The sequence below is a fragment of the Heliconius melpomene genome, chromosome 1, assembly GCF_056956725.1.
Source record: "Heliconius melpomene rosina isolate 202511_hmr_F chromosome 1, ASM5695672v1, whole genome shotgun sequence".
Taxonomy (NCBI): domain Eukaryota; kingdom Metazoa; phylum Arthropoda; class Insecta; order Lepidoptera; family Nymphalidae; genus Heliconius; species Heliconius melpomene.
In genome coordinates this window covers 1568157-1773334 of record NC_140389.1, presented here as the reverse complement: position 1 = coordinate 1773334, position 205178 = coordinate 1568157, and the positions used below count along the sequence as shown (strand labels likewise).

The following is a 205178-nucleotide window of genomic DNA, read 5'->3' as shown; positions in this document are numbered from 1 at the left end:
AGTTTATTTGAATAAAGAATATTTTGAATTTGAATTTGAGTACACAGAAATAACTACAAAATGTCCTCTTAGAAGGGCGTTAATGTGTAAATTAGGTACAAAATAATAAATCAAATTTCTTCAGATTCAAGTACAAAACCATTATCTAATAGCTATTCCTAAGACAAAAATATGTTACACTCCATTTTGTTCATAAATAATTTAATGTAATATTTATTTTATATTTATATTACACGACTATTAATTTCAATTTCTGCTAAAAGTTCAAATTAATTTGTAAATAATAATTTAGAAGTTTTAAAAAAATATATCAAACATTATTTTTTTACAATAGAAGTTAAATAAAAATTCTGTACCAACAATATGGAGTATAAGCACCTAATCTTACAATATACATATAATAAAATAATATATAACAAAATAAAGAAAAATCCTGGCAAGATCATTTAAAAAATATTCTAGTAGGCGTGTCTTCATTGGGAAATTCAATGAAAGGGTGCGTTTGCTTGTGTTTCAACATGGCGTCCTCATTTTTAAACTTATCGCCGCAAACGTCACAAATAGATCCAATCTCATCAGTCGACGATGAACTTTGCTTCCTTTTTTTCTCTTTCTCATCGCTTTTCCTATTTTTCTTTGATGTTGATTGTTCTTCAACTAATGGCTTCCCCGTTAGTAAGAATTCCTTCATGTTTGAATGTTTAACTGACGTTTTGTGTTGTTTTAGTCTGTTTTCAGAACTACACTGATATTCACATATAAAACAAACGTATTTCATGTCTCCAGTGTGTAATTCGGCATGAACTTTCCGTTTCTCAGGAGTTGCGAATCGAAAATCGCAGAATTTGCAAGGATACTTTCTGTCCATTGAATGTAAACGCATATGAGAAGTTAAAGCGTTTTCATCTTTACATATTTTCCTACATTCCACGCACATAACACCTTGTTCTTCTAATTCAGTTTCTTCTACAATATCAGTGTTATGGTGAATTCTTTTATGAGATGTCAGTCCTTTCTGACTGACAAACACTCGTCTACAGTCAGTACATTGAAACTGTTCTTTTGCCTTTAAATCCGGACTGTGGAACTCCACTTGGTGTTTCGCAAATTTATCAGCTTCATTAAACTGTAAATGACATTCCTCGCATTTCCAAGCTTGAACCAACTTAGAAAACGCTTCGAGAACATCCAAAACAGATTGTCCTTCTACTTCAGGATGGTACATCTTTGTATGATTCCCGAAATCTATGATCTTTACAAATTTTCCATTGCAATGTGGACAAATATAAGGAGCTTTATGGTCGTCCATGACATGCGATTTCAGTTCGGACAATTCGGACAAGCTTTTGCAACACATAAAACATTTTAACTCCTGCTTTCCTTTAACGACCTCTGATATAACTTTATACTCCATTAGCTGAACTTTTTGGTGAATTTGTAAATGCTTGAACAACTCCTTACGAGTACCATAATCAGTTGGACAAAACTTGCAAGGAAACCGTTTTCTGTGAAGTCTTTTTCTATGTAAAGCTAACTCTTGCTTGTCTTTGAATTGCTTCGTACAAGAAATGCAAGAAAAGCAAGAATCGTCTTTATATTCGTCGTGTGACCTCAGACAGCTCACCATTCTTATTTTCCGTTTGTAAACCTCTCCGCAAGTGCACTCGTAGCCTTCTTTCTTCACTTCTTCCTTCACCCGCGTCCTATTTTCTAATCTTTCGAGTCGTGAATTAGTTTTCACTATATTATCACTATCTTTTTCAACATCTTCATCGACATCTTTGCATATTTTTTTCTTCATATTCGCCATTCTCGTCTTCAAACCCTTAATCAAACCCATCGCCCGATTTTCTATAGAAACGTGAACTCTCATATGTGCTTTTAAATAGCTGGATTTTTTAAAAGATTTTTCACATTTATGGCAATTGTATCTTTTGTCAGAACAATGATCTGCTTTTAGTAGACCATAGGCTTCTTGTTCTAAAGATAAAACATTTCCTGTTATAGAATTTAATTGGAAAGAATCATCATAATCCACAGTAGGTTCATATTCCGAACTAAAAGTTGGTAAAATTTCCTCAGGGTTTCCCATTTTGTCTAAATTACTTATTCCGGCCATTGGGTGAATTTCCATGACTAATGTTTTGGTAGTTTGTGATTGTACTAAGCCATCTTGCGGGTTAGTTATTGTGGATGTGGTGTTGATAACTTTATTTGATATCAAATGTGTTTCTGTTACTGTTATATCCATTTCTTCTTTGATTATTTTGTCTATGTCTTCTTTAGACTGTTCCTGTAAGTAGAGGTGCAACAATTAATTTTCTTAGTATTTTTTTGCTTCACGCTGTATCCCGCGTGCAGCCGAGTAGACTGAGGAAACAAAGTGTTAAGACTCTTTGTTACTTTCTGCCGGCAGGTTGTGGGTTCCATTCCTACTGAAGGAAATAAAATATTTAATATTTTCATTTTCTCGCTCTCGTAATGAGAATGAAATGTCTTAACAATAGGTTCCCTCTGTCTGCCTGCAGTCATAGAATCGGCGAAGTTAAGGTCTATGACCAAATTCTTTTAATAAAGTTTATCAATATTTCTATAAAGGGGTTGTAGATTTGATTCCCACTTGAGGAATGAGATATTTAGTATTTTCATGTCCTCTTATAACCAGTCGCGACGTTGAGAATCGCCGCTCAAAACATAATGAGCATTCAAACCCCGAAAATTCGGCAGACAGTGGTTACAGTGTCAGGCTAAAAAGAACATATTTTTTTTTTTAAGTATCATAAAATTGGGGAAAATATTTTAAAGGCATTTTCTGTATCAGTATTTATTTTTATGTTATTAAATGAATAAGTGAATTTGGACAGATAATAAAAAACCAAGTTGATATGTGTAGAACAAGGTATGAAGGTGAAAAAATAAATTACATTTGAGTTCAAAGTTAAAGGCTTGCTTTAATAATTTCAAGTATTTACGAGTACATTAAATCTATCTTTATTCTTTATAACTGGTCTTACAAGATTAAAATCTTAAAAAGTATTTCTAAGATTTTTAAAATATTATTCCAAAAAAATATTTTAGAAAACATATAAATCCAAATCATCATGCAATTTCTTTAAAAACAAATGTATTTTCAAGAATATTATTAAAATAAGTTGAAATAAAAATTGCATAGTGTAGCAAAGCTATTATACTATAGAACAAATAGGTTATGCAGTTATTATGCTACTGGGTAAAGTTTCTAGACATATGCGAACCACATTTTATAAGACAGCCCTTTCATTTATGTCTGTTTACTCAGACATGTTAAATATAATAATTAAATGCACTTACGTTTTTCATTTTATGAACTCACTTGTACATACACATATTTACTAACATTTTGTTCAGCTATTTTGAGACAAGACATTTTTTTCAATTTACAGTAGCATATTATGAGGATGTTTTGGCAAAGCAGCATTGCATCACACTCTAAGCAACAAATTGGGGAAATGATTATTTAGATTATTTTAACTTCCTTGCTCTGATAATAAGACAAAGGATGGCATAAATAAATTGAATGATGTGTGGGGAACTTAGTGTCCTAATACTAGGTTCTATATGCAGGATACAGTGCAAAGCAAACAAAATTACTCACTTCAAACATTTCATTTTTAACATCAATTTCTTCTTGTAAGCATGCTTCTACATTATTCAAAGCTGAAGCCTCCTCGCTGTCCATGCTTCCATCATCAATACTTGGATACTCATATGGTGTTTCCATTTTAATATCATTTTCTATATGTGTACCACCATTGTCTGTTCCTATATAATTTATCTTATCATCCTCACAGCTTGGTGTCACAAATTCATGTTTTACTTCCACTTGAATATTTTCAAATGGATTATCATCACTAATATCTTCTTTTTCAGGCTTTATATCTAATATTAACTCATTAGTTTCCTCTTCTTTGATTTGTATATTGTCGTTTAATCTTATTGTTTGATTTATAGAGTACTCAGTAGTGTGAGACATCTTGATAGATTTATGTAAAAATATTATCAATTATTGAATTATCATATAATCTGCTGCTATATATTAGTCTGTAAAAATATAACATATAGTGGTATATTAATATTAATAGTATATCTCTATTGAGAATAATAAACACTTCATAATTTTTATTTATTTCATTGGATTATTTTATTTTGATTGATTTCTCGAAATATGGCGTTTCGAAAACTTATTTTATTTTACTCTCTTAATGTAATTGACAATCAAATCTGCTACATACCTTTTGTAATAATAAATGTCACTTGATTCTTTCCTTCATAATCAATGTTCAGTAATAACCAATCCATTTAAATAAAGGATAGACAATAAAAAATACTTATTGTTACAGGCCTCGAGGTTAATTATTGCTTATGCACCAAATTATTTTTGTAGCTTTAGTTACTAGGGTAAATCATTATGCTAATAAGTATTGTACACTTTCATCAATATGTATATATTCCAACTGGAATTATTAATTTTCGACTTTCATAAACACAATAAAAATAAATACAGTAGAAACGTAAACATTTATTCACAAAGTTATGTTATTTTTGACGGCTACTTTTTAATTTAATTTACATTTTTTAAATTACTTTATCACAGGTAACATATTACTGAGCCTATTATTTCATGCAACCTACTATAAAGCTATGTTTACATGGTGTAGGAACAATTGAAAACTTTATCTTTATTAAATATATATCTATATTTGTTCAGTTTTATCGTTATTATTTCCGAATAAAATGATAACATTTTGAGTAATATTCATACCAGTCTATTTGTTAATATTATTAAGTTATGAAGTTAGTACTTAGCAAAATAATTATAAAGAATATATTTTTAATTTTTCTTATCACACTTATATTTCACGATACTTTTTTACATAATATAATATATGTGATTACATGATTAATAATAAATGTATTTCGCCTACGTTATTTTACTTTCATATTAAAGCCAAGTGACAAGCCAAAACTAATCAAACATGGCGTTCAGTTCTTGAATGAATCTCAAAGTTTGGGACCACATCGAAGAACGCATCGGTAATTTATTTTATACACTTCAGTTGACAATTTTTTAAATTTGACTTGTTCAAAAAACTATTTCTCAGCCTCGGGAAAATTATATTAAAAAATCAATAATGATTTCATTATTTACGTGTAAATTAATTTACAGGACATCAAATAAAAAATGGCAAAATCTATCAATTTACAAAATCTCGTAAATCACGTAGCAAACGGGACATTTGAACAAAATGTTTGTCGGATATGTCTTATGCCGCTACAGGATCTTTATGAAGATATATTTACTGCGGTTTGTAAGGAAACTAACCAATACTGTGTAGCAGATGTGCTGAAACAGCTGTGTAATATTCAGGTTCGGGAGCTTTATGAAAAATTAAAAACTGGATGATTTTTTATAAAGTTTTTAATAATTCTAATTACTTACACCAGGTTTTATATTTATTTTACAGATTTGTGAAACTGATAATTATAGAGTATGCTCCAAATGCTTTATATTCGCATCAGAAGCTTACAAGTTTTACCTTTTAGCAGTAAGAAGTGAAGACATTCTAAATCATTGTATAGATGGACTGCAAAATCAAATCAGTTTCTTACATTTACCACAAAATTTTACGCCTACAGAATCTTTATGTATAACTTTACCTTCTTTGGAACTAGTTAGCACCTGTGATTTCGATATTAGTAAATTTCCATTTCAAAGTATTACTGCAAGTGACAATAGTGCATTTATTGAAGTGCCTAAAGTAAAAAATGAAAAAGAAAAGAATAATTCAGATGAAAATTTAGTTATTATAATGGATGAGAATGGGGAGCCTACAATTTTTAGACCAGAGCAAGATGGCTCTCTAACACCTTTAAATAATGACCAAAATTTAAATTTACTGAAAGAAATTCCTAATTTTAATGAAAATAAGGTAAAAAGAAAGAGAAAAAGAAATCCTATGGAATATAAAATGTGTAGTCGGTGTCCAATTAAATATAGATTTGTTAGAAAATTAAAGGGACATATGAAAGAAGAACATGGTGTTGACTTGTTTGTTTGTAAGGTTTGTATATTTGTATATAGAGAGATATTTTAAGGAACTATTAAAGTATGATACCTATACCAGTCAGTATATTGACAGTCACTTTGTATAAACTGATCTACTCAAAATATGCTTGTACGTCACTATAATGTAAATTAACTATTAGTAAATTGTGTTGCTCTCCATCTGGGCCCGGAATTCATATGCCTTGGAGCCCTCAATCAATTTTGTCTTTCTAAGTCTGCTAAAACATTTATGATATTATAGCAAAATTTATAAAAGAAATCTTTACATAAATTGTAGCCTTTGTGTTATTGTTGTGAAATTTCTTATAAATGTATTCAGTAGTTTTTGAGGGAAACTGAAAGAAATATACTTGTATCTTTACAAACTTTCACATTTATAATATTACTAGACATAGAGTAGGCAGAGGGAAACTAGTGTTAAGGCAGTCCATCCCCCAATTTCCACCGAATGTTGAAGCGTGTAAGTATGCTCCTCACCCACACCTTCAACGCCTTCGCAGCATACTTCTGTATCCCGACGATCCAATTACTGTCGCAAACACGCAATATATAGGCAGGATACACTACTCTGTCTCACGACACACTCTGCCGACGCGGAGCGGCGCGGTGAGGCCACTCGAATCTCACGGCACGTCTGCGCCTCAGCGCGACGGGGCCCAGTGGTCGAAATCCCTCCTGATTGGCGCGTTGTATCAGGGCATTCCCCGGCGATCGCTAACCCTTTACGAGCTTCCAAAAAATGTGACAGTGAAGTGGATTATGGTAGATAATTATTTTATTAAAATTCTTGCAGGTCTGCCAAGCATTAATAGAAGATGAACAAGACTTCAACAATCATTTACAAACACACTCGGGCATCCACACATGTTCAATATGCAATGCTGTATTTAAAAAACGTGAAAATATAATAGCTCATTTAAAATGGCATGAACATATGAAAGAAACTAATAAAATAGAAAATGCACATGTATGTGAAATATGCGGTTTGATATTTCAAAATGGTGTACATTTAAAGGAACATTACGAGAAAAGACATGTTAATAAGTATACTTGTTTCTATTGTGGTAAAATGTATAAAGGGGAAATAAGTTTTGAGATTCATATAAAGAAACATGAAATGAATAAGGAAATTGAGTGAGTAGTAATTATTTTTAATTAAATGGATATTTTTTAATTTTTTTATAGTTCAATTATTACAAACTATATTGATTAGTCTAGTTTTATTATAGAAGTAACATTTATATTAAATTTTTTAGTTTTATTTTTGGCACGATATTTACATTAAATATGTAATTATTATCTGTTTTCTGATTTATAGAAAAAAAATAGAGAAACCAAAGCAAGACAACAAGAAAAAGCGAAAATACACTTGTTCTACTTGCAAGAACGACTTTGTGGACGAGAGAGCTTTACTGTGGCATGAACGATTACACAAAAATGAAAGGCCCTATGTTTGTGATGTAAGTATTTTATAATTTTTTATAAGGAAATGACTAGTGATGTCAGGAAAATTTAACTTTCCTAATTGCATTTCATATAATCATTTTGATTTTATTATTATATTTGAGATTTCTAGCATTTGTAGTTTCTGAGATTTCGTGATGAGTGAGTCACCTTTCGATTTTATATATATAGATTTATATAATTATCCTGTTCCCAAATTATGCTTTACGTAACAACTGCTCTGAAGCGGATTTGATGATATTATTTTAGTTTATTTTCTCGCAGGATAAACAATGTGTTAAAATTCAGAAAGTCCAACTTAAGGGCGGCCTCGGCTCGTCCACCGTACTGTTCTTGTAGTAAATCTCGCTTCTTTTCGTTTTTACCATTTTATGCCAGCTAAGTTTTACATTCTAAACGCATAACTAAATAGATTAGATGTAATATTTCAGGTTTGTGGCCGCGGCTTCGTATCCCTGAACCGTCGCAACCAACACGCGTTATGTTCCCACACCGCGCCCGCGCGGCGCTGCCCGCTGTGCCCCGCACTCTTCCATCTGAGGTCTATGGTCAATACGCATATACGGAAGGTAGCTATTAAGGTTCTTTTAAATTGTTGGCAAAATTAGCATTTTCTCGAGATATAAATTTGCGTCCTATTTATTTGGCCAGATTCGAAAATAAAAAATATTCACGCTGTATTCCGCACGCAGCAGGGTAGGCAGAGGGAACTTACTTTAAGACATTCCGTTCCCCACTTTCTGCCGAATTCTAGAAGCATTGAGTGTTGAGTGGCAGAACTTAACGCCGCGCTTTGCCTCTACACTAGAGCAAAGAAAAAAAATATGGATTTAAATATAATAATTATAATGTCACTGTACTTGGTTTTATTATTATTATTACCATAACGCTTTTATCATTATTCTTTGTATATCAAGGTCCATCTTAAAGCCCACAAACGCAGAAACCGCACGAGCAAACACCAGAATGTGTTTTGGAAGACTGAAACAGTTCCCATACAGGAGCTGAGCGTGTCCATACAAAATGAACTCTTAGAAATGCAAGCCATGCAGAAGGAAACTATAGATACACCAAAATGGGTAAAAATGACAAAATGCATTGTTTTTTTATTGTTATTATTTAATTTCACGCTATATGCCGCACATAGCAGGGTACGCAGAGTTGCCCACTTTTCGGCGAAATCTCGAGGCTACGCGTGTTGAGTGGCGAAAATCAACGCCGCGCTTTCCCTGGTTACTAGAACGAGATGAAAATATTCAATATTTCATTCCTCCAAAAGGGAAACCCACCCTCGCGTTTACAGCCGCACGCTTGTGTACCTGCACGACGACGGCCTATGTAAGATAAGAAAAAAATGTATCATTTCAATTTAGTTTCAAGGCTATATTCTGTATAGCAGGATAGATAGAGATTTCTCTAAAGTGAAAATCGTACCCGTAACCATTGCATTACAGACAGATGCTATCCTATTGCATCATGACATGTTTTCATTAATTTGATGTTTCTTTAAGTTTTTTCTGTTGAATGTGACTCAAACCGATCATATGATTAAATTAAGAGATAACTATGATCTCTATATATCTCTAGAATATTATTTAAAAAAAAAATTTCAAAGATCATTATCATATATTTCGACCCAAGGGAATGCTTTTTGTTCTTAACACTCATTTTTTATTTTCTTTACAGTGACAGAAGATGACGAACAAGTTTATCATTCATGTGATAAAAGTAGCTACAAATTGTGCCTAGTTTATAAATAAAATGATATAATTAAGGAATTGAATTGTATATTTGAATTGACATACATCTGCATTCATGAGAATTAAGTCATATTGTCATAAAATTTACTGCAATATTTGATATTTAAAAATTTAGCATTTATTTTATGATATATGATATGATATTCAAATGATTAAACAACTATAATGTTGAAATTAATATAAGTGAATTAGCAAATCACATTTTGTATTTTATATCATAAATATTTTTATTTATATAAGGTTATTTCAATTAAAACAACAATGCCTTTTTGTATATATTTATTTATTTATTTGAATTTTTTCCAATATATTTTCTTCAAATATAGTTATAATGAATTGGCTATCGATATATACAACTTAAAAATACCGAGAAGGTCCTTAACAAGAACTACATTTGAGTCTTATTTACTAGGTGGAATTATTTGTTTGCTAATATTAGTTCTAACACTAATGTGTAACGTGATTTCTTTAAAACATTTGATTATACTCAAAAATTTTATAAAAAATATAATGTTGGTGACAGTTTTATAACATATCCAAAGATAGTTAACATAAAATGTAATTGTTTTGCAATATATTGTAAAAAAACAATGATACTAATAACTTACTCTGTATTTAACAATCCCTTATTTTAAAATACATTTTTTTATAAGAAATGCACTTAGTAATGGCACTTGACAGTATAAAGAATAATCATAAGTGATAATTAAAAAGAAATCACGGTACATTATAATATATAGATTTATTCTCAATATCCCATAAACAAATTGTTCTACAATAGAAGTTACAAGATTTTCTTTGTATGCTTGCATCATTCTTCTACAAAATGAAAACAAAATCAAATTATACTAGAAAAAAAAAATATTCTACTGAATTTTTGCAATTATTAATGTCAAATTATCTTCTCGTTTTGTGACGAAAACCATGTAAATTGTAAATAGCAAAAATATATACTTTGTATAGTAGTAAATCACCATTTCTTCCATAGACAACACAAATAATAAACAATTAATATATTTGTTATTTATCATATTTTTAAAATCTCCTTTATAAATCACCATGTTTGATATTAAAATATCTAAAAAAGTTTCAAAGGACAAGTTATAATTGTTATTCTTATCAGTAACAAAATGATCAATTAAATACACTTGATATGTCACATATTTACAAAAACTACGGAACTTTTGAATATGTCACTTTGTGAAAATAATATAATATTAAAAAGTAACAAATAGAAATTTAATAATAATTTGTCAATATCTGATATAACTTCTAAATCATAAGTCAAATTTTATTAATATTTTTCTTTGTATTTGTTTTATTTTCTTGAAATTACATATTTTTATACATTACACTCCACAGTGCATTATCTCATATAGAACTTATAATATGTCAATTGACTCTTCACCACCGATATATAATATAGAACCTAATACATATTTATGTAATAATGATTAATCCCTGTACTTTCAATAAGAAGAGTGATGCAAACAGAATACTTAAAATTATTAATTAAGGAATAATGTGAATAAACCAACAAATTATAGAAGTAGAAGAAAATTTTATTTATCGATAAATAACAGTTTAGTTAAATGTAAGAAGGGGAGGGGTTATAATAAAATATAAAACACAAATGTTTACTGAATTATAATCAATTATATAATTCACACATACTTTCTTCCACTTTGTACTGCTGAGGTGTTTGCCAGAATACTATTCATTTCTTGTTGGTATCATTTATAATAATATGAAAAGACGACATATTGTTATAGCTAGAAAACAATTCATATAAACTATTTTTGGCTATCAAAGTACTAAGTTTAAATAGTTTCCTCACAAACACCTTTATAAAGTCCTATCTATTGTTTCAAACCTGTCTGCCAATCATTGCAACCCGCAATGAAAATGCAAATGTAGTGGACCTTCACAAGTCAATTATCAAAAAAATTAAACCTAATCTTTTTTTTTTTTTCATTTTCTCATTAAATGTTTATATTTATAAAAAAAACGTTTCTGAACCGTGCATTTTACGAATAAATAGATTCGAATATTCATTCAAAAAATGTGATTAACACTCAATTCACACAGTATTATAAACATCCATTTTAATTAATAATCCCATACTCTTTTTGCAACTGTGTTGTACTGTGAACTGAGCTTAATACACAATTAATTCAATAAAATCGATAATAGTTACCTTACTTACCGACAAATCCCGCATCCCGATAGCGCGTCACTGTCACATCACTATCATCTTAGCACTAAACAGTATATTGTTTATGCATTATCCATATAAATTCTAACACTGAATGTATAATTATTATTTGAATTAATAATCTGTAAAGAAACATTGCATCTCTACAAGATATATTTTCAAAATAATCAGTAGGCAATATGTTGGATTGATTAAACATCAATAACCTCACCAAATGTGTTTCACAAATTTGAATTTGATACAAAAGGTCCCACAATCTGTGTATCACTGAAACTTGCTTTAGACAATTTAAAGTGCTGCACTTTATCACTATATTTTTGTTTCTTCCACACTGTATTTTTCATGTATCAGAGTAAGCAGAGAAAATCTAGTGTTATAAAACGGTACCCTCACAATTTTCAAGACATTATAAGCAAGTGGCGGAACTTAACGGCGCCCATTGTCTTCTTACCTAAGCAAGGAAACGAAAACAATTTCAGTAGGTAGGGAACCCACAACCGTCGCGTCTACAGTCCGACCTTTCCCACTGAACCACGATAAAACACTATTAAATCATTATCTTTATCACTATCACTGAGTGTTTAAGCGCGTTTCACTTTATATTTGGTGTGATTAGTTCCATATATGAAACGTTGACGCCACTCCTCGTACTGCTACGTACAGATTATACTGTTTGACGTGGATGGCTCTGTGGGTTGGTTAAGTGGCTTTTCATTTGGCTTATTTTCGGATGGGTGTGCTTGGATTCCATTGTGTAAGTTAACTTCATACATGTTGGATGAGTTTGAGTCTTCATTGTAAGATAGTATGCTGACTTCATCAGTCTGTGGAATTGGAAATATTAAGTTATTATATTGCCTCTTATATCAATTGGTTCATATAAACGATTTTTTTTATAAATTCATAGATTATATATCTATTCCCGATTTTTTAAATTCCGTTGTAGATTATTCAATATTGCATTTTGATTTTATTTCCTATTGTTAGGTGTATAATAGAGTTTTTTTATTGAAATACTCACACTGCTCTCGGATAATCGTTTAGTTTTCTTAACCGCGGCGTTGCCATGTTGATTGTTGTGCGCGTGTGCGTGCGCATCGTGCTTCCTCTTAGTGCCGGACGCAGTACGTTCACGTTTTAGTAGCAACGGAGATAGATACTGGTGGAGCTGCTTGCGACGGACATGGCGGGCCTGCGGTAGATATAATAATTTATTATGTAATTAATACATATTTATTTTATCTAACACGGTTGCACCATGCACAGGCCAATTTTCGAGACATTGTGTTTGGTTGAGGAGTACAACGGCGCGCTTTATCTTGTTTGTAAGAAAGAAGTGAAATTAATTGTCCAAAGTAGGAAACGAATCCACAATAGTCGTGTATATAGTCAGACAAATTGTTTTAATTGTGCAGAAGTTGATTGAATTCATAGTACATAATGAAAAATTTATATTAATATTTTAACATTTTGTAGTATTAAATTAAGAAACATATTTAAAACCACATAAAGATCTCAAAGTTGACCTTGCAATATTGCTATTTAATAAATATTATTTTCTCTTGGCAAATTTTGATACAAATGTATAGTTTTATTGGTGACAAGTGCTAAGATGGTAAACAAGGTAAGCGGGTTCGAGTCCCGTATAAATATTTATATTAGTTTTGAATAGCTGTAATATTGTGTTTTTGGCAAATCAATTCTTGACGAATAAATGCATTAAAAATATGTATTTTCAACATTAAATAACATTAATCAATATATATAGCACTAATCAACATCTCTTAGTATCATTCAACAGTACCTCAATAGTCATTCCCTCTCTCAACATATTCGTATTTTCAGCTTGATAATGAACGGCATCCGTGAACGATGATATATCGTATGTAAGATCCACATTAACATTGGTTTTATCAAATACGAGGCCAATAAACCACATTGAGCATACATTTGCTTTTACTTCATCCTGGAAATATAACAAAAGTAATAAAATATTATAATGAACAATATAAGAAGCCAAGAAGAGAAATTATTAGATTTATTAACATATAATTTCAGCTTTAATTCGGCATATTTCCTTATTAATTTCAAAATGTATAATGGTAATATTTAAAATAAAACACAATTAAAATTCAAAATAATAAATAATCGAGTAATACTCTATTTAGTAATAAAAATACATACATTTTCAGGAGCACCTTCAGGAGGCACTGGTGTTCCTATAAAAATAAAAAAATATCATATTATAAACAATATTTAATAAAATCAGAGACATTTAATATTTATATTCCAATTATATTAAGGAAAGAAAAATATTTTATTTAAAATATATTAAACACAGTTTAATTAACAGGTACAATTAATACAAAAGGGTTTAATTTTCAAAACAAACAAATTTCGATTTGATTCGAAAAACTACGAAAAAGTCTTCAAAAAATTAAATAAAAAAAGGCCATTGTATCGTACAATACTTACCTGGCGGTAAAGCAAGTGGCTGCCCCTTGTTTGCGTTCAACGGCACCGAGTTGTAACATTCTGGGTTCACATGTGCTATTGTTATGTGCTGATTTCTTTCTAGTGTGGCTGTAATATGGATAAAATATTAATCAAAATCTGGTAACAAGACAAAGCACGATTCTCTATAAAATAGCTCAATCATAATATTTCCTCACTAATAAGATGTCGTATTTTGCTTTCGACGAGGCCACACCACTGCAACTGATCCTGATCACTCGCGGAAGACGCCATCAACATTATAAAGTGTTTGTAGCGGGAAAAAAAATTCGGTGCTTCGAAGAGACGCTCCCAGCCGCATTTGCCTAGCATTATTTCATCTGTTATTGCTAAACCTGTTAAAATTGTTAACTATATTAATATTGTAAGAAAAATGTTAAATAGTATTTGATCATTGTTAACTTGTTAAGAATAGCAAAAATGTACAGACGGCCTCTATGACCGTCGTGGCGCAGTGATACAGGCATGTGGTTGTAATTGTGGTTGTACCAAAAACAAAGCGCTGCGTTGAGTTGAACAATGTCTCGTAAATTCGACGTAAAGCAGATAATGGTGTTTTAACACAAGCTTCGATAAATGTAAAAGTATCTGGGCTTTTCTCATTAGTATCTTCATATGATGCATGTTTAATGTATAAAATATAGTATGTTTACAAGTTTAAATAAGCTATAAAGAGTAAAACAGCACTAACCAAGTCTAAACTCCTCCATAATAACAGTTCTTGTTGAGGCCGATACATTAAATGTTGAATTCTGTTGGGGATACGCTGGAGTTATAATTGGCATTAGATGGTATCTATCGGACACGTTTACCTGTAAAGTTTTGAAATGATTAGTATTTACTGTCAATAAGTTAATTATGTGGTAAATTATTATCAGTGAGAAGTTAATTACCCCGAGTGGCGGTCGAATCTACGACCATCGCGGTAACTATCAGATGCTGTTGCTACTTCCGCATAATACATACAATATAGATTATATTTAAATTATTTCCATTTGCCCTGTCTAAGTTAAAGCGGTTAGCACGGCGTTGAGTTCCGCCATTTGAAAGACGTCCCAAATTCAAATGAAATGTAGAGAACAGAGTCTCTCAGAAATTGTGTGCTAGAAATACTCAGTTTGATCACAAACCCTGACGGAATAGAACTGGTAAAATAAAGCGACAGGCTCTAACTTGACAAAACTCCTAAATTTGGGCAAAAAATGAAGTGTCTTCACATATTTTATGAAATACTTACCCTCGGATCCCAAACTGGAAAACCCAAATTGACTGAATCAGGTTGTTTCAACAGTACCGGCTGTGGCCACTTCCACTGACTGAACACCAGAAAGAACTTGTGGACTAATGTAGCGGGGGATGCGTTGGGATACAACTGACATGTGCGAGCCACTAGCATCGCCCAGGATACCCCTCCCAGGTACCCGAGGGTATTGGAGTATATACCGTGACCTGAAAATGTTTAGGAGAAGATAAGAGAATGTAATCCTTATTATTTTGTATTACACAGAATTCCACAAATCTTCGATTTAAACCTGCCAGTGTAAACCTGCTAAATCAGATTTTCTGTCGTTATGTACTTGTACATTTTTATATAATCGCGAAAGAAAGAAAAATATATATAAAATCGACCTTTATTTTTTTAAGAACCTTCTTTTGAGATACGACAAAAATCGCTTTCCGGCGTTGATATGTATTCATATCGACTACATTTTTTATAAAAAATTTAGTCCCTCCTGATAATTTGCGTAATAGGCTGTTAGCAGGTTTACACTTTATGCCGACGACATAGGAAACTAATTTAAGCTGCGATATGTGTCCATAGTGTATTGATTTTAAGATATTGGGGACACTAACAGCATTTTGTATAAACGGGCAAATGAAAATATTTTATTCCCTCGAGAGGGAATCGAATCAACCACCGTGACGTTTACAATCAAACACGGACCGTGTTGTACTGCACTGTCATATAACAGTTTTAATATTGTTATCAAAAACAGTTTTAATATTGTTATCAAAAATAAATATTTTTTATCAAAAAAATTGCCGCATATTTCAAAGCATTTTCTTTTATTAATAAATTCATTTAAGACAAAACAAATTTGATATTAAGAAAAACATTGCATTTAAAAATTTCTATAATGTGGTATACCAATAAGATAAAGTTGAATTGAACGCGCAAATGTCAGGAATTACTGGTTCAATATTTTTTTAATTCTTTCTGTGTTAAACAGTTCATTTACTGACACAATTAGTAGTTATTTAAGTTTATTGGTTATTTCCAATTAGTAGTTCTAGTTAGTTCTGTTTGATCATCTCGGCGAAGATGCAGGTGTCACATAAACTGGATTCGGGAAACTATGAAAATCGCGTATTTCCATTAATTTCTTTTAAATACGAAAGGCAGCAGTATTTCGTGATTTTCGATTTTTCCAAAAGCATCTTGATAAAATTGTGTCAATACAAAATATAAAAAAAAACTTACGTTTCGCCCACAATTTGATAGCTCTCAAAGTCAATCTGAAGTTATTTATGTTGGGTACTAAGCGCAATATCTCATCTGTCACTCGGCAACCATTGACCGAGCGTACACACTTCTGGTCTAAGTTCTTGAGAAGCATATCATCACGGAGGTCGAAGGAGTCTAAAATATAGGGACATTATAATTATTTAAAATAGAATATTTATAAACTTATTATAAAAAACCAATATCATTCAGGGGGTCATGGCTTTGGGTCTGCTGTCGAGACTTAATGCCGCTCTTTCCCGCTCTATCTTATGACAGAAAGGAATTAAGAACAATTTAGTTTCACAAGTGTATAAATAAATATAGTGAGACTTGCCATAGTTATAATCTATATAGAAAGGGAGTGTAGGATGCAATATTTTTTTTTAAATTATGAATACAAAAAAACTTTAAATTAATGAAATAAATGTAACGCACAATGCCATATGTTTGACAATATACACTTTTGTCCAAAGTGCAAGTGCAGTACACATTGCTATGGCAACACGTTTTTTATGCGTTAATTCGTTTCTTAAGTAATAATTAATCTATAAAACTTTATTACTATTATAAACAAATAAAATACCTGGTATTTCCTTAAGAGCCAATCTGGCAAACAACAAATCAATTTCAATACCATCGAAGTTCATTTTAATGACTGGAACGAAAGCATCTTCGACCGCTCTTAGATCTTTTACCTGGAAAACATTATTAATAATATATTTTAGAATAGAATAGAATAGAAAAAACTTTATTGCACACAAAAATACATATAAAAGAGAAAGAAACAATATATTTTTATAAAATGTATGCAAAGGCGGCCTTATTGCTTCAAGCAATCTCTTCCAGGCAACCCTTGTAAAATAAAGGACTAAAAATAAAGAAGTGGGAATAACGTTATAGTGCACAATTAGATTAAATAAAATACAGTAATAAAATAATAATGAATATACACACATACATATATATATATATATATATATATATATATATATATATATATATATATATATATTTACATAATAATAATATAATATCTATTAATATAATCCTATAAATATAATACATAATATAAATATATATATATACATAAACGACTAAAGATAAACTACAGTTATATTTGGAAAAGATAGTCTTTTAAACGATTTTTAAAAATATTAAGTGATTTAGAATGACGTATTTCGGAAGGAAGTTCATTCCAGAGGATAGCAGATTTTACAGTGAAGGAATTGGAATAGAATTATATAGGTACGACAAGTTGGAAATTTAAGAAGATTATCGCTCCTGGACCTAAGTTCAGGGCGTAGGCTAGAATCGGAGTCACGGAAACAGAAACGATCTTTTAAATAAGCAGGATAGAGAGGATTATAAAGGATTGAATAGAGGAGAGTAAGCATCCGGAAGTTACGGCGATGTCTGATAGGAAGCCATCCAAGCTGACGACGATGATCTGAGACATGATCAAATTTACGAAGACCATAGACAAATCGAATACATAAGTTTTGTAACCGCTCTAGTTTGTTTAATTGTTCCTCAGATAAGTCTGGGTAACATGAGTCAGCATAATCTAAAATCGGTAGCAGTAGTGAGTGAGCTAGAGTAGTTTTGAAGCTAGAGTAGTTTTGAAGTTTGATATTTTAGTTATTATATAAAAAAATAATTAATAATTACATTACTTAAGCATTATTATAGTACGGTCGATGAATCGTGACGGCCCTGAAGTTAGGTCTAAACGGTTTCGCAATTTTTCCTAGTTCATATTATTTTTTTCCTAGTGAACAATGAGCCAAAGTTATGAAAACCTTACTTAAGGGCCACAACTAATCGATCGTATTGTAATAAACTAATATCAATATTAAACAAAAATGCTAAACTAATACAAAAACATTTTAAAGGAAAAATCCTAAATTATTTAGAAACTACCTGTGGCTGTGTCTTCAATAATTCATAGAAAGATTGAAAATAATCCGATCTGTTGATATGCCTTGGTGCTACACAGAGGGCGTCTATATCGGCCCCGCGATGATGTACCTGAGAGAAATCATTCAAATGAATATTTATAAAAGATAAATATTTAATCTTTAAAGGATTAATATTGAGCCATTTCCTATTAACTGTGAGGTGGTGTTTACCACACCACCGACAGATGCACAGATAAGAATTGCAAATATGAACTATGAAAAAAAAAAAAGATTTGTGCGTCATCTTCTACATTTCTTAGTTTTTTGTCCTAGAAGTAGCGTTATTATAAAACAGTTAAAAAAATATTGAAATTACACTAATCACTAAAAGAAAATTAATCAATCAATGTAAAAAAAGGCACATACCCCCAATCTGTAAGACCCGAACGTATAAATATTCCCGCCTACAGTATCGGCTACGCTTGGTGGCATATTTTTCCTTAGCGATTCATCCCTTATCCACTGTCTTACAAGACGATGTAATGAACCCAGTATTTCCATACGATGATGCATTTCTGCTTCAGATTCAAATACACCATAGGGCACAAGAGATTCTTTTAGTTCGCTCGTCTTTTCAATGTCAATTGGTTTTGGGCCTGAAAGAGACCAAATAATAAAATTTTATAAGTAGCCATATGTAAAAACAATTGTTCTTAATCACTGCAGAGCGTCATTTTTATACGTATTAATTTGCAATTAATACTTAACAATCGTTTGGTTATTTTAATATATTAAAAACGACAAAAGGATTAGGAACCACTGATCTAAAGTTACTATGGTTAAGTTATAGCGGCGCAGTTGACAAATGCCTGAAAACGTGAGTATTTTGCAACATAATTAGTAAAATTTACTTTAGCTCCTTTATACCTACCACACAAAGTGTGAGCGTTGTTCTTGAAAATAATTTTTTATCTAGAATAGCATGGACAGATATTACGAAATTTTATTCGTAACATTTATAATACTTGCAAGGAAAAAGATGTCTAAAGCTTATTTATACTTTGGATTTGTAAATAAATACGTATTTGTCTAAATTTTCGAACAAAAAATTGCGAAATATTTATCGTGTACATATAATAGTATAAGAAATTTATCCATTTACAGCAAGTGGTGACTAATCTTAGGACCTATGGACGCTAGTTGCCCGCCCTAGATGCAATCAGCCCCAATGACTTATTATATGATTAGCTGACGAGCATCATTTGATCGTTTTAAAATTATCAACTGGTTACTATCCTATGTTTATATGACATATATAAATTTGAATGTATTTTCAATGTATTTTCACATTTAGATTGACAAGTATATGAAAGGAAAGTGTTGTGGGATCATTCAATTGCTTCGAGTGGATCTTGAAGTAACTACTATCAGCAGTCAGACTTTGTTATTATCAGTATGTATATCCTTTAGTCTTGAAGTAAGGCATTCAGTCTTACGAGAAAAGCCAAATTCTTAGCTAGACGGTGTCTTTTATACAAAACCAATATTTCTGTATGTCAAATATTCACATTTAAAATAAATAATTATTGTAATAATTAAATTTAGGCATTTCTATCCAGTCTCAGTCACTTGGGTACTTTAAATCATTTTTCTATACATGTAAATTAAAACCAAACTAGTTAACGTGATCTGATGCAACTAGTGAGACACGTGGCACATTCAAAGCTAAATTATTATAAAGGAAACAACAGTTGTTTTTATAAATAAACAAAAGGAAAATGAATAACAGGCAATTATTTTTGTAATAGGAAAACAATAATATATAAATCATAAAAAAATGTTTTGTAATTATTGTTAGTAGTATTTAGATGAAGGAGGATTATAATTTTAAGTTGTGCTACTTAAATATACTATCTAACCTAATATTTTCAACATTGAAAAATTGAGTTCTGCCACTTGAAATGCAATGCCTCAAGAATTTAAGAAGAAGGAAAGTGGGGAAAAGTATCAATGATGACGAAGTGTCTTAACGCTAGGTTGCCATTTCCGTTCTACCTCCCTACTATATGAGGAATACAGCGTGAAACTACAAAAATAATTTACCATATCAAAATTTTGTATTTAAACAAAAATTATAAGAGCCTTATAAGGTAATTTGACAATTTAGCAACTAAATATATATCTAGCTTAATAGCTTAGAATGCTTCGAATTCTGCTGCATTAACTTTACAGATTTTAATAAGGTAAAAACGAGGTTCCTTAAGTAAATATTTTATCACACTCAAGGCTAGAAGCAAGTAGTAGTAGTAGTATTAGCAACCCTGACCTTGTCCTTTACAAAGTTTATAAATTACTTTATTTTAATAGATATATGTTTAAAGAAGTAAAACATAAACCTTGATTTTATCTCTATTAGTGCAAATTTATCTTAACCTTGCAAAATTTATCTAGAAGGGGATAAATCTAAGTAACAAACAAGAATTACAATTGTTTAAAACTAATTTATATTGCCTTGTCTAGAGATACTCTACTCTGTATTTATAAAACTACTAGATATTTGATAAATACAAAATATAAAATTATTTTCATTTTTTTGATTTATTGAATGATAATTGCATTGATTTGATGGCAAAACGTTACCATAGTTCCACTTTTGGCTGTATACAATGCAGTGTTGATGCCAATGCTGTTATATGGCAGCGAAACATGGGTATTACAAAAGAATGAAATAAAGATGAATTCCGTGGCGCTATGATCTCTTTGTAGCGGAGCTAAAGAGTTTACCAAATCCATAATGTAGAGATGCACAGAAAGGCAGGTAATGGTGAGGATGTCAGTGGGAATTAAGAACATGCTCAGGTGTGAATGAATGAGTGATGAAAGAAGGGCAAATAGATTTATGAAGGAAAATGTGTGGTAAGAGAGGTAGGGGGAGACCCCATTGGGATTTTGAAAGCACAGGTTTAAAGATACTGGAGGAAGATCACATATAAACATGTAGACAATTTTTTTATGTTTATCTGAAAAAAAAAGTTTAACCAAGGACCCATATTGTCCAATAAATCTAATTAATCTACACTAATGTTAACCTATACTCTACTAATACAAACTTTAACATTAATATATCCTGTCCTTAAAAAATATAGTTTTTGTCATATCAACAATATACATACCTGCCATAGAAATAGCAGACGTCATTCCTAATGTCTTTAAGTTCTGCTGATTTTGGTGTTCATTGCCTTTTGAGGCATTCTGCGCCAGGTTTGTATGGGAATATTGAGATGCCGGCCACATGTTGCTTATTTATATCTTACTTATTAATAAAATGGTGGGTAATTAAACATTAATCCTAATATAATGGCTAAACAACTACTTCTACTGTAATCTGAAAAAGGAATGAGAGTTTTTAATTATAAGTAAGTTTTTTATATTACTGTTTGAACTAAACTGTTGTGATTGACTAAATAATTAATAACTTGTATATAAAGCATGATTCAGTCATTACTATGAGTTGTTATATTTCACTAATTATGTAATGCTTCACTAATTACATAATTATTGTTTTTTATAATTACAAAAAATATATATTAATTAGTAATGAGTGTCATTAAATTATTTTTAAGTATCTTAGTTGAATAGTCCTGATGAATTTACAAAATTTTTCAAAAATAAAAAATATATATATTTTTTATTTAAAAAAAAATTGTATTACTACAAATAAATTATGTATATTAACATAATCTATAAAGTATTATATAGTTTAAAACTTAAAGTATTCTTTATTAAATTTAATAAAATGAACTGTTATGGTGCAATGAGACAGTCCCTGAGTATAAATGTGATAAATTGTAAATCCAATCTCTATTTGGTGGTCTTATATTCAATTTCATTTTATTTCTCTGCTTTGGTAGATACTAGCATGGCATAAAGTTGTGCCACTTACAAGACAATGTTTATATAAATTGGGCACAAACTGGAAAATGAAGTACCTTGAAGAAGTACTAGGTTTTTTCTGCCTACTTTTACTATGTGCATAAAAGTTCATATCTTCTAATTAAGATACATTTTTTAAATGATATAAAATAAGTTTATGAGGCAAAGCTGGCATTGAGTTCCACTACTCTACTATGTGTGGAGTGGTGGAACTCCCCCTTCAGAATTCAGTGGAAAATAGGGAACAGAAGTATCTTAACACTAGGTTGATAAGTTCCCTCTGCCTATCTTACTATGTGTAAGATAAAGCGTCATACTGATTCAATGAGTAATTCATGTTCAATATCACATAAAAACATTATGTAGCATATTATTATCCCCAATTTTTGGGACACACAGAATCATATTTCTTGTAACAGGGAATCTGCTGCTTACAAAGTATTTATTTACTACTACTTTATAATTTTAAGCATATTGGTATAATATATTTAAATATATTTGACCTTCTTAAGTATGGCCTTTACAAATATTTCATGGTTATTTCATATTCTTGCTTTTTGAGTGCCTATGTAATTTATTAAATAGACCTGTTCTAATATTTTTAATTACAAGAAATGCCATATCTTGAAGTAACTATCATGGTGTTATTAGTAAAAAATATATATATACTATAACATTGATTGATTATATTAATGATGTATCACTAACTATTATATAATTATTTAATGAATATATAATAATATTTAATAAGTCAGCATATGAAAAACAATCTATTTGTAGTACAGAATTTGAAAGTTCATTCACCTTATTTAAATATCTATCGTAAAATCGTTGTTTACATACATATTACTAAACAAAACAAAAAGAGGGAAAATATGCCAATATCATACTTTAAGAAAAAAACATCAGAACTACCAGAAATATATCGTGGCACTACGTAGCCTAAAGACCTTTTATTGTTCTTTAACTGTACTGTAGCGCTAAGGTCACCAAACATGCGCTTTCATTCTGTCTCAAAGAAATCAACATGTTATTTTAAAGTGCACTGAATTACATTATACATTTTGTGCCGTCTGTTTTATATTTTGATAAATAACACGATTTCGTATTAGGGTGAAAAAAGCTCACGTTGTGGTGAACAAAGTTATTACGTTACCGATGGATTTGTGTGTATTTACGTATAAATAATATTGACACTCACCAACTACTTTAATTATATATGAAACTATGTAAAACTCGACACTGATAACTAACCAAACTCATTATCATAAAAAGAAACAAACATTAATTTCTAAACAAGCGCCCAACAGTCGCCAACAACAAGGTAGCCATTTTTATTAAATGGCGTTTTGGAATATTGCCACATGAAAAATATTTTCTTACTTATAAATGATTATCTATAATTTGAAAATATCCCAAATAAACATTTTATATAAAACAATATTTAACTTATTCTAAATTATGATAAAAAATAATTCGACATTTTTTTGCGCGTTTATAAATAATTTTCAAATGAATGGATGAAGCATATTTAAAAGAAAAAAAACAACTATCAATCAATTTACATAATTTGAACAAAGCTCGTTTTATGTGAATGGCTATATATCATCTTTTATATAACAATCTTGAATATTGTCTCTCAAAATGCTTATAGAATTATATGTACATAATTTTCAATTAAATTACTTTTGTGTAAAACTATTCAATCCAGTATAATATTTATATAACACGTACAAACAAAACGTTGTAGGTGCGTTCAATTTAACAGGCTCTCGTTAGTTTTGCGCATGCTTCATTGGCAGGTTTGGTATGACGTATCCCGACGTATTTTATAATTCAGTTGAAGTCGTTCACATACGGCTATCTCAGTCCCCGCGGTTACAAAAGAATGAGATAAATAGAGTGCCGGTTGATGTTTTCGTGTCAGCCTTGTGCCCATTTACGAGGAGTAGGTAAAATCCGCCATCTTGAGACTGAATTCAAGAATATACGGACTTTTATCGGAGTTAAGTGAATATCTTTAGTAAATTTATTATTAAATACACGATTCTTTCATCATTATACGCTTTGGTAAAGTTTATATGGGCGGTTCGCGTTATAGAAATCGATTGATACGTCATTGTATACCCGAAACTCTGAATTCTTTCGTAGTGTTTATGTGACAGGAGAAGATACTGAGCTTTCTAATAGTTTTTTGCGTGTCTATTTCCGTTTTCCATCTCGACGATCGTTAGCATATACGTGAAAGTGAAATAGGTATTTGTAATATCGATTGTGTGGTAAATTTGATATTTGGACGATCAAAAATGCGGCTAGCTGGGCGTAGCAGTGTAGGTTCCGAGTGATCCAGCGCTGGGCCAGTCGGACAGGGGCTCGGAGGATGCGAGCGGCGCGGGCCGTGTATCGAGGTGTATCGTAAACTGTTGGGAAGATGTCGACTACTATGCGGCCAACGCTCCAGACGGTGCCGGAGGCTCTGCCGGCGGACCACGTGACGACGGCGCCGGCCCCGGCCACCACCGCCGCGGCGCCGTCGCAGCCGAGGCATCCGCGCCCTATGTTCAAGGTATGTGCCATAAGCTATTACTTATGGGGATTCCTCAGTTATCACTAAAAGCCTGGTTATTTCTTATACAAATTATTTATTAAATTTTAAAGGTATTTCATAAAACTAATAAGCATTGAGAGCTTATTCTTGTATATCAATTATATGAATAGGCAACATTACTTTCTTAAATACTAATAAAAAATACACAATCATACAGTACAGTACATAAAAACATTTAAAAATATAAACATTACAAATTCTAATTAGCTAATTATTATATAATTAGTTGATATACTCACATTTTTTATAATCATCTCATAATTAATAATGAATATTGACAAAAAAACAATTTTGCTTATTGTCTAATATATTATAATATTAGCCTTTAAATTGAAAAATAATATTTATTATTTAATTGCTAAAAGAAAGTGCTGTCAGTGTCTCAAAACTATTATCCACTTGAAACTACGATAAGGCTTATGAAATATAGAAATTATTTGGCAAATTATAGTTATTTTACACTATTTTTAATATAACTATATTTATAAACCCTTAATAGGGTGCAGTTCCTATTTACCAACCAACTTGAAGATGGTAATACAAAACTACATTAAAAAATTAAAATTAACTACACTTAACTCTATTACTTCCATAAAATAAAATTTAATAGTATTATCAACTTTCTTTTGATTTAGTTTATTTATTGACAAATCTGTGGTTTTAAATAATAAACAAACAAATTGATAATATAAAAAAATCAAACAAGTTATTAAGATGAAAGAAGCCTATAGAAACATTTCATCAGTTCAGTGGTCTGACCATAATGAGGGTGTAGGGAAAACATTTATAAATATAGTGTAGTAATCTATATTACAAATGCTATTTTTAAATGATCAAACATATTATGCTTTTTATTTAAATTATAAATAAAATCCTTATAAGATTTTTTTTTTTATAATATAAAATCAAAGTTATCATTGTATAATACAAATTAATGATTTTTTTTAAAGACAATTGAAGTTTATTTCTAAAGTAGGTAATATGGCACACTTGCATTTCATTAACAGACATGTAGCAATATGTTTTTTTTTAATGTTACTAAATCTTAAATTGTTACTTAAATTTATATTATAATTAGTTATAAATTATATGTAATATTAGATCATTTGCAGATTACAAATTTTTAAGTAGAATTTTGTTTATATACATTACTAGCGGAAAGAACTTAGTGTTAAGACACTCCTTGCTCTTCTTTACACCATATGTTTTGTGTCATAGGAATGTAACTCAATACTAATTTTCTTTGTCACTGCAAGGAATTGAAAATAATTCATTTTCCTGGGTGGTTCTGAACCCACAACCATTGCCTTCTAAAAAAATAACTACCATGCAATTTATTAGTATCTACAATAATTCTACCTACTTGGAAAATATATTTTTTATGATCATACATTTGGCAACACAAATAAGTGGGTGTAAGCTTTGTCTAACTTTATTGAATGCAATGTGACTCACATCATTCTGTGTATGATTAAAATTTATTGGCCGTTATCAATTGCATGAAGAAAAGTAATAAAAAGTTTTATTATGTATCATAATGTATTATAATAGATGAAGCTGTTGTGCTGCAGTGGCATTATATCTGGCCTGAAATGTGACAATTATGGGATTACATTTTTCCCTCAGGTAACAAAATAAAATAACCCATTTTATGAAAATTTTACAATAAATGGGGAATGGAGTGTCTTAACCCTCTGACTACCATGCTGTGTGCGGATATGGTGCTGTTTTTTTTAACTAGTTTTAAAATATCTGTCTTACATATGTTACTCTTTCAAATAAGAAATTAAATAATGCCAAAGCTAAATCATTACTTAATTTACATAATTAATTATCTGTAATGTATTCTGTCTAGTTTACCATAAAATATTAATTGGAAATGAGTCATCTTATGTTTTATATTACTTCTTTAACATTTGTTATAATATGTGGTTATTTTTATAAGTAAATAATTGATTGAATACACTTATACATAGCAGTCATCATTTTAACACTGTGGGCCAGTATCTGACTGTAAAAACGAATATTGTGGGTTTGATTTCCACTTGTGGGAATAAATAAAATTTCAATTTAATTTTCCCCATTCTGGTGATGAAGTTGGTGTTAATTTCCATTGCTCAAAACCAAAAAATGGCTTGAGTCCAGAATGCTGCATACTCTGCTATTTGTAGGAAACAGTGTGAAGCTGAAAAAACTTTAATTTTGCATGTATATTAAATTATTTATTAATCATTTCTATAGTAAATTTTAACTGTCATATTTAATATAGTATTCTTTCCATGTAACCAGGCTCTTAGGTTATCTGAGGAATCAATTTTATATGCTTTGTAAATGCTTTAAGCTAATGTGTCAAATGTATTTTTGTCCTGCTGATCAGATTTTTTATGTTCAAAAGTCTTTATTGTGATGTCTATGAAAATGTGTTTTTTTTAAATTTATTATTTATTTATTTAATACTCTATTACACCAACATGATTTATATTTCATAAATTAATGTATTGTATTTGTTTATATGTTCATTTAACGATTCAAAAGTGCTTATAATAAGTTTATTTGAATAAAGAATATTAAAAAAATATATATATTGAAAAAGAGTGTATAAGTAGTGAAAAGGTAATGTATATCAAACAAACCTTACCATATATAAATATCAGCAGCCCTAAGGATATTGGTTGGTGTACAAATGATTTGAATGTTCTTATAATAAACTAGTAAATAAAAAATATATTTTATGTAATTAATATAATTTACTACAGGGCTACTTATTGTATCTAGTGCTCCGTAAGAAGTGCCTATTTTTAAAAAATTATATCCCATATTAAATTGACCTATTTACCTATTTATTATCTGTCTATAATTATGTTATATCTGTTTACATGATCTGGCATCATGCGTTAAAGTACATTATATACTTTTTAACCAGATGAACGATATTCTATCAATTTTTTAACACTTGTTTACATTTTTTACTCTATATTTATTGTGCATTATCATATAGTTATATTTCATTATTGTACATTATCTAGTGAAATATATAGTGATTTTTACGTATTTATTAATATTATATGTGGCTAATGTAATTGGTAATCGAAATGTGTTAAAAGTAATATTTTGTGACGATATACGATTCATTTATCATATAATAGACGAAATTATAATCGAACTTTTGTAATACCTCTTAAAATATCTGAGTGGATCTTCACACAGATATTTCGGGAAAGAAACATAATAATAATATTTCTTTTTACTAAAAGTAATATAAATAATAATTAAAATATTTAATTGTGCGGCTAAATAGATGATAACTCACTAATTCAACATTACGATTTCTAAAAAAGAAAAGTTACGAATAAGTATTGAGAAAAAAAAGTTTCTTATTACCATCTCATTATAACTTTAGCATAATAAGTAGACGCTTTTTCTTAGTGTTTCAGTAAGAATTCTTTTATATAAATGACCGAAACGTGATAAACGGTAAGAATTAAGCGTAGTTTAATTTTTTGGTGGCTTCAAATGGAAATAAATGGTCGCCTCTTAATTTGTTAGCATAAAAACGAACGTTTTTTTAACTCGCATTTCGTTATCGCTAACGAGTGTTCATTATTGAATTTCATAGTAGTATTATTTTCATACATTCCACAAAAGTGTGAAAGTATAGTGTGTTTTCGGATGATTTGACGATTACGTATATTATGCTTAAAAGAAGCAGCTTTACGCTTTTTCACGCATAACAAGCAGGGTGTAGACGGGAACCTATTCCTACGATACTCCCTTTCCCATTTTCATAAATTTTTAAACAAGAGACAGAAAGATCGCGCGTGGAGTACCGAAACTACACCGCTTGTTTGTCCAATAGAGTGAGGAAATGTAAAAAATTGAAATAAATTCCCACGAGTGGGGATCGAACCCGCAATCATTTCGTTAACTGTCAAACCCTGTCGTATATTTTTGCTTTTAAAAAGTAATATTATACTATGTATAAATATTAAAAATGGTTTAGGATCATTATTTTTGCATAAATTTAAATGCATTCACCTCTTGCATTCACCTCTTACCGTAACGAATGATCAGCCAACATAAGGATTGTTGAAACGATGGCGAGATTGTGGCTACCGAAGATTTTTAATAAAATGTCTCAGAATTGCTTCCGTCGTTCACTTTTATATATACATTATATATTATTAGATTTTATTTTATATTAAAAAAAATACTTCTAAGTATGGAAATATGTGCGAATAATATTTAACGTTTAACGTCAATGCCCTTCCAAATATGGTGAGATTCACAGTTACATCATGGTACTCGTTTACAATTCTCGAGAAATATATTTGGTTAGTTGTTGCCAATTTTTATTTTCATTTTCATTGAAATGCTTTAAAATATTGAGAATATCAGAGATCGGACAGATATTGAAACGTTATGGAAACTGCATGTTTGAAATTTGTAAGTAACTTTCGTAGTTTTTCAGTTATTAAGTCTGCATGCCATTCGCTATGTTGCTCAAAACATGTAATAAAATAGATCACGGTATCTTTAATTTTATTAAAGTTATTCCACACTTAAAAAGGAAAAATATTTTATATTAAATTAAAAAAAAATAAACTAATTAGGTATAAATCCTGCTACATTCATGTTTTATACGTTTTTTTTAAAGTATGCATACTAATATGTTATCATCATCTCTTTAATAACTTTGCTATAGATAGAAAGGCAACCAACAAATTTTACGAATATTTTTAAAATATAACCTTTGGACTATAGTCTGATATAAATTGACATACGAAACAGTGAAAATAACGTTAAATCAATGAACATATATTTTGACCCTTGTAAATATGAACGATCACTAAATCTTATAATTGAATTTAAATAGACTACAGGTTCATTCTATGTTAGCGCATTTGTGTTTCCGAAGTAAATGAAACCTTATAGGGCAGTTCTATTAATTCACTAGTACTTAAAAATAACTTAAAATTATTGAAATTCAATAATATTTATATGTCGTTTTGATTTTGACGAAAATTTAGTTTTCCTTGTGTATCTGTTGGCGTTTGTATTGATATATTATTTTATTAGTGTTGGTTTATTTACTTTAATATTGACGTAATTCAATTTCGAACATAATATGATAGTTGTATTTGTGAGAGTTGATGATTCATCTTAAGTGAACTCTTTTCTCAACCAGCTCTTCGTAAGTTTTTATAAAAAAAAGAAAAGCACTATAATTAATGTCACAGTGGTGGTCCTTTGTAGGTAATTCATATTTCCAATGCTCGGTGACCTTAACATGGTGTATTTATATGTTAATATAGATTGAAAATGTTTCAGCATTCGTGTGAACATTTATTCCGCGAAAGCTTGAATAAAACATATAAAAATCTTGTAAATATGTTTTAAGAATAACATTGGGAATCAAAATGTCTTTCCACGTTATATTAAAACAAAATAAATAATAAAAAAACACACCGTTTAAAGATTTTTAATATTTATAATTGAGTCTGCTTCCTTTGCCATTTGCAGTGTCTGCGGCCGGATATTAAAGAATATAGATTAGATCTCTTTGAAATCTTGCTTTTTGTATTTATTGTGTATACTTATAAAATTGTATGTAGTAGGTACTATACACTTAGCAGATTGTTTTTTTATCTATAAAATATTATTGGGGAATTCCCTGAAGTATGGATATTCCACTGATTTTCTTTTCGATTTTTTTTAATACAAACAATGTATTTTAAATAATACATATTTGGTGATAAATATTTTCTTAAAAAGAAGTCTTATATCTCGCCTTTTATATTGTTATATTTTTTTTATATTAAATTTAATAATTTATAGCAATTGCGCTTTTTTCATCCTCATTTCAGTCTACCGAAAGAGTATTGAAATTGCCTTCACATGTGAAATAATGAAAGAAAAAATTCTATAGCCCCTATACGACAGTTTGATTGATCGGCTCAGTTACTGAAATAATTACATAACCAAATACACACACGAAATTGTTAGCTTATTATTATAAAACATTATTTACTGCAATTCAAATAGTATTTTAGTTTTCTCTAATTTATACTTTTATTTACCTTAGAAAAGTATATTTTTTTTTATTTATTATGTCGTATTTAACGAATTAATTTCGTGGAGGAATCTGAGGAACGGAAATTTCGTAATGGGAACGGAGTTGCCTTAATACTAGATTACGAGATTCCCTCTGTCTACCCTGCTATGTGCATGTTACAGAAAAAAAAAATTTAAACGGAAAGTTAAATATTTTACATGTGAAAAACTACATTTTCTAAACGAATTCCTAAAAAAAAAAAAAATTAATTAACATATATTAGTGATTTATGTATAATACCTACCAGTATTAGATACAGTGGTAACCCATAATCGAACATATAGATTATAGGTGCGTGTAAGTACCACATAGTACACATAGTGAGGTGGCCATGTATGGTGTAGAGAGTTGACGGGCCTCCTTACTAGTTTGTAAATGGACGTTTCACAGTAAAAATGTACAACACTTTCTAAATAACGATTTATGATTGTTTTATAATATTATTTTTATTGATAGAATATGTAGCAGGCCTACATAGTTTCGAGGATATGAAAACATAATAGGGGATATAAGGTCATGTCAGAGATTATTTTTATATTGAATTATTTAAACTATATTATATAATTTTAAACTTACAAACCAGTCTAAAATGGTCCCACTGTTTTATGTATTAGACGGAACATAAGAACAAACTAACAAAAAAAATCATAGCCCGTCAATTCAACATGAGTGACACACATAGTTAGCGAAACACAGACTAATGGTAACTTATAAATATACATTAACCAACTTGACAATGACAAATAATTCACGCTTCGTGTTTTCACTTTGCGAAAATTGTTTAATTATAATGAGGTGAGGCACTCAAGACTCCTCTCATTTGTGCTTGAAGGGTTCTCAACCGATCTGTGGCTAAATAAGACGAAGTGCCCGTAGAGAGCCAAGTTAAGTGTTCAATTAATATCTTGGATCAGAATGATATTGGTGTCATCGTCGGGACACCTGCGCCTAAACTGTTTCCGAGGTCCGCACAATCGATCATTGTTTATTGCTTTGTAATTGTGAGGCGGACGGAGATTAATTATTATGATGTGTATTTGAAGTTTGTTATGGTTATGACAGTTGTGAAGAGCGTGGAATGGCATATATAGAAATTTGTGCCAGCATTTATTAGTTTATTGAAGGTTTTCTTTAATTTTCTCGCCTAGAGTAGTGAAAATATATGCTGCACTTTATGTTTCCAGAGATTAATTTCATTCATTCTTTTCTTCGAGTGAGAATCAAACCCTCAACCATTGCATTTACAGTAACATACTGTTCCAATGCGCCACGTCGGCTCCTTAAAAACAGCACAAACATAGATGGTATCATTTTAAATATTTGGTATATTTGGAATATGGGCTCGTTAACTTATATTTTTAGGATATATTAAAATGTCAACGATACTAAAGCTTTCCCTTAAAGCTATGAAACCCGCCGTAGCAAGAGCCTGGAGACTCTTAATAAAATTATGCAAATTGAAACGTATTAGGCAGAGACGACGTTCCCTTACTTAAAAATAAACAAAGCTTTATTTTTTGTAAATGATTTATTCAGATTAGGAAAGTTTTGAATTGATTTACGAATAATATAAGTTTTAACTATATTACATGGTTATAATGGCAAATAAATGTACAAAATATGTAAAATATTATAAGTTTTTAGTGATGTAGGTATTTCTTTTTAGTTGCACTAGTTCTAATAGCACAGTTTCAATAATTTGTAGTTGAATCTGAAAATCTAAACTGGATATAGTAATTTGGTATAAGAGTAGTCAGTCCCGTTACCGCGCAGCAGTTGTCGACCCAATTGTAGTGTAATGCGACGCAGCACACGCATTATTAAAGCGTAACGGGTGGTGCGTAGTGCGCACCCAACATACACGGAATACCGCTAACTCCTTCCACACCCGATTGCTTGTCAAGGTTACCCTTGAGGTATGGCGGGAATGAGATTCACTTAGTAAAATTATTTATAATAAACTACTCTTAGTAATTATTGTTATATATTTTGTTAATTGTAGTAGTAGACATTATTAATTGTTTATATTTATGCAATACAAATAACTAGTCGTTGCCCGCAATTTTGTTGGCATGAACTTGAAGACGTAAATTGAGAAATCCAGATTTTCCCTTGTCCGTAGGAATTTCGAATAGTAGTTCCCCCTACACTCGCTAAGTCGAGTTTCCTCATTGTGTTTTCAGTCAGTGTCAGTCACTAAGTAAAACGTACAATAATATTAATTTATTTGTGTAGCCTCATCAATTAATTTAGCATAAACATCAAACGGTGAAGCAGCGTGGTAATAAAGTTGTCGATATACTCGTATAGTTAATTTGGCTCAAGTCAGTGTTTTGTTTCTAAATATAAAAAGAAAGTGAAAACGAGATGCCGCACGGAACCATTATTAAATCGTCGAGAGATGTTCCTGTAGTTGTAATGCGATTTTGCTAATTTCCTTTGGGATTGTAGCAATATGGCACTACTGAAGTTATGTTGAGTCCGTCGTGGCGCAGTGGCACATCGTGACTGTAAACGCGATGGTTGTGAGTTGGATTTCCACTCGGGGGAATTAAATATTTAATATTTTTGCGGCGTCTTCGTTTTGAAAATTGAGCGAAAAGTGGAAAAGGGAGTGTCTTAACAGTACCTTCTGCCTACCCTGGTTACAATATCTTCATAAACATACCAAATATAATATTAGAGCTATTGTTTGATCGCAATCGTTTCATCGTCGTTTTGTTGCGCTGCGGTCTGCCAGAAAACGTATTATATGCGTTTAGTGTTACTCGAGTGCTTTCAAACCGTAAATTGAAAGTGTAGCTTCATTTATATTTAAAGTTGTCAGTCAGTAAAGTAAATATTTCTATAAGCGACTAATGCACTCAACTCGAGATCGATGGACATCAAACCGTAATGTACCTACCGTTTCTGGAAACTAAGAAAGAAATTTTGGAAATTCTAATAGTTCGTTGAGTTTTGTCACTCAACACGCAATGTCTTGAATACGTACAGATAAGCGCAGAACGGAATGACTTGACACTAGGTTCTCTTTGTCTACTTTAGGGTGTGGGAGTGAAGCGAGGTGGAGCAAAGTATGAAACAAAAAAAAAACAAATTAATTAGTTATTTCCATAAAATCCCATCATTTATCCGCGCCATCCCGTTACGTAAAATATTATAAAATGGTTAAAAACATGTCGTTCCCAGTGGCCTCGCAGCTATCGCATTCCGTAATTAATTTTCACAGCGCGCCCGTAACGCTGTAGGTACCGACGCCGGGTGATGTAACTTATTAATTAACAAAACGATCTCGATACTAATTTATATGTCATGTATGATATACACATATTATGTTGAAACACGCGTTAGCCGAATTCTGAAATAGAATTTAATTATGTGGATTATACACTGAAAATGGTTATGTTGAAATATCAACGTATCGTTTATAACGTTGCAAGAATTACACGGCGTACAACGCTGCTTTTTGACATTAGGGAGAGTAGGAGTGAGTAATACGGCAACCAGCTGGCTGGCTTACGGCAATAGAAAAATTCTTGAAATTCCTACGGGAACAGGCGATTTTAAAGTTCACCTAAACGAAGCTGTAAGCAGTTACTAATATATTTTAAAGTTAAAAAATTAAGCAATCTTACAAGTAGGTTTTGTTCTATCGTCCAAAATGTAAATAGATTAATACTGAAAACGAACTCGATTTACTGGCAAAAGCAATGTACGCACGCGTGCATGGTTGACTGCGGCGTTAAGTTGCGCCACTTTTGAGCTGTCTTCTAAACTCTGAGTTTCCTCTGCCTGAATACCTTGGCATATGAGGGATACAATGTAAAGCTGCAAATAATAAAATAATTTTGAAATATAATTATATTTATATACACAAGCACGTGTTGCAATATGTAGAACAGCTGACACGAACACCAATTTTAGGTAATCAAAAGTTATATTTGCATTTCAACTATGTAATAAGAGAACACGAGAGTAGAAACCGCACGGGTATGAAAGCAGGTTGTTAATTATTTTCAGTAAACTTAATATATTAGAGTACTTTCAGGAGATTCCAAACCACATTATATTAATATGATTTCTATTTATTATATATGTACTAAGGATTTTTGTTCCAAAATTTTATTTATTTAGCATAGACACGTAATGTCTCAGATTTAAGCAGTGAGTGAGAACAGAGCGTCTTGATACTAGAGTCTCTGCGAGATGAGGCGTAAAGCAAATAATAATAAAATCATTGTGTATTGTATTATTTAATTATTTTATGGATATTCCTACGTACATATATGCATTTCGTTATATATTCGGTTAACGTAGCAGATAAGCCTGTTATTTTATTGTTTCATACTGTACATTTAAACTGGAGATTAGCTAATTTTGCATAACTTTTTATTATAGTGCTAATAAAGAGAACATTTCATTTCATAACTCGGTTCTAAGTTTATGTAACGACTGTGAGACAATTCTTAGCGCAAAAGTAAACAAAAAATTGTGCACTTTGTCTTTTCTACTCATTTACGTTTATTGGTTCTAAACTTTAAATAGTTAGTTAGTTATATAAAACGGTTAAAACTTAACTTGATATATTTTAACTTTATAAAGATTGCTTATTATATTATAGTTTTAATATCATCCACTAATCAAAACAGTCATCGAGGAAGATCGAATTTTTGTTTAGACTCGCAGCATTATATTTGTGCTTAAAGGATAGAGTGACTCTTCATCATTGAAGTTGTCTTAAATTTTATCTAGACTCCAACTTACAACACCCAATACAAAAATAATAAGTATTAAATCCAAATTTTTAAATGATTTTCGTTTTACTTTTAAGACGAAGTGCGCAGCGTTGAGTTCTGCGTTTAGCGTTATGTTCTTATTTTACACAGTTCGTCGTAGTCGTCTTGAGCTAAAACCGGAATGTAGAGAACGGAGTATCGTAACAATACGATCTATCTTATATGGGACAGATGAATAATAATAATTTTAAATAAAACAAAACGAATCCATCGTTGCCCAACGCCACGATTACCTCGATTGTAGTTTTCAGCACAAGACAGATTATATTTGCGTAAGCGCTATTATTGCCGTACGCGTAAGTCGTGTGTAGTCGGGTTTATGCAACGCTGCACTTTGCGGTCACATCGACTTTGTTGTTGTGATTGTTGGGTGTTGTGTATTCATTTTTTTTTTTGAGTTAAATTAAATACTCGAGAATTCGACAAAGATCTAACCCTTTATTTAGCTTCTGAAAGTCAGTCTTATAGTTGACAATAATTATGGCCATTTGTTCCATATCAACAAAGGGATTTAATCAAGTAACATATGTACATTTACAACTATATAGGAGCGCTCATTATATACATCCACGCCCATTTTATATATGACTAAAATAAGCATTGCGTAACATAATCAATTTATGCCGTCATGGAATAGTTAGAAATTATATTACTGATAGGTGTGTGTTCGACATACACTCCGGAGTTTCCGTTAAAAAATAGAGAATACATAGTCTTAACACTAAGTTATATCTATATGCGTGAAAATAAATCACGAGTAATATCGACTACTGTAATACCTCTATTCAATCGTGGTGGCGGTTCTGGGAATATGATAAAGCGCGGAGTTGAGTTTCGTCACTAAACGCACGTTGTCTCGAAAATTGTGTGGTGTGTGGGGACCGCACCGTCTTAACTTTAAGTTTTTTCTATTTGCCTACCCTGCCATATATAGTGAAAAAGGGCCGTCTAGTCAGAATTGTATTAAAAACAAATCATTCAGATTCTGGCGCTGTTAAACGAGAAGAGTCTCGTGAAACTGTATGTTACACCCACAATTGTATGACGAGGGCGTGAACTTGACCGTGTGACTCATGGCTTTATGTTGACGCTATACACAGATCTCTTTAAGATTTACCATGGCCGGCTATTCTATTAGACGTTGTGGTTTTGATATCGTTGAACGAAATTGTTTGCAAATATAACATGTTTTATTTTGAATGCTTATTATTAATATTATTTTAATGCATAATATACGTATTATTTATAATACTGTTGTACATGTAAATGAGTAATACAACAAAAGAACAATCTCCTCCGTGTGTTCTTTATTGAACGTGATATTGCCGGAGTGATATGTGCTCAACTGGTACTCTCGAAACGCGGTAATCAAGAAAACTGAATATTTTTTGGATTAGTATCGTTTCAATACAGATGTATAGAATATATGTCATATTTTTAATCTAAATACCACCCAATTATTCATATAAGTATATTGTAAAGAAAAGCGAAATAGGCTTAATAGAAAATTGGATGAAAAGTAATCCTGCTGGTATTTTTCATATTTAGCATTCGACTGACCCGAATAGAAAATTTGGAATGATAAAGGCTTTATTGGGAAAAATATATAATGACGATAACTCAATAGCCTTCCAAATATGCGCCGACAGATTGACATGTAGTCTAGACATTTTAGATAAAGCAGAGAATGTAGTGATATATGAAAACGATTTACATCGAAGAGACATATAGAAATAATTATTGTGTACACAAAAAATGTAGGTACCATTATAAAACTTGAATTTTTAAAAAAGTAACATTACAACAGACGAAGTCAAATTTTAATTTTGTTCATAAATTTAAAATAACTAATTTGTAAACAAGAATAAATGAAGAGGAAAGCATTTAAATAAATTTGAATTGTGTATTAAGTTAATATTTTCCCGCGACCCGTTTTATATAGGAAGTAAGGTATTTTTAACATCACCCTATATCCCATACATAGCAGGGATTCCGTTCGCATTAAGACCGAAAGGACGGAACGTAAGTACGTTCTCCACTTTCCGCTCATTTTTTCTGGTTTAGTGGCGGAACTCAACGTATTTTTAAAAATGTACAAGTCCGTGAATACATACGTTTAGATATTCTGTTATTAAACTACTTTTTCATAATAACTTGAAATACTTTTACTATCACTAAATCATTTCATGTTAGTGGAAGTAAAGTAGTTTTATAACGAGCAGTGTAAACTTGATCACAACTTTCTTGTACGGGTCAAAGTGCAATTTCTCCAGGAAAGTGTTGTCATTAGGCAAGTGAAGTGTAACCAAAGTGGTTTCACTGTCATTTGTAATTTTCCTTTCATTTGTTTGTTTACGGTTGTTTATGAACAGAAAAAAAAATGTAAATGTATTGTTTTATTTTTGATCTTTATTGCTTTTATTTTAGTATAGATTTATAAAGCCATGAAATATCTCAAGTAATTGTAGATAATGCCATAGTTGTTAATTATGCAAAAGAATTGCTGTCGTCAATTTTTAAAATGTTAATTGAATTAACTCTGTTTAAAATTTAAAATTTTCGTATTTTAAAACATTTACACTAAGAATATATGTTTTAAATTACATTCACAGAAAATATAGTTAATGTTGGGAGGTTTCGGAAAGCTTTTAGTTCATAGTATTTGGAACTTTTTCATGTGCACAGATTTCAAGTTGCAAAGTAGGTCAGGTCTCCGAACTCCCGTATCGATCTCTTTATAAGTTTTGATAAAGAACTATTTTTGTTTGACGATATAGAAAACAACTCAATTTGGACAGCATCGATTAGGGAAAGCGTTATCATAGTGTTATCAGATAGCTTTGTCAGTGGATAATGTGTTTTTGTGGCATTTTGCTAAAGATTTTTAGGGTTGCTTAATATAGCAGAATGGAATTCTATAGGACAGCGTGACGAATTTTACTGACGACATTTTTTTTTTTTTTTGTAAATATTGTAACATATCAACGCCACTCAACACTCAATGCCTCCAGAATTCGGCGGAAAGTGAGTAGAGATGTGTCATAACACTAGGCTCCCTTTGCCCAACCTTCTACATGCGGGATTCAGCGCGAAACTAAAAAAAATATTCCAAATCAACTCAACCACTCGTTATCGGTGTCAAAATTTTAAAGTCACCAAGAAAGAGTATATTTTACATAATTTCAGTATACAGTATCCCCTCCAACTCTGCGGCGAAACAGTTTTAACACATGGCAACCTGCCAACTCGTATGCATCTATAGTGAACGAACCAATGTCATCGGTCTTCCGGTGTTATAAATATGCATGTGTGCTTCGTACGGGCTTATGTGTCATTGTGTAGACGAAAAGCTGAAAATGTGATGACGTTGACTGCATTATGTATTTGGGTAGCTTTAACCCTGGGGCTGTCGTGGGGCACTTGTGGTGTGCTATATCTTTGGGTGTTAGCTGTGACGATGATATGATTGAGGTTATTATTGAATAGTTATGTTGTAGAGGTTGTCGTGGTGTAGAGGCACGGTGTAATGATAGCGCGACGGTTGTAGGTTCGATTCCCGCTGGGTAGATGACTTATTGTAATTTTCAGGCTTTGGTGTTATAATAACGTTTCAATTATCACTTTTCAATAAACACTAATGAAAATATGTAGAGTTTGAAAAAATGGACAAATGTACATCAGCGTGCCATTTATGTGTGTAGTGTGGTAAAGGATTCAATTCCTCCATCGGAAAGTCAATTTTTTCTCGATGTTGTTAAGTAAAATGTGGATTAAGCGTAAAAAAATAGCCTTCAATATATGGCCTTTCATTTACCTATAAAGTAATGGGAATTTAATTATTTTATATGAAGATTTTTTGTACAACTCGCTCGCTACATGTCTCACAATTTCCATATTAAAAGTTCCCAATAATTTTATCATCATAGAGATGATAATTTTTTAGGGTTCCTACCTATATAAAATCCTATCATAAAATCAATCAAATCCGTGGAACAACGTGGACACAGGCTAACGAGCTAGTTATCGATAAGAGCCACCGTTGGCACGGACATCGGACAATGCGGTTAGTCACCTCCACCACGTACGAGCGGCTTCCGCGCTTGCGTCACCGCACCGGCGCCCGCGCACCGTTTGATAGGAATGCGCTTTTGTCCTTTACTAATGTCTAATGTCTATCATAAGGGAGGATGTGAGAGATGTCTTTTTTGTTTATTCGTAAATTTTGTATTTCACTTTCCGATTTTTGAGAGTTTTAGAGATTCTTGATGCTATGATACGAAACTCAACGCCGCGCTTTATCTAACGGCTACCAGAATTTCTTAACTTTAAACTTTTCCTTCATTTTGTATCGAATCTACAATCTTCGTGTCGACGTCAAAGTCAATCAGACTTTCCTCAACACCATTACGATTTACGATGGCGTCAAATAGTCGTTGTTCTAATGTTACACCTGTAGATAAAATTGTAAGTAGAAACGATGATATGCTAATTGAGTTTCTAATTACAGGTTTGACAGATTTAAAAAGTATTTACATCCTGTTTGTTTGCGAAATTTTGATTTAATTACTACTACTAAAAATTACTAGGTAAATATACGGTAATTTGAATTAAAACTATATCTATATAATGACGATAAGATGATCGATACACTCGTAGGTAAAAGGTAAAACCGTTTATTCTACAGTGCTGAATATAGTGCCAAGGAACTCTACTTTCCCCCCGAATTCGAGATATTGCTTGTTGAGTGATGAAGATCACGTGGGGATCGTCACGACAGTTTTTAACAATATTATGGAAGCCAATACATGTAACGTTACGTTTACATTATATCGAAGATGTTATTTTTAGACACTCGTTTCGATTTAAGATGTTTCGATGCGTGTACGCATATTCTAATGACCGCTATAACGCAGAATATTACGTAACTGCATCAGTGATTTAATAATTTACATTTTGCATACGATTTTATTTAACTTTCATTAATAATTAATATTATTATATTTATGTAAAATAGGCTGCTAGTGTTGTACTAGTGTAGTGTGTTTGGCAGAATATGTATTGTTTGTCATTATACGTTATAGTTGCGGCGTTAGGTTCCGCCACACCATACACTGATCATCTGTCTAAAATATATCAAGGCTATTTTAGTCCGTCTGTAAGTTTAATGAAAACCAAATGCATTATATATTCTGAATAAAATAATATATGTTTCGAATTTAGATACCTAAATTGTCAATCTTTGAATACGCTGTCTTGGTACATTTATCTAATACTGTTTTATTATCTTTAACTGTTAGATATAGTACACAATTTCCAATATTCGAAATACTAAAAAAAAGGTGAATGATCGTTTCATTCATGACGTTATAGGGTGTCGGCTGTCGTGTGCCGTAATAGCAGTGTCTTATCGTCGTATGCGATCGCGCGCGCATGTTTTGCATTGAACTGTGAAATTGGATATAGTAACGTGTCTGTATTGTCTCTGTGGACGCGGCGAGAATTTTACTTTAGCCTGTTTTGCGTGTTATCTGTGCCGATAGGGCATAATAAAATTTAAGAAAGTCTTTAGATCTGATTCACCACCATTAAGGCCGGCAACGCACCAGAAGCTCGTCTGGTGTTACAAGGGGTCTCGTGGTGACGTGACTCGTATGCTTATTTGCCTTGTCTTTTTCGATGAAAAAAAAATTGTGGATTAGGGACAGTGTTTACGTTTCGATCACTATAGAGACCATTATATGTTGGATGTGAGAAACCGACACCAGAATTATTCCAAGATCGGCGAATAATTAGACATGGTTGACATGGCACCTACGGGAATCGATAACTAGAGGTTCTCACGAGTGACAACTATAGTAGCAAGATGTTGTTCTAGTCTTCTTGTATCGGAAATTCAATAAAAGCTTAATAAAATGTTAGTCGTATCAACGTAATATTATGTTATTCTCGTATCGCCGATGTTCGATATGGGTACAGGTCGACGTTTCAATAAAAAGGCAACATCTTTAGATATCCTACCCTTTATATAATAAATTTTATATAATATGGGACTTCGTTTCTCCCCTGTGTATTATGAAGTGAAAATATATTATCAATAAAAAAAATACTGCCTACTTTACTTTGCTGTCTTTATATGAGTTAAGCTATTTAACTAAATAACTGATGTTTTCTTTGGTTGTTGATCTTTTATGTGAATGTTTATTTTGCAATATTACATTGACTATACGACATACGTCCATAGACACTCGATTATTATCGGATCTACCTTATAGTTAATGGATAAGGATTTGATTTTTTTATTATAATGTGCATAAATAAAATATTGATTTTCTTTTTAATGAATGAAAAATATTTTTTAAATTATGAATAATTTATGAAAAATCTTATTTGCGTTTTAAATTTAAGTGTAAGTAAATAATAGTATACGTATTTACCAGTTACAGCCCAAAAAGGCTTTTATTGGTAAAGCCAAAGTTAACAAGTACGGCGTTAAAGCGAAATATAGCATAATAAGAATACTGGGCGTCCTTTTTGATCTGACTTGACCTACATTTAAATGTTTGCGCCTATAATGTTAATTTATGCAACTACTATGTTGATAGTGTAAACATTCATTAAGATCTTTATATATGAAACTAACTTTTGTCCGTAGAATTGCCGCTGTAGTTAAATATACTGACTATATTTATACATCTATTTTATTATATTAATTCTTCATTGTAAAATTAATGTATATGAATTTAAAAATCTTTAAATAATTAGAGAAAAAATATTTATTAGAATTCTAAAAAAATTAAAAATATTTATTTTAAAAAAGTTTTCGTATTGAATATTTTAAATAAATATAAAGTGATAAAGTGGATCAATGTATGCGCGTGTATATTCAACAGTTAAACGATCGTGCTACAGCACCGCCCGCTGCGGGGGAACGCGTAAATGCTTAATGCTGCGGAGTTTCCTAGGAACACCGCTACTGAATAATAGATGGCGCCACTCGTCACGTCGACCACCACTTATTGATTCACCTTTATCTAACGCTAAAACATAATATTGATTGTTCAGTGATACCGAATGTTTGCCGTTTGCTTTACTATCTACAGTTGACACAGCGATGTTTGAAAATGTAATGTAATGTTAGGACTTTGTATTGTTTTTTATTATCTGTTTTGTTTTTCTTTCTTTTAAGTGTTGAAGGAAAATGTACAAGGAAATTGCCTTTGTATTTTATTTTTTATAGATTTGTTAATTTCTATTATTTATCAACATTTAGAATTGTTTAATTATTTAAATTTTGGTGATCCAAAATCGCCGCTGCCGTTTATAATGTCATTGTAACAAAACATATGTAACACATTTTTTAAACTGGATATGTGTTGAATTTTTCAGTATGTATAATATGTTTTTGTTACTTTGATAAAAAAAACGTGAAATATTTTTGTAAACCTATTCTGCAACGCAACGCAACAAAACTCTAAGTGAAGGAATTAGGAATTGAATTATTTATTACTACATTCTCTCTGACTATCTACCACATAAATGTACGAAAGATAAAAAAAAAACAAATAGGGCGACCGTAGCATAGTGGAATAAAATCTGACGGAAAACACCATAACTGTGGGTTCGATCGCTATTCTAATGATTGATTGCAACACATGCAGTACAAAACGCGGTTTTTGAGTACCGTGACTTACATGGAGTGCCCAAAACTCAGACGGAAAGTAGAGAACTGAGTATCTTAACACTGAATTGCCTATCCTGCTATGGGAGATAACACGTGAAGCTGCAAAGTACACGAGCTAAATGTAATTCACGCCTATCGTCGATCGTGATTGTGTTTATTATATTCAAACTAGTTAACTTACAAGTTGCCAGTGCATATAATCCCATACAACATTTACGAATCACCTGCGTCAATTACGGAACGCAACTGTCAGCGGCGGCCATCTTGTCCCGCCAATTGAATGATTGCGCGGGAGTAGCGATCGTGTCAAGGTGACACATCAACACTGCTGGGCCTCTTATTGTTTTGTTTAGCTGTCAATATTTATATAATAAAAATAAGTGTTATCTATATTCTACTAATTGTATCTAGATTATTTTAATTATGTTTTAATAATATAGGATAAAGAGATTGTTTGGTTGAACGCGCTAATCACAGGAATTATTGGCATCATTGCAAACCATTTTTGTTTTGAATATACATGTACGGAATAGGGCTATATTATCAAATAGATATATCGTTCCGATGTAACTTAGTTTTTTATATTCATTATACCACGTGCACGAAACCGCGTTCAAATGCTAGTTTTTTATATAATTATCCTTATTTGATTTGGATTTTAACATCTCTAGCAAAAGATTAAGTTGTTAGAGCTAGCTTTGCCTTTGATTGACATAACGTATGTGAAACCCAATTAAGTAACGAGGTGTATGTCTTATATTATATGTACGTGCGCCGTCGTTGCGCAACTGGGACGAGGTTTAAATGTCACTGGGAGCAATGTTTATATTTAAAATCGAAATGTAACTTCCAATGTCTTCTTGGTTCATAAAATACTGTGATTTCTTCTAATCAACGACAGCACACGAGACACGGGGAAAATTAAAGAATATAACAATAAACGTATCCTTTAAAGCTACAGATATAGATGTTTTTAGCGTCACTCTCTATCCCGCATATAGCATCGTAAGCACATACAACCTCATCAAAACACTCCGTTCTCCACCAATCTAATATTTATACTTATAGAACTATAAAAAAGCTTGTCTGTTGATACTTACCCAAATAAAATCGCTTGTATAATAGGCACATGCTAAAAAAAGGTTTACAATCGATGCTAGCCAGAGTTCAACGGCCTCATGTTTTAATTGAATGAGACGGGAGTGTATGGATTAGTTTCCTACTCGTTATTGGACTTCCAACTTTTCATCTGAAAGCGCTTCTGATGAATAATGAATTTTGTGATTGTCTGTCGTACTTGAATTTTTACATTTATGTTTATATTTATTGGTAATAAACACTAAGTGGGACATGCGTTGGTCTTTGGTTTGATTATGTTTAATATTAGGATGGGGAGAAGTTAAACGACTCGTATCTCGATACGCACTGAGTTATTAACCGCCTCTCGGCATAACCTGCGGAGTGAGCGCAGTCATTATTTAGTTATTAATATATCGTGCGTTGTTGAGTTACGCCACTTAACACACAGCGTCTCGGATTCGGGTGAATTCACCCGAAGTCAAAAAATATTTTGTTGGATTTATTCCTACGGAACGAAGTCTTTAATAATAAATTCTCTCTAAACATCTGCCTATATGCTCAAAAATAATCGGCAAATAAAAATGATAAAACATAGGTTAATTGCGATGTGAATATATCTCTTACTACGCTACTTAGTACGCTACGATTTTAGTAAAGTATTATAACGTAATTTTTACGTTACATTTGGACAAATTGTGGAAATATTGATGGTTCAAGCAATTTTACTTTAAATTCACGTTGAAAAATTTTATATTGTCGAATTTTCAAAATATCCTTGATATTCAAAGGATGATATATGTAAGACTGCTTTATATTCATAGCTATGTGCATTTTGTTGAATAAATGTTTATTGATATATTTTATGCATTTTCTGTATGCATTGAGACTTGATTGTGAGTTTAAATTCGTCATAATGTTTGCATTTGTCATATATGTATTTACAAAACACATTATATATTACGTACTACTACCAGTTAGCATTCATCTGCATCACCATTTCACATTTTGTTACACCCACTGCTGGACGTAGGCCAGTTACCATTACTAATGTGGATAAAGCGATATGACGGTTCAGTGGATTCTCTCTGCTTACTTATAATAAATTAATATACCTAATATAAAATAAATAAATATATCTATTTTTTTTTATTTATGCTGAATTTCTCACATAGCAGAGAAGACAGAGGAAATCTACTTTTGCCTCGTTACCAGAGTTAGGATTAAACGTTTCATTTCTTTCATTTTGAGAATTGGACCCACAACCTATCGCGTTTACAGTCACACAGTCGTGACTCTGCGCCGCCACTGGCCTCTCTTAATAATCATACCTAATATTCATTTTGCATATATATTGCACTCAATATCCATTTAAAAAATATGTAAAATTAATGATATCTTTAAATATCTTCAATTCCTATGCACACACATGAACCCAGACAGCAGTCGTTCATGTTAATTTATGAATTTAGCTCATCCACTCGTATTACGTAATTTGCAATTATTGGGATTGCTTAGTCAACCATTATGACAGATGCTGCGTAGATAGTGTGAGCGCTCGACAATTTGAACCCCTCCATCTATTCCTGGAATGTATTCCTGCCTCGACCTTGACACGACACGCGATAAAATATAACGGTTAATTGATACAGCCGTTGCATTGAATGTGGACGACCAGATAATATGTAATAAATGAGACGGAAGGTGAAGGATATTCTTCTTCTTCTTCTTAAAGTGCCTCTCCAACTAGTGAAGGTTGGCAGTCAACTTCGGATACTTAGTCCTGTCCCTAGCTAAATGAATCAAATCTACGGAGTTTTTAATTCCAGCCCATTCCTTGATATTCTTTAGCCATGACTTTCTTCTACCGCCGGTTTTCCTTAGGAAGGATATAGGTGGAGTCTTTATTGTGATGATTTGATATTGATAAGAGCGCGTCATTGAAATTTGTTTGTTTCTATATTTAGTGATAGTGCTGTCAATAGTTAACCTAAAAATATATAAAAGAAAACATTATCATTATCTTAAAGTTTCATACACTAACGCCGTAAAGTAAGTATGAATATAACTAACCGAGTGGGATACCTAATGATATCGTATCTTTTATCAAGATACCAAAATATAAGTACATATATGTATGTAAGCAATGGTGGACTCGTATTTGTCGTTCAGATAAACGTATTTACTCTCTGATGCTTGGAAATTTCCCCGCTATACATCTGTGAGTAAAATTTGTGTCTAATTAGACCCGATGTTTGGGTAAGAACGAATTGCAAAATTACAATTATTTTGACTAATTTCTGTTTATTTCATAAAAGTATTATATTGTTACGTACAATAAATATATTTAAATGAAATTAATTTACCAAGACATTTCTCTGTAAAAGAAATGTATAATATAATATATGTATATGACTTTGCTATCCAGTCAAAGCATGTCATCTTAAATTTAAGCTACACAAAGGACCCGAGATATATTACGAATTAAAAATCTATCCACTATCGTCTCCGAAATTTTAAAGAGAATTCATCTTAAAACGTTATCCAGTCTTATCACGTCTAGCACTTGTTCAGACGCGGTCGTTTGTTTGCCAGACAAATTCATATCAGAACTGTCTTGTGGTACGAATTTTAATAAATACTTAAAACTTGTACGAATTTTAGTCTATGCTATAAAGTTTGGTTTTGTAATAAAATTTTGTGTTTGTCTAACGTTTAAATTATTGTTTTTGTCGTATAATATTTGGTTGTATACGCCTTTGTTTGTTATAATGTCTGTTAACTATTATTTATTTTAGTCTCTGTAGTGTTATTGTCACACTCAATTTTATATAATTATTAAGACCTGTAGACGCGACGCGACGCGGTTGTGGGTTAGATTCCCACTTAGGGTGATGAATTATTAATTATTTCTTCGCTCTGGCGGCCTACCCTGCTATGTAAAGATTTATTTTTTTCTTATGTTTTTTTCATTTATATAATATAGAAATATTATCACTTCATGTTCGTTTATAAGCAAGATTGTCAAGGCCAAACGCCGGACAGCCCCAATTATTCACTAGATCGCATCTCGTCGATTGAGGATGTATGGACGCTATTCTTGAACGCCTCTGATATCGAGATAGATAACGTATTTATGCTACATTCAATATCTATATGACTTGTAAATTGTAAATGCCATTATGGCGAATTAAATAAAGTAAAACAAATAATATATGGACCGTTTATTTTGAAAGTGGTGTAAGTCCATTTTTGAGAAAAATGAGCTATCACGTAATTCATGCTTAATTTAATGTCATTTTTTTATATATAACTAGTCCGTGTTTAATTTGTCAAAAAAAACCCGTGTTTTGAACAACTTAAAATCGGTCGGTAAATGAAATTGCATAATCATCGACATACTAACCTTTAATTTTCTCGAAACAAAAGAAAATGGACTTACACCACTCTCAAAATAAACGGTCCATATATGTATTAAATTTGTCTATTTATTTAAAATGTAACATGTTTGTATTTCAAATAAAATACCAGATACATAAATAGTAGTGTGAAAGGGGATTGCAATTATGTATGCACTGAATTGTGGTCAGTGGGCAGCTTGTATATTTGCTCCCCTAGGTAGTTGCGGGGGCGTTGCACGTGGAGAGAGCAGCTTCAAATATCATTGAAGGGTTGATTGTAAGGTACATTATGTATAGATGTCACAGTATGGACTTACAGAAAGTATGCTTGTAATCGTACTTTTTATACTGTGTAAGAGACAAGGGAACAGAGTTACGGTTCACGTATATTTTTTTAGCTTATTTTATATAATTGATGCTCCTAATCTAAGTCTAATAATAAACACCACAAATTTATATTCAGTATGGTACTAACAAGTTTTAAGTGGATGATTATAGCGTTTAGTGAAATATTTTAGCTATAATTATAATTAAAGAACCGTTTAAAATATTAATATTGTACTGAAATAAAATTAAAGTGTTCCTATATATTAAATAGATAATTCCAAAAAATTTTAGATTAGTTTGGAAAGTTATTATTTTATTATGTGATTAGTTTTTTTTTAATTAATAAAAAGTCCGAAATAATGTATCCTGGTTTAAATGTATAATCGTATTAAATTTAATAAAAGTAATATAAAATACTTTGCCTCATACTAAATATACCTTTATTTAAATCACGAATAACCATTTCATACATCTGGTGGTTTATGATATATATACAATATACATACCTGTTCGCTTTAATTAAACTTCAACGGATTCTTTGTGTTGGGATCTTGGAATTAAGACAAAAGGTAATTTCGTAATTATGACAGACTTTCACAAGAATTTATAACTTTGAGAAGCTCTGAATGTGTCAACTACATTATTCCTCGGTTCTTTTGTGCGATAACCAAAAGAATTATTTTATTACTTAGGTTATTAGGTTTCGGGAAGGTTCTATATTTATTGCACCCCTACGTAGCGAACCTGGAGTACCTAGGGCTAAGACCCCCCGTTCCCGTAATGACACATTCGTTCCCCACTATCCGCCGAATCCTGAAAGCATTGCGTTTTGAGTAGCGGAACCTAACGCCATATATTACCTCGTTACTAGAGTGAGGAAATAAAAATATTAAATCTTTTATTTCCTCGAGTGAGAATCGACCACACAACTGCGTCGCAGTTACAGTCATACCCTTCTGCCCCAGCCATTTTAAATTTCTATAAATTTAATTAAAATTATACGCTTATGTTTTTTTACCTTTACACACAAACCTAAAGACACTTTAATTTTCGGCTTTATCCTTTTTTAGAGGCACTTGCCTAGGCCGGGGAAATTAAATATAGATAGATAGGTATACATCCGGGAAATGCTCAATAGTGCTATAGGATTTATTGACTGCACCACTCGTGGGGCAAGTCCATAGCCTACAGTGAATGGTCATAATAAAAAAAAAACATGGGTATCCCACCAATCGTAACGGGCGTCGGGCCGAACTATTGGCGAGGGTTCGCTAATTGAAAGTTTGATTCACGCCGCGAGCGATCGTCTGCATCCTTTGTGCTGTTTCGATTAACGTTTGAATGTAATTTTGTTATAGTAGGTACACCGTTACGTTAGTCTATATTGGTTATTTTATGTTGGAATGTCGGTTATTTGGTTATGCTAATATGGAATTTATTATTATATTTATTTATATATATAATAATAGAGAGATAATATTTGACATTATAAGCGAAATGTATAGTCGCGCAATCGATCATCCGCTTAGTTTCGCCACTAGACGAAAGTGGAGAATAGAGTGTCGTGACATTAAATTTTCTCTGTTAGCTGTTTGTTACGATTTAGATTGATTGACATAGTAAAATGTTATTGGTTTAGTTCAAATAGCATTAAAGAAATAGTGAGGTAAGCAATAAAATTATATAAAAGAGATATTGTAAATTGATTGTAATATTTTCCTACGAGTATATTTTATACGTTTATGTTACGCAGACGTAATAAATTGGTATAATTTGTTTTTATTAAAATTGTATAATACTTGAAATATTCTGTATGAAATGCCTGTAATTTTCAATAATTAACACTAAATATCATTGAATTAATATTAATAGGTACACCTGTAACTACTTTTATATGGCTTATGCTAGTAACTAATTTCGTATCGGTTCCATATACCAATTTAGGTTAATCACAGTTTAGGTAATGGGTAGAACCATTTAGGCTTTCTAATACAGACGTATTTTTTGTACAAATGTACTTCCTTTTGTACATATATTATTGTTATTTAAGAAGTGTAAACCTATATAAAGGACACATATTTCTTTTAATAGATGGGAACTATGCATTATTTATAATTTAATATTTGAATTTTCAGTAAAATCTACCTATTTGTCAAAATAAATACTTATATTACTAATTAGTATTATATACTGATACATAGGTATATTACGTATTAACTAAATCTATTACTGAACAATGGTCGTTCATTATAATCAAAACTTTGAAGGTGCTTATTGAGGTATGAGAGATTCGGGTTGTGTGAGAATGTAGGGATTAATCGACACTACAATTAATATTAGATCATACTTACATTATATTATGTTATACATTGAATATTACATTATAATTATGTATTTTAAATTGTGACTTTAATACTATGTATATTGTATTAAATAATACTGACAACTTAACTATCAGTAGATCACCTTTTCTTTAAAATTTTTAAATATATTATAAAACATTTCTTCTCACCGGAAGTAAGGTGTCAAACTGTTTAATATTCAAGGGATAAAATGACTTTGCAACAAACCGCGTAAAGCAATCTCTATGGTAATGTATAATATATCATTCATTCGCCCTTCCGTGGAAATTGCCTTCATTGTTTAATATCCACTCCATTCGAAATAGTTGAAACGAAAATAGCCCGCGCCGATGTCAATTAAAATTGCAACTGGTTTATTGTCATTGCTTTACTGGGGATTTGTCTGGGTCTGTTTGTCTGTGTAGAACGGGTTTTAGTCACATTTATTTTATTTTAAATAATGAAACATTATTAACAAATTAATCCAAGGGGATTGAATTCAAGTCACACCGTCTTACTGGGGAATGAAATATTTTCATTTACTCACTCTAAGTAACAAGACTGCGGCGTTAAGTTTCACTACTGAACACACTATGTCAGAGGGGACATTTTTCGTGAATTAGGCATAATATGGATAACGGAGTGCCTTAATTCTAGGTTCCCTCTGCCTACTGTGTTATGTGTATTTTGGTTAAGTATTACTTTAATAAATTTGTAGAGAAAAGCGATTGGTGTTAGCCTATTTTAGTTGGTTACTATTAATAAGCGGCTTAAATATGCATATAATATTTTACATACTTATATATATAAAGGATAAAAAACGTTAAAAGCTATTGGCTTTTCGAACTATTTCAAAGACTAATATTTTAAAAAGTTCAATGAATATAATATAACCACTTTACCTCAACCTATACCAACTACGAAAAGGCATTTATTACAAAGCAATTGAAACGCCAACGCCAGCAAGAAAAATTTTCAATTGTACTGCAGGATAATGCATGGTCCTACTGCGGAGTGAGTCCGCTAACATTATTTATGAGAGTTTTTCCACTTTTTTATCCTTTTGCCCGTAGACGGAAAAAGAGAAGTTGGTACGGTGCTGTTTATTGCTCAAAGGAATGTTTTGTACCTTTTTTCAATGGTCTTCACACTGGCAATGGATTTGGTAATTCTGCATAATGAGGCTATGATTATTAACTTCTTGTTAAGTTTCTTTTTTTTAAGTGGTCGGTACTTATTAGTTGTTGCAATTTAGTTCATTTGTATGTTTCACTTGCATTGAGAAGATTTTCCCACGATTTGTCGTTTATGTTGGTTGTAAACTAAGGAAACAATATAATAGCAGTAATAATTCTATGACCATCATGAAGTCATCACAAAATAATACTGAGTAGAATAGTAGGATCTATATTACTTAAAAGGGAATTATCGTTTTCCGCATGTAGTTATATAATGCACTCGTTGTATACTAATTTATTAACTATGTACATAGAGATGCAAGATGGATGCAGGTGCACCAATTACCCAAGTCATTGCATTCCATCGCATTCACAGGTACGTTTGGAGTTGAGAAACACGTTTATATGTACTTTATACGTGGTAAAAAATGATGGTGTGACGACACTAAAGTCACTGTGTATCATTAGTAAATTATATCATTTAATGATTTGGTGTAATTGATATTTGTAATGATTCTGGGATCAATTTCTATTCTATTTAATAATTTTATTAAAAATAAATACTACTTAAGTTTTCTAAATGTGGTTTCCGATCAGGAAATGATAAACAATAATTATTTGTCATTAATTTTTGTTGTTAAAAAGACGTGAAAATTCCTTTAAAGAATAAACGTCAATGTAATCTATTAATACATTGAAAAACCGGATTCTACTTAGTATATTGTACGTATAAATTTAGTTCCCACAAAGTGAACTACACACGGCGAACATCCGAACGAAATCTAAAGATTTAATCTCGCGTTTGTTTACATTGCATTCGCTGGTTTGTTTGGTATCTATTAGTTTACGTGGAATCTACTCTGATTAGCTACCTGGCTTATTTTTGAAAGGGGCGAGGATGTTTTAAATAGAATGCAGCTTCGGTCTTTTTAACCTTTCAGTTTAGGCAGAGGAGATTGAGTGCTAAAAAACTCCTTTCCTTACTTTCCGCTTAATTTTGAGATATTGCGTGATGAGTGGCGGAACTCAATGCACCGCTTTGTCTACCAAAGAATATTCAATACGTATAATATACATTCATAATCGAATAAGACTTGTATCACATAATTATTAGTACAGGTCGTAACTGTAATTCGGCTAAACGCTATTAACATTAAACCAATTAACTAGGTACTTTGCGAATTGCAAATCCAATCACAGTAAGAAATTTCGGCAATTCCAACCACGCGTAAAGGAATCAAAACATTGTTGGGCGTGGCATTCAGAATTCGGTGCGAGTGCCGACCGCGCGCCGCGCCGCCAGTACGCGAACGAGGCTTGGGTGTGATGCACGCGTCCCGTATAAACACAACAACACGTGCTTCATAGTGATAATAGTGTTGTGCTCTCTGACAGTCTTGTTAAAGATTGGACTCGAGGGTTTTGGGGCTACTTGTCGGCTTTACGAATTGTTATCAGTGCTCAAGTGGTTGGTATGGCATTGTTTTGTTTTTACGTAGTGGGACTGGTTTGTTTGCAGATAAAAAATATGTGAACAAGTATAATATTATAGTTTAAATATTAAAGAATAGGCTTTAGTTCAAATTACTCCATTCACAAATCAGATATTTATAAGTTTTTTGGTTTGCGTGGGAATCTGCTATAATGAAATCATTGGCAAATAATTCATTTAATTTAATGATTATGAACATGGATAACATTTTGCGTATGGATATTTTGTGATGATTACGATGGCAGAAAGAAAGTGGTTGTAAAAACCGACGGTTGCTATCACTCTTGGTTTTGTATATTATATAAACAAACTGTTAATTTCTATGTCATACAAAATCTTAGCTATTTATAGATTATGAAAGAAAAATTAATAGGTCATATGTAAATTTTCAATTTCATAACTTTGTATTAAAAAAGTTTCAACTCGCTGCTCTGTCAAGTTAGTTATTACATCGCTGTATTTCATTTATAAGCTACAATAATTTATGTTGAATACTTTGAAAGTAAAAAGCTGAATGAAAATAAAGTTGAGAATACGATTTCCTGCAGTGCTTACTTATTTCTTTATATGAAGTCCACAAAGATTATATTTCTTGAAACACGGATGCCAGTCGTGAGATATTGTAAAAGATTTATTATTTATAGTTAGTATTTATATTTTAATCTTGTAAAACAATATGAATGACAATATAAAGTTAGTCCTAACTAAGAAATTTATCATCGTTCCCATCTGTTTAAAAGACAAAGCTTACTTTTATTATAATTATCAATCTATAGAAAATAAATTATATATCAGATCAAAACAACGAACAAAATTCTCATGTTGTTTACTCGATTAAAGTATACGATTGCTTAATTTATTGTGGTCCCGACATTTTCTTATCACTTATTTAATCTGCGTATCAACTGCTCATATTTTAAACGACCTTTTTTTTAGAAAATGAATTATTCTTTAACATAAACTAAAGGTTTATCCAGATTAATAGCTATGATGAAGAGGCCGTCTGGCTCAGATTAAGGTTTGATAGTAAACTCGGAGGTCGTCGATTCGATTTCGAATCGATGGAATGAATTTCGACTACAATGCATGAATGAAGCGTCAACAAAAATAATAACCTTTATCCGAGAGCTACAATCACAATATTTAGGTGCAACGAAAATAGTTCTGTCGCATTTTTATTGTTTCTAAAAGTTAAAATATTTTTTGCTTTCTCCTTTATTTTGGGTCTGCAACTTACCAAACACCTTTTCAATTGCGTAACTATGTAATAAATATACATATACCTACCTAATATAATCATTTAAAAATAAGTTGGATATTATGGTTTAGCATGTTAAAATGTTTTGATTGATTAAAATTAATATGAACTCTAAGCCAATCATAAACGTTATGGAAGTGATCACCTGTATTATTTTTTCATATTTGGTTGGCAAAAGACTCCTAGTGTTAAGACACTCCGTTCCCCAATTAAGCTCAATTTTCCATATATGACAATGTTGATGTGAAGTGGCGGATTTTAACGTCACATTTTGTTATTATAGCGAGTTTAGAATGATTACTTGTAAATACAAGAATATTATTTACAATTACAATTTATATTATATGGCCATATTTTTTCCTCCAAAGTTAATTAAAACGTGTTACTTGATGTTAATAATTGAAAATTTGCTATTTGTTCACTTCAAACAAATCTAATATAACACTCGCTACATACTATATTATCAGAAGTATAAAATTTATTCTAATAATATAAATCAATTAATTTATTTATTAGCAGTAATTAAATAAGGTTTCTTTGAAATGACTATTGAAAATTTCGATTTAATTATATATTTGTTTTTATGTAATAAACTCTTTCTTCTTTTTCCTCTCTATTTGTGAGTTAAGATTAAAGACGTATAGGTATGTGTAAGTTTATGTCAATATGGATTTGGCTCCATATTTTTTATGATGAAAATGTCGCATTTCTTGAAATCTGCTTTATTAAAAAGTGTATACTGTGTAATGACCTAGAATATAAAAATGTGATTTGGGTCAAGGCTTAGGCTTTTGAAAGTTGAGATCTTAGCATTTTCCTAGTGGCTAGAAAAAAATGAGCTTTTGTGGTCACGAAAATAACCCTTCACAGTGATACATGGAAAACGTTTTAAAAGTAGATATGTCGTGTTCATGCATTGATTGCATTATAAATGAAGTAGAAACGAATGCGACCAATAGGGTTTAAAAACAGCATTTTAAACCCTACTGCTCACATTCGTTTACCAGCAAGTTTTCTTTAGGTTAGAATTTCCCTTTTTCGTAACATTTATCCAATTGAATTGATTTTGGTCAAAGGGTCGACGTAAAAATATTATTTATCGAAAAGGGAGAAACTTCAATTTTTATTCTAACATTAAGTTTAGTTCAGTAGAGTACTTTTCTTGCGTAAATAGGATGAGCCTGATTGGATATGACCGTTGGGTGTTCGAACCTATGGAAAATCCACTGACAGACAAGACTCCAAAATGCCCAAAAAGTTTAGTTATAAGGATGCAATCCGAAGCATAATGTTTCATTGCCTTATGATAATAAAAATGTAAAATAGTACCAATATATTTTTTTCAATCTATATCACTTTTTAATCAAGGCAATAGATGCGGTTGCGTCTACCACAAAATTATACTTAACAGTTTTCTAGTTGTTTTTTTATATAACCTTATTTTATAGGTACTCGTTTTTTTTAATAATGTTGTTTTTAATAGTGTTAATGTATTTGCACATTAACACTACTAGGGCTTAATCTGTTTTACCACTTTTATTTAGCACATATTTATATTTAGTAAGGCTATTCGGTTAGTGAATATAATGGATTTATGAAGAAAATTAACTCCCTGGTACAATTTATTTATATAATATTTAGATGAGACCAACGAGTAGCGTATAGTTATAGATAATTGAAACAATATCGTCTTGTGCAGTCAACCTACGTAGACCATCATAAATATATCGAGTATGGTGCGACGCCTTAAGCGGATGATCGGCATTGGACCTTATTATACATTCTATACGACAAGCGATAAGCACATCAAACGCCTTATTGAATACCAAAACTTTACCACGTAGGCTTTGATGTATCAAAAAGCGCCTTTAAAAATAAAATTGGCAAAGAAAAATAATAAAATACTTTAAAGACAGTAAAGTCGTAAAATTGAACAAGTTTAGAAATAAATGACGTTTTATGAGTAAAAAGGAACCACAGGCGTACACCATTTGAAGCGCCCCAGAATATTCTCCAGGGCAAGTATACAAGAGATGTTCCAGATAGGGAGATTGCTCGGGGCAAGTGATATTTTGTAAGATATGAAATATGTGCCAATTACAAGAACAGCTCGTCTTGTATGAGAAATAGGTTAGTAGCAACCGTTAAGAGTTAATGGTTAAATGAATAAATAATTAACTTACTTTTGTATACTCAATTCAATATGGTGGTTGTGATACTTTTATTGTTTAGGAAAGTGATGTTCATTTAAAAAATCAAAAATAAAACCTAATTAAATACTTTATATTTGGAACAATTTTGAGAGATTTTAGAATATGTAAAAGTGCCATTTGATGCACTTGAATTCTTGCCTGCGCTAAAGATGGTGAACGCTTGTGTAATTAGTATGCCCAATTGACAGTATTAGGTTGTACTGCCTAAATTTTTCATACACAACTTGGATGTTTTTAACATAGTACCTGTATACATATGTATTAAATTAAATATTCAATGTAATATTGTGTGCACTTGACCGACTTAAGTAATCACACAATCAGCATATACATTAATATAGGAAAATTATAATTATTTATACATTCTCAAGGCTGTGCCTCAGGTACTAGCTAGGTACTAGCGTCTTGGATGTAAACACGTATAAGATTACAAATTTATCTCATCTCAATTGAGATTCAAGTGACACTCGAGGTGTGTATTGCGTATTATTTTTGTATGTATGCATGTGATTGTGGGACGTAATTAGTGACGATATTGTCATTTTATCGTAGCAAGAAGTGCTGATCACGTAGCATTAAATTAAGTCGTGAATCTGTAAAAACAAAATAAATTAACTTTTTTAGCTTCGCGCTACCGCGTATAGCAGGTAGGCAGAGGGAACCCAATATTTATGTACTTTGTTCCACGGTGTAGTGTTGCTGCATCACAACAGCCTACGAAACTGATTGATACGACTAAAAATGTGATGGTATTCCTGTTTAATATTAAAAAAAGGTGTTTATTGAATCGATGGCTGTGGCATTTAATCGTTATCAAAGAAATATAAGTTACTTACTATATTCCAGAAGGTATGGAATAAAATGCCAAACTAATCCTTACACACTTCAAAATGACACTCTTTGTAATAATAATTTCAAACTTCAACATTTATCACTCAGTGAATGTCTCTATAGCTGAATGACTGGTTTTCTTTAACACAATTCCGAGTTTCTTGAAATTATACCGTTTTTAAACGATGATGCATGAACTTCTTTAAATTGAGATAAAAATTGTACACAGACTAAAGTAACGTAAAATGAAATAAAGAGATAAGTAATATATAACTCACATTGAATCAAAATAAGCAATGCATTGCTCGCTTTATTTTAGCTGTTTGTGAAATTGGGGAACATTTCATAGCGCACGTCCACTTATTACTCTAATTGACATCTCGAGTATTTAATTCAGCATGTGTCCGATATATCTCGGCTGGCAGATTGGATAGATTATTAACTGGCTTATAATGTATGTTAATAAATGTGACACTGTCGAGGACGTTTCTGTTTATCTAGGGCTTGTTTTTTTTAAAAATTTTATATTTTTGATTATATTTTTAACCGTATAGATACATCATGTTTATATTTAGCTAGAATCTATATATTATATCAAACTCTGTAGTTACTGTGTGCCGCAGCGTGAACCCTGAAAGATGGCACGTTGGTTCCTTGGAGAGTGTAGGGCACTGTCCTTACACTCTGGCTACTTAAACTTTGTTTAATATATCTATTTTTTTTACAAGTTTTGGATTTTACCAAATTCTGTTGAGTTGTAACAATCGCATATAAATTAGGGTGCCCCGCTTAATTTTTATCCAATATTTAATTTAAACAGAATTTCGTAAAGTTTATAATTTTAAGTGTGTTCTATAGTGTTATCAAATAATGTGTATCTTTTCAATATGAAGATAAGATTACATGTGAAATATTGACCTTTGCTTACTCTGTAAACCTGTCAAATCTGTCATGAACTGTAAGCCAAGTAAGTTACAATTCATACTTTGTATCAATTATAACGTATATATAATTATATATGAAATGTTTGAATAATAAATAAAGTCATATCAGTAAAGACATCTATGGTAATATTATAAAACTGAAGAGTTTGTTTTGGTTGAACGGGCTAATCCCAGAAACTACTGGTTCCAATTGATAAAGTATTTTATTGTTGTATAGCCTATTTATCGAGGAAAGCTATAGACTATGGTCACATCACATCATCGTTACACTTAGAAAGTGTCATATGCCATACATAACTATAGCTCTTGCTTATTTCCATTTGGCCACGTGGGCAAAGTTGTAAGTTGAGTAAAAATAAACATCCAACGTTAAATACTTCTGTGGAGAGTGGAGAATACCGGATATACAGACGGAAGTAGATTGTATTGTCGTTAACATAAATTAACGGCTACTATGGCAGCAAATATTTTGAAAACTTTGACTGTTACCTGTCATCGTCATGGGCCAACTAATTAATTATTCCCAATTTTGTAGGTACCCGCTGAGTTACATCTTCTATTTATTTTCGGTAAATGTGTATTTTTCTTAGCCACAAGATGAAGGTCGAATTTATTTACGAAAAATTACACATCGCCTAATAATTTGTATTAACAAATTTTCTAGATCCAAGTACGATAATTACATGCTTGTCTCGTTTTCTATTCAAAGATGTTCTTTTAAACATGAAAGGTATCTAAAGTTCAATATTCGTTTTCTATTTACAAAGGAGACATGACATTTATGAAATATATTTTCTTGTATTGGTGTTTTTATTTAATCTTGTTAACATTTTTTTTCATCGGCTACTTTTTTTTCTACTACTTTTGTGTATATCTGGATAACCAAGGAAATTAAACGACATCAGGACATTTTAATAAACTATATATGCATTCCAAATAAAATATTTAATAGTAACGTTTTTCAAAATATACTTAAACCAAAAACTATCGCATATATTTCATTATATTAAGGTGTCATTATTGTAATTACATATCAATCAAGGTATTTGAATGTTTTACTTATAAGTTATATAACAAGACAAAGCTCAGCATGCTGTACGCTCGAACTGAGGCGCAAAGACTGCTATGCGTGTCTGGAGTGTCATGACACTAGGTTCTCTGCCTATCCTGCTATAAACTTAACGTACGAACCTGAAAAAAAAGTTATACCATACTCTAATGTACTTAGTCAAATCGTACACAATTCATGATTTAGTGTGGGCCGTGTGAATCAGACGTGCGTCATAATAAGTCGGTGACAGTGTTCAATTAGTGTCGTTTAGTGCGGTATAACTTGTCACTTTCGGCTTTACTACTTACTGTGCGTTTTATATTTATATAGTGTGTAGTTTTTTTTAGTTAATGGATTGTAAATAGTGTTGTTTTGATTTGTGAATCTTTGGTTTTAATTTATTATCTGTCATATATCTTTGTTCATCAACTTAGACACATTTAATTTCTAATGAGTGAATTCAATGTCACTCATTATGAATATGCGGGCAAGAGAAGGTATTATTTCAATTGTCTATTAATAGGTAGCTATTAATAATTATTACTAATGTTAGTAGTAGTAAAGTAATATCAATATGTTAGCCTACATCATTTAAAACGCCTTAAAACATCGTATCTTTCTTACTATACTTTATACGAGATTAAGCATTTTTCCATACATTTTATTTTTTATTATAAACGTATATTTCTCCTTTGATGCCTGCACACATCGTTAGATAAAAGGACACTTGCCACGTAGTCGACATCGGTAAATGGCACAACAATGGACTGTGGAGTAGAAAATACTCGTGTTGATACAGACTTTACGGCGTACGTTAACTGAGAGCGTATTTACATTCTCATACAGAGTTTCATACTGCATATTGAAAAACTAGAGATATTCTATATTGGATTTTTGTAACGTTGAAGCGGAAAAAATGTGAACATTTTTTATTAAAAATGTCTGTAGGATTTTTTTTTCTCTGCTTTGTTGTATTTAAAATGGTCTTATATTACAATTTTTTTATCTTTCTATATAGTGTGTATATCCTTTCATAAATCCGTTTATGCTATTATTTATCGTCCGTTGAACTCGTCTTTATACAATTGAGCACAATCGTCTCCGATAAGTCGTTTTTATTTGCTTTCTTAGAACATTATCTAATAGAACACACGCGATGGCGATCAATGTGTCTATCAAAGTCTATTTATAGTTTAACTATTAATCAAGATAGTTTTCTAAAATACGCACGTAAAAGTTTTTAATAATGAATAAAGATACGCAGTATTTAATAATATCATTAATCTAACATGTTAACGATATCATATTCATATCATTAACATGTTAGATTAACGAGTGCCAGCACTTAGCTCCGATTTTTTTTCTAACGAGGCGAAAAAAAATAAAATGACAAGTATAAATACGGATTTGAACTTCACAATAGTTGTTACTTTCAAGCTACTCCAAAATAATCCATTTCACATGAATCATTTTTTTTATGTCGGTAATAACGTTATATTATTATTGGTAAAGATGAGTAACATTCAGCATTAGTGCTGCTCGTAAATATCTCAATTTGTTTTTGTTCAAACACACGTTCAAACAAACATACTTCACGTTCGTATACAAAATATTTGCTAATGTTTAAAATATACTGGGAAATTGTGCTTATTATGAAACTTATCGGATTTCTTTATAGAGATTTGTAAATTTCGATGAATATGCTATTATTATACTGATATATGCTACATATAAATTGTAATTAGCTACACGATAGCGACTTCGCCAGCTTAAAGTTATTGTTATATTATAGTCAAATTTTACAAAATATTTACATGAATTGTTGCTATTCTATGTGTATTGTGTCGTGTGTCTGAAGAATAGGCAATATAACCCATTCAGTAGTATTTTCGTGAAAGTGGAAAAAGCATCATCCATTTTCACAAAATAAGTACATTTATAAATGTATACTAATAGAATATCAAGTTTGTGTTTTATCTCAATGCCCTTAAATAGTTGCTTAATAAAATAATTTAAGGCAAATAAATGAAGGTGTCGCAAGGTTGCATTTTAACGTTGAATAGCGATGGTAATCTTTTGTGTAAAATATCCTGCTTTCCGTCAGTCTCGGCGTAAAGTCTTGGAAAAGACGATGAGTTTCCCCGCCCTCGGGCTACCGGGTTACGACAAACGCCATGAATGGACTGAAGTGAAGTATACTGCAGTTTTAAACTATTGTAGGATTCTGAGCTGTAATTTAGATGGAAGTGTGTTTTTGGTGAAGTTTTTGTTTTCGCTCTGTTCTTGCTTCCTTTAAAGCAGAGAGATTGCTCAAATATATTTTAGATATAAATGTTATAAGCAACTTAAATGTCTGATTTAAATTTAATGTTTTTCAACTTTTGCGCTTCTTCAGTAAGGCGAAAATAGGGAATAAAGTGTTATGATATTATTTTATCCAATTTACTTGTATGAGTCAATAAATGCCGCCTGTGGCTATAATTAGATCGGAAAAACAAAACATTTTATGAATATAAATATTTTATGGAGTGTTATATTTATTGGGGTTCGCGATTTTTATTGATGGTAATTGTAAATGGTCGTTATTAGAAGTTATTGAAAATTATATGTAATTTAGATAAAATGAAGCCTTATTTAAAGGTAATTTGGAATTAGAATGTTTTGGGTTTTCATGATTGAAAATTTAAACGTTATAACTCAATATTTGTGAATAGTATTTGTCGAATGTGGAGTATCAAGTTATATAAATGTATAGAATTGTTCTTGTTATTTAGAAACTTATGAATCTATTTATAATACTAAATCAGTGATAAAAATATATAACGTCACACATATTAATATCTTTGCGAGTGCGATTCCACAAGGTCGAAATATTTGTGGAAACCAGTTTTTATCCTTGTGATGTTTTTTTCTTACCCATACACACGGTTCAGTAATAATCCTGACCACGTATTTACTCAAGGTGATTTTTTTAAAGTTATTTATACCAGTTTTTTTTATTTAATACCATTTGGACTATATATGAATGGACGTTTTTACTTAACTCGTTATTGCAGCAGCCTTGCCAACTTGCTCCACATCCGATTTTTTATATACTCTATAAGGTCTTATTTAAGTTATACACAACTTTTGATAAATTTAAGTGTTATTCAATTTATTTTAAATGTTTGTATACAATAAATAATTTCAAGCAATGATTGCGTGCCGTTTGTAACATTTGTAAGGTTTGCCGAAGACCTTGCGTCATTCGGAATAGTAATTGTCGTGTTCGTTGGGTTTTCGATTCTCTATAATTTGATTAGTAATAGGCTTTACATAACTGTTTATTGTATAATATTTTTCGTGGATATTGATTTTTTTTTAACTTAAAACGTTCTTTACTTTTATTTTGTCTTTTTATCGAATGCTAAGACCAAAACACGAAACGTTGCAATTTTTTTATAATAAAGTCTTAAATTTTCCTAGTAGCTTAAACAAATACAATTTAGTCATTAAATGCCCCGAATGTTGATTATATATATAACTAGCGGCCCGCTCGCGGTTTCACCCGCGTAAACTATGTTATTATTAATTTCTGTCTCCATGACTACGTCCTAGTGACGTCTATGCAAAATTTGAGACTCCTAGCATTTGTAGTAACGAAGTTTCATACAAACTTTCGACCCCAAAAACAACCCCTTACAAATCGAATATTGCAAATTCCCGTCTTAGCGAGCACCTACGTCCTATAAGTAACTCCTATGCAAAATTTGAGATTCCTAGCACGTGTAGTTTCTGAGATTTCGTGATGAGTGAGTGACCTTTCGATTTTATATATATAGATATATTTCTAAAATAAAGTCACCTCTCCTTAGAAACAGTTTACCCACAGCCATCGCCTACAATATGTTAAATACGGCAATTAATTAAAAGCCTTTGCAAGTCACATTGCCTGCTCAAAGTGAACGTTTCTATTTTACAAATTAATTCTAAACAATAAATAACTTAATACTCAACGCGTCGTTCTGAAATTCCATTGTTTCTCATACTAATGGCAAAATGGTACCGCAATGTGCTGTGTCAGATTGTCAACCTGTCCACGTTGGAAACGAGGGTGTGAATATGCTCTTATGTTAGCTATTTTTGGTTGGCTAATTATCCTTTTATATCTATTAAATATTCTTTAGTGCTTGTTTTTGGAAATATATTTCTATATGAGTACGTACGTACTTGGTAAAGAGTTTAACAGATAGGTTTATGGGTATTTTTTGGTACTGAAAGAATTATTTAATTCTTAATTTAATTTTTATTATATTCTGTAATATTGAAATTAATATATTATTTTCTGTTAAGCCTTTAAAACATTTTTACAAAATTATTGTACCAAGTCCCAACGCTAAGACAGATTTATTATATTTTCACATTAATTCCCGCCCCAGTTAATATTTTTTGGAGGAATATTTTGACGTGTGATTTTTGACATCTAACATGATTTTGTTATGAGAAAATATAAAATTTTCCATTATATCCCGTTAGAAAATTATATCTGCAAATACTCCATAGAAACGTAAGATTGATGAATTAAAAATTAAGGCCGAAACTCGTTAAAAGAGTAAATACAAACGTGAAAAGCAAAGTCGTTATTATAGAACTAAGGGCGTCAGATTTTCTTTGCATCTCTCTTCTTGCCTTTCGTAATCCTAATTGGACGTAACGCAATCAGCTGAGAAATGTTTTAAATATTCAGAGCTAGTCAGTCGGCTTCAAATTAAAAGGGCGTTACTCTACAAAACTCATTCCCCTGTAATTACTGTGTAACGCTTCTAAATACTAAAGGGTTTTACTATGGATACTGTATAGATATACTCGTAGACAGTAATTATTCTATATAATGTTAGTGAATTGACGTCTTTTCTGATTTGCTTTGCTAGATATTTTTGATTTATTTTATGTTTTGTGAAATATTTATTTAAATTTATATTTATATTATATTTTCATTTCTTCGCTCTGGTGTAGAGGCAAAGGGCGGCGTTGAGTTCTGCCACTCAACACGCAATGCCTTCAGAACTTGGTTGAAAGTGGAGAACGGAATGGTTTCACATTGGGTTCCCTCTCCCTACCCTGCTGTGTGCGGGGATAGAGCGTAAAGCTGATTTATTTTTAATTTTTAGTAGCTGTTAAATACATTATTTGTTGAACCTTCGCTTAGCGAACATTAATACTATACGAAACTGAAAAAAAATATTTACGTACGCATGTAATGTTTTAAACAAAGTCTTTTTCTTTTTTTCCGTTGACCATAATACAAAGCTACCCTAGTCAAGTAAGATGACTTTAGAGAAAAAAAATGTAACATCACAACGTTCAACGCTATTTCACGTGCAATTTAATACGCGTTTGTGATTTTTGTAGAGCCTTTGTCGTGGCTTTTCTCTAGATAAAATATGTTAGGCTTTTACAAAACCCACATTGTTTTAAAATGTAAAGTTACATTTTCATTCTTTTATTTAAAGTTTTTTATTTTTAGAATTATATAGTAAACTGTGGTATTAAAGAATTACTCATCAAACGTAGCACAATGTCAAATGATGATTGAGGTTTTCCTAGTAGTAGGTACGTAATTTGAAAATAATACCTCTCTTGAATTGATTATATATGACGATGGTCGAAAAAAAGAAAATAGAAGAAATATTTACAACATAAAATTATAATTTAATGGTACACATTCACCATACGGAAGTTACTCCTTATTTAAAAATGTTAAATAATTAATAGTATTTATATAGCTAAATTATTCTATTTGTTATAAAACAATTGAGGAGACCAGTAAGTAGTTTAAGATATTAACTCATGCGTAACAGATGTCGAATTCTGAATTAAGCTTCCGTATAAAATGAACAAAGTTTTTGTTAATGGCAAGAGGAGATTAAATTACGACATCCATCTCTAACGTTTCCGACTATTTTGAAAAATGATTGGGTGCCAGTTTCCACGCGCGAGACAAAACGCGGCGTTGAGTTACACCATTCAAAGGAAAGCGGGGAACGGAGTATTTTGACACAAAGTGTTTTCTATCTGCCCTGCTATTTGTAGGATGAAACGTTAAATTGAAAAATAAAAGTTTACTTTATTTTAATACATTTAATTAAAACTGAATGTTTATGGATATAAATTGTACCACTCCTCATTATTTTATTATTTTACTAGCGGACGCGCGCAGCTTCGCTTGCTTATTTAGGAGTGAATTCTAATAAACCATGAAACGTGTGTTCAATGATATATTTTTAAGAGTCTAAATTTCAAATTTTATAAAAATCGGTGGCGATTTAATGATTTTTCCATATAAACTTTCAACCCCTTATTTGCATCCTTAGGGGGTGAATTCTAGAAAACATGAAACATATGTGCAATTAAATATTTTTAAGAGTCTAAATTTCAAATTTTATAAAAATCGATGGCGATTTAAAGATTTTTCCATACAAACTTTCAACCCCTTGTTTGCACTCTTAAGGAGAGAATTCTAGAAAACGATGAAACACGTGTTCAATTAAATACTTTTAAAAATCTAAATTCCAAATTTTATAAAAATCGGTGCCGATTTAAAAAATTTTCCATACAAATTTTCAACACCTATTTCACCCCTTTACGGTTAAAATTTTTCAAAATCCCTTCTTAGTGGATGTCCAGATTACGAAAGTAAACATCTGTCCAAATTTCACGTTTCTACCATTAGCGGTTACGGCTGTGCGTGCGTCTTACCTCAGTCAGTGAGGACAAGTCCTTTTATATATATATATATATAGAAGAAGATAAACCATTGATAAGAGTACCTTTTATAATTATAGCTAAGAATTTTTTGAAGTATAAATTCCTTTTAGTGCTACCTTTTTATTCCACTTTTCACAATTAATACATTTTACTTAGTATGATGATACTTCTATACCATAAAAGCCTTTCCATTAAGCGACCTTCAAACGTCACTATATAGTATTGTTTAACGACGACGTCTGTTTATGATATCTCAGTAACAACTCAAGTGGACTGGAAATATCGATAAGTTACCAATGAATACGTTGTTTTCAGTTTTCATGTGACTAAGGCCTTATACATTGATCAGAATTGTTTTGAAAGTGTGTTTTAACTTTTACATTTAACTTTTTAGTATGAAATTGTATAATATTTATTTTATTTATATTTATTTTATTTATATTTATGTATAATACTATTTTGATACTATTTATTTTACATATTTAAATGATTAGTCTTACTACGTACAACACAAAATGTTACCCGATTAAAGGTGTAGGTTCATGTTTCAAGATGAAGAAAACAATTTTTTCAGATATTTGTGACACAAATAGGAGATAAAAAATAATTTGCCACAGTTTTTTACCTTTCCAAATGTTCGTTCCGATGTGAATATTACCGCCCTTAGCTTTTATGAAATATAGCCGACGTCTTAACGCAATTTTTGGAGGCCTCTGATATTTACATCTACATTTTGAGATTAAATTTCTTCATCATAAACTTGAGGATTTTTCCCTCGGAAAATGTTTTTGTCGCTGAGCCTTCGGGATTTTCAACATAATTGATATTGCTATCTTTGTTTTGGGAACAAGGGCCTGTAATTAACGTGTGAAACAATTTAATCTATTTTATATAATTTTGTATGTAATCTGATTGGAGAGTTATTAGAAAAGTTATGAGAAAAGGACTTTTAGTAACATTTTTCATAGTTAAAAAAAGTGAAAATAAGTTTTAAAAAGCTCGATAATAGCTCTCTCCATTATTTTGTAAAATAACATTAAAGAAAAATGCAGACGTTAAAGTGAGGTGGCTCCTAATAACCTTTTGATACTAATCGTGTTTTCCATGGAAAAGCAGCTTCATAAATCTTCCTGTACCCCCAATTATTTACCTCAAGGAACAACGCTTATAAGGTGGCATTCTTTTACATATTGGTATTATATATAAATTTAAAATATATATATCCAAAATATATTGATTTCATATGGTTGATAAAATAATTTCAATAATCATAAATATCATTTTTTAACTTAAAATTTAATATTATAACCAATATTTTTTTTCAGCAATTTGTAAATAACGTACATTTTGTTACGTCTAGGAATTTATGAGTTTTAACAATTCAAAAGTTATTACTATTTACAAAGCTATATTTTAAGACAGAATGTAATAATATTTCCCCTCGACCGTAAACCTCCAGCAAATCGTACCTCCAAGACTTTATTTACAGCTACCGCTCTAAATGTTAGATGTGGATACCTCACTACACCTGCTAGGTTATGCTTTATGTTTGAACGGTATGATATAACATCTAATATTAAAACATTATTAAAATATATATTTTCATTACTAGGTATATCTTCTTTTGTAGATAAAAACACAATTTATTGTTCTAGTAGACACTAGATACTCTATTCTATTTTGGCTTCGATATTACGTAAAATTCTGTAATGGGAAAAATATGACATATTATACAATATATGACTAATATAAGATAATTCGTAATCTTAAGGAAACATTAACGAAATTCCGATTCTTTTATCAAAACAACGTTGCTAGGTATAGATCTAGAGAAGGTCGGCAAAGAAAGGTTCGGTGCCGTTGACGCAAATTGAATTCGTGTTTACGTGATCCCTCAACTGCTTCAGTGGTTAGAGTTTCCCCGATAAGATCGATACCAAAGTTTGATTAGAATTAGAAAATGGAAGTTTTCGCATTTATGAAGCTTAAAATATACAGATGTAGTATAGTAATATAGTCTTGGCTATGTATTCGACAATAATGATGAAATTTAATATAATTATTTTTTAAAATTAAGAAGTACTGTTATTAAATATAGTAAAGTGAAATGTAGGAAATGAAATATTATGCGACTTAAATTTTTACGCGACTGTCCTTTGCAAGATATAATTTTTGAGCATTAACGTAATGTTTTAATGCACATGCTACGTAATAATAATGGCATGAATTTTGTTTCATGAAATTATATTGTCAGGCGCTTTAAAAGTTACGCGAAAAAAGGATAAAACTATTTTAATAAAAGTGCTTTGGTCAAAATGGCGGAAATTGGGTCATGCCCGGATTTATCCGTATAGACGCTGAGCCGACAAAATCTGTAAAGTTTTTTGTTGAGTTACTATATGTACAAACGTATATAATAGCACAAATATATATTGTAATTTGTTAAAACCTTTAAAAAAGTTTCAAATATCATTTAAGTTTCAGACCATAGGAACGTACATATAAATTATATGTGGCTTCGTTCACCTGTATAAGTATTCATTTTGCTTTTACTATAGTCTTATGCGATTTCATGACACTATAAAATAGTTTACACTTCAATGCTTAATAAAGATATAATGAAGATTGTACCTATTCTCTCGGGAGCACGTGACGCGGACCGGACGCATAAATTCAAATTTAGCAACAACACCAACACATCCGCTCCATGGTCCCCCACGGACTATTTTCACATAATAATTGCCAAAATTGCTCTTAACCGAAACAGCGGCTTGGCCAATGATATTTGGAAAGACTCCCAGAAGTCACCGTGGAAATATGAAAATACGAGGCGAGCCCGTTTTGTTACTGTTTATAAGAATATGGAAAGACGTATAGAAAATGTAATTTTCTTGGTGTGACTTATTTATTCGTATATGACATTTTATTGGTATTATTTAATGTAATTGGGTAATGTAAATACCTTTAATTTATTAAGACGATAGAATCATATTATAATTCGGCTAATTAAACAGGAACCCGATAACATAATAAGATTTGATAGGAGTATTTCAATAGAAAATTATTTTTTGTAGTTAGTTCTACTCACCTGTCTATATATAAAATATCGTCCCGTCAGACTATTTATACCGACACAATAGTAACCAAATGACAATGGCCCGCTCGTTCCCTGTCCTATATTCTTGTACACGACTTGTGTATCTTGTCGATTACACATTAACTTTGCAAAAGGAAAACTATCGAAGTTATATAATAAGAGCTTTTTACTGTTTGTGACCAAATTTTACTTGTACCTGTCTTTAGTTTTAGTTTTTTTTCTACCTTTTTTGTGAATTACAAAGTAATCATTTAGAAGTTACTCATAACTTCTAAGTGAATTTGTTATACAAAACTTGAGCGTATGTGACATGATAAATGTATAGGACAAATTTTATTTAATGCAACGAACTTAAAAATGTTTGCGTCTAAATTGGGTAAATCCTTTTTAGGTAATTGTATTCGTTCAGTAACAATTTTTTATTAAAATTTCTAGACGAACTCTTAGGGTATTCACAATTTTACGAAAATCACATCTTGTTAGTTGAAGTGCAACTTCGACTTTTTCTCTACATTTTTAGACTCATTTAAAATGATATAAGCACTAAAACGACAACTGTTTGTGTAGTACCCAATCACCGTCAAAGCGCGTCCTTAGCACGAATAACTGGAATACTAGAATATCGATTCTCAAAGGATGTTGTGTAACTCGCTATGTCTAACAATGAGGCCCTTGAGATTTATTCCGACTTAACCGATGTATTTAGTTTGGAATATCGATTTTGCTTACATTTTTTTACTTGTGGAGTTTTGAATAATTTAATTTAAGCTTTTAATATTTTTGTAGAAAATATTTATTATATTGAATATATTTCCTTTCGAAATATTTAAACGATTCGATGATGTACTTTTACCAATTAATTACATTGTTATATAATTAATTAAATTACATTGTTTATTTTTTTTAAATATTAATTATTGAGTAATTTATTAAATTTAAATATTTTTTATGAAAATATTTTAATTATGTGTGTTTTAATTATGCTGTAGGTATACTGTATTATCATAAATAAGCGAATGTTTTACATTGTAAATCACGATAGCGTCCCAGACACGCTCAACTTGTGGACATAATTTTATGCAATAATCCCTCATATGATTGTTGTTACGTCATGGCTTATTTAGCATTGTCATTGGTCTTGGATAAGATGAATGGGATTTTTTGGGATGGATAATTCTGTATTGTAATGTTAGTTTAAATTTTTTTATATAATTATATTAAAATTAACCACAGTTAATCTCAAATCTTGGAATATATATTTTTAATTAATGATGAAAGGGATTTCCCTGGTGCTTACTTTAACTTTTTACCCTTATTTTTGTATTTAAAAATAAAAAAAAACACTGACAAAAACTATTAATTCAAACTGCAATATGAACCAGATGGAGAAAAAAAAAGAATGTCAATACCAATTGTAATTGGAAATCTTATCGAATCAATCTTTAGTACCAGGTACCAAAGAACCGTACTTACCCAAGGTTTAGCGGAAAGACTTAAATCGACCGTAAATACCAAAAAAAAAGTTTTAAATAATGTATTTTAAATGACGACGCGACCGTGGAGCAATTGGTACGTGTCTGATTGTGAGCGGCTGCGGTAGTTGGTTTACATCGCGTTTACTTATAATATTTCTATTTCCTCTGTTGAATTTGACGAACTGCGGTGTTAAGTTATGCTGTCTAACGTAGAATACTACTATATATGTAGGAGATGCGTAATGTAAGAAAATTCAGCCTTGTCTCTTGACCGCGGTAGTATAATAAGTAGTCTTTATAATGTTTTGGTACCTTTATTCAGAACACACTAAATTTGTTACACTTATAGATTTTAACTCCTAATTTGGACTTTACACACGAGTGAAGCGACACACTTGAATAAACATATAATCGTATTTCATAATAAAATAATTAAGTACATACCTTATATTATATTCTACATTAGCGACCCGTTCGCGGCTTCGCCTGCTTGAAGTACATAATTATTAATTTATTAATTTGCAATCCTTCTCAATAATACCATTTTAAAAATAATATCGGTACTTATATTGAAAAGTGAATGTTCAGCCAATTCATTTTAATTGTGACTGAATTATTTATAACAGTTCTGTCGAATAACAAGAATTTATAAACCGATTAAAATAAAATAAACACTATGTCATGGGAAGCCTAAAATACAATGGTGAAAATTGCAATTACATCGATTAAGCCATTTCTCAGAATAGCTCAGACAAACAGACAATATTTTTAAAAATCACTTTTTCTATTGCGTTATTAAATGACATCAATAACATTTTTTGTTCATATCCTTCATATAGACACCGATCCGTTATAATTATATTTTAAGTATAGACGTATAAGTCGTATTACAAGATGTTTTTATGTGTCTCATAGCCGTCGTCAATATATCACGGAGCAACTACTTACCGCAAGAGTGATTGCGAGAAACAAACGCCGGGCTCGGTATTAATGTGTTTTGTTTAACATGTAGCAGTTGTGCGGTTTTGCTTTTAAACGATGTAGTAAAACTACTATGAACGTATGTACAAGTAGATACGTATATAATATATATGATGGAGCTTATGTTTGTTTATCTTGTTTAGTTTTAAAACAGGTTTTTTTTATGTTAGGTTATGTATGTAGTAAATGATAAATGATGAATAATTTATACACTAAATAATATCTTATATTACCACTTATATTTACTGGTAAAGCAAAACCTAATTGTATAAGTAGTGAAGTTGTATAATTACATCAATAAGAAATTACCTACTCTAAAATGTGCGTAGAAGTATCTCTAAACTCTGATAAACGAATTGTGCAATAATTTCCATTTTGTTTGTAATAAAACGTTTGTTTTTGGCTAAAATGTAACATTACACGTTACACGTTAACAGCATACAACTTTTCTTAAGATAATAATAGTAAGTAATTATATATCTCATCTATTCTTTTAGGAAAATATTTATTTTCAAAATGAAGTCTTCACTAGAAATATAAGATTTAGTACATGTACGTGGTGACTTACGTAGTGAACGTACTCGTAAAGGCAATGAATTTACAACGTCGCTGTTATAGTCATCGGAAAACCATTCCGAAGCTACATTTTACCTTTTAATCTTGTTTTTGGGATTTATTTTGTGTCGCTACATTATTGTCTCGCTGCTCGCTACGTGCCAACTTTACCTTAAGTGTACTAATTTATCTTATACCCATTAATTCTTTTAATTGTCCCTTAGATAAATACCATCCGGTGGATTTTGATTACCTTACTAATTTATATCTTTGTAGTAAATGTTTTATGTAAAATATTTTTGTAACGATTTTTTCATAACATTTAACATAATGCTTTTTCTGAATCTAACGAGATATCATTATATAATAATAGCATTTCTGTATGTAACAATATTTTCACTAAGACTCTCAGTCTTACTAATGAGTCTAGTCGAGCTATCTTCCTGTGCGTCTTTTCCAGATGCTCTTTAGAATTTGCTTCGCCCACAATTTAAGTCTCAGCATAATTAGATTAGCCCAACTAGCTACGAGATATGATAATGAAATATGGTAATTGCTTTAGAACGAGCGTATTATCTGCACATTCTTTCGAATTACTACAACGGAACTCTGACATTATGATAAACGATACGTTTTGTACTGTATTTACTACTTGGTGTATGTAATAAAGCCTTTATAATTTATAGTTTTACTTTTACTATATATTTGGAAACTGTCTTGGCCCAAAAAAATATAATTAATAAGTACATAAACACGCCTTCTTATAATATTTTCTTAGTTTCACGCTATGTGTCCCCCATATAGCAGGGTAGGCCGTAACCTGAGAACCTGGAGACACTGCACGTTGAGTGGCGGAACTCAATGCAGCTGTTTTGACTCGTTATCAAAGCGAGAAAATGAAAATATTAAATATTACATTCCCCTGAGTTAGAATCGAACCTAGAACATGTCGCGTTTACAATTTTAAACATTTTATGTTCCTTAAATCTTATCAACTTTACGACTTACTATAAATTATATCCTATAAGTATATTGTCTCACTGCACTCGTAGTAGCGCACGATACTGCGATGCTTATACAATAATTCGATGAATCCCTCCGACGCCCATACCTTTGTACGGCCGGCACACTTGTGAAACAGAGCGTGAACAGAATCGAACCGCACGTCCGATTACGATGTCGCAGTCCTCTTCGAAACTACGAGTAGTTGTGCGTTGCTTTGGTATTGCTAAATGTCAATACCTTAATGATACATTATACGAGATGTCGATGCTGTCGTGGTTTGGTTAAGGAGTGCCTGATTGAATTCTATAGTTGTGGGTTCAAATGCTTGACAAACTAGTCTTTTTACGATTTCAATTTGCCTTATAAATTGAGTTAAATAAAAGAAATGTAACTTAAAGATAAGTAGGTAGTATTTATATTGCTTACTGAAATTAATCTTGTATGTCGATAATAACAAGCGTAATGTACGGTACACTTTCATATCTTTTTCTCATATGAAAGTATTGATTTAATACGAAAACCATTATAACTCTTTCATCCCCTTTACAAATCCAAACGTGACTATAAAAAGAAAAAAGAATCCCCTTTTTCTTGCAATTTTCAAGCTCCGCTAACAACCTCATTCAATTTGTACCTTTATAAGTGGTGTTAAAGAGAGGAGAATTCTAGTGCCTCTGTATATTGTCTAAAGAAATGCATCTAAATTCCAGAAATTATATGAGTAACTTTATTTTAATTCATGTTTATTAAATTGTAAACGTTGTTTGTTATATTAGGTAAATTATTTAATAGAATAATTATCATAAACTCTCTGCCTACTCTATAGTATGCGTTATACGTCAAGATATTTTTGTCTCTTCAGCTTTATGCTGTATCCCACGTATACTATATTATAGCAGGGTAAGCAGAGGGAATCAAGTGTTGGGACACGCTGTTCTCTATTTTCCGCCGATTTTTTGAGGCAGTGCGTGTCGAGTGGGAATCGAACCCGACGACGGCCTCAAGGTTAATAATTTAAAATGAAAATGATTGAAATATTTCACGTATAGATTATACGAAGCGCCAACTAAGTTCCTGCTGAAACTATCTCGTATATATCAGCCAGCTTGAAGGGTTTAGCCGCTTAGTTACCGACTTAAGAGATAGCAGTTTCCGTTTCAAGACAGCGGATATTTGGCAGACTTCCTGAGATTCCCAAATAATCTTCAAAATTGTCTGTACTCTGTCTGGCGGCTTTTTCTTTTTATGAAATTACATTAAAATATTCTAGTTGATGATATTAGTTTTCTTTTTTATTGTTTTTTTTTAAATATACCAAATAATTATTTAAAAAATATTCATAAAATGTTGAAATTGCCCTGTTAAAGTTAGTAATGACTTAATGTAGCTGTAATAAAATATTCAACTTCATGTTTTAAGCTTTACAGTGCACGGATTTTACGTTTTTTTAAATGATCATATTAAGTACAGATTTTTTAGTCATTTCTTATTGTTGTAATTATATAATTATAGTTAGAATGATTTTTTTAGATAAATGGATACTCTTTTCATTTACTACGGCTATTACGAACATCATCCTATTGTAAACGCTACGGTTGTAGACTCGATCCCACTAGTGCATCACGCATTATCTTTCAAAATTAGCCGGAAACTAGGATACGGAGTGTTTTAAACTTCTAATATTGGTCCCCTGATTTTATATTTAAAGTGTCATTAATGTATTAAGATTTTACTTTTAATAAAATGGTTATTGACCAAAAATTATATAATAAAACAAACAACAATAAATGTTTATGTTTACTTGCTATTTCTAAATGCAATACAAAGATTTCAAATACATATAACATTACATGAATATATAAAACTTGCGTGTTATTTTTAGTAATAGAAGCTTAATAAAATGATATGAATGAATACGTTATGATGTTATTCTTAATTTACTTTAAGGCCCTTTTGGCCTCGAGCCAACCTATTTATCATTGCTTTGGGCATCTGAAAGTTGTAATTTTTTTTTACGTAATTGGACGTTATTATACGTTTTGAAATAGCAAACTGTTATAATGTATGGATCGCAGATTAGATTTCTATTTGTGTGAAAAAAATTAACAAATATTAAATAATTGATTAAAAGGTAATTTTGTTGCATTTACATGAGTATAGAGTCAGCAGAAACATAGTGTAAACAAAAATATCGTATGTCCATGTCCCAACTAAATAGTTCGAATATTGTTTTAATACAATGCTTAATATAATATTTCCTTATTTTTTAAATTTGCCACTCGCTGGCATCCTTCATTATAATATATTATGACAATTATATAAATGCTAACGTATTAATGTAATTTTAAAAATGTAAACAATTTTGTACCTGTGACCTTAAAAATATCATTGTCAGTGTGGGAAACCGGTTGTCTTTTTTATTTATAGCACATTATTGCTAAATTATAATAGTGTTGTGTTCTACACCGGTGAATTAAACGAAAAAACACGGTAGCTTTTTAGTATATATAGTCCCTCATCGCTGTAATGCTGGCTTCTGATATAACTGAAAGTGAAATATGTATATTTGACTTATATGTACAACTCATATAAGTGTTTTGGAAATTCTATAAAAATCAGTCGTCATTGTAATATTTGAACACGTAAATATGTTTTAAATTACAAGTAACCGGAAGTATAAGGACTGGCCTAGTCTAAGTCCCGATAAATTTGTATTTCTATTATCTTGGCCTATTGCCAGAATCCTTATATATTTCTCTCTAGTGCCATTAGACTGTTGCCACAGGCGTACCATATGCAAACTTTATGTAATGCACAAGCAAATTCTTTAGAAATGACTGTTCGTTAATTCATTTGGATAAAAATATTATATTATTTAATTTAATATCGTTAACTTATAAATATATAATAGGAGTCCAGAATGTCTCGTTGTTGCGACGATGTAGTATTCTGTTCAGTCGATAACCTGAAATTAAAATGTTAAGTTCTCAAGCGTATCGAAACCATTAAATTATAATCAGAGACAATTTATAATGTGAATAAACGTTTTTCATTGAGTGGTTTCTAAGATGCACGGTAGGCAGCTGTTGTTTCTTACTTATTATATGCAAGAACGTATCTTATCTCAGTTTCCATCCACCTAGATATTTTAAAGAATTTTAATAGTGTAGTCTAGCTAGTCCAATGAAATCTGGCGACACGTATCGCCAACAGGTGTGTGACAACATTATTTGATATCATTTATATCATCCATAATGACATGCCCAAACGAGTTTTGTTACTGCTATCGAGATTCAACAAGTATTACACTAGTTTTTAGAGCTAGTTCAAATATAATATAATAAAATAAACTGTTTACGTAGTTATTACAAATGACAGACTGAAAACGTAAAAGGAACTAAATGTTTACCTTTACCCACACTATATTCTGTACTATTCATTGCTTACACAAAGCTACAGAGTGGCAGCGGTCGCAGACGAAAACAAACATTTTCCCCCTATATCATTAGCCGAGGCTCATCTTTACAAATAGCACCCGTTACCTGCAGCCGCGTGCCTGATCATTATTTCAACGTCTCTACTTATTTCCATTCTCGTGGTTTTGCGCTATTTTCATTTTCAACCCTTTTGTTCTCTTTTAATTTCACTTTCGCCAAGGTCTTTTCGTCGTGCCGATGTAAAAGTCCTATATATTTCTGTATTTTATTCGTTAAATCTAGTTTTTTACGTTCATGAAACTTAATCAAATTAATTGTTTAAAGATACTTATCCAATCAAAGATGGTTTTGCCGATGAATGTATGTTTGAAAACTTTGTACTAGTTAAGTCAGAAGTTTGCGGATTCGGCCCTTCCCACTGTTTGTTTTAAGGACAAACATTTGTTCACCGGCTGAGTAGTTTAAAACCCTTTCATTATATTATGTAGCTGTTAAATAGGTTAACTAATATGTTGACTCTTGGACTCATTTATGTAATGAAATATATAAATTATTGCTTTCTAATAGTATTAAAGTAACTTTAATAGTTCTTTTTAAAATAAATACTATCTTGTCATCTTTACTTATCTCTTTTATGTTCATAAGTATACAGTATGTACGATTCTAGCTAACTATATATTCTAGCTAACTATCTACGCTGCAGCTCGTATTTTTGCCAAAGAAAAAAATTATCGTTTTGTTTGGTCGCGTAACGGCAATATATTTTTACGAAAATCGATTTCAAGTGACAAATTATTAGTGAAATCTAAGGACCACTTAGTTACTTTAGCATAAAGACTGTTTCAAGTATTGCTTCTTGATTGTAAAAAAAAGATGAGTTATCACTTTAATATATTTTATCAAAACGTTAGAGGTATGAGAACAAAAACAAATGAAATATATCTTTCTGTCCTTAATTCAAATTACGATATAATAATTTTTACAGAAACCTGGCTTAATTGTGGTGTACTGAATAATGAGTTAATAGATGATAGATACTATGTGTTTCGTAGGGACCGTGAATCTGGTCAATCTTGTAAATTGGATGGAGGAGGAGTTTTAATAGCAGTGTTAAAAAAGTTTAAATGTTATAGGGTCAGCTCGTGGGAAACCAACTGTGAAGATATCTGGGTCAATATAATTTTAAATTCAAAATCTATTTATATATGTGCTGTATATATTCCCTCTCCACTCAATATTTCCACTCTTGAACAATTTACACAGAATGTTGAACAAATAATAGTTAACGAACAATCACATACTGTTGTTGTTGGCGATTTTAATATCTCGTCATTGAAATGGAGTTCTGCTGATCACACTTGTATATTAACTCCAAGCAATAGCAGTAAGGCAGTATCCATCATCAGTGATTTCATGGCATTAACAAATCTATTTCAATTTAATTGCGTCAGTAATGCATATGGTAAAACATTAGATCTTGTGTTTGGTACAATCAATAATATAAAGGTAAAGAAAAGTAATTTCTCTGTATGCTCTGTGGATAATTTTCATCCGCCTTTAGATATCAACCTTAGAACAGACTACGATGATTCATTATTAGCTACAAATACTATAATAAAGCACGATTTTAGAAATGCGGACTATGGACAAATAAACAAATTTCTTCTAGATATAGATTGGGAATCTTTATTTAGTAAATGTGACAATGTTAATGAAATGACTGATATCTTTTACATACAAATACGAAAAATTATAGATAAATGCATTAAGAAAAAAGTAGTTAAGCAAAATTCACCTTATCCAGCATGGTACTCAAAAAAATTAAAAAGACGGCTTGCGGAGAAAAATAAATATAGGATACAGTTTAAAAAATACGGTAATCCGTTGGACGAAATTGAATTCAAAATATTGAGAGAGAGGTGTGAAATTCTTATAAACTTAGAATATAAAAATTACATTACTAACGTTGAAAATAATATTAAAATTAATCCAAAATTCTTCTACTCTTATATTAAGATGAAGCGATCTAACAAATGCAACTTCCCTGCTTTGATGACTTTGAACGGCGTTTCGTCAACCAATGGATCTGATATTTGCAATCAATTTGCAACGCACTTCTCAAGTGTGTATACTTCACAAAATTTAACAACACTTCATCCATATAAAGCTACATTGTTAAATTGCACTTCAGAGTTGTCAAAAATAAACATCCAAGAGAAGGATATTGTCGATAAATTAAAATGTATTGATACAAATAAAGGCGCCGGACCGGACAATATTCCTCCCTTTTTTGTTAAACAGTGTGCTGTCCATCTAGCTAAGCCTCTATTCTTATTATTTAATAAATCTTTATGTGTAGGTGAATTCCCGTGTTCATGGAAAGTTGCAAAAGTTGTCCCCGTCTTTAAGGCCGGTGATAGAAAAGATATTTCAAATTATAGACCAATTTCCATATTGTCAGTTTTTTCTAAAATATTCGAGTCATTAATTTGTCCAGTGCTCACGTGGCACATGAAATCAGCAATTATAGAAAATCAACATGGTTTTATCACAAAACGATCCACTCTGTCGAACTTGGCAATAGTTGTTGATGATTTAGCTATGGCGTTGGATAATTCTGAACAGGTAGATTGCGTTTATACAGACTTCGCCAAAGCATTCGACGTCGTCGATCATAGTATTTTATTAAATAAACTTAGTGTGTATGGTATCAATGGCAATCTAATTAAATGGCTTAAGTCTTACTTGTTGAATCGTAAAATGAATGTAGTCTTAGGGGGATATCTGTCGCAAACGTTTATTGCGACCTCTGGTGTCCCTCAAGGTTCCATTCTTGGCCCCACATTGTTTGGGTTTTTTATAAACGATATACACGACTGTTTTAGGCATAGTAGATTTCAATTATATGCTGACGATCTTAAAATATACAGCAAAATTAATAACATAGCCGACTCGATTAAGTTACAACAAGACTTGGATAGACTTTCATTGTGGTGTGATAATAATAACTTAAAAATGAATCATCTCAAATGTTACATTTTAACATTTAGCCGTAAAGTTAAAAATATTAACTTTAACTATTTTATAAATGGAAATATGTTAGGAAGAGTCAACCAAATTCGCGATCTCGGGATCATATTAGACAATAAGTTAAGTTTTATTCCACACTTAGACGACATAATAAAAAAGGCACTAAAACTGCTAGGTTTCATTTTGCGAGCCTCAAAAGAATTTAAAAGATCTAGTACCAAAATAACATTATTTAACTCTATAATACGTAGTAAGCTGGAATATTGTTCTATTGCATGGAATCCTCATTACAAGTCACATGAAAACAGATTAGAAAGAGTACAGAAGAGATTTTTACGTCAATTGGCTTACAAAGATAACTTGCTGAAACAAACTAAAAGCTATTCCGATCACTTAAGATTTTATAATGCCCTTTCTTTATCTAATCGTAGAGATTTACTTGATCTTTGCTTCTTACATAAGATTATAAATGGGGGTATAGATAGTCCAAATTTGTTACACAGAATAGGTTTAGCAGTACCAAGGCACAATTCTAGAAGCCACAATAAAAATAAGCACACTTTTAAAGTGCGTTTCTGTAGGAGTAACATAGGCAAAGCAGCTCCATTAAATAGAAGTCTAATATTATATAACAGCATATTCAAAAAAGCAGGTTTAGATATATTTAAACAATCTATATCATCTTTCAAACTGCAAACAAAAAAAAATATGTTTTCTCTTAAAAAATAATTATCGATTAACTTGAAATTATTAGTTATGTTTTTTAATAGGTAAAATCATTGTAAAATTTTTGTGTTCTGTTTCTTTTATAGTACTTATAAGTTTTTTATTTTTATTATACTTTATATAAATTATTATTTTATATATATATATATATATATATATATATATATATATATATGATGTGTAAGTAATGTTAGTGTAGAATGATTTGTATTGTGTTTGTTTTCTGTTTTTTCTTTTTTATTTCATGCATGTCAAGTTAGCCTGTAAGTGGGGTATACAATTAATGTCGTACTCGCGTAAGATTGTTTTTGTTTTTAGTATTTGAATTATTATTGTATACAACGTTGGCTTCCTATTAAATAAAATAAAAAAAAAAAATAAAAAAATAAAAATAAAATGATTTCACCTCCAAACCTCACAGTGCTCGGTCTCGACTACCACTGGTGGAAAAGGATACTTCGATAATCCCTGTGTATTGTGCCTAACCGGCTATATCCTCGGTACAATGTAAAGTTAAAGTGAAGAGATTTTGTGATAATTAGGTCACTTAGGTCTTTTTAAGTGTGCAATATATTGTATGGAGATAGATCTTAGGTGTTCGCACTTGCCTCGTTGAGTAATTGCTACTGGGAACGAATTAGTACTAGCTGATTAAACTTTTACCCTTACTTCAACATAATGCTTCAAGCTTTAGAGCGTAGCGTTTTTATGTTTTACTTAAAGAGATGTGATAGATTTTATTTTATCTCATGTTATAGTTTATTTTGTTTAAAATTATTCTTATATTATTATAGAAGGTATGTACTGTTACTTAGATGTAAAATTTAGTTATTGAAAATAAAAGGTTTAAAAAAACACGAACTTTTGTACTTGATGTGTTTACTTTCGATCTTAAATAGTACATTATATTTCAAAATATACCTATGTATATATGTACCTACAGGACGAATCACAAAGTTGATACAAGATATATCGCACACAAAAGCGTATTCACTGCGGTCGGTGGGAATGACAAGGGTCTTATAATAGGCTGTCGAATATCTACGGATGTTTTGCAGGAAGCGTCCCCGACAGCATAAAATGAAAGAACGTTTCAACTAACGCGATGATATAAGTACGTATGTGTCACTTCAATACGAAAGTAAATAAAATTTTATAGTATTTTTCATGTTTTAATACTGTTTTTAAAGACAGAATTTGTAAAAGTGGTTCTTAAAATCATTCGCAGTTCCTTTAATATTAGGCGTCTCTATAAAGTTTGCCAGATTAAATATTTTTTAAAGGCAGGAAAATTTTAATCATCTAAGTATCCATTAGTGATTAGACATTTTAACTACGTTTCTAGGAAATTATTAGACGGTTTTGCAAAAAGGATTTCCCAAGTTACGTAATAATAAACACTTTGTACGTAATTAAGTATAGGTTATTATGATACAATACGGAGTTGTCCGTATATATTATGTAAAGGGATATTTTTAACCTTCTCTCGGTTGTATTTCTTTCTAACTCAATATGATTTCATTCATATAAACAAAGTTATAACTTAGTTCTTGCAAAGTCAAATCAATTTTTGTTACCAAAATAATATTAAATTTTGTTTTTATAAGAAATCAACTAACAAATTGTACTATTCGATTATTTTCGAGTTCTAAACTTCCTGATTGTTCGTTCAGGAAGCGTTTTACCGTCTGAAGTAATACAACACACACCGAATATATAGTGAAATCTATTATATTAATTTATACGTGAAGTAAAAACTTTGTACCCCTTGTACGAAAATGTTGCGAACAGTATGAAATTTGGCACAACTATAGTTTATCTAAAAGAATAAAAGCAGAATGGTAATATTTTTTAATAATAATGCATAAGAAATATATTAGATTAATAAAATAAATATGAGACACACTACCCTAATATGTTTGGCTATATATACGCCTTTGTGTAAAGTTACTATGGCAACGCGTTATCTGATCATCAATTTGTTCTATAGTTTCAATAAATAGACTGAAATGAGATTAGGTGGATTTGTTTACAAATATTCCGTAAGAGATGAATGATCTATTGGCTTCGGGTGAACGAAAGTGAGCTTTGTTTTGTTTAGTTCATTCATACTATAGATTTACTATTTACGAATGTTCTTTGAAGATGTGTACATTTTTATTTGTATGTTTTATTATTTCTTTAATAATATGATGTGTTTTATTGAGTAATCTTTTAACAAGATTTTGAAATAAAATAGTAAAATACTGAAAACTTTTAGAAGCTATAGAAGAAAGACATTTTTAAGATTTTATAAAGCTGATTTCTAAAATTGATTGCCATTTTACTTGAATAACCTTTAAAAGTAAATCTTGGCGTGTTTCTCCTTTACGCTAAGTATTTATAATTACATATGTATATTTTTATTATGAAATCCATTCTCCTTCGAATATTATTAAATCGTATCTTATATTTTTTTATTCGTATACTAAAAAAAACGTAACTGACAACGACGTCTTACGATTAATTCGCATGATTTGTTTTACATTCGTGAAGTAGCCGGGTGAGATTTCGGTTGCCCGATGAGTTATGGACCGTAATGTAATTAATGTTGGCCGTCACTCTATAAGTTAAAAATGTTACACTCGAGTGCGAGTGCGATTACATTTAATTTATGTTTTAAATGTGCAATGCGTTAAACAAGTGTTTTTGTGTAATATCATTGTGGAGTAAGGTTAAATATATTTTTTATTAATACGAAATGTGTTTTTATAGACATGGTTTTATTTCTATTTATTTCGTGTTTTTTTCTTAAGATGTATATAGAAGAAATACAGAGAGATAGAATAAATCTAGTAAGTTAAGAGTAAGGCCTGTGACTTGTAGCGAGCTATATTCGTTACATGATATTACGTTTTGAATAGTGGACTTAGAAAAGAACTATAAATAACATTATAAATAGAAACTAAATAAAAATAAATAAATGACTTTTGAACTATTGCGTAAAGTGAAACTTGAGCGTGTCCGTAGCTCAGGTACTGGACACCGGGGCAAAAGAAATTTAAATTTTGTGAATACAATCATTTACATAACATCAGCGAAGTGTCGGTGTATTCATTCATTAATCATTCCCTTCGGCGTGTCTATAATGAAATAATTCAATACAACTAGGCCGTGACTTCTGAGAACAAATGGCCGCGCGCCTTTGTCGTACGCATAGAGAATATGTAGACGCAACGTCTAGTCATTAGAGGCTAATCTATTAGTTTTTATATGTATTTGTTATTATTTAAATAGGGCATCGTGATGCAGCCCCGCTGTTGAGAATAATTATATTCATTTTCTCACTGTGGTAGATAAGGCGCAACGTTGAGTTCCGCTACTCAAAATGCAATGTCTCGCAAAATGGGGAAAGGAGTATCTTAACTCTCTGCCTACCTTATATGCTTGAAAAAATGCTAAACTATTTTAGCATTTACTCTAAGATTTTAATCATTACAACAACCTTACCGAGAAAAAGTTAGATAAATTTTTTTATAGATTATACGTATTAAGTAAACGTACATCAGTATGATATATTATTTTACTTTATTAATAAAAATATATATATTATAGTTATAATAGTGCGTAAAATAGCGAATGATTGTCATTGGCGTGTCATCAAGTCGGTGCGCGTGCGCTTTCACTAAATTTCTCCAAATACTAAGTGGGCAAATGTACAGAGAGTATGATTCATTCGATGCTATTTGGAACAATTGATTAGTTAATGAGAGTAGTTGTCTATTGTTTAGTTTTGTTTGTCTTGGGCTTATATTTTTATCGTTTATTTAGTAAATATTTAGTCCTTTAATGTGTAAATTAATTAATTAAAAAAATAATTTTGAAATTTGCCCTGGCTGGAAATGAATTTATAAATTAGTAATCAAATTCTATAGATCATCCCTCTAGAAAACCAGATTGCGGAATTAATAAAGAATATTATTACAAGTCAAATATTTATATCTAATCAAAATCAAAAGCAAGTAATTACAATTATGTAATCACTCCATGACTTATTCGAATCGCTTGTTGGGTCTTATTGTTTCGCAGAAAAGTAGTTTTACGGGTCCGGAGTAAATTATATTTGTACTAAATGTACTTTAGTGTTGTAATCATGTTACGACTTGTTTGAGTCTTATTGAAAATATACTTAGTGCTTATACCAAGAGAGAAAATCGATATTTTATGTATATACTAGCTATCGTAGACAATAAGACAGTGTTACGAGTTTATAAGTAGAATTACGTCATCATCATCAAAATCATTTATGAAGTCATTTATTAGTTATTAAAATACTAAATAGAAATGTCATCTTGACAAAATAAATTTCTAGGTAAGGTGAAACACGGAATTCACTTAAAATTCCTTTGTACGAAACACAATACAGCGGTTTGGCCCTCGCATTGTCTTCAAGTTTAGGGCGAATATTAAATGTTTTTGCGACACTTCCTGGCGTGGTTTACTCCTTTTAGAACCTCTCGCATATTGTATGAATGTAGGTATAAAAACATTACAAAGTATCATTGAAACGATTACGATGGTACCTACTCTATGAGATGATCATTATGTATTAATCAAGCACCGTCTGGAACTATTGTCGATCTTTATTAGGAACGGTAATACCACTTGTGCTAATATAACCAAAATTATTCTCAACGAGCCCGCTAAGCTTTAAGTGATTAATTCGTCGTCGTGGACGTCATCTCGTAACCTTGTTGTTTACAATTACATCAATTGGCGTGACTTCACTCAAACATTGACCTTTAGTGCAGTACAAATATGTATCTCTCTTATCATTCGAGTATCATTGGGCGATCACTAACTCCGGCGAGGACCCACTCTCGGTCTCAGTACGACGCCGACACCCGCACGCGTAGGACGCGACCGCGTAGGTCCTCCACTCGGTTGCAATTACTGCTTTAAATAAATATCTCAATTTGTGAATGGAGCGACTGTCGTTGAGTTACATGAACTCACTTTGTTTATTCCTTATACTGTAAACAGTGTGGTGTTTTGTAGTTTTCCTTAACCGGTCCCACTCACGTACGATCGTACACAAATGTAAGCATCGACTATTTGAAAAACCAAGTGTTTGGAATATGCGGAAAGTGTAAAGTGACAGGATTGCAGTGTTACTCGGAATTAAAACTCAAATGGCCGCATAATTCCGGTGTTCATTGATATTTTCGTGGTACCGACGACGGTACACAGCGAGAGGATTCGGAATGTACGAGGTGTCGTGCGTGGCTGGCAACAAAGTCGATGCTGCTTACGCAGTCAAGAGCTTGTCCAACGTAATACCACCAGGGATGGGTCACGCGGTGTCCGTGCAGCGCCACCACGCGCACTCTCAATCTTACAAGCACAAGCCCGAACCGCCGCCGGTCAGCAAGCCCGATGCTCTGAAATCTCACGTGATGAGACTCTTGAAACGATCCAAGAGTCACACACCAGCGACGAGAGCGGCGGAGAGCCAAGGCGATCCTCGAGGATTCGACAGACGAACGGTCTTCTCTAAGCCCGTCGCGGATGAACAGAGGCGGCGGAGGAACTCAGCTGAACGACGTCGTAGCACCGACAAGCGGGTTATGGTGACCATAGTCGACGGCCTGCCAGTGGTCGTAACTGGGCAGAGTCAAGTACCGCCGCCGCCGCAGCATCCGCCCCCGGTCACCCATCACCGACACTCCCACAGAGATAAGGTAAGATTGAGAACTAAGGAAATGCAAGTTTTAAAATATATTACTTTAGTTTTTATGAAAATTTATATAACTTGGACGAAAATTTAACCCGAACAATTTATTTAATCTCTTATTACGTCGTGTTAAGCTAATTAGGTCGAGAGAGGTTTTCGAAACGAAAATTACATTGTGAAGTAATTTTTAATCGACGATTGAAAATGAAAATACTTTGTAGCGTTCATTTGTTTTTATACAATATTTAATGCTAACACAGCGAGACGTGTTTGTACTGACTTTAATTTGTTCTCCGTCACTGATAGTGATAATTTCTTTATCAATAGATAAAACTAGAACTAATGAAACAAAGATTGCTCTAAATATAGTTAATTATACATTTCGTGTTGAATTTACATAAAATACACATTGTTATCGCAGTCGCATCAACGACCAATATTGTCTTACGATAGTATTATGTCATTTTAACGTGATTGTGTTTTTTAAGACATATCGTTATATGATGGTCGTCAGAAATTAATATTTGATACGTATAGCGCCTAGTGGTTTTGTAATTACGGAAAATGTTATAAACGGCGGAAGAAACAATTTATTATTATTAGTATTATTTTGATGATTGTCAAGTTGAAAATTAATTTAGAATTTTTATTACTTGCCAATATTGCATTAGTGTAGGTTCAAATGGAGTCTATACTTGTGTTAAAAATACTTATGTTATACCTACTTAAGAAAAATAATATAACAGTAGCGAAAGATAGAGGCAAGTCTTACTGACCATAAGGACAAAGAGATTAATTTTTTCTTAATAATTTTCAAAGAATTAGCTAAAATCAATTGATATTAAAAGAATTTCCTTTGCAACCGACAAAAGCTATTTGAAAAAGATAAAGTAATTAGTACTTTGTTTAAAAGATAGTTATTTCTATTCAAATGAGTATAGCTCATCGCGTGACGAATGCGTGCGTCACTCAGAATAATCTTAATTGACTTCACCTTTACTTATAGTGACAAGGAGCAGGGGATAATGGAATTATACTATATGTATGTATTATACCAGTTATTAGATGGCATGCCGGATATGAAAGTTTAAACAACTTTTTAAAAAGAATTATTTTTATTTTGTTATTCTCATGCAACTAACATGAACGGAAGTTGATAAAGCGAACTAATGTCATATATTTGCCTGTATCAGATATATTTCGTGTCGAGGGGAGGTATTCATTCATATCGTCTGTCGTGATTTGTTCGGTTGCACCAAAAATATTTTAAAATTAAACCCATAACAATCGTATCTCGAGTCGAACATTGCTATTTGCTATAATTATATGATTTTTAACTGCTAGCTGCATTGCTAGTCAATTGCGAAATTCCACGAGTAAAATTCAAATGGAACCTTTTATGCAAAGTTGACTGCACAATTTTCATACAAACAAGCTTCGATAGTACCGAAGATGAAGAGATAGCTCTCTCCTACGCTAGGGTCGTTAACCTACATCCGAAATATCTATCTTGGGGATTTTTCGTCCCGCATTGTATTGGCGCGTGCATGCTGAATGCATTATGAAACTCGGTTAGTGTAAAAGTGATAGTGTGACTAATGGAGCGATTATATGTAGGGTTGGTGACTCTGGTTTGTTTGTATTTTATTTATATTATAGTTTGTTCAATATTTTTTTATATATTTCGTTTATTTGTTTGAGTATTAGTATTATATTTTTTAGTAATAATTATTATAGGTTTCTGTCATTAGAAAATATATAAATAGTTAAGAAACTATGTTAATTATTTGAAAGTCCATATAAGGATTCAGGTCTTAGGTATATTTTAAATATTTGATAAAAAAAAATTAACGTATGGTGTTAACATTAAACTTTTTTAAATGAAGTTATCGTTTGTGTATACAATTACTGTGAAAACCCTAGTGTTGGCACCAATTTATGACTGCAGAATATCGAGGAAGCGCAGTTAGTCCGCAATCAAATCAATTTCAAGTCGAAGTGGAAAATAAATTCGAAACATTTTAATAACCTCGACTATGTACATACATAATACATACATACATATACTCTGTACGGGAAACGAAAACTATTGCCCCTCATCTAATGCACCTGCAATTATGTTATTATTAAGATATTATTAAATTATATAGGTAGTACTTGTATATAAAAATTGCTTTAAAATTAGTTATCGTATATCGATCTTTTATGTATTTACACTTCGTTAATTTTTACATGATAACTATATAGAGAGATAATTGCGGATATAAGTATAATAACTAACACGAATCGTAATTGTGTGGACAATAAATAGTATTTCTTTTCTTGTTTCTTTTAAAATTTCGAAATGCTGTCTTTTTCTCTTCAAAGAATCTACTTGACAATTTTCGTTCTTCGCCTCGTAGTTTCAGTTGTGTGTTGTCTGTCAGTCACTCAGTAACGGAAGAGATTTATATTTATTATGTACATGTTTCCGCTACCGTGTTTAAAATAGGTGCACATTAAAGAACTGAATAAACATCACTACAACCATTCTCATACGGTACTTGACTGAAACTGGTAAGGACTTGTTGAGGAAAACATTGCATTATTTATTTTATTTTGTGTTAAATTTTCTCTGTAATACGTTTCAATTAAACAAACATGTAGATATTTAATCTAAGACCAGTTTTGTTTGTTTTGTACCCATGGTTTTCGATAAGCTCCTAAAAGGTTAAAATGGGAATAGTTTTGAAGTAACCCGTTTAACTTAGCTACCAATTTGGAGATTTCACTTAAGTTTAATACAAACTATTCATTAGGATGGCCGGCTACTTAATAATCTTTGTAAGCTTAGAAATTGTAGATATAGCTGTTACGAGAAAATTCACACTTTCGAGACTTTTTTCTGTTTTTGTTCTACTTTGTCTTATATACTTTACCTCCTAGTATATGGGGATGTTATCAAAAAATATTGTACGAAACGTACTTATGGTAAAATATTTTTTTTTATTATACGATAAAATACAGGAAATATACTGTACATCAATGAAAAAATTTAAATTTTCGTTAGTAAAGTTTGTTTGTTCCGTTCGACATAATCAAATTTTTAGGCAACTCGACAGTGATATACTTACATAACCTATGATAAAGCTTCGGAATACGGAAATTAGCTCTAAATTGGAAAGCGCAACACAAGCGCCCCAGTTTTCATTTCAAATGACGTAAAACCCAATAAGTGCAAAGAAAATTGGGTATTTAACATGAATTTATTATTATATTTTGTTAATAACACTATGTAGAAGAAATAACTGTATATTCTTGTAGGTAAAGACATTATTTCAGATAGCATTGAAAAAAGAAAGTTTTTGTGAATGTTTTCAAAATTTATATTTTCCTTACTTCCACACTTTATCGAACAGTGTCCCACTGCCGTGCCACGATGACCTCTTACATATCAATTTCATATGGAAAATGGAGAATAATCATTATCTAAATATTTTATATAGTCATAATTTAAAATATTGCAACGTAAAAAATATCTGTAAAATGATACAGACGATTGATTAAGACAAAAGGTATATGGTAACAGGAGATAACACTGAATCAGCTCTCCGAGAATAGTGATTGCAGCAAGCTACCTACCACCTTGTATTATACGCTTCGTTTCCTGGAAAAATGTCAATGCCGCACTTGATTTGAACAGTCACTGTGGCTAAATGCAATTTGTATGGCGTCTGTATAAATGTTTTGTGATTGTTGTTACAGTTTAAAATACACGATTGATGTGTTTCTTTATTTATATATTATACATGTTAGACAAACGGCGGTGTTGTGTTCCGCCACGTAACATGCTCGGGAATGTCTGAACGGAGTGATACTTGGTTCCATTTGTTTACGCTGCCTAATCGAAATGATGTTACTGAAATTGATCTAAGTAACAAATGATTATTTATTTGCTTTAAAATTACAACGAATGTAAAAATAACTACGTATTGAAAGGAACGTGTATAAGATAGTGTTATTGTTAAAGAAAAACAATTACCTTAAATTGAATTACAATTACTGTTTTTTGTGATTCAACGATCATTAAAATATCTTTATTACACATTTTATGTGTGTATTGAACTTGAAACACACGCAATTATATTATATATAACACTTATATTAGATGTATGTATTATTACTTATACATAATAATCTATATAAATCCGTATTTCCATTTGATATAAATATATCCGTTTAAAACTCAAACGTAAAATCAGCATATATTTGTTATTCAAAAGGCGTTGCACACAGGAAGCGATCCCTGAAAGAGTGCATGCACCTTCGCTTCGCCATTGCGTATACAGCAGTTCCACTCGGTGGAAAAATAAACAATGAAATGTTCGTTTAAACTTTGTAGACTAATTTTTTAAATTGGCTGAGCTGTTGGCCCAAGTGATTAGCGGTTTTTGTGGTTCAGGTTGAGGTCGTATAATCGATATTTCATATTAAAATTATTATTTGTAAGCGATATTAAAAATGTCTGAAATAATTATACGTTTCTATCATATTATAGCCTAAGTTGTTGTTATTATTGTTTAAATAATAGTTGCTGCTATGCAAATTTTAAAGAAAATTCTCTTTGAATAATGAAAAGCGAAGCTGCTCTTCAAAATGGGTGGCTTTAACACTCTTTCTTACATGATCATACTAAAATCTCTAGAATAATTTTACTATTCACACATTGCAATTCTATTTTACTATTCTAAAATTAGGTAGTAATGTAGATACTAAAGTTTTATGATAGCAACGAAATATCTCGTTCGCTGCTCCGAGGCGCTGCTATGCAAATTGCATTTCTGCATTGTATTCGATTTATTCAGTATGAAAAATGGAAAATGCTCCCCTCTCGTTATTACTGCGAGCTTTCTCACTGTAAACTTGAAATTGTTTATGTAATATGTAGATATCTATTTAATATAGGAAAAATATATTTAATTATTTAATCATTAACTTTATTTTACTTATGAATTAATGAATTCTACAATTTAATGACATTAAAGCATATTATGTACATTAGTGGAGTTTGTAAGAAGAACTAAATAAATGGTACATAAACTGAATTAACACAAATATTTTGATAGCCGTATAATAAATAGGTAAGCGCACGTGCGTTGATATTTTTAAACCGCCTCTCCTCCTGGACCAATGCAGACGGATTTAGGATTTGTTGGGACGTATAATTGTATATAAATCAGTCTTTTCAGTTATTTTAGCTTTAATATTTTGTTGTTGATATTAATATTTTTTTGTTATTTTAGGTTAATTTTGTTGTTATATTTTTTATGATATATTTATATTACCACAGTTTGCGGCATTTACTGTGAAACCTTTAAAACGGTATTTATTGTCTATAAAAGTAAATAGGCATAGCAATCGGAATTGGATAAATACAAAATGCAAGTTAAAAAATATATATATTTTCAAATACAATTGCGTAATAAGGTCTAAGTAGTGCAAAAATAACTGTCAAAATATAGTTTATGCTGCTCTTTGGACTGTTTGGGTGTGATTTTTGTTGAATAAAATATATGTAACGTGTGTTTATTTAAAAATAATTACAATAACAATAAAAATAATAGCGTCTTCATAAGCTTCTTAAAAAAAGCTCACTTATCTTGTTTGTGGCAATGATTTTCCTCAAGACAATCATTAAAGTCATTATTTCAGCATTCAGACTTAATATTACTGAGAATAACATACAAATATCATAAAACCTTAAAAAACACAAGTTATTTATAATAGAATCGAATCTATTTACATAATTATAATGTTGACTTGATACAACCTTATCTAAGCCACACCGCCTGTTGTCAGTGTGATAACTGAGTGAACTTGAAATTTAGCTGTCATACGTACAAAGGCGTATATGACTTATATGATTAGTTCACGTGTTCCTTCTCAAACAAGCATTGTTTATTTAGTATATTATAAAATACATTTATTAGATGTTTTGATGCAACAATGTCGTATTTGCACTTTTTTAAACATTAAATGTGCAATATATGCAAGAAGACTATTTACATACTTACATTGCGTCTCATGCTATTTATCAAAAATGTAAATATGTAGGTACAAGATATTGTTATTACATAGCGCCGTGGTTAAACAACAAAACAGAACTAAATATAGTTGTACAGATCTGTTCAAAGATTTTGTATGAAATGGGCAGCCACACTAGCTTAAAATATTATTAATTATTTATGTAATATAAATATTTTGTATACTATAAACTTGTATGACTAGAACGCATGGAGGGAAAGTTCGTAATAAAACTAGTATTAAATGTAAATAGCTGTCAATTGCGTCCGCTGAGTCAATTTACCGCAAACGAGTTTTTATTTTGCTCAAAACACAATAGATTTAGAAAGTCGTGGCCAATTTTAAAATAAACTGAGTACTTTTTTGTGTTGTTACTTTGATTGTTGGATTTGGATTATATAGAATATTTTTTTGAAAAGTCTCTTTTTGTTGCTTATTTAGAAAAAACATTATAATTATATATAAACAGACAAGATCTTGTCAAATGAAAAAAAAGTTATTACATTTAACTATATTAATTATGTTTCTGAACTAAAATAATTATTTTAGCTAAAGGTTTCACGTACAGGTCTGTAATTTGTAAGTTTGATAAACGTTAGATAACTTGACCGTTGAAAATAGTAACATGGAATAATCAATGTACCTACCTGTTATAAAAGTTAGCTTGTTCTAATGTTAATAAAATTCAATTAAATATAATTCGTTTGTTCATTCGTAGAATTTATTTTTATTTAATGATTGCTGACTTTCTATTAAAATCTGTTCTACGACTGTGTTCAGTACATTTGAAATTATTACACATTCGAGATGATGGACAAATATGACATATTGTTATTATGTTATATTGTTGTCCGGCTTAGAAATTAATAATATAATAACAAGGTGCTCGCTAAGACGGGAATTTGCAATATTCGACTCCTAAGGGGTTTTTTTTAGGGTTGAAAGTTTGTATGAAACTTCGTTACTACAAATGCTAGGAGTCTCAAATCTTGCATGGACGTCACTTATAGGACGTAGGTAGGTACTTATGGAGACAGAAATTGATAATAATGTAGTTCACGCGGACGGGCCGCTAGTAAAATATAAAATGATATATTCAATTATATTTTTATATTATATTAACTAGTGTACAGTGTACGCAATCATTGAATTAAGGTACCTAAATAAATTTCCGAACTAAAATCTTTTTTTTGTAACATTAAATGTTAAGTGTGTTATTCCATGCGATCGTGTTGCTGCTATATAGATATTATTATAAATATTATTTCCATTTATATGCTTTACCGGTTTATAAGTGCATACACAATTACATAAAATATGATGAACACTTCTCATTTGCATGGTAATGTGAATTATCCGACTGAGACTTGTCAGCTCGCGCCATCTAGTGGCGAGTAGATGACTCAAGATGCGGCTCACAGGCTATCATACTGTTGGACTTTGTCTCAAATATTAACTTATTTGTTTATATCACTATATTTAATCACTATATTTAATTGGTGTTTTTTCGAAATATATATACTTTAAATATTTAATATTTTTTATATTTCATCCATTGTGTGCTAGATGGCGCTAGTGGTTTCGTAAATTAGTTTATACTCATAAAGACACCAAATTATCAATTAAAATATAGAAGCAATCAATTGTGTTAATATATTACACTTAATACTTTACTTGAAACAATATTAATAATACATAAAATATCAAATAATTTTTATGTACTTTCCACACACACTTTCTCTTAAGGAAGTTGAACGTATACGATACCTATAGATAAATAATAAACATGCTATCGCAGTGTGTGTGTGTGTGTGGTGTTACACAGATACGTTACAATGGCTACAAGGGTTCATATATCGAGAAATTCAATATTTTCCCTATACAAAAAGTAATATTGCTATTTGGTAGGTACCTTTCAAGTATTATCCATCGAGAGATCTTACAAGAAACGCACTCGCTGTATATAACATATTTCGTAAGAACACAATGTATCATAAATCACTACGTCCACAGCCATTGACCCCCGCGGGCATGTCGCATAAGGAAGCGGGAACTAGATTTACAAGTACCACACTGGCCCAAAGTTGACCACTCGCAAAAAATCTTCGCCGTGTAATGCAATGATGATTGAGCAAAATGTGACCTAGTTTCTACTTTCAAGGTATTTGAACCTATTTAAAATGTTAAGAATTATATGCCTTTTTGTTTTATTTTTTTTGGGTTGCAGAATTTTTTAAGGGGGAAAACAGATAACCTTGTTCATAAATTTTGTAATTAAAAAACGTCCAACAAGGCTTAGAATAATTCCAATTTCGATTTAATTAGTTGTCTCATGTATATATATGCATATTATAAATAACGTTTTTGTTTTATTTTTGTTATTTAGAACATATTTACTAAAAATCAATACCTTAACGCAATTAACTTTTTACTCGGAGCTTCAAAGTAGTTTGCCTTTGTGTTGACGCTACGGCCGACCCGCTCGTTCTTAGTTCCCCAGGAACGCCGATGATCGCTAATTATGCATGCATCTAGGTCACTGATCACTTAATGGCCATTTCCATTGTCAGTTTTAGTTCTTATATATAGTAACGTGTATAACGTTTATTTAAAGTATAATGGACGAAAATGCCACGTGGACGAATGGACGAATTGCCTTACGTTTTCGAAACATTGTGTGTGAGGTGGCGTAGCTTAACGCCATGCTCACTGCTACCAAAACGGGAAAATCAAAATAATACATTTCTTCGACTGGGATTCAAACCCACAACCATTACATGTAATCATACGCTGGTCTACTGCAGTGGCCTCCATGTAGTGTTTTATTGTAAATGAATTCAATTAATTGATTTAACATTAATATATGGCGCAGTTAGGATGCGATTCATGAACAGTGTTTTCGTGACATATTAATTTGTAGTAAATAATTATATAAATTTGAAGTAAATAGTACAAGTAATATGGTTGATAGATTAAATGAAAATTATTCACGAGTTTCTTTAAGTTGCCTGTAAAACGTCTGAAATAATGGTGAAATTGCATGACATTAGGCGTGACACGTGTAACTCCAAATATTATATGTTTTGTATTTTTTTAACACGTAGCAGGGCAGGCAGAGGGTATCTGGGATCTTAGCCGCGCCGCTGAATCATGGAGACATTGCGTATTGCGTGGAACTCAACGCCGCACTTAACTTCGTTACCAGAGGCATGAAATGAAAATATTTAATTTCCTCGAGTGGGAATCGACCCCATAGATAGCTTGTGCGCTTGTGGCCCTGCGTCACGACTGGCCTCAATGACGTATTGTAGGTATACACTTAGGCATATTTTACTAATGTCTGTAATAAAAGTCAAAGATAGTATTTAAGGTACTCTCAAGTAGCTGTAAACATGCAATTAGCGTCACTTGTGTAATATTACAAATTATACATTGTCTTGTGTTACCTAATGTTAAGAGTTAGCGCGTTAGTTAATATTTTTGGACTTAATTAGTTAAACAGAAGACTTTAAGAGTGTTATTTTATGAATTTTAATTCACATATGTAACAGTACGCTGTCCACGCATAGTGGATTAGTGTCATTTACAGCACGTGTTGGTTGTGGGTTCGAATTCGCGGCATTCTTTGAGTGGTTGAATCAGCTACTCAAAATGCAATCTTTGTTACATTATTTGTTGGGTGGTAGAATATTGTACTTAGTCTTATCAGACAGACGACACGATAAATAAAATATTTTATTTATAAATAGACTTTCAAGTAGAAATAGAACAAATAATTCAACATTACAACGACCTCAATTTGAGTATAAATATGAAAATAATAATTTAAGAGTCCTAATAACCATTATCATAATATATGTTAACATAAATGTTCAACTACACTTTGAAGATATTTAATAGCTACAGGGCATTACTTATCGTAATTCATAAGTAAGTAAGTTAGGTGCAGTAATAACGCCTCCGCCTTTAGATGCATAGTAAATTTGTTTAGCAATCTCCTTCAAAGGTCAAAGAGATACTCGTACGTGGTTTAATTGCGTTCAGATTATATTTTCTTTTAAATTTGTATGTGTTAATGTAAAGAAAAATCAGCTTCACGCTGTATTCTGCACACAGCACGGCAGGCAGAGGGAACCTAGTGTTAAGACACTCCGTTTGCCATTTTCCGCCGATTTCAGGAAACATTGCGTGTTGAGTGGCGGAACTCAACGACTCTTTGCTTTGACGACATAGAGAAGAAATGAAAAAATAAAGTTAATAAATATTTCATTTCCTCGAGTGGGGATCGAACCCACAACCAGTTGCGTTTATTGTCACACTTTATGTCCCTGCGACAAGACTGGCCTGGATATGTTAAAGTTAGTTTATTTTAAGAAATATCAAAAAAATATCAGTTTGTTACAAAAAAGAATTATTAGTATGTACCTATTTGCAATATTAACACTTTTGCAGCTTAAATAGAAGCGTAATAGGCTGCGCCGGCGCAATTTGCAGTGAGTCATTCGAGTGTATTTCCATTGTCGCGAGGCTGCAGTCTCTATTTGCCGTTTTCGTTCTATTTACTCTTACTAAGAAATTTTAAAATTATTATTCCATATTTTTTATTGCTACTCTTTAATGAACGCTTTATAGAAGGTTTTTGTGCGCGTGTTTCATGTAATTAATTGTTTATTATCAGTAAAATATATCATTAATGGATTTATAATTATGTGTATATAACTTACATTTATTTTATTGTTTCTTTTTCCTTAATACATCTTGCACATTCCAAGGTAGTTGGATTTTTTGTGATACATATGTTATGAAAAATAACGTGAAGGCGTCATGACGCTGGGGCACAAGGGTGTGACGGTAGCGCGGCGGCTGTGGGTTCGATGATGATTATCATTTATTAACACACAAAATAAAAGTTTTCGCCAGACACATATGAACTCACAACTATTGTAATCATTTCCAGCATTTACTTCTATCATTCACGCGTAAATTCACGTAAAATACCTTCATAATAGTTGAGCATATTCTGTTTAACTCCCTGCAATCCTAAACCTGTGCGCATTCCGTTCCCATCCCCCTAAAACAAACCTATTCACTGGCCATTGTTGACTGCAGTTTACCTCCACAGCCAATATAACTTTTACTCCCATACAAATAGAATGGACTACTGAAATTAACTCGAAACAAAAAGTTATAGTTCTTATGTCGATAGTAATAAGCGTGAGGTATTTCATATTACTATATGCTCTCTATATGCATGTTTCTGGCTTTGTGGTCTGAACGGATCTGCATTGTATGAGATTTCTCATGGTATGGTAAAGTTGACCTGCGTAAGAAAATGGTAATTTTAACTTGTGTTAATTTAAGTTCTGTGGCTATATGGGAAAATTGCTTTATGATAGAGTTTTTAAAAATGCTTTTTTCTATTGTTATGCGCATCTCTCGTATTAGGGAAGAGGCAAAAATAACATCAACTGAAGGCATTTCTTTTTTTACTTTCTTTTACTACCTTATACTTTTGTATAAACAAACATGTGTCTATAGACTCTAGTAGGTTTAGTGTATGTAGGCTTAAAATATTTGGAGCAAATTCGTCAATACTTTGTATTTTCACGCAGCTGTAACCATATTGCCCCTTATGGTTAAATGAACAGGTGCGTTCAAAGCACCTGACGCTGTTCAATGCAAATAGCGTCAATATTGGTTGTTTTAAAGCTATTATTATTATTAATATTTTATTACTACATATCATTTAATTTTGGATTATGGCTTATTATACACATTGAGGTTTCTGTTATCAAATTATCGATTAGATAGCCTTGCTCCCGTTAATTTTGTATGATCTATTTAGGTATTCATTTCTATAGCAAAAGTTATAATATATAAAACGTTTAAATGTGTCGTTAAACGTGCCGGTTTTTAATGCGACAAAATAAAAAGTTTTAACAATGGCTTACATTGTCAAATAGATTTTTTAGCTTATCTCTACGTCACGTGAACACTTTTCTTTCTCCTTCCCCTCGAAGGCTGATAATCAGGTGTGAGAGGCGGCGCGGGCGCAGCGGGCCTTAGTTCGTACTCGGCCGCGCTACGGAGCGCACGTACCGCTCCTCCCAATTGTAAAACATCAAAAGTAATCTCAAGTGCTGTGATACACTAATTAAGTGCTCGTGGATGGATGAGTGCTCTGTGCTAAAAGTTCGCGGTCACTACGAGAAATTTAACGTTTTTCACGACGCGCCGGTCCCGTTGCGTCGCGCTTCGGCGGTTCACTTAATAACTTGGATCTACAGTGACTGTGTAATAGTGGTTTTGCTAAGATTTAATACCGTGGAAAGGTCACTTACCTTGCTCGGTTGGTTATTGAAGGACTTTTTTAGCATTTGCTCCTATTGTTGAAATTATATTTCTCTCCGTAGGATTTGTAGAGAAAGGCTTGAAATATGCTGGGAAAGTTTGGTCCTTTTTATCTGTATCGATAGCAACATGGATTGATTTAGGTTTGACGAATACTGATTCATTTTGAAGTATGTCGTTGATATTTTCTTAGAATATGTATATATTTGTCCGCAGTTCATTTGATCAAGAAACAGGTTTTTGCAATGTATATTCATAGACAGACATTGACTGAGTTTGTACACTTGTTTTCCTTTAGTGTCGTTATTATGAATGGCGTATCGTTACATTCGATAATGTCCGTTACTGGTTTTCTCGAGCCGCACTTACAATTAGCGTTTAAATAACATTAAGTTGGCATTAATGTGTATACATGTACCGTTTTAATGTCAGGTTAACGCTAATTGATAACTCTAAATGCTGTTCTTGGTTACATTCTGTTTGATACAACTTAAATTTTCAAGCATTAAAGGGATTGGTGAATGAAAGTGCAACAAAGATATGAAGATACTTAGTAGAGCAAGCTATCGATGACTCATTGTCGATCCTCTCGATGTAATAAATAAGTTTTTCTATATGAATTTTACGCTCGAGAAATTATAATTTGTATCGCAGTGGAGGTTTTGTTTCGGCCAAGTGAAACGGTGGCAATTGGACCTTGATATCCGGCGTTGCAACAACGAACACAATACTTATTTCACTGTTCTGTCGACTGCCTGTTTTAAATCTGAAAGGAAATATTTTGTAATACCACCATATTGTTTTATTGTTGTTTAAGTATAAGTATTGAGTACGCGCTTGACTCGTGTTTTTTTTAAATGAAATTATAAGGTTTTATATTATTACGGTTAGAGTACGACATGGTATCATTATTTTTTGTATTAACGCACCGTATCTCGTACATCGAAAGGCTAAATGAAACGTTCACGGGTATAATCTATAATATCTTTCAATGTTTTGAGAGTTTTTTAGATCTGCTTCATCATTTTCCTCATTTTCCTATAGGTTTATATTATATTTATCATAAATTATGATTTTCCTACAAGAAATTCATAACGCTACCTTAAAGAGTATCAAAACCACAGTGGATTGTCACGACGTCGCTGATACTGACCCACTTGTACCTGTTCTAGGTTAAACTCGCCTCACGAGAAAAGTGAGCAATAATAAAAGTAATTTGTGTCTACTGGAAATTGATACTGTCCGCTTTTTATAGAATACCTATTTGGTTACTGGAGCTTTAAGATCTTGCTTGCCTTAACGTTTCTTATACGAAATATTTCAATTATTGTTTATTATAATCTTCTATCTTTTTATGACCCGACCCGAGGATGGTGGGTTCGATCTCTATTTCTGGAAGTAGAGTATTTTCATTATCCTAGTTTTTGGTAAGTCAAAACACGCGGCGTTGAGTTACACCACTCAACAGTTACTGCCTTGTTGCTGTTATACCAGATAAAGTATAAGACTTTAATATTATAGATCTTTATGATCTCTATATAATCTGGGTGTGTTTTTTTCTTGAGAATTTATGATCTTTAACATAGCGATGAGAAGTCAAACAGTCGCTTTCGGATTTGTTATATTAGTGTGAATTAGTGTCGCTAGCTGGGTCATTAGTGAAGAAAAACGTATTAGAAAGCCGTAGAAGCTCGATGATAAACTAATATTGTAAACTAATGTATTATGTTGTTTGTCATAATAAAGTTTAAATTTTAATTTAAAAAATAGCTATCTTCAAATCAAATTAGTAGTATATTATCAAAATTATACATGCATATATTACTTTGTATATAGTTAAGTAATTGCAAAAAAACGATTCACATGAAAAAAAATATCCATTGGCCTATTTACCGAACAAAATCCAATATTATCACTCTCTTCAAACAATATTTAGTGTACTCTATTACAAAGTGTTAAGGTATGTAATGTTGTTATTCAAGTATACATAATTCGCTGAAAGTATCCACTTGTCGCCTTATCGCGTCGTTAAGAAGTTATCAGTCTTTGGCGTGATAAGTTGTGATAGATAGTGATAACGGTCCGCTCGTAGGTGATGTCACCTGTGCGCTTAAATAAATTTTGCTGTGAAAATAATTTCTTTTTAACGTTTTATTTTTTGGTAGATAGGTAGGTATGTTCAGTATTAAGACCAGTTTTTGGCTAGCTAGTTGCTTCACGGTTTTTCCCGTACAGCAGTGTAGTAAAGCAAATCTAGTGTTAAAACACTCCAGTTCCTCACTTTCCATATTTATTTTAAGAAATTACTTTTTAAGTTTAGGAACTCTACGCCGCTCTCCGCCTATCAGATCAAATAATTTAAATATTATAATCAGTCCCTCCATTGTGAATCTAACCCACATCTATCGCGTTTACAACCAGACTATCCGACTGCACCATCACTGTCTCAGTTTTAAATAAATAACTTTGTCTAAATGTAACAAATCGTGTTGTCGTTAAGATTTTTGCACATATAAAATGTAACATTTCCTCTCGTCGTAATGACGGCAGGCCATTGCCCCGACCACTCCCAAAAGACCCAATAAAGTAGACTACAAAATCAAAAGCTAAAATTAGACAGGAAAGTTATATCAAGAACTTGTAACGCAACTTAGTTTTTAAAAGTCTCGGAGGCTGATGTGTATCTGAGATGATATCTGGAGCGTTAAGTTTTTTATTATAATTTTTGAGATGAGATTGTTGTTTGAAATACGTTTTTAGTTTTATGATTTTGTGGAACTACATTTTAATTTGGTATTTTTTGTGGTAATTTGCATAGAATTTTTTTGGCATATTTTTATAGACTATGTTTTGCTTCATATTCAATTTGTTTGCCATAACGTGATTGAAACTGCGTATATTTAAATTATATTATATGTTTAAATTATTCTACTTATAACGACGTCGTCTTAAGCAACATTGTTTCAACTTAAAACTATTATATAAAATTAGAAAATTAATCTATATTTAAACTCAACTCTACAAAGCAAGGGTGGAGAGCGGTCAAGTGTCAGATAAGTAGTCATCAGCTGGCAGTAGGCAGGCCGGCCTCGATAGCGGATCTCTGTTGACCTTAGCATAGATTACTTGGTCCGATTTGACGTGGTGGGACTGACGTTTGATGTTTATTATGAGTAAGAGCCATTATGGTTCTTAATAGTTTCGCTATTACGTTGCATTCTGTTCTAAAATCATAAGTTTTATTATGTTAGATAGAAATATGTTGGTATTATATTTCAGTAATGAAAGTTAGTTGTCCAAGGATATTGTTAGAAGATAAAACGTTAAATAGAATAATATAGTACTGAACGTAGTAAACAATATAATATAAATAATATTTGTAGATATATGTAAAGTAAGTATTGTTTTAATTACGTGTATCACGAAATATTTCAACCTTGGCCCGAGACGAGATATACGGCCGTGTTTGAATTACCTTATAAAGTCATAAATCCCGGCAGCGTTTTTGTTTACATACAAAAAGTATGTGAGCTACGTTCGCGTTACTGGCGAAGTATTGACGTTGTTTCTATTTCCCACACTGTGGTTTGTTTGCTTATTGAAATAATAAATGATGGCGCTACGAAAATCTACTTGCTAGCCGGTTTTTTGTGTTGTTTATGTATTTTTTTGAGTAGATATTTTCGAGTAGATTTTAGCTCGTATTGGTTTTGGATTTGGTATGTTAGTTTTAATACCTGATTTGAAGGTACGAATTCCTCCCGCGATCTACATTTCTAGTTCCACATTTCGTCGGCCACTGTGCCACGACTATCTCTCATGACCTATTTAACTAAAATGATATGTATAATTTCACAATACACTAGGTACAAATAATAGTATATTATGCACATATGTTGTTCTGTTAACCAAATTAAATGCATAATAATGTATGTTTATACGTTCGCTGTAACGAGATTCGTACACAATGAGTGTGCGTCACAATCGCGAGACCGTTTATATCTACAAGTGAACTTTTTGCTTCTAATTTAGGCATGCCTTTTATGAAATATTTAATGATGATGTTGAATTTGTTCCCTCAGTCTACCTTACTATATGCATCGTGAAGATAGAAAAACAAAACTATATCAGAGCCATCTGAAATTACCTCGAAATATTTTTTATTTGTTGTGTGACTTCATTCTGTCTGTAATAATAACTGACAATAGGGTTGCGTCACGTCACTGTACGATTGTAGTTGTGTATCTACTTGTAAACGTTCGCAATTACATTCGTATATAATCGTTGTAAGCCATCGTCGTTATACATAATGTTAATACGTTATCAAGACTAGGATTTTGTCTTGAAAGTTTCCTTTTTGTGTTGTATCTTATGAAATTTTGTAATATTTTTAAGTCTTATTGAGTTTTTCAAAATTTGTTTTTTTACTTCACGCTGTATCTCACACATACCAGGGAACCTGGGATTCATTCCTCATTAGGACATTTCCGTGTTTCGTTTGCGTGTTGATTGACAGTACTCAACGCCGCGCTTTAAGAAAAAAATTAATAATATAACTGATTACGTACAAGTTCTTCATGAAAAGGGAGTGATTTAAGATAACTTTCTACTTTAATACAACTTTAGTAACTGATTCAAGGTTTATCTATAATAAGATTACCAAATATAAGTTTTTGGTAAAAATAATAAACACCCACGCATTTAATTATATCGCTATCTGTCAAATTTATCAGATAGAGGCTAAATGTGTGCGCCGAAAACTTATTATATTTCAGTTGAGTATGTCGATTTCATTTCAGGGAATCGACCTTTATTTGTTCTTACGTGGCTTGCCTCAATAAACTACGTTTCTATTATTATACATAAGTAGTGATTTTCTTTTAAAATAATTGTATTGGTGACCTCTATATAAAGTTTCCTAAATTGGTTGTGTATTGGTAAAAAATAAATGTTTGTACAAATGACAGTTTTTAGTCGAGATATTAATCTCTTATTCGATATATTTTATACGTATACGTTTCATTCTGCCCTTATGTGTCGACTCTAGATTCGAATCGACGACCCATTTATTTATATGATATCAATAATTCATCAAAATAATGAGTCATGAGCAGGTGACGGTTAAATACGAAAACGAGTTTTTAAAGTAGGTAGATACTTACATGTGAGATGGAGTATAATTTTATTTAAAAACTTGTAAACTTATTCTCCACGCGTGCTTATTTTACTTGTACTGACCGCTCGATTTGTAGGTAAATAGGTGCCTCTTGTAATGTATTTACGTTTGGCATTTGTATTATGAGTGTATTTAGTTTGTTTTGTTTAAGAAATATGAAGAGCTGTTCGTGTTACGTAATAGTGTATTAACATATTTTTTGTCTATTATAAACAGTAGGCATAGCTTTATTAAAGTGTAGAGTGTGTATATATTAAAAAGTGGAGTATCAAACACTTCGTTCTCTTTTGATTATTATTTTTTGATATATATAGTGAAGTTTCTCGAACTCCCTATACATTAGTTTTTCAGACACGGATTTATAAACCACTCGTTACTCTGAGATCGATCTCAGAGTTGAGAGCGTTTTATAAATGCTGCCTTAGTTACTGTTTGATAAATCATTCCGTTACTATTTAATACAACTCTATAATTGATAAATTTAATAATTAATATTATAGATAAATATCTTCTTATCATGTAGATAACTTGGCTTGTTATTATCACAAAATGTAAAGTAGGTATAGATATAATTTATAGATCACTAATATTTAATTAATTTATATTTGAATGTCGCCAAATGGAAGCTTACGTCACGGCTATAAAAAAATGAGCGATGAAATTTTCGAGATATTGGGTGCTGAGTGGCGGAACTCAACGCCGCGACTTGTCTACTAGAGCGGGGAAATGAAAAAAGAAACACTCATTCCCGAATGTCACTGTTGCTCCACTGTTATATTGCAGCAAAGGGAATGAGAAACTTGCAACAGTGTCTATACAATCACACGAACGGATATTAATCTCAATAATGAATCAAACATTTAAATGACTTTCACTTATAAATAGGAAACTGACGCTTCGAAAGTTTTATGCAATTGGATCCGGTCATCGAACAGTGCTCAGGTTGTTTACCTCATACTCGTCAATTAATAAAATAGCTAGGTAAGGTCTCTTTTATGAGAAGCAATGCTAATGCTCTAATATAATTGTTAAGTTCTTGTGTTTACTATGTAGGTGCATAGTGTTACTGAAATTTTGAAGGCAAAATAAAACTTGTTAGAAGCAGCGTATGTGTATTTCAGATTTTGCCTATGACTACTCTATGAAATCTACTTACTACTAATACTCCATAATAAGTAATTCACAAAATAAAATCTTTAAACCATGGATTTTCATGCGGTTTTCACTAAATAATAAATAATTCTAGCAAAATTCAAAGTTATCATCTAAAGTATCGAAGATTTGTAATGTGATGTCATATAAAAGAACAAATTGTAGCGCTTTAACCACAGTGACTAGTCATAATCGCCTTCTCTAAGCGAGCAAAGCATTGAGGCGATCACTAGCTGGACCTACCTATAATATGTAAGAGTCTATATATAATAAATACAATAATAAAGATGATACTTCCACGTGACGCACGCGTGTTAAGCAACGAACATTCCTTTATATTGTATTTCAACCACGCTATGTAATTGTATTCCTTCTGTTTGTATATTTCTCTTTGGTATTTTCTACTTAACCATATTGAAAATAATAAAAAATATAGATAGATAGAATACACACAAAGAAATCATAATTTTTTTAAACCTTTCTATATAATTAACATTTAGAATGTTAAAGTGTCGGGAAAATGTTTAATATTGAATAGGTATCTCTACCCACTCACCCTTACTTTTCATTTACTAACAATCTCCAGAGATGTTAATAATCTCGCATTTTCCAATGTAACTGACACTTGCTTTCATTTATACATTAAAAGCTTAAATAATTTAAGTCTCTTAAATAACACTTTTACAATGAAAATTTCAACTTTGACGTGACAAAGGTGAATGTTTCTAAATGTATACTTAAATTTATTTATGTAGCTCAGATCCAAGTAGGGAATTTAATTATAACTTTGTTACGATTACTTGTATTGAAAATATTTTAATATATTAAGTTTATACTAAGAAGGCGTTGACAGGTTGAGGTTATGTAAAAGTTTCCAAATATAGATAACAAGTCTAGGTGAGTTTGATGAGAAAAAGAAATGTCTTATCATTACTGACGCGTGCTTCGCAACTTTTCTTTAAAATTTCTCTTATCTTTTTGCTACTTATTTAACTTACCAGGCACAATTATTTCTAGATAGATAATTTCTAAAAGAGAAGAATATTGATGGTACTATATTAATACTATTATAGTATGTTATAGTTGTACTATTTAACCGTTAACTAAAGTACACAACTTAAGTTAAGCTTATAATATGTATTTGTATCAGCTGTCATTCCATCCTAATACAGTTGGTTAGAGCTTATAGGGATCAGTGCCATCTGATCTTTTAAGCTGTTTATTAGAGCTGTGACCTAGCTCTAGGTTCAGGTTAGTTTGTTGGATTACCATCCATGCTTAGATCAACGAGGCTAATCGGGTAACTTGCCAAAGCACATCCATCTTACAATGAACGCGTTGAGTTTAATTTAATTAACCCTACGTATTACAACTGTATTTTAATGGTTTCACTTTTTATAGTAGGCAGAGGGAACTTAGTGCTAAGATACTCCGTCGAGTGGCGGAACTCATCGCCGCACTTTGTCTTGTTGCGTCAGCCATTATATGGAAACAAGATTTATACTTCCAAGTGGGAATTGGACCCACGACCGTCCCGTTTTATGTTACACGCTGTGCACTGCACCACGACGACCTCTGAATAGAATAAACAAATTTCACTTTTATTTTCGTTTATTCGATTGAATTTCAATATCCACTGAATATGTATAACGTATGTGACTAATTTAAATCGGCTCACTAATATATGTATCGCTTATCTCCATTCGAGGTACGCACGATTGCGTTTTCAATACCCTAGGCTTAACAATAATATATTAAAGTCTCATTTTATCAAATGGGTCAATACTGTACACACGCCGAGGTTAAATTGTTTCGACTATCGATTTTTATTTATAATTTTAATAATTACTAACTTTTAATAATTATAATAACTTTTTTCGTTGTTTGTTTTTACTGAATTAATCATTCGATAAGATACTTTTTTTATAATCTCTCTGCGTTTTTGCAAAATACAGGAAGTCTTATATTATTTTTATATTAAGATACGACAACACACTTGTTACAACAAGACAAGAAATAATAATTCATAGTGTCCATCATCAATTTTTTATATTAATGCATATAACTCCAGATTTAATACTATGATGGTAGTTCCACAGAAATAAAACGTAAGTAGGCATTAAACTACCATCGCGCCAAATGACATAGTAACAAAAGCTATAAAAGTAGGCTTCGTTTAAAGTTTCATTTGTACGGCGGGTACCCACTGTGGGCGTAATCGCTTTATGAGAGATCTAAATTGTCTCAAGATTTTGCTCTGTAATCAAACTGAGGAAGACCTTGGACGTTAGAAAAAATGCTATGTCTATATAATGAGCGGGCTATTTGAGTAATGATTTTTTTAATTTAAATAAGTCAATTTGTTTTTTTTTTTAATTTCGCTTATATTTTAAGTAGTTGTTGTATGGAAATACTCAACTATTTTAGTTATAAGCTCCTTCTATAAAATTTTAATTGCTGACGGATGCCATTAGTTAACTATGCCGAATAAAATATTGAAAAAAATATCTTTAACAAAAACTAAACATTTATTTTATTAATTATATTCATTTCATTTAAAATTTAAACTAAACATTTTTTTTACTACTTTGTCTAATAAATAGAGTAAGTCTAAAACTTAACTGTCAGTACTTTCTCCATTCTCCAATTCGATAGAGACGTCCCGTATTAAATATTAGAACTAAAAACTTATTATACTTAGGTTACATTTTCATCTTTCTGTTTTTGTAATGTAATGAAATAGGTGTACTATTAAAGTTTTGCTTCAAAGTTAATTAATTTTGAGGATACAAAATCGGTAAAAAATATATATAGTGCTTTGTGCTTTTGATAGTGATTTTTCCTTTTACATCCAAAAAACAATAGTGTCAATTTTCACGCTCCTGAATTCTAGTTTCAATAACGACAAATTGATCGTAAAACGAAATTCGAGCTCTACAAAATTGGGAACATCAATCTGCCACGAGAGTGTACCGTTACCCGTCTACCGTTACCGCTGCTGGCCCACACAGCGATTGTGCTGGAAATTAGTTTGGTACTTAATGCCGATGTGAAAGTTATTATTATACTTATATCTTAATCCGCGTCTAAGAGTTTAATATGAGATGTGGTTTGTAGATATGGTAGAGATAATAGGTGCGGTATTTGTTAATGTTAAAATTTTAGGGTTTTATAGTGTTTTTATTATTTTTTTATGTTTTCCAAGTGAATATGTAGTTCTACAGCGTGTTTTTGATTCGGAGAGCAGGAAGCATATCTCTATGATAGTGAATAAATTCATATTATAATTAGTATCGTAATAAGTTAAAATAACCATTTAATAGCTGTCGTCGATAAGAAACGACAACTAACTAACCAGATATACTCAGTTTGATTCAGAGTGTGAAAAGCTAAACTGTACGGTCTGGTGGTGTTCACGTGCGTTTTTCCACGTGGATGAACATTGACGTTTGTACACCTATGTACAGTGTACACACGGAGGCGGCGTCGGCTACTCAGCACAACCGGTTGTGCTCGCCTGCGATACTTTTATAGCGTTTTGGCCATTTTTAGTTTTTACCCTTTTAAGCTCCTTGTAAATGTATAATGTGTATTTATTCTCTTTGAATTTGCAAAATAAAATGTGTTTTTTTTCTTTTCTACTTTGACGAGTGCTTTAACTATTGTAGGTTGATATTTACAGCGGCAAACGAATTGTTTTATGTTGTTTTATATGTATTGAAAAATGATATAGGTGTATCATATTGATATTTTGTGTAACATTTCGAATGTAAATTCGGTGGCGGGGCTCAACACCGCGCTTTGTCGCGACACCGGAGCGAAATATAAATTTAAATAAATATTTCCTTGTGGGCGAATCGAACTCACAGTCAGCATCACTTGTGCCATGCGCCGATATTGTATTTTCTTTTTAAGTTATTTAATTTAATATAACAATGCAGTTTCCATGCACATGTCTCCACGTGACTGTCATGTCGGTGCATATTGACAAGGTAATACCAGTTGCTTGTTATAGCTTTTTAGCGACCGGTTGCTTACGCTTTCTATTTTCAACCTTCCCGTAACTAGATATGACGCCTTGTCACACCATATTTTTTCTATCTTTTAAAGAATAATAATGGAAAACCTTGTGTCTCAGTGGTAAAAGATACTGAATTATTTGCGTTAAATTATGCTCTATTTGCTTAATTGTTAGATACATGTTCTTTTTCAAGTTAAATCTTTTTAGATACCGAATTTTAATAATACGTAGTACGTAATCTTAAAATTTATTTATCTAATAAAAACAAAAGGGTAAAGAAAAATTCTTTTGATATTAAATATTATAGTTAGTGGCCTTTCCAATGTCAAAGTTAAAATTAAGTTGTTTTAGACAGGCTTTAATTGAGTTGCAATTTGTCAAAGTTACGAACTAACTTTGGAACCATTTAACGGATGGAGTTACGCGATTAATTAAGAAACTAGTTAAAACCATCTTAATCGTTATATTTATATATTATATTTGTAGAGGCCGTCGTAGCGCAGTACAGCTTTGGAGTTGAACTCCAACACGTATAAATTATTATCTATATTGCAATTATGTTCATATATAATCATCATTTCTACAAGTTCTCTCGACAAATTCAATTGGGTGGAAAATACGGAACAAAATGTCCAATAGGTTCCCTTTATCCCTGGTAAATGCGAAAACTAGCGTGAATCTGATAAAAATATTTATATTATACCTATATCATTATATCGCATTTTGTTAGAAATTCCAAATTTCAATAATTTTTATTATATGTATAATAATGAAAATTAATTCAATATTATTTTCTAATAAAACTTATATTATTACTTACATTTAAAATTTACAAAAAATACATAGCATATATACATGATATTAATCTCACTTACGTGTCCTCGTATGAATGTTTTATCATACATAAATCGCTTCACCCGCCTCATATGGACATGTGAAATCTGTAGCAATTATGACTTATACAAGGTTCTAAGAAGTTAGTGTAAACACATTGAAATTGCTTTGGTTTTATAGATTTTATATGGCTCAATCACGCTCGCTCAACTCGTAAAGCATCTAACATTTCACTTAAGAATCTTTGTTTTATATCATCTTTTGTAGAGAAACGTTTAAGTGACTTTCAATTTTATAGTTCTCTATGTATTCTAGAAGTAAAAAATTAATATGTACCTTCTTGATAAAATGCAGCTTTATGCTTGTTTACATTTTTAACAGTAGAGTAGGCGGAGAGTTTTCGTTCCCCACTTTCTTTGTAAATTTGAGACATTTATATTATTGATTTAATTAAAACTGTAGTAAATGAACTTTGAATATAAGAAATATTAATTTTTATTTACATATACCTAATATTCCAATTATAAGGATGAATTTGACTTATATTCAACCGTCGTTCTCTCGTTATCCCATACAAGGTATATTGAGGAAGCAATTTGTCTAAATAGCGTGCACTTTAAAATGGACCGCAAAAGATTTATGTATGTCATTACACACAAATTAATATGCCCCTTTATTTGGTTCGATCGTCGTTATAATTTATAGAATATCGTGTTTCAAAAGACCGTGAACAGAATGTATGGGTAGAGGTACACTTGTTCCCATTACACCTACGTTTCGTACTATGTGTTGAATGGTGATGATTGAAAATATGATTCTTTACGTGATTTATATTTGGATAAATTTAGATAAGACGGATAAATAAAAGTTTTTGTTGCAAAACACAAGTTATATTACATAATGCACATAACAAATATAATACATAAAACTGGCCTTATCACTGTGATCAAAGTGATCTCGTCCAGACAGTCAAATTGTAAGGTTAATTTCAGTATAAAATGTAATTTTATAGTAGCTTTATCTATAAATTTATACTGTTTTAGTATTTTACAAAAATAACTGTAGCATTGGTGTAAACGGCGTCATTCCGCTCGCTTCACAGAGAAGGTAAAAAAACAACACCAGCGTTAAATGTGCAAGTGATTAAAAAAGTAGAATAAGATGCAATCTTGGAAATGAGCGGAAATTATCGTAATGGCTCAACTGAACGGTTTGTTTCTCTATTGTTAAAAACGATCTATTGTCTCGAATCGTACACGCGGCGAGGCAGGTTAGCTAATGTATTCGATATATACTTTGAAACATATATACTGAAATATTATATTCTTTTCACATATCGTTGTATTAAAGTTTTTCTAGTGAAAAACTTGCCTTTTCTGCAGTTGTTTGCCCAAAGAGAATTCAGCTCTACATTTTTTATAAGGGGATAGAAAAAAATATTTTAAATATAATAAATTCCGAAGTGAATTTCCAATGAAAACCAACTAAGATATATTTAACGACAACACATTTAAGTGGGTACTTTATATTGTAAATTAATGTATAAAGTAAATTGATGTTTTTAGTTGTTGATTTCATTTGAATTATAAATGATTTAGTAGTAGGTATATATGTATAAGTGTATGTGAGTATTCATTTATGTGTAAGCTATTAAAAATATATTACGTACGCAGATAGCGTTATTAACATAAATAAGTAATCTGCTCGCTATTGACGTAGCATTCGCACTTCAACTAGAACTGTTTGACTTACATCGACTAAATGATATATCGCTTCAGTGAATTTATATCTACATACCTATATGATTTTACTGTTACAGTTGGAACCGTGAATAGTAATATATTTTTTTTATTTTTTATACCAGTTCCAGTAACATTAGTAAAAAGGATTTTATAGAAGATTACCTTGTAAATTACTTAGTCTAAGCGATTACTCCTGCTGCTCCTGAGTATTTCTGCTTTAATTTATTTTCTCTTTGTCTTTGTTTGTTACATTAATTCCTACAATAGTATTAGGACGTATGTTATGTAATGTTAATATAAGTAAAATTATTAAATATTAAAGATTTTTCTCTATATTTATTGCCCAATAAGAAACTCTACACTTTTTATAACCAGAAAAAGGAAATAATTATATTTATATCCACGACAATTTCATTTAGTGGTCTTTTTAATCAAGTTAAATTTAACCTATCCAAACTGTAATTATATTGTACCATAGGTCATTGACAGTTAATTACGCGTACCTTTTAATTAGTAAGACCTATTTTAGTTCGTCTTAGTCACGTTCATTGTGCAGTTCACAGCGGAGTCTCTCAAAAACAATGTCGTAAACTTTCTCCGGCAGTAGGCGGCCGTTGCATCATAATAGCCGGTTCTATTCAATTTCTTTACTGTTTTACTTTTTTTTTCTTGTTTTCTCTTTTAGTTTTTATTACAATTGTGATATTATAAAACAGCATTATTTATTCAATTTCCTCTGTATGCAGAGAATTCTAAATTTTCATCTAACAACGTAAATGCTCGACTTGAACTAGGTCTTATTTCAGTCACGTATTATATATATTCTCAACTTTTCTTCCCGGCGCAAAGGGGAGAAAAATGCAAAATCATCTGCAAAATCTCTTTGTAGCTCGCACTAGTACGTGCGTGAAAGTCTTGTACGGCTTCAGTTACTTGGATCATAATAACCACTGCTAGTGTAGAAATAATTTTTCGATGTGATCGAAATGGAATTATTATATTAAGTAAAAATCTCAAAAGATTATATTATTTAGTATGAAAAAGTAAATTTAATACGTCATATCTATTTAAGATGGTTTCTGAATTTCTTTTTTTCATATCCATTAATCGACGTTACGGAGTAGGTACAGCTCTTAGATATATTTCTTTCCTACATTAAGGTCTATTATAGAGTAATAAAAAATGTTCAGTATAGTATAGCGGTACATTTCCCGTGGAAGTGCGTACCAGCCGGGTGACAGGGCAACAATGGGATACAATAGCACTGAGCCCCGAGAGCGCTAAGTGGTGATTTGTCATGTTTGAGCAAGCGTGATGTGAAGACAAAACGTCTGATGATCGCACATCCAAGTACCGTTGAGACGCCATTTCTTTGTATGAAATGAGATCATTTTAGATGTGGGAACATTCAAATTTAATGGTATTCTAATTGTTAATTAATGTTTTCTTCTTCTGCGTTTGATTGAGGAAATTAATTTGTGATTCTGTTCCATTTGAGTAATGCTCACTGGTGAAAGTGACGGCTTAATGTAATTGTAAATACACATATACATGATGGTCCTTCACTGAAGAGCGATCTTATCGTAGTTTTCAAGATCTTCAAGTTGTCGTGTTTTTAAAGTTTCTCGAATTTTTGGCGTATGAGAGAATTAGATTGGGTAAAGACAGTGATACGTCAGTCTTTTTTGCTCATTTTAGATATAAAATATTTAACAACGGGGAACAGAACTGGGAATCTGAAATAAATTATATTCATACAAAATAATCAGTTCCTCGAAATAGACGGTAAAAAACTTCCAAATTATCCAACTGTCAGTGAGGTCAGACGCATTAACATCGTTAACAATGTGAACTAAATACGCATAATGATCGCCTAATTGCTACAGATGAAATTTCATGTCACATTCGAATTATAACGATCGTTGCTTTTGGGACGTGTGTCAAATGTAAAATTGTAAAGGCGAGTATTTGTATAAAAACTGGTTTTGATAGTTTTATGGATAATGTTATGTGTATTTCTTTGGAATTTTGTAAAAACTTTTATTTTTTTAATATGAAATTATAGTATTTAATAATTTAGTAACGTGATAGATTGATAGATTTTATTATATTTGTCTAACAATTCAATTGGAAGTGTTTGATTTACTCGTGGTTCTTTTGTAGAACATATTGCTATACTAGTTGAAACTTGAGGTCTAAAAAACAAATAAAAAGTAATTTTGATGCACAAAATCTATTCAACGTTAAAGTACCCACGTAAGATAATTAAATCCGCTTGTAAAGTAAATAGAAATACTGTGAGGACAAACCGCAGTTTTATCTAATCTGAGCGTCATGTATCAGTCGCGAGGCCTTCGCTACGTGTGAGAGAGACGGAACACTCGTTTAGAGCGAGATAGCAGTGTACTCGGTTCGATGCTCGTGAGTCATGCGCCGGCGCACAGCCTTTTTGTTTCTAGTGTCTAGTGTGAGAGTCGGTTTACTTTGTCAAGTTAGGTAGAAATCTAGCAATGTTAGACTATTTATTAATAAAATATATAAAAAAACATGTTTTTCAATTTAAAATAATTACATAATTAATTTTAAAATATATTTTTTAATTATTTTTGACTAAATACTTAATTGAAGATGAAGCGCCAGTCGGTATCTCAAGCTCTACCTAGAGTGTGACTAAAGCAAAGACCATAGGGAAGGAACGCTCAAAATTCCTATTGCCAGCTGTGTAAATGTATTTAAAAATGAACACTTCATAACACGTACTAAATGCGTTAATAAAGGGAAACTTATAAATTCATAAGAATTAGAATTCATTTAAATTTCTATTTTATAACAAAAAATAAGTATTCATGAGTCATGTTTTACTGGTCATGTCCTTTTTTTTAGTGGTCGACGCTCCTCGATAATTCATCTGCAAATTATATTACAGCATAGATAAATGGTATTATTAGCACTAAACCGTTGAATGTTCAGATATGAGATATTATAATATGAGTGTACCCGTGTACCGGCCGCTTGTGAACTTGCCGGGTGACTCACGAGATTCACTTTGATGTTTTTTTAATACTGTGGTTAAATGTCATTGGGCTGATTTTGTTTTGTGGAGATGTAGATTAATTCAAAGTATTTTTTTTATATATTATCTTATTTTGATAATATAATTAAAAGTTATCGTTGCGATTCATCAATATTGAAGTTAATTTCTAAAATTAGAAAACCTGTGACTTCTTATTTCTGACATATTATAAAATGTCGTGTAGGAAGCTTAATTTTAGAAAGATTTTAAAATATCACTATAAAGTTGTCACCGGATTGTAATTTATATCTATTTACGACGTCCGTGAAATGAAAACGGAAATGAGAAATCGCCTATTGCGGATTCCTTTTAAAGATTTAATACCATCTCGTTTATCACGTTAACTCAATAATGACGGCAACCCGAGACAACCTGCCGGAGTTTTTATTTCATAAAAAGTTTAAGAACAAAACAGGTTCCTGCCGTTTGCCGTCTGCAAAAAATGAGCAGCGTTTCACAAAATGGCTGTTTCGAGTGTAGGTACCTTTGAGAGTTGCTAATTTGCGTGGGACGGAATTACATGGTTTACCTCGTCGTTAAGTAGATCAGGTATTATCCTACACAAGGGTGTATCATAGATTTTGGTTAGATTTATGTTCATTTAGTTTAAAGATTTTGTATAATTTTATTCTGTATTCAGTATTAGTTATTGACATAACAGTCTTAGATTATTCACGTTGTCTACGGTATTTGGTCGATAGCATGGAATATATTCATAGAAATAACTAGCAGAATAAAAATAAATTTTTATGTTAATACTCAAGTTCAACATTAAAGAAATTTGCGACAGCTGTGTGCGAATACAGCAGAAAATGTACGTACGCTAGTCGTTGTATAGAGGTCGCTGTGACCGCAAACGTCTCATGTTGCTCTGGCCAAAGAGGTTTGAATTACCAGTAGTTCAGAATATATGAGACGGTCTCCAGGGCTTCCAAGTTATACATTAAGTTTATACTTTGCAGTAGCTAATGATAATTATATCAGGCAAAAATATATAACTTCGAATATTATTATTATTATTTAAGAAATATATACGAACTTATATTGGTTACCAATTATTTTTATTAATGTCCAACCTAGAGTAGCCTCAAATTCTTAAAGGTTAACACCGTGACCTTTCCAAAAGAAAGATTAATATTAACCCAACGATTTCCGTAAACGAAAGTCACGCGAACTCAATTAAATGAGTCCAATATTAGAACTGAGGCCATCGTTTTAGTATTTATAAATTTTATTGATTACTTATAAGATAAGGTGTATTTTGAAATAATTATTGATTTTAAATGAAATAACATGTAACTTGTACATATCTATCTCTCTCCTAACACAAAATGCTAAATAACTATTTGACGATAAAATGTTTAACTATATACGTACCACCTATAATATTTTTTATATTGATGATTTAATAATTGATTTTATTTCAAGTTTCTTAAGGCATAAAATATTAGCTATTTTGTTTACATTTTTTATAAGCTATACTTTGACAGCCCTGAACTGAGTCGATACTATTATTTCTAATTCATTCACTCGTGAGCCTCTATTTCGGGACGTCTAAATATACTTTTGCTAAATGCGCACGATTTACCGAATTAACGTATTTTGATTGTTGAATAATCTTCTTGGGCACTGAAACAATTAAACAAAATAAACGAATTCTATTTATATTGATGCCACCGTTAGCGTGGAGTTGTTGATATAACTATACATATATAAGTAAATCATCCTAGCTCTTATATCAATATGCTGGTTGTGTACAATATAATGTCCATAAAAAACAAATAGCTCGTTTCAAATATAATTATGATATGATATCTCCCGTTCCACTTTTTAAAACTTTTACTTCATAATTTAAATGTCGTGGTTTTATCTCGATTCGCTGAACTTTTAATTATAAAGAGTTCTCTTTATTTATTTTGTCAACTTGGTTGACTAATTACCTCTTATCATTTGAGTTGATGTCGAAGTTGGCTACACCGGGAGAAAGTCGTTATGATGCGATTAAACGTTGTTTGGAAATAAATCTTGAGAATTAAATAAACAATACGGTCATCGACGTGTTTTTAAAGATTATACTCTATTCGTTATATTGTTAAATATCTTGTGATTTTAGTATTTTTTATAATAAAATGAACGTTTATATTCTATAGGATAGATTATGATTTGATTCTATAAGATAGAATATACTTATTGATTCTATCGACCTCGATACCATCAGCACAGCATATGGTCTCGTGAATGATGTTTCATAATTGACCTCCAAACAATGTTAACATGTCGTTCATTTTAGTTAGATAATAATGTGTGATAAATGTGTGATAAAACTGTTACTACATATATAAATCTGGTAAATATTACATAACTTTACAACCAGCGGTGATAACGCGGTGTTATTTTTATTCTACCTCTGGAAAAGTCAAGTGTGTTGTCATTACGTGTCGCTTTTTGTATGTTTGTTTGTACAAGTGTGTCGGTCTGTGTATCTTTTCCAGGTGTCTGGGCGGCTTTGTGTGCAGCTATTACATATTGGGGTGAACGGTGAACGGTGTTGGTTATTGCCCTCACTAAAAGTTTTGTTTGTCTCTTTACAGATACTCGGCTGCTGAGTCTTCGATCGAATTTACCACGGAATCGATTCGAATTTACGTTAATAATTTATCACTTTTGGTTGACGTCAGTCGTCGTTTATCGATAGTAATTATAGGTTTAGGTATTGCGTTTAGGTGAAGGGAATCCGTAGTCTTCTTTATAAATATGGCAAGTTCACATCAAATTCAAAGCAGGATGATTATTATTTTATGATGTTGAGTCTTTTTCTTGTACATAGAAATTAACTGCGTCTGAGTTAAGTAATTTGAATTTGGATTTGGAGTTATGCTTTCTTTTCTGATTTAATAAAAATATACGTTCTTTGAGATAATTCCACAATTTCTTCCGATTGCCTTATTCGCATTCGAATTTTGTATCAATAGAAGATTTCTCTGTAGACGAACAGACAATATAGTGTTTATATTGAAAATCAGAATGTTCTACGAATAATCCTTGCATTGTATTCATGAAGCTACAAGTAAAGTAATACGTTCTTATCTCTCACGATTTGTTCCGGCAGACGAATCTAATCGGTTATATATTTGTCACGGTAAAATCGAGACTTCTTTTTGTTTCCTTTTTTTAATATTATGTTTCTTTGAGTCTTACATAGTCTTTAAATGACGCTATATTTAATGACTATTGTCGTTTTTTTGTAAGTATGAGTTAGTTTTTGCTCTACTCATTCGTTCTGAGTACTGAAATGCTAATGAATTATTTTTGGATTTATCATTGACGTCAATATCTTGCTAGGTTTAGTGACCGATCCATGTTTTATATCCACCTATTATCGATATCAATAATGTACACTTGTCATAATTATTCAAAATATTTTTTGGGTAAATTAAAAAAAAATCTAAATATCGATCGCATTGCAGTCACTCATTAGTTATTTCTATTCCAGATTTATATCGAAACGATGAATTGTTAGATAAGTATAGTGAATAGTGTTATCGTGCGTGATAAGCCTGACAAATAAAGCGAATGGGCTGTTTGAACATTTATAAAGTGATTACATTTTTTTGAAATATAATGGTTATAATCTAAAATGGAAAGAAAATTAACTCGTGAGGATTTTATGCGGAAGAGTTTCCGAGCGCCAAGGGTGTCGCCTGCTCCTGAGTCACCTACTGCTGTCAACGGCGCACCACCACCCTCGCCGGTGTCCCTAGCCATGCTAGAGAGAACTACCCAACGCACTGAATATGAACTTACGGCTGCTGGTATAGCTCCGAAACGCTTAGAGCTCAATAGAGCTCATCCTATTCATCTCAAATCTTTCCCAGCCACTGAGCCTCCAGACGATAACGGACCGATGCCACCGTCAGACGATGTCTTACGTAAACTGGAACGACAAATCGGTGAAATGGAACGTGGCCTCGAAAGAGCGCAGAATGGAACTGTACCAGTAGACGAGCGAGTGAGATACGCCGAGCATGAAAATCTGCTACGTACAGGTGTGTCTTCGGTCGGCGGAGGGGGGTACTTGCCGGCCGACTCTGACACGGAACACGACGTCGTGCCCTTCAATAGAAATGAAAGTACAAGGAGCAGTACCGGAGCGGCGGCGCCCAGCGCCCGGCCCGCCACTCGCCTCTCTCGGACGAACTCCGATACGCAACAACACAGTGTGGCAGCCACGGCTCGCTTGATGAGAAAGTTGGCCGACGGTGGCACTAAAGATGAGAAAACTAAAGTTATTTCTAGAAAAGCTATTCAAGCGAGAATGGAGAGAGTGAAGAACTCCGTGGTCGGTACCAAACACGAGCACAGGGTCTTAGCCGAGCACAGAGCTGAACCTGTGTCCCCCAAGAGTCCTACGTCCCCCGTCTCGCCGCGCTCTTCTGTACAGGTAAAATTTATAGTGAACGTCTTGTGAATGTCTTCTGTTATTAAATAATATATGTTTCTACGAATTTAACAGTTACGTTACGTTATCATTGATAAAATCAGATATAGGCAAAATATATATTTAGAAATGGTATGAAAAATTTAACGTAGGATTTAAACTCGCACCTCTTGGAAACTGTCCAAGCGCTTTGACCAATAAGCTATACGTTTTCAACACGTTACAACTATTTCATTTATTTTGTTATTCGTTCATTCATATGAAAATATTATATCGTTTCTAAAATTTTTCATATAAAAACTTTGATTATAAAAAGTTTATGGATGTTACGATGTTGCAAATATGCGGACTATTAAAGCTCGCGTTTGACACGTCAACTCGAAAACATTTTACAATCCTCTTCCCACACAAATATCAGACACGTGCTTAGCAATGTAATAACAAGCACTCATTAGGAGTTAAGGTGTTAAGAAAAAACTGTATCCGTGTCTGTCTTGATTTACCACTTTACATATTAATTATGTCATAATGTTTTGATTTTTTTAAGTTAATTGTTCGACATTCATTAATGTAATAAATTTCTGTAGCTAGTAATAGTGTACCTTGCTAGCAAAACTTGAATTGTAATTATATAAAAATATTTTTTTATTACAATTTGTATAATTTACATTTATTTTTTATTACAATTGTTGCAATTTGTATGTCAAATCCAGTCGTTACAAAATGCCTCTTATCGCCAGAACTTTCAGACCTTTTATCGAACTTTTGCTTCTTTTGTCTACAAAATGTGAAAAAAAAAGAAGAATTATAACAAAACCAAACGATTGAAATTTTGCCCATCCAGGGGAATGGATTATATAATATTTGTATTTTTTCGCTTTGAAAACGAGTCAAAGCGCGGCGTGTTTTGACACTCAATACCTTCTGCGGAAAGTGGGGAACAGAGTGTCTTTACACTAGATTCGAAAAGAAAGAGTTAGCATAGTAAAGTTACGAAAATTAAATATTATTTTTAAATAATAGTTTTATATTGTAAGTGTACGCAAGATATAATAATTATTCCACTTAAGTGGGAGCGTTTGATCTACAGCCACCATTGCGTCATCACTTAGTTTTTGTGTCACCAATTAAAAACTTATTCTGATACAATCCATTTAAAACTTTAACCTTTTTCGAATTGAGTTCAATTTATTACTTACTTTGTTAGACTCGCATTCTCGTTCATTCATCTATAAACGAACCGAAAAATAGTTTTTTTATTGGTAAGAAATTAATTATGTGTGAATTCATTATGTTCTTAGGGTTGTCATTCTCTCGTAATGGTATTGAAATAGCGAATAGTCATAGATTATATATGAATTTAGGGCATTGCCTTATATTACCTACTTTTATTTATTTAAGTAAATTTATGTTATTATATATTTATAAGAATTGTGTCAGATAATAGACTTATTATTATTTTTTAAATATACATCATATCTATATGTGAGTTTGACCCTAATATGGGGATTGAACCTGCAATCTCTACCTGGAGGTAGCTGTACTTACATAAATTTCAACCTCATTTACAAATATGTTTTAATAGTTGACAACCATAGTACATGATCTATAACATGATTTTCAACGGTGATTATAATAAACTATTTCCACAATGATATACCTATAAAAAGCATATACATGTATATTATGTATATTAGGTACGACTCCCAATTACACTTTATTCTTTAATTATATTACTAAATGATTTTACGTTACTTAGATTTAATATTTGTGTATACCTAAGTCCTTTTAATTAGAGAAGATAGTGTTTTTGTGTTTTTTAGACAGAAATTTTAAATATAATTTGCTTATGATATGTTTTCTGTTCACAGGTAAGCTTCGGTTGAAACGATGATTAAAGTGAAAAGTAATATGTCAAGGTAAGTAATAGGATAAGATGCTGAATTGAATGGCTTATCACTTTTATTGTTTTGTTTTCTTACCATTTATGTGGAATATGTTTCTTAATACATTATTTTTTCTAATACAGGATATGTTAGTATATTATTTTGTCTTTATTTTACTTTGTAGAGGACTATAGCAATTTTAGAAAGCCTTTTTGTACTGCATAAAATTTATATATTTCCAAAAGATATTCGCGAAATTTGCGCCATATTATATGATGACAAAGGAAATATTTGAAGCGCGGACGTAATCGAGCAAAAACGCGTTAGGTAAGCCTTTATATTATAATAAAAGCGATTAGAGCGAATATACTTCGACCTTGTGGGGAGAAATTTAAAGGATCTTGTTAATAATAAAAAAAAAGTCATTTTAAATAATTAGGAGATTTTGATTGATTTATAAATTTAGATCGCCTCTCGAGAGATCTTCTCCTTTACTACAAGTGTATTTGCTACATTTATATATTTTTCCCCATATACAATAACTTTGTGTTTTATTTTTATAAGTAACAGAACTACAAATAGTCCGTATCAGTGTTTATTTCAGTTCGGCCTTCGCTCATCCGTCGCAGCGAGGTGTATTGTTGACTCTACATGTTTGGTTACTCGTGTTCGAGTTTGTTTTCATTCAAAATTGCATTAGCCTTGTTTACTTTAAGTATTATCTGTTATTTTTGTATAGAAATAGGTTTTGATATATGTACATATATTGTAGTTGAGGCATTTGATTGTTTAGTTGTGTTTAATAAATTTCCTCGTTCTGATTGTAAGACAAAGCGCAGCGTTGAGTTCCGCCACTCCAATCGACATGCAAGTATGGAACGGATGTTTGTTAATGGGGATGGAGTGCACCCACTTCGGGTGTGAATTATTGTCATTTTTTGCTCGAAGCGAAGCGTGGAGCTATGCGGCTTAATACGCCTAACCTCAAATTCGGGTGAAAAGCGAAGAAATTATTTAATTTCATAGTGCAATAATATAATTGAGTAATTCTAAGACTCTTAGTTACGCTATTATAGGTGCATATCGGATCGCACCAACGTAAAGAAGCCCTTTGAGAAACCCCTCAGTATTGCGAATATATTATTATACACAGATGTTTATGCTAATGTACACCTTACCACGTTTAGTGTAAACCTACAATTGCTTGCTGAGTTTTGTTTAACGTTAACAGATTCTTGGTGTTGGCATCACAGCCTTAGATAAACACTTAATATTGTTCTTACGCTTCATATATGTCGTCCATCGCCATAGTCATACATGTATTATGTAAATGTTGAAGCTATCTGGGTGCAGTGATATAGCGGTTTATTGTCAACGTGATGGGTGTGAGGTTCGATCCTCAATCAGGGGATATAATCATGTTCATTTCCCCGCTTTGGTGATAGGAAAGTGCGGCGTTGACTTTCGCCAATCAACATGTAATGGATCGATTTGGTTGGTAATTGAAGAACAAAATCTCTTGGCTCTAATTTACCCTCTAGATGCCGTGGTAAACAGTAAAAAGAAAATAACTGAAAATATTTTCGTTTTTACAGTTCATCTACAAGGTCTTCTTTTAAATTTATGAAAGTATTACCTAAGGTACCACAGCGTAGTTCAAAAATATTTACCATGAATGGCATTATTAAAATAAAATTCAAATAGTTGAGTACGATTTTTGAAAATGAATAAAATAACAGGAAATCTAAACACAATATTTAATAAAGATGGTTTAAAAAGTTAATTTAAAAATACTTACGCATTTCAATACAATCCATTGGTCTATAGCATCTAGGTGTTTCATTAATCTGAGAGCTTTTCGTATTTAGGTTAGTGGTGTTTGTTACTTAAGCTCGGTGACAGTTTGCTTGAATTTGTTAGCGAATGTTTGACTAGAGTGCGCTAGTGCTTTGCCGTGTTGCGGCGTCCTTAGGCGGAGGCGGTGACTTTACACTTTATTTTAACTTTTGTAAATTCATATTTAGAATTAATTATAGTTATTTTTATCGTATTTTAAGGGCCGTTTTTTCTTTGCTTAAACAAATAGACTCAGAATATTACCGTCAAATTGTTACATTAATAAATATCAAGCAATGAACAAGATACAGTACCAATATTTCAAGTTTAACATTTTGGAATTTATCTCCTATGCTTTGTGAATTTCAATTTCAAAGGTTGTTCGTTTCGCCTACATCGCCTACAGGCTACTAATAATTTAGTCTACGTAGGCTTCCACTTATTTGATTGATTAAAACTAGATTTCCTTCTCACCGTCTGTCATTATTTAATAATTATTAATAAACCAATCTTTAAGTGATATATTCTCCACTTTCAATATCGTTTATGAAAAATTTTAGAATAATATACAAAGCTTTCGCAAGTTTAGCAAAGATTTTTGTGGGAATCGAACCGACAACCGGCCACGTTTACAGTTACACCCTTGTTCCAAGCAAAGTTGCATAATATTATTGAGATGTAAAATTTGATGGCTTGGTGCAGCGTATTTCAATATGCACTTTAACTTTTTCTGTTTCGAGAGAAATGTGGAATTTGTTAAAGACATACATAAATTACATTACATTTAATAGACCTCACCGATTTCAATCCATTCAAAATCATACAAGAGCTTGGACATTTTCATCACTGGCGAATAATAACCATGAGGAGCCCTTCAAACAGTATTATTTTAATAATAACTCTCAAAACCATTGTAAATGCCAAATAAAAGAAACTAAAAAGGAAACCAGCGTGCCGTGTGACGCAACCTAGGTGGGGTAAACGCATCGGCGTCCCAATGCACTTTATACTTAACAACATGACATTCTCACTCGAAATTGAACCTACTGCCTTTGAATTACATTTAATATTCGTTTTCAAAATAAAAACAGTTGAGACGTTCCATTTTATAAATGAAAAAAAAAATGGGGCGCCTGTTACACCCCGCGAAAGCCGCAGTCTTAATTCGGATACTGTCGCGGACGGACGTCCGTCAGAATATGTAGTTGTCGTTAATTGTTATTGTTTTTGAATAGACTTGTTTTAATTGTTTTTGTTTTTTTGTGAGTTAAGTGTAGTGATGGCCAGGAAAAGGGTAAGGGGTTCGCGCTAGGGTGCTAGTGACTAAATGTGACTAGTTGTAGTATTGTTGGTTTTTATTTTTTAGTTGTTATATTTTTTACTATTTTGTTTTCCATTCAATTCAAGTATTATTATAATAAAACGTATATACGTTCCATAATATTAAATTGCACCGAGAAAAGTTGAGAGCTTCGAGCTTTTTATACAACGGCTTAATAGGCTTTTATGTATGCGGAGTGGTTTTGTGTAATACGTTAGCTAAGGAATTTAAGTTTTTAATATTTAAGTCTATATATGAATGTTTGTTGATTCTATTTGAATTATGCAGACGAGTTACACACATTACTTATTATATAAAAGTTATAATTGTGTTCTATAGGGACTGTATATATATTTTTTGTTTTTAAGAAAGCAATAGTAAAGGTTGTATACATATATTTTTTTAAAAAATTGTATAGTAGGTATGTTATTCATTCAAAAGGATAGGCGCATATAGATTTTTTTAATGAAGGTCGTCGTTCTCGCTTGTCTGTATAGGGGTGACGTTTTAATTATTACCTGTGACATTACGCTTACCTCACTTTTTATACGCTGTTAGTAAACTATACCTTCAAAATATGACCCCTGTAGGAGAAGTAATAGTAATTAGGAATTAAATGACAAAGCACGTTTGATATAATCTTACTAATATTACGTGAGAATTTATGTGAATGGAAGAATGCTTGATCTACTTTCTTGCAAGAATTACTGAACAAATTTAGATGAAACCTTACAGTAATATAGCTCATACATCAGCATAACACATAGGCTACAATTTATGTAAACATTTTGTTTAACTTCGTTATAATATAACAATAATTTTAAGAGGGTGAAGCTGTTGGTGGGTCGCTAGTATTTCTTAATAATTCATTGCAGTCACGCTCTATAACTAGTTTTTTAGCATAATAGGTAAAGCCATATTGTATTTGTCGTGTGAGTACTTTCTTCTCCTTTCCGTAGATTAACATATAGTTTGAATGACGATTGAAGAAAATTATCACACTTTCACTACCAGACTAGATACAAAAATGATATTTTTGGTAGTTGTAGTTCTTATTCTCGATCATGAGTTCTTTTTCAATAATATCGCAATAATATCGCAAAACAATATTACATTTTCCACAAAAAATCGGTCTATCTGTTCATTCATCATGTATTTTGACAGCTACATCAGTTGCTATTGGTAGTGTAAAACAAATCGATCAACTGCAACACGTTCCGTTATTACGCTAGACTCCCATTTTGTTATTCTAAACTACTTTGCTTATAATTTATAGATATAGAAATATAACATTTATAGCATCACTCAATGTTTATAGTGATAAAGCACTATAGTCTTTAATTCATATTGACACTGGCTATACCATTCCGGTAAATATATTTCCCTTTATATTAATAAAATGTACCCAAAATTTGCCTAATCAGGCTGAAAGAGGATAACGCAGTTTTTGTTTTTTTTTTTTATTTGTTCCTAAAACCCTAACCATAAAAATAGGTTTTTTTACTATTTTTAGAAATTTACTATTTTTATCCATACTAAATATTCTCAAAGCGAAATGTCAGTTTATTTTATTTCCATTGATCTGAAAGGATACGCAAGTCAATCTCAATGGTCTTAACGATTTATCTCCAATTTATTTTGAACGAATCTTTTCTTTATTCTTTTTCTCTCGAAACGTTTTTATTGTTATTATATTGTTACGATTAACGTAGCGATTATTTTCGTTCCTCATTTGGTTGGTTTCGTTAATATGCCTTGTGTTATAAAGCAATCATCTTGAAATTATTATATTTCTTATTGGTCTTCTATGGTCGTTAATGGATATGCTTTTTGTATATGCTTCTTAATAATTTAAAAATACATTATTAATTACTTAATTTTATTTATTGTTTTCTCTATTGGATTAGGATATTTGGTTGGGGAGTAGTTGTTGTTAACCGTATAACATTCAGCGTTTTAGAATTCTCTACATGGATCATAGAAGGGCAACTTCTTACACGCACGTACATACAACCCAAAATAATAAAACAAGAAAAAATAGGTAGAAAAATATATATATTCTATCAAATACCAAAGACAGCCATAATAAAATATTTACACACACCCCGATAGCTGACGGGCGGTGGCGATCGATACTGGAGCACACTGCTACTTGCTGGTGCACTATACGCGGATACTCCGTAGGAACTAAAGTAATAGTACAGAGCTTTGCAAAATTGCAAGACTTTCTGAAACTCTTCAATAAATTGAAATGAAATGAAATGAAAGTTTATTGCCAAAAATGTATGAATACAGTCACCAGATACAATAAATCAATCCTATTTATTACAGCATTCAATTAAATAATTTCACTCTGGTTTTATGAACTCTGGTACCCATTGTAAGATTTAACTTGTGTTATGGGTACCAGTGCTCTTACAAATTTTTAAACGATCTAGGAATCGGTAGATCAATCAAACATCTTGTGTCTGGTTGGTTAATTATTATATACAGAGTCTCTGTATTACTTGCTTGTTTGGTAAAATTGAAAATATTGTTTTGACCTTGGATATTTGTTGCTTATGAAATATGATGTATGTATATTTTTATTATCCTTTCTTATCTCAATTTCGAAATTGTATTAAACAAAATTAGAATTATTTCTTTCGTGTAATATGACTTATTTTACCAAGTAAAACTCATATTTTGCAATCTGATTAGATAGATATAGGCTAGTTCTCATGGTCATGTAGAATCTAATGTTTTACATTGGCAATTTTTTTCCTTATGTCAAGTAACTCCGTTCTAAACTTTCTGCCACAGTTTGAGATATTGTATGTTGAGTGGCAAAATTAAACGTCACATATTGTTGAACCAAAGCGGGTAAATTAAAATAATTCATTCCCCTATGTGAGGCTGGAACCCGCAACCATTGCGATTGGAGTCAGAAGCCTTTCCTACTGTACCTTACTACGGATGCGAGAATAGAAAAAATATGATGAAGGTAATATGTAATCAGCGTTGGCTATTTGTTCATAAAATACAACAATGTCACAGATACGGGCGGTCGCGTGCGCCATTATTTTAATTAAGAGTAAACCCCACCACGTCCTTAGAGGAAATTAATAGAACAATTAATTTGATCATTCTCTGAAAGGATATAAGTAATTGTATATTAATATGCAGCCTAGGTCACCTATACTGCAATTATAACTGCGTCTCTTAAGCTTTTAAATATTAGATTTTATAACGTTTCCTGAATGATTGTCATCTCTAGAGATAGGAGTAGGTATCTCACTCTGTTCATTCGATGTCCTGATTTTTGTTTTAGATACTCCATATTAGTAGTAGAAATACATTTTTCAATTATTTTTATTTAATATAAAAATAGATTTTTGTTAAATAATATTTTGATTATTGTTTTCTTTTTTAATTATTTGTTTATTATTATTATTATTTTGTTTATGTTTGGATTAATTATTTATTTACGTTTAATTTAGAGGGTTTAGTAGACTTTTATGTGAAATTATATAGCTTCATTAAAATAGACTCGGTAGTATGTGTGAATCTTGTGACATAACAGTGTTGCGTGATGAATATTTAATATTGGATTTTGAAGAACATATACTATAGAAAATGGGTGTCAAAGGAAGATTCTTGGTAAATAAATTAAAATATTCTTATTCTTTTTTTAAAGATACTACTTATTTATTAGTCGTAATATATTTACAATAATGTGTACAATATTTTTCGTTTCTATATTTGTATAATAAATATAGTTTGGAAGGAAGACATATTTTTATACTATTAATTTTTAGCTATCTTTTTTATATGTATACAAAAGACAAGGTTTAATTAAAATTTCTTCATGATAAAGAATTTTTTGATTAACTTTTAATTAATTCTATACAAAAATGCTTATTTTTGGTTGAAAAAATAAATTATAACTTTACGTGCCTTTCAGTTTGTATATAAAATGTTTTATGTTAAAATACAGCTTTAAACCTCTGCTTGACTTGGCATTAGTCACATATTTCATGGTTGTTTCGTAATATTACACGTGTATACCGGTAATTCGACAACACAACAAATAAGTTGTAAGTTATATTATTACTTTAACGCCAAGTTCTGAATATGTCTCACATATTAAAGGTATTCTTGCAAAATTCTATAGTTAATTATATCTTATCTTACTAGCTTAGGCACGTTCAGATAATTAAATTTTTAGTTTCTAAAGTCATCGTGTTTTATTACTGATTATAATATGAAAAAACCTATGTAAATATTTTTTGGATAACCATCTCGAATCTAAATAAAGATGTGAACATTGACATATTTGCTCGTTATTTCCGTCACGTTTTGCACGTGGGCATGTACCCAGTACAATATACTGTTACTTTAAATCTGAAGCATTTATATTGAATGGCGCTTAACGACTTGATTTTGCATATAAATCTGGATTTACGTTTTGTACTGCGTATGTGCTATATTTATTTTGTAAGCGTATTTTCATTTTGTTATGTAAGACTAGTAAGTGCTAGGGAATAATTGAATTGTGATAAAAATATTGCCTTTTTGTTATTTTTGTTGAATTTCACATACTAAAACTATTACTAATATAACACTGCGTATACTTTTTTAATCACGTATTTTCCCGCACATAGCAGTGTAGGCAAAGACAACCCTGTCAGTGTCAAGACGTTCCGGCTCTCGCTTTCCGCCAAATATTACATGTAATTGTATACAATTATTTAAACATTCTTAAAGAGATATTATTTTATAAGTTATTACTTTAAATGTACCTTTACAGTAGAGTTAACACGGTGCCCTCGCCTTGAAATCTTACATCATTCCGTCGGATGAAAGGCAGTAATAATCGTGTTAAACACTAATAACAGTGCAAAAAGGAAAATGGATTTACCTTATACATTCCGAGACCAGTTTTTTCCCGGTATTAACTGGTTAGCTTAGAATTTTCTCTGAGAAAAGTTGAATTATTTTTTTTTTTTAACGAGAAAGTGAAGCATTTGTTTTATGAGTTTAATTTTTAGCTTCATGCTGTATCCTGCTTTTGCTTACGTCGATATAAAATGTTTTTATGAATAATTTGTACAATAATTCGATTTTTTTGGAATACTTTTCAATAAGATCAGTAATTGTAAGACGATAGAGCTTTCTCTAACATATGTAGATACCTTGAAGATAGAAAATTAGAAGGATGAACGTTTTAACGCACCCTAATAACTAACGTACAAGGATTTTGTAAGCATTATTTGTGTGAAAGTGTAATTTATGAAGCTCGCCTACAGTTATTGCTTTAGTAGGTACATATTATATGTAGGTACTACTATAATATGTTTGTAATAAGTATAAATGTATGTAACACATAGTATATCCATCCATCCATCAGCCTTTCAACGTCCACTGCTGGACATAGGCCTCCCCTAATTCTCGCTACTCCGTCCGGTCCTGCGCCCTTTGAATCCAGCTGACTCCCGCTGTCTTTTTAAGGTCGTCCTTTTGCCGAGACGGGGTCGCCATTCGAGGACCATAGTATATACTGATGATGAATACAGTTTAAAATAATGCTTACTTAGTATAAATGTACGGCAACAGAGATATCAATAAAGTATTGTCCTAACTTTACAGCAATAAAATATTTTATATGAACTTAAACAATATTTTTTAATTTCGGTTTGTATATTGAGTTACAACATACCTGCAAATATAAAAATATACGCTATAAGATCACAATTGATCAATATTGCCATCCCCTGTTTTAAATAAAAGGTTTCGAGTTTCGACACGTTATCAAAACCTTTTTGCTCCTGAGACACCCGAAAACCGTTTGTTTGATCGATCGTATAAATCTGAATTGTCGTAACAAGTGTTCTGTAAATCTTCTCAGCTGAAGGTATTTGTATTCTCTCTTTGGTATCTATTTGGATTTATTGTTATATTTTTGTTATTTATTCAGTAGCTAGGTATTATCTATATATATAAAAGGACTTGTCCTCACTGACTGAGGTAAGACGCACGCACAGCCGTAACCGCTGTGCGTAGAAACGTGAAATTTAGACAGATGTTTACTTTCGTAATCTGGACATCCACTAAGAAGGGATTTTGAAAAATTTTAACCCTAAAGGGGTGAAATAGGGGTTCAAAGTTTGTATGGAAAAAAATTTAAATCGGCACCGATTTTTATAAAATTTGAAATTTAGATTTTTAAAAGTATTTAATTGAACACGTGTTTCATTGTTTTCTAGAATTCTCTCCCTAAGGGTGTAAATAAAGGGTTGAAAGTTTGTATGGAAAAATCTTTAAAACGCCACCGATTATTATAAAATTTGAAATGTAGACTCTTAAAAATATTTAGTTGAACATATGTTTCATGGTTTTCTAGAATTCACCCCCTAGGGGTGCAAATAAGGGGTTCAAAGTTTGTATGGAAAAATCTTTAAAACGCCACCGATTATTATAAAATTTGAAATGTAGACTCTTAAAAATATTTAATTGAACATTTGTTTCATGGTTTTCTAGAATTCACCCCCTAAGAGTGCAAATAAGGGGTTCAAAGTTTGTATGGAAAAATCTTTAAATCGCCACCGATTATTATAAAATTTGAAATGTAGACTCTTAAAAATATTTAATTGAACATGTGTTTCATGGTTTTCTAGAATTCACCCCCTAAGGGTGCAAATAAGGGGTTCAAAGTTTGTATGGAAAAATCTTTAAATCGCCACCGATTATTATAAAATTTGAAATGTAGACTCTTAAAAATATTTAATTGAACATGTGTTTCATGGTTTTCTAGAATTCATCCCCTAAGAGTGCAAATAAGGGGTTCAAAGTTTGTATGGAAAAATCTTTAAAACGCCACCGATTATTATAAAATTTGAAATGTAAACTCTTAAAAACATTTAATTGAACATATGTTTCGTGGTTTATTAGAATTCACCCCTAAATACGTAAGCGAAGCTGCGCGCGTCCGCTAGTATGATATAAACAACGCATATTTAGTGCAATATTTTTTTACGCCTTTCTAAATTCAAATTGATATGTTTTTTTAGCTTCACTCTGTGTCCCACAAATTGCAAGGTAGGCAGAGGACTAAGTGAGGCGTGGCTAGTGTTAAAAAACTAAGTTCCCATTCAGACACTACGTAACATATTTAACATTAATAACTTCTTGTTCTCGACTGTAAATTGTTTACCCTAGTTGTTCCCAAAGGACTACTTGAATGGTCCTACTTAGTTTTATACTGTCAGTAACTCGCAGCAAATTTTACCTGTTTTAAACAAAATTTTACTAGGTCACTCATGGCAGTATTTTCGCATGCTGTACATATCATTTAATACTGTAATATACCTCTATGTACTTTGAAGTTTAAATAGATTGCTTTATTTTTTAGTAATTACGTTTTTGTATGCATTTGTTCTCCGGCCATTGCAAATTAGGCAGAGGGAACCTGGAAACCTAAGTTAGTGTTAACACACTCCCTGCCTGTTAAGACAATTCGTAAGGCATTACTTGTTGAGTGGCAGAACTTAGTGCCGCGCTTTGCCTTATTAGGTACCCAGAGTGAATGTTTTATCCCTCCGAGTAGGAGTTGAACCCACAACTGTCGCGTTAACAGTCGCTTTTGCCTCTGTGCCACTAGATCGATTCGTCAAAGTCAATTAAAAGTGGAATCCTCTGTAATACCATGCGGTATTTAAAAAAAATATCAACAAAGGTTCTTATCATTTAATATCAGTGTAATATTTCTTACACACAAAAACTTATTAATACAAGTAACATTCAGATTTACGACTTAATATCCCCAAAGGGAACGTGTTGCATCTAATGAGGTTTCGCCAAGAAAACGTACCCGAGGGTGAACAACCGGCATATTAGACGATTATTCAAGGTAAGTCTGACCCGGGACGATATCGCTGACCTCATTTGCCAGGTTACCCAACTCTTCAAAGGTTCTGATATTTTTTTGTATTTGCTTGTATTAAGTAAGTAGGTACAGTACGTTTAAATAATTAATTAGCTGTGAAGAGGAATGTGTGATATTGAAAAATTTACATTTTCCTTAGGTTTCTCAGCAGTTTTGGTAGATAGGTCCTTTTTTTAGTTTTAAATTGTTATTATTATGTCTATAGTTTGATTGTAGTATTATTTAGCAGAGTTCCAATACTGTAGTGCTTTTATTTATTATCTAATACAAAATTTAACAAAATAAAAGCACACTTTCTTTGATTTGTTTATACAAAAATACCTTTCGCGTACATTTTGTATACTCACAACTATGTAGAAAATTTCAACGTTAAACTCATCGCGTTTCATAACATTCCTACAGCATACAAAGCAATGCTTTTGTACCAAATGCAGTTTAAATTGTTATACAAAACCTATTTTGCAGCCACATTTTGAGATGGTTGGTGCTTTTTGCAGCTTAAAATATAATTTTGTTAAAATGCATATTTTTTGTAAATGTTTTACATTACACATCATTAAAAAAAATATGGCGTCTCATATTATAATAGATAGATTCTTGTGCAATTACAAAAAAGGTATGAAAAGAAGAAATGAGTGACTTACAGAGTGACCACCTTGTTCTGACCGGATATATGTATATGATTTTTTACATAAATATACTTGTGGTTGATTTTATAGGTACATATTTTTTAAAAATCAATTTACCACATATTAATTACTAGAAACTACATCATATTACGTCTATGCTAGTATTAAAGAGACACTAAATTGAAAATGGGAATGAGACAATATTTATGATAAAATTTATTTCTACACATCGCTGACAATGAATAAAATCATTAAACTAAATATGCTCTCATTTCACTCCCTTTATCGTACTGTATTTGAGCGCAAATAGGTCGATAGCCCCGGACTGGAAAGCGGTAACGTTAAGTGCTCCCAACTTTTTATTAAATTCTGACTTTACTATATAAAATTGTATCGGATAATTTTACTTTGTAAATTTTTAAGAATATTATATACTAAGACATCTTTTGAATTTTTTTCTTCCGCTAAAGAAATTTAACCTATTTTGATAGAAAAAACTTCATATGAATTGCTTGATTTTTTAATTAATTATAATATGTACACACATACATGTACATAAACAGACACCTGTTCTGTTCTTTGTGTATGTTTGAAACTCAACTTTTGTGTGGAAGCTGGCTTTAATCACTTTTAACTGCTTTATGACAGTATTAAAATTTTTAAATTGATATTCTTTATACCGATTCCTTTCTTTATTTGTCAGTCCAATTAACAATCTTAATAATATGAAATCGAATTCCACGAGGCGAAAGTTAATCATTCAGAACAAATTCTCATAAGTCAATAAAAATCGACAATAAATGAGATTCGTACATACGTTATCAAAGGTTTTTTTGCGAATCGTGACAAACTAACGTACGTGGTCATGCAACATTTTTTTTATTGCAAGTATAAAGCTCGTTAATATACAAAGCTTCATGTGAATTCATTTCCGCGCCTCTCTTTAGCCTTCGGTGGACGGAAGCAGGTCACCACTGTGGTTCGGGGCCGCGCTTATCTTGGAGTTTTATAATTTTTTTAATTGATATATCTTTAGTTTCTTTAGTAGGTCGTTCTCGTGTTTAGAAAAATTGCTTCTTAACATTGGTCTTGCTTTCCTTTACCAAGAAAGCCGATATGGAGATCGAACTCACAACTATAGCAATTTTATGATTTGCAATAAATCATAAAATTGAAATTTAGGCATTTTTAAAAAAAATACGTAGTAATTTGTATATTGTACTCGTATACGTATGTCTATTACATGGTCGTAACGATTTTTCTACAAAGAGCTTTCAGCTTTTAAATCATCGCTTTTACACGTAACAACATTATTTTACGGCTCTTTGAAACTGGCTGCGCCTTTCATAGTAGGAACTGACGTCAAAAATCTGCCACAACAGCTTATTTTTTTAGTAAAACCGTCATCTGATGAAAGTAAATGTTATATTTTGATTAAGTTAATATTTAAAATTGACACTTCTGATTTTATATTATATTATATTAATAAAATTATCATATTTAAAGTAATTGTTAAAAAACATAATGTGTAAATTTTTAATATTAATATATATTTATTACATATGATTATGATACTTGATAAGTGGATTATCCAAACAAAAAGATTTTTATAATTCGAATCGGTAATACAGCAAGAGTAGGTACTTGCTAATCTCGACCATTACTTAAACTATACAGTCTTATAATATTAGTATACATTTTATATATAAACCCAAGAAAATCTAGATTATAAATACTAGTAATAAATATTTCACATGCAACCCTTGCAAAGTGCGAACTGCCCTACATAACAACACTGCGACCGTAGAGCACTGCGCACTTCCGGCGCACGTCTTTCCGGTGTCTGCGTCCGGGATGCCTCTACGAGAGCTACGTATAGTATATGTATTTATATGTGGATATGAGTTTGTGACTTCAAAAAGAAGGAGGTTATCAATTCGACTGCATTTTTTAAAATATTTTTATTATTTTAGAACTTTATTAATATAGACAGGAAATCCACAAAATTTGAAAAGGCTGCAAGTCTTGGAATTGGATAAAGCTCCAAACTTATATCAAAGCTTTGCAAAACTTGTTTGTTTTTAAGTTTGCTTAAAAGTTACTATTATACTTTGTCTTAATACTTCCTCTCATATATGAAGTACAAAGAAAGTTTAAACGTTGCACTGCTTTAGTGAATACACTGATATATATATAAAATATACATTAGTTATACTCAAGTTATTTTCTTGTTTAATTTATGATATATATAATATATATTATAAATTAAACAAGAAAATAACTAATGACGTTGAGTATAACTAATGTATATTTTCATTTCCTCGCTCTGGTGTCGAGGCAAAGCACGGCGTTGATCTCCGCCACTTAACACGCAATGCCCCCAGAATTCGACCAAAAGTGGGGAACGCAGTGTATGCTATGTGCGAGATACAAAGTGAAGTTGATTTATTTTAAGTCATACTTTTTGTGTTTGAATTAGAAAACACGATTGGCTATGTAAGTTTTTTGCAAGAATGGAGAGTAAAAAACACAATTTTTGCTTATAAGTTAACTAGAAGCGTATTATTAATAAATATATTTTTTCTATTACAGGTAAGCCGTGAGCCGAAGATTGCGCATTTGATTAGTACCTTTAAACGTGAATATTATAAGGTAAATTATTGTATAAGATTTTTGAGTATGTCTCCCTGTAATAAAGGCTGCTAGAGTAAGTACGCTAGGACACTAATGCCACTTGGTTATATTGTAAATGTAATAAAGAGTGAGAGGTGTCTGAAATTAATCATTTATTTTAAAGTTTCAGTCCAAGATTTTGTAATACTCTGTGAGACCATAATTAGTTTTAGTTTATTTATTCTGCATTTAAACTGAAAATGTTTAATTTTAAATAGTCCATCGGTTTTCACGTATTTTGTTTAAAAGTTCAGTTTTTCGGCCTTAAATTTTGAACATGAGACCTAATTAAACACGTGAATTTAACGAATAAAATATAGCTTACCTTTTTCAATCTCCTATTATTATATTATCCGTTGGCCGTTTTTCACGCCCTGCCTGCTGAGCATTTCGAGCTTCAGTGCCTTGCTTATTATAGACTGGACCTCACCTTGTCAGTACTGCATCGGGCCCCGATACTGATACATTAATTGTGTTGAAATATTTGAATAAATATCATTTTATTACATTTATTAATAGTATTGTTTAGTGTTATTGTGTCATAAATAGTGAAGATCTTCGTGATCTTGTGTTTCTTAAATTTCATCTCAAAGTGATCGCGTCAGTGGTATTACACGGTGATGTGTGTTTAGTTGCGTACATGAATCTTGGAAATCTATTCTTGGAAGTTTAATTTGTATTATATGGTACTGTTTGTTAAATAATATAGGGCGTCATCAAAACATAGATAGAAGTAGTTGAATAATCTGAAATGTTGACAACACAAGTATCGAATCTTTTAGTTGTTCTAGCAGTTTCATAATAGTATCTAATTACAGGCAAAATACTTTTGTAATGTTATTCGAAATATTATTTTTTTCAATATAATATAATATAACTTGACCCTTAGTATTTTGTATACAATAATCAGCGGAGTTATAATAGTAAAAAAGTTATATTAGGGTTGGCATAAGAAAATTAGTAAAGACATTCCGTTCCTCATTTCCGCCCAATCTTCGATACATTACATACGTATTGTATCGTGGAACTCAACGCCGCGCTTTCTCAATCAGACCGGGGAATTGAAACTAACACAACCATCGTGCTTACAGCAGTAACCGCTGAGCTGCTGCGGCACGACAGCAATTATCATTATCATTATTTATTCAATAACTTTTATATATTTATATGAATCGTTATAACGACCGTAGCCGACACAAACTTTGATTATTTTATAAAGTACAAGGGCAAATTATTGTATTAAATATTTGTTTCGTGGGCTAGCTTTGACGTCACTTACCTATTGATTTCGGTTCTGCCAGTCCACCTATATATGAATTATTTAGCGTCGAATGGGCGATATCAATCATGTCGTTAGCCGACACGCCGGTTGAGTACCTACGTTGTTACTATTGAATGATCGTAGCTTAGGCTAATAATAAATGAGGCTAGCATAGATTTATATATTATTTCCTAATAAATTTTTGATTTCATATGATTATTTAACTATTAATAATTTTATGTTGTATAAACTGGGGGTTATCACTGGTTGTGGGTTCAATATCTAACCAGATACCCCCCCACTCCGGGAAATGAGTTATTTTCATTTCCTCGCCTCGGCTAGACATAGCACTGCGTCGAGTAAGTGCCAGTCAAAGTCACAATCAAAAGTCTTACTTTTGTAAGCCTATCAACCAATGGGGATTAATAATTTAATCAAAAATACATTACGTATTCTGTGGTTGGCTTGGCCCTATGAATTATACTAAATATAGAAAAGTTATATTTTAAAAGTACCTGGTGAATACATAATTAACTAGTCCCATACACCTGCTTCTAAAGAAATAAGTCGCAAAATTGTTTCTAGTACCGCTCGTAAAGAAAAGTGAGACTTAAATGTACTATAAAAATGAATTACGAAGCTCTCAGCGATATTTTTCGTTTAAAATCTAACCGCTCTCTCTCTCTCGAAATTCGCTCCAATAATTCCTAACGGAGCGCGCTGTTTCCAACGTGTAGCCTGTGTACCAATTTGATATAAAGTTGTCATAACTTTAAATTTAAAGCTACGAACGGACGTAATGTTCATTATGTTTATTTTATATTTAATTATTTTTATTTTGGAATGTATTATGATTATGTATTTGTTTTGTTTTATAATAATGAATTAAATCTCTATTTATTTATTAAGAATAAGTTTAGTTTAAAAATATTCAGCTTTGGCTGTCGTGGCCGCAGCAGGACAGCGTCTGAGTGCTAAGGCGTAGGTTGTGGGTTCGAAACCTAGTTGTGGACCACAAGACAAAACGCGGCCTTGAGTTCTGCACTCAAACACGCAATGCCACGTTTGAATGCCACGATGGATTGTCTTGAAATTATTGGTTCCGTCTGTCTAACCAAAAATCATAGTCATTTATTTAAATTTATAATATTGTTTTGTAAAACAAACATATAAACATTTATGGTCAGTTTTTTTTGTTTACGCAAATACAGAAAGTACCCGTAAATACGTTGCTATATTAAAAATATCTGTGAAACATAAAATAAAAATTAATCGTAATTCTATAGGGAAGATCATATCGTTATTCAAGTAAGCAAAAAAGGAGGAAAATCAATCTTAACTAGAGAGAGCCCTTTTTCCTTATTTATTGTAATATATCATTGAGCTGAAATAAACACATAAATGAACTTATCTTATGATAGATCTAAGAATTATAACTTAATATTACTTTTGTATTTTTGATATTAAAATATGTAGGTGTAATGTTTCGAAAGTTGGGCGGAATTTTGGAACGGAGTGACATTGACAGTGATGCAGGACATAGCGTGACGTTAAAAAAAACTAATCAATAAAAAAATGTCATGTGGTGGTCATGGTCATCTTCATGTGTGTAGTTATGTACGTCATACATACATGCATATTATATGAGACAAGACAAGAGAACAAAGACTGTACAATAGCACTTGTTTTATCAAACGCCTCAATAAGCTTTTATCTGTCAATGTCGATGACACTTTTAAAAATACTGTAGCTTATAGAATTTTCTAACTTTTATAGTGTTTATTTCGACTAATTCATTTTAGTTTTATTTAGGTACACCGCCTTTTTTATTTAAAAATAATATGATATTTGTAGTTGGAGCTAAGTTTTTGATTCTATTTTATTTAGAATGTGATGTTGGACGGATTGTAGACTTAAATGCCGTAAAATGTATATTTATAAATAAATGGATTAATATGTATTATTATATAATACATTTTATATTATAGGTATTAATGTAAGAGTCCAACCGACCAACCAATATGAAACTTGTATGTATTATTATACTTATAAACGATAGCATATATTAAGGCAATTTGTAACTGCTTCTGGGATTATGACATGTGCTTTTGATCCGACTTATGATGTGAATGTGATAATTTGGATTTTTGTACGCTGAGTCACGACGCGAACGGATTAAATGATTTAAGGATGTTAGGGACAGCTGTACTTATCCGGCACCGGTGTTGTCAAAATATGTTTCTCTTAACAGTTAGAAATATTTTTTTCTGAATTTATATAATCAATCTTTGCGTCTAATGTAATGATGTTTGTGAAAATATAAGTAAAAATTCAGTAGTAGGGTGAGGGGACGTGACAGTTTCCATAATTTCCACGTGTGGGCACTACATAGTCTGCGCCGTAATACTTTCGTTCCATTTATCTATATAAAAATAAAAGGATAGGAAAGTCGATTGTGTACATGAAAGATATAAAAAAAAAAAAAATTAGGTCGATTAATATATATTTTATAGAAGCTAAAAAAACCACTCAGCAGAATTCTTGTATTTAAATAAAACAATTCAAAATGTATATTATACTAGATCACACAGACACCACACAACCGAAACACGTCATTTAAACAACAGAATGCGGGATACGTGTCACTTGTGACGACAGCCCGTCGTACCTTGGGCACTTTTAGTTCGTACCAAGACAAAGTTTAGTTTTCATCTCGGCGGCGACAGACGGCGAGTCGGGAGAGAGTGCTTCTTAAACTAAAATTTACCCTACACTTTGGTAACAATGTGATTGTTGACATATTTGGACCAAGTTTCTTGCTAATTTTATACATATCTGGGTGGGTGATTTTTTTATGTTTATATTTGTTGTAAACGCATGTATTTTTTTGAAAAATGCAGTAAAAATCTAAATAAAATTCTGGATTTTAAATTCACTATTGGCACCATCCAGATATTCCAAATATCTTTAGTCCAATTACAAATTTTTAACTTCTCGCTGTATCCCTCACATAACAGGATAGGCAGAGGGAACCTGGGTAACTGGGAACCTAGTGTTAAGACATTCCCATTAAGATACTTCCGGCAGAAAGCTTTGCCTTGTTACAAGATCGAGAAAACGTAAATATAACAGAAACAAGTGACATGTTAAAACAAATGCAAATTAAGCGGAATCTAATTGTTTTGGTCATTTCGCCAACAACGCGAGCGGACGTGTGTGATGTGCGACACTTACACGACGTGACCCACATTAAAATAATCAATATGCCTTTTAATATAAGTACCTACCCGACTGCGGCGAAGCCCAAAAGAAGGGTTATGTTTTTTGTGTATATGTATGTATGTATGTATGTATGTATGTATGTATGTACGTCCGTTGCTTTGTTTCATTGCAACTGTTAAACTAGTGAATCGATTTTGAAAAATGATACGTTGTTTGATTGATCTCTATGAGGATGTGCCTGCTTCTTCGCCCCTATTTTTAGTTGGAAATAATTTAGAATTTCATTTGATACGTTCTAAGTGCTCAAGGTATCTACAATGAGTTCATCGAAACGATTAATGTGACAGATATAGCCTTTCTATCTCATATGTCTAAGAAAATATAACACAAATGGACAATTTAAACAAAGTAAAAATGAAATTTATTTAGAAATATTCTAATATAATAATAATAATAATCTATGCTAATATAATAAAACTAAAGAGTTTGTTTGATAGAAACTGCTAATCTAAAAAACTACCATTTTGAATTAAAAAAATATTTTGGTGTTAAATAGACCACTTACAAAGGAAGATATAGAAGGTGTAATTACATCACGTCATTCGTTTTCGCGTAGCCCACTGTATCTGCTGTCAGAGTTACCTTCCACACTTACAATATAATACAAAATTCCTAGTTATTTCCATTTGACAACGCGGGCGAAGCCGCGGGCAAAAGGTAGTAAGCAATAAAAATATAGACTAGTAACACCACGTTATACCATGGCAATATTATTTCATATAACACGAGTTTTTACGGCGGCATTTATATTCAATCAACTCGCATATTACGCTATTTCCACGTGCCATTCGTTACCGACCTTTATATTGGTAATCGTGCTATATTCAAAATCGATTTCGATATACGTTTTATTGATTTTAAAACTATAGTTTAGTTTTGTTTGAAATTTATGTTGTGAACTAGATTTTCGGTCGCGGCTTTGTCTGCGTGGTTTCCACATTTCCATTAGATTTACGGTAAAAAAGTAACCTTCAGTAATAAACACTTTATTTTGTTATTGAGAGTATCCGAGTAAGTATGTTTCTTCCTTTTAAAAGTACGAAATTCAATACATTCCTCTACCTCCTATTTTACTCTCTTAGCGGTGGATTTTCCAGATTTCCTTACTTTGTGTTCATTTACAGTATATAAACGAGGTATCTGCAAAATTGAAGGTGTTACGTTAGGTGGTTTGGTCAGTCCTTTCTACTTGTATATAATTTTTTATATATATCCGTATTTAATGTTTTTTAGGTTTTTTTCTAATATGAGTCAGTTAACATTACTTATTAGAATATCTTCAATAGATATCGAGAATATAATACGTTAACGGTTGTAAGGGGAAAAAATTCGTCCTATTTTGGACGAAAAAAATGTTGTGTCACTATTTTCAATCAAAATCAATACAATCACGGTAAAAGCGATCCATTAGAACTTAGAATCCAGTGCAGTTTTCTTATTCTTATTTTTCTATACTCTTCGCTATACTTGCGTATTGAATGGATGCCCTCTTTTGTCTTACCAAGGCGGAGAAATAATAATATTTCATTTCTCGGAATTTAGATAGAATCATCGAACCCACACCAATTGCCTTTACACTCCAAAGCTATTCCGCGTTTAATTTTTAAAATATTATTTTTTTCTGTAGGCCTAGATGCACTATTCTACTCACTTTTGTTTTTGTACATTTAAACATAATAGTTTTAAAACGTACGTACGTTACGACATTTTTACGTAATAAACATTTAAACAGCTTATTTATTGCGTTAGGGCTGCAGGTTAGAGATCACGGTTCGTACTGATATTACATGTGGGAATGAGCGCTTACGACTCTACTTAAGTCATTTATAGTTAGATCTTTCTAAAGAGTCGTCATGTACATATTACCTATAATTCAAATATACATATAGTTTATGTTATTTCACTTATATCTATAATTCGTAGCGTTTGCGCTTTTTTTTTAGTTCAAAAGGTCATAGGTGACCACGGTTTGTGGTCGCAGATGACATCGGATTTTTAATGTATTTTCCTATATAAAAATATATGCGCTTTTACATTAGAGACTTATTGTAGTTTCATTTATAAGATTTTTTATATATTTTAAATAAACAGTATGTGAATCTGTTTTAATATGAAGTTCCTAAGTGGAGTATATAGTACGAATAAACGATATATTCGAGTTTTTTTAGGTTGCGCATGCTGTTTGTTGTAACTGTCAAAGTAAAAGACTCTATATTTTCCTATTGCCTATATATTGTAACAGTAAAACAAAAGAACAATAAGGCCAATTGCAGTATAACATTACGATGTTATATTTTTCTTATAGATAACCTCGTTTGTATATCACGTCACGTACTTCTCAAATAGGTATTGTCTTGTGGTACTTTTATACAAAGAAACATTTATTCGCGTAGGTTTTATATTTATATTTGACGTGGTGCAGGAGCACAAGCCTGCGATTGTATGAACGAGTTTGTGGGATCCATTCCCACTCGAGGAAATGAATTGCTTAATATTTTACATTCCTCACTCCAGTAACGAGGCAAAAGCGCGGCGTTGAGTTTTGTCCAGAAATCCGTGGAAAGTGGGGGGCGGAAATGTCTCGATGGTTCCCTCTGCCTACACAACCTGCTTCATTTGCGGGATACAGAGTGAAGCTATAAAAATGTCCTTTCCTTCAGTTAAAGTTCTAAAATAATATGTTAATTAAACATTACGTAAATTACGACTTTTAAAAGAATAGCTCCGGTTTGTTATTGTTTCTTATCAATAGCCTCGATTATAGCAAATATTAGTATCGTCGACATTATTTATTATTAGTGCGCTCTGCTATTTGACTGATTTAAAACGTGTTAAAGTTTATCACGTATCTCCACATACTGACGTTTGCTGATGTCTGGTTATAACAATTATTCTGTAGTATATATTTGCATAGAAAAATGTGTCTTTAAAGTGCTAACTGTTTATGAAAATAAGTTTTTTATGAGAAAATTGTGAAAGGATTTTGTGAATTATTAAACAGAAAGGCAATACGTTGAAGCGTTCCAAACTTTTAAATTAAAAATCTCGATTTTTTTCGATCACACTTTACATAACTCGAGTTAAGCGAAGTAAGTTTTGTAATTTGTATTGGATTTTTCCTAAATAATACTGTGAAGTGAATTTTAACCGAATTCCAAGAAGGAGGTTCTATATTTGATAAAAGTATACATTTTAAAACAAACAATTTTAATTAAAAACTATTAAACTATAAGACTAGCTTATACAGCTAGTCGTTGTTACCGAGTGCAATTTAAAACAATCAAAATAAATCCCCAAACGATGCGTCACCGTGTACTGCCACTGCTGGCGCCCGTGTTCCTATCGAAACTGTGGAGGAGACGGCGGACGAAAGCCATCGAGAGGTTGCATGGGGTAGGTTTTAGATATGTTGCTTTTTATTGTTATTTGAGTTAAATAAATGATAAGTGAATGAAAAATTAAATTTTAGAGTTGTTTGGTTCAGTTTTTTAAAAATATAGGAAAGTCAATTTATTGTTTCCTCTGTATAAAGACATTCTGATATATTAGAGTCTTCCGGTCTCATAATATAATTAAAGTATAAGTTTAGTGCTAATATGTAGATTTTATTTGATATTTAAAAATTTTTAGTGTTAAAGAATTTAGTGTTAAAGATTATAATATAGTTAAGTATTAAATAGAATCTCGTTTAAATAACTTATTTTTATGAGAGTCATTGAGTCCGATTGGTGATGATTCAAAATTTAGCTAAAAAATATCATATCATATTTTTTTTAGCATGAGGTCAATTTAAAGTTATCAAAAACTAATTGCTAAAGTGGATATTACGAACTTAGCAAATATACAATCGATTTGTAGAAAAATATATTTATATTGTAAATTTTACAGGAAAATGCTTGTTTATATTGCTAATATATCATTGATAACATCTGTTGTGCTTTTGGTCATCGTATGATTCATAGAAACGCGAGTGTAGATTCAAAGAGATTTGTCATTTAAAATTGTTCTTTTTGAATTTATTTATTTTTATTTAATAGATTACATTGAAAAACTTTTAGCAGTCTATTGTTTGACAGATTACTTTGAGTAATTTGTTTGTGCCATAGGAAAAGAAAATACATCATATTACATCAACTGAAGGCAGATTTATAGTTGTGATATATCGAATGAGGAAACTTTACAAATAGTATCTACATATTTGTGTCAATATTGTTCTTTATCCCAGAAAATTCTAAAGGGCGATCTCGATTCTCGTTGTTTATAACTCACAGTGATAAGGTTCGATGAACTTTTATTATCATAAAAATAAAAATTTGTATTTATACTATTAAACAATATAAAGTTTTTTCATGTAACATACATTTACACACACTCAAATACATTTTGTGTATATTAATTTAGTGTCTCGAGAGACCTTACTCATTAAAATCTTAGGATCTGTAGTAGCATCAACAATAAATTCAGCATAGTAAAACGTTATTTTATTCAAAATTTAGTTAAGAAATATAACAATTTTTTAGATTGTATTTATATTGTAGAGACTAACTTTATACGGACCTGTTTTTACCATAAAAAAATGGAGGTATATGATGCTATTAGTGTAGATTGTAGAGCTTCGTTATAGTTCGTCTACCTCTGTTTTGCTATCTCCACTGTTTTTTACTTTAAGTGTCCTTTCATCCAAGGCTTAAACTTTATGATAAAATTGTAATATACATTTAATTTTTAAGCTTACAATATTGGTGCATTACTCGGAAAAGCGAGTCTACTTAAAAAAGTAATGGACGTTTACAGTATTTTGTGTAGCTACAAAAATTTTTTTTGTTTTTTTGACTATTTTGACTTTCATATTTGTATTAATTTAATTAAGAATTTGTAAAATTTAAGTTATTTCATTATTCTCGCTCTATTTTAATGGCAAATTTTATGTTAAACTTTGTTATATTAAAACAGTAAAATGCGTAATTAAGTTGTTAAAAGTCACTGTCACATAATTAAGCGTTATACCTACTTTTAAACAGTATATTTTTAATATAATATGTATTTCTTTCTTGCCTTTAGTTCTTAAGTCGCTCAATATCCATGTACATATATATTTATGTATGTTAATGTAATAATTCCAGAGCGCGTCGGAGACGTCAGCGGGCGCCGGCGGAGGCTCGTCCGGTGGCAGCGCGAGGGTCTCCTCGCGGTCCAGGGCATCTGAGGAGCCGCATATCGGTTAGTTATTTGGTTATTTTGTATATAAATATTGATTTTAAAAATATCTTTTTAAAATTTTAATTTTATTAAAGTGGTACACTTAAACGTTAATTAGGAAATAATGGAAGACTTAGGTTATGTAATTTAGAGCATATTTTTATTTAACAGATGTTTGCCTTTGCTAATTAAATGAAATTTAACCTTTTTCAAGTTTAAATTGCGGCTAATTACATTTTAGAAAATTTTGAATGATTAAAACTGAAGATTGTGTAAATTAGGAATAGCAGAGAGAAAGGGGAATTATTAAAATTTAAAAAGAGATTAGCGAAATATGAACAAATAATTAGTTTAATTATTTGTTCATATTTCGCTAATTTCTTTTAATTTATATTAAATTAAAATTTAATGTAAAATTTATGTATTACCATTCCATTGAACACAGGAAAGTACAAATTGTTAAAGACAATCGGCAAAGGCAACTTCGCCAAAGTGAAGCTAGCGAAGCATGTGCCCACCGGCAAGGAGGTCGCTATCAAGATCATTGATAAGACCCAACTCAACCCCGGCTCGTTGCAGAAACTGTTCAGAGAGGTAACGTTTATTGGTGTTTTTTAATATGTACTTATTTTAAATTATTTTTTAAAATGAATATTAAATTAAAGTTTGTCAATGGTTTATTTTTGGTAATCTTTTATTCTGGGTTCTGAGTATTATTTAAAATGAGGCAATCGTGGCACCAGCGCCTGACAAAAGCGTGACGATTGTAGGTTCGATTGCCACCTGGGAATATGATTAGGTATATTAAACGATAGAAATATCTTAACACTAGATATTTCGACATTTGAGCGAAGTGTCTTAGCAATAGATAAAAGCTAGTCTCTGTTACACTCTGAATACACTACAGCAATCAATAAGGATGTACATTGTACGTGTGTAGGTATCTTACCACTGCAAAATTGGGATAAAATTGTTGCCTTCATTTTTTAAACAAATTTTACTTACCATTTCTATTACAGGTACGGATAATGAAAATGCTCGACCACCCCAACATCGTGAAATTATTCCAAGTGATCGAAACCGAGAAGACGTTATACCTCGTAATGGAATACGCGTCCGGTGGAGAAGTGAGTGCATTTTATTTTATTTGTAGTTTATTTACGTACCTAACTGTGGTGGGTTTTAAATTATTTTGACGATTTTAAAATGTATACTTTAAGTTAAAATGTTTTGTCAATTATCATTTTAATGAGGGTAGAAGGGGTAAACATAAAAATTATATTATTTAAAATACACTTTCGATTGTTGCTTATTTTTAAATTTTCTTTGCTAAAACTAAAATTGCTCTTAGTATTTTTTTATGATTTTATTTACTTCTATCCTCTAATTCAGTCTATAGAAATAAAAAACTAGTTCAAACTATTCCTGATTGTGTTACACTCAGACGGAAAGTTAATGGAAGTTCCATTAAGTTTTGCCTCTTAATGTATTCTGTAGGGGATTCGAACTTGACAACTTTTGTAGAGAGTGCCACTTTGTACATACTAATGTTATTTATTTCAAGTTCTTAGATCAATGCTAAGGACACCTAATTTTGGTTCTATATTGTGGTTTGTGATCTAGAAATTGAGTATGAATATGTGTATCAATATTTCATTAATATATTGTATGCTCATATAAAATACAAGTACATACATACATATATTACTTTTTAGTTATTTTACATTTTCTGTTTGCATTAGGCAACAAGGATTGTGTGTTAAATTCCGAAATTTTCAAATTTACCTTAATTTAACGCCTGTATTTTAGTAAAAAGCTGATATAAAATATTATTTATATTTTTAACTTATGGGACAAAGTCCAGCACTCAACATTCGGAAATTGGGAGGTACGTGAAGAATAGAGTATTAGGAATCTCTTCGTACACGTATATGCGGGATACAGCGTGAAAGTATATATTAATTTCTATGTATATCTTTCCAGGTATTCGACTATCTAGTGCTTCACGGTCGTATGAAGGAGAAGGAGGCGAGAGCGAAGTTCCGCCAAATAGTATCCGCCGTGCAATATTGTCATCAAAAACGAATTATTCACAGGGATTTGAAGGTACATATGTATATTATTTATATATATTTATAATTATTTTTTTATAATTTTTTCCATCAATTTCTACTGTTAATACTAATCTAAGGGATTTACGTATCATTTCATGTCGTATTTATTTGTCATTTCTGTTATACTTTTATACGCCCTATATAAACTTATAATATTTCTTTATAAGAGATCCGAATCAACAGCCATCGCGTATAATATTACATGTTTCTATTTTTACATAATAGATAGTTTAAATATTTATCAATATAATTTAAAAAAATAGAGCAATATCTATAGCTTCTTACATTCTCTAATATGCATAATATATTATAATAATTTCAGGCTGAAAATCTCCTTCTCGACGGTGAAATGAATATAAAAATAGCGGATTTTGGTTTCTCAAATGAATTCACTCCGGGAGCTAAATTGGACACTTTCTGTGGTTCCCCGCCCTACGCCGCACCCGAGTTGTTTCAAGGTAACATTAAGCATGACAGTAATTGTAGGTTCGATGAATATATTTTAATACTAAAATGGAGTTTTTCCAAAAGAATAAAATGTGTTTTATGACAGTTTGACTTATTTCAACAGCAATCCCTGTGCATCTGTAAAATTTTCTATATATTTTTTTTTATTACTGCTATTATAAAATGAAGATAATACGACCAATTTTAATAAAATATAAGTTATATCTTTTTACCTACAGCAACGAACATTATATTAGTATTAATTTTTATAACTTATAACTATTTTTATTTATTAGGTAAAAAATATGACGGTCCCGAAGTGGACGTGTGGTCGCTGGGCGTGATCCTGTACACGCTGGTGTCGGGTTCATTACCCTTTGATGGGTCGACGTTGAGGGAACTGCGTGAGAGAGTGTTGCGTGGAAAGTACAGGTAAAGTATTGTGTTATTAAGTTATATGTCACCAAATTAAAAATAACTGCGCGGTTTGTAGCGAAACTCATCATCGCCCTTTGTCTTATTATAAAGCGAAGATGTGCATGTAAAAAATGTATTACGTAAGGATCGACTCTACGACCGTCACGTGTACAGTCAGACGTCGCCCCACGTGTCAAGGTTTCCCTTGATAATGAGGAGATTTTAATAGTTTAATAGTAATGTAATTTTGATGCGTAAGTATGTAAAAAAATTAAGATTGTCTTAAATATTATACAGTCAAATTTACCTACTATTTACCATCGTCATTTGTTTTCGTCGTCGTCGATGTCGGCATCTCTTGCATAGTTCATGCAGATAGAGTTACCTATATAATTCAAGCTATCAATATAATTTCTTTCTTTCTTTTCATTTCAGAATACCATTCTACATGTCAACTGACTGTGAGAACCTCCTAAAGAAGTTCCTTGTCCTGAACCCAGCTAAACGGGCCTCCCTCGAGAGCATAATGCGGGACAAATGGATGAACACTGGCTACGAGGAAGACGAATTGAGACCCTATGTGGAGCCCCAGCAGGATTTCAAGGATCATAAGCGGATAGGTGAGTTGGATTTTGATGAATATAATACGATTTTGGTGGAGTTTTCACAGATATGGTAGTAAATTGAGAGGTTTTTGGACTATGTAGACTCAAAAGTGTAATGCAGACGAGGACGATGAGCTGAGACCCTACATGAAGCCGAAGTAGGATTTTAAATTTAAAGATCATAGGTGGTGCTCTTTTTAGTGCATTTTAGTCGAGGTTTAGGGCGGATTTTTAAAAAAGGAAAATGAATTAGGGAGTCTTTGTTATAGTGTAGGGAATTATATAACACTATATTGACTTTAACTTCCTATAGATACTCATATTTGAAAGTTAAATATTTTGTAATAATTACAAATAATAGACGAAATGGTAAAACAATCTAATCTGTTGCTTTAGCTTATTATTTTACACAAATATTTGTTAATAACACTTAAAGAAATTTGAAATGTATTATTCATTAAGTTTTGTGAAGTATTTCTTAATATTTTATAGAAGTAGAAGAGAAATATTAGTATCTCAGTTTTTACTTTGTTATTTCATATTATATAGGAAATGCGGGTTATTTATTATATTTTGGACTGGTCATTAGATAAATATAACTTAACTATAACTTTTATTAAAGGCACACATAAACACATATGCTTGACAGGTCATTTAGTTAGAAATATGAAATAAACTTTACACAAGTCACATGCAAAGCTTTTGAAATATTATTAAAAATATAGTTATGAAGCTTAATATACACGCTTATACTAATATTTTATACTGAGCGATTTGAAATCAATCTATATAAATATCAATCATCCAGCAAAATTGTAATATTGCACAAACATTTTACTAACAAACATTCTAAATTATTCTAAAATTAAATTTTATGTACTATTTGAGTGTGAATTGTTATCGGTTTGATTTACTGTAATTGTCTTAAATCATCAATACAGAGACTACAACAAAATTTTAAATATATAAAAATGTACATACAAATATAAATTAATTACACATATATATATGTACAATTATATATGACTGGTTTTGTAATATAAGTGTTGCTCCAGTCTGTTTACACTAAATTGACGGAGAAATAGACCACAGTGTTCTCCTTGTCTATGTTCTAAATCACATCACACATCACAATCTTAACTGATTTCATAATGAGGCAATTCCATAGCGATTACCACTCATTATATACAAACATATATTGTTATATATGTTGTAAGTAAATATATGCATATATTTAACGTTCAAAATTTCCACGTTTCATGCGCTCCGCTACGCTCCACAGCGCAAGTTGGTACGTGACCGTTACGCGGTACTAATGTTATTTCAGTATATGTGTATTGTTTTTATATATCAGTTGCTTTTTTACATGTCTTTCGATGGAAGAAAATATGAAGAGTATTTTAAAAAAAAACTAATTAGATTTTTATTGTCATAATGGTGTCTTTTCTATTATTTAGTATTAATTGATAGTTGTTAATATTTATAATATCATACAAAAACATCTAAAGACATATAAAAGGGGCAGATAATAGTTTATTTTTATTTCAATTACGCTTTTGTATGCATGCCTTGTAAAAGTCATTTATTTTAATAGTAAGTATTTTATTTTATTTATAATCAAATTATTTTATTAGGTAAAGATTACTGAATATTGCTGACCTTTTTTCAAAAATTACCAGTATTAAGTATGTCTTATATTGTGCATGATTTATTTGTTATGTATGTTATTATTATTTTTATGTTATACTTTTCTCGAAAAGTATAACATAAAAATAATAATAAAACATACGCTAATAATAAAACGTAGCTGAACGTACTTCAGCTTAATTATATTGAGGAATAGAGTGTCTTAACACTAGGTTCCTTCTGCCTATCCTATATACCGCTATATGCGGGATACGGCGTGAAGCTGTTTTTAAACATCATTTAAAGAGAAAACTACAGAGTGATCTTAAATATGTTTTTTCAACTATTGTATTTTTTCTGACAAGATTTAAAATGGACAAATGTTTATTTTTAAAAAATATAATATAACATTTAATATAATGAAGTTTGAATTTTAATTTAATTTTATATGTATTGGAATGAAATGGAATTGTAATTAGTATAATATTTTTTTTTGTTGTTATATTCCACATTATTGTTGTTAAAATATAGTTTATTTATGATTTCGTTCTATATTGCGTCGATGTTTTTCTTTCAATTAGATTAAAATAATTGTTATTTGTATGTTTAGAGTAGACCAGTAATAATTTTAAGGAAATGCATCCCTTTAAACATTTAAATGTCCTGCTTAACATTTGTAAAGGATTTAAAAAATATATCTATTCCAAAAATATTAATGCTTAAACACAATTACTATAAAAATAATGATTAAAGCCAAGAAACTTGATAATTGTAGAAACTCTAATACAAATAAATTGACATATATATCATGAAAAATTTTCATATTCTGTTAAAATCCCTAAAAATTTATTAAAATCTAGCCATTATTTAATGTTTTAATAACATTTCAGAGGCGCTAGTGTGCCTGGGTTACAATCGACAAGAGATCGAATATTCTCTCGCCGAGGCGAAATACGACGATGTTTTCGCTACGTATTTGCTACTTGGCAGGAAAAGTACGGATGTGAGTTGGTTTTTTATTATATTTTTATGAATAATACAATGAATTTAATATAGTGCCTGACTGTGATTGCGAGGTTTTAAATTTTAATATTTAATTCTCATTTAAAGATAGATTTTTTTATTTGTTGTAAGATAAAACACTAATTTCCACAAGTTAATTTCTGGTTTAATTGGGATCTTTCTACGTACCCTACTGAAAGAGAAATCGAAAACATAAAAAAGATACAATGTCGGTCGCGACGAGTCGTGGCATCCAAGAACCTCGGCCTACCTTGCTCGTGCGGAATACAGCGTGAAGGTGTAGTAGTAAAATATAAGTAAGGGTAATGTAACGTTTACAGCCGGAGTCAGACGGCAGTCGGTCAGGATCGTCGCTCTCTCTACGGAACGCGGCCGCGCCCGGACAGGGGCAGGCGCCGCAGGCCGCCAACTCGCACGCCGGTGAGACACATACACACACATGCATAACAAATTATACATATATTTTACATATATTATAGACCACACACACATATGTCATTAGCATTGTATATGTAAATTGAATTGCAACACATACGTCATAATATGCTTAAATTTGGATAATTTATAGTTGTTGTCAGAAATATATGATACCTTTGTTTCATTAATTAAAATATATATATTTAAATTTGATTGCTTTAAATAATGAATGAGGTAATACTGACAACGCAAAAATAATTATGATAACACTGAATCAATGTACATATACAATGCTTAATTAATTATGAAAAAATAATTGAAATTGAAATATAAAATATATTCAATTTATTTACAAAATTTATGATTGGGGGCTATTTACTCAGAGCTGTGTAAAGTAGGCGTAGGAAAGTAATTTATAAACACATATTAATGCTTCAAAGTATTTAATAGAGAATAAATTAAGTATTATTATTCATATTTTAAGAAATCGAAAAGAATTTAAAATTTTAAATAATATAATAGCATTATGAGTATAAAATTATTAAGAACATTTTAGATATTATTTATAATATTAAAATTAATATAACATTAACATTATTTTACAATTTAAGTTGATTTATAGAAGGGTAATTATGGTCACAACGCCAGATATCTAAGTAATTTTAATTTTCTAAAAATATTTTTTCTCTATTGAATGCATGTAAAAACTCATAAAATAAAGTGCTTAGGGTATACTTTAATGAGACAACTTGGGCGAGCTTTACAGCTTATCTAACAGGATACACAATATCATATAAATCTGAATAGTAAGCTACTTTATATTATATCATTTGAGGTCCATTTGTTATAATACTGTGACTTGGAATTAAAAGGAATTACAAATAAAATAATAATTAACTGGTTTTAATTTAAAACTTCACGGAAACTTAATTAATCTGATATTGAACAAAATTATTCAAAATTGGAAATTTGTAGGGTAACATGGGATTTCAACTACAAATCAAAGTTACCCTCATTAAATACAAATAAATAAGTTCCATTTCAATGTTAGTCAAAATTATATAATTCCTTTATTTCCAAGCCGTAGTGACTGTTGCTTTTTTATTTATATTGTATATTTGTGTGCTTAACGTGTCGTACACCCAACGCAATTGTACCCCGTCGTAATATCTTCCTTTGGTTTTGTTAGTGCGTCTCTAAGTGTGTCCGTTCATTGATGTTTCTTTTACTATTAGAACTTTCTTATGAACATGTCGTGGTATTACTTTTAAGTATTTTTTTTGAACATGAAACGTCTTTCGGCATGCCTTACTAAGTGTGGTAGTAGTTACGTACGAACAAAGTAAGTAAACGGAGTATAGTGGTGCCGGGTGTACGTCGGGGCGGTGAATTAGCGAGCCTATTATAGTCCTCTATTAAGCGATTGATATTGACGTGCTGATATTTGACATTAAAAATTTAAATTTAACGTTGTAATTATATATTATAAACTTAACATATATTTCTTATTGTATTCTCTATTAGTCTTTTCACGTATAATTAAATCTGAGAATATTTTGTATAATAAATAAATAATATAATATATATAAATAATAAATTCATGTATAAATTTCCCAATGAACAGTTAAGTTATTATAAATAAATGAGTCACGTCTGTATCAATCGCTTGCAACCGCGTTCAATGGTGTCCAATGGCGTGGCAGGCGGGTGCGCGTCGCCCTCGCACCGCGGCGTGCAGCGCAGCATCTCGGCGAGCGCGCGCCCCGCTGCCTCGCGCCGCGCCTCCTCTGGCGCGGAGGTGCTGCGCGCGCAAGGTAACGTACCGTGCAGGGGTACACGTGGAACTTGAGGGGGTAATGTGGGAAATCCACATATTACGTCATACGAAATTCCTATTTTTTTATTTTTGGTGTTCGAAATGGTACGTTTTAAGACCCCTTTCCCCACCCTTTTTATTTTATAATTTGTTTACCTTCCTTCTCCCATAACGTGTGACGTAATTTATGGATGACACCTAATAGGGATAATATGATGTAAGATTTGTAGCTTAATGTAAATAAAGATTTTATGTCTAAACTGAGCTCATAATTTAAATATAGCTGAATATTGTACATAAACATTTTCTGGAATTTTTCTAAGAGTTCTAAACAATTAAGTTATGCGTTTTATCGATAACGAGTCACAATATTAATCTCACAAAATAATTATATTAGTATGAGTAATACAACTTTGTACATGTATCATTCAGGGGTATTTACTACTAAAATTGTAATATCTGTAGATAAAAAAAAATATATTATATGCTAGATGTGGCTCAGTAAGTATATTAAACCTAATTGGTTAGATCACTTGGCTTAATTCTAAAGGCATATATGTTATAATCCTGCGACGTTTACTATTTTATAAGAATTTAAGTATTTTTTATGTAAACATGCATGCCTTAGTTTTTGTTTGTGGTAAATTTTTCATTTTGGCTAGTTGTAGTTTTAGTAAAGGATAGTTTAGTTGATTAAAAAGTAAAATTTATTAAGTTAATTGAATAAACACGATAATGTAGTCAGGGAATAACAGGATGGGTAAGGTTAAATGTGAAATGGGTGTTGAGAAAAAGTTGTTTAAGTATTATTGTAGGTTGTGAATATATTTATTTTAGATTTTGATTTGTTAAGTGTAGTTAGGAATTTTATGGTAAAGTATTAATTAATGAAAGTTAGTTGAAAATCATAAGAGATAAAGTAATACCCCTTAAAATTTCAAATTATGAAATATAATCGATGTAGTCTGATGAAATATAGCGCAACTTGCTAGCTTATACTTGATGAAACAAGAGTAATAGATGATAGACATACTGTTTCTTATTCAGGAAAACGCTGTTCCAGCAAAATTGATGCGCAAACTCAATCTAGGCTTTAGCCTTGCATGTTCGTAAGCTTAGTTTAATTGTTCGTTGTACTATAGTACGGTTATACAAATTGCATGTCACACCTATCATTTATATTGGCACCAAAATATTTTTAAATTTATTCATTAATGATAAAATAGGAATTGGAAAACATCGCGAAATATATATATTGCTATTTGTTATCATATTTTTGTGCGCTTTTATTAACTTCTGTTTTAATATGTAATGCATGAATGCTAATAAATATATAAATATATATTATAAAATTCGAAAATTTCTCGATTTATGCATAGTTTAAATAAAACGTTATTTTCTAAGTTTAGTTAGAAGTCTCTCTCTTGGAAGCTGTCTTTACAACTCTTCTCAACTTTTTTTGGATTTATTTATTGTACTCTTAATATTTTAAAATTTTAATATCTGCCACTCTCTAGTCAATTCTTTTCTTCATATATAATTGTATTTAAAATAGAGAATAGCATGAAAATACGACCTTCCTTTCCTACCAAATAAGTCTTCTAGTTATTGGCATGAGAAAACCTCTACGTATTCATAAATTCCCCTAAAGTAAAACGAATGGACCGAATATGATTGACTTCTGATAGGAAGTGTTGCGTTTTGGGAAATCATCTTCATTGACAGTTTGATCATTATAGGTACATATAGATTTTAGGAAATAATAATAGTATTTTTTTCCTGATAATTGGTTATTTTTTTTGATAATGTGAGAATGTAAGATAGGTAGATGAATAGAAACATATAGCGTTAACATTTAGTTTTTTTTTTCAAATCATTAGAACAGTGAAAGCTTATATTATGTTACTTTAAATATAAGACTGGCCAAAAAGTAACAATATATGGGAAATACATAGTATTATGAAAGGAGCTTTTTAAGGATTTGCCACATATTAATGCTTTTCACTCTGCATTCATATACATATTGAAGCTTTACTTAGCGCGATATATATTGAGTTTGCTTACTTTAAAAAATAATTTGATTTTATTGATAAAGTGGCTCTCGCTTGTAGACATATAAAAAATAGATTATTATAATTATCCCTATTGTTGTTGAATGTTAAATATTATTTACATACAATTTGAGGTAAGCAAACTCCAAATGAAGAATGACATGTAAAATATGGTGCTTTTAACATTCACAAATTAATTAATTATTTTTGTTTTCTTTTTTTCGCCCTAGAACAGGGATAATGTGTGTGTTTTGGCATTACAGTGGGCACGACTACTAGCACCGCTAACAATACCACATCAACTGCCACCACCACCACGTCCAATTTTAAAAGACAGGTTAGTCACTAATAAATATTGTTTGTATCAAAATTTCAAACATTAGAAATCCATGTTAAAACTCGAGTGTATTTTGCTATTTTAATGTTTTCATTAAAAATTGCTTTCAGAATACAATCGACTCGGCTTCCATTAAGGAGAATACGGCACGGATCGCTCAGATGCAGGTAATTGCAAAGTGTAACATTTTTTGGCTTAAATATTTAAATAAAAGTAAGTAAGGGTACCGATGACAGTTTTTTTTGTTATCTAATAGAGTTATTTCTAAATTTGATATTAGACTATCTTAGCACTAATACAATGACTACTTTTTCCATTTCATAGCATCTGACTGTAAACACGTTAGTTATGTGTTCTCTTCCCACTCTACAAAATTAATTATTTTCATTTCTTCGCTTTGGTAACTAGACAGAGCGCAGTGATTAATTTGTTCACAGGTGCTTATTTCGCTAATCTGCATAGCGGCATATAGCGTTAAGCTTAAAAAAAACAGCTAAACTGAATATGTGAAATAGGTTCAAAACACAACACGGCCAACGAGCGCCCAACCAAAGCTGGAGCCGCGGTCGCGCACGCTGACGGGCGGCGCGCGGCGCGCAGACTCTCATCAGGGCACGCACCAGAACTCCCACCAGACGCAGGCCGCGCCTAAGATGTCGCCGCCGCATGATAATGCCAGGTTAGTTTCATAAAATGTATGTAACAATTATTATTATAAAAAAAGCCATTTCTTTAATTAGTATCAGAAAATTTTAAGCTTTTGTTTTTACGTGCAATGAGGAAAAAAGAAAACAATTATTAAAAAAATGATAATTTTTTTTTTATATATAATTTATTGGATAGGGTACACAAGGTGATATATACTTGATGATTACAGAACTGTTAATTTGTTTATTGGAATATGACTACGGCGGTATTTTCAAATATCGCCGTTGTAACAAAGTATGTCAAAGAAATATTTTATGGAGCGTTAATTTAAAAAATACTTCCATACTGTGGTTAGTCTGTGAATTTTAATTTTCAAATTCTTAACTGAAGTTATTTTTGGGATTACTTAGAAAATACTTTTTTACTAATAAGAACTGATATTGTTGAATGAAGTAATATTGCTTTACTAACCATTGAATAGAATATTTAATTCTTTTTAATAAATACGGGGGTAATAACAAAATATTGCTTTAAATATTGCATTAAAAGTTGACATTTACAAGTTTTGACATTAAAATAAAATAAAATATATATTTGAAATATAGTGAATATCGTATAAAATTAAGCTTAAGTTGTGGCTTAGCAATTTATTATTATTTTTTAAATTTATTTAAATATCATGTATAATGTGTGTATATTTCTATGTATGTATGGTGCATTTTTATTTATTTTAATATAATTATTATATAATTAACAAAAAAAACAAAGTTATGTAATTAACTTGACCCCTCACTAAAAACGCATGTACATTTCACACAAACCGGGGTATACAGTACGCAAAGTGGTCAAGAGTCGAAGGGCGCGAGCGCGGGTGCGGGCACGGGTAACGGGAGCACCGCGGTCGCGAAGACGCACGTGAAGAGCGCGTCCATATCGTCCGCGAGCGGAGCCCCGCCGATGGGGGCGGAGCCCCATAACGCGTCCGCCAGGGACCTCGCACAACCGAGGCCAAGGTTTGACGCTTAGAGCTTGTGCGTTGTATCAATCGGACTTTATGGATGGATGAGAATGGATTTTTTTTTTGCAACTTTTCTTGTTAATTTTTAAAAAGTTTTGGTTTTATATTTGAATTTGTCGATAATTTTTGAAATTTTGTTTCTGTAAAAATTTCCATCCATTTTTTAGAGGCAGCTGGCAAAATAACAAATCAGTTTTAAGCTTCACAATTGAATTAGATTTGATTTTAGTTTTGCAGCTCATACACAGCTTTATTATATCATAGAATGTTGGCGACATATGAGTTTTCTTTTACTATGTGGTCTATTCTATAACAACGCGTCGGCCAGGGACCTCGCACAACTGAGGCCAAGATTTGAGGCTTTGAGCTTGCGCGTTATATCATTCGGACATTATGGATGAGTGTTTTTTATTTTAGTTATTAAAGACTTTAAAATTGTTATCCCTGTTTTTGAGGCAGCAAGCAATAACAGCTTAATAATATAACAATCACGTTCAGATTTGATTTCGATTTGCAGCACATATTACACAGCTTTATTATATAAAATTTAGGCGATATAACTTATTTTCTGTTATATTATATATTTTATAGCAATTTTTCTTTCTCGCCTTTTTGTTGCACTGGTAACAATCTTGTGTAAATATTATTTTTTAATAGAAACACTATAACTTATAAGTTTTAAGATTAGTTTATATGTATATTAATTAATACTATGTAGTATTTATTATCTTTAGATGTAAATGTAGATAAAATATAGCAGCCATTTTTGTTATTTTATTGTATAAAATCTTGTATTCTTTGTAAATTTATTTTAAACTACTTTTAAAATAAAATAAGGAACGCTTTAGCACGTGAAATTAGAATGCATGATTGATATTGTGTGAATAGTGAGTTTATAACGAGAAATTTTATATTGGCTTAACTTTTTATTACTTAAAGAGTTCCAAAATTTATTTATTTTTAAAATTAATGAATCTATGAAATGTACCAAATATAAGATCTGTTAACTCACTCATCTGGTAAACGCTTTTTTGAGTTAATTATTCTTTATGTAATTTTTTCTTTCCGACATTATAAAAATGAGTGTCATTTATATTATTTCTACCAAATAATGTATATTTTTTAATACACACAGTATTAAAAATAAACGTTAATTTATTTTGAAAATATGAAATTTAATTATATCTTATTTGTTTAATTGTCTTATACATTAAAATAAACATAATTTATTCTGATTCTGACATTGCCTTTCTCTTTAAAATATGATAAATCATAGATATATCTGTAATATAATATTGAATGAAACGTTTAAGAACGATAAGTAGATCCGCATTTTTTTGAAAACGTACAAAAGTTTGAACGTAACAAGACTCGTACTTGCTTCTTTTGGAAACCGTCAAATATTGAACAAATATTCAGCATTTTTTTAATTTATTTATGTACTACACTAGACAAATACAGAAAACATGTAATAACAAAATGTGTACAACAAATAATTTATCTCCAAGAGAGATTTTTACCAAAAATCTCTACAATGTAGGAGATGTTAACAGAAACGATTAGGCTACTGTATTCAACTATTATATATTTAGACGTTTTTTAAAAATAGTTTTCTATTCACACATTAAAAATATAGTTTATTTGGTTATGCTTAGCCTAAACTCGACGCTGTCGTCGGTGGGTGGCGCGGCTGGTGCGGCGGGCGCGGCGCGGCGCGACTTTCCCGCCAACCCGACGTCGTTCCCTAGAAACGTCCCGTCGAGGTCTACTTTCCATTCGGGTTAGTGTTTATTGTTTATTTCCATTTCAGAACAGTTCGATTCCCAATCGGGGGAATGAATTGTTTTCCCTCTGGTAATAAAACTGAGTCTTAGATTAGGCCATCGCAATATCTTTTTGAAAATTAGGCAGTATATGATTCTTGTTTTTTTTTTTGTATATTTTACTGAAATATAAATGTTTTTTTATTTGATATTATTTAGCAGGACATACCTGTCTTATTGCCACTAAACACGCAATGCCTCAGAATTTCGTCCGAAAGTGGAAAACGGAAGTGTCTTAATGGGAAATGTATACAGTGTTAAGCTAAAAAATCTAAATAAACATATATCCATAGGTCAAACCCGGTCCCGTGGCGGGAGCGCGGGAGGCGCGTACGGGGACAGCGGCTCCCCTCACCAGCCCAGGACTTCGTTCTTCTCTAAATTGTCATCGAGATTCTCCAAGCGGTAAGTTTTATATATATACGCACACAGACATACATACTCATGGAATCAGGAGTTTTTTGGTTAATACTTTAATTTTCTAGATTTTTTTATAAAAGTACATTTAAATGTTGACGATTTTTTGACATTACACTATCATCACAAACAAACCTACATACAATACGGTCGACAAGTCGTGTCCTGAATTTAGGTGCGCTGACTTATGCGTATAGTACACGCGGAAGAAAAATAATCATATCGCGGCGGACTTGTCGGTCGTACTGTCGTACTGTACTCGTGAATTGAACTATTATTTGATTAAAAGTCATTAAGTTGAGTCGTGGCGCAGGGGCAAAAGCATATTACTGTACACACGACAGGTTGTGGGTTCGATTCCCACTCGAGGAAATGAAATATTTTCTGCCACTCAATACGCAACGCCTCCATAATTCGGCGAAAAGTGGGGAGTGGAGTGGTCTTAACGCTAGGCTCAATCTGCCTGTACTGCTACATGCGGGATACAGTTATAATATTCAAAGTTCTATATTTTATTTCCATTAAATTATTTGAGATTTAAGTTTTATTTTAATAACTTCAAGTTGATTTTGTTTATTTTTTATGTTAGTTCAAAATGGAAACATATTGTTTTACATTACACTATCAGCACTGTGACACTTAAACACTTTTTTAAACCCGTGAGCGGTTAAGGATTATTAATAAAATAATAATTCTATATTATTTTAAGCATGTTATTTTGTAACTAAATGTTTTTTTATGTTTATTTATAATCCTTAGCTGCTAACGAATGTGTTTAACATTACTAACACAATCAGAAAATTATTTCGATATAGTGAATATTAAAAAGTTAGTTATACTAATTGAGTAATGTTATATTAATTTAGTTAATTTAAAGACAGGTAACGCACCTGTAGTTCCTCTGGTGTTGCACGGGGTCGTGTGCGGCGGTGATCACTTACCATCAAGTGATCCGTACGCTCGTTTGCCTTATCTTTTTCCATAAAAAAAATAAAAAAATCTTAATATTCATTATATTGTATTATTAAAGAAAAGTATCTAAACAAAAACGTATACACAAGTTTTAAATAACACTACTATTTAACATCATAGTATTAAGATATCTCTTCAAACTTCACTGTGTTTTGTGTCGTCATTTTTTTTTTTTTGTTAAACTGCCCAATTCGCTAGACGCTTATAAGCTATATTCATTTTGGATCCATTATAAGAAAACTTTTGTGTTACCATTTCAATAAAAAAATATCTATAGTTTAAAAATTCAATATTATTCTTTTTTATGAGATTTTGAGATGTAATTTTTTAATGTTTTTAAAGCAAATGGTAATGCGAAGTAAAGTATCATATTATTAAAAAAGTCATCGCATTGTTCATTCCGCCCCCACGCATCAATGTTAGCCGCACGCTTCAATAGCACCTTTGTGTCTCATTTCCACTTGAATTTCCCATGTTTTTTTTTAATAAATAAACCTAGACATAGATTTTTTGACTCTAGATATCTAAAATGGCGCCAATGCGGCCATAATTTCTTATCGATAGTTTGTTTTTATTAAATAAAAGAAAGGGTTGTGGAAAAGACTCGTTAATAAAATCACACAGATAAATAATAATTCTTTTTAATTTTTTTTTTATTGAAACTTAAATGAACAGTGTTTGAAATCAATTTCCTTCGTAATGCTCGATTTTTTTTGTACTTATTTTTTCGTTTCATAATAAAAGCCCCAAGCCAGGCCTGTTCGGGATATTTGATTGTTGTATATCTAATTATTGTATTATAATGTTTCCATTAATACGTAACACACTGTCTGTCAATCTGTCACTTAATTTTTTTTATTAACCATTACGTTGTGTCGCTCTGTGGATTCATTAAGATTTTGTGTGGTTTTTTATTTTGTATATTATATATAATATTTTTGTTTATCATTTGACATTTTTGTTTATTTGATGTTCAAATTGCCTCCCTCTAAAGATTCCGAGCTCCGATGATTATATATTTTTGGTTATTTTTTGATTAATTTTTTTGTTCTCGCGTCAACACAGGGGATGCACGATGCTAAAAACTCCCTATCTCCCTTACATATATATATTATATTATTTAGAGCAAACGCACATGAAGATATGTTATACTAAATTGTACTATTGCGCGTTACCATCTTGTTCATTGCCTTAATTTATAACCGAATGTAGAAAGTCCAAAGCATGATGTACTCCCCTTATCTTGTATGACATTAATTTAGTTTTTTTTTATTTTTTTTTTAACTTGGCTACTAAAGTGTGAGCTGATATAGCCTTGCCACCATGCTTTGTATGTTGTCTTAGAGCTTTGGCATCACTACACCGATAGTGATATGATGAAGATGTTTTAGTGTAAGTATAGATAGATGGCACGTGTCGACCTGAGAGGTGTACGGATTGTTTTTTTTATTTTATTTTACAAACTTAACAACTTCGTGCATCCCCACGTGTTTTTTTAAAAAGTCTTATTTTTTTTGCTAACCGTACGCTTCTACTAACGAGTCGACGGTCGCGAGTTTTACAGCTTCTTTAGTCTATCCACAACCCTTTAACGTTTTAATCGCAACGTGACGGCGTTTTTTTATATATTTTTTATTTATTCTTTATTAATACGGAGGGAGCGTATAGTATTGTGCATCTGTGTTTCGCGAGAATTTGTTTTTTTCGAGGGTTGTCAGTATTCGTCATGGCAACTCTAAATAAGTGAAAGCATTTGTTTTATTTAAAGTTTATTTAAAAAAAAGTGAGCCGGATATAGAAGAGGGGGGTGATTCGGCTTCCGTTTGGTCGTTTCGCTCACCCGTTCCGTTCTACGCAGGTTGAATCAGAACCCGTGAGGCTTCTGCTGACGTCCGTCAAACGAAGAAGATTTTTTTATATATATAATATAAAAATAATTATTTAAGATAATTAACTTTATTATATGAAGAATATGTGGAAAATTGTTATGCTATTTATGAGTTTTGTATTGAGTTGTAAGATCTTTTTTTACTCAGCGCATATTGTAAGTGTCATCGCAGGACCAGTGTTTCTTTCATTGATTGTTTTTTATTTCAAATATTTTTTTTCGGCTGTCTTGGAAAATATGTTATGGCCAAAATTATTATTTACCTAAAAATATATAATTAAAGATAAGATTTTGATAAAAAAGAAAACAATTTTTGGTAAACTTTAGACTTTTTGGAATATTATTACATGTTTTTATTTTTGTTCAAAAACTATGCAGTGGATATGCGCTGAGTAAAAAAGTAGAATATTTTTCTGGTGAGAATTAAACGCATAGACATATTTTTTTTATTTCACTAATTTAATAATGTTTTGTTATTTTTACATCTCATTCGAGTTTGATTTACATGGTATTAATAATTTTATATCGCGACGACATTTCTGGCTGCATTTTATATTATTAATATAGAAATTTGTTTTTCCCTTTTTAAATATTTAATAATATTCATAAGATTACTAAATTAAATATAATTTTATTAAATCAATTAATTACTCAAGTCCGAGGCCAGTCGTGGCGCATGGGATGATTCCCTTCCCCTCCTCGAGGAAATGAAATATTTAATATTTTAATTTCTTCGCTCTGGTGTCGTAGCAAAGCGCGGCGTTGAGTTCAACCACTCAACACGTAATGTCTCCAGAATTCGGTGGAAAGTAGGAAACGGGGTGTCTAAATACTAGACTTCCTCTGCCAACATGTGAGGTCGTGAAGTTGAAAAAAAAACAATGTATTACAAATTATCTTTATTATTTCATCGTATATTACTAGTTATACATATTAATGATATAAAATGTAGTAGAAACCTAGTCCCGTCGCGCGTCGCATTTCATTATAGTTAAGTGATTTGAGTTATCTCATTAAGCGAACTTTGTACATTCCAGGGATTTGTTAGAACCGTATTTCTTATTGACTATTGTAATTTCTAATACGTTAAATAAAAAAAATACTTTTTGTGGAAATAAAATATTAATAAATATCTTATTAACGTCTTAGAAAATGCAGTTTAAAAAGAAAACTTAAATAGCACAAATTGTGATTGTCTTTTTTTATGTCAAACATAGTTTTCGTTTATAATATTTTGGACTCCTATGTTAGATGAACGTAATATGACATACATCTACAATTGTAGTATATCTGGTTTCATAGGTATTTCACTGTTATTGAGCCGCTTTCAAAAATAAATAATATATAAATAGATATATTTTTCAAATTTTATAATGACTAATCTATAGATGACCATATAAAAAAATCTATTTTGTACATACAATGGCTCCCAAATGTTTTTTTATATTATACGAGTATAACAAGTAAATTAATAAGTAAATCGTGAGTGAGTTAAATAAAATACATATTATAATTGTTAGTACATAATTGTGGCCCATCCCTAACGTTGGTACAAATACTCAATAGTAAATAATTACCATGATTCTACGTTAGGTCGAGACGAGACGCATATTTTTGTCATAAATAATAAAAAAAAAAACTTTTCTAAACATAGTAAATCCTATTTTTTTATAAATGTCTACATATGTTATTTTTTTCGAATCAGAGACAAAAAATATTTTTATTTATAATTTTAATTTTTTTTTCTACATCGATTCTAAATCGACATTATAGACATTATAATTTATTTTCAACTTGATATCTCACTTATAACGAGAAAAAAAAATGCAAAAGCTATATTATGACAGAATGTCCGTTTTAGTATGTAAGTAGATAGATTTTTTTTTATAGAACCGAATTTTACATTTTTTTTACAGATTTTTGATTTAATATCATGTATAATATATGTATAATTATAAATCGTTGTAACATTTCATACTTTCTTACTAAATATTAATAGACAATGTCTATCTGTACATACAGTGCGTGTGGTGTATGCAAGTATATTACTTTGATTTTTATTCATTAATCGTATAATAAATATTGTATCTGTTTTATATATTATATTAGTTTGTATATTATGTGTTTGTCTTTTTTATTTTGTTTTTCAATTTTATAATATAAGCAGTATTTTTATAGCCGTCACTCACAAGATGAATTTTTATCACCAGTATTCATTTATTTTTTTAAAACTAAATTGTTAGGTGCTTTTTTTGTATTTTTTTAAATCAACGAGTGTCCTTTTGGCGTTATTGGTGTGGCTTATATTAGATAGTCAAATTTATAGCAAAATTTTTAACGGTTTTGTCTAAATCTCAGAAAAAAGAACACGAACAGTAATATACAGTGATTTTTCACTAGATGCCACCTGCCTTTCTTTCTATGTAATAAAAAATGTGTAACTGAAGTAAATGAAGTTGCTTAAATCTTATGACTTTTCAAAAAGAAAAGTGTATCTAATATTATCGATTATAATATCATCTCTCGGTGACATTGTATAATAAAATGTTATCATGCGTTATAAATTTTTTGTTTGCTTTTTTATTTCTTTAATATCCTAATAGCTAATGCTATATAGGAAAGTTGCAATACATTCTACTTCTAACATAGAGTTTAAGTTAATGATTTATTTTTTTTTGTTTCTCGTAATGTAATGTAGCTTTGTGATAAAAGCTTCTTTAATATTTTTTTGTTCAAATAGCCTTTTTGACATTTTATAATATATTCAATTATATTATATTAGATATCTATAAATCAGTTGACATTATATTGTGTATTGAAATTTGCTCGCAATTGTAGACAGATTAAAAAAATATAGATTTTTGGTTTTATTTTTTTTAATTATGTAAAAAAAAATCAGAATAATTTCTAATCTGCCTCCATTTCAATTATTACTTAGCATTATTATTGTAGTTTGAGTGAAATTGAATGCGTGTTTATTGAAATGTAATATAATTATGAATGGATAGTTATGTATGTTTTACGCTTATCCTAATAATCAGGTTTTCAATATATATGTCTTTTATTTTATTATACCTAACTCCTTCTTTTCCTTCGTGTAATTTTTATCTGTTATCGCCATGTCACGTTGCGATAATAAAAAAAAAATAGATTCGTAAAGAATTTAAGTATCGACAAGAGAAAGAAATATGTTTTTTTTTATATAAAAGAAACCAATACGACTTTGAATGTCGCCATTTCTACAGAATAATCTTTTCTATAGTATACTTAGACAAGTTTTTTTTCAGTTCATTATTAGACAATTTATTTTTAGTTCTAATAGCTATTAAATATATTTATATATAATTTATTTTTATTATAAATTGACATGGTAAGTGTTTTTAGACTATCAGTGTTGGGCGAGTCGGCCGGACGGCAGAAACCGCGCATTTTTTCCTCTCTGGATATACAGCGGAGGTACGCGCGTTGTATGACAATGACAGTTTCTCATTTATTTTTTAAATTTCCGACACGATCTGGCGAGTTTGTGGTCGCTGACACGTTATGTCAACATAGATTTAAAAAAAAATCGTACTTCATTTTAAAGTATTTTTTTTTTGTAATATTTAAATGTTTTGTAGGTTTTTTAATTATATAGTTTTTTTTAAATAAGCGATTATGTTTAATTTTTCTGCATTTCTATGATATAAAAGTCGTCGTTTGTTTTTTTATAAAATAAGGAGAACAGAGGGATGTCAGAAATAGATTAAATAAATGAATTTAAATTACATGTGTCGTTCAAACCACAAATGAGCCACGTGACGTGTTCGTTCGAGTTACCGAGTTAAATTTTGTGTGTTGTCAAATTTAACATGTAATCCAACCAATTCAGTCAAATTTAATATCATCACAACTTGTATAAATATTTATAAATAATTCTTAATAAATCTTACTTAATTTGAATTAACTTATTTTATATATTTTCTTATATCTTATCGATAGTTTAAAATATACATGCAAATATACACCGTTGTAAATAAATATATATTTATTTTTTATTTCATTACTTTTATTATCATTAAAATTATTTATTATTGAATAAATGAATCGTAGGAACTTTTCAAATATACATCTTAAATATATATAATATAATCTCCTTTTTTTTCTTTTTCTTGATTTTGAATAGGCTGGATTACAGTAGTAAATAACAAAATTTAACCATTTTGATATTTTCGAGTGTTTTTTACTTTTAATTATAAAAAACTAATTAACATGTATGACTAATCCTATTGAATTGTTAAATTCATTTTATTATTGTATAGGTATCGTTTTGAAATGTATTTCATGAAGTTTGAAATTTTTGAAATCTTGTATTATTTATTTGCATGCAATAGAGTAAAAATTACGTTTGATTTGTTTTTGTTTTCTTAAATTTTGTTTGCCTGATATACACATAGGTTGAATGATATATAGTTTTTAAATAGGACAGTTATATTAATATTGCATACAGGTTATCAAGTATTGGTGAAACATAGTTTAGTATTTATTTTTCTTAAGTTGGTACTTAAATTACGTAACTGGTAAATTTCTATAAAATGTGTAGGTTGGTATTGACCCAAGCATGTCAGGTAAGTTAAGGATGTCCGGCAGATGTGGCGCCTTGCTTTATTATATGTGCTTTTGTCTTGTTATTTCTATATAAAACTTTGCACTCTTTTTATTTATCCATGTTATATCTATACCAAGCTGGAGACAATCTATATTTTTTATATTTTATTCATTTCTTAAACTTATCAGTGGGCATTTATATGGCAGTATATATGATATTGAATACAGGTTATAAATTCGGCTTGATATATATATAATTTAGTGCATCGCGTCCCGCCCTAGTGTTTAGTGTTAGTTTATGTTTTTCTGTTTTTAGGCCTATCGACGGTTCCACACCGAAGCATGCGGTAGGCGCTAGTCCGCAAGCCCTGCTTGGGTAATTATCCATTGGTTCATTTTATTTTCAATAATTTTCGAAATTTGCTTTGTTGTATTAGTCAAATTTTTTCATGTTTTTCAAAGTTTCAAAGTTTTTCATTTTATCAGCTATATTAAAAATTACACAAAAATAATGTTTTTTATCAAAAATTTAATGTGTTTTCTTTATTTTACTTAAGAATGTTAGCAGTAGTTGTCTCTTTTGTCTTAGACTTAGATTACCATACTTCGTGCCAAACATAATCATTTTGCAATAACAATATTAACCTGCTTGCATCTACACTTCATGATGAAGAAACTCCGCCTCAACTAATATTATCTAAAATGCTTTGAACCTAGCAAAATTTTACATCTATTTTATTTAACTTCTTCTTTTAATTTTTAATATATCAAAATCTTTCTTTATTTTTATTATAGACAAAAACTGCCTAATGTAAAAATTTATAATTATTGTAATTAGTAGGTTTTTAGGTTTAAAATGATGATCAAGAATATAGTAGAAAAAATTAAAGCGAAATAATAGTTTAAAAAATAAATACTATAATAATAATATAACATGGCATCTTTATTAAATAATCCATGTCCTCTCCACATATGTAGACAGGGGACCGAGGAACAAGTGAAGCCGCGCGTACTAAGATTCACGTGGAGTATGAAAACAACTTCTTCAAGAGATCCCAATGAAATAATGGCTGAAATACGCAAGGTACAAATTAAAACGATGCATATAGCTAAATAAACAGAGGGAACCTAGTGTTAAGACAATTTGTTCCAATTTTTGAGACAAGCTTTTATTTAACCCACTTGACGTGGGTATCAAATAAAACAAAATATACTATAAAAAACTACAAAACTTGGTTTTAAAAAAAGTTTAATTTTAATTAAAAATTATTTAATTTAATATCTTATCGAATTGTGAATCCGCTAAGTAAGATTTTTAAAATTAAATATGTTATTGAAATAGGTTACCTCTATTAAATTTCGTTCAATTTGATCGGACGCTTCCAATATTTTCTTTATCAACACCACTATGTTAGTATAATAAAAATAATAATCAACCTGAAGTTTTAATAAAAAAAGTCAATAGGAGGAATAAAAAAAAGTCATAAAAAGAAATTATAATATCTTTGGACCACATTTTCGCTGCTGCGGATCACTCTGATGGTCCACGGACCACTGGTTGGGCTGGGTCATCGAGTTGGATATATTTCCACCCCAAGGCAGCTTCCGGCCTTCAGAGCCCACCAGGCTCCTTCATTCCTACGCCCATGCTTATCAGATCATTATGCTTACTCCACAAATCGTAATATTTATCATATATTGTAATTCCAGGTGCTAGACGCGAACAACTGTGATTACGAGCAGCGTGAGAGGTTCCTCCTGCTCTGCGTTCACGGGGACCCCAACGCGGACTCCCTCGTGCAGTGGGAGATCGAAGTGTGCAAGTTGCCGCGACTGTCGCTCAACGGTGTTAGATTCAAGCGGATATCTGGTGAGTTTTACGAATTAATATGATTAGTACTTTATTTTCAAAAGGTTCAGCACTGTTGACGATTCGTGACCGCCTTGAAGTAGTATTTTCTGAATTTGTCCCCAACGCGGACACCCTATGCAGTAGGAGATTAAAGATTGCGAGCAGCCGCGACAGTCGCTCAATGGAGTTAGGTTCAAGTGGATATCTGATGAGTTGTACGAATTATTATTTTCTATCCTTCATTTCTAGAATATTCTTCGGAAGTGGCACTAGTAGAGTAATTTCAAATTTGGTTAGATAGAGAGTAGCGACGAAGTCGTTTCTTCTCTAGCATCCTCTTGTGGCAAAAGAGCGAGAATTAAAAATATTATGATAGAAATGTGTAAGTTCCTTAAATCAGATCTGCGCAGCCATCTACAGCTCACTTCAGGGCGGCCACGACTCGTAGATCGTCTTGTACTTTGTATAAGACGATCGTACGACGATGTCACGACTTAAACGCCAGTAGTAGAATAATTAAGAATTTGGTATCGGTAATCCTGACGTGATGTCATATAACTGTATATATCTAAATTATATATATATTTATATTTCCAGGCACAAGCATCGGCTTCAAGAACATTGCGTCGAAGATCGCGAACGAACTCAAACTGTGACTGCCCGGGAGCGTGCCACGGAGGCGCCGTCGACGTAGGCCTTCGCCCCCCTCCCGCACCCCATCGCCACCCTCGCCCCCCTCGCCCTCCGCCCCACCACCGCCCCCCAGGACTGACAGCCTGAAGCTTTCAACAGAGGATATGGTACTAGTGGCCAACGCCGGCCTCCGGACTCCATCAGGTACGCTAGCGCACTACCTGACGCCCTACACGCCGGAAATATTCACACGCAGCGATTATTTACGACCACAACTGAGCACGTACAGACCACAATCGTTCACCAAAAGCGATTATCTCCGGCCGCCATCTTCTCCTGTCCAACCGCGGTCGTCGCTTTCCCTTAGGACGGATAGTGTGGAGGTACACGGTATTATACACACGTCGAGCGTTCATCTGATAAGGCAGGCGCGCGTGCGCTCGCCGCCGTCGCTCGAGTGCGACTGTCTGCCCGTCGACCCGATACCGCCTCCGGAACTGTTTGATTTTTGAAGTTCGTTCAAATTTTAATTTTGTCTTTTACGATTGCGATTGATTGATCTTTTATTATAATTCAACCATCAACCCAACGCCACCTTTGGAGCTGTTCGATTTTTTAATCTTATATTTTTTATTTTTTTTTTTTATTTTGAACTTATGGTTTTTTTAGTTTTTTTGTCTACGTTTAAGATTGATCGGTCGTTTTTGACATCAAAATTTTATTGGAATTTTAATTTTATGTCTTACGATTGCGATTGATCAGTCTTTTATTATAATTCTCATACTTAATACCGCAGGTTTAACGCAATTTTTATTTTGTTCTTCTTTTGGATAGTGAGTTACTTACAATTGCCATTCGGTCTTTTACAGGCCCGTAAAATATATATATTTTATAACTTTTTCTAAATTATTAATGTATGTATTTTTTACTTGTTACTATATATATATATATATATATATATATATATATATATATATATATATATATATATATGATTATCTCTACTTATGTAGTTCCTAAAATAGTCCATATTTGGATTGCCTTTTACTACATAACAAACTTAATATTATTTAATAACTGTTACAATTATTATAATATTTATAAATAGAGCGTATCTAGAGATACGCTGTATTTATAAAATATAGTATAGTTATTAATCAAGGAATTATTTTAACAACATTTTAATCAGGTGCTATTTTTTATGGAAACTTAAGTGCGATCGGTGTTAATTGAAGGGATAAATCGTAAGGGTAAAAGAAATTTGTTTTTTTTTTATTAAAACATTCAATCGCAAACGTAAACCAAAATCTATTTTTTTTTATCGAAACGATCAATCGTAAACATCAAATGAAATCGATTTCTTAAATCGATTTTTATACGTGTTCGTGGTTTTGCTCCTGAAGTCAATAGCTTAAGTGTTGGTTTTATTTATAAGGCCAGTGTTCTCTGCCACTAAATTTTTTTCATATTAATATTACCGTTACTTCATTTTTCGTGTGTGCCTGTCTACCTTTGTTTCGACACGATAAAATTTGTACACTATAAACTAAAACGCTTTTTTGTAAACCTATAACATAGTTTCGAATGTTGGTAGTTTGGTTTATCGTGTATATATTATATTATGTAGTTAGATCATTCGATTTGAATATTTAGAAATCGATTATTTCTCTTTCTATTCGAATATACTTTGATGTAACTGAGTTATAGATAATGCAATTTACTTGTAACATTATTGACAAGTATTTTGTTTACAAGTCTTCGGTGGTCTAAATTATAAGATGCGTCGTTATGTAATAAAATAATGAAATTATTTTCCCCTTCATCTTCTCTATAATAATAGTTATCTCGTATTTTAATAATCATTTGTAGAATAATTGATTTATCACAAATTATGTAAATATCAAACACTGTAGTGTTGCCAGATAAAATGAAATGTGTACTATAATTAACTGCCTTTTATAATTTTTCACAATGGCAACAATAAATGTCTAAATATAAACTCGAGACTTTTTAAATTTTGATGGATATTTGGGCGTTTTTTATTATAATTATTATATTAAGCGATGTGCCAAGAGCCGGTTCAAAATTACGAATATTTAGTTTATTTCCATAGATAATAGAATTCACACTTATCGTGTGAATCGCAGTTTTTTAAATATTTTTTAATATAGATAAGGGACGACCGTTCGGTGTGTGTTGCCTGTAATCGATTTTTTTTAAATAAATTTTATTTGTCCTTTTAATTTCTATTTATAGATTATAAATGATCAATGTATGGCGTTGCCGTTTTATCGATTTTAAAAGACATGTGGTGTTTACGATTACTCACGATATACACCGACGGACGGATTTTTGTGCTATTGCTTATTATATATTGTTAATTTACTTATTTTTTTTTAAATGTAATAATGTACAAAGTGAGTTTCCGCTCAAGATACAAGTTAGCTTAGTGTTAATTATAATATTTTTTTTCCATCGATAATGACAAATATGAATAAAATAAAATGTGAAATGGCTGTCGTATTTGACGATTTGCATTGTATTATTTTTGATTCAATGGAATTAAGTTTAACATTCATATTTTTAAACTAAATTTATGCGAATTATGTTTTTTATCTTATAGAGAAATATAGAAGATACACTTTTTTTTAATACTATCGTTAATATCAAGATATGAAATAGATTCTTATTATTAATATTAATTTTGTCACATTATTTCTTTTATAAATGAATATTTTAAGCCTTTATGGAATTGATCAATAATTTTATAACATAGAAAATGATTGCCAGATTAAAAATATCAATTTTAGACTTTATTTTGTTGAATCATTATCGACCTTCTGTGCTATTTCGTAATCTTACCGTTTTTTAAAATGTAAGAAAGATCCGCCATGATGATATTGTTATTTTTTAATGTACACCACATACACCAGTTTCATTTGTTAGCAACAGATATAAAACATTATTATTTCAAATATAAATACATATTATTTATATTTGACAGATAAAAAATAATGATGACAAGATGGCGGGCTACACACGGAATGTTTTTACGTTGACGTTTTGACATTATCAAATTTGTCATCGCAACGTAATTGTCTATTTACGCTTGAAACTAAAAAAAAACGTGTGTAGAAAAACGATAAAAGGTAACACGCGGTCGCCCTCAATTGTCTCTTTCTAATTATAAGGCTGAATTAGAAAGTGTCAAAAATGTTCTTTAATTATAATACTACGGGTTGAACACTCAATTTAGTCGCATTATATAGGTAACAGAAAAAAAAATGTTCGATGTGTATCGTTAATGTGATGGAAGTATTATGGACTTTGTAGTTATAGCAATAACGTTAATTGTTGATTACGCGACTGGCTCCAGGTGTCACTTGCACAGCCTTTTTGTTTTCTTAAATAAATAATTTACGTAATTTCGTGTGATGCTTTCATTTTTGTCTCTTTTTTTGTATTTATGAGTGGTGTTTCGCATACTTACTAGGAATAAATATTAAATAGATTCGTATGTATATTGTATGTCTAAGAGCGGGCGATCGCGTTTTTTCTAATAATTAAGTGTAGTGTTATACTTTCAGAAACAAGAAATCATAAATCTGACCTTTTTGGCTTCGACTGTCGTGTTATTACATACATAGATAAAATATAAATTAATTAAAAAGCCATTATTATTGTATCTTTATGTCGTATATTGGCAACACTAAATACATTAAAATTATGGAATTCTATCTGAACTGTATGAGGTCAGCAACACTGACGTATTTGTAACTAAAACGGTTTAATGATAATATTTCTGTTATTCCTTTAAACTTATTTATTACTTTCATAAAATGTATAATATTCATTATAATTAAATATTTCTTAACAAATATCTGGATATTTCATTTACCTGTTATTATTCTTAATATTGGAGCCAGTGTTGCTAGATTATTTGTTTTCTTTTCTATAATTTCCTTTTTACATAGATTTTTTAGTAATGCCACTAATATAATAAAAAAATATTTGAATTTTCCCACGCGACAAGTCAAGCCGGTATAAAATTTACATATTATTTATATATTCGAGCTTTGGTTTATATCATTGAATGGTCGACCACGTCGATTGTGAGTACTCAAGGAATAAATTTTATTTTTAATTCTATTACTGTTTTTTTTATTTACCCTTTACTATTTTCTAATCTTTTTTATATCAAATTTTTTTTTACTAAATAACATATTTGAAGTAAGAAAAATTCAAGTATTATTTTCAAATTGAATTTATTTCAACATCAACTTTTCTTTCTTCTACATGCTGTTAAACAATTTAAAAATATTTTGGTTAAATTTTATATAATTTATTTAATTTGAACTTATTTAGCTATATACTAGTATATATGACAAAAACATATATAATCTTTATTTATTTAGATTTTAAATATGTTTATTATTATGATTATTCAATTAAAGCTATAATACTTTCTATAATCAATTTGTCATATTGTAAAAACATATTTACAAGTTTGCATATTTGAACTTGTAACCAAAGTTGGATAAAGTAAAATTAAAGAAATTCGTATACAGAAAACAAAATTATATAGCTAAATAAAATGTTAAATATAAACTATATTATCTATATCTAAAAATAATTTACTATACTTACATAATTTTCTTATATGACTAAAGGCTTATTTTTGATAAAGCTTAGAGTAAAGCGATTGGTTTTTTGGAGGTACATACTTTTGAGGGTAGTAGTTTTTACGTTACAACATTGTTTTTTATTAAAAAGTTTACCTTTTTGGCGGAAAGCAAAAAGGTTTTAAAAAAACTCACGTTTTATTTCCTTTTTGTACAATTAGAAAGTATAAAAAAAGGGCATAAACGGAGACATGCTTAGAAGACATCACGTGACGGAATAAATTGTGAATGCTTAGCCAGTTCTTTACGTTACGTAACGTCTAACCACATATGAGAAACGAAAATATTGAACGAACGTAAACGGTGGTCCAAATAATAATTGTGTTTCATAACATTCAATCAGTCTCAGTCCAAAAATAGGACGCTAATACAAAATATTATAATGATTAAAGCATACATTATTAACGTTGTACTTGTCGCTATAACAAAACTAAATCTTACAATATAGTGGTACTCGCTAATCTTCAGCGTACTAGGATATTCTTGGTCCCTATGTTATTTGCATTTCATTCCATTACTTCAAAGAATATTGACTATTTGAACTATGATTGTTCATTTTTCTTTATGGGCACTCCGTCTAAATCAACTTCAGTGCTTGGAATCAATGGCGGCTTAAATCCTCCATATTCTATCCTAAGGTTTGTCATTCTGGGTGTTTTCTCCGTTCTCCGTATTCTTTCTGTATATTCATTATTCTTTTCCCACTGGTCATTATAATTCTTTAAGGGAGGCGGTCCATAATATTTTTGATTGTGTTGTACATAATTATTTGTCGACATATTACTTTCTGTTGAATTGATGTAATGGTAGGACGATGCGTACTGGTTTCCCCAACGTGTTGTATGAACTGGTGTAGCGTTTTGCAAATTTTTCAAAATATGAGCATTCGCGAGCTCAATTTGATAGTTTCTTTGCGATTCTGCTTGCTGTTGATTGCTGTACGCTTCTAACTCTTGAGCGAAATTCGGTATAGCTTGCTTATATTGTTGTTGATTATATTTTATATAATTTGCCACGTTTGTTAAAACATCTTGAGGAACACCATAACTGTAGACGGTAGTAGGATTTACTTTTTCGAATTCATATGGATGATCACTTTGAACCTCTCTATTGTTCACTTCTCTATTTACAACGTAAGGCACTTTCACTTCAACGGGAACGTGGACAGGATAAGGCACTTTCCTTTCAACAATTTTTTCTACTGGATAAGGGACTCTTTTCTCAACGGGATAAGGTTTGTCGACGTATTTAGTAATGACTACTGGTTTTTCCACAATTTTTTCCACTACCGTCTTCACGGGATACGGAACGTTAACTGGTACTTTACGTTCAACAATACGTTCAATGTGAACGGGGTAAGGCACTTTTTTCTCTATGATCCTGTCGACTGGGTAGGGTCTAGGAACTGGAACTTCGATGCGTATCGGCTGCGGTACTGGTACTTTGATATGTACAGGTTTTTCGACTACTTTAGTCACTGTCACGGGCTTTTCAACAATTTTCTCGTATGGCACTGGTATTCTTTTCTCGACTGGATACGGGACTGGAACTTTAACTTCATGCCTGACAGGATATGGAACTTGCTTTTCAACAGGATAAGGCACGGGGACTTCTTTCTCAACGATTTTTTCTACTGTGACGGGTTTTTCAATTGGCACTGCTACAGGAACGGGGGTTTCGACTGCGACTGGATATAGAACCTTCTTTTCTACCGGTACTCCTACTGGTATCCCCACAGGAGTCGGCACAGGTACTTGGTGAATCATTTGTTTTTCTATTATTTTCTCAACAGGATAAGGAACGTGGACAGGACGATCGATATAAACTTTATGTTCCACTGGATAAGGTACCCGAACTTCGACCGGGTAAGGCTTAAAAACTTCCACCGGATACGGCTTGTCAACGTATCTTGTAACCTCTACAGGCTTCTCGACTATCGTCTCGTAGTGTACTGGCACTGGCACTGGTCTATCAACTGGCACTTGCTTCACCACTTCAACTGGTTCCGGATAAGGAACTTGCTTTTCAATGAAACGATCCACAAACTTTGTTACTGGTATTTGTTTTTCAATAATTATCGGCTGAATTATTTTATGTTCTGAGTTAAAATAGTTTGCATAAGCATTATTATTGACAGAACTAGCCTGTACTTGACCTTCAGATTGAGAGTCTTCGTTTGAGTTGAAGGTGTCTTTTGATTCTTTGTCGTCATTCTCATCATAATCTTGATTTTCATTGTTTATATTAGAGCCACCACTGTTTTGCAATGTGGCTTGTTCCAATGACTGTTGGTATTTTTGATACAAAGATTTAACAACACCTAATGAATTGTCGTTGTTACTTCTACCTTCGTCTAAGTATTCGTGATATTCCACATCGTTAATGTGAGTTATCTCAACGGGTATTGATTCCTGGATTTCAACAATGGTTTTGCCATTTTGAGGACTTTTTACTGAATTAGGAATAAATTCACTGTCTGAAGGTTCGTGATCATCTACGGTATTGAAAAAATTTGAATGATTTGCATTAAACAGTCTTAAAGCTACCGTGATAGGTGCTAAGTAATTTTGACTGATGGGTCGTGGTGTTATGTTAACCAAATCTTCTTCAGATCTCTTTTGTTCATAAGTATTATTTGCACCTAAGTACTTATGAACGTCAACAATCTCGTATCCATTTTCTACGTACGGAACCATCGTTGATACAATGTTATTAACAATCTGTTGTTGGTAGTTGTCATAATTTGAATCGTCAACAACAATCGGTGAAGCGAATTTATATTCATTATTCGAAGTTTGATAAGACTGCTCTTGAACTTCACGTTGAGTGTCATCATGGTTTACAACATTCCCATACTTTGCCGATAGTGTTATTCTATTCTTATTATTTTGTTCAGGGTTATTGTACAAGAAGCTGATCGCCCGCGAGTTCGTTCGACGTCGCGGTTTTATTATATCATCATTGTGAATACTCACCGCTCGTTCCGCAGCGTGGTTGATTCTCAAAAGATCTTCGTTTGTTATTAAATCTTGCGTAGACGCTACTAATTTTGTTATTCCTTCGTTTTCAATAAAAGTAACAGGTTTGGACGTCGTATGAGTGATTTGGGTGTGATAATTATATTTTTTATTATTTTGATTCAATTTAATGTTTTGATAGCTGACAGGTTTATCTCGAGCTCCGAAATCTCCATTAATATTACGCTGCTTGTAATTTGGTTCGTTCACCTTATCATTTGTATTTTCGTTGTAATTTTCATCATTATTATCATCAGTTACACATTTGTGATCCTTAAAAACACGCACAATTGGCCCATTTTCTCTCGTGTCTACAATTTCTTCGCTATGTACATCAACTGCCATTCTATCATTAGATACTTGTTTTGAATTTCTATTGCTATCTCTCTGCTCCACATTCATTTTGTAATAATTTTGTTGTGGTACTGAATTTGTATAATAAGTGTTAGGTAAAGATGTGTATTGCACGATGTTTTCATTATTGTTTGGTACTATTTGGAAAAGTTGTCCTTGACTCGGAAATTGTTGCTGAAGAAGAAAAATTTCAACTGGATTCTGATTTTGCTGCAAGTTATTGATAGCTTCTATGTGACTTCCATTGGATACCTAAAGTAAGAAATAAAGAGTTATAATATCTGTGATTAGTCTGCCATTTTGAACCAACATTATTTTTATTTTTTTCAATTTTCATTTTCAATTTAATTTAATTGTCTTCACACTCCTCATAGGCTTAGTTCATTAAGGAGACTTAGTGAATAAACTCTTCACTTTCCCCTTTTTTTGATTAAGCTTTAGATTTATTATAATAAAGTAGTACTTTAAACAAAAAACTGAACGAACCTGAGAATTTAGTTCCACAGCGCGTTCCCCAAGAGCAAAGTTAGTTGTATGCACGTGATCCTGATCGCTGGTGGTGACTGCGACAGCGCCGTGGTAGCCGCTGCCGTCAGCGATGTAGCGAACCTGCTGTTCCGACTGGAATTTCAAATAAAACATGATTTACGAATGTATATTTTACACTGAGATCATTTCTCCTTAAATTGTATATAAAGTAATAAAATATTCGATTTTAATATGTAGTTGGATGAAATTGATTGTTATTGTCTAGCACTCAGCAGTAGCACTCAGTTCATCCAAACTCCATACCGTAGTCCAAGTTAAGATTTTTATATTTTTCACCGCTGGATAGTCATAGCTGGATCCCGCCTGTACGTTATATTAATTAAATGATTTATCCCAATGTAGAAGGTCCCTCTACATACTAAACATGTATTAACAAACAATTTAAAATAAAATATTAAATACGAAACACTAAGATATACTCACTTGTGGTAGTTTGACAAAGTAGTGTCCGACAGTCTCGGGCCCCGCTTGTGCCATCTGCCATCCCCATTGTACATTAGCACTTGCGGAATTCTGAAAAAAAATGTACTTATTATTTATTAGCAAAGAAAGAAAGAAAAGTAAGATGAGGCAGGATGAGACAAGCCTTAAACATAGTATCGATGATACTGGAACGGTCACTTAAAAAACGAGAGGCTACTACTCGCTAGCCCTCGACAGATAAAGTATGAAGATATCAAAAATATATACAGGGCAAAAAGGAAAACGTTTAAAAAATATTCCTTTTAATATGTTAAACATCCAAATCCCAAAGTGGGAAAAGAACATACCACCATCGCATTTACGTCAAGAGTCAGTTGCACTGCCCCACGACGGTCTTATTGGCGTTGAAAGTTGAAAGTTGAAAAACAAAAAAAACATATTAGAATATTGCCGCAGGCAGTAATTATTCAATACTCGCATTGCATACATAAATTTTATTAATTTCCTTTTATTGCGTAATATTAGATTATTAAAACGGATATTATTCTAAGCAATCATAGCACGACGGAAGTGCGCACTACTCGATGGTAACCGGTCTTTTAAGAAATCATTATATTTTACTATAGAACATAATTTACTATAATAAATACATAATTTACAGTTTTTGTTTATATTTCTTATTTTTTTTACGTAATGTTAGTAAAATATGTTTCTAAAATCTATTACAAGTCTACACAGACAAATTATTAATACTTGTAAGAAATTAATTACAGAGAAAATACAACTAATTAAGTATATTAAGTGTAATGACACTACAGTAAATGTTAAGAAGGAATCAAGACTTTGGTGTCGTGACTACAAATTGTTTTTTTTTCTTCTTCACGAATATTTGCACTGCACGCTCTTCGCGCTGTAAGCAGTCACACACATATTTCCAGTGCTTATCTGGAAGAAACTTAGAAGATAAAAATTGAAGTACCTTTGTTAACTAAATTTAATTTCCTTAAGCATAAAATAAAATATGAATAATCATAAAATAAAACATGTCTATAGGAATTGATAGTAAGGTGAGTAAAAGCGAGGAAAAATGTAACGAAAGTGGTCCGCATTCACTGCCCTTTACTCGTTTGGTAGCTACGTATGTATGTAGTAGTACCTAGCAGTTGCTACTTGCTAGTATGTACAACATTTTGTTGATAACATTCCCTAAATGTGAGCTGCATCCCGCATAACGTTTTGTTGGATAATTAAGACAATAGGCTATGAATGTGAATAACAAGTTCTAACACTAAATATATGAAATTTCAATTGAGCTACACTAATGATTTATTTATATTAAATTCCGTGGACCACCATACTCGTATCCATCGCATTGCTGGGAGAGGAGTTAGGAGCGTGTAAGTGAAGGATTAAGGGGCTCTCTCTTTACCATGTATTTGTTCAGATTAGACGAGTTGCAGTCCGCAAATTCGCTTGCGTAAACTATAAAACATAAAATCATGTTTTGACAGGTATTTTCTTAGTGCTTCTCTACACTCCTTTACTCCTCCTAGGAACCTACATCCCAAGTTCAGCTTTGTACGCCGCATAGATTCATCTGTTGTCTGTCAGTCACTCAGTAGTTTAATAAAAAACGACGAGCATCAAGTATAGTTATTTTTAATAATATTTTAATTTAATTTTTGCACAAGATGGTATGTTTCTTAATATACCTATTACCCAATAAAATATATCGTTATTATTTTAATTGACTGTCCCGATAATTGATCTTTAATTGTCCGTGAAATAATTGAATTGTTTCTTCTGCAACGTCTGCCTTGGAATCCAATGTTGCAATTTGTACCCAAAAATCAAAACAGCAGGTTGTGTATTCAGTGAATCAAGAGCATTGCACCACTTCCGCTGTATCCTGCATATAGCAGGGTTGGTAGAGGGAACGTAGTAATAAGAGACCCCGTTCCTTACGGCTTGTTTTTTTGTCACAGCGAGGAAATGAAAATACTTCATAATCCCGAGTAGGCTTTCCACACCGGACTGGTCGCGTTTTAAATTAAACTCTGCTGCTGTGAGATGCCTGCCTCTGAACTGTTGACTTAATGAGAATTTTCGAGGCAATATCGTAATTTCATCCTTCACCTTATCTTGTATGTTAGACCAAAGCTAGGGTAAAAATATAAGCTTTTACCTTATAATTACAAATATTACTTCGGAAGGGACTACATTCATCGTTAAAAATATTATTCCACTATTCATTCCTTTCAAACAATACATTCATTACCACTATACCTATATACTGGTACTGTACTTATTGGGTTTTTCAAAAGAAATTATTTAAAATATGTATGACATTTCTCGAGCTTATATCACAGATATGAAGCAGTTCCTAGTGAAAGGCACTTCCGACAGAACAATACAATGAATGCTAGGATTGTATAGTGGTGGTGTATGCTGTAAAGCTACTTATATATAGAATTAAGTTTTCCTAAGGGCCTTGTTGAATATATCAACTTGAATTCAAATTTCAATATTTGGTGTTCAACGCAATTTTTTTTCTGGAGGTAGAATATTTTTGCTTCACGCTTCATGCCAATTTACTAAACATGGCACTTAGCGGAGGGACACGAAGAAATTCACAATTACAAGTATTAATCAAGGCAAAGTAAAACATTTTACATTATTAAGTATAAAAAAATTCTTGCGTAATATTCTTGCGAACTTACATCCTTAAAAATAAAAAATCGACCGTACTACTGTTTCAAAAGAAAATTATAAATATATATATATAATTATCCATTGTCTACAGTTCCATTGATTATATATCAGAGCATAGAAATGAAAATATTTAATTCCTACGAGGTGGGGTGGAAATCGAACCGACAACATTAATTATTAATATCAAAAGTTTAAGTCACATAACTTTTGCCTTTGCTATCTCTATAATATAAATCTATATTATACAACTGTCACTTACTTTCTTTTTTATATTATATTTCCAACAATATTCTGAGATCGCGATGCTAGATATTTAGTAGTGCGATGAAGTGTGATAATAAGTTTGTTAAAAGAACAATGGATTATGGAATTGTAATGATCATAGTAGTGGGTACAAAGCTACGGTAAAAGAAATATGTTGACTATATTTTTAATGTTAGAAATCAGTTCATTTCTGAAAAATATTTCAAAAATGGAATTAGTAGGATTATTTTGGATCACTATTTATTTAGTAGGTAGGGAGAAGAGCTAAGGGTAGAAATGTACGTTAATGGATTTTCTTAAACCTACACTTCTGTCGCAAGTTCCAGGTACTGCTCTGAGCTCCTAACCCTCAACACGACAGGCCAAGTGGCCATTGTGTTGTGTCTGCACGACCATGAAATACTAAATTGTTATAATAGTACAAGATAAATTAAGAAACTTATCTTACTATATATAGTTAAGACACTGTTCTCCTACTTCCGAAACATTGCATTATGAATGGCGAACTGAACCATCGCTTTACCTAGCATACCACCTACGGGGAACCAAAAAATAAATGTAATATAATAGTACAAAAATATAACTGTAATATAATAGTTCATTTATGTGAGAATCGAACCCTCAACCATCGCTCTAACAATCAAACACACTGTGACGATCTCTATATATCCCTTTAATACGGGACAAATGCAAAATTAGAACGGTTAAATATCCACATATTTCCTTTTTATACATATTTAAGAAAAACGGCGCTAAACACATTTTGATGTGCCTTTCACTAACAGGAAGTAGTGGCTTCCGGAGCTTCATCATCAGTAATGGCCTCTTACGACACCCGCTTATTATGAGACAATGTTACATTAGTACGTTACGTTTACAACACATTATATATTTATGGACCCCGTGTTTTATTCGTTCTATAAATTTTACAATTTATTCATTATGTTAATTAATTGAAGTCATAATGTTAAAAAATGCAAGATGGAAAATCATGTTTCTTTTCTCGTTTCCGCTGGACTTTCTGAAAATCCTGTCTTAGTTCTCCCCTACACTCCACATCGAACTTATATGCTAATTTTCAACTTTATAAGTCCAGTTACTTCGATTGTAAGTTGTCGGTCATATTGTAACAAAAGCGTTTTATATATTTTAGGGATTGAAATCAGCATTTATATTTTAATCTATATATATAAAAAGACTTGTCCTCACTGACTGAGGTAAGACGCACGCACAGCCGTAACCGCTGAAAGTAGAAACGTGAAATTTGGACAGATGTTTGCTTTTGTAATCTGGACATCCACTAAGAAGGGATTTTGAAAAATTTTAACCCTAAAGGGGCGAAATAGGGGTTGAAAGTTTGTATGGAAAAAAATTTAAATCGGCACCGATTTTTATAAAATTTGAAATTTAGATTTTTAAAAGTATTTAATTGAACACGTGTTTCATCGTTTTCTATATTTCTCCCCCTAAGGGTGCAAATAAGGGGTGGAAAGTTTGTTTGGAAAAATTTTTAAAACGACACCAATATTTAAAAAATTTGAAATTTAGACTCTTAAAAATATTTTATTGAACACATGTTTAATGGTTTATTAGAATTCACCCCTAAATACGCAAGCGAAGCTGCGCGCGTCCGCTAGTATATGTATAATAGGGTAAAATAAGGAAACCTCGTATTAAGACTTTCTGTTCCCCTCGCACCTCTACATATTCGAAACATTAAGTGGCAGAATTCAACGCCTCGCTTTGTGTATCAGAGCGGGAAAATGAATATAATTTAAATATCCCCCCTCCACCTGAGTGATAATTGAACCCATAAACATCACGATTACAGTCATGACGGCATCAAATTACTTCATAATGATAGTTTTATGTAATTAAAAACATATGTATGTGTAATTCGTTAATAAAAGAAGTGAATAATAAATTAATATTAAATTTTAATTTATTTTGTACGAATAGCCTGTATTTTACAATCAATATTTTGGTGCAATTAATTTCGAACAGAACACCATGTATCTCATACGCTCGTACTCCAGACCTTTAATTTTAAAAATATGAAATTACTGGAGTACGAGGTTAAAAACCTCTAAAAAAATATATAATTTATATCTATTTACATATATTTAATATATAATCTATATATAAAATCATTGCGCTACTTTATTTAAGCCGATCGATTAAAAATAATGTATTTGAAATGTTTGTAAAAAGCCTTAAGGCATTTGACTTGGACAAATCAGTTGCAATAGTTTGCATTAAGTATTTAAACAATAAAATAAAAAACGAAAGTCCAAAACAAAGATACATAGATCATTTAAATCAACACCACGATCTATAGATCAAACGAAAGATCTATGATAAATCATTTAGCACGGCCACATTGTTACAGCATCGGAAATGGACCAGTTCCTATGCAGAACGCATTTATGTGAAAGTTAGTTTACAATAGAATATACATATGTATGGAGATTGATAGTCCATACCTGTAACTGGTTATTAAATATGGATATCTAATAAAGTAATATTTTTAACGAGGTGTTTTCTTTAACAATGCTTGAGGGTTTTGAATGGTTGGAATTAGTTCTTGTAAATGTACATTGTGTGTTTTAATTTATGTGTATTCCTTTTATTAAAAAAGGAAAATCATTACTTTTAACATTTTTCTGACTCGAGGTTAGTACTGTTGGCCTTATTTATTTGGCTAACAGCTATACCGCATGGGTAGGTAAAAGGGGACTCCGTCTCTGGTAAAGTACAAGCAGTACGTAGCTGTTTACGGATGTCTGGAGACATCCTCTCGATTAGAGACAAACGGAATGTAAATACGTATAGATTTTAAACTCACGCTTTCTTTAATAATTCAAAATATCCTTAAAAAAATCAATATGTGATAGTAACAGTGTAATAGAAGTAAATTATAGTAAAAAAATGTTTCTATTGCATAATTTTTGCACGCATTTAAAAGCAAATACATTTTTTTAATAAAAACTGGTCATGAATCTAATAATTGTATGATACGATGATCGAGCGCGTTGATGTCTAAATTATGGCGCGATCGGCGCCGCGCGGGAGATGCAACGATGGTTGATAGTAGACGTCGAGGACTTGTTGTTTATATGACGGAAGTAGGTTGAAAATTTTATAGAAGATATTTATGATATACATATATTAAGTATTAAAAAAATGTTTTTTGTTTTTGATTACTTTAAATAGAACTCTTTAAAAAATTATGCAAAAAAAATTGCATGTTAATTATTTCGGTAATTTTATTACGTAACAATAAATTCATCATGTGAACTTTTCCTTCCTTGTTGTACAAAAACCGACATTATTAATGACAGTTGTTTAGTCATTAATTCAGTAAAATATCGCTTCATATGAAATTGCTGTCAATTTTTAATGTTATTGGACACTTTTGCTTAGTTAATGTTAGTTTTTTTAAGGCGTTAACACTTTCTGCCGATTTCATTATATATTTTGTTATATTTTAACATATAATAAGCTTCTTTTTGTTTGTTTGTTTATTTTTTTTGGGTATTTTCAGTACTATCCCGATCAGAGGGATATAGGGAGCCACAAGAACAGACAAGACAGTTCGCTCCCTACTAACCTACTTAAGTTTGTCGAGTTTTGTTGAACTTCCCGTTGAACTACAATCCTGAAATTGGTACGGAACCCTCAGTGAGCGCGTCCGACTCATATTTATTTGAATTTCTTATTGTTTAATGCGTAGCTTACCAAGTTATCAGGCTGCGACAGTACGAGCTCCAAAATACAACACGTCAGTAGCACCCGTCCCCACTGAAACAAAAAGACATAGTTAATAAAGTATTGTTTACCTTCATGTTATGTTCCTCTTAACTAATCTGGTATAATATATGATACATATAGCAGAGTAGTTAAAAGAAGTTTAGTAATAAGACACTCCATTTATAGCGTGCTGAGTAACGGAGCTTAACACCGCGACAGTATCATTTTATAACAAAATATATAAGTATATGTACAAATGTATTATAGATTTAATATCTTATACTTTAATTCCAAAACTGTCTTACCATCTTTCAAAGCCAGTGTGATGTTTCAATATGTCAAACAGAGGAAGCAAATCTGAAAAAAGATATTATTTTAATTTTTATTTTTAGGATAGGCAGAAAGTTTGAGGCATGAGGTTTACGTGACAGATGTTAATGGCGCTCTTGAACCAAATTTTCGGGACATTATTCGTGGCTGAATTCAAAGATTAATTAACAATCATTCTTCAACTAGTCATCAAACCCAGAACTATCACGTTACAATCTTATACTGCTCCATGGCGAAACGTTGGCTCTTATTATTCCAATAAATGCATAAAAATAATATACATAATATGTCTTTTTAAGGGCACTTAAAATGTAATATCAGGAAACAGTCACGCTATTGCATAATAGCCCTTTGCTAATGTAGGAAACACTAACCGCGTAACTATGATTTACTAATCTAGTGGTGTATCATATTGCTTGTTACATATGTCGTCTTAGTAAACTTTCGAAGGCTCGAAATGTTCATTTTGCAGTCGTGATAACGCATTTTTTTATGTTTACGATGATAGGGAATTCGTTTCTTGTGTAAAGTAAGATAATAAGGATATATGATGATAATAATCGCTTCGAATAAATAACATTTTCTATAAAAGTTATCTATATTAATAATCGTATTTGTACCTATATTAATCAATATTGGGGCCAGTCGTAGCACAGTAGGGCGTTTAACTATAAACACGTTGTGGTTTCGATTTCCACCCGACATTGCGTGGCGTTAAATACCGTCACTTAAAAGTTTTGAAAATTTGATGGAGCTTGATTGATAGTGCCATAACACAACATTTTCCCTGTCTACTTTATTATATAAAAAAAACAATGTAAAGCTAAAAAACATAATAAAATAACCTAAATAAACAAATAACCATATCCTATTATTATAATTTTCTCTCCAGTGAAAACTTAGTCATGTTACAGTTCATTCAAGTGAGTACAAGTGTGAACTAACCTTCACTGCCCTGTAATATGATACGGGAAAACTATATTCGATACTCATTTTACTATTGACCTACTTCTATACATGATATAGATACTAAGTTTTCACGCTGTTTCCCGCATAAAGTAGGGTAGGCAAAGGGAACCTAGTGCCAAAAACATTCTGTTCCGCACGCTCCACTGATTTTTTTCAAGACATCGCGTGTTCGTCGGTGGGGTTGAACGCCCCGTTTTGTCTTTTTATAAGGACTAACACATTTCCCCGTGCCCGTGTGAAGTGCCCGTGGAATTGAACTAACAACCGTTGCTTTTACTTTCATTCGCCGCACTGTGCCGATGCGTCACGACCTCCTTATATGTACATTACGACCTATGTACATTAAATGTATACATCACTAGGATTAGGATGTATGTTTATATTTTGTACGTCACTTAAGATATGCTAATTTTTAGCTTAAATGCTTTCAAGCTTTTTAGAAAATAGTTTAATAAAAATGATTTAATTAAAATTAAAGATTAATAAAAAATATTTAACTAAAGTCTATAAGTGTAATAAAACTTTAAATTTGGGAACAAGGTGATTGATTATTTAATTATTTTTTATGTACATTCTTAAAAAAATGTGAAAAGATTAATTTTCGTCTAAGCTCTAACCTATAGTATGAGATAACGTATAATTTTATTATTGGTTTAGTTTTATGTAACGATATAAGGTATTTGACGTGTTGCGTAAGCTACAAGCGAATATTTTAAAATTCTACAGAGACCTCATTGCGTCATGCAGTCTGATGCATTGAATGTTTATTAAATTATCCTGTTGGTGTCAAAAAAGTTAATAGTCGTTTAATTATATTAAAATAATAATAGGTACGGGTTCACATCGTGTTAACAATAAAAATAACAACACTATTGCATTTTTTATAGATGTACCTAAGAAAAAAATCTAAAAATGTCTGTTTTTTTATCCGTATTATCTGTTTTTTTTTAATTTACAAAAGTTTAAGAAGCGCGCTTTTTATTACTGAGAGCCTGTAGAGAGAGAGAGAGTAACCAGAGCGAAGAATGAAAACAATCAATTTCTCCGAGTAAGAATAGAACTCACAACCATCGCATTAACGTGCCACTGCGCCACGCCTTCCTCGTGACTTCTCGATATAATTATAAAATAACTAGCGGACGCGCGCAGCTTCGCTAGCTCACTTAGGGGTGAATTCTAATAAACCATGCAACATGTGTTCAAAGAAATATTTTTAAGAGTCTAGATTTCTAATTTTACAAAAGTCGGTGACGATTTAAATTTTTTTCCATAAAAGCTTTCAACCCCTTATTTGCGCCCTTAGGGGGTGAATTCTAATAAACCACGAAACATGTGTTCAATGAAAAAATTTTAAGAGTCTAAATTTAAAATTTTACAAAAATCGGTGGCGATTTAAAGATTTTTCCATACAAACTTTCAACCCCTTATTTGCACCCTTAGGGGGTGAATTCTAGAAAACCATGAAACACATGTTCAATTAAATATTTTTAAGAGTCTAAATTTTAACTCTTATAATAATCGGTGGCGTTTTAAAGATTTTTCCATACAAACTTTCAACCCCTTATTTGCACCCTTAGGGGAAGAATTCTGGAAAACTATGAAACACGTATTCAATTAAATACTTTTAAAAATCTAAATTTCAAATTTTATAAAAATTGATGCCGATTTAATTTTTTTTCCATACAAACTTTCAACCCCTTTTTCACCCCTTTAGGGTTAATATGTTTCAAAATCCCTTCTTAGTGGATGTCCAGATTACGAAAGTAAACATCTGTCCAAATTTTGCATTTCTACCATGAGCGGTTACGGCTGTGCGTGCGTCTTACCTCAGTCAGTGAGGACAAGTCCTTTTATATATATAGATAAATCTTCCTATTTTTATTAGTAAATAAATTATTTAAACAAAACAATCCTTAGTATTTTAAAATCCCGTTGTTTTCGTAATGATAATAATCACTTTTTGTCATATAACCCTCAAACCAATAGACTCGCGAAAATAAAAAGTTGTAAAGAAAGTTACTGACACTACACTCTAGCTACTACTATTTAAAATTATATTTTAATACTTGTATATGAAAATTAACAATACGTATGTTTCCATTTCATGTTTGATGGTAACAGGTTCAAATACTTGTCGTTTTATATTATTGGTTAGAGGAAAAAATCTTAGAAAGGTTTCATATAATTAAAAAATAAATGGATAGGTACAAAAGTCAAGTTGAGTTTAAGGAATTATGACAATTGAAATATATAAAACAAAAAAAATGCATGCAAAATAAGTAAACAACTGTAGGCTAGATTATATGCAAAACGAACGGTTCTAATTAAAAAATGCCTGTCGTATATTATCACGTATATGGCCATATACAATTATGTTATTAAAGAAGTTAACCGTCGGTTAGCGATATCTGGACTATTATAAAAAATTATAACGTTACGTTTGAATTTAACTGAACTATCATAGTTACGTTTAAACGTCATGTAAAGTGGTTTGTAAATTAATAATAATTCTTTGTTAAATACACGCACTTTTAACTGCATAGTAGGGTAGGCAGAGAGAATCTAGTGTTAAACCACTCCATTTCCCACTTTCCGCTTATTTTTTGAGATATTTCGTGTTGAGTTTCGCTCTATATCTTATTAGAGCAGATAAACGAAAGTGATTTATTACTCTGAGTGGGAATCGAATCCACAACCATCTCTTTCACAGTCAGGCGCTGTATGTTTTATAATCTATATTCTACAGTATTACAAAACGGTGCATGTCAGTGATCTATTGATCTACTCTGTCATATCTACGGAACTACTGCGATAGATTAGCCACGCTCCGCGGCGCTTGTCACTTCCTCGCGTGACAGACGAACATACATGGCATCGATGTAACATGTTTTTATATACAAATTGTAATCGCAACTTAGTATAGAATAGATGATTGTAAATTTGCTATTTATTTTTAACTAGCTTATAATCTGCAGCTTCGCCCGCGTTATCAAATGGAAATAAGAATTCTGTCAAATGACATTGACGTGATGTAATATAAATCGTAGATTTCCTAGATTAGTCAATTAATAGATTTTTTGTATATGACCCAGTGGTTCCTGAGATTAACGCGTTCAGCCAAACGAAGTTTGTTGTGTTTGTTTGTTTGGAAGTTGCTAAAAAAAGAAAATATAAATATCATGGTACAATTAAAGTGGGGATGATTGCAATGATAGAAAGAGATCCACTCTTGTGGATTTTTTTTATATTCATGATAAAGGCAAGAGCTTCTGGCTTTAAGCGCGAAGATTGTGAGTACGCTTTCGACTCAGATAAATAAATAAGTTCCCCAGTCGAATAAATTCTTATAAGCTTAAAGCAGTAAATAAAATAAATTATTTTTTAGCTCCAGTTAAATAATGAGTTTTTCCGTTTCCGGCTGTCTATCAGTAAGCATCTAAGTGAATCCTCCAAGGAAAAATAGTGAAATTAAATAGTTAAATTTGACTAAATTGCGTTTAAAACAATTGCCGTGGACTTAAAAAGTGCCGCTCTACGTTATCACAAATATAAAGTGCCAGTAAAAACCAAAACAATCACAAAATTATCGAAATTCTTTTCACCAGTATAAGTTCAAGGTTATTTGTAGAAAACAATCATAGACAATCTAGAAGAAAAGTGAAATGACGCCACAATACTGCCAACCAAAAGAACTGTCATAACTTAACGCTTTGTCACACGCAAAGATAATTGCGTTTAGTTGAATTTTTTGTGTTAATTAAATACAAATAAAAATGGAGCAACAATTTCAAATGCTTTTTGACCAAATGAAAATAGAAATGGACAGGCAAACCACAATGATCACCAACAATCTTCTAAAACAGATGAACGAAAAATTAGTGCCGATATTGGAAGATAATAAAAAACTGAAAGAGAAGATGGAATTACTAGAAAGAAAGGTATATAAACTAGAAAATGACAAGAAAAGGAATAATATACTACTCTTTAAATTGGATGAGACAGAAAAAGGCTCAATAGATCTACACAAAGCAATTATAGAAATTATTGGAAATGACCTCAATATCTCTCTTGAAACAAGCGATATTCAGAACACATTTAGAATTGGAAACAAACATAAAGGAAAACCCAGACCTGTTCTGATCTCTTTTACAAATTATTGGAAAAAAGTTGAAATTTTAAAAAACAAGAAAAGATTTAAACATGTTTATGTAGTTGAAGATTATCCAAAATCGGTGCTAGAAAAAAGAAAAGAACTGCAGCAACAACTTAAAGAGGAAAAGGCTAAAGGAAACATTGCTTATATAAAGTATGATAAACTGATAGTTAAGGAAGACAATGTAATTACAGAGAGAAAGAAGAGAGAACAATCAACTTCTCCAGGAACATATATAAACCCTAAAAAACAAGTGAATATGTCTTCAAATAGCATAATAAATAAAACCAATGCTTATGATTTGATGAGAGGGAGATCAAACTCACTTACCTCCACATCATCAACTAGCATTAAAAAGAATTAGCAATTAGATATCAGCAACCGGAGACGGACCAACCCCAAGCCGACTGGTCCTCGTGGGGTTGATAGACCTACACCCTCAAATACCACTCCATCCACCCTAAATAATAAGACAAGCAAACTGTATATAACCACTCTGAATACAAGGACACTAAGAACGGAAGACAGACTCATCGAGCTCGAAAATGCATTAAAGGATATTAAATGGGACATAATGGGCCTATGTGAAGTTAGAAGACTCGGAGAAGAGATACAGGAATTTAAAGAATACATATTTTTCTTCAAAGGAGAAATTCAAGGGAATTACGGAATAGGATTTCTGGTTAAAAAAGAATTAAAAAAATATGTGGAAGAATTTGTTGGCATATCAGATCGAATTGGCATTTTAAATATAAATTTACCTGGTTTCAGGAATCCATTCTCAATCCTTCAGATATATGCCCCTACAGACCAAGCAACAGAGAAGGAGAAAGATATATTCTACCAAACCCTCACCAAAACAATGCAAATAGTAAATAAGAATATAATAGTAATGGGAGATTTTAATAGTCAAATAGGAAGTAAATCGGAAATAGGTGAATATATTTTGGGAAAATATAGCCAAGGAAGGCGAAACAATAATGGCCAAAGATTCATAGATTTCTGTTTCGAACATAACTTGAGAATAATGAACACTTTTTTTCCTAAAAAGCAGAAAAATAAATGGACTTGGATCTCCCCTAATGGTAAAGATAAACACGAGATAGACTTCATTACTACTAATGTGCCCAAGATTTTTAACAATGTTGGTGTGGTGCCCAAATTTAACTTTAATTCCGACCATAGACTGGTGAGAGGTGCTATTGCGTGTAAGAAACTGAAACTACCAAGAAGAAAATTCCACGGAACGAAAGGGGGGGCCCTACCACTTTTAACAGAACAAAACTTACACGAATTAAAAGGTTCATTAGACAAAATAGAGAAGCAAAGTAACGGACAAGACAAGTACAACTCTTTAGAAGAAGCGCTGTCAAAATTAAAGAATTGTTTGTGGGAAGGTACAAAAGACAAGCTTGGAAATACAGCCAGATTGAAGATTATGGAGAGAAAAGAATTGATTAGTAATAGAACAGAAAACCGTGAAAAAATAACAAACATTAGCAAAGAAATCACAAAAGCAATAAGGGACCATAGAAAAGCAAGGCGGCTTCACATAATAAGAGAACAAATAAGCAAAACAGGAGGCATTAAAAGGGCTTCAAAACAACTAAAAGAATATTCTACATGGATATTGAAAACGATAAAAAAAGACAAAAAAAACAATATTCATACTACAACCAAACGACAACACATCTTAAAAACAGCAACAGATTTTTACAAAGAATTATATACAGACAATCTAACGGAAGAAACAGACGATACAACATTTAAGGACAATATAAACCAAGAACCAATCCCACAGATTCTGCAAAGCGAAGTAAGAAGGGCTATTCAAACACAAAAGATAGGAAAATCACCTGGCGATGATAAGATAACTAATGAACTACTAAAAGCAACCATTGAACAAATAATAAAACCTTTTGCTCATATATGTAACCAAATTTTAGACACAGAACAAATACCCTGTCAATGGACATCTTCAACAATCATACTTTTGCATAAAAAGGGAGACAAGAATAATATAAACAATTATAGACCTATCAGCTTAATCCCAAACTTGTATAAAATATTCATAAAAATTATACTAGAACGCCTGACCAAACAGTTAGACGGTAATCAACCTATAGAGCAAGCTGGATTCCGATCCGATTTCTCAACAATTGATCATATACACACTGTCAAGCAAGTAATAGAGAAATGCAACGAATACAACCGCCCGTATTACTTATCCTTCGTCGACTATAATAAAGCATTTGACTCCCTGAAGCATAGCTACATATGGGACTCATTGAGAAACCAAGGGGTTGAGCAAAAATATATAAGAATAATAAAGCAAATATATGAGAAAAGCACAGCAAAAATACAACTAGAAAAAACAGGAAATCTATTCCAAATTCAGAGAGGAGTTAGACAAGGAGACCCGCTGTCACCCAAGATATTCAACGCAGTCTTAGAGAACATCTTCAGGCAACTCAACTGGGACAACTTCGGCATCAATATCAATGGAGAAAAGCTACACCACCTGAGATTCGCAGACGACATAGTCTTGTTTACAGAAGATCCAGACACCCTACAACTAATGCTGCAACAACTAGCATCAGAAAGCAAAAAAGCAGGACTATCAATGAATACCAGCAAAACCAAATTAATGACTAACATGACCAAAGTCAAAATAGAAATGGAGGAAGAGATTGAATATGTCAACGAATATATATACCTGGGTCAAGTAATATCAGTAAAGGATCTGCCAAATAAGGAAGTAGACAGACGAATAAATAACACCTGGCAAAGATACTGGTCTCTCCGTGAAATAATGAAGAATAAATCAGTGCCCATTTCAGAAAAATCAAAAATATTTAACACATGTATCCTCCCATGCCTCACCTACGGCTGTCAAACTTGGCCATTATCACAGAAAATTGAACACAAGCTGGGAGTATGCCAAAGAGGAATGGAAAGGAGCATGATGGGCCTGAGATTGAAAGACAAATGCAAAGCAACAAAAATCAGGAGCAATACCAAAGTGTTGGATGTCAAAGTAAAAACAAGAACTCTTAAGTGGAAGTGGACTGGTCACATGATGAGATCACATGCAGGAAAGTGGACCAAAAAAGTCTCAGAATGGTACCCAAGAAATGGAAAAAGACGGAGAGGGAGACAGATTAAAAGATGGGAAGACGACCTGCCAAAGGGGTGGAGACGGATAGCACTAGACCGGAACAAGTGGAGGGAACTTGAGGAGGCCTATGTCGTAGGACAGCCTGACCTGGTAGCTGACACTAGCAGAAATAATAATATTTAACAATAAATTTAAATTTAAAAAATAATAATAATAATGATAATAACAGTTGGAAAAAAAATGGACAATTTCAGTTAATATTCTATTCTTATGTTAGTAAATATTTCCATATATTGTGTAAAATGTTAGTTATAAGTAAAACAAATTATGTAAACAGGTCAGAGAAAATAAAGGCTCTTTTTATTTTTTTTTTATTTTTTAAATAATGAATTAAAAAAAGTACATATAGTTAATTCGTTTTCCCGATTGGAAATCGAACCGAATATTATCGAAAATGTAAGTGGCACTGCGCTCACAGTAACATGTCACTAGTAACATGTTGTGGTGCTACACCACGACGGCGTCAATAAATAATGAAAATATATTTTATATAAAATTATATCTCTTTTATTTTAATTTTCATAATAATATTATAATTTAAATAAGATAATGTTTGTATAATTTTTATACTTCAAACAGTTCGACCGAGTTTATTAACATTTTCATACAAATTGCCATATTTAATTATGTAGAGTCAATGTAATTCTTTGTCATAAATTATAGACAGATAGATTTGAACTAACTACCTTATCGTTAATACGTTTAAGTAATTTAAGGTACACTTATATATAAGCTATAATTATAGATAAATGTATAATTTCAAATAATATTTATAAATAATATTTATAATATGAAGAAGAAACTTTCGACTCATCTACAAAAATAAAAAAATACGGACAGTACAGAAAGACATTTTAAAAAGTTATATAGTAAAGGGGAGCAGAAGAAAAAAAATTGATGCCCATACAATTAACGACATTAAAATAATATGAGTATGCTTTCATTCGATTTTTACATATATACATGCCGTTTTGAACGGTTAAACAACTTAAAATTTCAAAGGATATTTCATAATTATATGTTTTGAAACAAAAATATAACGTCATTTCTGTCAAAAAATATTTTAAAAATTGAAATTATAAAATATCGTAAAAACCTACTTGTCTATTCACAAAAAAAAACAATAATAACATAACAATAATTAAGTTATACTTTTTATAATAATTATAAAATATATATAAAAACTACATTTATAGAAATATATATTATATTTATAAGACACTTACATATAAACAATTCGTATAACACTACACTACAAGCACGAGCGTTCAGCGTATCTTTCACTCGCGAACTGTATCAATGAGTGTTCCCTTCCCTCAAGAGCTTTCCAGCTACCACGTCTAGACGATAGAACCTTTAGGATTCCTTATTATTTTAATATACTAACTCTTATTATATATTTTACTAGCGCACCCCGCGCGGCTTCGTCTGCTTTATCTATACGAATATTTATTTAAGTCTATTTAGTGAAAATTAGATGATTATTTTACCATATACCAGGTACTCTTAAGAGCTTAATAAATCGTTATTTGAATCTTTGGGGATTTTATTTCATATAGGGCTATGGAATTGATCCCACTTTAATGTAACTAATAACTTTACGTTCGCTATAGCACCCATACATATGTATAAGTATATAATAATGTAACTTATTTGTTCTAACTACAAGCTCTTTCTTTTAATTCATCAAATCCAAATTCTGAAACACGAAAGTTAACTCATTCATTATCCATTGTAATTAATAAGATAATGAAGAAAATATAAAAATATATGTAATACAATATAGAAAATTCAAGATAGGCCTAATATATTACCAATTAAATAGACCTAAAAGCAATATTAACATTCTAATAAAATAGTCCTACATTATTAGAGAGTCTATATCCGGCAAAATATCAACAGTTTCCTTTTCATTTAAATCTCTCACAACATTGACAAGCGACTACACTGAACTACTTTAGTTAGCTTTGCATATATTAGCGTGGCCGCGGTCGTTATTTTAACTTCCAGTTAACTTTATGTATTTCTAAAATAACATAAAGTTAACTGGAACTTGAAATAAGTATAATTTATATTAATGTTAAAGACTAAAAGGATTCAACTTATCAAGGACATTTGCTATTCGAATATTTATCTCTAGTGTCATTAGCAACGAATTTTCTTCCGCCTAAATTCGTCCCCATTGCTTGCTGAGTGGGGGAATTTAACGTCATTTTTTCCCGTCTTCAGTCAGTCAAAGTCTTCTTATAAAATAGTTATAAAGTTATTACAGATGGCCCAATAATAGCATTTTGTACTTCAAAGAAGTGTTACTTTCACAAGAACAAGTCCAATCTATATCGTTATGAATATCGTCGATTATGTTTTATGGGATTTGTGTTACATAATATTAATGTGGATGAAATATTACATTTTTGTATATCATACAGATTGGTCCGCTAAGATTGGTAACAAAGCTTTGCAAGTATAATTGCGTCGTATTTTTCTCATTTCGTTGGATAAAAAAAAAAATTTTTTTTTAATCTTGAGGGCAAATCATGATTATTTCTTCGTTCTGGTAAGAAAAAAAGCACGACGCTGAGTGTCTTCACTAAATATTCAATGCAATTTGATGGTAGATGGTGACCGTACTATCTTAACACTAGGTTTCCATTGGTACTTGCAAGCCACAGAATGAAGCTCGTACTATATGCAGAATATAGTTTAAAAACCGTCACCTCATTCATATGGCAATCTGAACTCGCGCCCCCTGGAAAACGTCCAAGCTCTCCACTAACATATAAGTTCTTAAAGAAGCAGTACCAAAGAAAACGTATGTTGTAGTGGTCAGAGCGCTTAAGCGATTTTCAAAAGGCGTGTCCTCTCCTCCCTTTTCTTAAGATTTATTAAATAAGTATAATAGAGTAAGACGGATATGATATGTAAAGACAATAATAAAATACACTACCTCACTCTCCTTAAACTATCTTACAATCCTTATTTCCTCTTCATACTAGATCTAGACCTAGTTAACTTAAGTGTGGAATAAAAAACGCAAGTTACACGTTTAGTAATAGGAAATGCAGTTAATTACACGTTGATTTTATCGACATTTTTATCTAAAATAACTAGTTTTTATTATTATGTAGTGACAAATATTATTTCTAAATTTCCTTCGAATGTATTTGATTGCAAGCATTGGTTTTGAATACAATTATTATATAGTGCATATAGTATAGCAGTACGATAAGAATCTAGTGTCAAATCACTCCGTTCTCTGTTTACTGCTTGAATTCGTGCTACTGCGTGTTGAGAAAGGCGGTACTCTACGATCGCTGTAGACTAATCTAGCCAAAGCCTAATGAAACGAATTTATTTAGCCGAGTGGAAATGGAACCTACAACCGTCGCGCTTACAATCTCTGCGCCTCAAATAATACTACCACTATAAGATAAAAATGATGACATAAAAAACAAGTATTACTACACATTTCTACTTGTACATCATTATATTATACTTACGTTTGCAAGACAATGTGCAAGAGACCGCCTCCAGTAAATATGTTTGTGATTCAGTCGTGAACGTGTAAAAACTAATGCGCTTATTTTGCAACCTAAACGATTGAGGTGTCGTTTTGTATTTATATCGTCAAATATCCTGACTTTACCCTTTATTTACAGAAATCGGCATTTAACAGTGTACACTCTCCCAGAGCAGTTTTATCAGCAACAGAGGAAGTTTAAGTGCTCATATAACGTATATAATAGCCACCAATAGCCCATTTTATCGACGCAGTCTAAAATCTAAATAAAAATATTCCTCTGAATTTACATCTATGGATTTAGATGATTCATACACATATTACATACATAAAAAATGATGACATAAAAGTCTGGGATTTTTAACCAAAATATGTTTTCATATTTTTATTAATAAGTACTAATAATTATAATTACAAGTGTGCAACTATCGCCAACAACCAGATATGGCGCCAGATCATCGCGTCGGCTCCGCCTTTTACTTTGAAATTTGAATGTGATGTTTAATTTGTTTATTTTGTACAATGTTATGCAATACGAGAACCCAACTTTAAATAAATATTTTTATTTAAATTAATCTATATATAATAAATATTTAATTATTTAAAATCGAAGTCAGAAAAATAAAGAACTGTGAAAGGAAGCAAACAGGATGGTGCTAAATTGTATTTGTTTACGAAAGTGTAAAAAATATAATAATATTAAAGTAAGAATATTAAAGTGGCAGGCAGCGGCTGGATGCGAAGAGCTGAAGATCGAGCTCAGTGGCGTGCCATTGGAGAGGCCTATGTCCAGCAGTGGACGAGGACAGGCTGATGATGATGATGATGATGATGAAAGTAAGAAGTAGTTACAACGTTTTTCTTTAGTCAAATCTAATTGGTGCATATTTTTATGGAGTTTTTCCCGTATAGCAGGGTAGGGTATACATGCAAAATATTGTTTAAATAGTCAATTCAGCCTGGAATACATTTTTTTCTGATGAATGATCTACTGATACCTACTACGGTGGATTTCCTAAAAAGGAATTTTTAAAAAATAAAAAAACCTATGTCCCCATTCGTATTTTAATTAATGGTTTATTTTAATTTTAGCTTCATGGTGTATCCCATCTATAACAGGATAGGAAAAGGGAATCTGCTAAAACGCTCCGATCTTCTTTCCACACATTTTGCATTTCGCATTAATGTGTTTTAAGTGGCGGAACACAACGCCGTGAAATAAAAATAATTCATTCTTTCGAGTCGGAATCGAACCTACGACCATCGAGTTATAGTCACACGTTTTAACGCAGCTCGTCGACGGCCTCATCCATCATAATCCAAACGTCACTCATGGTTTTTCTAATTAAATATGTTTCATATTTGTATAAAATCGTCCAACACTGTGAGAAAATTATTATTGATATATTAAAGTGTATGTACGTATGTACATCAATTTTGATTAATTACTTTCCGAACTAGTTTTTGCGGATGTTGCGCTCGCTTGTAGGTTATGGGTAAAGAACTTGATTATACGAGTAAATGCCTGGGTGCTTAGAGGAAATTGTATAGATTTAGAATTGAATTAGGTTTTTTTGCCTCGTATAGATATATATAGCATGGTAGGCAGAGCCTATATTATGGCAATTCTTAATTTTTTCATATTTTGAAGATTTTTTGAATAGCCAAAAATTAGGCGAAAAACAGTCCCTCGCTCTATTTGATTACAAATTAGATGTTAGATTTAAAATCCATGACAAACTAAATTTCCTGTTTACAGAACTTTACTGGTTCTATTCAAATGAGTGGCCTGAGAGTGCGAATAATTTAAATAAATAATTTTTGAAAAATAAACATTTCCTCAAATATATGAACACCACAATAACATCTCACTAAAAACTAAATAACAAATTACATTAGCTACGTCTATCTAAATAAAAAATTAAACAAAAACAAAATAAAGAAATAAAATAAGCAATTCTCAATTACAAATTCCCCTATAATGATGCATGCGGCCGTGAGTGCGGCGTCAATCAATGTGTGACGCAAGGCGTGATGTAACTAACGGATAACTGTTTTACTTTCATTAGTTTAGACCAATCGTACTAATAATAATAGATTTTTTGTTCGATATCTTGAATAATTTTATTAAATTATGTCTAAAGCCTTAGTTACAGCATTACGGGTTCGATTCCCACTAAAGAAAATAAAATATTTAATGTATCTGCTAAAAAAAATGTGTCTGCGTAAATTTAACTGTAGTCGAAATGGTTGTGGCTTCGTTCCATGTCAGGTCTTCTTTTACTTAAAATTACTCGGTGCTTTTTAATTAAAATATTTTTTGGCTAACTTTACGTTGTATCCTGCACATGGCAGAGTACGCACAGGGAAACTAGAAACGTAGTGCTCACTCCGCTCCCCTTTAAAACAGTTCCGTTGTCAACTTTCCGCCGACTTCTGGAGGCATCGACTGAGGCGGAGGAATCTCAACTCATCGCACCTTGGCTTGTTAGTAGCGCGAGCACCTAATTAAACCTGTTTCATTTCACAATTCATCACAAAAATAAAATTCGAACCACTTAACTATGGTTGCCATATTTTTTGGTCTATGATTAGCATGTTTCCGGTCGATTAAAAAGTTAACAGCGTGTGAACAAATATATAGCGTAAAAATAATCCTAATAACTAGCGTAGGCGACCAGTCGTGGTGAAGGGGCACAATCGTGAGATCTTAAACGCGACAGGTTATGGGTTCGATTTTCACTCAGGGAAATGAAAAAACTATGCTAGTTTTTTTATATTTAATTTGTTTTTTATATTTATATTTAATTTTATATTTATTTTTTTTGTTTTTTTGTATACATGTTGTAATACTTTTAAAAGCGGGTCATCTGCAATTAGGTACATGATAGGTACTTATAGCTCACTTTATCGTTACGCTTTGCGTAAGGAAATAAAAACAAAAATATCTTTTATGGCATAATTTTGTATGAAATTTTAACCTTTAAGACTTTAATATACCGAAAGTGAATGCTAGCATTTACTTACTGAGTTTGAATTTGAACTGTTCCAGAAGTTTTTATTTTTATTTTGAAATAAAATATACTATGGGCAATTGAGGCCGTTGTGGCGCAGGGTGCAAGTGTGCGATTGTAAGCACGACGTTTATGGGGTTCGTTTCCCACTCGGAGAAATTTACATTTCCTCGCTCTGATAACGAAGCAAAGCGCGGCGTTGAGATCCGCCACTCAATAAGCAAAGCATCAAGGTACGGAAGTGTCCTAACTATCTGTCCTACTAAGTGTACTACCCTACTATATATGGGATACAGAGTGAAAATATAAGAATTTAGGAAAATTATGTAGAAAAATGTAGAAGTAAATAATATTATATAATTAAATATAATATAACATTTCACATTTCCAAGTAATATACTCTAACTGCGAAATGCGATGATTACAAGAACGAGTAATCAAGTATCAACTAAATATGGTTAGAAAGGGAATGTAAGTGACATAACTAGTTACATCAAGACTAATTTGCTATAAAACTAACTATAATAGACACTTCCGGTTGACCTTTGACCTTTTCAAGTGTTTATCGCGAAAATTAAGCTTTTATGTAATATAATATTTCGTGTATTATCGTTAAATTTTAATCTTTAAACTAATTTGCATGTGAGAAGATTTTAATCGGCTTTTTATTTTAATTAGCTATTTGCTAATTACAAATTAGTCTTATATTTTAGCGTGAACTGCAGTGATGAACCTAATTTTAAGACACTTCAGTTTCTCACTTTCCGCCGATTTTGGAGACACAGTGAAAACATTAAATATTTAATTTCCTTAAGTGGAAATCGAATCCATAACCCGTCGCGTCTTGCCCCTACGCCACGAGAAGCCTTCCTGGGATTTCCTACATCTTATCAGCGCCAGCTTTTCGTCGCGTCACCTACTCGTAAGTAATCTAAGTAGAGCAGAATGAATTATTTTCATTTCAATTCCGTCTTCCCTCGTAAATCAAAGCTCGGTGTTGAGTTTCGCTATTCAACACGCAATGTCTTCAGTTCGGGTGAAAAGCGGAGGTGGTGTCTTCACACTTTTAAAATGAAGCGGAAAATTGAAAACAAACACACTAAATAGGTCTTCATAATTAATTTTGTTACTTTTTTAACAGTATAATTATTGAAGATATTATATAGTAGCTACACTTGGGTAGATAGGTCTTTATTCCATAAAAATAAAGATTCTATGGACTTCATAAAAATTTTATTGACAATTTAAGTTTTAGTACTTTCGTTACATAATGATACCAACATAAAACAAGAAATTGTTAAAACAACAAATTGTTTAAACAGTATAATATTGAAATAAATGTTATAAATGTTCGTGTTTATACTCAAAGGAGCAAAAGTCAGAGAAAGTTGATCAGTTCCTGTTATTTATAGATGTTATAAAGTGGACTAGTACGATCCGTATTTTAATTGAAACTACCTTAGAGACTAAAATATAGAAGGGTTAGTGATGTATCATTTTGTGTTTATTTTATTAATCTTAAATTTTTTTTAGTTGTCCATAGGATTACAATGTCCATGTCTTTTTTTAAATATTTTTAAAGATTATTACTGATCCGAGATAAATTCAATTACGTCGTAACTGTTTAGTCTACCGTGGCCACTAATTAAATACAATTGATGCTGTCGTAGTATAGTAGTAGTAGAACAACTTCTGACTCTAAGTGTTGTGGATTCTATCTCTAATCGAGGGAGTGATAGCATTTACATTATTTTCAATTCAACACTCTAGCAACTAAAAAACAGAGTTAAGTTCTGCCACTCAAAATTGAATGTCTCTAAAAATAGACAGAAAAGGAAAAAGTTCTTCCGTTTTTCCTGCCTTCTTGCCCTTACCTCTGGTAAGTTAAATTTGTCATTCTCAAGTGGTCAAGTGAGAAGTGGTGGTGTTTATTTAAAACTATAATTTCTTGGGCGAAACTCAAAGCCACATCTTGTCTAGAGCAAACAAGAAAAACTATTTAGACGAAATGACTCCACGGTCCAACGAAAAAGTAATATATCTGATATAATTTAAAAATATTATTATTACGTTGCCTAAAATCATAACTACATAATATTACACAAATATAAAAGGAGAGATGAGGGAGATGTAGAGTTAGATATGTACTTTACTTTAGAGTTTAATTTACTAAATATTTTATTAAATTATATTTTTTATATTTTTGTTTGTGTACTTCATTTACACAAACAAAAAATACTGTTTCTGTTATAACTATGTATGTCACTCTAAATATTATATGCACCCCCACATATATTATTTTATTATAATTAAGAATTAGCTAACGTCATTGTTTTCCATTTTTTATATTTAATATAAATAAAACTTTATCAAAATTAATTGATAAACTAGTGTACCGAAACTTATTACGTTTTAGTTTTATAAATCGGTATAACTTCTAAACGAAATCAATGTTGAATCTGTCACTGTCAATAATATAGACCATATCGTTTGACAATTGAAATTCGAGTATCTTAATAAACACATTTGTATATTTGCGCTATAATTAATAATCAAACGTAATTTTAAGAGATATAAACATAATAATAATTTAATTTTATAGTATATCCTTAAGTTGTGTAAGCAAAAATATTTAATTGTACAGAAATAATGGATTTACAAGCTAAAATTGACAAAAAGAACTTGGCTCCCGACGTAGCTGTAAATGCTGTATTGGTGCCAAGCCAAGAACTTCCTGCAGAAACTCCAATAGTATCTGGCTATGACTGGGAAAATGGCACTGATTATAATAAGATACTCGAAAGTTACACGCGTTCTGGTTTCCAAGCCACTAGTTTCGGTAAAGCCGTCGCCGAAATCAATAAAATGCTAAAATGTCGATCTGTACCGTTAACCGAAGAAACCTGTGATCCATACGAAGAAGATATGTTTATTAAAAAGAAAACTAACTGTACAATTTTTCTAGGTTACACATCCAATATGATTTCTTCAGGTTTACGAGACACTATTTTATTTTTGGTTAAGAATAAGCTTGTTGATTGCATAGTTACTACTGCAGGTGGTGTAGAGGAAGACTTTATAAAGTGTCTTGCTCCAACTTATGTTGGAGATTTTAATTTAAGCGGTAAAATGCTTCGAACTAGAGGTATTAATAGAATTGGCAATCTTTTAGTTCCAAATGATAATTACTGTTTATTTGAGGAGTGGGTCACTCCATTATTGAATGAAATGTTAGATCAACAAATCGAAGAAGGCATGGTTTGGTCACCCTCAAAAATTATAGCTAAGTTGGGTGAGAAGATAAATAATGAAACCTCTGTATGTTATTGGGCTTGGAGGAACAATATTCCAATATTTAGTCCAGCTTTAACAGATGGTTCTTTAGGTGACATGATGTATTTCCATTCATTTAAGAGGTCTGGACTTATAATTGATATCCTCGGTGACTTACGAAGACTTAACACAATGGCAGTCAAAGCTAATAATACTGGTATGATAATCTTAGGAGGTGGCGTCATAAAGCATCATATATGTAATGCAAATTTAATGAGAAATGGAGCTGATTTTGCTGTATATGTGAATACGGCAAGTGAGTTTGATGGTAGTGACTCTGGAGCTAGACCTGATGAAGCAGTGTCTTGGGGGAAAATTAGAACTAATGCCACTCCAGTTAAGTTATATGCAGATGCTACACTTGTGTTTCCTTTGCTTGTAGCTCAAACATTTGCTAAATATCATTTCAGTAATAAAAAGAATGTATAATATTTTTATTTTTTTATTTTTAATACTTGCACCTTTTTATTTTTTTCGGCAATCAGCATAAAAAATCATTTTTTTACATATTTTGAAAGTTGGAAAACTGAAAATGAAACGATATTGCGTGTCTGAGCGCCATCTAGTTTCCCATTAAAACAACCACTCGTATTGTCCCAATTCAGAACGATATTCTTACTATCCTTTCAATTTAATTTCTTTATGTATTTTAAATACTTTTAATAGAAACTAAACATATTTTTAATACAAATTAAATAAATTTTATTATAATATAAATGAAATTAAACTGTTTTACTTTGTAAATTGGAACGTAATAAGTGTGAATGAACTGTCAAATATGCAATGAAGTTATCTGCTGTCTGGTTTCGGAACTTTATGTATGTGTGTGTGTATATGAAAAACAATTTGTGCATGTGTGCTGTCTGTGAAAGCGTTGTTGAAAAGCTCTAATTCTGAAATAGTGA

The 205178-nt window shown here is 31.4% G+C and overlaps 8 protein-coding genes across 20 annotated transcripts; 5 read left to right on the top strand and 3 right to left on the bottom strand.

The window, feature by feature from the left end:
* Positions 1-324: 324 nt before the first annotated feature.
* LOC146540901 (uncharacterized) lies at positions 325-4411 on the bottom strand. Its single transcript, XM_085195865.1, has 3 exons — positions 4272-4411; positions 3635-4080; positions 325-2293 (listed from the first exon to the last, which is right to left on the bottom strand). Exons 2-3 carry the CDS (start codon positions 4010-4012, stop codon positions 443-445), a joined length of 2229 nt encoding a protein of 742 aa, XP_085051991.1. The 5' UTR covers positions 4013-4080; positions 4272-4411; the 3' UTR covers positions 325-442.
* Positions 4412-4938: 527 nt separating this feature from the next.
* LOC146540900 (uncharacterized) lies at positions 4939-9529 on the top strand. The gene is made up of 8 exons (XM_085196576.1): positions 4939-5073; positions 5207-5407; positions 5505-6101; positions 6900-7240; positions 7425-7566; positions 8002-8139; positions 8488-8649; positions 9257-9529. The coding sequence occupies exons 2-8, from the start codon at positions 5222-5224 to the stop codon at positions 9257-9259; spliced, it is 1569 nt and encodes a 522-aa protein (XP_085052702.1). The 5' UTR covers positions 4939-5073; positions 5207-5221; the 3' UTR covers positions 9260-9529.
* A 67-nt stretch (positions 9530-9596) lies between these two features.
* Positions 9597-23737, bottom strand: hrg (poly(A) polymerase hiiragi). Its single transcript, XM_085196566.1, has 14 exons — positions 23598-23737; positions 21637-21848; positions 18890-19119; positions 18486-18593; positions 17149-17260; positions 16542-16700; positions 15297-15508; positions 14751-14871; positions 14218-14394; positions 14021-14128; positions 13730-13764; positions 13350-13511; positions 12567-12737; positions 9597-12369 (listed from the first exon to the last, which is right to left on the bottom strand). Exons 2-14 carry the CDS (start codon positions 21755-21757, stop codon positions 12199-12201), a joined length of 1887 nt encoding a protein of 628 aa, XP_085052692.1. The 5' UTR covers positions 21758-21848; positions 23598-23737; the 3' UTR covers positions 9597-12198.
* A 29478-nt stretch (positions 23738-53215) lies between these two features.
* On the top strand, positions 53216-173903 carry LOC146540897 (serine/threonine-protein kinase MARK2). 13 transcript variants are annotated; one of them, XM_085190107.1, is made up of 23 exons: positions 53216-53386; positions 85798-86480; positions 145259-145355; positions 145780-145928; positions 146354-146461; positions 147318-147440; positions 147771-147906; positions 148192-148327; positions 148748-148932; positions 151434-151546; positions 151887-151986; positions 153687-153797; positions 156114-156187; positions 156298-156354; positions 156703-156866; positions 157669-157848; positions 159509-159633; positions 159970-160081; positions 166338-166409; positions 167857-167916; positions 168519-168624; positions 169251-169410; positions 169990-173903. In XM_085190107.1, exons 2-23 carry the CDS (start codon positions 86004-86006, stop codon positions 170046-170048), a joined length of 2904 nt encoding a protein of 967 aa, XP_085046233.1. In that variant the 5' UTR covers positions 53216-53386; positions 85798-86003; the 3' UTR covers positions 170049-173903. The 13 variants fall into 13 exon arrangements, with proteins under 13 accessions (XP_085046233.1, XP_085046241.1, XP_085046206.1 ...); XM_085190115.1 differs by having other exon boundaries at positions 85783-86480; XM_085190080.1 differs by having other exon boundaries at positions 53216-53390.
* LOC146540898 (uncharacterized) lies at positions 170190-173903 on the top strand. Its single transcript, XM_085190134.1, has one exon. It carries the CDS (start codon positions 170190-170192, stop codon positions 170535-170537), a length of 348 nt encoding a protein of 115 aa, XP_085046260.1. The 3' UTR covers positions 170538-173903.
* LOC146540895 (uncharacterized) lies at positions 172950-195732 on the bottom strand. Its single transcript, XM_085190004.1, has 6 exons — positions 195633-195732; positions 186082-186133; positions 185765-185827; positions 179051-179140; positions 178565-178699; positions 172950-178330 (listed from the first exon to the last, which is right to left on the bottom strand). Exons 2-6 carry the CDS (start codon positions 186082-186084, stop codon positions 175250-175252), a joined length of 3372 nt encoding a protein of 1123 aa, XP_085046130.1. The 5' UTR covers positions 186085-186133; positions 195633-195732; the 3' UTR covers positions 172950-175249.
* On the top strand, positions 190849-191592 carry LOC146540896 (uncharacterized). Its single transcript, XM_085186284.1, has one exon. The coding sequence runs from the start codon at positions 190849-190851 to the stop codon at positions 191590-191592; it is 744 nt and encodes a 247-aa protein (XP_085042410.1).
* A 7689-nt stretch (positions 195733-203421) lies between the features above and the next one.
* Dhps (Deoxyhypusine synthase) lies at positions 203422-204704 on the top strand. The gene has a single exon (XM_085195030.1). The coding sequence runs from the start codon at positions 203590-203592 to the stop codon at positions 204700-204702; it is 1113 nt and encodes a 370-aa protein (XP_085051156.1). The 5' UTR covers positions 203422-203589; the 3' UTR covers positions 204703-204704.
* The last annotated feature ends 474 nt before the right edge of the window (positions 204705-205178 follow it).

Coding starts and splice junctions, on each gene's coding strand:
- LOC146540896 (XM_085186284.1), top strand. CDS start 190,849: ATGGAGCAACAATTTCAAATGCTTTTTGACCAAATGAAAATAGAAATG.
- Dhps (XM_085195030.1), top strand. CDS start 203,590: ATGGATTTACAAGCTAAAATTGACAAAAAGAACTTGGCTCCCGACGTA.
- hrg (XM_085196566.1), bottom strand. CDS start 21,757: ATGTGGCCGGCATCTCAATATTCCCATACAAACCTGGCGCAGAATGCC. Junction 18,594..18,889: donor TCGGGTCTTACAGATTGGGG/GTATGTGCCTTT, acceptor GATTTCTCTCAG/GTACATCATCGCGGGGCCGA. Junction 13,512..13,729: donor CTGAAGGTGCTCCTGAAAAT/GTATGTATTTTT, acceptor TTATATTTCCAG/GATGAAGTAAAAGCAAATGT.
- LOC146540895 (XM_085190004.1), bottom strand. Junction 178,700..179,050: donor ACTTTGTCAAACTACCACAA/GTGAGTATATCT, acceptor TTGAAATTCCAG/TCGGAACAGCAGGTTCGCTA. Junction 178,331..178,564: donor CTGTGGAACTAAATTCTCAG/GTTCGTTCAGTT, acceptor TTCTTACTTTAG/GTATCCAATGGAAGTCACAT.
- LOC146540901 (XM_085195865.1), bottom strand. CDS start 4,012: ATGTCTCACACTACTGAGTACTCTATAAATCAAACAATAAGATTAAAC. Junction 2,294..3,634: donor TTAAAAATGAAATGTTTGAA/GTGAGTAATTTT, acceptor CTCTACTTACAG/GAACAGTCTAAAGAAGACAT.
- LOC146540898 (XM_085190134.1), top strand. CDS start 170,190: ATGGTACTAGTGGCCAACGCCGGCCTCCGGACTCCATCAGGTACGCTA.
- LOC146540900 (XM_085196576.1), top strand. CDS start 5,222: ATGGCAAAATCTATCAATTTACAAAATCTCGTAAATCACGTAGCAAAC. Junction 7,241..7,424: donor GAAATGAATAAGGAAATTGA/GTGAGTAGTAAT, acceptor TCTGATTTATAG/AAAAAAAATAGAGAAACCAA. Junction 8,140..8,487: donor TCAATACGCATATACGGAAG/GTAGCTATTAAG, acceptor TTGTATATCAAG/GTCCATCTTAAAGCCCACAA.
- LOC146540897 (XM_085190016.1), top strand. CDS start 118,523: ATGGAAAGAAAATTAACTCGTGAGGATTTTATGCGGAAGAGTTTCCGA. Junction 146,462..147,317: donor AATACGCGTCCGGTGGAGAA/GTGAGTGCATTT, acceptor ATATCTTTCCAG/GTATTCGACTATCTAGTGCT. Junction 168,625..169,250: donor TAATGGCTGAAATACGCAAG/GTACAAATTAAA, acceptor TTGTAATTCCAG/GTGCTAGACGCGAACAACTG.